This window comes from Callithrix jacchus, chromosome 1, assembly GCF_049354715.1.
Source record: "Callithrix jacchus isolate 240 chromosome 1, calJac240_pri, whole genome shotgun sequence".
NCBI classification, from domain to species: Eukaryota; Metazoa; Chordata; class Mammalia; order Primates; family Cebidae; genus Callithrix; species Callithrix jacchus.
Genome location: NC_133502.1, coordinates 2,313,429 through 2,601,786, shown reverse-complemented (window position 1 = coordinate 2,601,786; position 288,358 = coordinate 2,313,429). Strand labels below are relative to the sequence as shown.

Sequence of the window (288,358 nt, the reverse complement as noted above, 5' to 3'; positions counted from 1 at the left end):
GAAGAATCACGAATGTCTGGCCATGGGAAAAATGTCTCTGAACTTAGCTATCAATCATAGATTGTGTATTATCTGATGCATGAACAGCAGCATTCCCTCTATAAATAGAAATGGCATATACAAACTGGATCCAAACAAGTCTGAAAAGATGCAAATAAATTACTGGAACAGGTGGCTCAGTCTACCATAATACCTACTCATGCTGTCTACCACATCTCCCTCACAACACTGATGTGACCTCATGGGGTGTCCACTGTGACTGTCAACAGAAGAAAAAAAGTATGGCCCCGGTTTGCAGCTGCCTCTGTATGTTAAACTGGCATCATTCAGAATTAAATGGCTGCTGAAAAATAGCCTTATCCGGGGTTGGTTTTGAAAAACAATGTTGAACAGTGAACTTCTCGGAAGCATAAGTCTTTGGCAGGGACGAATGGAGAGTGCTAATGGATTCACTGGCTGGGTAAGGTTTGGGAATTCAAGATTAAAGGATGGGTGACTAGTACATCCAGAGAAGACTTTATGGACGTATCTCTTGAAAAAAAACAAAATACATTTTATAGATATGCTTATTAGAAGACCTTCTTTACACAAACATCTTACAATAAACAGATTGATAAGACACGTCTTGCTGTGAATGCCATCTTTCTTCACTTAGTCTAGTTTATCTAACAGGCACAAGTGCAATATATTCATAGCTGTACAACTAAAAAGCCTTCATTAACTTAAAAATGTAATAGATATAGTCTTGGATGCCACCACAGCATAGCAGCAAACCCAAATCTATGTTGTATATAAGAAACACTGAACCCAGCTATTAATAACCTCCTCTTTAAGCCTTCAGTTCACCAACTTGAGTAACCCAAATGTTCCTACAGTCAGGCCAATTTAAGAAAACCATAGTTGTGTTCACTGAGTTAAGTGTACTTTTTTTGGATGCCAGAGTTTGCATATATGTTGAGTCAAAAATTATGGTAATGGGAAGTAAAAATATTCAAACAACATAGGCTTATGCTGGTCATCAATAAGTTTACTTCCTCTGCTTTTTAAAAAACACATTTTATTTTTCAGAGAAGTTTTAGGTTCTCAGCAAAATGAGTGGAAGATACTAAGATTTCTCATGTACTTTCTGCCTCCACCCATGCATAGCCTCTTCCATTATCATATGCTCCACCAGAGTAATATGTTTACTACAATTGATGAACCTAGGTTGACACATCAAGAACACCCAGAGTCCCTAGTTTATATTAGGGTTTACTCTTGGGGTTGTACTTTCTGTGGGTTTGAAAAAATGTTTGATATCATATATCCCTTTTTATAGTGCTGTGAAGAGTATTTCCACTGTCCTAAAAATCCTCCATGCTCTATCTAGTCATTCCTCCCTCAATTCAACTACTAGCAACCACCAATCATTTTACTGTCTCCAAGTTGTTTTTTTTTTTTTTTCTTTTCGGGAATGTTATATAAAATTAGTTGAAATTCTACAGTATGTAGCCTTTTCAGATTGACTTCTTTTATTTAATAACATGCATTTAAGTTTCCTTCATGTATTTTCATGGCATGATAGCTTATTTATTTTGAATGTTGGATAATATTTTATCATCTAGATGTATCACAGTTTATTAATCCATTCACCTACTGAAGGACACCTTGGTTATGTCTAAGTTTTGGCAGTTATGAAAAGAGCTGCTATGAATATCTGTGTGCAGGGTTTGGTGTTTTCAGTTTCTTCGGATAATTTTAAGACGTGTCATTGCTAGATAACACAGTAAGAATATGTTCAATTTTGTCAGAAACTACAAAGCTGTTTTACAAAGTGGCTGTGCCATCTTGCATTCCCTCCAGCAATGAAAGAGCTCTTGTTGCTCCACATTCTCACTGGCCTGTTGTCAGCTTGACATTTGGTGGTGTTTTGTTTTTCCTAGATATTGGCCACTCTAACAGGTAGGTAGTGGTATCTCATTTTAATTTGCATTCACCTGATGATATATGATGTACAGAATCTTTTCATATGCTTACTTACCATCTGTGTATCTCCTTTGGTGAGAAATCTGTTAAGGTATTTGGTCTACTTTTAATCCTTTTTCTTTGTATTTTTCTTACTGAGTTTTAAGAGTTCTTTTTATATTTTGGATATCAGCTCTTTATCTGCTATATCTTTGACAAATATTTTCTCCTAGTATGTGGTGTGTCTTTCTATTTTCTGGACAATGTCTTTCACAGCTCAGACATTTTAAATTTTAGCTTAAATGTTTAAGTTACCAATTTGCTTCTTCATGGATCACACTTTGGTGTTGCAAAACAAGTCATTGCAAAACAAAAGTTAGCTAGATTTTCTCCTATGTTCTCCTCTAAGTATTTTATAATTTTCTGTTTTACATGCAGGTCTGTGAGCAATTTTGAGTTATTTCATGAAATGTGTAAGATATGTGTCTGGATTATTTATTTACAACTGGATGTCCAGTTGTTCTAGCATCAATTTTTATTTTTTTTTTCAACTTTTATTGTAAGTTCTGGGATACTTGTCCAGATTTGTTACATAGATAAACATGTGCCATGTGGTTTTCTGCACAGATCAACCAATCACCTAGGTATTAAGCTCAGCATCCATTGCCTATCCTTCTTGAGGCTTTCCCTCCCCCAGCTTCCACCTACAGAACACAGTATATGTTGTTCCCCACCATGTGCCCATGTATTCTCATCCTTCAGCCTCCACTCATAACTGAACATGCTGTGTTTGGTTTTCTGTTCCTGTGTTAGTTTGCTGAGGATAACGGCTTCCAGCTCCATCCACATCCCTGCAAAGGATATTATCCTGTTCCTCTTTATGGCTGCATAGCGTTCCATGGTGTGTATGTACCAACTTTTCTTCATTCAATCTATCACTGATGGACATTTGGGTTGATTCCATGTCTTTGCAACTGTGAATAGGGCTGGAAAGAACATATGCATGAATGTATCTTTATCATAGAATGATGTATATTACTTATATACCAAGTAAAGGAATTTCTAGCACTGATTTTGAAAAGACTATCTTTTCTCCATTATATTGTCAGAATTTTTTCAAAGATAAGATGACTATATTTGTGTGGGTCTATTTCTGTACTCTTTATCCTCTTCCCGTGATCTTTTTGTCCGTAATGCACCTATACCTCACTTTCTTAATTACTACAGCTTTATAGTCAATCTTGAAATCAGAGGGTGTAGTCCTCTAACCTTGTTCTTCAATATTGTTTTGGCTATCAAAGGAATTTTGCCTCTCCATAAATATTTTAGAATTAATCTGTTGAAATCCAAAATTTACTTGCTTGAATTTTATTGGCAGTGCATTGAACCTATAGATCATTTTGGGGAAAAAATTACACTTTGAAAATATTATAATGCTCATCCGTGAATATGGACTTTTTCTCCATTTATTTAGTTCTGCTTTTATGTCTTTCATGGGAGTTTTGTATTTTCCTCATATAAATCTTGTACATGTTTTGGTAGATTTATATGTAAGCATTTCATATTTTAGGGTGTTAACATAAATGTTATTGTGTCTTTACATTTCATTTCCACTTGTTCATTGCTGGAATATAGGACATATATTGGCTTTTGTGTCTTAATATATCCTGCAACCATACAATGATAACTTATCTATTCTAGAAGTATTTTGTTGATTCTTTTTAGTTTTCCATATAAACAATCGTGTCATAGATTGTTTGACACAATCTGTGAACAAAGACAGTCCTGTTTCTTCGTTCCCAATCTTCACACCTTCTATTTTATTTTCTTGCTTTATTGAATTAGCTAAGACTACCAGTACAATGTTGTAAAGCAGTTACTAAAAGTTCTGGAAACGTTTCGGGTGTCTAACCATTAAGTGTATTATCTGTGGGTTTTGTAAATATCCTTTATAATATTGAGGAAGTTCCCCTGGTTTACTGAGAGGTTTTTATTTTGTTTGTTTGTTTGTTTGTTTGTTTTTGTTTTGTTTTGTTTTGTTTTTAAATATACAGAGTCTTACTCTGTCACTGCACTCTGCCCAGGCTGGAGTGCAGCGGTGCAATCTCAGCTCACTACAACCTCCGCCTCCTGGGTTCAAGCAATTCTCCTGCCTCAGCCTCATGAGTAGGTGGGACTACAGGCACCCACCACCATGCCCTGCTAATCTTTGTATTTTGAGTAGAGAGGAGGTCACCATGTTGGTCAGGGTGATCTTGAACTCCTGACCTTGTGATCCACCGGCCTCAGCCTCCCAAAGTGCTGGGATTACTGAGAGTTTTGATCATGAATTGGTATTAAACTCTATCAGTTATAATCATGTGATTTGCCTTGTTTGGCCTGTTTATGTGATGAATTTTCAAATGTTTAACCAGCTCCGCGTAAATACATCTCACTTGCTCATGGTATCTAATTCCTTTTATACATAGTTGAATTTGATTTGCTAATATTTTGTTAATAACTTTTGTGTTGATTTTCATGAGTGATTTTGATCAATCATTTTCTTTTCTTATAATGTCTGTGTGGTTGCATATTAGAGTGTTGTTGGCCACATAAAGTAGACGAGACTCAAAAAAAGTGGCATCATTTCTTCTTTAAGTATTTTATAGCATTAATCAATAAACTCTTCTGAGTCTGGTGCTTTCTGATTTGGAAGGTTATTATTTATTGGTTCTACCTTTATTATTAGAGCCCAGCTTGTCCAGCAGAGGCCATTGTGGAGCTCCATGGGAAGAATCACACTGTATCATATTTTCATGGAAGAGGCAGCAATGTGTCTTCTAGAAGGTACTTATATTATCTGGGTAAACATGTATCTTCAGTGCTGAAAACATGTTTCCCAACACCATAAGCGTTAGAACTAGAGATGACAATTGAATTTTCACCTGTCCAATTATATGGTAGCTAGTAGTAACTTTTATATTCATAGTAATAAGAATAAAGTTTTCTTCAATTGAAGGAAGAGACCGAATAATTGTTGAACAAAAAAACTAATGAATTGTTCTGTTTTTCTTCTGCTTAAGACTCTAGATCAACTCTTTACCCTTCCCTTTTGATCCATATAGACTGCATTAACTAGGCATGCTTGCTGTGTGACTCCTACTTACTTTTGCTTTTACTTAGGTTAAACCAAGGGCAAATACCAGGAAAAAAAATAAAAATGAGGGGAGTAAAGTTAGTTATTTTTATTTTTCTCCCTTTCTATTTTTTCTTTATTTTTTTTTTTTGTCTGCTTTTGTTGTGTTATTTTTGTTTTGTCTTGCATTGCTTTGCTACATCTTAAACTGTAATGTGGCTACTTTCCACACTGGATGGCCCTTCCATTTTGGAAGCCTAAGCTTATTATATGAAAAAGATACATTGAGACACATCAATGCCAGCCTACTGCTGGCTTTACCAATCATCCCAGTTCAGATGCCAGGCATGGAAATTGAGCCACCTTGGCTCTTCTATACTAGAACATTTATTGGCTGAATTTCACCAAGTTACAAAATTTGATATGATATGGATCCAATTAATTGCTCAACAGAGCTTTACTAAAATTCCTGATATAATATTTTTAAACTACTAAATTTCAGCTTAGTTTGTTATGCCACAATAAATAACTGAAGCAGAAAGTGGTAACAGAATTGGAGTGTTATAAAAACGCCCAAGAGATATACCACTATTTCATAATGGTGACAGGTGGAAACTAAACGGCCCTGAGAGAGAATGGTCACAACAGTCGTACGGGCCTCAATAAGGCTGTTGTTGAGGGATTGAAGGAGAGTGAGAAAAATGGCCTTGGAGTCTGAAGAAACAGAAACATTCTAGTGTAATAGCAAAAATATGTCAAAACTCTTTGCTGTTTGCTGTATAACATGGAAAATGGAAAAATAGTCTCATAAATGTTTGTAATTCACAAGGGATATTTCAGGCACTATAAAAGAAGTTCCATCATCTTCTAGCTTCCAGTGATAAAATATGAGAAGGAATGAATTAAATAAGCATTGGTTCCATTTTTGAAAAAATATTAGAGAAACTACACCAGCAAGATTTGCTGATTTTAAAAATGTGACCAGGTCTCCTATCCATTCTTTTGTTGTTGTTCCAAAAGATTTTAAACTACAAAATGGAATAAAGGTTCAAGGTGACACCAGACTACTATAGTCTCAGGGCTAAAATGTTAGCCGTGTGGTTGTGAGAGCCTTCGTGCAAACCCTAGAAGAATTCATAGGTTTACCCAATATGGCTTTTAAATGTCTTATCAGCATTGCAAAATAGCACCCTGACTCTTAGCTCAATGTAGGGATGATTGGTCTTGGTAAGCAATGTAAAAATAAATAATAAAATGAATTATAATTGAGTACAGAGAAAACCCAAAATATTTTTAAAGTAGGCATACTTGTTCGACTCAAAATATAAAATGAACAGAGGCCTTTGGATATCCAAATTTCTGTATGCAATAACAAACTGAATAGGATATTTGAAACCATTTCTTATTAATAAGCTAGCATACTAGAGTAAGCACATACATAAAAGCAGACGGTAGATCCAATAGGCACACAATTTACACCAAGGAAGCCTCACTGGGCTTTAATCTGATTATATTCTGAGCTGGATTCACTTCTATATGCCTTCCTTCACCACCTCAGCCCCATGTTTTGACTGAGAGTGTCTATTGTGTCTGATATGGTTTGGTTGTGTTCCCTCACAAATCTCATCTTGAATTCCCATGTGTTGTGGGAGAAACCCAGTGGCAGCTAGTTGAGTCATGGTCGCAGGTCTCTCCTGTGCTGTTCTCATGAGAGTGAATATGTCTCATGAGATCTGATGGTAATATAAGGGGGAGTTTTCCTGCACAAGCTCTCTATTTGCCTGCTGCCATTTACATAAGGTGTGACTTGCTCCCCCTTGATTTCTGCCATGATGGTGAGGTCTCCCCAGCCACGTGGAAGTGGAAGTTCAATAAACCTTTCTCTTTTGTAAATTGCCCAGGCTTGGGTATGTCGTCATCAGCAGCATGAAAGCAGACTACTACAGTGTTACGTATTATCCATATCTCAACATTTTATAATGAATGTTTTGGTCAAAGATAATGTCTGTTAAGGTCACAAAACTTGAGATTTACAGAAATTCTGATTAAGAAATTATATCCAAGGAAACTTATGGGCAAATTAACAAGATCAGGAGCTTCATAACATTTGAGGTGCTATCATAATGAAATGAGATATTTGGAAGAATCTGTAAGGGATGAGTATACTTTGCACGTGGAAGGGATAGGAAGTCCCTGGGGCTGAGAAGGCCAACTGAGATAGACAGTCTGTAATGGTCCCCAGTGAATCACACCTTTTCATATTCACTTAGGCTTTCCTTATGTAGCCAAAAAAAAGTCATAAAAATGAAAGAATGTAGCCTGAATTTATCCTACAAAAGCCTTTTCAGATTTCATGTAGATCTGTTGGAACATTGTGAACTGCCATATAAGGAAGTGCAAATACTCCAAGAAACCCTATTCTGCGAGGAAGCCAAAGTTTGTCATACAGAAAGAAAATGTAGAGGGAAAGAGAGAGTTTTGTCCACCTTCTATGGTCTCAATTATTCCAACACAAGTGTGAGGCTAATAAGTTAAGCTATCTTGAATATCCCAGTCAAGGTGAGTCATCAGCTAAATGACAGCAAGTGAATCATGTTTGCAGATGAAGGATCCAAATGAACTCCTGAAATACTGTTCCAAAAAATCAAGAGCAAAATGAAATTATTTCTCTTGACTATAAAGTTTTGCATAATTTATATAATACATCAGACTATATATGACACAAAACAATTAAAGAAAATTGTGTAATTTTGTGGCTACTATTATTTAAATGGATTGTTCTCTCAAAACAAAAATCTATATTACGTGAATTCATATGTTGATACAATGCTTGATTATTTGAGTCATTATGCTTTTAAATAATTTTTAAATACTTAACTTACACTATTAATATAAAGGTAAATGTGAAAAGAACTGTGATTTTAATATTACAAGTTCCAAATGCATAAAAACTATATATAAACTGTAAAAACGATTCATAAACCATGATTCATATCTGGGGTATCATGACACTCCTCAGAGGCACAGCTTTACATATATTTTATTTTTTATCATCATAAAACATGAACCAATTTAATAACTGATATATATCTCATGTGGTCAGACTCAAAGCATACTCTTAGTACAAAATATACAATTCATGAAGTTGGCTGGTACAACCAGTCCTATCTCAGGAAAATGCCCACAGGTTGACAAGTTAACTATTTTCTCAACTGACTGTCCTTCCAGGGAGAAATCAGTGACAGAAGAATAGATTAAGCAGCAACACATTTTATTACCTACAGTGCCTTCAAACACCGTCAGATGTCAAAACAAATTCATGTGTTATAATAGAAGCTCAATCTCTCTTGAGCATGCACTCAGAGGTTCACCTTGTAAACTACCTGCATTTCCTACAGCATGGCTTTATACTTAGTTTTCATTATAAATGCTTTAAAATGCATTCCCAGACTGTCCCCCAAGATCAAGATGAGTAATTAATCTTCACTTTAATTATGATTTATATCATTTTTATGCTCATTATAATGTCAGATAGATTACCATTGCCATGGCAACCAGGAGTGCTATGGATGTGACCTAATGTCATTACTAATTAGGCCTTTACTCCAGGTTATATCAATGTAATAAATGAATGCAAAATATTGCACAGTTCTATCTTTGTTTAAAATAATTTTCTGGTTATGTATAAAGTTTCTTCATATGAAGATCTCGTAAGTCTATCCCCACATTGAAATCAGGAATATATATATATTTCCATTTAAATAAAAATTCTTTCTAGATTATCCCACATTCACTTAATTCTCAGTTTCTCTCCATGGAGCAATGCGTAACAGATACCTGAAGACAAAAAGCTTTAATTATTTAATGTATATGTTAAAAACGTAAATTTATAGAGAAAATGTCTATGTTTTATTTATAAGACATAGTTGTTGATACATTGCACATGATAAAATTTGTATAAACATAAAAAGTAAAAATATTTAAATTCTAAAAAAGATGAAATGGCTTCATGTTGCATATTCAAAATTGTTTTTTCATTTTATGCTTGGATGAACACTGAGCATTGGAAAATAATTGCTGCTACAAGTGATATGATAGTACTACAATTTCTTATACTTCCAAAAATTAAATAGATTTATGTGAAAGAATAAAACTGGTTTGATTAAAACGTTGGTGTGTATGTCATATTTTATAACAAAAGTATTAAGTTTAAAGTATTGAATTTATTGTGATGATTTGGTTACTATAATACATCAAGAACATTAATTTCAATATCTTAACAATTAGAAAATTTAAAAAGCTTACACATTAAATACATTCATCAGTTCTTATAATAATTTTGTTTATAATAAAACTGATGTTTATGCACATATTTAATTTTTAGCTGCAATCAATTTCCTGCAAAATATTGTAATTTTAAAAAGGTTATGAAAGAATAAGTCTAGGAAACTCTGTCTTAAAAATAATACTGGTCTACATAAGAAGGCAAAATTCAAGCAACATAATAAGCATCATCGATAAAACTCTGAAATATATTTGTATAGCTATATCCAAATCATCAAAATTCTTCTGTATGATAAATGATAGTCCATTTAGGTAATACAATCATTGGCTTTACAGAGTATATTTTAAATGTTTTAGAAAGAAAATTTGTGAAATTTTAGTCTTCTGTAGGTATAAAGCATTGGTTGAAACCTTATTATGCATATTAATATATATGATATTCAAATAAATCATAAAACTACAAGATAACATACATGTGGTAAATATTTCAGAGTGTTTTAAGTTGTAGTCAGTATTACAGTCTATCTCCATAGGAGAGATAAATATTTAACTAGCAGTCCCAGGTTAAAAAGGGTGAGAAAACTAACCCAAACTAGTGTTATGCTCAGATATATACACAGTCATACACACACACATATGTTACACACATCATGTAAATATTTATATATGTGTGTAGTGTATTTTATATGTGTATGTGTGTTTGTGCTTATGTGCATATATGCCCATACAAACAATATGGTGCTTTAGGAACGGAATGTTTAGGTTCAAGCTTCAGCCTCACCATTTTGGATTATTAATGCATAAGGCTATTTACATACATTTTCCCACTTGCCCTCATCTGTAACTGAGGATAATTATAGTACCTATTATACAGCTAAGGTAAATATGTATGTATCACCCTTAGAATAATAAATGGTTGTAAGTACTGTATTAGGCTGGATCCCCCCCAAAAAAACTACCAAGGATTAGTTAATAATAAATTAAAATAAATAAATCTGGAATGTGTTTAATTTGTTTAATTCAAGATTGGTTTTTTTTTAACCCTTTCAACAGCAAAGTCCTAGCTCAACTCTGCATTTTAATGTATTATTTTCTTGATGCCATTTTGGAATAAATATCAGTTCTTGACATTATCCCTGTTGCATATAGATGAGAAGAAATTGAAAATGAATATCAGGCCATAAAATAACTATCACATCATATCCTGATGGATGATTGTTTATAAGGTTTCAACACTTCTGAATCGGGTCCAGCATTAAATATTCAAAGACCTCTAAGCACTGAATTAAGATTAATTAATCAAGACTCACCATGAGAAACTGTGGCATTCAGATGTGCTCTCTGCATGAGCCCAGGCTGGACAATCTGTTCACCTCAAATCAGTTTCTGAAACATTGCTTCTTAAATCTCTGCCCTTCTGTATTCCCAACTTTCATCAATATTTACTACTTCTTTGAACTCATTGAAACATTTAAGGGAAAAAAAAAGTCAGATTGTAGCTAAAAGAGGCTACCAAATTGAGGGAATCATTACACAAAAGGAATAGTTTATAAATTTTGAAGCAATTTTGTCAATTCAAGTTGATTTTCTGCTTAAACCATATAGCTATGCTAATTTTGTAAAATATACATAGCATCACTAGTAGTGTTGGCAGTTGCCTGTTGAGTTATCATGTTAAAAAATATTACGTGAAGTCTGTTTTATGCCAAAATTAAATTTGAAAGTCTTATCTACAAATACGTCTACTTAATAACATTTATTTGCATGGTTTTAAATTTTATTAAGGTCTCATTCAAGTTTATGATGTGTCAAGTGGCAGCTGTGTCTCTGAGGGGTGCCATGATACACCAGATATGAATCACCTCTCTAGAATATAAGAATTGTATGGCAAGGCAATCATGCTCATATCCAAAATATCATAGATATAAACTGTGAAAAAATTGTTATATTTATAATTTTTATTAGTTTTATTTCAGTTTAATATACTTCATTTTTTAAACTTAAAAGTGACATGACATGCCGTTATAAAAACTGTGGAAAATATTCTTTAGACAGCTTTTTAAAACCCTAAGAAAATATGCAAAATGGACGAAATATTTTTGAAATTTGATTATGAAAATACGATCACTGATTGTATATGAGTGTGTTTGATTCAAATTCTTATTTAAAAAGCAAGAATTCCAGATGAGTAGAACTTGAAGATTAGTATATATACCTTGCACAAAAATGTTGTCAACATGATTTTCACATTCTTATTTTGTCAATGACGTCTCTTCTGAAATTACAAGGAAACATTCTAATGTTTTCGTGATTTAAAACTAACCCCTATCATTTCTCCTGGTATTATCTGCAAAGTAAACATTTCTGACTGTATTTCATAAAAATAAAATATAAAATCTCTACTTAGTGAATTTTCAACTTTTGAACATCCAAATAACTACCTGCAAAATCTGATAATAAAATATAAAATAGTGTAAATGACTTTGTATGTCCTGGTTCAGTGGTTGATTTCTTTTAACTTCAAAAGTAATGTAAATATTTATTTAATTCAGTAACATTGATATAAAATAACTGGTACTAAATACAAATACATATTTTGGGTTTTGTGCATTTGCTAACCTATTATAATAGTTTTGAGGGACTCTTCCCGGGTCCGCGAGGGGTGTAGTTTCAAAGGCAGGAGTTTCCTGGCTCCATGCCTCCATCCAGGAACCAGAGGGGTTTCAAATGTGAAGTTTGTTGTCTAGATTTCCCATGCGTGGGCTATGTGGGGAAAGCCAGGTGGGCTCCTTTGTCCAAAAAGCCCATGGAAAGCTCTGAGTGGAGGCTTCTCTGTAACTCAGAGTTGTGGACCAGATAGCCAATCAGGTATCAGATCAATCACTCCAGAGGAATTTCAAAAGAACTTCTCTCATTAGATGAGAACATGAATGGGGAGGGAATAACTCAAGGGTTAAAACTCCCGCTACTCCTTACCTACATAGATTCCTTCTTTGGGTCCCCTCCCACGACAGCATAGGAGCTGTCTTTCTTGCTCTCTTCTGTCTAATACATCACTTTTCTGCTCTTTGGGTCCAGGATATTTATTCAAATGGAAAGCTCACTGTGCCTCTGGGCCCCTTCCCCCATTCTTCTGGGTTTGGGTGGCTAAGAACCTCTTCAGAAGTGGGAGGGAGCTGGAGACACTGAGTACCCACCCCATACCCCCTTTACAGTTTCACATCTTTTTCTTTGTTACCATCATCTTTAAATGCCATCTTGCTTTTCTTCTAAGTTTTACCACATTTTAAAAGTAGATTTATGAAAATAATCTACGTATTTGTCCATAGCATAAATCTCACCAGCTTCTGCGGAGTTTAAGACAGGTATCGTATCCTTAGTGTTTTCTCCTAGGCAAATCTGTTAGCTCTAGCTTCTCACTGCTTCTTCAAACTATACTCCTCACAACCTAATACCCATTAATCATGGCAAGTAATACGCTAGCAATTTCAAGATTCTTATGCCTCTCCATATCAACCATGCTGTTTTAATGTCTTTGCACTTAAAATTCTTCTCCCTTCTTCACAAATTCCAGCCTACACTCTGTAAGCTTTGGATACTTCCAATATATTTCACACTTAAAGTTAGATGTCCCCTTTTAGAAAGACATTGTTTCCCAAAGTTCCATACAGTTTTGCTGAACTATAATTGCTTTTGCAAGATTTTCTGATTTCAGTGAATTAAAAAATAATGTACCAAATGAAAATATTATCACAATAGCTATATCATGGGATATGTATAATTTATATGATGCAATTTTAAAATTGACTGACATATTTTAGGATTTCAATATATATTACCTATTATTTCATTATTAATGTCTATTTTCATGTATTAATTTATATTGCCTTGCAGCTCCAAGAAGAAATAATTCTGTAATGCTTTTAAGAGAAACCCTTAAAGGAGAGAACACTTGTTATTTAGCAAAGCACTGTTATAAATCAATTGAAATAAAAAGAGAGTTCATGAGAGAAAGCAATTTCCTGAGAAGACAGGCAATACAAGATAGCTAATCCCCTCTGCATTAAAAAAGAAAAGGAATTTACAAGCAGCTCAGAGTTGAGAAAAGAGGAGAGTAGTGAATTGGCTAAGCATCATGGCAAACTGATTGCCGTACTTTCGAGAACTGGGATGTCTACAACTGAAAATTAAATTATTTGCTTTATTGCTGTTCAAATCCGCTGTAACTACCTCAAAAACCTATGGATGTGTGTAAAACAAAGGGACAGGCAGTTGACTTTGTCTTCCTTGGTTTGTTTATTTTGTTGGATTCATCTATATTAATTATGAAAATGGGCTGAGATTCAGTTTATACTCTACGCCAGGTCAGAAATAAAAGAAAAAGCTGTAGGTTGGGGCATATACATACAGAAGTGAGGGAAAAAAACAACCAGAGGGGCCATGATATAACCTAAGCCTTCAGTATTTGGAGTAATGGTGCACAAAGTATGAAAAGATTTACTTTAAATTACATTTAGATTTAAACTGTCAAAGAAACCTCAGCTTAAATCTGGATTACATTTACATATAACAAAAGAACTATAAGAATGTTTTACACGTCTGCCTCCTCTATTAAACTATTTGATTTTGAAGAAAGAGCTGAGAACCTTTTTATACTTATATTATTAATAACTAACATAGAATCTGGTACAGGTGGTCACCCGCAAATATGTGTTTTGAATTTAATCTATACGCTGTCAAACTCAGGAAAAATGATGTGACCATAGTCTCATAACAAGTTTTCATTTATTACAATGATCCTTTGCATAAATTCATTGCCAACTTTTTGTCCCTGCCAAATCCCGTTTATGTTGAAATATTGCTGACACATAGCAAGGTTTATTTTCAACTTTAATTTTTGTTCATAGACGGCACCATTTTAAAAACCATAGCCTCCTTTATCTTTGTAATCAGATAAGTTTAGCCGCTAAAATGTATACTGAGAAAGTACAGAAAAAGAAATTTTGTAGAATTTGACATATGACTTTTTTGTAATAAAATAATAATTAACAATAAATTTTAATATTTCCTCTATAGACTTATAAATGTGTATTCTCACCTATGAATTTAAAAATGAGATTTTTGAAAAGAAAATTATTTCATAAATTCTCAACAACATGCGCTGAGTAATCAGAGTTATAACTATAAAAATACACTAATGTAAATATGTAAACATATTGTTGGGGTTTATAATATTTGTCATGATTTATTTAGTTTTGTCACAGTAGTTATTCCTGTTTTGCAAAAAAGGCTGATTCTAAAATTTAAAAATATATGTGGTTTATGCTACTTTGCAAATATTTTTGCTCTAGAAAGTAGAATATTAGTGTCACAATTCCATCTCCCAAAGCCTAATTTCGTACATAATGATTCTATCCATTTGGTACCAATTTTTGATTTCCTATTTTTGATTTTCCTTCACCTTAAACTCATAAATTTACATGATTAAAAGTAATAATATGCAGTCATCTGTGTTAGGGTGTATCCATATTGAGTTATCTTCTCTATTGCATGGAAATTTCTTATTTTGTGGTCACCCCTCCAAGAAGCCTCCTACCCTCTTCTTCAACCACTAAAGTCTCATTTAAAAACTTTCTGCCAACGTATCATTCTGGGATTTATTTTCATTATTTTTCTTGGTTACACCTACATTTTCTGGGGTTTTTCTCCCAATTTTCTTCTATCATTTGGCTTGAATATATCCCCATGTAAATTCATTGAAAGGAAGACGAATATCAAAAACACATAATAGAAGGATAATTTGTTGGTATATTTATTTATATATCAGAATAATTTTCCTCTGAATTGCTTCTTGTAACACTTGAGGTGCTTGACAGAAAATCTATTGTCAGGTTGATGGTTACACTTAGGTGACTCAAATGTTTTATAATTAAGTTCTTAAATATTAAACTTATTGCTCATTCAATTTTATATTTACAAAAAAAAAACTGTACAAAGTGTAGAGTTCCCATATACCACACACTCACTTTTTCCTATTATTAGAGTATCGGGATGCTATATTTGTTATATTTATTATACCTACAGTGATACATATTAATTTCATTAGTTATACCTAATGTCCTTATTCTGTTTCAAGATCCAATACAAGGTAAAAAATATTTGTTTGGTTGTCATGCCTCCTTATGTCTCTCTTGGCTATGATAGTTTTTTCATACTTTTCTTGTTTTTGATAACATAGAGAGCGTTGAAGAGTAATGGTTAGGGATTTACAAAATGTCCCTCAACTAGGAGTTTTCAGATGTTGTTCTTGTGACTGGACTAGGGTTGTGGAACTTCGAGAGGAAGACCAGAAAGATAAAGTGTCATTATCTTTAATTTATATCAAGTATAATACTATCAACATGATGTATGACTGCGAAGGTTGAAGCGTTGTTGAGGATTGTCCAGTTTCTCAACTGTAAAATTACTTTTACTTATTTTCCTACTATAATATTTATAAAGAAGTTAAGATGTGCAGCCAACATTTAAGAAATGGGTAGTTATATTCCACGTTTTTTGAAGGCCTAATATCAACATAAATGATTTGGAATGTTTCTGCTTAGAATATCTGGCCAAAATCAACATAAATGAGTTGGAATGCTTCTGCTTAGAATATCTGTGTGTTCCCCTTTATTTCAGTCATTTGTATGTAACATCATGTCAGTATAAACTTCTGAATATTTGTTTTATATTTTGAGTTATAATTAATACGATTTTGTTGCTCAACTTCTTTCCTCTTTGGCCTCTGGGAATTCTGTCTCTTATGTACCTTTGAAACATCTCAATTTATTTTTTCCCTTTTTACTTTCTGGCACTAAAAGATGTTCTAGCTTCATTCTGTGTGTATTTCCTGCTCTAGTTCTAGAGCCAGACACAAGTTCTTATTTGGGTGTTAAATATTATGAGTGAAGTTATGTGTTTCTCTAGAAGTTTTAATATTCCTTAATTTTGTCACACTGCATTTTGGGGTATCTTTTTCATTCATATAACTAATAATACATAGCATTCATTTCACTGTGAAGGTTTATGGCAGTTTTAATCTTTAGAAGTCTTTTGTTTTTCATTGACAATTATCTTATTTGATTCTTCCTTATTATTGTGCATTTTTTATGTTTTTATGAATGCAAAACCTTCTTAAATAGAAATATCATTTGACCCAGCAGTCTTGTTACTGGGTATACACCCAAAGGATTATAAATTCTGTTATAAAGACACATGTACACCTATATTTATTATGGCACTGTTCACAATAGCCAATACTTGGAACCAACCCAAATGCCCATCAATGATAGAGTGGATAAAGAAAATGTAGCACATATATATCATGGACTACTACACAGCAATAAAAAATAATGAGTTCATGTCCTTTGCAGGGACATGGATGAAGCTACAAACCATCATTCTCAGCAAACTGACACAAGAACAGAAAACCAAACAGTGCATGTTCTCACTCATAAGTGGGTGTTGAAAAATGAGAACACATGGACACAAGGAGGGAAACATCACATACCTGGTCCTGTGTGGGGAGGGGTTAGGGGAGGGATAGCAGGGGGTGGGGGGCTAGGGGAGGGACAGCATTAGGAGAAATACCTGATGTAGATGACAGGGTGATAGATGCAGCAAACCAACATGGCACGTGTACACCTATGTAACAAAGCTGCATGTTCTGCACATGTACCCCAGAACTTAAAGTATAATAAGAAAATGCATTTTTATTCTCCTTGTTTATTTTTGTTTTTATCTGATTGTTTAAATCAATCTCTCTACTTTATTACATTAGATTTTGCTTGTTGGTTTTTTCATTCAGATTGAAGGAAAAAAGAGTTGGTTTATTTAAGGAGCTGCTGTGGTGTTCCCTAGCTGTTACTTAGGGAACTTAACAGCTGTTAAATAGGTCTGCTTCCTGAATAGGCTCCTCCCATGAGTGGGAAGTGGGAGCTTTATTTCTAAGATTGTGATTGAGAGCTCCTCTTTCCAGTGCATTTTTTGGAGTATTATAGTCTATCTTATCTGAATATAATTATAAGTAAGTACTGTACCCTGGAAAAAGAAATGCTGCTCTTTCCTGCCTTGCTTTTTGTGGTTTACTTTAATTCCAACCAATAATTTAATTACTTCTGCTGCCAACTCTGTAAGCTGAAATGGAGATGAATATTCTATCAAGCTACTGGAATGCTATACTGTTGACTGCCTTTCAAGTAAATTCCCAGTACTTTTACTTCAGAGCTCTTAGAGGTTAACTTTGGTAGGAAGACCTTTATGATTCCCTTGAGAAAAGTGGCTCTCACCTTTCTGAAGAGTCCTTATGTGATAATACCCTATTGCAGCCTCTTTCAATCAACATTGTTTATAAGCATGTTTGTAGAATGCATTTGGCTATTGGTAATAGAAATTTTAAGTAACTCTGAGCATTTACAATGACCACTATTTATTTAACAGAATGTATAAATGGGGGACATCTTGTCTGCATGGATGTGATACCTCCATTTTGTAGTCTTCCATCATCTGAATCTATGTGATGTGTCCCCACATGATCACAAGAAAGCTGCCACAGGTACAAGCATCACATTGATTCAACCATATTTATAGGAACTAGTGAGGCTTCTCTCTCTTTCTCTCTCTCTCCCTCTTTCTTTCTTCTCCTTCTCTATTCTTAGGGTTAAAAACAAATTCCAGTACTGCCAGCAGAGGCCTGATACTATGTGTATGCATAAGTTGATAATGGGCAATGGGAAAAGTAGAAAGAGCAACCATAATTGATTTAGGTTAATCATACTTTCATTTCCTGGGCGCAAGCCTCCTTAGTAAAACTGAATTTCTCTTAGCAAGTAACAGTAATACATAGGCAAACAATGTCACTGGCCACAGATGTTTTTCTATGTTCTATCTCAGAACGAATTATTGGACACTTTTCTCTCTACCCCTGCTCTTCTTATTATTATTAACTTGTCCTATTTTAAGATCCCATGTTTGAATTATAATATATTTTCAAGTTCAAAAAAACTGCTATTTTAAAAATGGAAAGTCTGCACTATTTGAATAAATTATTAACTCTGGGAACTACAGTTCTGCCTTGCAAGAATAATCATCTATATATGAACTAAATACAAATAGTAAAACCAAACAACAAAAAAAGGAACTCTTCCATTATATTCATTAATGGTCCTTTGATGATGATCAAATTGTATCTACTGGTAAATTAGTATAAAAAATCATCAGAAAGTTTCTTTTTATTTTAATTTATATTTATTGTATAATGTGCAAATTTGCATACTATAACGTGTTTTTCTTTAATTCATTTAGGTGATTATTTTTTCTACCTGGGAAATTAATAACCTCATTTTAGAGTTGCAAATATACAGAGAATACACATACACATTTTGATTCTTTCTTCTGAAAATCTTAAAAATTCTAAATGATTATATTAAAAATGAAAATGTTTTCACAAATTTATGCTACATAAAATATAAAATCAATTTATTATAATTTAGTTGTTCTGAGAAATTCGTTTAAAAACTTAGCTTATTCACAAATAAATGGCCTCATCAAGAAATAAAATAATATACTTGCTTAAATAAATTTTTTCTTCTTAGTGTAATTAACAGTTTAGGTGATAGTCACATATTAATGCACCAGTCAATATGCTCCTAAAATTAGATTTCACTCCTACTAATACCATTTCTCTGGGCTTCTAGGCCATGGACAAGTTAAAATGAAACAACTTAATGGGCATAATATATCATCTGATAAATTAAAATATAGCTGACTTTTTAAAGAATATTTGATTTCTACAGATAACAAGGAAGCAAAATGGGAGAAAAGTACTATAGTAAATGCAGTGCTGCAACTTTCATGGATAATATATAGAAACATTTACATATGAAAGTGCTCTGAGTGTCAATGTAATTTTTATTTAACTTTAATAAAATGGTGACTATGGAGGGATCTTTATAAATGGAGACTTTGCAGAGCTTAATTACAGTAACATAGAATCACCCTTTTAATGGTTAAATAAAAATTGGATAAGGAACTCTATCATTACATTTTTAATAATGTACTCAAATTGAAATGTTTAGATATTTCAGCATTTAGCAATTTTCTACGAGTAAGTCAGCAGGTTAAAAATTAACATATTTTTTCAATGCAGGCTAATTTAGTTACAATTTACATCATTTCCTTAACACAGACACTTTCTGAAACATTTAATTTTTTAACCTTTAATGAAAATCTAATGACTTAATAATAATGTAGTACTCCCTGAAACTGACAATTTGTAGAAATTAGTGTGATTTATCTTTTTGCTTTCAGCAATCAACAAGTTTCTTTCATTTTTGTGGAAGTATTAAGTTAAAAATATTGCTCCTCTAAAACTATAAAATCACTTTAGATTTTAAATGTGTTTAAATAGTGCTATGAATATATACATTGCAAAGAGAAAAATAACATAAATTATCATATAAATTATTTTTCAAAGTCCTTCCATTCAATTCTATTTCATTTTTAACTTCCTGTGAAAGTTAACACTGTGAAAGTGTTTTGATCACTCACAAGTCTCAGTAAATATTAATATATTTATCTGGTAGAGCATTTTCATTGCCATATATTACTTTTTGTTAGAAAAATGAAGTAACATAATTTAGCAAATGAAATTGATTTTATGAAATAATTGAGGTCAGAAGACAATAATTATTTACATTTTGCTTTCTAATTTGAATTCTGTGTGAACCTATTAGGATCCATTGAGCAGTTCAACACTTTAAACATAATAGTAGAAAGTATTTGAGCACTAGTTATCTAATATGTAATGGAAGAAGGGTTTATTCTTTAATAATTCTTAAGTTCTAAGTAATTTCTGAGAATGTTATGATTTTAAGCCATTGTTCCAAAGAGAAAATAATGAAACAAAATTCTTAATAATTGTGTTGAAGGCAAAGATTAGTGTAGAAAATATGAATATATAATGCATTTTTAAGTGTAGTGGGTTGAAGAGTACTTCCCAAATATGTGGCCACCCAGAACCTCAGAATGTGACCTTATTTAGAATAGTGGTCTTTGCAGATGTAATTAGGATAAGAATTACAAGATGAGGGATCATTTACATTTTTGGAGGTCCGAAATCTAATGGCTACATTCCTCATAAGAACGATAATAAATGAGGACTCACAGACAGAGAAAAACAAGAGAGAAGATCAAGTGATGAGAGAGGCAGAGATTATAGATATGCTTTCCCAAACCAAGAAACTCTAGGAGCTAATTTTAAGCTGGGAGAGGCAGTTCCAGAGCCATTAGAGACAGGGTGGCATTGCCAGAGTCTTACTTTCAGACATTTGCCTACATAATCATGAGAGATTATATTTGTTTTATTTATTTATTTATTTATTTATTTGAGATGGAGTTTCGCTGTTGTTACCCAGGCTGGAGTGCAATGGTGCGATCTCAGCTCACCACAACCTCCACCTTCTGGGTTCAGGCAATTCTCCTGCCTCAGCCTCCTGAATAGTTGGGATTGCAGGCACGTGCCACCATGCCCAGCTAATTTTTTGTATTTTAGTAGAGACGGGGTTTCACCATGTTGACCAGGATGGTCTCGATCTCTTGACCTCGTGATCCACCTGCCTCGGCCTCCCAAAATGCTGGGATTACAGGCTTGAGCCACCATGCCCGGCCATTTCTGTTGTTTAAAAACATTAAGTTAATGGTAATTTTTTATGGCAGTCTAAGGAAACGAATGCATGAAGAACTGTCCATTGACTTCACAACATGTGAAAAAGGGTAATCTTATTTTTTACCAAGTAAAATATGATGTTTGTATACACACACACAAAACCACAAACATATACATATAAATATATATGGTGACTCCTTGCCCACAAATTCACAATTTTCAAATCCCCCAAATCTGAAAGCCTAAATTGTTTTATTTTGGTTTTGGTAAATCTGAGATCAACTCCACTGGGAGTGTTGAATAATTGAATTGCAAAACTGGTAAAAAAAATTCTTTTGAATATACATTAACTTTACATTTTATTACTGAAATGTAAAATAACATGTTAAGAAAAACACTAATAAAATTTTAAAATCAAATCTTAAAATATAACAAAATGTGATATTGTTCATGTATTCAAGGCAAATGATGTGATGAATATATTAAAATTGGAAAAGGGAAATTTGCCTAGAATTAAGGAAACATGCACTAGCTAGCTTTATAATGAACTTCATTCATCATTGATGAAGACTTTTTCATCCTTAAAGTACCACCATTATTTTATAACTCTATGTAAATGCTGTTTAACTTGAATACAATATTAATTTTTCTGTTTTTACATTTGTTTAATGCTTTAGTCTTTTATCACTTTATATACTATACATTCTCAGAAAAAAATATGTATATTTATTATATATATATTTATATATCTGTATATGCCAGTATCCACATATGTATGTATATGTATATATGTCTCTGTATATTCGAAATAGGTTGCCAGATAAAAATACGGGACACTCAAATAAACTTAAGATTTACATAAATGACACATTTTTAATAAAATACTACCCAATTATTGCATTGCACATACTTCTTCTAAACAACAAAGATAAATTGTGATGGTATTAGCAAAATTTATAGCATAGGTACTTATCCAAAATTTTGGTACAGCACCCAAAATGAAAGAAAAATTGTCAAAATTAACATTGTCAGAACTCTGAAATATAGTTAAAGGTTAGCAACAGTCAACCAAACAAACGTTTAAAATAGCACTAAAAACTGATTGATAACCTTTATGGTGTTTTTACTTGTCCTTGCTGTTCCCCCACCTCCTTGGTTCAGTGATGATCTTGGACATGGCAGCGCATGTTCCCAGAGTGATTTGACCGTCCTTTATTCCAGAAGTAAATTAGATCTTATTTCAGAGAGTAGTGTTGCCACCTGTGACGTTTCTGGGAGCTACTTAAGGGACAGATGCAATTTGTGGGCTTTTGGGTCATGTAACGTAGAACTCTCAGGAGAAAAGTGGCTGTAAAGAGGGCATTCCTTGAAATGACTGTACAGATAATTAATAACTCATGGCCACTTTTGTCAAAAAAAGTAAGCAACTTAAAAACCTGAGAGGAAAAGTTGATAACCTCTTTGAGATATAAGGAGATGAAAAGTTTCCACCTGTATAAGGGGTTTCAGGAAGCCACACACATGCTCAAAGCAGAACACATGCTTATGCAACACTAAAGAATTCAGCTTTTACCTTGACTGAGCTCAAAAACAAGCAAAAAGTAAAGTGATTGGATAGTTTCATGTGGTCTTGCTAGGTCAGTGAAGGTGTGCCCCAACACCAATAATCTGTAACTACTGGGTCAGTTTTTCTTTTTTTTTTCCTTCTGTCTTTCAGTGTTTCTTTATGTGTTCTTTATTTTATTTCTTTCTTCTCCTCTTTTTATTTTCTTCCCCTTTCTTTATCTTTCTCTCCTTCTCTCTGTCTTTCTCTCTCTCTCTTTCATATCTAACATTTTAAGGAAGTCTCTGTCAAACACTAGATGACCACTAGCTAAAAAATTTAGAGACTTCAGAAACCACTGATACCAAACACAATAAAGAATACAGACTTTACAAAGAAACTTCAGAAATGTCAAATAAAAATATGATTACAATATACAGCAAACTACATGTAACAAACCTTGAAGAGAAGAAAGTATCTAATTTCATGCTACCACATTATAATACTAAAAATATTCAGATTTCAGAAAATATTATGAATTACAAAACAATAGAAAAGAATGGTCTTTCACAAGAGAAATTAACTACAACTGACCCTAAGAAAGCACACGTAACTGGTCTTCTAGATAAAAACTCAAAATATAGTCTTAAATGTGCTCAAAGAAATAAAGAAAGCCATAGACAAAAAGTTAAAAGAGATCTTGGAAGAGTATCTCAACAGAGAATACTATCAAATACATGAAAATTATTTTTAAAAGACCTTTAATCACAGGCCATTGTGGGTGAATTGCTTGAGCCAGAATTTCAAGACCCACCTGGGCAACATGGAGAAACCCCATCTCTACAAAAATACAAAAAAATCATCCAGGCATGGTGGCACATGCCTGTAGTTCCCGCTACTCAGGAGGCTGATGTAGAAGGATTATTCAGGCCCAGGAGGTCAAGGCTGCAGTGAGCCATGATCACACAACTACATTCTAGCCTGAGACAGAGTGAGACCTTGTCCCCAAAAAAAGGAAAGAAAATTACAAAAAGGAAATCCTAAAGGAAAAATTGTAGTACAAATAAAGAAAAATGTATACTAAAATGTCTTAATAGTAGATCTGAGCAGGCTGAATAAAGACTTAACAAATTTGAAAATGAGACAATTGAAATTATACAATCTGAAGAGCAGAAAGAAAAATAGAATGAAGAAAAATTGAAAGAGCCTGAAAGACCTGTGGAAAACCATTATCCATAACAAAATACACATAATAGGAGTCCCAGAAGAATAGGAGAAAGAAAAGAGCAAAAAAGAAATTTAAATAGATAATGGCTGAAAAGTTCCCAACTTATATAAAGTACACAAATTTACACATTCAAAAAGTAAAAAAAACTTCAAGAACTTCATATCCACATGAAGACACAATATAATCAAACTCTTGGAAGCTAATCACTTTTTGACACCCTGTTTCTATTAGACCAACTTTTTAAAATTCTCCTAAAATAAATTATCCTCTCTAAGTGAGGTCATGTGGTATTTTTCTTTCTGTGCCTGGCTTATTTCACTTAATATAATTTCCTCCAGGTTCACCCATGTGGACTGGGGTGATATTGGTCAAGGGATACAAAATTTCAGTTAGAAGAATAAATTCAGGAGATCTATTGAATAATAAGGGGATTGAGATAAATAACTAGGCATTGTATATTTGAAAGTTACTGAGAGCAGATTTTAAGTATTTTCATCACAGGAAAAAGAAAATAAATAAATGATCTCATGCATGTGTTATTTAGCTGGTTTAGCTATTCCACAATTTATACACATTTCAAATAATCATGTTCTACATAATAAACATATGCAAGTTTTAGTTTTGTGTGAAAATATAAATATTTTAAAAACTAAAACAATCTTGAAAGCAGTCCAAAAAAAGTGAGTTATTATATACAAATTATCTACAATCTAATTTGTAGTGGATTTTGCATAGAATTCTAGGTAGGCTAGAAGGCAGTGGAATGACATTGAAAGTGTTAATGATTAAAAAAAACTAACAAATAATTCTATATTAAAGAAAATTATGTTTCAAAACTGAAGAAGTTAAAACATTCCACACATTGAAACCTGAGGGAGCACATTGCTAGTAGATCTGTCCTTCAAGAATTGTTAAAGATGTTTTTCAGATACAAATAAAAGAGCATTAGACAATATCATAATATGAGAAACCTTTTGAAAACAATTGATAAAGATATATAGGTAAATATTTTTTAAAACATCACATGACTACATTTTTGCTTTAACTCTTTTCTTATATTTGATTTAATGTGTACAAGATATGTAAAACTATGATTTGTGTCAACATAAGAGGGAGCGATGAGGAGAGCTTTAGAAAGCAATTGAATATTATATATTAATTAAAAGAAGATTGTTGTAATTTTAAGAAACTAGTTTTAATTCCTCACTCCCAATAAAAACTAACAAGGAATAAACAAAAATCAAGTGGTATACTATAGAAAAGTGATTAAACACAAAGTAGTTATGAAGGAATTTAAGAATACAAAAAGTTATGACATATTGAAAACAAATAGTAAAGAGCAGATATATGTCCCACATAATAGGAATTGCTTTAAATGAAAATACACAAACTAGAAAGAATCATGATAGGTGGTGCTTAAAAGGAATTTACGACTGTAAATATACTACAAAAGAAGAAAGCGCTCAATTTTGTAGCCACAATATAAAAATAAAGGAATTAGAAAAAAAGTTAAAACTAAACTCAAAGTTAGCAGAATGGAGAAAATAATAAATAGTACACTGAAGATAAGTAAAATGTGATACAGAAATATAATTAAGAAAAATTTAAAAAGCAAATGCCAATTCTTTGAAACCATCAATGAAGTTGACTAACTTCTGACCTAATTGACTAAAAAAATTAGACAATTCAAATAATTAATATAAAAAGTGAGAGGACACTAATATCTGCGTTACAAAGATAAAATGATTTTGGCAGAATATCATAAACATATTATAGCTATTATAATAGCTATGATGAAATGGACAAATTCCTAGAAACATACAACCTACCCAAACTGATAAGAATAAATAGAAAATCTGAATAGATCTTTAACAAGTAAAGAGATAAAGTAAATAACAATAATAAAAACAACCAACAAAGAATTTCTGGGTTTGCTACTTCTATTCAATCTCATACTGAATATTCTAGCCCAAACAATTAATCAGGAATGACATATAAGAGGCAACCAATTTGGAAAGTGTTGTGGGTTGGTTGAATTGTATTCTCTCAAAATATATTTTGGAAGCTTAAGTAGTCTTTGAAGGTTTGGAGTGGTGGCTCATACCTGTAATCCCAGCACTTTGGGAGGCTGAGACAGATGGATCACCTGAGGTCAGGAGTTTGAGACCAGCCTACTGGTCTTTACTAAAAATGGGTATGGTGGCACATGCCTGTAATCCCATATTTTTCAGGAGACTGAGGCAGGAGAATAGCTTGAACCCCAGGGATGGAGGTTGCAGTGAGCCAAGATTGTGCCATTGCACTCCAGCCTGGACAACAAAAGTAAAACTCTGTTACAAAAAATAAAAATAAGAATAATTTTTTAAAAAAGTCTTTGAGGCATTATCAAATTAAAATGAAAGCCATACTCTTTTAGGTTGGACCTTAATTTGATACTCACTGTCACTATGAGAGGGGAATTAGGACAGGGAGACACAGACATAGGGACATCACCATGTATATTGAGCCAGAGATTAGAGTCATTTTTCTGTAAGCTAAGTAATGTCAATGATGAATGGCAGCCACCAGATGCTAAAAGAGAAGCATAAAATATTCTTTCTCATCGACTCTCGAAAACAATTATAGTGACACTTGATTTCAGACTTCTGGCTTTCGGATTAATTTGAGAATAAATATCTGTAAGCCACTTAACTTGTGGGAATTTGTTACAATAGCCCAAAGAAAATGAATAGAGATTTGATACGAAGAAGTAGGAGTCTGGTGAAACAGGTGTCTAAAAGTACTTTTAATGGTCAAAAATGCAATTACTTAATATAAGTGAGCAATATGTTCTTGAAAATTAGAAGGAAAATTTTTCTTTTTATAAAGTGCCAAAATGTTTGTCTTTATTGTGATCTACTCAGAGTGGTAAATAGACCTTGTAGATCATTATTTTAGCTATTTAGCTGAGGAAATTTCTGAGCAAAATGTGGAAGCTGCACCCTGCTTTCTCTTTGGAGCTTACAGTAAAATACAGGAGAAAAAAAGATTAGATAAGAAATAAACTATTAAGAAAAATAAACCCAAATTGAACATTTGAAAAGTTGTTACCATTTGTATATTGCAAGACAGTAGAAAGCATGCTTTGTAAGAGAATACAAAGGGTATAACTAAAAGACATTTTCTGGAATGATCAGGTATGTGTAACATGGAATCAATCCACTGTTTTGGCAGAAATACTGCCAGTTTGGACTGAAGAGGAAAGAGATGAAATGAAATAAAGTAGGGCTGTTGAAGTCGTAGGATTCTCTAGGTAGGAAAGGTGCCAGTTACCTGGCTCATACATGTCATTCTCATGACAAGAGATGAATGAATCTGAAGACTGCTCAGAGGCCACCAGGGATACCACTGCCCCTGTAGCTGAGTAAAGTGTAGACACAAGAGATGGGGCCAATACTTCCTTGCCTTCAGAGGTTGGGACTCATCTTTGGTACAAAGGACTTCTACTCCTACAGGCCAAGAAGGTAGGGCTATCATCATGATACAAGAGAAAGGCTCAGAGGACTACAAAATATCAAACGAGGACATGACAAGCCTCTCAGGGCTCAGAGGGACAGTGCCATATGAGATTGTTCTTAGTCCCTGAAACCTAATGAAATTTTTCTTACTGGCCTGGAAACTTGTTCTCCAACAGTGATCTCTTTATTGTTACTGTTTTTCTGCCTTTAAAAATGGGAATGTCTGCCCTATGCCTGTCTCAACATTGTATTTCAGAAGCAAATAACTTGTTTTTTAGTTCTACAGGTCTGCAGACAAAGAACTTTAGCCCCAGATGAATCATACCCAGACTCTCATTCATACCTGATCTAAATAATATTTGAGTCTTCTCAAATTAATATTTAAATGAAATGTTGGGCTAGAGTTTATGTTAGAATGATTTAAACCTTTTATGGATTCTCAGATGGGACAAAAATATTGTGCATGTGGCAGATTGTTATTGGTCACATTGTGTCTCCACAATTAAATGTACAAGTTCTACTCTCTAGTACCTCTAAATATAATCTTACTTAGAAATAAGGTCTTTGTAGATAGAAACAAGCTAAGATAAGATCATAACGGAGTAGTGTGGGCTCTAATTCAGTGTTTGGTGCCTTTATAATAAAAAGGAAATTTGAAGAGACACAAAATGAGAGACAGAGATAGCAACTGGAATTAAGTGTTTAGAAACCAAGGAAAGACAATGATTGTTGCAGCCACCAGAAGCTAGGAAGAGGCATAGAATGGAGGCTTTCAGAGCCTCCATTTTGTACCCTGCCTACATTTTGATTTAGGATTGCTGTTCTGCAGAAATGTAAGATAATATATTTATGTTGCTTTAAGCCATGCAGTTTGTTGTAATTTGTTACAGTAGGAAACTGAAAAAGAATTAAAACCACTGCTATTACTGAAAGATATGCTCTTAAATACAGAATCTACACACAAACATGCAACTATTTATTTGTCTTAAAAAGTAAATTCAGCAAAATTGCAGGGTAAAAGAGCTACATGCAAAAATCAGTTGTATTTCTATACAAAAACAATGACCAATCTGAAATGAAAATTAAGATATCAATTCCCTTTACAATAACACCCCCAAAAAATGCCTGGCAATAAATTCAAATAAGGAACTTAAAACTCACACAGCAAAAACTACAAAACATTACTGAGAACTTAAAGAAGCCCCATATAAATGAAAGGATAGCTCATATTTATGGTTTGGATGAAAATAATGTTAAGATTTACTTACTCACCAAAGCAATCTACAGATCCAATGCTGTAACTCTTAAGATTCAAACAGACTTCAGCTTTGCCTACTTTTACTTCTTCTTCTTCTTCTTCTTTTTTTTTTTTTTTTTTTTTTTTTGAGACGAGGTTCACTCTTGTTTTCCAGGCTGGAGTGTGGTGGCACCACTTGGGCTCACTGCAAACTCCACCTCCCAGATTCAAATGATTCTCTTGCCTCAGCCTTCTGAGTAGCTGGGACTACTGGTACACCAATACACCCAGCTAATTTTTTGTATTTTTAGTAGAGATGGGTTTTTGCCATGTTTTCCAGGCTTGTCTCAAACTCCTGACCTCGGGTGATCAGCCCACCTCAGCCTCCCAAAGTGCTGGGATTACAATCCTGAGCTGCCATGCTCAGCTGCCTTTCTTTTTAAAAAAGAAATATACAAGCCAATCTCCAAATTCATGTGGAATGTAAGAAATTGTGAGTAGCCAAAACAATACTGAAAAGAAATTACAACTGGGAAATAATTTTATCTTGATTTCAAAACTTACTCAAAGCTACAGTAATCAAAGCAGTGTAATAATGAAATACAATAGACATATAAACAAATAGAATAAAATTCAGATCCCAGAATTTGTACAAAATATATACACTCAATTGACTTTTGACAAGGGTGTCAATATGGAAATGAAAAGTCTTTTCACCAATTGTTATAGGCACAACTGGATATCCATTGTCAAAGAGTGATGCTGGAACCATTTCTAGCCACATGGTATGCAAAAATTAACTCAAAATGTATCAGTGACCTAAACATGAACTAAATGTGTAAACTTCTTACAGAAAAACATAGGAGTAGATCTGCATGATGATGGACTTAGCAATGGCTCCTTGGAAATGGCACCAAAACCATGAGTAACAAATAATAAATTAGATTTCATTAAAGTTGAAGACTGTGAGCATCAGACAACATTATCAAGATAATGGAAAACAACCTACAGAACTGGGGAAAACATTTGCAGCCAATATGTCTGGTAAGGGTCAAGTATCCAGAATTTATATAGAACAAATTAACCACAGAAAGAAGATCTTAAAAAAAAAAAAAAAGCAAAGGCTGAAATAGATATTTCTCCAAAGAAAATGAACAAATTTACAACAAGCACATAAAAATGAGGTTCAACATCATTAATCATCAGAAAATTCAGATCTCAGTCACAATGAGATACCAATTTACACCCATTAGGTAGGGTATATTAAATAATGTTAAAAATAAAAATAACAAGTGTTGGCAAAAATATGGAACTACTGCAGCCTTTATACATTGTTGGTAGGGATCTAGAATGATAACATTATTGTTGAAGACTCTGCATTTATTTAAAAAGTTAAACATAGAATTACTGTAAAACCATGCAATTCCATTCCTACATATATACCAAAAATGAATTGAAAACAAGTACCAAAATAAGTAAACACATATAACTGTTCATGGCAATGCTATTTACAAAAGACAAAAGATGGAAACAATGTAGTGTCCATCAATGGAATAATGAATTAACAAACTCTGATAAATGCATACAATATAGTATTTTTCATTCTCTCTCTCTCTCTCTCTCTCTCTCTCATTCTCTCTCTCTCTCTCTTTAGCTCATCAGCTACTATTACTATTAGTGTACTTCATATGTGGTCCAAGATAATTATTATTCTTCCAATGTAGCCCAGGGAAGTCAAAAGATTGGACACCCCTGCTCTAAAGGATAATTCTAACTAAATGAATTCCATCTAAAAGAACAGTAGAGAGTGACTGTTTAATAGGTATGAGATTTTCTTTTAGGGTGATGGAAATGTTTCAGAAATTGATTTAGTTGATAACTGCAGAACAGTGTGGATGTAGTAAATGCCACTGAAATGTACCTTTTAAAATGGTTAATTTCATGCTCTGTAAATTTCATCTCAATAAGAAAAAAACCTTATTTGTTGTTTATTGAAATTTAAATTTGACTGAGTAGTTTGTGTTTTATCTGGCAGTGCATATATGTATATGTACACATATATGTGTGATACATTATCTGCATCCTTTATAAAACACTCTACAAAATTGGGCATTGAATATATAATTTTTAAACAACAAATTGCTAAATAATGTCAGTGTTTTATTCATTTAAAATGACACAATTATTTCCATTCCACATAATTGCCACTTTTGTCTTTCAGATCTACATATGCTGCTATGAAGAGCATAGTTTAAAGATCTTTATGTTTACAAAAAAAGACTTAATAATTCTGTATAAAAGTCTTTTTAATTTTTGTATTTAAAATGCACTACTCTTAATTACCTTCCTGTACTCCTGTGCTTCATATCTTTTTCCCTTCTGTACTTCTTTTCTTCATATCTTATTTTTATTACCAATGCAGCCTTAAATTTATAAATTGATTTTTTGAATTTTGTATTTTCAATCACCTAATTTCCTGTAGCCACTACATCTGTGTTTCTTGTGTCTGTTGCCTTTTGGAGTACATAACACAATACCACAAATGACAACAAAAGTATGGAGGCAGGTAAAATAAAAGATTGAAGTCTTTATTTTGTTTTTCTTTTAGTTTACTATAACTGACTTTACAAATAGTTTCTTTGTCCAATGGCATAGGAAATAGAGCAACAATTTTACAATGTGTTTACGCTAGAATAAAGCAAAGCCCAGAAGAAACAGCTGTGCACATAAGCCAAACCTGATGCAGCGAGACGTTTATTAGGTGGAGAGCTGGGATTACATGACAAGCATCTTGAAACATGATTTGAAAATAGGCTTAGTGATTTTTTTCTACAAGAAGATCCTACTAATAGGAGGGTAGCATGGATCAGGAGCTCTCTGCACACTGTGGAAGGAGGGCTAGCTGAAGTGAGCACTGGCTTAGTAAAACCAAAGTATTCAAAGAATGTCAACTGTTGAATTAAAACATGAAAGAGATGAGCTCAGCAAGGCAGAGGGAACAAATCCTTTTGGGTACTTTAATTTTGTGAAGATTTTTTAATATTTTGAACATAATTTCTAAAAGCAATATACAGTTAAAATTTAGAATGTTTAACTTCTTTAAAAGTATCCTAATTATAGTAAGATAATGCACTTATTTTGCTTTTCCATATTTTATAATCTCTGTAGGCATGGTAAGAATGCTAAAAACAAAGCTAAATATCTGTGCTATCTTTGAAAATAGATGTCATATGTTTTAAACATAAATCAATACTTTCCTATCTTTGACATAATATCTTTTGTAGAAAACAGATTTTACTTTTGAAAACGAGTTCAAATCTAGGATTTAGTGTAAGATATAGTACTAATCAAAATCAAAGTAATGAGTGTTGACATTGAAGTGGTGATCCTAAGGTTCTATCTAAACCTTCTGTGCTTTACAATAAAATGCTATATATTTGAAAAAAAAGGCATGTCTTTTAATAATAATAATACATGTATTTTAGTTAAATTCACATAAAGCTCATGCAATACAAGGCTTTAAGTTTTTAAAGAGTAATGGTTATTAAATGCTGTTTCTAGGAAGTGCACATTATAAATACCATGACAATACAACATCAAGGTATATAACTTTGTTATGTACTCTTCTTACAAACTGCCAACTTCTTTCAGGGGGTCTTAAAGTCTCTTCCCCATTCTCGTAACAGCAGAAAGAATGCTGATACTATTTAGCCAACCCAGGCACTGAAGAAAGAACATAGGCAAGAAAGATCACTCTATAGAACCAGAATGATGCAGTGATGGCTCTTAGGGGTAAAACAAATGAAAGCCATTTTGTACAATAAAAAGTAGAAAAACTAAAGCCTAATGTAGACATTAGTAGATTTGTTTCAGCAATCAGAACTTGCCCATTCATTTACCATGAAACATACTATTATCTAAATGTTATTTCTGTGTTTGGTTTTATAGTCACAATGTTGAACTGGATTCAACAACCAGATATAACTAATACCTGGCAATACTTAGATTAATACCATGTTTTACTATGCTTCACTTTATTGTGTTTCATGGATGTTGCATTTTTTACAAGTTGAAGATTTGTGACAATCTTGCATTCAGCAAATTTATCCAACAATACAGCTTTACTCCTTATCTCTGTGTTATCATTTTGGCAATTTTGCAAAGTATTTTAAACTTTTTCATTATTATTATAAGTATTATGGTGATCCATGATCAGTGCCCTTTGCTGTTACCATTGTAATTGTTTAGGGGGTGCCATGAACCATGCCCATATAAGAGGACAAGAGGACAAGCTTCATCAATAAATGCCTGTGTTCTGACTGTACCACTAATCACTATTCCCCCTTCTCATTCATTCTCTCTTCTCAAGCCTCCTTATATTCTGAGACACAATGATATAAAAATTAGCACAATAGCCCTACAGTGGCCTCTAACTGTTAAAGTGAAATAGAGAGTTGCATATCTCTTGCAATTAAAAACAAAATGTGACAATGCTTAGTAAAGAAGGCATGTTGTTGAAACCCAAGATAAGCCAAAAGCTAGGCCTCTTGCACAAAGCAGTTACCCAGGCTGCAAATGAAAAGGAAAAGTTATTGAAGGAAATTGCAAGTATTATTCCAGTTGAACACACAAATGATAAAAAAGCAAAATAGCCTTATTGCTGATATGTAGAAAATTTTAGTGATCTAGATAAATCAAACCAGCCATAACACTCCCTTAAATCAATGCTTAATCCAGAACAAGGCCCTAAGTCTCTACAATTCTATGAAGGCTTGTGAGAATTCACTCAAAGTGGTAGCAAAAATATTAAAAGAAAAATATTATAGAATATTATAGAATATAGTCTCAAACCCTCTTAGAAGGCCTAAAAGTTTTTCTATAGATCTTGGCTGAAAGCAGCCAGTCTCTTTGCAAGAGCCAGAGAGGTTAGAATTCAAATACAAAAGTATGTAGAGAAGTTTATCAGAATAATTTGTTTACTTATGTAGACTTAGAACTAATTTTTGAGCTGGATAGCCCTCTCAAGGAGAGGTTGACCAAGGAGATCACCCTCTAAATGTATTTGCTTTAGGCATCAGAACATGTCCTTTAATCTTTAACCTCTAGTGGTCTTAACTTGGAGTTTTTGTCATTTAATGTATACTGAATAAAAGCCAAGAAGGCCTGCATGTAAAGGCCAGCATTCACAACTGTTAGCAGCCCTCTCCAAGGAGTTGGTAAAGTGCCTGGACACCAGTCTGCTCATTCACTGTGAGTGACTCATTGTTGAGTCAAGGTCTGCAAGACAGACCCCCACAAGTACTGACCTCAATAGTAGCTCCTAATGTGGGACAACTCTGACAAAGGCTGAGATTGAGCTTCAGAAGAATAATTGGAAGCTAGCAGATGTTGGTTCATGAGATTGAAGAAACTAATCTGTCTCCATCACATAAAAGTACATGACGCAGCAGAAAGTACTAATGTAGAAGCTGCAGCAACTTATCCAGAAGATCTAGCTAAGGTAAATGATGAAGGTCACTATATTAAACAACACATTTTCAATGTAGACAAAGCAGCATTCTACTGAAAAAAGGTGCCATCTAGGAATTTTATAACTAAAGAGACGTCAATATTTGGGATCAAAGCTTCAAAGGATGGGCTGACACTCTTCTTAGGGGTGAATGTAGCTGGTAACTTAAGTTGAAACAAATCCTCATTTGCCATTTCAAAAATCTCAGGTCCTTTCAGAATTATACTAAATCTACTCTCCTTATGCTCTCTATACAGGTTAACAAAGCCTGCATGACAGCACATCCGCCTGTGCTATGGGTTATTATACATTTTAAGTCTACTTTGAGATCTGCTCAGAATAAAGAGTCCTTTCAAAACACTGCTGTTCAACAACAATGCACCTGGTTAGCCAGTAGCTCTGGAGATGTACAAGTAAACTAATGTTGTTTTCATGACTGCTGACACAACATCCATTCTTCAACCCACGAATCAAGGAGTCATTTTGACTTTCAAGTCTTATTATTTAGAAAATATGTTTTGTAAGGCTAGCAAGATAACTATAATTAGAAGTGGAATCTGAAGATGTGACTGAATTGGGGCAATTTTATGATAATAATTGAATGAATGAGAAGTTGCTTCTATGTATGAGCAAAGAAAGTGGTTTTTTGAGATGAAACCTACTCCTGGTAAAGATGCTGTGATCATTGTTGAAATGACAACAAAGTCTTCAGAATAATTCCATAAACTTAGTTAATAAAGTAGTAGCAGGGATTGAGAGAATTGACATCAATTTTGAAGAAAGTTTTACTGAGGCTAAAATGCCATCAGGCAGCATTGTATGCTATAGAGAAAATATTCCTGAAAGGAAGAGTTAAGGGATGTGGAAAGGTTTGTAAGAAATTGCCATAGTGACCACAGCCTTCCTGACTACTCTGATCAGTCAGGAGCCAACAATGCTGAGCCAAAACCCTCTACCAGAAAAATGGAATTCCCTAAAAATCATCTTGTTTCTAGAACTGAAAACTTAGGTGATTGTTAGCATTTTAGAGTAAAACATTCTTAAATTACGTACATTGTTTAGACATAACATTAATGCATATTTAGTGAATTATAGTACAGTGTAAATATAACTTTCTAAGTCTGAGAGACCAGAAGCTTTGTGTGAGTTGCTTCATTACAATATTTTCTCTATGTCAGTGGTCTGGACTCAAACCCACAATATTTCTGAGGATGCTTGTGTAATAGGTAGAGTTAAAGTTAAGAAAAACAACAACAAAGAACAGAAGATAATATCATAGACTTTAAGAGGACTTAGTGAAAGTATAGTCTACTTTGAGAGAAAATATTATGATTAAGAAAAAGAATATGTGGGGTGAAGTTCTGGGAGACAAAAGCTGTTCTGCATAGCTATACATAGGGATAAGCCATGGAAAAAGGACAGAGATGATACTGAAAAAGAAGGGCATGCCTTGAAGTGATTTTTATGCTCTGTTAAAAATAAATTTAACTATTTCATGAAAGCGATGTAGTCATTGAAATTTTTAATCAGGAAATGAAGATGAATGGACTTGTAGTACAAATTTTTCTTCCTGTGATATGAAGAAAACAATGGAGTCATGTGTTATAAAACCAAAAGAAACACTGGTAATAAAAGTAGTGTAATGTCAGTTGAAATAGGGACAAGTTCAAACAGTAAAAATCAGTAGAATCAGTAGAATTTAGTGACTAGTTAGATATTGGAGTAGATAGGAGAAAACTAAACACAACCTCCTGGTTTCTGAGATGGTCGGCTATTTGAATGGTGGTAAAATAAAATGAAGCAGGTCAAAGTGGGAGACGCAGGTTTCATCTCAGATGTGGTGAACTTGAGATGCATGTGGCTTAAACAAAGTAAATTGATCCAGATGCTTAATCCTAATAAGTGTAGACTAAAATATCAGTGAATTAAAAAGACAAAAAGGTTATTGCTCACTTGTGTTATAAGCTCATTCTGAATAAGCAATGTTCTCTGGATTCCAGATGCCTACTTATTCCAGTGAGATCCATTCTGAATTCAAATGTTTTATAGAAAGAGAAGCAGAGGTTCTAATTATTCTAAAAGAGAGACTATTTTAGGGGTACCATAATTATTGTGTTGGTGCATTCAAAGAAACCAAGCCTGGGATAATGTATCATATTCTTATAAACTCCAGTTTGGCCCTATTCTCATTAAACATTCCTTCATCAGTCACAGTCATTCTGAAGGAAAGAAGATTCTGCTTAATTAATGACAAACTCAGTAAAATATACTCCATGTTTAAAAGTCCAATGGTAAAACTCTATAATTGATATTCATAAGTTAATCTATTTTCTAAAAAGTAGAAACTGAACTTTCATTGAATCAATATGGTGTCCAGACTCCATTTCACACTTTTCCAGAATTAGAGTTAGGCCCTGGAATTCATGCTGAATTGCCAGACAAGACTTTCTTATATTTAAAGGTAAACTATATTTTGGCACATTATTCTGTCCCTGTGTAACTGACTTGAGACTATCTTAGTGCAGAGGTACTATTAATGTTAAAAATTAAAATAATAACATTCAAATATTAGACATCTTTGCTTCTAGGAGTATGCTAGATTGCTAAAATGAATTATTCACCTCTTTATCTACCCAGGGAAAAAGAAGTCATTATACAAAAAAAAGGTACTTGCAGATTCATGTTTTTGGTGGCCCAATTCACAATCGCAATGCTATAGAACCAACCCAAATGCACATCTTTTAACCAGTGGATAAAATGTGGGGACTACTAGTCAGTCATAAATAGAAGTAAAATGCAAGCTGGGCATGGTGGCTCACACCTGTAATCCCAGCCTTCAGGAGGCCAAGGAAGGCAGATTATGAGGTCAAGATATCAAGACTAACCTGGCCAACATGGTGAAACCCTGTCTCTACTAAAAATACAAAAATTAGCTGACCATAGTGGCACTCACCTATAATCTCAGCCCCTCAGGAGGTTAAGGCAGGAGAATTGCTTGAACTCAGGAGGTGGAGGTTGCAGGAACCGAGACTGCACCACTACACTTCAGCCTGGTGACAGAACTAGACTCTGTCAAAAAAAAGAAAAAAAAAAGAAATGAAATAATCGCATCTGCAGCAACCTGGATTGGATCAGAGACCATTATCCTAGGTGAAGTAACTCAGGAATGGAAAACCAAACATCATATTTTCTCACTCATAACTGGGAGCTAAAGGCATGAAAATAATGCAATGGACTTTGGGGACTCTAAAGATGGGGGTGAGGAATAAAAGATTAAACACTGGGTACAGTGTACACTGCTTGGGTTCACCACAATCTCAGAAGACACCACTAAAAAACATATCCATATAACCAAACACCATCTGTTCTCCCAAAACTACTGAAATTAATATATATATATATACACACACACACGACACACACACATGTGTGTATATATATATATGTATATATGTATATATGTGTGTATATATATATATTTCTAGATATACATATATGAATATACATAAATTTTTCACCTCCTCTCCAAAGGCCAGCCATACATTCCAAGAAAGTCCTGGAACATACAGATATGTTAAGATACATGAAAGACCTTCAGTAGATTAACGTTGCCTGTGTCTGTATAAGGATATGACACTTCCTCACTGTCTGATCTGACAAATTTTCTTTTATATACCTCAGTTTCTTCACTTCTAAAATAACAAGGAAATTCTATGTGAAAGTTATTTTGTGATGATTGTATATGCCAATTCATGACAAATGCTTAGAGTTATAACTGGCATATAATAAGTGCTAATTAACATTTGTCACTGTACTACTATTAATATTGTAAGTATAGTGACTAGCTTCTCATCCCAAAACTGAAGGATATCAGAAATACTTTTTCTGGACTAAATATAATCTGCTAAAGATGATTAGCTATAAACAACCAGGGAAGTAAGTAGTTGTCAATGTTTGTATTATAGTTGGCTCCACTGAAGTAATTTTAGACAATACAGTAATAAGTAAATTCCATCCATTATCTAAGGGAATAGCTCATTATCAGGAAGATGGAAGCATATTGATCTGGGCATAACATTGGGGAAATGATGTGAGCAAAATGTTCAACACTGAGGTGAATGAAGAGCAGAAAGATTGCATTCACTTTAGAAATGTAACACTCATAGTGATTACATTCGCTATGGAAAAAGTATGCCCATGCATAGATTATATCTGGGTTTTGACAGAAAGTAGAAGATAACACTCAGAGAAAATATTGAGATTATACGTGATTTCTCCAGAGGGCATTATTAGAAAATTTTGAAAAGGCACAAGCAGAGTGGATTGAAATAAGTAAAACAAAGCTCAGAATAATGTGAATAATTAATTCATAACTTGGTGATGATGAACATTAATTCATAATGTTAATTGTGAAAATATTTCAAAATGAGTCAAAGAGATCATTCCAGAAATACGGCAATTTTTATTTTCAGAATTCCAAAATTTAGTAACATTGAATAAACTTTTATTTGGCTCTATATTATAAATGATAGTCTAGTTACCTAAATACTCACAACCTAAAGTATTTGGCCGTATATTATAAATGACATTGTAAATACCTAAATACCCACAACCTGGCAGTAATGATCAAAGATAAAATATATTACTTGTACTTATATAGATATACTACTTTATAGACTCAGATCTATCTATCTATCATCTATCTATCTATCTATCTATCTATCTCTCTATCTCTCTATCTATCTATCTAATCAATCTACATACATTCATATATATGCTGATATGGCTTGGCTCTGTATCCCCACCCAAATCCAAATCTCAGGTGAAATTGTAATTTCCAGCATTGAAGGATGGACCTGTTGGGAGGAAATTAGATTATGAGGGCAGATATCCGCCTTGCTATTCTCATGATACTGAGATCTCATGAGATCTGGTTGTTTGAAAGTGTGTAGCACTTCCCTTTTCACCATCTCTTCCCTTTCTCCTACTCCTGCCATGTAAGCAATACTGGCTTCCCCTTTGCCTTTCACCATGATTATAAGTTTCCTGAGGCCTCCACAGCTGTGCTTTCTGTACAAACTATGGAACTGTAAGTCAATTCAACCTCCTTTCTTTAAAAGTTATGCAGTCTCAGGTAGTTCTTTATAGCAGTATAAGAACAGACTAATACAGATGATTGAGACTAGGAGAGTGGGGCATTGCTATAAAGGTAACCAAAAATGTGAAAGTGACTTTGGAAATGGGTGACAGGAAGAGGCTGGAAGAGGTAGAAGGGCTCAGAAGACAGAATGATGAGAGAAACTTTGGAACTTCCTAGAGACTGGTTGAATGGTTGTGACCAAAATGATGATAGTGATATAAACAGTGAAGCCCAGGCTGTTGTGGTTCCAGATGGAAATGAGGAACTTATTAGGCTGGAGTATTGGTCACTCTTGCTATGCTTTAGCAAAGAGATTGCCCTAGAGATCTGTGGAATTTTGAACTTGGGATAATTGATTCTGGGTATCTGGCAGAATAAATTTCTAAGCAGCATTCAAGTTGTAACGAGGCTGCTTCTAACAGCATAAGATCATAAACATTTTCAAAGAAATGGTCTGAAATTGAACTTGTATTTAAAAGGGAAGCAGAGTATAAAAGTTTAGAAAATTTGCTGCCTGACCATGTGGTAGAAACGAATAAGCCATTTTTTTGGAAGGAATTCAAGCAGGCTGCAGAAATTTTCATACAGAGGAGCTAAATATTAGTAGATATGACAATGGGAAAAAATGCTTCCAAGACATTTTAGAGACTTTCATGACAGCCCTTCTGAACACAAGCCTGGAGGCCTAGGAGGGAAAAATTATCTCATGGGCCAGGCCCAAGGTCCTGCTGCTATGTGCAGCCTCAGGACATGGTACCCTACATGGCTGCTCAAGCACTAGTCATGGCTAAAAGACACCAAAATACAGCTAGGGCCATTGCTTTAGAGGGTTCAAGCCCCAACCCATGGTGGCTTCCATGTGGTTTTAGATTTCAGAGCATATGTGGAAACACCTGGAAGTCCAGGCAGAAGTCTGCTGCAGGGTTGGAGCCCTCATGAAGAACCTCTACTAACTGAATGCAGAGAGGAAATGTGCGTTTGGAGTCTCCACTCAGAATCGTCAATTGGGCACTGCCTGGTGAATTTGTGACATGAGGACCATCATCCTCCAGACCCTAGAATGTTAGATACACTGACAGCTTGCATCATGCACTTAACAAAGTTGCAGACACTAAATGCCAGCCCATGAAGCAGCCATGGGGGCTGTACCCTGCAGAGCCACGTGGGAGGAGCTGCCTAAGTCTTTGGGAGCCCACCACTTACATCAGCATGGCCTAGATTTAGGATATGGAGTGAAAGAAAGTTATGTAGAAGCTTTAACATTAAATGACTGTCTGCTGGGTTTTGGACTTGCAGGGGTTTTGTAGCCCCTTTTTTTGGCCAATTTCTCCCATTTGGAATAGGAGAATATACCCAATGCCAGTACCCCCATTGTATCTTCAAAGTAATTAACTTGTTTTTGATTTTACAGACTCATAGGTGGAAGGAACATTTGCCTTTTCTTAGATGAGACTTTAGACTTGGACTTATGAGTGAATTCTGAAATGAGTTAAGACTTTGATGGATTAGGGGAAGGCAAGATTGTGTTTTGAAATGTGACAAAAACATCGGATTTAGGAGGAGCCAGGGGTAGAATGATATGGTTTGGCTTTGTGTCACCACCCAAGTCTAATATCAAATTATAATCCTGAGTGTTGAAGGTGGGGCCGGGTGGGATGTGATTAGATGGGAGTGTATTTCCCCCTTGCTGTTGTCATGATAGTGAGTGAGTTCTCATAATACTTTCTCCTTCACCCTCTCTTCTCTTCCTCTTGCTCCCTATATGTAAGATGTGTGGGCTTCTCCTTTGCCTTCCATCATTACTGTAAGTTTTCTGAGGCCTCCCTAGGTATGCTTTCTGGACTGCCTGTGGAACTGTGAATTAATTAAACCTCTTTTCTTTATAAATTTCCCAGTCTCATGTAGTTTTTTATAGCAGTGTGAGAACAGATTAATACATACACTATGCACACAACATGGTTATTTTGTTTTTGCTTTTAGAGGTTGAATGAAAGAATAACATGTAAAAATTACCTTCATTTTATCTGGTGAATTGTATGTTTTATAAAATCTTTTATAGACATTATAGGAAACCTAAATTGCATGTCTTAAGAAAGCTTCAGAGTCAACATTTGACATTAGTCATAGAAAAAATGAAACATGTTTTTGAACTATTACAATAATATTGTGTTAGATGATTATGTCTACACATCATACAAAATAACTGCCTTAAAATATGCTATTTTATTCTATTATATTTGAATTTATCATAATAAAAATACTTTTTATATATTCTTGAGCAGTATTTATACTGTAACAATTAATTATACTAAGTTCTTATGTTTAAATACATATGTATATGGTTTTCTTAATATTGGATCCAAAATTTTTAATAGCAGAGAGAAACAAATAGGTGGGTTTCACAATATTAGTCAGTTTCTGAGTCACTAAAAACTTCGTAGGATGAAATAATTTGATTTATTGCACTAGAGAATTTGATATTTTTTGTTATATATTGTCTTCTGAAATTTTACTTTATAAAGATTTTTGCTTGTTTGTTTGTTTGTTTGTTTTGAGACAGAGTCTTGCTCTGTTACCCAGGCTGAAGTGCAGTGTCATGATCTCAAGTCACTGCAAACTCTGCCTCCTGCGTTCAAGCAATTCTTGTGCTTCAGTCCCCCAAGTAGCTGGGATTACAGATTTAAACCACCATGCCCAGCTAATTATTGCATTTTTAGTAGAGATGAGGTTTCTAAGTGTTGGCCAGACTTGTCTCAGACTCCTGAGATCCAACCATCTAGGCCTCCCAAAGAGCTGGTATTACAGGCATCAACCACCATGCCTGGCCTTAGTACATATTTTATAAAAATCCATTATTCAGCCTTAAGTGAATTTCTCTGTTTTGTACTCAACATAATGATACAGAGTGATAACCCTATTTTTATAGTCTGTGCAAGCACATGCAAAGGCCAAATTTAAAAAGCCTTTTATCCTTCAGAAAATGATACCTGACTGGGCACGGTGGCTTATGCCTGTAATCCCAGTACTTTTGGAGGCTGAAACAGGCAAATCGCTTGAGACCAGGAGTTCAAGACCAGCCTGGTCAACATGGTGAAACCCTGTCTCTACTAAAAATACACAAAATCAGTTGGGCGTGGTAGTGGGCATCTAATCCCAGCTACTTGGGAGGCTGAGACAGAATTGCTTAAGCTAGGGAGGCAGAGGCTGCAGTAAGCTGAGATTACATCACTGCCCTCCATCCTGGGCAACAAGAGTGGAATTTTATCTCAAAAAAAAAAAAAAAAAAAGATACTGAACTTTAAATAACCTAATCTTTTTACAGAAATATATACCTGTTTTTTACACAAACATGTATTGCAAATATTTTCTAGGCTCTACTTGTATGCACAGAGGAATGTTAAGTCTGATTATACTTTATTCCCACACTCTGAGGACTTTTCATAAAGGAGACCACAGGAGATGATACAATATTTCTATTTCACACAGAACCTGTTACAACCAGAGTATTAATAGTAATTGTTTATTATATAGTGATCAACCTCTACCACATTCCCTGAAACGAGTCTTATAGACTCTCTTTAAGGAGAAGTTTTAAAGTGTAAGCAAACACACATTTTTTATTATTAATCTCATAAGTTAATTAATAATTTATTACTTATTTCAACATTTATTTATTACACCTCTCTGTTTATGATAGAGCATCTCACATATCATATCATTTCCTACAAATTCACTCTGAATTTTGATATGAGAAACTACAACAGTGGTTTGAAACTGCAGCTAATAAATACAACACCAAAAATGATTCAAATATAATCTCTATGATTAAATTTTGGTAAACTGTGAGATTTATCAATACTTTTTAAAAATGGTTTTGATTGTTTACATATTCTGAGGTTAGTCTGTTTTCTTTTGTTAAGCTACTAAAACCCCAATTTAGAGAAAGTCCAATATATGGTTATAATATATAAGTTACTGGGATTATTTAATTTTTAAATAAATATTCAGATTTCTTTTTAAAAGTAAAATGGAAAACACAATAATTAAGATCTATTACAGAGCCTTCCAAAGTATAATTTAATAAACATTGAACTATATTTAAAATTTATATAGTTATTAGAAAATAATGCAATATTGGTATTTTTCAAAGCAACAGAAGCTAATTTTTAATATTTGAATTTTAAATTCAAAGTTCAAGATATTTTTAGGTATTTACAAGTCCAAAAATTTTTAAGGTTAGCAGAAAAATAAGACATTAGATAGACAAAGATATTATATTATAATAATATAAAAAAATTTGTATAGAAAATAGAGAAGGGATCTTCAAGGAATTTTATTTATTGATGGGAAAAAAACAGAAAGAAATATGAGTCAGAGAGAAGCAAGATGTGATGAATATTTCATTCTGGAGTGAAATGTGATTTTTGAATAAGTGAGATGTAGTAGAGAAGACAGTGAGAAGATGAAGTGTCACATTATCCCATTGTACATTAAAGCATAAGTGACTCCTATACTAATCTATTTCATCTACTGGAGAATAGACTGGCTATCATCTGAGGAGACACTGAACCATCAGGAGAAATTCAGTATAAGAAGAATCTTTTTCTTTTAACCTTTCAAGAGCAGACATAGGTCTTTCAGTCTGGAGTGTTTATGTGGCAATCAAGTGAAGAGCCAGAAAGTCCTCCAGGAATAACTGCTGGGAAATGAACTCATTTAGAATTTATAAAACTTATCTAAAAGCTTGGTTAAATTTAAGCTCAAACAATAAATTACGGTTATAGAATTTGAGCCATAAAGTAAGAAACATCAGATAGGAATCATAAAACACACAATTATTGTCCTTTCTAACAACATTGATGGTTGACATCAGGGGAAAAAGCCAGTGTCATTTCATTTCAATCTGGGAAAATCATCAGTCAATCAAGGCAATATATGCATAATCATCCATCATTCAGTTCTGGTAAACCCAGTCACCATGGGGAAAATGTTTTATAATGTTATGTTTGAGCATTTACTCACAAATGAATGTTGTGGAAGTAGGTAGAAGCTTAAGTCTCAGAGACACCAGGATGGATATACACACACACACACACACACACACACACACACACACACACACATCAGGTATTAGTTTTTGTTTTTGTTTTTGAGACAGAGTTCTGTGGCCAGACTGGAGTGCCCTTGGCTCACTGCAATCTTCACCACCCTAGTTCAAGCGATTCTTCTGCCTCAGCTTCCCGACTAGCTGGGATTATAGGCATGTGCCACCACACCCAGCTAATTTTTGTATTTTTAGTAGATATTGGGTTTCACCATGTTGGCCAGGATGGTCATGTGATCCTCCCATCTAGACCTCCCAAAGTGCTAGGATTACAAGTGTGAGCCACTGAGCCCAGTCTTTTCATTTCAATTTGAGTGTAATATTTATAAAGGTTAGATTAATACCATGAGAAATAATGGTTTATTTTATCAATATTAATAGGTTCTTAAATTTTTCAATTTTCTGTTTTACAAAATTTAGAAGATATGAACCACCTCAGCTTATAAAAATATATATCTTTCTAGTATGCCCTAATCTAGAGGTTTTCAGGTAGATTAAAATGTAGGAAATCTTATGGAATCTGTCCTCAATGGACACCATTTTCTTCCTGATGCTGGGAAATATAGTCTTTGTTTCTTTTTGTATAGAAAATAGAGAAGGGCCTTTACTGTGTAGGTTAAATGCTTGAAAAGGGTGAGAAGTTATTTAATTAACATAATCATTGGATAGATATCAGTTCATCACGAAAATATACTAAGCACTGTGAAAGGAGCTGGCTATAGAAAGAAAAGACATAGCACCAGGCTTCACAGAACTTACATCTTGCTATGAAAGATATGCAGAAGTAATTGTAAAATAGAAACAAAAAATATCAAATTGTGTGTTCTAAGAAGGAAATTCTGAGGAATATCATCATGGAAAAATAAAAACATCAGTAAGGATATTTTTCATGAGTTATTTGATAAATCCCTTGTGGAAAAATTATATCTAAATTGAGGCATGAGACCTGAAAAATGACAGGCTGTGAGCCATGGAAAAGGATGAGAACGTGTATTTTACACCTAGAGTCTAGCAATGACATAGATTCTATAGTGGGAATTGCTTAGCTTGTTTAAGGTTTGTGAACAGAAAAAGAGTATATTAAGTTAGCATGAGAATGGCACAAAGTGAGGTTGGGAAAAAATTTGCCCTGTAAAGAGTTGAAATTGGTTTTAGGAGCAATGGCATATAACATGATCTTCTTTTCCTAAAAGCTAACTCTGTATGGAATGCTTGGAACGGAAGAATGCAAAATAGGAGGCTATCTTGGTAGGCAAAAAGTTATGGGTATCCACAATAAACATGGGTATTTAAAAAGGAATGTAAATGACATAAATACATTTTCATTTAATCAAGATATCGTAATTTGTTGTATTAAACAGTTAATAAAAATGGGGACTACATTATTCATTAAACATGAAGTTATTCTTTAAAGAAAAAAACCCGAACAATACTAAACACCATCCGCATTTTTTAATGAGCATTAAAATACAATCTGCACTTAAAGACCACAAGAGGAAATATAACAAAATAAAATAACAAAACAAACAATAAAACCAATGATTTTAAGGAAACAATGAAACCTATGTGCAAACTAACAAAACATTCACAGATGTGGGCTTACAGTAAGAGACCTTGATGAGAAAGTACCAGTATAGACTGCAAAGCTAATTGTCACCTGTCTTCACCCCATCGTGTTCTGCATCTGATGAAGAAAGGTACACATTGTAATATGGACTTTATAAGTGCTATCCAATAAAGGCAGAAGAGAGAGTGAGAACATTAAAATTGAGGAAAGAATAGGCTGACTTGTGGTAAATTCGTCAATAAAAGGAGACAACAACATGACCCTACTGTGGACTCAGGAATAGGGAGGTCGTTGTGTGATTCTCTTGTTGCTGTGACAAATTACCACAAATTCAGTGGTGTAAAATGATGTAAATTTATTATTTTATGGTTCAGGGCTGTAAATGTCCAAATTGGGTTTCTGTGAGCTGAAATTAAGGCATCAGCAGGTCTGTGATTCTTTCTGAAAGTTCTAGGAAAGAATTCATTGTCTTGTCTTTTCCAGCCTGGAAAGGCTGATTGCAAAGCAGCCTCTCATATTCAGAGCCAGCAATGGCAGGTTGAGACTTCCTCACATAGCATCTCTCTGACTCTGGCTCCTCTGAGTCACTCTTCTACATTTAGGAACTCTTAGATTTACTTTGGGCATACATAATAATCCAGGATGATCTTCCTTTTTAGGATTTCCATTTTAATTCTATCTGTAATCTTAATTCTCCCTTACCATGTGAGATATCACAGGTTCTGGCAATTAGAACTTACACTATATGGAATTCTTTTCTTGGAGAGGACGACAGCATTATCCAGCCTATCCTAATTGTTTTAGGTGAGTAAAAGGCATATGCTTTATTTTATGGAAAAAACAGGAGAAATAAAAAATAATATATTTTTATATCAACAGTTACGTGAGAGGAAAGTAAGGACACAGTGCAGGACTTATTTCTGGAAAGAATAAAATATCGAAATCTTTACACCCAGCTCAAATATCAGCAACTAGGCTTTATACAAAACATTTTATTTTCTCTCCAGTAATACACAGTAATTATTGATTACTAATCACTTATTTAAAGTTCTTTTCAAAATATATTAACTAATTGAATACTTGCCATTTTAACCACAATACTGTTCTAAATACTGTGAGTAAAAGATGGGTGAGTCATAATATTTTGCCCTAAGCCATTTATAAATTTATTGAAATATTATTTATTTTAAAACATATCAAAATCACATAAAGATAAATTTTTATTCAATTAAAAAGAGAAATGAAACAACTACAATTCCAGAGTCTAAGTCTCCGAATAAAGGAAGTCTATGGCAGTTGTTACGTGCAATTTGGACCAAATGAAAGATGGTCCCTGTAATTCCTTTTATGTTGCATCTAATGTAGAAAATAATATGCTTGTGTGCTTTGGAAAAGACTTGATAAGCCTCATTGTCAAATGTAAACGTGAGGAAACAAAGTATGGTAGACCAAATAATAGACCCCCAAAAATATTCGTACCCTAATCCCTGGTACTTAAGAATATGGTTGTTACATGAAAATAGGAATTTTGCAAATGGAGTTGAAGATGTGTATCTTTAAATATGGAGATAACCCTGGATTACCCATTCAGATCAACCTAACTCTAATAACATGAGCCACTAGAGACGGAGAACTTTCTCAGTCTGGTCACCTCAGCCACGTGCCAGTAAGTCAAGTCAGAGCCATTCCACGTGTGAGGATTTCAGTCATTGTTGCTGAATCTGAAATAGAGGACAACGTATAAGAACTTGAGACAGGTTTCTAGAAACAAAGATAAGCCACCAGCTAACAGGCAGAAAGAAGCAGTGATTTCGGTTTTATAGCTTCAAAAAAAAAAAAAAAATGAGATTCAACCAGTAACCTAATTTAATTCAAAAAGTGAATTTTTTCCAGAGCCTCTCCTAACTGCCCAATCACCTGAAATCGACCTTAATTTTTGCCTTATAAACATTGAACAAAGACACTAGTCAAGTCAAACTTGATTCTGACCAACAAAACTGGGGAAAAAAAGAATTGGTGTTGATTTGAACAAGTAAGATTTAAAGAATAATAAGAACCTTAAAATATAATCAAATGGAATGAAATAAAACAGAAATAAATAAAATATCCTTAATAAAATACCCATTAAATAAAATAAAACTCAAGGAAGATGAATATCAACAACATAGGCTGAGTGAAAGAAGCCAGAAGTAAAATAGCAAGTAGTGTCTGAGTCCATTTGTATGAAATTCTGTCATAGAAGAGGTAAAATTTATCTCTAATGACAGAAGATTGATGATGGTATGAGGTGGATATGGGAGTAGAGGGTTATTGCAAAAGAGTACAATGACATATTTCGATGTTATGGAGGACACGTTCTATATCTTGATTATGGTTCTGGTTACATGGGTGTATATATATTTTTAACTAACCAAACTGTACCATCAAAATGTATGTGTTATAGTTTATGCATATTATACTTAAAAGCCTCTCTTTTTATATGGCACTCTCCGAACTCTTCTCCACATAAAAAAAATATCTATTTTAAATTATAAATTTTATCATCTTAATTTATGCTTTAACAATGTTCAATGCCTTGTCTCAACCCATTTGAATATATTATTTCCATCTCTTCTTCCCATACCTGCAACACTGTAATAATAGACATGATCTAATTTATCTGAAATCACTGACATCACCTCTGCATTTAGTTCCCTTTTTCAAATACATAAGAAAATACCTGCTATTTTGATCATTTCCCTTTATTTCTTTGATCCTTTTATTGCATGTATCATGATTATATTTCCATCTTTATTTGACTAATTTTGTACTGTCTGCATTGCACAGTAAGCTGCATATGTCAAAACACTGTCTCTGCATTGATTTTTCCTGTCAATGTATATCCAGTGCCTAACAAAGTGTGTGCCATATATGTTTTGAAATAAATGTATTTATTTAATCAATAAAAGAATGAGTGAAACATTAGGAATTGACAGAAATAAAATATCCCTACTATTTTAATTATTCTTAGCTCTGCTTAGTTGACAATTTATCTCTGCAAAGTTATAAGTTCAGAATATGGTTTTCAACTATTAAATGAAATGAATCCTGCAAACTAAAACATATAAATGTAATAGTTGTAATCATTTTTCTTCAACTACCCTTATTTTTTAAATAAAAAATGCAATTTGAAAATATTTTCAATTGTAACAATACAATAATATATATTTTAAGATTAGCCAATAAAAATGCCTGTAAAATATACATGTTTGTTATCTGTTGGTGTAACAGTCAAGTAACTATGCAGCATTAATTTATAATAGAAATTATCACTGTTGTTAATATAAAATTTTTTGTTATTTGAAGAACAATTAGTAGAAACTCTTTAATAACTTCAGATGATTTATCACCAATAGAATGATGAAAATGAAAAAATGATAAAGTTAATTTTTTAAAAATAGACCTAAAATATATGTGTTACATGACTGCTTAAGTAAAATGCTGTTTTCCAGTGTCACAAGACTGGAGGTTTTAAAACTGTTTTCTAACTTTTTTTGAAAGAGAAGAAAATACTCAGCCTACATTCTTATGCTGTATAGTTGATTGTGCTTATAAGGGTTGTCTTGAAGAAGTGTTTACATTATATTTTATATTTTACTCTGGTGTTTTCAGGTATTAACAATATCTTGTTTCTAGAGATACTAAGTTTCATTAGCATCCACCTTCAAGTGTAAGGTGTTCATACATTAGGTCATGGTACTATTCCCTGAGGAATCTGGCAGATTATGCAATGACTCTATCAGACAATGATAATGACTCTAATGTTCTTTTGACAAGGAAATGTCATACCATAAATGTGTCATTTAGAATTCTTCATTGAATAAGATCATCACTGACAGAGCATTTTGGTTTCCCTTTTAGAAAATGACCTCATAAATGTCTTCAAGTTTCTATGTTCTGATATAAATGGCACTTCTTACTGAAACATGAACTTTTAACAGATCATTCATGAGTACTCTGACAAAGAAAGGCTATAGAAACCCTTCCAAGCACAATGAGAGCCCAACACTTTCCCAGGAGAAAGCAATTATAAGGGCAAACATATCCATCAAGAATAGCTTCAAGAGTGTTCAACTATTGCAATATACATATTTATTATTTTTAAACTATTTGTTGAGTTCCTTGTGTGCTGCAGGCATGATTTCAGATGCAGAATATTTTTTAAGCCAATGTATTTTTTAACAGAAAAGGAGATCCAAAGGAGAAGTGATGTGTTCTTCCAAAGTGGCTGCAGGGGAGATGCAGCAAAGTTGTCAGGAAACCATCCATTGAAATATATGAATATAAATTCTGAATGACGAATATAAATTATGTAAGTGGAAATGTGGGATGAATTGGGTGGTGTCATGTGTGAAGATCATGAAGCAACACCTAATAAATTGCAGAAGTACTGCATAAGATACTCTAGATTTAAATTCAATAAATAAATTATTGGAGTCTTCTAACTTTGAGTGTATTCTTTGCACACTTTAATGATCACTAGGTCAATATAGTGTGAGTTAGGATGATAACATGAACTCTCTTGTTCTAAGTTGCAAATTTGAATTTTTTTTTATTGAATAAAATCCTTAAACTCATCTATTATATCTTTTATCAACATGATTCCTAAGGTGGAATTTGCATATAATAAAATGCATTTATTTTAAGAGCGCTATTTTAATTTTGACAAGTATGCATATTCAAGTTTCTACTACTGCATTCAAGGTGTTCAAATATTCATCACCAGTGAGACCTCCTTCTGCCCTGTGATTTTATGTGTGAGTTCATGGGAGAGTATGCTCCAGGGGACTGTTGAATTTCTTCATATTACATGAGTGAGACACTAACTTACCTTTATTCCAGATCAACTTTTAAAGGTATTTTTGGATTGAGAGAAAAAAGAGAGAACCTTTCTCAAGAATAAATGGCAGGCATATTTGCTATCATTTATGATAATGTTAACGTCTTCCACCAAGAAAAAGGACAGGCATGTGTGTTGCCTATTTTTAAAAACTCAAATTCCCTAACCTCAGGGTCCCCATTATAACACAACTGAGTGTGTACAGGTGTCATCTAATCTTCCTCTCCAAGCTATATGGGAACTGGGCTCAGAAAACTTCAGGCTAAAATGCTAATTCTCTGTCAAATGCTATTTTATTTCTGTGAATAATAAATTAAAATTTGTCATTTAGAGATTTCTTTCCTCTACAAGTATTCATGAAACAGCAGCTGGCTAAATTTTAGCCGGCAAGTATGTAAAATCTCAGACACTTCCCAGTCCTTGCCAGTTTTGGTGACAATGATGAGATGCTGAGAAAATCGTGGCCTGCAGAAGAAAAAGTCTGAGGGTAAACAGGGCAAGTAATGGGATTTGAGGGAAGGCCAGGGAAAAAGATAAAGAACATATTTATTACATTTTATGCTCAATCAGATAATAAGTTCTCCTTTAATTTATTTTATTCTAATGAGGAAGAATTGGGGAGGTGAGTGCTGACAAATTACTGGAAAGCAGATTCTATAGCAGGTGTTGCCAAAATGGTGGGCTGGTTGTTCTAAACCTATGCAGGGTTGGAAGCCTTTCTTGATAATTTTAAGTTCAGTGTCAGATCCACCTAATTTTGCTATTGAGGGCTAAAATGTGTCCTAAGTTGGAAAAAAAAAAAAAGTTTCTGATCCTTTTTCAGACAAAATTATACACATCCATGTACACTGCTTGGCGCGAGATGAAACTGCATGACTGGTCTGGGAAGAAACCAGGTAAATTGTTAGAACTATGGATAGTTTGTTTTGCAAATGAGGGAGGAAAATGTGCAATGCATGTTAAGGAAAATTGCAACCGCTGAGGAGTGTCACTGCTTAATCCTTCCTACAGTCTACCATACCTACAGTCCATTCACTGGAAGACAATAGTAAACATCTCAGAGATTGTTCACTTGTTTGTTTTTCTCAGTGGGACCTGGCTGCTACATTTTCTCAGGGAGATTTCCTGAGACAAACCAAATTCTTGCAGGAAAATGTAGATGGAGGTATTGACTAGTAACTGAGCTCTTGTCGCCCCAGACTGGGTTCACTCTGCTGATTAAATTGACACACCAAATAATGAGAAACTGACTCAAAGAAATCTAGGTAAAATCATGATGCCCTTCTGCTGTGAAAAAGTCCCCAAGTCATTATATTGTCACCAGGCAAGAACTAAAGAAATGCTTTCATAGTAATGGATCTGCAAATGCCCTCAGTTTCAGTCATTGATAAAGTTTCTGTAGTATGAGTCAAGTTTATATAAATTACAGAGCACAAACTTGTGGTTCTGGCCAGAAAAAAATGTAACTATAACTGTTTACAAAAGTTTCACAAAATTTCCAAGGCTAAAATAGAGTCACTGCCATGAAAGCCTCATCACCTGATAAAAAGTGAATGGCAGGTCAAAAATAGTTGGAAGTTTCTTTGATTGAGTCATGAGCCTCCACTACACCGGTTGCTACCAAAAGTATACCTAGATGGTTATCGAAGATCATGAAGCAACTTTCTTCCTCCACACTCCTACCAATCCCTCTGATGTGGTTAGGCCTGTGCCCCACTCATCCCATCTTTTCTTTTTTCTTTGTTTGTTTTTTGAGGAGTCTCACTCTGTTGCCCAAGCTGGAGTTCTGTGGCACCATCTCGGCTCACTGTAATCTCTGCTGCCAGTGTTGGTCAAGTGATTATCCTGCCTCACCCCCCAGGTACCTGCCACCATGCCTGGCTAATTTTTATAGTTTTAGTAGAGACAGGGTTTCACCATCTTACCCCAGGCTGGTCTTAAACTCCTGACCTCATGATATACCCACCTTGACCTCCCAAAGGGCTGGGATTACAGCCATAAGCCACTACACCTGTCCTCAAATCTCATCTTGAATTGTAATCCCCTGGTGTTGAGAAAGAAACCTGATGGGAGATGATTGAACCATGGGGGAAGTTTCCCCCATACTGTTCTAGTGGTAGTGAGTGAGTTCTCATGAGAACTGGTGATTTTATAAGCACTTGGCATTTCCTCTGCTCACAGTTCTCTCTCCTGCCACCATGTGAAGAAGTTTTCTGTTTCCGCTTCACCTTCTGCCATCATTGTAAGTGTCCTGAGGCCTCCGCAGTCACATGGAACTGTGAGTCAATTAAACTTCTCTTCTTTATACATTACCCAATCTCTGGTAGTATCTTTATGGCAGTGTGAAAATGGACTAATACACTCTGCTCCCTCTATCTTCATTTCAGCTTCTTAAAAGACAAAGGCTGTTATAGGTCTCCCTCTGCCTAAGAAAGATTGAAAATCATAAAGACTTACCTAAGTATGCTGAGGAATTTCAGAGAGGCAGACTCAAACATAAGACTCCACTGGATATAAGCACATGAGTCAGGAATATGGAAAAAAAGAGGCAACTAATCTAAGCTAATAGCATTTTTGCAGGGCTTATAGTAGGAAAGCGAAGTAAGGAGAACTTGAGGGTGAGGTCATTTGGACTAATTCCACATACTATTTTTTGTGTGTTTTCCGCGTCTTGACATATAACTAAAGTTGATATGTCCTGTGAACTTCCCAGTCTCATAATTGCTGAAAGGAAACTTTCTAATTGCGAGAGTCATATGTCGAGAAATACTAGTAGTACACATGAATTGCTTCCCAATTGCCACCCCACCTAAGTGGTTTAATAAAATTAGTACCGAATGCCAGGAGGAGAAAGGAAAATCATAGCCTCAACTAAGGACTTAAAATATGCAGGAGTAAAAGAGTTGCAATATGTCAATAATAGCCAGCTATGACTAGTCATAAGGGATATTAAAAATTGGGGATTCAGAATGCATTATCTTCTACTGAATCCATCTTTTCTTTTATAATTCTGGCGGTTTCAGACATTGTGACTATAACTGAACCATTATACAAATGTAAGGTACATTTTATAAAGATATCGCCAACATATTCTTTGCCAGTAACAGAGAATGAAGACCAATTTGCATTTACTTGGCAAGATCTCCATTATACTTTGTAGTATTTCCTCTCTTTTGCTATTACTTAGTGGATCAGAATTTAGCATAAGCGATTCTACACTCTAATGTTAAAAGTACTCAAATTCAATAATAAGATTCTAAATTGGAAAGAGAGATTAATGTGGATTGTGGGTTGGTTCCTTTGGGCTAATTGAGTTTAATTTTGTTGTTGCTTGTAGATCTGAATGTGTCTTAGAAACTTAATTGTTCTTGACAGTACACTTAGTCATCTTTCCAGGTATGAGGTGGATAAAAAAGAATGTAACCTAGACATTAGAGGTGTTTCATTAACTTCCTGTGTTATTGAGACCGTATCCTGACTGATTAACCTCCAAATTGCTGTTATCATGTAAAGATTTTTACTGTATTTTAATAATTAGGAAAATCTTGGAGATACTTGGAACAAAGCCACTTAGGTAGCTGGGAAGGGGAAAGTGAAATGAATCAATTTACATTTTTATGTTTTATGTTTTATTTCATTATTTAAAAAGATAAAAATATAAAATATGTATTTGATCTAGTTTTTTGCTTTTTTTGGAAATGTTTTTAAAACTAGAAAATTATAATGCAAACTAAGATTCCTTTTCAAAGCATCTATTTTCACTTTATATTGCCTTTCATCTAGGAATCTCAGAGCATTCCATTGCTTTTCATGATTTGCCAGAGGCTCAAGAGAAATCCAGTCTGTACTCATGTCGGTGACACGGTCTGCCCTTTTTCTAAAATGAACACCCACAGCTTTACCACTGTGGAGCAAAATTCTTGACCTGTTTTTCTAAAAACAAAAAACATTCATTTGTGCAGGAGTTTCTATCTAACAGGATTTAATGTTTAGACTGGTTAGGAATACATGTACAGTTAAGAAAAAAAAAAGATAAAAATACTTTTAATGTGAGTTCTAAAGCCTCCAATAGTCGAATAGTTAATATAAAAATTGTGTACTGTGCTTTGGCCTGAGATATGTATTAAAAATATCAAACCCTTTTTACCTATAGCATTGATGCACAAGAATAAAGAATAATAATGAAATTCAACTTTTCCATCTCTTTTTCCATTGTGCCTACAAGAAAGTTGAAAGACATATCTTGCTAACCCCTGCCTGGTAAGTCCTCCTGAAATTCTGTAATTTAGCGTTTTCTAAAAGTTTAGTCAGGAAATAATAATGATTAGGATCCTTGGAACATAGTAAGCAGTTGACAATATTTCTTTATTGGTACCTGTGATATACAGATAAAGTGATGTAATGTAAAATATCGTACATTAGAAATATGCATATGAATAATCCATAAGCGGTTGATAGTATGGAGGTAAGAAAGAAAAGATGGTGTATATGCTACTGTCATATACAAGCATTATTCAAGCAAACTATGCATTTTAGAAGAATCGCACAAACAGTAACAGTAACGCTGGTGAATCTAATCACAGTCATCATAAAAAACATTACATGTGTTAGGAGCCATACTAATCATTGATCATGAACACGATTATTAATTCTACCCATGATAAAAATTTAATTGGGAAATAGAATTATGAATTTTTTTTTATTTTTGTACTGAGAAACTTGGGAAATCCAGTAAACACATAAGTCTTAATGTGGCTAAAGCTGTAAGAGTGAATATCAATAATTTATCCTGTAAAAAATTTCATATAGTTTTCCATAGAAATAATCATTTTGCATAAAAATACTTTACGCATTGCAAGGTACTATGAAGATAAGAATGAACTAGTCATATTATTAATGATATTTATAGAACCTCTTGTTTGATGCAAATATGAACCAAGGAGCCATAAAAGGTTGGGATAAATTAAAATTGATTATATAGTAAGGTTATATAATGGACAAATTCTATGCCAATGTTGAAACATAGTGCATGCGTTTGTTAAATTCTATAAGGAAGATGTTTAGAAAATGTTTCCTTCTTAGTACACATGGAGGAGATAATTGGCTGAGCAAAGCAGTTTCTACTTTGAAAAAAGCAAAAAGCAGAAAGCAAGGGCTACATTTGAAAAGAAGAGTAATTTTAAGTGGCTAATGTGAGACAAGTTTTTATGACCAGCTGACAGTCCAGGATCACTGGGGCTGTTAACAGGTCTCAAGACGAGAGCTTAGAACCAACGCAGCTGCGTTTCCTGGGCATACGTTGTGGAGTCATTATGTCCCACACAGCAAGCACAGTGGTCATCTTCTATTGCCTTGTAAACACAATCCCTGCATATTCTGAGGTTTTAGTTGGATACTATTAAAAGAATCACTCGAAAAACATAAAAACAGCATCCATAATAGCTAACATAAAAAGATAATAGGAGAATATATATGCATACATATTATATATGCATATGCATTCACATATTGTCTTTTATTTTACATATATATATAATATCTATTTTCTCTCCCTCTCTCTTTCACATTTATTATGGATCAAATAATACCTGTTTTATTTAGATTATTTTATTCAATCCTAACAATTCAACACACAGATAAGGTAATAGTTATAATTACTTTCACTTTAGAAATGGTGGAATTAAAAATAAAAGCTTTGAGTCATTGGCCCAAGTTCAGGCAACTGAACAAATGTTTAAACCAGTATTTAAAACAAGGCAGTTTGATTCTAGAGACAGGTTTCTTCACCATCACGCACTGCTTCTTTTGATGCAATCTAGTTTTACTAACCTCAGAATGTTGTGTATTTATAAATTTATCATGTTGGGCTATTTATCCTACTGCCTCACTTAGCAAGGACACACACACACACACACACACACACACACACAAATTGTTTCAGAGTGACAGGAATTATATATTAACTGAGTCAATAATTTATATGTAGGGGTCTAGATTTGGAGGCTGTTTGTCCTGTATCTAACTAGAAGTTTAGTTTTCTCATAAAATGTCAGTGTTGTAGAACACTTGACACAATGAAAATCCCCGAGGAGAAAGTGGCAACTTTCAGATATATTACAGGAAAGAATTGAACACAGATAACATTTCTTCAATTCCAACATTTTATCTAACTATAAAGTACAGCAAACAGGACAGGCAATAACTCAAAATGGGAATATTAAGCCATTTATTGTGAAGTAACTATGGATTTAATGTAATTGCTCATGACAATTTGCTAAAATGAAGACAACTTTTCACATAATGAAGGTGTTAATTGCAAAGAACAGCAGAAAGCATATGCGATGCAAAGAGAATATAACATGAATTGAAGCAGGACAGAAACATTATTCTTAATAACATATTCATTAGGGTTAACTCCAAGTTTATAAATGTGAGAGACCAAAAGAAAATAAAACAGGGTATGTGTAGTTTATGCATAATAAATCTATTTTTACTCTATGTATTCTCGACAACTTTCAATTTTTCGATTGATTTCTTTAACATGTTTTGAAATGTTCCTGTTTCCTTTATTTCCTTGTCCCAGTTCAGTCCTTCACTTGATCTTAGCATGTCCTGTCAAGTTGCTGTTAAATGGGAATCTGCAATTTAAAGCAGATACAGTTATCTTAAGTTCTTTATCATCTCTATCTACTCCCAGAAAGAAAACTTAGAGCTATGTATCTTAACAACAATTCATACTATGGAAGCTTATCTTGGAAAAAGGAAATATTAAAGTTGACAATCAAGCTCTTTCTATAAATTTGCTTAAAAGTGACTGACAAAAACAGAAGCGAGTTTACTAAACAGGCATATTTCTCACTCCGCACATATGAGCTCAAATAAATGTTTCAAACATTAAATATTTTCTCCATATGGAAGCACCTAACACTTTTTCCCCAAAGATAATAGGGCTGAATCTCTCAGAGCCATCTCAGAGATCACGTTCCTCTCCTCCTACATTTCAAAGTTTGCTTCTTATAAATGTACCTTACCAAAGGGAGAGCTGAACTTCTACAAAAACAAAACAAAACCAACAAAGAAAAAACTCAGTCACTTACATCGTTCTAAGTAAGCTACCATAATGGTATGGTTTAATGCTTTTTACATACAAATTTTTAAAAATAATTATGAAGTATTTGAAACTTTGAGTGTGAACCTATATACATTTTTACTTATAAACTTTATAGACATATATATCTACAAATTTTAAAGAGAATATTTAAAACACCCATTTAAGAAATGTATTACTAGAGAGGAAAGTTATTTTTATAGCAGTGAAAAATGATTAAAATTGTTTGCTACAAATTGCTAAATGTCCTCTTTTTGGCTATAATAATAATATATACAAATGTGTTTGTAAATATATATACGTGTATGTATATATAAACAAATATTTTATTCAGACACACACAAATATAAATCTATGTGTATACATATATGTAAGTATATGTAAGTTAATGCACAGTAAGTTAGAACTTCTCAATGATTAAATTCTCTTGAATTTAAGCACTAAAGTAATTTCATTTAGAATAACAATGTTACCTTATTCCTTCAAAAATAAGGCAAAATACTTGCTAGGAATAAAACAAAAATAAAATGTTTATTGCATTTTAGTTCTATATTAGTAAACGTAAAAGTGTACATCTGGTAGCGTTTCCATTAGACCTGAATCTTGACCTATCCCTAAGATTGGAGAATAAGTATTTGAGGTGAGATAAAATTAGACCTGAATCTTGACCTGTCCCTAAGATTGGAGAATAAGTATTTGAGGTGAGATAAAATTAGACCTGAATCTTGACCTGTCCCTAAGATTGGAGAATAAGTATTTGAGGTGAGATAAAATTAGACCTGAATCTTGACCTGTCCCTAAGATTGGAGAATAAGTATTTGAGGTGAGATAAAATTAGACCTGAATCTTGACCTGTCCCTAAGATTGGAGAATAAGTATTTGAGGTGAGATAAAATTAGACCTGAATCTTGACCTATCCCTAAGATTGGAGCATAAGTATTTGAGGTGAGAGAAAATTAGACCTGAATCTTGACCTATCCCTAAGATTGGAGCATAAGTATTTGAGGTGAGAGAAAATTAGACCTGAATCTTGACCTGTCCCTAAGATTGGAGAATAAGTATTTGAGGTGAGATAAAATTAGACCTGAATCTTGACCTATCCCTAAGATTGGAGAATAAGTATTTGAGGTGAGATAAAATTAGACCTGAATCTTGACCTATCCCTAAGATTGGAGAATAAGTATTTGAGGTGAGATAAAATTAGACCTGAATCTTGACCTATCCGTAAGATTGGAGAATAAGTATTTGAGGTGAGATAAAATTAGACCTGAATCTTGACCTATCCCTAAGATTGGAGAATAAGTATTTGAGGTGAGATAAAATTAGACCTGAATCTTGACCTATCCCTAAGATTGGAGAATAAGTATTTGAGGTGAGAGAAAATTAGACCTGAATCTTGACCTATCCCTAAGATTGGAGAATAAGTATTTGAGGTGAGATAAAATTAGACCTGAATCTTGACCTATCCCTAAGATTGGAGAATAAGTATTTGAGGTGAGAGAAAATTAGACCTGAATCTTGACCTATCCCTAAGATTGGAGAATAAGTATTTGAGGTGAGAGAAAATTAGACCTGAATCTTGACCTATCCCTAAGATTGGAGAATAAGTATTTGAGGTGAGAGAAAATTAGACCTGAATCTTGACCTGTCCCTAAGATTGGAGAATAAGTATTTGAGGTGAGATAAAATTAGACCTGAATCTTGACCTGTCCCTAAGATTGGAGAATAAGTATTTGAGGTGAGATAAAATTAGACCTGAATCTTGACCTATCCCTAAGATTGGAGAATAAGTATTTGAGGTGAGAGAAAATTAGACCTGAATCTTGACCTATCCCTAAGATTGGAGAATAAGTATTTGAGGTGAGATAAAATTAGACCTGAATCTTGACCTATCCCTAAGATTGGAGAATAAGTATTTGAGGTGAGATAAAATTAGACCTGAATCTTGACCTATCCCTAAGATTGGAGAATAAGTATTTGAGGTGAGAGAAAATTAGACCTGAATCTTGACCTATCCCTAAGATTGGAGAATAAGTATTTGAGGTGAGAGAAAATTAGACCTGAATCTTGACCTATCCCTAAGATTGGAGAATAAGTATTTGAGGTGAGAGAAAATTAGACCTGAATCTTGACCTGTCCCTAAGATTGGAGAATAAGTATTTGAGGTGAGATAAAATTAGACCTGAATCTTGACCTGTCCCTAAGATTGGAGAATAAGTATTTGAGGTGAGATAAAATTAGACCTGAATCTTGACCTATCCCTAAGATTGGAGAATAAGTATTTGAGGTGAGAGAAAATTAGACCTGAATCTTGACCTATCCCTAAGATTGGAGAATAAGTATTTGAGGTGAGAGAAAATCTGGGTTCCTGTGAAGTAGTATTTTATTTTATTTTTTAGAAAAGTTCTAGAATTATTCCCCCAAAAGGCAACTTCAAGGACAACAAGCTATTCTAATAATTGCTCGTTACATTTGCTATAACGAGCTAATTATTTTCCAAACTTGATAGTGTAAATTAAAACTATCTTATAAATTTGTATAGCTATCAATTTTATCTTTTCCAGCATTGGGGAACTTCCTTGCCTACTATTGTTTCTCTAGACTAAGTGTCTATGGACAAACATGCAACTGTACAAAAAGGTATAGTTTAGATAAGAAGGGAAGACACAAGTATTATCTTCAGAAATATTATCTTCACTGAAATATAAATTAATCATTTCCCGTAACAATTGAATTTGTAAAGAGACAAAAGTATTTATTGAAAATAATTACTTGAATGATTATTTTAATTGATAATTTGAGGATAAACATAATTTGTATATACTACAAATATATTTAACTCGTTCATCTCAACTTATTCATATTTGTAAATGAAGATAAAATGGTATTTATGCTTAAAAACTTTTTCTCTCCAAAAATTTTGTCTTACATTTGCAAATCATAATATAAACAATTTTAGTTTTCACAATGTATTTGTTAACATGAATGAATGTTCAGAGATTAGGGAAAATTATGACTGGAACAAGACTATAATATATACAGTGTAGTAAGTGAACTACTAACTGGTTCTACCCATTCAAATATTTAGATTTTCCCAACTCTTACAAGTAGTAATTGCAGATACCCATTGCATCTGGCACCTCAAACTGTGGTGAACTTATATGCTAACCCATACTTGGCTTTTCTTATGCATTTGTACAGTAACTGTCTTATTTCCAGCCTCTTTTGAAAGTACATTTTTCTATTTGATCCCTTTGTGAGGGTGCTTGTCCCTCTTGTGTTCTGGCTTTCTTGGCTGTTTTGTTTCTCAGATGCAGCTGAGAAAAGTTTAGATTTAGTACATATTTTCCAGATTAATTTAGGATAATTTTTTTATAACTTCTACCTTTTAAGAAGTAGGACTCTCATAATAATAATTGAAGAGCAATGTAGGTATCAGGCATCAATCTGAAGATGGTTGATGTTAATGACTTACAGCTCCTTTTGCTCTGCTTAGCATCTGAACACACTTATTTTATGGGAGGTAAATGGGAATCTGGGTCCTTCCACAGTCTTTGAATGCCAAAGAAAAATCTAGTATGTGCTTATTTTCTGGTAGTAAGGCAAAAGAATGTGAAAAAGGGTTGGCCCAAGAAACATGCCTGGCCATAGTACCCAATGTTGAGGAAATGGCCTGTATAGTGGGCCAATTTTCCTTACCTAAGTGTTCAGCAGGGACGACTTCAGGACTTGAGAATGCACAGATCTTGATATCCCTGAGAAGTTCTAGAACCAATTAGCTGCACCTGTTGAGGGACAGAAATATTAATAATATAGTTATCATTAGAATAGGGGGATATTGGCGATGCGTATTAGTATAGAAACAAGTGATCCCATTATAGCAAAGAATTTATGGCTAAGTCCTCAAAAGCAATTGCAATGAAAACAAAAATTTACAAGTGGAATCTAATTAAACTGAAGAGCTTCTGCATAGCAAAAGAAATTATCAACAGTGTAAACAGACAACCCAGAGAAATGGGAGAAAAATATATGCATCCAACAAAGATCTAAACGAGAATTTATAAGAAACTTAAGGAAGTCAACAAGCAAAAAACATACAACCTTATTAAAAAGTTCGCAAGGCCAGGCATGGTGGCTCAGGCCTATACTCCCAGCACTTTGGGAGGCTGGGGCAGGTGGATTGCTTGAGGTCAGGAGTTTGAGACCAGTCTAGCCAACATGGTGAAAGACTGTCTCTACTAAATATATAAAAAAATTAGCCGAGCATGGTGGCTAATACATGCCTGTAATCCTAGCTACTTGGGAGGCTGAGGAAAGGGAATTATTTAAATCAGGGAGGTGGAGGTTGCAGTGAGCCAAGATTGTGCCACTGCACTCTAGCCTGGACAACAAAGCAAGACTCCATCTGAAAAGGAAGAAAACATGAACAGATACTTCTCAAAGAAGGTGTACAACACAAAGAGCAGCCAACAAATATATAAAAAATTATCATTATCACTAATCATCAGAGAAATGCAAATTGAAATCAAAATGAGATACCATCTCACACCAGTCAGAAGGGCTACTACAAAAAAGTCAAATAGTAACAGATGTTGGTGAGACTACGAGGAAAGGGAATGTTTTTCCCTGTTGGTTGGAATATAAACTTGTTCAGCCACTATGGAAAGCAGTTTGGAAATATCTCTAAGAACTAAAAAGAGAATAAGCATCCTACTCAGCAATCCCATTACAGGGTATATACCCCCCAGAAAAATAAATTGTTCAAATTTGCTTTGAAGAAAAGACGAAAAAGACCCAGGCACTTGCATGTTCATCACAGCACTATTTAGCAGACAAAGCATCAACCCAGATGCCCATCAGTGGAGGACTGGATAAAGAAAATGTGGCACACATACACCATAGAATACCATGCAGCCATAGAAAAGAATGAAATCACATCCTTTGCAGCAACATGGATGCACTGGAGGTCACTATCCTGAGTAAATTAACTCAGGAACATAAAACCAAATACTTCATGTTCTCACTTACAAGTGAGAGTTAAACCCTGAGTACACATGAACGTAGAGATGGCAACAATAGACACTGGAGACTACAAGAGGGGGAATAAAGATGGGAAAAGGATGGAAAAGCTACCTATTTGGCACTAGGCTCACCTCCCACGAGTTCTATCATACCCCAAACCTCAGCATCACACGGTATACCTTGTAACAAACCCTGCAGGTGTACCTTATGAATCTAAAATAAGTCGGAGAGAAAAAAAATTCTCCTGTGTGACTTTAGGTGGATGACTGAACTGCTCCTGAAACAGACTATATTTGAAGCAGAGCATGAGGAATACAAATACTACAGAATGGACTAACGGCTTCTAACTATGCTGCAGAGCATAAAGAAAAAGAACTATATGCTCAAGGCTTGAAATTTTCTACTCAAGTGTTGGCTATATAACAGCATATTCAATGACTACTCCACAATATCTTTAGTCATTAAACTCACTGAGTTTTTCTAATTAAGAATCTGATTCTGTTTACTCTGTTGTTGAGAGTTACTGAATTATCATAGCTGTATTTTAATATGTGTGATCACAGTCTAACACAGAGAACTGACCAAGTAAAACAAAACTGAAAGACTTATGCTCCAAAAACCTTCAGTATTTTTATCAATGGTTTCATCAAAACTAGATCAGGTAAATAAATATAGGTTATTGACAATTGATGAATAGGTGCATACTTACCAGACACTGTTTTTACCAGGTTAGCTTGAGCAGGATTGCATCCAAATTTTGCTACCATGAAAGTAGCACCATAGTCCTGGGAAAACTGCCAATAAAAGTAAGAATCACCATTAAAAACCTGAAGGATTCAGGAACGGCAGTTTTTAATCTCTTAGTTAATTACTTTGCGCTAATTGGCCTGTTCTGATATCAGATGGTTCTTAGATTCTGGCAATGCATTATTGTAATCTGAATAAGATGGTACCCTCAACTGCACTGGGTGCTGTTCTAGTTATGTTCTCTTTGCTGGAGAAAATCAAAACAGTCACTTGGACCCTGGTTTCTGGCTATTGATTATCAAATGCCTTTTCAGATTAAAATAAAATTTAATTTTACCTAGCAGTTCAGAAAGTATAACTCAATGATTTTGCCGTAGTGCCACACCTTTCTGGATATGTTCTATAGCTTATTCACAGGGACTTTGAAAAATCATACTGATGTGCTAAGTAATAAATTGGTTTTTTAGAACTTGCTAGAGAAGAAATATGAGGTACGTACAAGTACATAGGGTACCTTTCTAAAACACCTTTTCCTAAAAGTTAAGATGTACATTTCATTATATTTAATGTCATGCCACCCCTGTGATCTACCTTTTGTCTGCTTTTCTAGAGTATATCAGGATGCCTTCTCAAAAAGTAAAAAGAAAATATAGACATCTTATGTTTCAAAGACTAAGAAAGTACTTGATGGTCTCTGAGCTTTGATGATGACATAGCTGCATTCAGTATGTGACTTATAGCCAGTGGGGAATTGAATTTGCCAAGAGCTACACAGATGGATCTGTTTATCCGGATATATCCAGATAGCAATTTGAACATTATTTGTAATGCTCATCCCACTGGCCAGATGTAACATAAGTAAGAGAAAAAGAATGTTTTGCCATTGGAACAGAAGAACAAAAGAGTAGGAAGGATCATAGAAAGAAATAGAACAAGAGAGAAAGAGAGGCAACTATTTTTGGGTTGTATGAACTAAAGGTGATTAAAAACAAAAATAATACTGTATTGTATGAAAGAATATAAGCTTTTTTTTTTCTTACTATTCCAACATAGGATAAAATTAAGCTTAGCTGAAACCCACAAAGAAATGATTTCCAATAATAAAAAATTGGATCATTCACAAGGTGAAAAATGTCCATGCTGAAGATGATAAATGACAAAGAGAAATTGTAATTAGTAACTATATGTTTGTGGCTAGTTTCATAAACAAGCATAATATTTTTCCATGTTGCCTTTAACAGACTTCTTTGTTTTAGTATGTGATTATATATTTAGCATTTTCCCTGATCCATTTCACTAACTCTTTATAATAGGGTTTGTGGGTAAAGATTGTAATTTAGCTCAGAGATTACAGCTAGGTTGTGATTTTTAATAGATGAGATGTGAATATTTCCTGAAGATGGATGTAGTGACTCATGATACTTGGATTTTCAGTCTTAAACGGCTAATGTGATTATAATTATTTGAAAGAAAGAAATATTATGCTACATGGAAGCATGCTGTTGGTTGATCCAACTGTAGTTGCAAATTGTAAGTTAGCAGAAGGCTGTCTATGGGGGTTTCAGAAACAAATGTTTGGCTGATTACTGCAGATTGGCTCACTTAGTACTAATTTCATATAACTATATTTAGTAAGTCCCTTGCAGCTTGAATTCGCATGACATAGGTTTTTCCATGCAGAAATAAAAGAGAAAGACAAGAAGGATGAAAGTAAGCCCTATGAATTAGTAGGCACAATAGGGCATTATGCCTTAGTGATATTTTGTGATCTTGGATCACCTGTGGTAAAGGAACTACCATCCAGTCCTTAGGATCAGGTCAGAAAGAAGCCATTAACAATAGGAATGCTTTCCTACTACAGAGGATGGTAGTCTAGTTAGGTGTTTCTCCTAGCTGCACCGTTACTGAATGAAAAACGAACAGTTTGATTCTCTCACCCTATCAAAATTTCCAATAAATGCGTAATAGACTATATTAAATTCATTATTGCTCAAAGTAATTGTCAGAGTTGTCTGCTATTAAGATTTCCAATAAATACATTGACAAAACAGGGTACATTCCAGAAATGCAAGGATGGTTTAGTGCTATAATTGTAATGTATTTCCTTAATTTAGAGAGACAAAAGAAAAATATGCAAAGATATATTAGTTTCGTAATAGTTTCCTCAAAGCAATAAAAACTTTTATCTATCCAGATGCAAAAATTGAAAATAAAATTTAATTACATTATTTGTCTAAGTGGATACTCACTGCAAATATGATGAAACTTAAATACTAAGAATGTAATTAAAGTCATTGAAGACAAGAATGCTTATAATCACAGGTAATATTCAACCTCCGTTGGTGGTCCTCTTCATTAACATTAAATCATTAAAAAGGTATAAACCTATCAGCATAAAAATTCTAATCTCACCATGTTTGTAGTTTGAACTTCTGAAACTTCCAGGAAAATCAACTACAACAAAAATAAAATTAGCAATAATGACCAGAAATTTGGCAAAATAAATGGTAAATGCAAGAAAACAACTTTCTTTTTATGCCAAAAAGTAAATAACAGAAAATGTAATGGGAAATACTTCACGCAGTCATAAGAATTTTAAATTAGCCAAACATCAGCTAAGTGTTGGGTTTTGAATGCAGGGTGTGGCAGGAGCTCAGAAAACAAAGAAACATTCATAGTGCACTCTATATCTTTGGGATCTTAGCTCAAACCGAAGCCCAACTAATGCATTGTTTTCAGAAGGAAAAAGTGGAGACGTCATTTGGGAGCCATGACCTCTTAGATTACACTGAGACAAAATCCAAAGTATATCCCCAGTGCTGTGAATATTGTATAGCTCCTGCTAAATTAGTAGGTGAAGTTTGGTGTTTTTGTTTCTTTCCTGTCTCCTGAAATTATGGAGAGAAAGCTCTATCACTTTCTGTCTTTAGACGAACTTTTCCATGGCAAGTCAATAGAGAAAGTTAACTTTTTCAATAAATGGCTTTCAAGCAATTCAGAAGGAAACAGAATAAAGCTCAATCTAAGTTTCATACCTTGTACTTAAAATAATTCAAAAATGAATCACACATAAAAATTAACACTTAAAACTACAATAAAATAGAAGTTGGATTTAAAGCTAGGCAAAGAGTTCTTAGACTTGTGAAAAATTGTGTTATGATGATAGAAAATAAGGAAGTGAGTTGCAGATATTTCACCAAAAAAGATATGTTAATCACAAATAAACCTGTGGAAAGATGTTCAAAATAATTACCAATTAAGGAAATGTAAATAAAATTTAAAATAAGATATCATGACAGCCTGTAATCCCAGCACTTTGGGAGGCCGAGGCGGGTAGATCACGAGGTCAAGAGATCGAGAGCATCCTGGTCAACATGGTGAAACCCCGTCTCTACTAAAAATACAAAAAATTAGCTGGGCATGGTGGCTCGTGCCTGTGATCCCAGCTATTCAGGAGGCTGAGGCAGGAGAATTGCCTGAACCCAGGAGGCGGAGGTTGCAGTGAGCCAAGATCGCGCCATTGCACTCCAGCCTGGGTAACAAGAGCGAAACTCTGTCTCAAAAAAAAAAAAAAAAAAAAAGATATCATGACAGAGTAACTGAAATAAACAATTGTATTAACACATAATGGTGGTAAGGAGAGGGGGAAACTGGATTATTCATACATTGCTGGTGGAGATATGCAATGATACAACCCCTCTGGAATACAACACAGTGGATCTTTATAAAATTAAACATTAAATGACATTAATAAACATTAAATAACAGCATTGCTGGGTGTTTACCCGAAAGACTGACTTATGCTCACATAATAACTTATATATCAATATTTATAGTATTCAAAACTGAAATTAATCCAGTTGTTCTTCAACAAGTGAATAAATTGATACAACCATGTTATGGACTACATCGCAGCATTCTCATGGAAGACACTGTTAATACGTACAACAATCTGAATGAGTCTTAAGCAGAGTAGGGAGCATAAGTCAGTCTTGCCATTTTTAATTCCATTTATATAACAACTTTCAAAGGACAATACTATATAAATGAGTGAAATGCTGTTGTTGCCAGGGCAAAAGGAGGATTGGGAACAGGAGGCAAATGAACATAGCTATGAAAAAGTAACACAAGGAATCTTAGTGGTGAGGATGTTTTCAAAATATGGAAATATATGGAATAATATAATTTGCTTTGCTTTAATGAAAAATATTATTTGGAATGCATATTATAAGATTACCAAATTGGGAAAAACGCTGTGTATGATATTTGTTTTGAGGCTCAAGAATTTATTCAAGTAATGCTTAAATTGTTCTTTCACTGTTGGGTATTCTGCTTGAAATTATGTGATCCTGAATGTGTGCTAAATTTAGTAACTTAGATGGAACTTGATTACAAACATTGATTTTAAAACTTTATGAGTTGAAATATGAAAATGTCATGATTTATGCCAGTTTAAATTCAAGCAAAGTAATTTTTACCTGTTACAAATGCCAATAACGTTAATTTCACGATTCAGGTGAGTCACTTACACCTGAGTTTCTATTGTTCAACTTCAAAAAAATGAAATTATATTATTCCATATATTTCCATATTTTGAAAACATCCTCACCACTAAGATTCCTTGTGTTACTTTTTCATAGCTATGTTCATTTGCCTCCTGTTCCCAATCCTCCTTTTGCCCTGGCAACAACAGCATTTCACTCATTTATATAGTATTGTCCTTTGAAAGTTGTTATATACATGGAATTAAAAATGGCAAGACTGACTTATGCTCCCTACTCTGCTTAAGACTCATTCAGATTGTTGTACGTATTAACAGTGTCTTCCATGAGAATGCTGCGATGTAGTCCATAACATGGTTGTATCAATTTATTCACTTGTTGAAGAACATCTGGATTAATTTCAAATTTTCCCCATGAATACATGATCCACCCACTGTTAGGCTTCATTTAATTATTTAAAAATATTTAACAACCAGATAATATGATGGGCAGTGAAGATAAATATTGACCTAAACAGAATCTTTAGCTGCCATTATGGCAAGAGTACCTACTTTAAAATATGATCACTTGGTTTGACATATAAATTCAAGTTGAGATAAATGCAGGTAGGGGCTTCCCAGGCTGGTAGGCTGGGACTGGTTCCAGTTCATGCCCTATTATGAACTGGGCTGCACAGCAGGAGGTGAGCAGCAGGACCAAGCATTACTGCCTGAGCTCTGCCTTCTATCAGATCAGAGGTGGCATTAGATTCTCATAGGAGCACACACTATTATGAATCCCACATGCCTGATAATCTGAGGTGGAAGAGCTTCATCTTGAAATCATCCCACCCACTCATCATCCATGAAAAAATTGTTTTCCACAAAACCAGTCCCGGGTGCCAAAAAGGTTGGGGACTGCTGTGGTAGGGTATTGGATTCCAGAAAGCAAAAATAGACCATTACAAGCACTGAGTGGAGGAGGAAATGGAGAGGAAAGAAGGAAAAAATGGTTTATAGAAAACGGCTTATAGAAAAGTGGTTTATAGAATGAAATAAAAGTAGGCTAGTAACAATGGAAGCTTAATATCCATTGAGAAGTAGGCAAGGGAAAAGCTGGAGTGGCAGACTCTATTCACTTTATGGATCTAGTTTCGATGTTTGTGAAGCATTCAAAGAGCAATGGAAATTTATAAACAGATTTAAAGCAGGAAATGTATGTATTTATTTTTTGTAAAGTTACTCCAGTTGCTCGTGGAAAGTGCATTGTAATAGCTGTAAGGCAGAATTGAAAACGTGATGGCTGAGTTTATTTTGCAGTAGTTTAGGAGAGAAGTTGGATTATCTGATAAAGTAGTTAGTAAAAGAAAATATCAGGAGATTGGCTAAATCAATAAATGTTTTGAGTTAGACTTGCTATCTGTTAATTTTGTGAAAGTAAAGAACCAGAAAGAAATGACTACTAATGTATGATATGATCAACTAAGTGTTTGGAGATGTTTTAAAATTGATTTTGAAACAATGGAGGAAGAATTCAGAAAATAAATACTTTTATTTTGGGCATGTTAAGATATTTATATGGGAATCAGAAAGGTAAGGAAAGTTGGTGATAACATGGCTGTAACAAATATTAAATTAAAAAGAAATATTTAAACATATAGAAGAATGTTATTTGATAACATATAATACTTTAGATTAATCTTGATTCACATGGGGCAAATGACTACCTAGATTAGTAATCTGTAATATAAGAAATGTTAGAGTATTGTTATAGCAATGGATTGAAATTTCAAAGTAGAATAATGCCTGAACTTCGTTTGTCAACTATTCATTGCCTTATTTACTAGGGTTGGCTATTGAGTTTCTATTAGATTTAATATTACCAGAATAATCATTTTGAGAATTAGGTAAAAATGGTAAGTACTTTTTTGAGGTATGTACAAGTTTGAAATAGAACTTAATGATTTTTATCCACAATTTATTCTAGCATGTGCCATGAAATTGTGTGGGGAAAAATCATTTATTGACTACCTTTTCTCATCCCTCATGAAAATATGTATTTATATCAAGATGCTCCTGTTTGAGATATGTATCAAAATTGTGTTATGGGAGAAAGAAGTTTAGGTGAGAAATGAAAGACCGTAATATTTTCTTTTAAGCATATGTGAAGACTGATTTTTATTTTTATGGGGATTATTTTTATAGGTATTTCCTCTAATTGTGGAAAAGCTGTGCAAAAATTTAATGATATTTATCTAAAATGTATAAAAATACAAGAATTTTATAATAAGCTCAAAAGTTAAATGAATTAATATTTTGGATTCATGAAGAATTTGCGTGTCAGAAACAAGGTGGGTTGTTCAATATCACATAAAAATACATGGCAGAATAGGGAGTCAGAGCTAACTTGTTCAGATTCTGAATCTCATGCTCTTTCCACTATTCAATTATATTTCATAATTTAAATAATTAGTAATAATAACAATACTTCATTCTAAACTTTTTTGGATATTGGATGAAATTTTTAATTTCTTAAAAGAAAAATATTCTTGTAGTGAGTGTTATTACTTATGTTTAGAAAACTAAATATAACATTTTTTAAATTGTTAAGTGGTATTCATCTATATTTTGTTTACTTTATCTTAATATCTTTTCAGATTAACAATTTTTTGTTTCCTTTTTTACACATCACATATTTTTGGAATGTCCTTTACATAGCAGTCACTGTACCACATATTAGATTTTGCTAACTTATTTATATTAGGTTTATGCAGTTAATGTATTTCAAAACTCACTTCACCTTTGACAAATATTCAAAAATAATAGTTTGATACATTCTAGATTTTGTAATTGTTATGCCATATAACTATTATCAATTTTTGAAAGCTACATAAGCGATTATACTACATGGAAAATAATTCACAAGGCAAAGTGCTATTAAACATAGTTAAAATATTTTGAGGGGGCAATAAATAACCTGGAGCATAGTCACTACTAAAGAAGTTAATAGCAGTTTTTTTGTAATATAAGAAATTTCCTTTTAAGTCAATAGAAAACTCAATGACAATTTTATTATACTCCTTTTAATAGTTTATTAGTATATTTCTTTTAGATTACAAACATTTCCATAACTAAAAAATTTCACTTTATCGTAATACAGTTTCCTTAATATTGCAATTTCTACCATTTTGCTCTAACTGTGTGAGATTCCTATTAGGGACAGAAGTGGTGATATCTATTAAGAAAGAACAATATACAAATAATGGAGTTATCCAAGTTATTTTAATCAGATATTTTAAAAAACTGAACTAAATGTAAGTACCCTAGAATCTTAAGTATATTTTTGAGAAATTGGCTACATTGATCAATGCATAGACTCCAGCTGACTTCCCTTGCAGAGAGCATACCTGTTGCTTTCACATGATGCATTTGAGATGGTGGTCAGGGTTGGCTTCACAGGTGTGAGATCAGTGCAGTGGCACAGAACTCTATCCCCACAAGAAGAATTGAATATTCAGTGTTTGCTGTCTAATAGTTCTTTCTAATTTTATCTCTGAATTTCTATTTTATGAATAAACTCTGATAGAACAAGGTTGCATGCATGGATGGCTTGGCTCATACATGATCCAGCCTCCTGTCTCTCCCTGACTGTGTAGGATAGATTCTGGCTCTTCCTGAGTCTTGGTGGCACAGAACTCTCCTGGTCTCCCACATTCCTCTGCCTGTCCATCTTCATCATGGCTACCCTTCACTGGAGTGAACTCCAGGTTGAAGGAGGAAGAGGTACAGGAGCAAGGGGGACAGGGTATAGGTAGGCCCACATTCTTTCATCTCTAGGACACGAGTGCAGGCCCACAGAAGATGGGGATATGGTGCACAGAGCCAGCGATATGCTGGGGTAGGCTCCTCCAGCATCCATACTCACTCTAGGCTGGCTGTGCCAAAGGCTGTAGGTGGATAACTCAGTGGGGTACCTCTCTCACTCAGCCTCCCTCACTCTGACCCAGGTACTAAGTGTATACAAATTATATAAAAATATAAGACCTAAAACAGATTTACAAGAAAAAAAAACAAACAAACTCATTCAAAAGTGAGCAAAGGGCATGAACAGACACTTTTCAAAAGAAGACATACATGAGGCCTAAAAACATATTAAAAAAAATGCTCATTATCACTGGTCATTAAAGAAATGCAAATCAAAATCACATTGAGATACCATCTCATGCCAATTAGAATGGCGATCATTAAAAAATCTAGAGACAACAGATGCTGGAGAGGATGTGAAGAAATAGGAACACTTTCACACTGTTGGTGGCAGTGTAAATTAGTTCAACCATTGTGGAAGACAGTGTGGCAATTCCTCAAGGACCTAGAAATAGAAATTCCATTTGACCCAGCAATCCCATTACTGAGTATCTATCCAAAGGATTATAAATTGTTCCATCCTAAAGACACATGTGTATGTATGTTGATTGCAGCACTGTTTACAATAGAAAAGACCTGGAGCCAATCCAAATGCCCACCAATGATAGACTACGCAAGGAAAATGTGGCACATATACACCATGGAATACTATGCAGCCATAAAAAAGGATGAGTTTGTGTCCTTTGTAGGGACATGGATGAATCTGGAAACCATCATTCTCAGCAAACTTACATAAGAACAGAAAACCAAATACCACATGTTCTCACTTACAGGTGGGTGTTGAACAATGAGAACATATGGATGCAGGGAGAGGAACATCACACACTGGGGTCTGTTGGGGGGGAATAGGGAAGGGACAGTGGATGGTGGGGAGGTTGGGGAGGGATAACATGGGGAGAAATGCCAGATATAGGTTATGGGGGAATGGAGACAGCAAACCTCATTGCCATGTATGTACCTATGCAACAACCCTGCATGATGTGCACCTGTACCCCAGAACCTAATATTCACTGGTCATATATATATATGTGTGTGTGTGTGTGTGTGTATACACACATATATATAGCTGTTAATTTATATATAAAATATATAAATATATATAACTATATATACACATATGTATATATTGCTATCTCTTCATACATATATATATGTATATCAGCAGTGAATATGGTGACAGGGAAGAAATGAAAACTGCTGTAGTCTGCTCAGGCTGCTATAACAAAATACCATAGACTGAGTAACTTAAACAACGGATATTTATTTCTTACAGTTTTGAAGACTGGGAAGTCCAAGGTCAAGGTTTTGGTAGATTTTGTTTCTGGTGTGGGCTTTCTTTCTGACTTGTAGATGACTTCCTTCTTTCTGTGCCCTCACATGATAAAGAGCGGAGGGGGAGGGGAGAGAGAGAGAGAAAGAGAGGCAGGTGAGGGTGGGTAGATTGAAATTAAATGAGACAACATACAATTTGTCTGGTGTCTTCCTCTGCTTCGAAGGGCACTAATTCCATCATATAGTCCCCACTCTCATGATTTCATACATATCTAATTACTTGCCAGGAGTCTCAACTCCAAATCCATCCCACTGGTGATTGTTCTTCAACATGGGAGTTAGAAGATGGGATGGGCAAATATATGCCCCACGACACAAAGATAATAGTGTTCAATACACCACAGACTTTTGAACAGATATTCTGACAGATAGAAAACCTTGTTCAGACAGGAACACAGTCGAGTATGCAAGAAACTCTACCCCTTGTTGCAGGATTTGAAGGTGGGGTTGCAGGCCTTGAACCAAGAAATGCAGTGGCTTCTGGATGATAACAGCCTTCAGGTGACAGCCAGCAGGGAATCTTAATTAACAAGGAATTGGAGTCTTCCTTAGAAACTCCAGGAAGTAGGCTGCCAACACCTTGATGGCATTGATTTTAGCTCACTGGTGCCCTGGTTGGATTTTCATCTAGATGTAACCAATTTGTGCTTCTATAAACCACTAACTTGGTGGTAATTTTTATGGTAGCCATAGAAGAATAATGCATATATCCACAGAAAAGGTAAAATGTGGTAAAATAAGCAGAAAATTTAACAATAAAATATGCTGATACTCTTCAAGTAAGAAAATATTGTGGAAAGAATTTCATTCATCAAATAAATACTGGCCATTGGGGAGCAAGAGAAGTCACACAAGATAAGTACTTGGAACAAATATATAAAGCAGGGTGGGTGTGTGTCTATGTGTGTGTGTGTCTGTGTGTATTACTAGAATTTAATAAGAGAAAGCTAAAGCAATGAATGAAATATGCTATATCAGATGTGCAATATAAAGCTTTGTTAGTCCACATTCACTAAGAAGGAAATACCAAGATGGAATGAAGAGTGTAAAAAGAAAAATAAACCTGTAAGAAAGAAAATAGGAGTCAAGGGAGACTGAAAATGCAAATGCAGTCAGAACTTGATGCAAAGCTGATCCCGAGTAAAGGACAGAGGGAGAGAATGCTTGGTGAAATCATCTTGCACTGAGGAAGGCCTTCAGGAAGTCTACAAGCCCAATCTGGGTGTCAGGAATCACATGGGTCACAGGAATGGGGCAAATGTATTGATGAGAATTTCGGAGCACAGCTGATGGAATCCTTGGTCAGTTAACCTTCCTTGCAGTTGGAGGTCTGCAAGGGACATTCTCTTGGCCTCTATAAGAAAAATGGGGATATAGAGAACAATTGAAGTGTTTAAAATCTTTTAATAAAAAAAATCCCTACCCCAATAAAAAATGAAATTTTACAATGCTGAAGACAATGTAAAGGGTCTACTGCCGGAGATTAAGAAGGAGGAAGCCAAATAAATGTGAAGCAGGTTTGCATCCAAAGTTCATTAGCAAGAACAGACAGGAGGAAAATCTGGAACAATTATTTAAAAATTCTGAATAAAAATGTCTGAGAAACTAGATAATAAAATTCAGACAAATAATTAAATTTGACAATATCAAGAAAATTTCAGAAAAAAATGGAACTTTCACTACACCTTTCACTGTGTAGAAAAATTAACTCAAGATGAATTAATTTAAATGTAAGACATTAAACTGTAAGAATCCTAGGACACCTAGGAAACACCATTCTGCCTATCATCCTTGGGAAATGATTTATTACTAAGTCCTCAAAAGTAATTGCAACAAAAACAAAAAATGACAAGTGGAACCTAATTAAGCTAAAGAGCTTCTAGGAAACATCATTCTGTCTATCATTCTCGGGAAAGAATTTATGACCAAGTCCTCAAAAGCAACTGCAACAGAAGCAAAAATTGACAAGTGGAATCAAATTAAACCAAAGAGCTTCTGCACAGAGAAAAAAAAATTACAGAGTAAATAAACAGCCTACAGAAATGACACAAAATATTCCCAACCTATTCATCTGACAAATTTGACAAAGGTTTAATATGCAGAATATACAGGGAACTTAAAGAATTCAACAAGCAAAAAATAACCTCATTAAAAATGGGCAAAAGACATGAACAGACACTTATCAAAAGAAGACATAAAAGTGGCCAATAAACCTTAAAAGAAATTTTTGGCATCACTAATCATAAGAGAAATGCAAGTCAAAACCACAATGAGATAATACCTCACACCAGTCAGAATGCCTATTATTACAAAGTCAAAAAACAACAGATTCTGGCAAGGGTACAAACTGAAGAGAAAGCTTATACACTGTTGGTGGGTGATGTAAATTAGGTTAGCCACTATGGAAAGAAATTTGGAGATTTCTGAAAAAGCTCAAAATGTAACTACCATTTGATCAGCAATCCCATTACTGGGTATATATATCCAAAAGAGAACAAATAATTCTACCAGCAAGACATATGCACTTGTATGTTCATTGCAACACTTTTCACAATTGCAAAACCATAGAATCAATCTGGGTGCCTATCAACAATGGGTTTGAAAAAAGAAAACGTGGCATATATGTCAAGGAATACAAGCAACCATAAAAGAAATGAATTCATGTTTTTTGTAGCAACATGTATGCAGCTGGAGATCATTACCTTAAGTGAATCAATACAGGAACAGAAATGCAGACAGCAAATGTTCTCAATTAAATAGGAGCTAGATGTTGGGCATGACACCTCATGAACATAGAAGTGTCAACAGCAGACACCGGAGACTACTAGAGGGCAAAGGGAAGGTCGGAGAAAGGGTTGAAAACCTACCTGTTGGGTACTATGCACACTACCTGTTGATGGAAGCATTTGTACTCAAACCTCAGCATGACACAATATACCCATGTAACAAACTTGCACATGTCCACCCTAAATCTACAAAAAAAAGTTGAAGTATTTTTAAAAACTAATAATTAAAACATATGAAAAAATAGTTTCAGAAAATTAATAATACTTAAAAATGTACCCTTTTCTGTGTCCACAAGTTAGAGTTAAGGAATTCTTTAAGTTTCTTTAATTACTTAATTTCTCCTGATAACACACAGAAAACATTGAATTAAAATTCTTGAAGGTAATGCTATGAAAATATAATGTGTATTTATGTACTTATACTATATTTTTACACATAAATATTTTAAAAGTTCATGTACTAGTATCCACCAGTTGTTTCCCTTTATAACAAAAGGATTTGGTGGTCAGGCTTTAGGACCTGAAAAATCATTTTTTTTTTAATTATAAAAATGCTGTCTACATTTTGATTAGGTAATGTTATAGATTTATTCATTTTATTCAGAGATATTCTTAAGCATACCAAACATTAGTAAATAGTATGAGTAATGATGTTATCTACCATCCCACTTTATTAGATTTCAAATATTATAACATTTTATTCATTACATTTTCAGTAAGAGAATGTTCTAAATATATTTGAAGCCCTAAGTCCTCACTCCTATTCCTCTGCAGGTATTGCTATCCTGAATGTGGGGTCTACCATCTCCATTTTAACAATTAAGTACCTATATCGTTATAAATTCGAATTCATTGAGTTTTAGCAAAACTTTCTGTCTTCATTATTACATTGTATGATGGCATACACATTAGTGGATATTCTTCCATTCGTGTTGATTAGTATGATTATGTCATCTTCTACTGATGAGCATTTAGAGTGTCTCAGTTGTTTGGGTTATTGCAAACACTACTGCAATAAACTGTCTCACAATTGGATTTCCTCTTTTGTCACATATGGAAAAGTATCTTTTTTAAGTGTAATAAAAGAGATGAAATTACAAACCAGATGACGTGCATGTCTTCACATTTAGTACATGTTGGAAAAGTGTTCTTCAAAGAGTTTGTATCATTTACACTCCCACCAGCAAGTACAAGGCTCATTTTCCAGTACATCACTTGATTTTGCCACTTACCTAAAAGACTGGTGTATTCAAAAGTCACATTTTATTAGTAGAATTTTTCCTTTCTCAGAAAAGTGAAGTAGATTGTATTTGTTTTCTATTTTGCTTATTTATCTTCTATACCCTATTAATACATAACTTATGTTCAAGGATTCTCATAACATTTTTTTTCAGAAAGATAGATGATGAATGGATGGATAGATAGATAATAGATACATATTTTATTATGTATGCCTATGTCGTACTGTTTATATGAATCGCAATTTTTATCTACCAATACATTTCTTGTCTTTTGTCCTTATTCATGTTACCTTTGTTGAATAGAAGTTTTATAAAAATGTAAATAAATACATATTTTTAAAAAATGTTTTACTATTTTTTTGTCTTTTTGCAGTTTGTTTATAGGGAAGAAATGCATAATATTAAAAAAAAAGTGGATCACCTGCTTCTTATTTAGGCTAGAGAGAGCGGGTGACTTTTTTTGACAAAGGCAGTATCAGATTTTGTCAGAGCAAAGATGTGTGTTAACTGTGGCCCCATGAGGATTAAGCAGGAAACTGAAGTAGGTGCACCTTAAAAAAGTCATCCTGTTTGCGAGAGGTATTACCTACATCAATAAAATTGTGAGAGGTCACACTAGTGAAAGTTCTCTGAAGAACCTATAGAAAAGATATCACAAAAGAAAAAAAAAGCATTAGTATTTGGAATATGACATAACTAGAAAACAACAGTGCATATTAAATTGCATCTGGTAGTTATGTCTCCTGCCTGACTCTTGTCCCAAATACAGTAAAGTCCCAAACAACAGCTAGGTTAGAGGATGAGATTGAGTAAGAAAAAGAAAAAACCCACCAAGTCCCTCCTCCCCATTGTGATTTTTCTAGCTAGTTATAGCCTTGAATTTCACTTGTGCGAAGTTTGTAATTTTTGTATCTCCTTACTTTATTATTAAGGCAATAGAATATTTTTTTCTACTGACTGACAAACCAGATCTTTTATCCTGTGTAAAAAAAAAAGCAAGCTGAGAGACTAAATAAATGATAGGACAATTTTGGGAAAGAATAAAGTGGCTTTATGCTGCTCCCTATGTAATTTAGTTCATTCAATAACTGTTCTATGTGCAGGAGCCAAGTAGGCCACAGAGAGTGTCATGGTCCTTCTGTTCCAAGCAGAAGGTTACCAGCATGTTTCATGGAGTTCTTTTAACTCCCTCAGGGTGGAGTTCCCTTAGGAATGATGGTGTTATTTGAAGACACTCTGTATCCTGCTAATTAAAACACTTACTTTTAAAAACAGATGTTCTAAATTTCACTATTCCTCCTAATAGGAACTGATCATGAAATATGTGAAAAATGAACTTTTCGCATAAGCTATATGATATTTGATATTCTCTGATTAGTTAGTTTTTGCCTGGATATAATGAATAAAATAATTTGTTAGTATAAGTTTATCTAGATTGTCACTTTCTAATTGAAAACAAATTAAGAACAGTAATTTTAGGTTTTGCTGCATGGAATTATTTTAAAATAGATTCATATAATAAGAAATGATTTTATGTCACTTTTTTTCTGTGAATACCCACATGTATCTTTGATTCCCCACAGAACTTATTTGTTGTTCAGATGTCTTAATAAATAATTTTAGAATAAATAATAGGAGTTTCTGAGGCAAACCAAAATATCAACTCATTTTTGAGACAGTATGAAACCATTTTTATCACCCCATTAATTAATGATTGTTTTTGCCATTTCTGGAGAAAGAAACTCACGAATCTTTAGAGGAAGCTCACACCTACAACAGAAATGCTTGTCTTGCAAATATTATTGTTATTATTTCTTTTTAAGGAAAATTTAAAGAAAGAAGTTTATTTGGCTCACAGTTTTCTGCAGGCTGTATAAGAAGGATAGTACCAGCATCTACTTCTGGTGAGGCCTCAGGTAGCTTACAGTCATGGCAGAAGGTAAACAGAGGAGCAGATACAGTGAGAAACAGAGTAAGAGAGCTATTTCTGATATTGTTATTTTTACTTATTTCTCAGATGTTCTGTGCACAACAAAGACAAACTCTGAATGTTTTCTCTGAGATGGGTGACACAATATTGTTGATGACAGGGTAATGGCTACATGTTAAGAATTTCACAAATAAGAGCTATAGTTATATCCACCAAGTAGAAAGCTGTCCATGTTCTCCCCATATTGGCTTTCTAAATCATGTATATGTGAGTGAATGTGGAATGATGACAACCAGAGTTAGACAGAGAGTCCACCTGTTGCAAAATTTGCCTTGAACTTTTCTATTGATCAATATCTTAGGTCACAAGTTTTCTGAGTTACTGAGCATCAATATGTCTCTTTTCATGTGTTGTTACTGCTTCTCATCTACTAACTCCCTGGTTTTTATGATATATCAGACCTCACTTTAGGGTTTCAACACCATTCAAGACAGGCATCAGAACTTTCAGGCCTAGTGTATAATTAGAACATATGTAAAAGAAAACATACTATATTGTTAAGTATGCACACACAAACACAAACACACACACATATCACACACATTTTCCTTTGCTAATACTGATTTTCCAGTATCATGATTAATACAGAAAATGGCCATGCCATGATTTTTCCATATGCCATACTATAAAAGTCTTTACATGACAAAAATCAAACAAAAACCCCGGAATACCCATAGTTCAAGAAAGAAGAGATGAAAGCAATTATTAAAATAAGGAGTAAGAAATGTCTGTAATCTTGCAAATTCATAATAATTACCTTATTCAATTAATAATACTGGTAGTATAAGATAACATTTATTGAAAACTACTGTGCAATGAATTTTTATGACATCAAAATTTGAAATAAACTCTATATCTAAAAAATAAGAGAAGTAAATATGATACTGTGAAATTATACCCAGCCCCTATATAGTATAAATTGAATCTACCTATAGAAAAATGTCCACAATTATATTAACAAAGAATACTACTTAAAAGTGTATTTACTATGATATACATTTGGTGAGAAAAAAAATTGTCTCTCCCATGGTATTTTTTCTTCTCTGGTCTTATGAGATACCTGAAAGGATTTGTAAGCCAAATATTTAGTAATCAGTTTCTGCACTCAAACATTTAGAAATCAATTTCACTTTTTATTGTCCTTTATTTCCTCATTTTGATTAATCTAACATTTAATTTCATAAAATAAATTTAATAATCATGTAATTGAACACAGAAATGAAAGATAAGTTGACACACAACTCTAAGGACCAAGATAAATGAAACATACTCCATTATTTATTTCAAATACTTTTAGATTTTTTTTAACTATTTCAAGCACGTGCATATGCAATTAATAATACATTTTGCTGAATTAACCTAATTTATTTGGAAAAACAAATGGCCCAAGTGATTATTTATTCTTTTCAAGGAGTATATTCTACATTCTACAATGTATATTTAAATTTCTGGTGTAGAATGAGGAGATCCCACATTAAAAACATGTGAACTAGAATTCATTTATTCTCACTATGATCAAATGTATATTGCTCTGTGGCAGGCTACTCAATTGCATCTCTAGAAAAGCAAGCGTTGGCATTTGTTTTTTAGCATAAAATGCAATGGAAGCTAGAGATAGGGGAAGTGTACATATGATAAATATATCATGTGCAGTAAAATTTTCGGACAAGAATTATTGATATACCTGATGCATGGTAGTGTAAATCAGAAAACTCTGGTGAGAGTAACTTTATCCAAATTACGTTTACTGTGTCTTTAAATGAAGTCTGTATTCTTCTTTATTTTCCATTGTTTGAACATTGCCTTTTTTTGCATAGGTTTGTGGTCATGAGATGTCTTCCTCTGCTCTAGGTGTCATATTTATATCAAAGATAAGAAGTAGGGGGGAGTGTAGTAAGATCATATATTCTGCTGAAATCTATTTCTTTTGTAATGCAACGAAAACTTCTTCAAAGCTCTTTCATGAACTGATTAGAATATGATGGCCCGCTTAGAAGCAAGGGATTAAAGAAAAGTGAAAGTTTAAGTCAAGACTGAGCTAGACAGTCAAGACTCATTACTGGGAAATGGGCAAAATAGAGTCGCACGCCATTGAACACATGTGGATTGTACGTGTGTGTGTTTATGAATGCAATTCAGAAAGGAAAAATATATTTTTGCATCATGTATCTAACCTACATACATCTACTTTAGTGTTATATTTGAGAAGAAAGCCCTGCTAAAACAGAATGTGGTAAATTTATATACTATAGTTATATGAAATTGTACAGAAGGCCTCACTTAACCTTGGGGATAGTTTTTGGAAACTATGACTTCATGTGAAATAATGTACAGAAGGTCCTGGATTAAATTTATTTCTTTCAATATTATTTTTATAATATTGCTGAGAAAAACAATTGCTTTGTTACACATCATTTCATTTAAAGTCAATTTCCAACAAACTATAACTGATTTAACTTAGAACATACTAAATGTATATATATGACACATTTTTATAAAACGTTATAATTCATACTATAATTTATAAAATGTAATAAATTATAGCTTTGCTCACTATTCAAATTTTATGTTGTAAACTTTTATACTTTGTTACAAAAATCTATTTTCATTTTGAACTTTCATACTTATTTTAACAGTAATCTCAGTATCACTGAATCAAAAGCATCCATTTTAAAAAGCCTAAATTTTTAATGCTATAATTTGTTTATTATCATTATGTAAGTTTAAAAAGCAGCATTGTTTCTATTTTATGTCCTGTCATATCATCACAACAGTGTTTATAACAAGGAAATACTTATAGAATGAATCAATAAATTAATGAACAAAAGCATATAAAATACATATATTTTGCCTGGACATTTACTACTTACATTAACGCTATTACCTATTTCTCATTTAAAAATAGTTCTATTCCTACAACTGATTTTAATCTACAATGGTAAACCAAAGATCATTAAGAGTACGTATTTCAGAAAGAAAATAATAATAATAACAATTTGAAACAGAAGACAGTCATTATATTTTGATAGCTTGCATAATGTTTCTATGATACATGGTGCATTATAATAGCATTTTGAATGATTGTGTTGTTATTGACAATCTGTGAAAACCATTTAGAAGATAATTCAGTATATGGCTCCTATCATCACCAAAGGCTAATAAGAGAGATAATACTTTAAAGCTCTGTAAATGTGAGCAGAGATAAATAATTAAAAGAAAATTTCAGAGCTGTATTTTTTAAAAGCTTTGACACTGAAAAATCGCAGTTTTTATTTTATTAATATGCTAACCACAGGCTCTGTGGGAGACACATAAATGACAGCAAGGAAAAGCTGAATGTCTGCAAAATATTTTTTTCTCAAGTGAAATACATCCCTCTTTTAAAAATGTTATTTTGTTATGCATTTGATGCTGCATATAGTGAATTCATGTTAGCACATAAAACACAGAAGAGTCATATATTTAGAGGGACAGGTTAAAGAAAAAATTATAAACACTAATATTAGCAGATGTGTGAAAAGAGATGCAATATACATAATACACTTATATTACAATTTCGGAGAGAATTAATCCAGAAAATACAAGAAAACTTACATAAATAAAGGCTTGAGCTTTCCTTGTTGACAATGCTGCACAGTGACCAGGGTAAAATTATTGCAAAAAAGATATAGCTCCAGAATTATTTTGAGAGGACTTCTGAATTCCATGTATAAGAAGAAGTTCTTACACCATGATTATTATATTTTCTTGCAATTTGGTCTTGGGGGTCTCTCTATGGAGAGTGGCTGTGAACTTTCTCCTTACCCTGATAGTTTTCCAAGGGAATTAGTGCTTGATATTTACAGTGTGCTTTCCATGGATACATTTTTATCCTGACAGATAATCCAATGCCTAAGTGTCCTACCTGTAACCAGGTGGTTTTTTGTTTGTTTGTTTTTGGTTTGTTTGTTTTTCACAAGACACTTGTTATGCTGGCAGATTACCTTGTGGCTCTTGTCTGATTTGTGCTTAGCTTGTCTCTACTAAGATCGTCACTCTCTAGGAGAGCTCTGAACAGGAAAAACGTTAGGTTTGGGTGAGTTAGTCAGGAAAGGCATAGAGGACGCAACTGAACAAAACACATGAAATAGGAACATTGTGTTTCTTACAGATCAGAGGAAGAGGACAGCACACCTCACTGAGTCACTGAAAACAGCAGGTGAGAAAGGAGAGAGAGAAGAGCAGGTGTGAGTAGGAAACCTGTGGACCAAGGCCTTTCTTGGGGTCCAGATGCTCTCCTACTTGGCTTTAGAACAAGCAGGGGCAAGTTCCATGGGGTCATGGTCATGCTCTGACTAGTGGTCATTGCCATATGTCTACCTAATTTGTGTGGAATGTGAAGGTCAGTGGGGTGAGTCAAGAAGGTTGTATCTAGCTCTTCCATAGAGAGGGGTCACAAGGAGGCTGTGATCCAGGGCAAATATCTGGGTCAACCACCTTGAGGAAATGGGGGGAGACAAAGAACTGGAAACTGTCAAGGCTGACTAATCCCTGATTGTGGTACAAAAAAGTTAAATCTATATTCAGAGTGGATGACAAATCAATATAAAATTATAAGGATACATAATAATTACGTGCATAGATTGTGGTTTACATTCAAAAGAAGGACAATCAAATTTGCAAAATATATTATGTTGAAAACATAAAAGGTTGATTTTAATCTAACATTTTTGTGTTTATTTTGACACAATTATTAATGTATAGAATGAGGGCAACACTGTTACAAATAATTCTTTTTCTGAGAAATTTGAAAATTTCCCAACAACTGATATCAAGCCCCTACCACTGTCTGCATCACATACTAGTTTTTTAATTTGTATTTTTAATAAAGGATTGTGGGGATCGCTCCTGCGAAGGGCCCTTGACAGGACCCTCGCCATCTTGAGCTTGAGCCCATACATGTTTCTCCTCTCCTGGAGGCTGTTGAGCTAAGGGAAAGGAGGAAGTCTAGTTGCACTGATTTTATAAACATCAATCTTTGCCTCTGACATTTGCAACAGAATGGCTGAGCTCAAGCCTTGTGGTCTAATGAGACATTGTATGGGTAGACATTGTGTGCCTCCTAGTTCCTTCTCTGCACAATAACTGTATGACTTCATTTACCTCTGCTAACTCAATCATATTGTTTGCATATGATCCTATATGAATAGGCAAGGTTAGAATGACATTTAGAAAGGTCCAGCTATACCTTGTTAACAATCTTACTTGCTTGCTTAACTGATTTTAGAGAAACACATGTTTAGATTTATGATCCCCTTTTTGTAAACTTTATTGTCCCTTTGCTGTACACCCTTTGATTAAGAGTCATACTTTCTGTACCTCTTTTCTTGTGATTTTTTGTTCTTGATTTTATTTCAAGATACAATGGAATGTACGTCACTCCTCAAACACTGAAAGGTATATAACCTGTAGTTTGCACAAATAAATTTGCTGTCTTGGCACTTCTTGCTCTGGCATTGCCTGGCAGTCCTCCAGACCCCGCTCTCTATCTATCTTTTCTTCCGCGCACTCCCTCTTCCAGGTTAAGAACACTTGAGTGGGGCTGAGGCTCTCCGCTGGTCGGAAGCCCCCTGGCAGACGTGCCGGACCCCCACAAAGGATCCATTATGCATTCTATTTTACAGATCTGATTTAAATTTTGGTAATTGTCCCAGATACTCTTCTGGGACAATGATAAACAAAAGTAAAAGAAGAAGGAAGGAAGAAAAAAGTAACAGAAGGAATGGATAGAGAGAAGGAGAGGGAGGGAGGTATTATTCTAACATTAAAATTCTTAAAATAAATGTTTTTAAGAAATGCATTCAGCCACGTTATTATTTACCAGCCAGAGCAGAGGTAAGGCATTTCTGTATATGCTACTATTAGACCACTATACAATTACTTGATGTAGCATACTAAATAAAAAGCATATCCAAAAAAACAGGTAAATTGATGATAAAATACATAAAAAGAGGAATGGCGTGTCCAATATTGTGAGCTAAATGTAAAATATAAACTCCAATATTGTAATAATGAAGCCGCACTGTAATATAACTTCTAAAAACTAGTTCTTTAGATGCAAATGGTTCTCATAAAGAAAATAATTAGAGCATCTTTGAATTTTACATTAATCCTGACTGCCTCTGGGGTAAGCAAGAAGAGGAGGGTTAAGCTTGCCAGTGATAAAATGTATTCTAAATACTTCATCTCAACTAAGGCAGGATTTCCATCATAATATTGTATTGGAATTTTAAAATGTTTTGACTGGAAAAGGCATATTGGCATATACTGTTAGATTTTTTAAATTTAAAAATGCAGAAACTGGCTGGGTGTGGTGGCTCACACCTGTAATCTCAGCACTTTGGGAAGCCTAGGCAGGTGGATTACCTGAGGTCAGGAGTTCGAGACCAGTCTGACCAACATGGTGAAACCAGTTCTCAAAAAAAAATAAAATGCAGAAACCATATTTAAGTAGAAAGGAACTACACAGTGTTGAGGTCAGAGGCTTGCACAAATAGGATAAAATTTGGGAAATAGAAAATTAAAAATATATAAGTAATGGATGATCTAAACTATGCTATAAATTAAATGACAGAAAAATGCATATAAACTAAAAGAAGAATCAATGTAAAACACTGGGAAATAAGAATGATAAAATAAACAATATTTACGTATTAGCCTCACTTTGTGTGTTCTATAGCTGTCAGAAAATTCTCAGAATACTCTATTTTATGCATGACTATGACCATTCAGCCACGTTGAATTTTGAAGTGCTTATCATTCTTCTTTCATGTGGCATCCAACAGGTGTAAACATGAAATATTTGTCTTTTGGATGAGAACATCTGACCCAATCGTGCCTCTCCCTGACCCCCAAAATACTTGTGCTTGCAAGTAGGAGAGGTAGCTAAATTTAATAGCATAGTTAGAGAGAATTAGGAAACAATACAACAGCATGACTAAAGACATTGTTTTAAGATAGAAACATCATGGTCAGTTGTGGCTTATTTAGGAAGTAAATGAAAAATCAGAACCTTCCTCCATCTCTCCATGTGGCTCGTTCTGTGCTGTCTTCAATTCTAGCTTTCAGGATTCAAATCTGTCTAGGGAAATTTTTCTTTGTGGAGCTACTCAGAGGGGAATTTTTTTCTCCCCTTCATGAATATATATGAGCCAACCACTTGTATTTACTTGTGAAACTGTTCAGTCTAAGCATTGAAGTGAGAAACAATCGTGATGAAACAGAAGCATACATTTTAGTGGGAGCATTTCTTTTTTCTATCACATTTTTGTTTTGTTCATTTTAAGTAAAACTGGAGTCTTTTACAGGGCGTTAATAGAAAGTGCCTCTAAAAAACACAATTGCTTTTCATGTCTTGATGGCTGTTAATAAAACAGCATGTGCTTCACCATTGAAGCAGATGACTCACAGAGAATCTCAGACCACATGCTGAAATGGTACCTTCTAATGAGTAAACTTGATTTCTGAGTTAGTATTCTCAGAATCTTCTTTGTAAATTGAAAGCATGCTGCATACTTCCTTCTTAAAAACAATTTGACATTCTTAAATTCTATTGAATTACTGCCAATGCCTAGAATAAACATAATCAGGATTTTAATGTGATTAAAAATGTTGATGTTTTATTATTATATTTTTTGCTTAAAAACAGTTCATCTTGGAAAATATTATTTTGGAAAAGTTTATATTTTTCTTGATTTTATTATATAAACTACATAATACGTCTTGGCATATTAGTGTGGTCTCTGAAATTATCTAATTAAGTGCAAATTCTCACTATAACCAGGACCTAACTTCTGTGGTGCTATTAAGGCAAACACCAAGATGTATTTTTTTCTCACCTGAAAAATGAAGGTAATAATGGAACCCAAAGTGAACATTAAAAACAACAATGTATGTAAGGATAGCAAGCGTTTGTGTTTAAATGGCAGGTTAGAGTAAGGCATCATTTTAATAAAAGTAATCTTAGATAGATATCATACATGCAGATTTAATGACACATTTTTTATGTAAGTCACTATTACAAGCTCTCAAAGATAGGGTGTGAATATGAACTAAATGTAACTCCAAATTTTCCCCTACTCCTTGAAAGATCCTGGCTGTCTTTTAATTCTATTGCAAAATAGTACAAAAATATTCGGAAGGAATATTGATATTGTAATAATCCTTGCACTTAGAAATGATACCTCAAATAATATATTCTTGTATAAAGTGATAAGCTATTTGTAAGAAGATACATGTTATCATGACTTATATTTTTCAGTATTTTTTGATGTAGAAATTTATATCTTAACTTCACCTTTCCAACTAATATTCTAGAACATAAAATTTAAGAAGTACTTCCTGATACGTATAAGAAAATGTTTACCCTTCACTCCTGTATTATTTTCTTTGTATTTCCCATACTTTCAGATATTATAATCTATGAAATTAATTTTTATTAATATTTATTACATATGCATTCTTTAAAACTGGATAATTAGTATGCTTTACATTAGGTTACTAATAAAAAATTTTAAAAGATTATAAATAACATTTATGAAAGCACAGTTATATGGTTTTACAGGACTCATAAAGTGATATCAAAAAATATAACTTTCAAAGAAAAAATGGAAGTATATAATGCTTTCTGTTTTCTTACCAAAATTTATCAGAAGTATTCTGAATGTCTTTTAATACCTACACTATAAATTTCTTATATATTCCCCTCAACACAGCTTGCCTCAGCATTGTCATCTTTAAACCTTTACGAATATATTGTTTATAAATCACGTCCCTTTATTAGTGCTATCTATCCAATAATATAATATGTTCTGATGTATTTTGTTTAATGTAGAGGATACTCATTCTGAGATGCCTCTGATTGCCCTGTTTATTTAATGGCCCTGTTTATGTTTCAAGAACAGCCCTTGAAATCATACTTTAATCTTTTTCGAGTTCCATTTTCTCTTTGCTATAAGATGTTTTTAAATGAGGTCTTCCAAAAGAAGAATATATGTAAAATCAAATTTTTTAATGTATGAATACTTGGTTCCCTATTCACGGGTTCTGCACTCATAAATTCAACCAACTGTGAAACGAAGATATTCCGGAAAAAAAATCTCAATGAGAATAAAACAATAAAAAAATACAAATCTGAGAATACTGTGTAACAACTATTTACAAAGCATTTACATTGTATCAGGTATTATAAGTAATTTAGAGATAATTTAATGCATATGGGAAGATGTGTGTAAGTTATATGTAACTACTATACAAATACAGAGCAAGAGGGTTGCTGTCTGCAAGACAGAGAGTGAGACCTCAGAAGAAACAAAACATGCTAAGTATGCTTGGACTGCTAACCTCCAGAACTATCAGAAAATACTACAGATTGGTGACAAACAGGAACGTTTACATTTTGGAAGTACAGACAGGTCTAAAAGTATGTAGTGTTTTCGATTTCCACAAACCTACCGGTGCTAGAGAAGCATAATTTTTGTGGAGATATTTGAAATGTATTTATTCTTTTGCTCATTTATTTACTTGTTGACACTCTAATTAAGTAGTATTTTTTTTCAAAAGTTACAATATTCTCTGGCAAAATATATTTTTTCTTTTACTGTGAGAACAAAAGTGTATAAAAATGAGAAAAAAAGAGAGAAAAGTTTAATTTGCCCACATGATATGCAAAGGAAAGAAGAAATGTATGAGAGAAGTGGTTGATGATAAGAAAGATATCAATATTTAAACAAGGAGTAGCAATCCTGAAAAAATTAAGAACTATTTTTCACATGATAATAACACCATGCTTAGGGATAACTGCAGTAAAGTTTTCAGAAATGATGGCTCAGTAAGGGAAATCAGTAAAGACCTGGTGAGATCAATTGGTAGATTTGAGAAGTGGCTTAAATGTTATCATAAGGGGAGAAAAACATCCTAAAAAGTTCCCAGTTGTCTAATTTAAGTTTTATTATTTTCATGCTTAGTAGTTTTTGTTTTAAATTCTTGTCCATAAAGTACTCATAGCAGCGTGTTTTGAAATTAGACTAAGTTTTAAATAAAATCCCAGCTGAAAACAGAAACGCAAACAAATTCACAACACAATTGGTATTAAAATTGTAAATTACTCAAGAGGATTGCAAAGAGAAATAAAAATCTGCTAAATCAACTGGTACCCTGCAAGGGACCTAGAAATAGTAAGTAGTGTCACAGCACAATTGTATCCATTATGCTTATCCATCATTATTGTATATCTAATTGTAACTGTTACAAGTAAAAGTTGGTTATGGCATATCTTCAGAGAGAAATTCCTCAGTAAAGATCATCACTTTTCATGGGAGTGAAGGGGTTACTCAGCCAACTTCCGGAACAGAGACATTGTCTTAGGGTAGGCTGGGACTACTTATCTGGGCAAAAAGTATTTTTCTATGTTACATTCTAGGATTTGGAACGGCAGGTACTCATGAAGTTCAATTGTCTAGTTGGTTTCCCGTTTACCATTAGGACTAAATCTGCTCTTTAAATCCATGTTGAATAGTCTAGGCTATTTTTCAATAACCACTCCATATTTGTAAGTTTCTAATTCTCACATCTGTAGTTCATCTTCCATTTTTATTTATGTATTTATTTATTTTTTGATGACAAAATAAACCTATGCAAACGTATTTAATTAAATGACAAACTTCTGCTCAGGTTTTGGCTTATAATGCATCAGTCTCTTTTTTAAATTGCATTTATGATTTGACTGTTAGCTAATGAGCAATAAAAAAGTATAAAATATGGTGCTCATGTTTGGAAATATAAATATTCAAAAAATTAAGTTGGAATGTCTGAGTTTTATTAAGACAAAAACTGATCACTATTATTAAAAGCATCTGCTGTTGTTGTCAGGTTGAATTATTTTACCATTTAGGAGGACTGAATTCTTCTTTGGAGTGATAATTTGCAATGAAAAGTCATCAATAGAGAAATATTTTACTTCTGGGATGTGATTAATTTGAGCAAAACAACATCTGCCATACTAAAGTAATGTTAATTTGAATTTCATTTTTATTTGTTATATATTTTTGTAAACAAGCAGTATGTTTTTTTGCCATAAGAACTTACGAAAGTTCTTTCTATTTATATGTTTATAATTAGGAAATATGCTAGAATTTCAAATTACCACCAGGATTCTGTGGTACATAATGATACACAAGGATACACAAAATTGTGTTTTTCCTTTAATTAGCACCCTTACCTTATTTGACTTGAAATTAGTTATTGATTTATTCAAAACTAACCCTCTATGATGACCTTTTCATTTTAAATTGTACTGACCTATGCCATATTTTTTCATATACTGTTTATTTTCATACACATTGTATTAGCTAATTTTCACACTGTTTTAAAGAATACATGAAATTGGGCAATATATAAAGAAAAGAGGTTTATTGGACTCAGTTCTGCATGGCTGAGGAGGCCTTAGAAAACCTGCAATCATGGTGGAGGGCAAAGGGGAAGCAAGGCATGTCTTTCATGGTGGCAGCAAGAGAGACAGTGCAGGAGAAACTGCCATATATGAAACCATCAGACCTTGTGAGAACAGCATGGGAGAACAGCTTCCATGATTCAGTCACCTCCACCAGGTCCCTGGTCCCTTCCTTGACATGTTAGGGTTAAAATCAGGATTACAATTTGAAATAAAATTTGAGTGGGGACACAGCCAAGCCATATCATACATACACATATGAGCATTTACAAATCTTGAATATAAAGGTCAGTAAATACTCAAAAGTAATTACAGCCATGTACCTTTAAAATACAACAAATAGAATTAAACTAACATGTTAAAGCCCCGTTATGTCTCTTCTCAATTATTACTTCTCCCACTATACCAGTATTATGATTCTAACCCAAATTACTAGCTTTTTATAATTCGAATTTTATGTAAATAGAATCATACATGATGAATTCTGTCCTTTTAAAAGAAATATTTGGGTTGTGACATGACCCTGAAGTACATTTTATTTCATTATCTGTCCCACAGAAACACACAAAGATATAACAATTCACATACATATTATTCTTTCTTTTTATGTAGTAAATCCATTGAATTTTCATATTATATACTGTATGTGGCATAAGATAAAATGTCAACATTAATTTTTAAATGAATTTGAGTTAGTAATTTTTTTCCCAATTTTTAAAAGTTGACAGATAATATAATGGACTTCCCATGTACAACTTAATGTTTTAAAGGATATGTGTATGTTGTGGAATGAGTAAATACAGCTAATGAATATATGCATTGCCTCAGTCATTCTGTCATAAGAACACTTGACATCCACTTGCTTGCAGTTTTTCAATAATGTACTATATTGCTATTAACTAGAATAACCATTGTGCAGCAGATCTCTTAAAGTTATTATTCCTGTCCAGCTGAAATTTAGTATCCCTTGACTAACGGTTCCCCAGCGTTCTCCCCGCCAAATCTCTCTAGCCCCTGGTATCCACCATTTTACATTCCAGCATTTAAATGAGAGAGAAAAATGAGGCTTTTTTTTTTTTTTTTGGCCTGGCTTATTTCACTTAACATGTTATTCTTAATTGATATTTGGCTTTGTATTTCAGTTACTATTATGAATGATGTGCTAAAAACATCCTTTTATAATTTTTCTATACATTTATTTTAGGTTCAGATGAACATGTGAAGGTTTGGTACGTAGGTGAACTTACATCATGTGAATTTGTTGTACAAATTATTTCTTCAGCAAAGTATTAAGCCCAGTATCCAATAGTCATCTTTTCAGCTCCTCTCCATCATCTCACGCTCTACCCTCAATTAGGCCCTAGTGTCTGTCGTTCCTTTCTTTGCATTCATGAGTTCTCATCATTTAACTCTCACTCGTAAGTGAGGACACGTGCTATTTGGTTTTCTGTTCTTGTGTTAGTTTCCAAAAGACAATGGCCTCCAGCTCCATCAGTCCCTGCAAAGAACATGATCTCACTTTTTTATGACTTCATAGTATTTCATAGTGTACATGTACCACATTTTGTTTATTCAATCTGTCATTAATAAGCATTTAGGCTGATTTTATGTCTTTGCTACTGTGAATAATAATGCTGGAATGAAAATTCACATGCATGTATTTTTATGGTAGAATGATTTATATTCCTTTACATATATACCCAGTAATGGGGTTGCTGGGTTGAATGGTAGTTCTGCTTTTAACTGTTTGAGGAATTTACTCATAAACACTACCACTAAAAGTATATAAGTGTTTCCTATTCTCCACAAACTTGCCAGCATGTTTTTTGACTTTTTAATACTAGCCATTTTGACTGGTGTGAGATGGTATCTCATTGTGGTTTTGATTTGCATTTCTCTGATGATGAGTGATATCAAGCTTTTCTTTACATGCTTGTTGCCTGCATGTGTGTCTTCTTTTAAAAAGTGTCTATTCATGTCCTTTGTGCACTTTTTCATGGGATTGTTTGTTTTTCTCTTGTAAATTTAAGTTCTTTGTAGATGCTGAATATTAGACCTTTCTCAGATGCATAGATTGTAAATATTTTCCTCCATTCTGTAGGCTGTTTACTCTGTTTACAGTTTCTTTTGCTGTGCAAAAACTCTAAAGTTTAATTAGATTCCATTTGTCAATTTTTGTTTGTGTTGACATGTTTTTGGTATCTTTGTCATGAAATCTTTGCCTGTGCCTATGTCCCGAGTAGTACTGCCTACATTTTATTCCAAGGTTTTTATAGTTTTCGGTCTTTTTCCCATTGCTGCTTTTTGTCAGTTTTCTCAAAGGTCAGATGGTAATAGATGTGTGGCCTTATTTCTGGGCTCTCTATTCTGTTCCATTGGTCTAGGTGTCTGTTATCGTACCATTACCATACTGATTTGGTTACTGTATCCCTGTAGTATAGTTTGAACTCAGGTAATGCAATACCTCTAGCTTTGTTCTTTTTGCTTAGGATTGCCTTGGCTATTTTTTTGTTTCATATAAATCTTAAAATAGTTTTTTCTAGTTTCATGAAGAATATCATTGGTAGAAATAGCACTGAATCGGTACGTTGATTTGGTAGTATGGCCATTTTAATAAAATTGATTTTTTGCATTCATGAGGATGGAATGCTTTTCCATTTGCTTCTGTCTTCTCTGACATGTGACCATTGTAGAAACAAATTTTCCACATTAAATTTTTAAACAAAAATTATACAGAAGGAAAAAGATTTTAAAGGTTTGATGTGCATTGTTGTGTGAGCTGGAAAATCCATAATCTATGGGGCAGAACAACAGGTTGGAAATTCAGATGTCTATTTTACAGTCTTGTGGCATATTTCCCTCTTCTCTGGGAAACCTCAGTTTTTCTCTGAAGACCTTTAAGTGATTGAATGAGGTCTATCCAAAAACTGTCATTTAATCTACTTTATTTAAAGTCAATCAATTGTAAATGTTAAATATGTCTGCAAAACACTTGAACAGCAATATCTATTTTCTATGACTATGGCTTGATCCACTTATCCTAGACAAGTAGACATATTAAATTTACTGACAAAATGCTATGACATTTTTGCTACTTATAACATAATTTTATTTCTTTTATGACATAAATTTTGAATTTTTAAAATTCTTATGCTCGTTTGTCATTTGATATATGTTTTAAAATTTTAGTAGCACTTAAAGTCCTTTTGTAATTGCTTCTATTAATTTTTTGATTATTTTATATTTTTAACCTTCAACCGTCTAACATTTCCAGTCATTCACATATCTTCAGACACATTATATGTTATATTGTCAGTATTTTAATTGTTTCTGTTAAAAAAAGTAATTCTTCATATCTGAAAGCTGTTGTTTTATTTGATCTATTTAGACAATTTGGCCAATTGGCAAAATAATGAAGATCTTTCTGTATTAACTTCTATGATACTAATTGTTTCATCCTTCACATTTTTGTCTATAATCTTTGTGGAACTAATTTTGTTTATGAGATGAGGAATTGGTCATGTTGTCTTTCTAAACTAAATATAAACTTCTAAGAACTCTACCACTGAACATATCACCTCTTGGCAAGGGAACTCCAGAGAAGCCTTAAAAACGGAGTTCCCAGCCATGGCAGGACCGGAGGTCAGATGTGACTCATTATACCTCCTCCCTTTTGCAGTTTAGACACAACGAATGACCAGCCACAATGTTAAAAAAGAGATCATAAGGCAGATGAAAATGACTGATTGTGACAATCAGATACCGAATAATAAACAGAATCTGAGGCCATGTCAGACAAAGGTTAAGGCATGTACTCCTATATGTAAAGAAGAAAACTATATTTTGACTAACTAGAACTGTTCATATGTCATGGCTCACATCCTGTGCTTAAATAAAAATTCTTACCATGAATCTTCAAATTGTATCATGAGTTTCTCAAACTATTAATATATTGATATGGTTTGGATCTGTGTCCCCACCCAAATCTCATCTCAAATTATAGGGATGTCAGGGAAGGGACCTGGTGGGAGAAAATGGGCTTAGAGGGGTGTGTGCCCTGTGCTGTTTTCATGATAATGAGGAATTTCCCATGAAATGTGATGGTTTTAAAAGTAGCAGTTTCCTTCACACACTCCTCTCTCCTGCTGCCTTGTAAAGGAGGTACCTGCTTTGCCTTTACCTTCTGCCATGGTTGTAAGTTTCCTGAGGCCTCCTAGCCATGCAGAACTGAGTTAATTAAACCTTCTTTTTTCTTTATAAACTAACGAGTCTCAGATAGTATCTTTATAGCAGCATGAAAATGGACTAATACACATACTAATTAATATATATCACTATCATTTAAAATGGGACTAATTTATTTCCAAATTATGAGGTGAGACTAATTGTCCTGGGCATGAAACATTTTAGCTTACCCGTTGTCTTCTACAGTAAATAGATGTTGTGTAAATGTATTTCCTTGCCCTAGATCTCTAATTATACTCTCTAATTTAAAAAGGGGGTGGTGAGAACATTGATATGAACAGCCCTCATCCTTCTCCTAAACATTTCTACAAAAATATTTCAGCTTCTAACAGAGGTTATACCTTACCTAGCTTTGATAATGTGTGTTACAGAATCAGTCTTCAAATTTGTCTTTCAATAAACTCCTATCAAATTATTTCTGTCTCAACAGTTTTAATTTCAGTCAACAACTTTTATCCTACTTTGATCACTCAATCGACCCAACACAATTTGCTACATAATTTTTCATCTTTTCACTAATTATCAGCTCTAATTTTTCAAAATTAAAGGGTTCCTAAATGCATGCATCATTTCCATTGGCTACGTTTCAAATCCTTGCACAATATTACAATGGCATACTTTCTGTTTCTTCATACTAGAGTCTTTTTTTCCTCTAAATTTTCTGTTTCTATAAAACATTGAAATTGTTGCTCTCCTTGACATTGTTTCTGGCTATCAGGATTTCTTTGCCTTTTTATATAAGGATTAGATAGGCCTTTCCACATTCAACAACAATGTCTTCTGAAAATTTTACTGGATTAATATTAATTCTAAAAATCAACCTGGAAAGCATTGTCATCTTTAGTGCTTGAGGCTATAGCAATAATTTTCCTATAAATATTTTGCACACATTCAATGTACATTTTAAAATATACATGAAATTATACAAGACAAATCTCTTCTTCTATAGGATTTATTTTATTGAATACAGTATATGAAGATGAATCTTTTTTTCATGGAGTTGCAGCATGTTTATTGTACTTTCACTGTATAGCTTCAACTAAATAATGAGATAACTTTAAAACAACTCACTTTATAGTGAAAAATCTGAGGCAATATTCACAATATCAAGAACAATATAATTTGTATGTCCAAATTTATTTTCCTACTCAAATTACTTTGATATGGGTCTATAAGAGCCTTAATTTGGCTTTCCACTTATAACTCTTCTGAAATAGTATTGTTTTTTCAGAAATCTTCATTGTTTTTCTAATGTAAATACTTAAAATACTTTTATAAATTTCTAGCATTTTTAGCCTTTCTGACATTCTTGTTTAAATGATTTTATTCCTCTGTCGAATATATTAATTTGTAAATTGCTACCTGATATTCTTCTAAATATTAGGTTATATCTGGGAGAAGTGTTACTCTCTGTCATCTTATTCCTGTATTTTATGCATTTCTACTTGCACGAAGTAGCCAGTTGATCACTCAAAGAATGGCGCCATATCGAGGGTTCAGTGTTGGTCTCTACTGACAGCAAATTGGACACACAATGGTGGCCGTAGCCAGGTCGGCCTTGGTTGGTGGAAGTCCATGTTGCTGATCCCATGTATAACCTCCATCTCTGCCACCGTGGCCACTTTGTTCATGGTCCCATTGAGCGATGATAGGAGTGGCTGGGGAAGAAGTCTGAGTGATGTCCACAGAATGAGTCATCCTATCCACTTGAGTATTAAAATCCTCCTATGCTGAGGTCACACTTTGATGAGTAGTCATATAAGATACAAATATCTTCACAGTTTTTCACCACTTAACATGTTCATCCATATACCTCTTTCCCAAATTTTTGTCTCAAATTTTCCAATCATGCTTCTTCCATGATCATCCAGCCAAACTATTGGCTACAGCCCATAAATCGGTATATAATTGCACATCCGGCCATTTCTTTTCCAAGAAAAATGTACAACTAGATGCAGTTTTTTCAGTTTTGCCCACTGGGAAAATTTCTAGGATGTCCTGGAAAGGGACTGTAGTGAAGCAGCTGTCCACTTTCGGGTCGTGCCTACATATCATGCAGACCCATCTGTAAACCAGGCACTAGCCTTCCCTTCCTCTGTCAACTAATCAGGGAACTCCCCATGAGGACATCAGTGTTGATGGTATGAGAAGAAAGGGTGGCTGGAGTGGGGACCATAGATCATTTGAGCCACTTCCTCTTGTAATTTATTTGTACTTCCGGGACTGCTCAAGCCTGATCGCGTATGTACCATTTCCATTTGATGATGGAATGCTACTGGGCATGTCCCCCTTTATGGCTAGATGAGTCAGAAAGCACCAAGTTCATGATAGGCAGTTCAGGTAGCATGGTTGACTCATAGTCAAACATTCAGTTTATACCCAAGCCCAAGCCCAGTAACAGGCCAAGAGCTGTCTCTCAAAAGGAGAGTAGTAATCTGCAGAAGATGGCAGAGCCTTGCTCCAATATTCTGAAGGCCTCCACTGTAATTCACCTATGGGGGCCTGCCAAAGGTTCCAAGCAGCATCTCTATCTGCACTGACACCTCAAGCACTGTTGGATCTGCCGGGTCATATGGCCCAGTGGCAAAACAGCTTGCACAGCATCCTGGACCTGATTCAGAACCTTCTCCTGTTCTGAACCCGACTCAAAACTTGCAGCCTGTTGGGCCAGTTGATAAATGGGCTGGAGTAACACACCCAAGTAAATAATGTTACCTCCAAAAATCCAAATAGGCACACTAGGCCTTGTGTCTCTCTCTTGGGAAGGGAGGGGCCAAATGGAGCAATTTATCCTTCACCTGAGAAGGAATATCTCAACAGGCCTCACACCACTGGATCCTTAGAAATTTTACTGAGGTAGAAGTTCTCTGAACTTTAGTTGCATTTATTTCACATCGCCTGGCATGCAAATGCCTCAGCAATAAGTCCAGTGTGTCTTCTACTTCTTGCTCACTGGATCCAATCAGTCAGCATAATGTCATCAATGTAATGGATCAGTGTGACATCAAGTGTCAATGAAAAGTGATCAAGGTCCCTTTGAACAAGATTATGACAAAAAGCTGGAAAGTTAATATACTCCTGAGGTAGGACAATAAAGGAATATTGCTGACCTTGCCAGCTGAAGGCCAGTTGCGTCTGGTGGGCCTTATGGACAGGAGTGGAGAAAAAGGCACTTACCAAGTCAATGGCTGCATACGAGGTACCAGGAGATGTGTTTATTTGCTCAAGCAATGCAAGCACATCTGGTACAGTAGCTGCAATTAAAGTCTCAATTGCTTAAGCTTATGATAATTCACTGTCATTCTTCAAGATCCATCTGTCTTCTGCACAGGCCCAATGGGAGAGTTGAATGGGATTGTGGTGGGAATTACCACCCCTGCATCTTTCAAGTCCTTGATGGTGGTACAAATCTCTGTAACCTTTCCAGGAATGCAATTTTGTTTTTGATTTATTATTTTTCTAGGTAGAGGCTTCCATTTGGCCTTTCCCACCATAATAACCCTCACCCTAGCAGTCAGAGAGCTAATCTGGGAATTCTGCCAACTGCTAAGTATGTCTATGCCAATTATGCATTCTGGACTGGAGAAATGACCACAGAATGGGTCCAGGGATCCTCTGAACCCACTGTAAATCAGACCTGACCAAACACTCCATTAATTACTTGACTTCCATAAGTCCCTACGTTAACTGGAGGACCATAATGACGTTTTGGGTTCCCTGGAGTCAACATCAGCTCTCAGCCAGTGTCCATTTATCACCCAAAAGTATGATTATTCCACTTTTCACAATGCATAGTTACTCTGGTAAAAGGTTGGAGGTCTTGTTGCAAAAGAATATTTGTTTGTTCTGCTCTTGCTTACAAGAACCAAATGTATAAGAAGATCCAGCTCTTTATATGCAGAATCTAAAACTGAAAGTCTAAGCATTTTTAAAAGATTTACTTCTTAAAATATTTAAATTACTCCCCACAACCAACTCTAAGGGATTCAAAAATATCTCCTTTATTATCTAGATGAGAAAAATAAGGCCAGGTAACGATTAAATAACTTTCCCACAGTGAAATAGCTTATAAAAAGTAGAGCCAGATAAAACTACTCATTGAAATCTAATGCCCAATTTCCCAATGATGATGCTACAGTGCTTTTGCATTCTCTATTGCCTCTCAGGCATCTCAAGAGGTATTTTCACTTACAAGCACTTAATACAATAAGAACAAAATAAAGCTCTTGTCTTTAAAACTCCATGCAATCTGTACACAAGATAATTTGCAAGTCTATTCCTCCTCTTGTCATGGGCTAGCACTTTCTTCTTTCAGCACTCTTGAAGAAGCTTATATTGTTGAAACATGTTACATGACTTTTGAATCTGCTTAGTAAATGCCATATGCATTTGGTTTTATGAAAAGAGGAGGAGCGTGGTCATCCATGTGGTCACTGCTTTGTATTATATGAGCTCATGAAAATTTAGTATGGTAAAATATAGCAGTATGCAATCAACTAACCAATATTTTCCAGCATTTTGAATAAAACTTGAAAAAAAAACTGCTCTTTTGAGAGCTAGTTAGTATGTAATGCATCTAGCAGTTATCTGTACTAGACTTCTATTTGGAGGTTTATGATGTTTAAATTTCAGAGTGCAAAGGTTAGGTTAGGTTCCAAGAATCTAAAAAATTGTTCATTTTGTAATCATTTCTTAGAGTATCAATTAATAAAGTAAAAATGATACTGATTTATTACAGAATATTTTAGTGAACCTGAAAGCAACAATGACAAGAACAAAATCAATAATACGAAATATTCTGTTAAAAAATGGTAAAAACAAATGCTTCATGCACCATGGAGTTGCCCAGAATTAAAAGAAAAAATGTTTGAAGATTGTGTAGGAGGGTAATTATGGGATGGAAGCAAAGAGTACATGTAGAAAAATTCTTAATATCTATTGACATCTTTTGAACAATCAATTTATATGTAAAATTTTTTGAAAAAATATTGATAAAAAATTTCAGAACATAAAATACAACGTTATATGTAGTAGAAAAAGAATGGACATAAATATATTGTTGGAAGTAAAGGAAGAAAAAATTAAACTACTCTAAATACTAATGTGAAATTAAATTTTAGACCTTGGTTTAAAATTTATGACTTAAAATAAGATGAAAAAAAAATAGAGAAGACTTACTACAAATAAATGGTATATATTTTGCTCATTTTTATTTTGTTTCACTTAGGGTATATATGACTATTCATTCTGACCAACTATTTGTTTTTAAATGTTATAATTTATAATTGAAAGGCATTTAAAAATAATACTGTTAAGCTAACCTTGTATTTAATTCTATTTTTTGAACAAAGAAAGATGGTTACTCTCTTTTGTTAAAGGTTCATTTGATACACAAATTTAAACAGACAGTATTGTCAGATTGTGACTGACATTCTAATTTACTAATGCTGAGAAGGTACTACATTGTAATTTACAAAGTAAATTATTAACATCATGTTTTATCAGATGGGATTTCAAAATGGAGTCTCGTTTCTGCATATATTGAGAACACGGGTTGTAGCACAGGTATCTTTGGCACTGATTTAAGCACAGCAAGAAAAGTGCTACAGCAGGAAATCCAAAATATTTCCCAGTGTCAAATTCATAAGAATTTTTTTGTAATGTATGGAACAAAACACATCTGTTTCCATAAATTACCATATAGTTTTGATCCTTAGAGCATATGTTTTGAGAAAAAGCATAATAAAATGTTAAGAATATTTGTGATTTGTAACAAGGTTTGTGAATCAAGAAGCAAGTTACATAATGTGGGAGATAAATAAATAATACTAAATAGTATCATTGGCTAATTAACAACAGACAAAACTTTACTCACCTTTACAAATTTAAAATTGTAATCAGCTCTTTAACAAAAGTTAAAGATGATTAGTATTACTATTGTTTGTGTCCCCGAAAATTTGAATGTTAAAACCTAACCTCTACTGGCAGTGGAGAACAAAGGAAGGAAGGAAGGAAGGAAGGAAGGAAGGAAGGAAGGAAGGAAGGAAGGAAGGAAGGAAGGAAGAAGGAAGGAGAAATAAAGAGATACAGCAAAATAGGTATGGAGGAATTAAATGTGACAACATCTTCTGAAAGTGGTTATAAAGGAAAAGAAAATAGACAACCCAGTGTAGCTCTCCTTAGACTGGAAATTCTTCATGCTAGGACAACAGAGTATACCACTAGGGTTAATCCTAAACCTCCAGGCACTGTCTCTGGAAGAACATGAGGATGACGGGAGGAGAGCACCATGGTCCCTACTGTGACAGGAAGGGCAAAGCTCTCCTCAAGATAGGGTCATTCAGAGAGACCACAGGACTCATTTGCACCTAATGATTCATTGGTCCCCTTGAAACAAAGAGTTTAGGCTCTGGTAGACACTTACCTGCATGTACTCCAATACATGGTAATCCTCACAAATTTTCTGGATATCTAGTTTATATAGATGGTTAAAGAGATGCATTGAGCCCTATAAGGAGAACACATTTACTGTTGCAAATTAGGCATTCTCCACCCACCTCAAGGTGGGTCAACTTCTCCCCAATCCCAGGAAATATGTTGAAGGTAGACATTTTCCTGGGAGCTTCCCTTGAAATAATTTCTAGTAGGCAAATTCCATCTCTGAGTTAGAATGACAGAAGTCTTGCTCCAAAGGGAAGTTAAATGGAAGCCAGTGGTGTTATTCTGATCTGGACTACTGATGTCTATATAATATCTCCTAGGAGAGCACAGAGACAGAGGCTACTATTCAGAACCTGGAGAAGGTGAGCATTTTGTATCCTGCACAGGGCCCATACAGCAGCATTTCATGGTTGGTACCAAAGCCTACTGGCACCTGAAAGACAATAGTTGATTTCCAGCCACTAAACAAGATGACCCTGGCCATACTTGCTGCTGTTCCAAATGTGGCTCAAATATTAGAAGGTTGACGGCTTGGTTAGGTAGTTAGCATACTGTCCTGATTTAGCAAATGCTTTCTTTAGCCTACCCTTAGAACCAAGTTTCCAGGACATATTTGACCTCACGTTGGAGGGCCAACAATAGATGTTTCAGGCAATCCTTCAGATGTACTCACATAGTTCTACTCTCTGCCATGGTTGGTGGCTGGGGGACCTGGCTGTTTTGAGTGATATATACAGCATTCACTGGGAGCATTATGTCAATGATATGGCAGCTACAGATTTAAGTCTTGCAGAAGGCTACCCAACAATTTCTAGAGCACCTGTCATCCAGAGAATGGGCTGTCAACCTGCAGAAAGCTGAGAGACCAGTAAGCACAGTAGAATTCCTTCATAGTCTGGTTGGGTAATACTGGCTGTGCCAACAGCCATGATTGGAAAGAAATCTGAATACCCATAACCCCAAACAATTAAATAATTGCAAACACCTATAGGTCTGCCAGGATATTGAAGGACCTTTGTTTCCCACTTGTTAGATCAATATATGATGATAGATATAGATAGATAGATGATAGATAGAGATAGATAGAGATAGATAGATAGATAGATAGATAGATAGATAGATAGATAGATAGATGAGCCCAGGAATTTCAGGCTGCAGTGAGCTATGACAATGACACTACTGCAACCCTGCCTGGGCAACTGAGTGAGACCCTGACTAAAAAACACAAACAAACAACAAATATACAAGGGATTCTTCTTCCTCAGCTTCCAAAGTAGCTATTTTAATCGCAATGAGTATAACTGGATTTGCATGCATTTTTTTTCTTTTCTTCTTTTTTTGTGAGCAACATATCAAACATTTTTTAAATGCATATAAATCATTTATGAACATGCACCTTTCAAATATAACTGTATAAGCATGTTTTCAAAGTTAAAAGGTATCATCTGAGTGATCACCCTTACAGTTTTGGTGAACCTGAAAAACACGATTTAGCAATATTGCTGATGAATACAATATAATGCTGTTCATTGCACATCATCATAGTGCTTGTAAGTGGTTTGTGTGGTTTATGCTCTCTAGTCATGCCAAATCTGACAGGTGTTTCCAATAGCCTGTTTCATCCTACCTCCCCAGATTGCTTCTAAACTAGATATTGTGCTTGAAACTTCCACACTGCTAAACTAAATTAAATTTGAAATCTCACAGATTGCATTTTGGCAAGACCTGGTTGAGATATTACAAATTGGATGGTTACGTTTTCACACAAATTATACAGGAGGTGGAAATATATTAAAATAAAAAATATATATATAATAAAAGTAATCTAGGATAGCATTGTATCTAGAAAACATAATAGTAATGTTTTCTTTTTAATAAATATATTTTTGAACAAATACAATTTTTTAGCAAAATAATTTTAAAAGTACATTGGTCTTTATCTTGATTAAGGGTGAGAACATTAACTACTAAATAATTTATGCTAGTTTAGTGCCAACTTTAATAAGCAAATTTTCTCATATCTTAACTGGAGCTAATTTATGGGTACAATACAATTTCTTCCTCAAGAAATGAAACACCAAAAAACATCTTTAAACAAAGCTTGGGACTTGAAAATATAAGAAGACTGATATTGTGGAAGTACTTACATTTTATTTAAATTTTCATTATACAATAATCTTCAAGAAACTTTCATGATGTTTCAAAAACAAATTGAATATATAACTTAACACTCTCATTTATAGGTAACTAGATGTGTTTGACAGAAAAATATAGTAGTTTAGATGGAGAAGAGAGAATAAGAATAAATTCCAATGTGTATATGAAAAAGGTTTCCTGTGTTGAAGGGTTCCTAAAATCTGTGCTACCCACTAGAAAAATAAATAAAAGCTATAAAACCAGTTGAAAATGTACATAGGCAAGAGTGTACAAAAGCCTTACGTGAGTTTATTAAACTTTATAAATTTAGCCAGTTTATGTAAAAATTTATCTATTTATCTTTATATACATATTTGATTAGTATTTTAGCATGGATGCAGTTTAATAAATTATAATTTCTGATCATTTTCACAAAAGAATCAAAAAACAGGGTATCAAAGATGTTTGTATACCTTTGTATACCTTGTATACCTGTGTTCATGGCAGCGCTATTGACAGTAGCCAAAGATAAAAGCAACTCGAGTCTACCATGCTAAATGACAACAAATTCTGACATACAGTATACATACAAAGGAGTACCATTGTCTGAAAATAGAAGGAAATTCGCATATGCAACAACATAGATGAACCTTGAAGATAGTATGCTAAATGAGATAAGTCAGTGTCACAAAATAAAAAACCATGTATGATTCCAATTTTTTTTTTTTTTTTTTTTTTTTTTGAGACAGTTTCCCTCTTGTTACCCAGGCTGGAGTGCAATGGTGCGATCTCGGCTCACCACAACCTCCGCCTCCTGAGTTCAGGCAATTCTCCTGCCTCAGCCTCCTGAGAAGCTGGGATTACAGGCACGCACCACCATGCCCAGCTAATTTTTTTTTTTGTATTTTTAGAAGAGACGGGGTTTCACCATGTCGACCAGGATGGTCTACGATCTCTTGACCTCGTGATCCACCCGCCTCGGCCTCCCAAAGTGATGATTCCAATTTTATAAGAGACTCAGAGTAGGCAAATTCATAGAGACAAAAAGTAGAAGAGTAATTGCCAGGGTCCATGTGGAGGGAAGAATAGGAGGTTACTGTTTAATGTGCATAGCGTTTCGGTTTTGTAAAATAAAAAGAGTTCTGGAAATTCGTTGCGTAACTGTATGAATGTCTTAACACTATTAAACTATACATGTACTAACTAAAACATAGTTAAGATGGCAAATTTTATGTTATGTGTATTTTACTACTATTTTTAACCTAAGGAGATTTCAAAAGTAATTTTAATTGTAATATTTCCCATTTTTCTAGAAATAGGCAGTTCTATTATATATTTAAATTTATTTTTCTAAATACTGATGCAAAGGTTTTAAAATGTTTCAAGAACTTTTTATCATCAAAGCAGAAAAATAATGAGATGCTAGAAAAGTTAAAGACATCACAGGGCAATTAAAATATGCAATTTAAGAAAAAAACAGATATTTCCCTTTCCTACAAATTTTGAAGTGTTATGTATTTTGTATGAACACCAGGTAGAGTGAGAAAAATTAATATATGTGTATTATTTTCTTTATATGTAAAATGTGCATTTTCATTGATATTGCTATTTGTAAATATATTAGTTCTTTCTACATTATTAGCAAATATTTGGTAGAAAGTGTTCAGCTTTGTACTATGTTAAATTTATATAGTCTTAATAGTCCTATACATTGTCTGACAATTGTTAGTTTTGATGGCCATAGAGTACAGTGAGCACACTTGTATTGTATTAATACTTCTGAATTCAGTCTCCAGTTGTAGATGAGTGAAAACATCTCATTGTTTTCTTGTGTAAATATTGAGAAAGAACAGTCTCAGAACTGTTTGTTTCAATTGGCCATTTAAGTTTAGTAGTAAAAGACTGGTTAATGATAACAATGCATCATAAAACCTTCAGGAGGAAAGGAGAATGTTTTGTGAACCACTTTGGTTTTCTTTTTTGCCTGAGACAGTTTTAAGTTATTAGTTTTTAAAATCAGTACTTTTTAATGGAAACAACTTGACCAAAAATTTGTCACAGAATTTTGAGACCCATTAAAAAAGTTTAATGAGAAAAAAAAATTCTGTGTTTTAATTTTATTCTTACCAAAAATCACTTCAATAATAATCTACATGTCATTGGTAACAGGAAAATTTCATCATTCTAACAACACACAACTATTTAATTGCTATATCCTATAAGCATTATTTTATAACCTTCATATAAAGGTTAGATCCCCACCCCTCTGTTATTTTCACTATGATACTTACATGCCGCAATGATCAGCCTTGTTCTTTATTTTCTAATAATGATACATTTGGCATCCATAAATGTTTTATGCTTTAATACCTAATTAACTTCTATAATCTGACTATAAGCTGCTTCTTTTATTTCATTTTAATATCTGAAGAAATAATTAGAAAAACAGTAAAGATATGAACAATGAGAAGCAAAAGGTTCTGATTAAAAACAAGTTGAGACTAAAAGGAATATATATTAAGCTTTATAAAAATTGATTTTGACTGTTAGATAAAAACGAATTCCTGATGGGGTTTTATTTTCTTTTTGCATGGCTTAATAGTTTCACTGCAATATTCTTATTGCAATAATAGAGATAAAGTGCATTTAATTATTTTTCTTAAACTTAGCAAGAAATCCTCTAGTTATTTTCCACATGTCTACTCATAAGCTTATAGAAGTACTTAAGAAAAAAATAAGAGAAAAGCAATGAATGAAGGATGGAAGAAGAGAGGAAAGAAAAGAAGGAGGGCTAGAAAAAATGTAGAAAGAATAAAAAATAACAGAAAACTATTTTTTTCAAAAGAAGCTAATTAATTCACATAGAATGAAATACTGAAAACCACCATTTTGCAAATCACAATGCAGTAACTAATTAGCATAGTAATTATATATGGAAGCTAATGGCATAAATGGAAAGATACTGAGACATAGGTTATTCACATTGTTTAAAAGTACCACCTCATAAATTATTTTCCAATAACAGAGAAAAAATATAGATACACAAATAAGGAGATAAAGCAACATTTTCTGCAGCATATAGAAAGTTAGACACCATCTGAATACAAATTGTCATCATGTTTCTGCTGAAATAATACAGTAAGAATTATCCAACTTTATTTGTCACTGCTATTAAAAGGTGAATAAAAAGACTTGAAAAATAAGAAAATAGATAATTCTAATATGTATGACATTCTATAAAAATATAATGCCAATGAATAAATCAACAGTATAGAGACAAACAGAAATTCCCGTGGGTCAAAGGAGATCAAAGAGACATAGGAAACACATGGCAAGTTTTATTATTTCCTGAATAGGGAAACACAATTATATGTATTTTCCTATGTGTGTTGCATTTTTGGAACTATTAAGGACCTTTGTGTATGGATTGCATAGTATATTAATTACACAACACTATCATTACAGAACTAGCTTGATTTTCAGTTATAATAATGCTAATTATATTGTTTTATGATATTTATGCAGATGTATTCATGGTTGAAGTGTCAAAATATCTGCAACTTATTTTCAAAACATTCAGAAAAAAATAAAAAGAGGAACATTTGGAGAAAAACAAGAAGGGAGAGAAAGAGAAATTATTTTCCGAAGATAGTTTCTGTGTCACAACTTTTGAAATTTCCTCATTTCTCCAGCTTCTCTCTAAACTAAAATAAGTTAAACAACTATAGTAAAAAAAATTGTAAAACATACATGTATGACAAAATTAAATTAGTAGCGATCTCCAGTACAGAACCCTGGGTTATTATCAACTATGCAGTGGAAACTGGAAAGAAGGCAAAGTGACTTATGATAGCCTCACAAATCCACAACAGAGTTACCATGTAATTTGAGAGACCATTGCTTCTTCCAGTAAGCATGGAAAGCCAAGCTCAGAATAGCTGCTGCAATAAAGAGAGGGTTCATATTCAAGGATAGGGCACAGTTATGGTAGGAAATATATGAAACCTCTGGAAACTATGAACTCTCAAACTTTCTGAGGGTCACTCCCATATGAAAGCTATATGTTGAGGAGAACCTGTTAGAACCTGAATTCAGCAGGATAAGACTGAAGTGAAAACTATGTATATATAACAGCAGTTTGCAGACATTGGATAACTGACAGCATAGAAAAGTAATTCCTGAAAAAAGTGAAAATAAACAAGATGAATCCCTCTGTTGACCAAGCTCACTACCTAGAGATGATTAATAGGTTTCAGGAGAGGGAAGAAGAAGGCAGGTTGAGCTCAGTGATTTACAGAGACAAAGTTTGGTGTTTGAAGAGGCAAAGGTGTGTAGAGATTACAGAACAAAGAACCAAGTAATAGAGCTGTACCTAGAGAGTCCTGTAGAGACTTTCAGAGGATGCCCCATGAATCTTTATCTGACTAGTAATTAGTACATGGATTTGAGGAACATTGCCAAGGCCAGAAAGGAGCCACCCAAATGAAGTAGGTGAATCAATTCCTGGTGCACTCACAGAAATAGAATAATATTTTTACCATGCCAAGTGAAAATATGTAATAATAAGAAACTTCAAGTATATAGTGGAGTATTTTCTCCACAGTGGGACAAAATTATTACTAAACTGAAGGCTGTTGTGTTGTTGGAATTCTGCCCAGCAAATCTGTGAAACAATCCTGCCATAATCAGAGATTTTTCCAACAACTTTACCATGTTAAAGGGCTGTGCTTGTAAATATGTAAAAATAGATAGCTAGATAAATAGAAGATAGGTAGGTAGGTAGGTAGGTAGGTAGGTAGGTAGGTAGATAGATAGATAGATAGATAGGTAGCACTCATGGTGAAAACTCACAATGTTTGATAATCAGCAAGAATTATCATGCATGCTAAAAGTAAGAAAATGCAAGAAATATATATATATTATAAATACATATATATATGTATTTAATGGCAATCTATCAAAACATATCTTGGACTTAAGGGAAGGGGAAATGAGAAACTGTTGTTCAATGCTGTTCAACAAGTACAGAGTTTCACCCTTGAAGGATGAAAATATTGCAAAGGTCTGCTGTACAACAGAGTGCTTACAGATGATAATACTGCACACTTAATTTTTCAAAAGGGTAGATCTCAAGTTACGTGTTTTTTAGCATAATACAAAGGATATTAAATATAATATAAATAACTGTATACCAATACATACTTCAGATAAAATTGACAAATTTCTTGAAAGACACGAGCTACTCAAGTTCTGCCAATGCGACATAGTAATCTGAAAACCCCTAGTTGTTTTAGTTAAATATGTAGTTAACTTCCTCTAATGAGGAAACTACCAGAGCTGGATATCTTTACTGATAAATTCTAGAAAGTGTTTAAAAAGGATATTCCACCAAGCCTACACTCCCATGTAAACTGTCACACACCCTTACGTACTTGATACCAAGTATTTATTTCTTACTAAAATTCATTTTAGTTATTACCAGCATACAACATTAGTAGAAGATAGAGACCACTAAATGTGGGATTTTTCCATGGTTCTGGTTTCTATTATTTCACTTCTTATTTTCAACTCTCTTTCTACTTCATCCCCGTTGTAGAAGAAATCCAATTTGTCTTCTTGTTTCTTGCTGGTGTTTACTTATTTTTGTTAGTTTGTTTCCTTGTGTAATATTGCTAATCCTTCTCATTGGCTTGATGATACCTTCATAAAATTTACCCTCCTTTCCCATTCACTTATCAGATTTCTCCACCAAACAAAGGTAATTGTTCACTTAAATATAAAAAGTTCACCTCAACCACATGCCTTGCTAAAATTATAAAACTGATAATGTGGAAAGGTGAAGCAGAAAGAGATAGCAAGATACAGAGAGATATTACCTTAATTTATTGCCTCTTTATTTTAGCATGTCATGGACATATGACATGAATTTTCATCAATAACATCTTCCACTTGTATAATAATATTGTATAATATGGTAATGCAATAAAATAACATATTTTATTGTATTACAAATACAAAACTAATATAAATAAAATGACATATTTTATTGAAATATAAATGTATTCAGATTTAGATGCTCTCATTTATTTTAGATTTTTATTAACTTTATTAACTTGATGGATTCTGAACTGGTACTTTAAAGTACCAACTGTTGAAAATATGGGCTATTTTCTGTTGTTGCATATTGACTGAAGAAGAAACTATGGGTTTTGGGACAAGCCAAATTCTCATGTCTATTAATTCAGAACATCATTCCTTTCTTAATTATACAGGTCGTAACTCTTGTATTTTGCCTAAGGTTGTATTTTACTGGAGTGAATAAATAATCATAATTGTATTCTGTGATAAAAGTTAGAGCTATGAAAAAAAAATGACACTTCCCAAACTACTGAGGCTTGTAAAATCAACTCTGGGAATTTTGGGTTTGCTAACTCATTACAACTCCAGATGACTAATGTGTCAAATGATGGTGATGCTTAGATCCCTGGAGTCATCTGTTTAACAAATAAAAATATGTAATTAGCTCTCTAATGTACTGATTTATACTGTTTGTTTTATCTGATTGTCTTTACAGTTTAACATCCTTGGATGATGTCGTTTATTTATTTTTAAATAAGTAAAATTCAAAATAAAATTTCTGATTATAGGAATAGCACAAAAAATGTGTATTTGAAATGTGACAATTTCTTCAAGTTCTACCATTAATAAAACATGATATTCAGAAAATGCAAATCTTTAAAAAATAGTAAAAGGCTGGTTTATATGGATATGCACAAAAACCTACATATTGAAATAATCATTAATTTTCTATCCTCATCTAGAAAGGGACCTAAATGATCTTTCTACATGATATCCAAACTCTTTCAGGAGTCAGTTTGCTGCTGGGCATGGTGGCTCACGCCTCTAATCCCAGCACTCGAAGAGCCTGAGGCAGGTGGATCACTTGAAACCAGGAGGTCAAGAGCAGCATTGCCAACACAGTGGAACCTATCTCTACTAAAAATACAAAAATTAGCCAGAAGTGGTGGTGAATGTCTTTAATCTCAGCTACTTGATAGGTTGAGACATGAGAAGTGCTTAAACCCTGGAGGGAGAGGTTGCAGTGTGTCAAGATCATGCCACTGAACCCCAGCAGTGACAGCAGTGACTCCCTTGCTCTGGGTGACAGAGCAAGACTCTCGCTCTCCCAAAAAAAAAAAAAGGCAATCCGCTATTGCTTTTTTTTTTTTTTTTTTTTTTTTTTTTTGCAAATGAATGAATAGTCCCATTTTAAGCTCTAAGCCTCTATATAATCTGAGAGCTGTTACTTTTTTGGACTTTGTAAAATAAACATCCTTGATCATTAAATTTTGCACAAACACATAGTTCTTCATTATGTACAAGTATTATTAACTTCTTTGTAGCCATTATATTTGGTACCCTTACTTTTATGTGCATTAAATAATAGTTTTTAAATTTTTAATTGATCTTTACATCATTTATCATTTACATCATTTACATTATTTTATCATTTGGTTAGAAGATTATTCTTCATTAAATTTATACTGAAGACTTCAGCATATGAATATTCTAATAATTCTGATTATTGTTATATGCATTTTAAATAAAATAACTGCATTTTAATGAGTTCTATAATTTCTTTTTCTTCTTGATTTGCTAAGACTATGTTTCATAAACAAGTGTTATTACTCTTATAACCTATTTTATATTTAATTTGATAATTAATTATTTCTTCTGTAATTTGTTAATCTGCTAATCGGTTAGTCCTCAACTCCTTATTAACTACTGAGCAGATAATCAATTCTAAATATATATTTTTTACATAAAAATTAAATCTTTCACAGTTCTCCCAGGTATCAGATGTGCTAACAACGACAACAACAAAAGACTGGGCATGCTGGCTGACTCCCATATTCCCAGCACTTTTGGCGGTTGAAGCAGGAAGATCACTTGAGCCAGGATTTCAAGACTACTCTGTGCCATGTGATGAGATCTTATCTCTACAAAAAAATTTTTAAATATATGTATTTTATTGCACTTTAGGTTCTGGGGTACATGTGCAGATCATGCAGGATTGTTGCATAGGTACGTACATGGCAATGTGGTTTGCTGCCTCCATCCCTCCATCACCTATATCTGGCATGTCTTCTCATGTTATCCCTCCCCAATCTCCCCACCACCTGCTGTCCCTCCCCTGTTCTGCCCAACAGACCCCAGTGTGTGATGCTCCACTCCCTGTGTCCATGTGTTCTCATTGTTCAACACCCACATATGAGTGAGAACATGTGTTTAATTTTCTGTTCTTGTGTCAGTTTGCTGAGAATGATGGTTTCCAGATTCATCCATGTCCCTACAAAGGACACGAACTCTTCATTTTTTATGGCTGCATAGTGTTCCATGATATATATGTGCCATGTTTTCCCTGTTCAGTCTATCATTGATGGGCTTTTGGGTTGGTTCCAGGTCTTTGCTATTGGAAACAGTGCTGCAATGAATATATGTGTGCATGTGTCTTTATAATAGAACAATTTATAATTCTTTGGATATATACCCAGTAATGAGATTGCTGGGTCAAATGGAATTTCTATTTCTAGGTCCTTGAGGAATTGCCACACTGTCTTCCACAATGGTTGAACTAATTTACACTGCCACCAACAGTGTGAAACTGTTCCTGTCTCTCCACATCCTCTCCAGCATCTGTTATCTCCATGTTTTTTAATGATCACCATTCTAACTGGCATGAGATGGTATCTCAATATGGTTTTGATTTGCATTTCTCTAATGACCAGTGATGATGAGCATTTTTCATATGTTTGTTGACCTCATATATGTCTTCTTTTGAAAAGTGCCTGTTCATGTCCTTCACCCACTTTTGAATGGGGTTGTTTGCTTTTTTCTTGTAAATCTGTTTTAGTTCTTTGTAGATTCTGGATACTTTGTCAGATGGGTAGATTGCACAAAATATTTCCCATTATCTTGGTTGCCAGTTCACTCTAATGATTGTTTCTTTTGCTATACAGAACCTCTGGAGTTGAATTAGATCCCATTTTTGTATTTTGGCTTTTGTTGACAATGCTTTTGGTGTTTTAGTCATGAAGTCTTTGCTTATGCCTATGTCCTGAATGGTTTTGCCTAGGTTTTCTTTGAGGATTTTTATGGTGTTAGTTCTTATGTTTGTCTTTAATCTATCTGGAGTTAATTTTAGTGTCAGGTGTCAGGAAGGGGTCCAGTTTCTGCTTTCTGCACATGGCTAGCCAGTTTTTACAACACCATTTATTAAACAGGGAATCCTCTCCCCATTGCTTATTTTGTCAGGTTTGTCAAAGATTAGATGATTGTAGATGTGTGGTGTTACTTCTGAGGCCTCTGTCCTGTTCCATTGGTCTATATCTCTGTTTTGGTACCAGTACCATGTCGTTTTGATTATTGTAGACTTATAGTATAGTTTGAAATCAGGTAGTGTGATGCCTCCCACTTTGTTCTTTTTGCTTAGAATTGACTTGGCTATGTGGGCTCTCTTTTTGTTCGATATGAAGTTTAAGGTGGTTTTTCCAGTTCTGTGAAAAGGTCATAGGTAGCTTGATGGGGATAGCATAGAATCTATAAATTACTTTGGTCACTATGGCCATTTTCACAATATTGATTCTTCCTAACCTTGAGCATGGAAGGTTTTTCCATCTGTTTGTGTCCTCTCTTAATTCCTTGAGCAGTGGTTTGTAGTTCTCCTTTACTTTCTTTGTTAGTTGTATTCCAAGGTATTTTATTCTCTTTGTAGCAATTGTGAATGGGAGTTTACTCTTGATTTAGCTCTCTTTTATTCTGTTATTGGTGATATAGGAATGCTTGTGATTTCTGCACATTGAATTTGTATCCTGAGACTCTGCTGATGTTGCTTATCAGTTTCAGGAGATTTGGGGCTGTGATGATGGGGTCTTCTAAGTATACAATCATGTCATCTACAAATAGAGATGATTTGACTTTCTCCTTTCCTAATTGGGTACACTTTATTTCTCTTTCTTTCCTGATTGCTCTCACTAGAACTTCCAATACCACATTGAATAGGTCTGATAATAGAGGGCATCCATGCCTATTGCCAGATTTCAAAGGGAATGCTTCCAGTTTTTGCCCATTCAGTATGATATTGGCCTTGGGTTTGTTGTAAATAGTGTTTATTATTTTGAGATATGTTCCATCTATACCAAGTTTATTGAGAGTTTTTAGCCAAAACACTGTTGAATTTTGTCAAAGACCTTCTCTGTATCTATTGAGATAATTGTGTGGCTTTTGACTTTGGTTCTGTTTATGTGGTAGATTATGTTTATAGACTTGCGTGTGTTGAACCAGCCTTGCATTCATGGGATGAAGCCTACTTGATCGTGATGGATAAGCTTTTTGATGTGCTGTTGCAATCAGCTTGCCAGTATTTTTACTGAAGATTTTTGCATCTGTGTTCATCATGGATATTGGCCTGAAGTTTTCTTTTTTTGTTGAGTCTTTGCCAAGTTTTGGTATCAGGATGATGTTGGTCTCATAAAGTGATTTGGGACGTATTCCCTCTTTTTTGTATTGTTTGGAATAGTTTCAGAAGGAGTGGTACCAGCTCCTCTTTGTATGTCTGGTGAAATTTGGCTATCAACCCATCTAGACCTGGGCTTTTTTTGGTTGGTAGGCTATTAATGGCTGCATCAACTTCTGCCCTTGTTATTGGTCCATTCAGGGTTTCAACTTCTTCCTGGTTTAGGCTTGGGATGGTGAAAGTTTCCAGGAATTTATCCATTTCTTCCAGGTTTACTGATTTATTTGCATAGAGTTGTTTGTAGTAATATCTGATGGTAGTTTGTATTTCTTTGAAATCAGTAGTGATATCCCCTTTATTGTTTTTTATTGGATCTATTTGATTCTCCTTTCTTTTATTTTTTATTAATCTGGCTAGTGATCTATTTTGTTGATATTTAAAAAAAACAGCTCCTGAAATTTTAGATTTTTTTGAAGGGTTTTGTGTCTCTATCTTCTTCAGTTCTGCTCTGAACTTAGTTATTTTTTGTCTTCTGCTAGCTTTTGAGGTTTCTTTTTCTTGCTTCTCTAGCTCTTTTAATTTTAATAATAGGGTGTCAATTTTAGATCTTTCTTTGCTTCTCCTCTGGGCATTTATTCCTATAAATTTTCCTCAAGACATTGCTTTAATTGTGTCCCAGTTATTCTGGTACATTGTGTATTAACTCTTGTTGGTTTTGAATAACGACTTTACTTTTGCCTTCATTTTATTGTTTATCTAGTAAACACTCAAGAGCCAGTTGTTCAGTTTCCATGAAGTTGTGTGGTTCTGAGTTAGTTTCTTAATCCTCAGTTTTAATTTGATTGTAATGTGGTCTGAGAGACTGTTTGTTATTATTTCTTTTCTTTTGCATATGCTGAAGAGTGATTTACTTCCAATTATGTGGTCAATTTTAGAATACATGAGATGTGGTGCTGATAAAATTTGTATTTTCTGTGGATATGGGATGGAGAGTTGTGTAGATGTCTATTAGGTTTGCTTGGTCCAGATCTGAGTTCAAGTCCTGGATATCCTTGTTAATTTTCTATCTTGTTGATCTGTCTAATATTGATAGTGGAGTGTTAAAATTTCCCACTATTATTGTATGGGAGTCTAAGTCTCTTTTTAGGCCATTAAGAACTTACTTTATGTATCTGGGTGCTCCTGTATTGGCTGCGTATATATTTAGGATCATTAGCTCTTCCTGTTGCATTGATCATTTTACCATTATGTAATGCCCTTCTTTGTTTACTTTTATCCTTGTTGGTTTAAAATGTATTTTATAAGAGATTAGGATTGCAACTCCTCCTTTTTATTTGCTCTCCATTTGCTCGGTAAATCTTCCTCCATTCCTTTATTTTAAGCCTATGTGTGTCCTTGCAAGTGAGATGGGTTTCCTGGATACAGCATCCTGATGAGTTTTGACTTTTTATCCAATTTGCCAGTTTGTGTCTTTTCATTGAGACATTTAGCCCATTTAGATTTAAGGTTAAATTGTTATGTGTGAATTTGATCCTGCCATTTTGATGCTAGCTGGTTGTTTTGCCCATTAGTTGATGCAGTTTCTTCATTGTGTCAATGCTCTTTACCATTTAGTACATTTTTGGAGTGGCTGGTACTGGTTATTCCTTTCTATGTTTAGTGCTTCTTTCAGGAGCTCTTTTAAGCCAGGCCTGGTAGTGACAAAATCTCTCAACAATTGCTTGTTCATAAAGGATTTTATTTCACCTTCTTAGATTGGCTGGACATGAAACTCTAGGTTGAAAGTTCTTTTCTTTAAGGATGTTGAATATTGTCTCCCACTCTCTTCTTGCTTGTAGGGTTTCTGCCAAGAGATCGACTGTGACTCTGATGGGATTCCCTTTGTGGGTGACCCAACCTTTCTCTCTGGCTGCCCTTAGCATTTTTTCCTTCATTTCAACCCTGGTGAATGTTAAGATTATGTGCCTTGGGGTTGCTCTTCTTGAGGAATATCTTTATGGTGTTCTCTGTATTTCCTGGACTTGAATGTTGGACTGCATTGCTAGGTTGGGAAGTTCTCCTGGATAATAACCTGAAGAGTATTTGCCAGCTTGGATTCATTCTTTCCATCACATTCAGGCACACCTATCAAATGTAGATTAGGACTTTTCACATAATCCCATATTTCTTAGAGGCTTTGTTCATTTCTTTTGCTCTTTTTTCTCTAATCTTGCCTTCTCATTTTATTTCATTGATCTGATCTTCAATCTCTGATAACTTTCCTTCTGCTTGGTTGATTCAGCTGTTGAAACTTGGGTATGCTAAATGAAGTTCTCCTGCTGTTTTTCAGTTCCATCAGGTCCTTTATATTCTTCTCTAAGCTGTTTATTCTCTTTAGCATTTTGTCTAACCTTTTTTTCAAGGTTTAGTCTCTTTGCATTGGGTTAGAACATGTTCTTTTAGCTCAGAGAAGTTTGTTATTACCCACCTACTGAAGCCTGTTTCTATCAATTCATCAGATTCATTCTTCATCCAGCTTTGGTCCCTTGCTGGTGGGTAGTTGTGATCCCTTGGAGTAGGAGAGGCATTCTGGTATTCTTTTTTTTTTTTTTTTTTTTTTGCCATATAAATACTTTATTAGGTCAAACTACACACTATAAAAATGCTTTAAAATGCAGCAAAAGGAGATGTAAAGATTCAAAGAAGTAAAAGAAGTAGCAATGGCTATCATCCTAAAGAATCCACACTACTTCCCTCTTTACCTAGAAAAGGAAATTTCTAGGCTACCTCCTCCTCAGCACTGTAACAAAACACATCTTAACCAAATTGCATAAAACAAGTAATAAATAGAATGTACTTTAAATATGCAGAAAGAGCCCAGGTGCATTGTCTCACATTTGTAATCCCAGCATTTTGCGAGGCTGAGATGGGTGAATCACAAGGTCAGGAGTTCAACACCAGCCTGGTCAACAAGGTGAAACCCTGTCTCTACTAAAAATACAAAAATTAGCCAGGTGTGGTGGCAGGACCCTGTAATCCCAGCTATCTGGGACACTGAGATAGGAGAATCACTTGAAACCAGAAGGCAGAGGTTGTGGTGAGCCAGGATGGCACCACTGCCTTCCAGCCTGGGCAACAAGAGCAAATCTCTGTCTAAAAAAAATGCAGAAAGAAAAATAGATTGAAGGAAATGAAAAAAGTTAAACACAAGAGCAGATTTCCGGTTAGAAATATCGCAAGATAAGAAACTATTGACATTTTTGAAATATAAAAAATTAATCATACTAAAATCCTCATAAATAAAAAATATATTTGAATACTAAAGTTTAAATAAAGACATTTTCTTTATTTTTTTTTGGGAGGAAGGGATGAAGGCAGGAAGGGAGGGAAGGAGGAAGGGAAGGACGAAGGAAGAGATGAAGGAAGGAAGAAAGGGAGGAAGGGGGAAGGAAGGGAGGGAGGGAGGGAGAGAAGGGAAGGGAGGAAATCAAGCAATGAGAGAGACATTGCCAACCTGGATCTAGAAGTTTACAAGTTGATTTTTTTTTTTTTTTTTTTGAGAGAAGGAAAGAAAAAAAAATGAGTAAAAGAGAAGAAAGAGGAAAAGAAAGAGGGAGGGTGAATGGAAATATTGCTTTATTCTGAAAAAAAAATGGGTGTTAATAATGGCCAATCAATGTTTCATTTAAACCTATGAGTAGGTGTGATGTGGTATTAACAAGAATGTATATTTTGTGTATAATAAAGACATTTTCAAACATACAAAACATCAGAGATTGAGTCTGTCATGCAAGCCTGAAGCCAGGGGCTATGTGGCTCCACCTGGTGGTCCTGGAGGCTTAGTCCATAGGCACTGGTCTGGAATGTTGGGCCATGGGGTCTGCTTGATTCTGAGTTTACTGTGGTGGGCCCAGTGTCAGGGACCAAGCAAAGTCCTTCACTTCCTCTTGCCTAAGCAGACGGTATTTTTTGCTGGAGTTGGGGGCAGGCAATATAAAACTGTCTTTCCTTCCCTCTTCAATGATTCTTTTCTTATTACTTTTCTACAACCAGGTACTATGATCTCTCACCTGGTTTCTTTAGCTCTTATGAAGACATTTGTGTATGTGGATAATTCAAACTGATATTTCTGTGGGGGGAGAGTGGCATGGACAATTACTAGAAAGTCCTGCTCTGTCATCTTGCTCCCCCCTCTGCCTTACCACCAGCAAAAGGAATTATCTCTGCCTTATCACTACAAAAGGAATTAAACAGAGCTAGATATTTAGATATGGATAAATGTAAATATTATTCTTATTGTATAAATTACTCTAAAATGTAAAATGTATTAAAGAAAAATAATAAAATATTTTGCCTGGTTTAAAACAAACATAAATAAACTACAATACAACAACAGCACAAGAAAGGGAGAAAGGAAAATGTAAGGTTGAAATGCTGTAGGTGAAGTATTATAATATTATTTGAATGTAGACTATGATAAGTTAAATATATAAATTATATATATTTTGAAGCAACAATGAAGTGGTATTGAAAATAAATAGTCAACATGGAATTCTAATTCCTTTTGTAGACACAAGTTTCTATCTGATATCATTATTTTACTTCTGTTTGAATAATTTCCTTTTACATTTTTTGCAGTGCTACATTGCTGCTGATAAGGCAGAGCGGGGAGCAAGATGACAGAGGACTTTCTAGTAATTGTCCATGCTACCCTCCCCCCACAAAAATATTCATACAAAATCCAATTCATACCCAAGAAAGCAGAAAATGAGGTAAAAGACAAAGAATTTACTGGAAGAATAAGAAATAAATGTCAAATTTGTAGAGTTAAATATAAGCGAATCAGTAATAGTCCCATTGAGAAAAAAACATCTAAATTCCATAAGTAAAGGAACAGATAAACTATTGAGTTTTCTAGTTATGCAACATCTTATTTTATTATATGTAGTAAGTACTGTATGGACTATATGGTGCCTAGTAACACTAGTAAACTATTAAATTTTATATAATGTAATAAGACAATTTTGAATTATATATTGGAATTTCTAGTGAAGAAAATAATTTAAATTTTATGTGTGGAAGAGGAGGAAACAATGTATATTTATTGTCAAAGTTCAGGAGATAAATGATTATGTGAACACAGAGACATTTTATCTAGAGTCTTGTTAAAAATTTAACTTCAGGACTCTCACAAATTCATTGATTCATAATATTCTTATCACCTTATCGAGTTCCATGAAGAGTATTATTTAGATTATAATTAGGAGTCCTTTGAATTCATATATTAATTTTCATAAAATAGCAGCATTGCAAAACTTAAATTTCTCATAAAGCTTTTGGTGTATTTATCTGATTCTTTAAAAGCCTTTTTTATTCCTCAGAGAAAAATTTTAGTTATTTTTAATGAATCTATATGTACCAGTTGCACAGTGCACTTTAAATGTGATTTTTATAATTACATGATATTCAACTATTTTATGATTATTTACTGGTACTTAATTGTTTAAACATGCACAAGATGAATAAAGCATTATCAACATTACTTGTTTAAGATTATTAGTTTTACATATTCAGAAATACAAATATTTTGTGATTTACATAGCTTTTCACCTGGATAAAATTGTATTTCTAATAATATAGTTAACATCTTTGATTCATATTCTAATTTTGTCATGATTGCATTACTGAGGTAAATTATACTAGACCCATTTGTAACAGGCACTATGATTCAATTCCCATTACTGTGTACCTAAAGTATGACATTCGTATTCTGTGTTTGTTTCTTCATTTCTTCCTGGATGAACGAATGCACTCAAACACCAACATTCAGTGAAAGAGCAGCCTAGGGGACCATGGTCACTCACAGACACTCAAGGAAGGTGCTATAAAGAGTCAGCAGCCATGGCCCTGACTCACTGGCCTTGCCAGGCCTTTGTTCAGCACATATTAAATGACAAAGCCTTTGAGTCAACACCATTAAAGAATAAGCAACCTGTTCGCCTTCCCCCTGAGAGAGTCATCTGGCTCCTGAATGATTAAAGGTTACTTTTAGGGCCACATGAGTAAACCAGTTATTTTGATAAACTCCCTTACATTCTTTTGTTATTTACTCTTGCTATCAGCTCAAAGAGATTTACGTTGCCTTCAGCCATAAGTCTATTCTGAGGCTTTTGCAAAACCTTCTGGCCTTCTAAAAAGGTTGTGACAATTTCCTATAACTATCTTTATTATTTCTCTTACAACACTTCCTGAGTTTTTCTTACCTTTCTATAAGCATACACCTGACGGGTTTGTTGATCCTGCCTTACCAGGCAGGCCAAGAGCTCCCCTTCTAATGCAGGGTCCATGGCTCTAGTGTATCCCTTGTCTTTTTTCATATCTATTGGAGAAGGGGGCTTAGGCAGAACCACTGTTTCCTCTTTCTTGGCCCGGTGATGATGTTCCTGGGACCTGTTGCCCTTGAGCATGATGCTGTTTAAGATTTCTCCCCACCTGTTTCCAGAGCTTTATGTTTAGTGTACTTTCTTCTGGGAACCTTGGGCTTTGGGAAACAGTTTGCATTAGGTTCCTTTACTGAGCCTGTGAAACTGAGGCTCCACTAGTTTTAAGCAGCGGTTTCAATACTTTATGTTTCTGTTGAGCTGCTGTTGTCCCATGATGAAACTCTAGCATGATCAATCCCCCCCAAACATGGTAATCCCTAGTGGGTCCCAATGACTTACTGACTCACTCACTTAATTGACTTACTGACTTACCAACTGCACAGTCCTTTTCAACTTCAATATCAGGGTTTCCATTGCAATCCTTTGTAGCTTCCTCCTCATACAGGACACCAGCTGTCAGGGTCCAACCTGCAGACGCTGACCCAGCCATGGATGAACAAATGAACTCCTGATATTCAGTGAAAGAATAGGTTAGGCGTCCAAGGCCACTCACAGACACACAAGGAAAGTTCTGCGAAGAGCTAGCATCTGTAGCCCCAGCTCACTGGCCTTGCTGGTCATTATTCAGCACACATTAAATGACAAAGGCTTGAGTCAACACCATTAGAGGGTAATCAACCTAATTGCCTTCCCCAAACACCCCCTGCCTCCCAGAGAGTCATCTGGCTCATAAACGATTAAAGATTAATTTTAAAGCCACATGAGTAAACAAGTTTTTTAGATAAACTCCCTTACATTCCCTTGTTATTTACTCTTGCTATTAGCCTATAGAGAATTAGACTGCCTTCAGCCATAAGTCTATTCTGAGGCTCTTGCAAAACCTTCTGGCCTTCCAAGAAGGTTTGTGACTATTTCGTATATCTATCTTTTTAATTTGTCTTACCACTCTTCGTATCACTCTGAATGAACACCCACGCATTAGTAATAAACAAATTAATAAAAATGCTGAGGTGTGGTGACAACTATCGCATGGCGTTAGAAACACTTTCCAGTTATAACTTCACTGCTGTGATTTTCATAGTGTTGAAGAGTAGGGTCAAACGTGAGCGCCACATAAATCTTTTGTGGCAACTAAATACCTCTGACATTGTAGAACCAAAGCAGCTGGGTTAATATGTAAATAAATAAGTGTGATTATTTTCTAACAAAATGTTAGTATTAAGTTCAATTCATATAACTTTTATGTGTCACAAAGAATTAAACTTTATTTGAAATTTTCAATAATTAAAAAATTTCTTAAAAAGCATTTCTAACTATTGGCCTGTATGAACACAGGTTGTCAGATCTGAGTGACAGACCTTTATTTGTTAGCCCTTATGTTAATTTAATCTCTTCCTGAAGACAAGGTCAATTTGACACACACTTCTTTTTCCCCCTACTTTTCCTGAGCTGTAGACAGACATTTCATTGAGTCATAGGAACTTGAAATCTTTCTCGAAACCTCAAGCTTGACCAACACTGACACTGCCTAATGAACTATCACAGTCACTATTCTTAGCAAATTTTTGCCAAGGTATAGGGATGTTTCATTTGTAGTCCCCATATCGGCTTTCTTGGTGTACAACTTCCGACCACTGAGTAATATCCTGAATTTCACTTTCTGTGTTGTCATTATAACATATATTTTTCTTGGAGCACCATCCTTCAAAGTATCCATTTCAATTGGATATCAACTAGGTTAATTGCTTAAAAATGCTGAAAACCTGTAATTATTTATTGCAACAAAAGTTTGTATCTTTACTCCAAATAAGATAATACAATTTGGTGGGGAAGGTGGTCTTCAAACATTGTCTTTGTCATCATATTCTCCTTTATCCCACATGTAACAGAGAAGAATAAAGAGATGGACACACAGGAGGCTTCATCTGCAATGCAAGGAAATTGTGCATGTTTCTTCTTCTGCCTTTCCATCGATTAGCCATACAGTAAGATTAAAGTAAAATCAAGAATTTGTGAACAGCTATCCTTCTTCAGTACGCAATCTAGCTAGTAAGATATTTTTTGCCTTCTACACCAAAATAAGTTACAATTATCCTGAAATGTCAAAACTGTTAGACCAGAATAGTACAACTCTTTTCAATTTATTTAGAGATCAAATGATTGAGGCTTTGGCATGTGTGTAATTCAACGTTTTCAATTACTCTAATCATTAATACAGTGTGTGCATAGAATTCCAATGAAATTCCATATTCCTTCCACTGGCAAGCTTTTAATTCAACTTAATTCAATTAAAGTCAGCTCAATTCAACTCTTCTTCCCCAAAGCTTGTTACTGGTATGCCTCATCACCAGGTCTGATTGTAATACATTCCAAAGTTTGGCTGCTAAAAGTGCCTCCCTCCTTTACTACATATTTATTCTCCCTGTATTTGGGGCCTTACATCTTATAATTTATGTCATCAGTCACCAAAATCTTATCAGTTTCTAAATTTTTTGAAAATATAGGAAAATGTATAATTTTGCTTTGATTCTTTCATTTTGAATTAAATATATTTTTACCCTATTTTTTTGATAGTACTTGGGTATGCAGTGGAGGAGAATTTGTGCTAACTTTTCCATTTCAAAGATATATTTGCCTTTGAGTAAATTCAGAATAAAATATTTTTAAAATAAATTGTTCACCATTATAGAAAAAAATCATGAATCTATTTGGATTAGATTGAAATAGAATATGAACATAAAAGAAGTTGGAGTTATTACAATATATGACTCCATGTTCTTTAAATCACATTTTTTATGTGTATTTTACATTATAATGTAATAAAATGTGTTACTACCAAACATACATGCTTTTGTTACTAATTTTTCCAAAAGTTATCATTGAGAAATATTTTCTTAAAATAAATTTTAATTGTATATACATATACATACACACGCACAACAGAAAAGGTTACTAATTTTTCCAGAAGTTATCATTGACAAACCTTTTTCTTAAAATAAATTTCAATTATATATACATACACACACACACACACACAGACACACACACACACCAGAAAAAGGTGGATTTACAGATGTATTTCTTAATTATTTCAATTTCTAGAAGTGATATATTTAATGCTTCCGCAATTGCAGTTTAGAAAAAAAATCAGTAAATTGAGTGATATAAGATATATTTGTTCAATGTCAAAATAAATGTGTGGTTGATTGAGTTGCATCTCAAATATGGAATACAGAGTTCACCTGATGGAAAATAAAGTTGAGCTGACAGGAGTGATGTTGATTGATCAGTAGTCATTATTAAAACACCAACCAACCAAGCAAAAGCAGACGCAATCATAAAACATATAATGTCAAAAAAGAGAAGATTGAGACACCACCCCATCCAACAATTTTTCTTTAACTTATATAAATGATAAGTCCACTGAGTAGAATAATTTGTACAAAATCACATTACTTAGTAATTAAATGAATAAAGAAAACAAATATCTCCTTATGAGATTACCATACACTGCTTTGCTTTTTATTTTATTACATTTTCTTTCTTATGCAATAAATTATTTTTAACTACAACAATTGTTCCACAGGAGCCTGGGATCTGACACACTGGATCTTGTGAACAGCCTCACTGCTCCATTCAGACACTATGGCCAAATAGATGCATTGACACACAGGTAAAAGGGATGGTGAAGCACCACGGACAAATAACAGCAGAAGATTGGAAAATGCATTTAGGACAGAAAGGACAAAGGGAGTGAATGGTGTTGCCAGAACAAGACCTTTTATTATTTTTTTTTCCTAGAGCATTGTTGGAATATTTTATTTAAAATAGGTTTTATAATTTTTGTAAAGCAAATTTTTATGCTTTGCTTCATAATTTTGAATATTTGTTTAACTCCATTTTTAACACATGCAATAATACATGGCAGAGACAGTGTCATATTTATTTTCACATTTTTCTAATACTAAAAATGTGATTTGGCTCATAGTGAGTGCTCAATATCTATTGACGTCATTACATATTACATATCGATAATATTTACATTTATTTGAGTTTCAGAAATTATATTTTATGAAGCTGAGTTTATTAAAGTATTCATGTTTTGAGAACTATGACATTAAAGAAATGTTATTTCATCAAGTCATTTCCAAACATGATATTATTTGTCAAAGAAAATTGTGCACCAGGCAAAATAAACAGGTTAGAAGGACTTTAAGACTATTGCATAAAGAGGAGATATTGAACTGAACACAGTGGATAAAAAGGAGGGGGAGTTTTTTAGCATGGGGTGATCTAGTGAAAAGTACTGGAGGACATAATAAGAGAGGCTGGTAATGTGATGAGTCATTCTGTCTTTGCTAATTGGCAGTTTTCAATTTTTAGCTCTTGCTCTCTCACAGGAGAATTGACTGCATTTCAAAGAGATGGCTCTCAGGTCCTTGAGAAAGGCATTGCTTGCTTGTAAAACCACTAGAAGCCTGTGAAAAGATTTATATGCCAATGACAAGGAGACAAAATTTACAATTCAACTTTTCTAAATAAATGCTCTCTAAAAAAGGGAGGTCAGAGACCTGTAATGAGAAAAAAATCTGTCTAAAATTTACTCAATCACGGGAATATGAAGGCTGCTTTGATTACTATATAACATGTACTGAGTTAAAAAAATTAAAAGAGCAAATAGTTATTTGCTTTAATAAAGAATAATCACTACAGGTAGGATTTTTAATTAATATCATGTAGGTATTTGTCCACAGAGTTCTTCAAGAGAACTAATGTCCCATGGTGAAGAATAAGAAAATTCTGACATAATTTATATAAAATTTTACAGTTCTTATGGGAAGAACATAGTTGATATTTTTCTCCCAGAACCAGTTTTAAAACATAAAGCTAAGAATAAAAATATAATACAAAGAATAAAAACCTCTGAACTAATATCTATTCCTAGTATAACACTAAAATCTACATAATGTGAAAAAACATATTAATACTTAAAAGCATTTTTTACAACTGTTGTGTGATTTCTAATTTCTTCTCATTATTCCTTATATGATTATTCATTTACATTAAGAGCACAAACATAGCTAGAGATGGAAATAAAAGAGGAGATAAAATAAGAAATGAGCGCATTCTAAATGAGAACATTAGCAAATATGTTGTGTGAAAATGAATAAAATAAATGCATTTACAGTCATGCGTGGCTTAATGACAGGGACACATTCTGAATAATGCAACCTTAGGTGATTTCACTGAGCGAACATCATAGAGTTATAGAAGGTAATTATAGAAACCTAGATTTTTTAGCGGACTACACACTTGGGCTACATTCTATAGACTATTGCCCCTTGGCTATAAGCCTGTACAACATCTTATGGAAAAGACTTCTGTAGACAATTGTAACACAGTGTTGACTATCTGTGTATCTAAATAGGTTTAAACATAGAAAAAAGTGCAGTAAAAATACGATATCATCTTTGGGGATCACCATTACATGGTGGTCTATTATTGATGAAAATATCATTATGCAGCAAATAACTGTATTTCTTAACTCCTGCAGTCTCCTAATTTTGAGCAATAATTTGAAAGAAACACTTTATTTCTTTGTCTTCATATATTTATATACATATATATTTATATATAAAAGCCCTCTACATGCACTATACATTAGATGCTGTGTATAGTGGTTACAGCTGTCTCACATAAAAATGAATTAACTTGCTAGATGTATTTTATAAAGAAAGTTGAAAATATATTTGGATTAACGTTGGAAATATTTGTTTTTGGAACTTTTCATGGGAAGGAACACATTTGAAGGAAAATAACTTTAGAAAATATAACTGGTAGGGTGAATACAGAAATGTGGTATATGAATATATTTTAACAGTGGTTTTAATTGTACCTTAAACACACCTCTCATACTCAGAGGAAAGATATTTGTGGTTATTGTTATTTTCTTTTTTGGATTAAAAAGAGTTTTTATACTTTTTTATTCTTCTGTTTAGTATTATTACTATAAAATAAGCAACAGTTTATAAAATGAATTTTGATCAGAAATCTTAAAGACATGGGCAGCTCTGTTACCTAATGTGCTAACAGAGGGCAGAACATGAAGAGGTGGCAAAAGGAGTATGTTGTGATTACCGACGTAGGGTTGTGCTGGGATTTAGTCTAGGCGCTGTAACATCTATGTTTTACATAAGTTAATTATCCTCACCACCACTAGCTCTCTTTCTGAAATCTGATTTGAAGAACACTGGTAATGACTATTATGTTAGATTTTAGTTTGGAGCAAGACTTGATTGTGATCCACCTATCAATGATAAAACAAAATTGATGATAATGGATCTTTGTGAATTATTCTTATCAGGAAAACACTGTATTTAATCTGAAAATATAGAATAGATGATAAGAAACAAGACAGGCATTGTGTCAGGTATTGTCTACTTGACTTACCACGTCCACTCTGCACTCTTCTTGATCCTGCTCTCTTCCCTGAAGGACTGATGGTATGAACTGTGTCAATGTGTTCTCATGCCTTTTGACTTCAAAATTGGTATTAGCCTTTTAAGTCTCACAGGTGAACATCAGAAAATAGGAGGAGAAGTATCAAAGTATTGACTTATCTGGCTTCCTTCGAAAATAAGCGTTAAAAAATTGTGTGTTAATGAATGAAGCAAATAAAAATATAAAAAATTATAAAATTGTCTATAATTAGGAATATTTTCTACGACTTTCTGGGTTAGAAATATAGAACATATACTTACAAAAGCAAATTAATACTTTATCAATAACATTTTATGATTTATTTTCCTGTTTTAATGTTAAGAACCATCATCAATCCACCAAAATGACGTGTATACTATGAAGTAAGTGTTAATGACCTATCATAAACTTGCTTTTGGAAACAGATGATAACAGAATATGAATTCTAATAAAATTAATTACTTATAAGTCCTTATTATTTCTTTTGTCTGATGCATATTAAGTTAAACAATAAGTTAGAAATGCCTTAATCCCTTCCCCAATAAGGAAAAATGTTAATGATTTAGTTTGTTGGTTTTTGTTATTTTCCAGATAAATTTTCCTGTCTTTTTATATGAAAAATAGAGGTGAGAAAGTGACAAAAAGAAGCATACACAAAAAAAAAAATCACCACAAAATACCTTAGGCAAAGAATAAAATAAAGTTCATTTAATTATGAGTAAAGAAGGGGTGCTTAGACGTCTGAAACCAATGAGACCAGCAAAGTTGCCAGTAATCTCCCTTTCAATCCTGTTTCCTTGTGTGTGTGAGCCTTTTTTCTTTAATTCAGAAAATCACTTTCCACTTATTTCTGAACATAGGCAACAGTAGTCGTTAGAAAGCAATGCCTTTATTGTCTACTCCTAGAACAATCAACTGTAGACGGAGATCCATAGTTACACAGTGTGAAGCAGAACTTTAATTGTAATGTTTTAGTTGTAATAGGGAGATGAGTTGGAAAGGGAAGCTGATGTTGTTAAAAGAGACACTTCCGTTCTGAGAGTAACAGAAAATTGCTAGGCAGAGTCAACAGTAGACACTCAACAGAGGATAGAAGATGGGGAAATAGTCCAGTGTGTATTTTTTTCCAAAACAAAATGTTTTAAATGTAGTAGAATTGCTATCTACATGCAGTATAATTCCCCACATTATCTTTTTTTTATTGCATTTTAGGTTTTGGGGTACATGCGAAGCACATGCAAGACTGCTGCATAGGTACACCCATGGCAGTGTGATTTTCTGCTTTCCTCCCCATCACCTATATCTGGTATTTCTCCCCATGTTATCCCTCCCCAACTCGCCACCCCCTGCTGTCCCTCTCCTATTTCCCCCCGATGGACCCCAGTGTGTAATGCTCCCCTCCCTGTGTCCATGTGTTCTTCTTGTTCAACACCTGCCTATGAGTGAGAACATGCGGTGTTTGATTTTCTGTTCTTGTGTCAGTTTGCTGAGATGATGGTTTCCAGGTTCATCCATGTCCCTACAAAGGACATTAACTCATCATTTTCTATGGCTGCATAGTATTCCACTGTGTATATGTGCCACATTTTTCCTGTCCAGTCTATCATTGATGGGCATTTGGATTGGTTCCAAGTCTTTGCTATTGTAAACAGTGCTGCAATGAACTTTCCTGTGCATGCGTCCTTATAATAGAATGATTTATAATCCTTTGGATATATACCCAGTAATCGGATCGCTGGGTCAAATGGAATTTCTATATCTGGGTCCTTGAGGAATCACCACACTGACTTCCACAATGGTTGAACTAATTTACACTCCAACCGACAGTGTAAAAGTGTTCCTATTTCTCCACATCCTTTCTAGCATCTGTTGTCTCCAGATTTTTTAATGATCGCCATTCTAACTATAGTGAGATGGTATCTCAATGTAGTTTTGATTTGCATTTCTCTAATGACCAGTGATGATGAGCATTTTTTCATATGTCTGTTGGCCTCATATATGTCTTCTTTTGTAAAGTGTCTGTTCATATCCTCGGGCAACTTTTGAATGGGCTTGTTTGGTTTTTTCTTGTAATCCCCACATTATCTTCAAGTGCTTTGGAAGCATAAATGTTGCATGTTTTATGTGGAGAGAGCAGTAAAGAGTAAAGATGGTGCAACTGCAAGGGTGGGAGCAGGAAAAGGTATCACTGAATTAAAGCACACAGATTGAAAAATAAATAAGTTGAAAATAAAACACTATTTTACAGAAGAAAACTTGTCCGTTGCTTTACCAGTATTTTAATACATTCAGAAAGAAAATGTTTTCTTTGAAAACCTTCCTCTGATAGATTTGTAGATCCTGCTAATGTCAAAAAGAGGTTGTACCTTTTCTCTTCATACACTGGAGACTTGATGGAACTACACTCATTTATCTATAGTTTCACTTTATAATAATGTTTAAACGTCCAGGGTAAAAAAAGAGTCTCTTTTTTCTTAATGATGCTATAAAGGGCAAGGTGGAATGACAGAGTTGAATCATGGTTTTGATTCCTTTCCTTTTGTAAACAGCTCAGTTTGCACAACAAAATGCTCAGTCAAGACATAAATCTATCTCTCCTTTAAAAATCACGACCTGTAAACACTGTGATTTTATGCACCCACTGTTGCTAAACTTTCCCTTTACATTTCTGGTAACAGGTTTCATGTAGGATAAACTGTGACACCAAGAATGGACCATGGTGCTGTTCCATTTATTTTATTTCATATAATCAGAAAATTAGGCTTTTAAAGTAATTGCTACATTTCTGTGGTGGCTTTTACAAAGTCAAGTATTACTCTTATATATAGAATAGAATTCAATTCAATTACCAAATGGCTTATTTAAATATCTGATTATATTTTACATATAAATCTATATAGGTACTTTCTTCTGTTCGATGCTTTTTAAAGATATCTATAATAACTGTTTGAAAGCTAATTTTTGTTTATTCAACATTATCTATATGCCACTATCTATAAAACTACCGTGCCATTTAAAATTTTTAGACATTTTTGAGGGTTTATATATTGGGATTTTTTTTCCAATTTTTTATTGCATTTTAGGTTTTGGGGTACAAATGAGGAACATGCAAGATTGTTCACATGGCAGTGTGATGTGCTGCCTTCCTCCCCATCACCTATATCTGGCATTTCTCCTCATGCTATCTCTCCCCAACTCCCCACCTCACAGTCCCTCCTCTATTCACCCACTACAGACTCCAGTGTGTGATGCTCCCCTTCCTGTGTCCATGTGTTCTCATTGTTCAATACCCACCTATGAGTGAGAACATGCGGTGTTTGATTTTCTGTTCTTGTGTCAGTTTGCTGAGAATGATGGTTTACAGGTTCATCCATGTCCCTACGAAGGACACAAATTCATCGTTTTTGATGGCTGCATAGTATTTCATGGTGTATATGTGACACATTTTCCCTGTCCAATCTATCATCAGTGGGCATCTCGGTTGGTTCCAGGTCTTTGCTGTTGTAAACAGTGCTGCAATGAACATTCGTGTGCATGTATCCTTATAGTAAAAAAATTTATAATCCTTTGGATGTATACCCAGTAATGGCATTGCTGGGTCAAATGGAATTTCTATGTCTAGGTCCTTGAGGAATCACCACACTGTCTTCCACAGTGGTTGAACTAATTTACACTCCCACCAACAGTGTAAAAGTGTTCCTATTTCTCCACATCCTCTCCAGCATCTGTTGTCTCCAAATTTTTTAATGATCGCCATTCTAACTGGCATGAGGTGGTATCTCAATGTAGTTTTGATTTGCATTTCTCTAATGACTAGTGATGATGAGCATTTTTTCACATGTTTGTTAGCCTCATATATGTCTTCTTTTATAAAGTGTCTGTTCATGTCCTTTGCCCATTTTTGAATGGGCTTGTTTGTTTTTTTCTTGTAAATCTGTTTGAGTTCTTTGTAGATTCTGGATATCAGCCCTTTGTCAGATGGGTAGACTGCAAAAATTGTTTCCCATTCTGTTGGTTGCAGATTTACTCTTAATGACTGTTTCTTTTGCTGTGCAGAAGCTGTGGAGTTTGATTAGGTCCCACTTGTGTATTTTGGCTTTTGTTGCCAATGCTTTTGGTGTTTTAGTCATGAAGTCGTTGCCTATGCCTATGTCCTGAATGATTTTGCCTAGGTTTTCTTCTAGGGTTTTTATGGTGTAAGGTCTTATATTTAAGTCTGTAATCCATCTGGAGTTAATTTTAGTGTAAGGGGTCAGGAAGGGGTCCAGTTTCTGCTTTCTGCACATGGCTAGCCAGTTTTCCCAACACCATTTATTAAACAGGGAATCCTTTCCCCATAACTTGTTTTTGTCAGGTTTATCAAAGATCAGAGGATTGTAGCTGTGAGGTGTTGCCTCCAAGGCCTCTGTTCCATTCCATTGGTCGCTAGCTCTGTTTTGGTACTAGTATCATGCTGTTTTGATTACTCTAGCCTTGTAGTATAGTTTGAAATCCGGTAGTGCGATGCCTCCCACTTTGTTCTTTTTGCTTAGAATTGACTTGGCTATGTGGGCTCTCTTTTGGTTACATATGAAGTTTAAGGTGGTTTTTTCCAGTTCTGTGAAGAAGGTCATCGGTAGCTTGATGGGGATAGCATTGAATCTGTAAATTACTTTGGGCAGTATAGCCATTTTCACGATATTGTTTCTTTCTAACCAAGAACATGGAATGTTTCTCCATCTGTTTGTGTCCTCTCTTATTTCATTGAGTAGTGGTTTGTAGTTCTCCTTGAAGAGGTCCTTTACATCATTTGTTAGTTGTATTCCCAGGTATTTTATTCTCTTTGTAGCAATTGTGAATGGCAGTTCATTCTTGATGTGGCTCTCTTTAAGTCTGTTATTGGTGTATAGGAATGCTTGTGGTTTTTGCACATTGATTTTTTTATCCTGAAACTTTCCTGAAGTTGATTATCAGTTTTAGGAGATTTTTGGCTGAGACGAAGGGGTCTTCTAGATATACTATCATGTTGTCTGCAAATAGAGACAATTTGACTTGGATGTTTTGTGGTTTTTAACATGACTTGACATTTTTGTGACAACTCTTTTTTTACATGTATTCATATCACTGTCAGCAATTTCAGTGTGTTGAATACTATTCCTCGACAGTATATGGTGAAGTCTTAATCTCTGGTTCCTGTGAACATGACCTTATTTGGACAGATGGTCTTTGCACATGTATTTACATTAAGAGGGAAAAATAAAGTCCTAAATCCAATGGCTAGTAATTATATAATAAGAAGGAAATTTGGATATTCATTGAAACACAGGAAAGAAGCTCATCTGAAGACACAAGCAGATACTGAAGTGATAGAGCTACAGCTCAAGCAATGACAAGGATTGCTGGCAATGATCAGAAGATAGCAACAGACAAAGACAGATTTTTCTCTAGAGGTTTCAGAAGGGACATGACACTGTTCACTTTGATTTTGGGATTCTACGCTCCAGAAGTGTGAAAATGTAAGTATTTTTTTGTGTTAAGTGACGATATTTGTCATTTGTTTTGGCAAGTCTAGGAAACTAATAGTGGCAACTATCATTATGAGGCTGGAAAATAAATGTAGAAAAATAATTTTTGGAAAAAATAACATGCTATGTTAAAAAGTAATTAATTTTACTGTGATTAATAAAATACATAGGGAATTATAAAGACTCTGTCCTTAAAAATGTCTGTGTGTGTGTTGGGGGGGTGCATGTATATATCTATGCATATTAGAAGGACATGGGTATGGGAAATAGCTTACATACTCAGTTGTGACAACTCTGCTTTGACTTGCAATATGAAAGAAAAAAGCACCTAAGAGTACACATAGAAAAATATCCTTTTAAGTATTTAAATACTATTTAAATATGTATTTTAAACTATTTACTATTTAATATTAAACTATTTTAACATTAAACTATTTACTATTTAAATGTGTAGATATTTGTGAACTAGGTTTTAAAATTTCAAGTTTTGCAGGCCCAGGGAAGAACTTATGGCTGCTCCAGGGTAAGATTTCAATAAATATATTTCTGGTTACATATATATATGTATATATATACACACACACATAAATACATATATATATATACACACACACATACATATGTAAAGAACAGTTATTAAATATATATAATATATATAGCAGTTATTAAATAGGTAAATTGCGAAGGCTATTCAAATAAAATATTACAAGAATAGTAATTGTAGAAAATCTCTGTTTTTCAAATTAGAATAAACAAAGGGAAAATGCAAAGCCACCTATTCCATATAGATATAAATAAAGCCAAGTTTATTAAACCATGTTTACTCCAAGAAAGGCAGATTATCTCTTCCTCCATTACAATCCAACAGCATCATTGCACTTATCAGAATGAGAATTATCTTTGCCTGTTTTCATTTGTGCATATACTTACTCAAGTATATTATATCGGCTGCTGGAATTCAAAGTTTTAAATTCAGTTTATGTCTTCATCAATATCAAATTCATAAAGGTGTATTATATAGATTGTGATCAATATAATAGTGTTGATTGGGTAAGCAATAACTTTTGTAATCAACTTCTAGAATCAGTATATCTTACCAATACTCCTTACAGCCAATGCCATGTATTTTAGAACATAACTGAATGACAGTGATTAATAAATTGCAATAGATGTCATCAGAATTATTTTAACAATAAATTATTTCTAAGTCAGTCAGAAAAAACACATGAATGTCTGTATCAGAAAGTTCACTTAGGATTTCCTACTTTGTCAAAGACTAGAATTGGGTCGTATATGAAAAGTTATACTTTTTTTATTCCATATTTTTTGTGTATCAATAAATTAATCAGGGAAATTACTTCAAGTAAGTTTTGTGACATGCTGAATGTTAAATAATATACCCTGCAATTTGGATAACTATTCCTTATACAACTGTCATTTGCTATTTGCTGACTCATGATCTGACGGGCTTTATCTAATCTCAAGTATTTCATTTTTCAAGGAATCAATATGAGTATTTTCATCTTTTAACTTTTGAAAGTCTGTGTTTAACATAAATGTCAACCAGCAACATGCCTATGTGTTTTTATAAAACAGTAATGCCAAAAACACAGTAAATTTTAAAGTATAAAAATTTTTTAAAATACCGATTTCACATTTCATGGTTTTTAAACTAGTTCCTGGAAGTGATAAGACATCACATATTTCCAAATCCTCATTCTATTGATGCCAAATATAAATTGTAAGTATATATAATATTAAAAACTGAATAAACAATTTCAGCATAATTTCAATTGACCCTCTTATTTCCTTTTGCTTATGTGAATTTTAACATGAATGGGAGTTTTGCAAAATTAAAAGATGTTCTAATAAATAAAATTTTTAAAAGTCTTTGTAAATGTTCGGTTTTTTTTTTTTTTTTTTTGCCTATTTTGGACCAGCAGATTCCCTCTTTTCAATAATGCTGTGGATGTCATGTGGCTAATCAAAACTGTCAATTACAAATAAAATTCAGTTCTTGTGCATTTCAATTTGAGAAGCTATGAGTAAAAATGAGAGAGACAAAAGCTGGTAGAGGATCGTCCTAGTACCAATAATACACACATAAAAAATTTATTGTTAAAATTAAATAGGAATTCTGCATGTTCTGCACATGTACCCCAGAACCTAAAGTGCAATAAAACCTATTTATATATATACACACACACACACACACACACACACACGTGTGACCAAACTATGGAAAAGAAAAACAAATTAGTTGTTGCTGAAAGGTAGAGTTAGGGCCTGTGAGAAGATGGTGAATGACACTGTAAAGGAATAGCACAAGGTGGATATTTGTGATGATGGAATAGTTCTGTGGCTCGATTGTGGTGATGTTTACAACGCCCTACAAATGTGGTTGAATGATGCAGAGCTACACTCATACACTGCACTAATGTTCGCTGATAGTCACTGTTGATTTTATTATTTGTGTGTACTTGATAGGCCATCTATACATTATTTTATTTTCCTTCCAAACAACATGGTTGAATAAGCATTGTTGATACAACTTATAGAAATATAATTTAGGTTACTACTTTTACAATTTTATTGTTGCCACTGCTATTGGACCAAAGGCCTAGTAAAAAATAAAATAAAATAAAATAATAAGGTGAATAAGTATACAGTTATGATATGTGAAGAACCTTCTTACCTGGCAGGAGGTGGGCTGTTGATTACTCACATGGTCTACAAGTCTGCTGTAACTGTAAGGCAGCAACTCCTTCATTAATTGGGCATTCTTTGCTGTCTGAACGTATTCTATTCAAGTGCGGGCAGGTTTATATAAGAATGGCAACAACCGAAATGCCCATCAATGATAGACTGGATAAAGAAATGTGGCACATATACACCATGGAATTCTATGCAGCCATAAAAAAGGATGAGTTCATGTCCTTTGAAGGGACATGGATGAAGCTACAAATCATCATTCTCAGCAAAGTGACACAAGAACAGAAAACCAAATACCGCATGTTCTCATTTATAAGTGGATGTTGAACTATGAGAACACATGAACACAGGGAAGGGAACATCACACACTGGGGCCTGTCGGGGGATGGGGGACTAAGGGAGGCATAGCAGGGGGTGAGGAGATTAGGGAGGGATACCATTAACCGAAATACCTATGTAGATGATGGGGGGATGGATGCAGCAAAGCACCATGACACATGTATACCTATGTAACAAGCCTGCATGTTCTGCACATGTACCCTAGAACTTAAATTATTAAAAAAAAAAATAGCAACAGAAAGCCAGATTTAAAAAAAACGAGTAACTTCTATATCAAACAGATATGAAGTAAATGCTGTGTTTAAACTGCATGATATACAGTTCAAGAAATTATTTTATTCTTCATAAAGTAGAAATTTCATGAAAAAAATAACCGAGACAATTTCTTCCAGTTCAGCAATTCGGACATTAATTCATCATATTTTAATACTTTGACGTTATTAAATGCTTTTGTAATAAACAATTTTATAATAAGATTCATTTTAATAATGAAACTAGACATTAGGTTTTCTTCATTAGGATGTACATTTTTTATCAAAATTCCTGCTGTTGTAGGTGATCATTTTTATATGTCTATAACTCTGTAGTGTCGATAGAAAAATCCATGTCAAATAGTTTTTCAAGGCAAAATGCACAAACATATTGAAATAGATTTTGCATATGTGAGAGTTAAATTTCTACTTGAAATTTAACATCTTTAGCAGTTGTTACTTCTTTTATTTCATGAAAACATGAGAATAATATTTGACATGTTGCAAGTAATATGACCCAAAATAATAAGATTGAATATGGGTCACTAATACCCAAATTAGTAGATTGTTAAAAGAGATATGAATATGCATGTTGAAATGCTGAATGCATTTTCAAGAATTCACATACTTAAAATATCCTGAAATGTGTCAATATGACATTAAGGATTTTAAAAATCCATCTTGTAAAATATTTGATAATATAGACAATTATATTTTATCAAAAATATTGTAATTTCACTGATATTACAATATCAATGAGAAATTATGGAGCAGTTTAATATTAAATATGTTTTTGTTGTTTTGAGACAGGATCTTTCTCTGTCACTGAGGCTGGACTGCAATGGCACAATCATGACTCAGTGTAACCTTGAACACCTGGGCTCAAACAATCTTCCCATCTCCACCTCTCAGATTGCCAGGATTACAGGTGAAAGCCACCATGCCCGAACTAATATTTTAAATCTATTTTTTTAAATATCAAGAATATTCAAAACTGCACCTGAAAATTTTATTTCTAATGGGCATGTATTTGGTTTAAAATTGTAACATTCTTTAATTACAAATAAAATAATCCATAATTTTCAATAATGTTTTAAAACTGAGTATTAGAACTATATAGGCTATACAGAATTTATGATACTAGCCTTAAAACGTGTGTTTCATCTGAATACGTAAGCAAATAAATTAAAATTTTAAGCAATTAACAATAAAAATATTATGTCAAATTTCAAATATTTCTAGCTTTATTTTCAATTCATAATTATTATATACTTCAAATACTTTAGATAATTTATATACTATTTAATTGCCTGTTACCTTGAATAATAAATGAATGAATTTAACTGAAAAAAACTAAGTATCTAAGTACATTAGCCTTGTTTAAAATTTCTTTTGGAGTCATTTTTTTTAGTACTTTTCCTTTTCCAAATTCATACATGGAGGGTACATCTTACTTTCTGTTTTCTTTGCCCCTGGTTGCTCATCACTACTAAGACAAGCAAAAAATTATCCTGACTGATTCCATTATTAATTAGAGTTTTCTAACCTCAGGCATGCCTTCAGATGGTTCTCATTGTCTAATGCCATGTGACAAATTGCCACAGAACATAGTATCTTAAATGATTGACTATTCACAGCTGGACAGTTATCTCTTGGAGTTTCTCAAAGGCTTGCAGACTAATGGCACCTGGAGCTAAAGTCCCCTGAAGGCAGAATTGAGCCTGATGTGCAAGATGACTTTTTCATTCACTTGTCTGGTGCATGGGCTAGAATGGTTGTAACAGATGCAGCTGAAAAGAAACTAATTTCTTTCTCTCTCTTTTTCTCCTCTTCACCCCACTCCCACCAACTCCACTCAGCATCCACAGCTGTTCCTATACATTCAACAAGTACTAACAACTATTCGTCCTTGTCATCTGGCCTATGATTGGAAGACATCATCTGTTCTAAACATATGCCTTTTAAACACTAAAAATGCATATGCTTTTTATACACATCTATATTAAAATGAAATTGTAATATATCATTCAATGTCACATATAATCATTTCTCCTTCCATCTGTTTTCCTTTTATGCTTTCTTTTATTTTCTATCTTCCTTCCTTTATTTGTTATATGTTTATTATTTTTTCTACTTGAAATATTTTTTAATATGTACAGATTTTATCCTTAAAAATATTTTTTCAATGTAACATAAATATTCAGTATTCAAAATAGCTTACTATCTACAAATTCTTCTTTATATGTCAAATTATCAAATAACTTATAATATCTCACCACTTTAAACACAGCAACATGATTTAATTGTCTTAATTTCCTACCTTTATTTTTATCCCTATGTCTTTTGTACTTTTCCTCCTTTCTTCTTTCTTTCTGTCTTCCTTTTGAAACTTTACCAAACTGAGCTGAGCAGCATGTCCAGGAATGGGAAAATAACAGCCATAAATAATACTTATAAATTATTTAAATATTGGCTAGACTTTAAGTAAACACTTCTAACAGGATGATACATTTATCAATAGACAACACATATGAATATAGATAGGCTTTAGAAGACAGCAATTTTATATACAAAAATGACCTATGTCTTAATATTGAATCTCATTACCTTAATTTAAATACATATATTTATATAAATATGTGTATGCATACATATAATGTAGTATGTATATATTACAGTGTATATATGTATATGTTACAGAGAACATATATATACACACACACATTATCATCTTGCACATGAAATATATATCTATAGGGATCAATATCTAGATAGATAGATAGATGATAGATAGATAGATAGATAGATAGATAGATAGATAGATAGATATTCCATACTCTGTAATCATAGGGAAACCAATGCTTATTTACATAAATATAGAAGAGCTATGTTCAAATAAAATTAGAAGTAACATATGTCTTCATAAAGTAACACCTTAGGCTGGCAGGAAATGCCTTATATTTCATACTTCTAGTTCTGAATAAGACTTAAACATTTTCTTCATATTGTTTTTGAACATGAACAAAGCCCTATTCATTTAAAAAAGACTTTATAATTCTGCATTGTTTCATGGGATAAATATAATATGCTTAAAAACATACTGAAAGTAGAATATCATTCATCCACCAAAGAATTGTCCTATTTTTAACTCTGTTTACCTTCATGTAAATGTATAAGTAAATAAAATGCTTTGCTCTTCTCAGCACTTCAATTAAATGGTCATATTCCATTTGATTTTAGTCTTGCTATTAAGAAATCAGCTAACAATATAATTTTTGTTATTTTTGTTCTGCTTTAATTTTGCTGTCTTTTGTGTTTGAAATATATTTATAATATGCCTAGGGGTGTGTGTGTGTGTGTGTTTGTGTGTGAATAATCATTTGTGGAACTTGATATTGAGAATAATATGCATACATTCTCCATAATATATTTATTTTCCTCATCCCCTCTACTCATTCCATATGCAATAATTTTAAGATAAATTGTGCTGTTGAAATGTATTCTTTGTATTTCTAAACTTTAAATATCAGTGTTTGCTGTAGCTTTTATAATTTTTGAGAACTTCAGTTTACTAAATATCTGCAGTTATATCTAACACATTCTGTTAAATGTCCAATGAGATTTGAGTTTCAATTACTATATATTTATATCTAAAAATTATATTGGTTTCTGATTGGTCTCTTCGGACATTCTTTCTTTCTTACTACTTATTATTAATTTGATTTTAACATTAATTCAGGGATTTTCTATACCATGATTATTGAACTAAATTTGCCTCTTTGAATTTCTATGTAGAGAACTGCAACCTAACTTAGTAGGTTAAGAGCATATTCTAAAACAGGTAGCCCAGCCTGAGGTAATCTCAGCAGCCAAGATTTAGCCAACTACAGAATGCCAACTGAGAAGACCATATCCATTTAAAGTGAATGACTCATCTCACCACATCTAAACAAGGAAAACGTCAAGCTATTACCTATCAAGCTGTTTCTCTACATCTGTAAATATAGACACCCCTTTTCTGTCTTTTTCTATCTATATGTACAGTCTTCCTATGCTGCTAGTTGAAATTCCTTGAACCCCTCTTGGATTTAAGTGCTGCTCAATTCATAAATTGTTCTTTTCTCAAATAAACTCTACTAAATTTGTCTAAAGTGCTTTTTATTTAACAATTTGGCATCAGAGTGGAATGAAGTAGACCTTCACTGATACTCAGGAGCACAGAGTGAAAACCCAAGTTACCTCACCAGGCCCATTGTGCCCACTGATCTCATGCAGCAATTGGGTTCTTGGGCAATTCTCTCTTAAATTAGAACTCCATGAATTTGTGTTTTGAGCTCTCTGACTTTTGTTGAACAATTATTACTGCACTAGGCCCAGGGTTAGATTGATAAGTTACTGGTTTGGATCAGTTAGAAGCCTCAAATAGATACCTTATAAAAATGATTTCCTCCAACTATCAGCAGTCAGGATTTCAGGACTATAACTCCAGGATACCTGCTAACATCGTGTACAAATACTGTGGGCCCAGACCCTATGAATTTTTTCAAAAATAGGTTAACCTTACCAAGAACAACTTGGAATTACAATGGCCACAGTAGGGAAGTTTTAACCTAGATAAATTTTTTTACTGGTGAAGTCCATCAGAAAGGAAAGGATCTAAAATGCCACATGAGCAATGGAATGCATTCTTTAATGGCTATGTAGAGTCATCTAAAAGATTACGTGAATCAAAAGATATTCTGCAGATGGCAAATAAAAATATCTTAGACCCCTTTTCCGTAAATACTTTACCCATATTGACAGGACATCTTGTTCACTTGGGCACACAAAACAATTGAGATCCGGTTATTGTTTAATAAATTAGTGATATTTTTTATTTTTGTACCTGGAACAGGTTAAATTTTTTAAATAAAAGCTTTTATTTATGTTAAAATTTATTTATAAGTTTGCACATGTTTATGTGTATAGTATATGTGTAATAATATTTTACCTAAATTGTTAAGAAAAAGGTTTATTTTACTGATTTTTTTAAAAGTAAGTACTTATATAGATTAATTATTCTCTCAATAAAAATGAGAGCTAACCCAAATGGTTTTCCAGCTTTTATGACTTGGGTAATCGTTATAGACTATGCAGTTCTTAATAAGAATATTGTGGTATAATTAAAACAGGCATGTATTTAGTTTTCAATATTAAATGTAATACAGACCACAACTTTTGTTTCTATTAAATATTTTTAAGGATCATCAAACTACTAGTTTAACCTAAGTACAAAGATTTAAGTGAAAGTGCAGTGTTCATTATATCATGTATATCAAGTACAGTTTCCAAACAAGAAAAAACAAGTCCTTTATTTAACTCCTTAGAGTCTTGCTTTTGTGATGACATCTAACTTGTGCACACAGTCCAAGCCGTAACCAGGAAAATAACTTGATGGCAGCTAGCTGGTTTGGTGTTATAATATAACTACCTAAAAAATAGCTTTCCATTCTCATTTTTAACTTACATTCTTGGAGTTTTGCTAAGCTAAATGATAAATATTCCTGAATATTTATATTATTTCAGATAAGATAAATTGTTAAATCATTAATTGTTGAACATAAGTTTAATTTTATGTGCTTTTAACATCTAGTTTTAATATGATATAGGGAATCTAAATATGTTTGAGTCTGCTAATAAATTTTAAAAATTACCTTCAGAAAGCATCTATTTTTATGAATTATAAAATTTTAATCTACGGTATTTTATATTATAGTGTTAACTATGAATAAGGCTAATTCATAGTTGCTAAAGATTAAAGTGATAATTAATAGGCCAGTACTAATTCTCTCATGTAGCCTTCCATTATACATTCAATGCTCTTGCCACATTTGAATAGTGAAAACAGAAAGAGAACATAATCATTCAATTAATGTCATGAATTATGAATTCCATACTGAAACTAAGCCAGTTCGTTGTGATGGTGGCAAAGAATAGTGTCAATGTAAAGTTTTCCTCAGCCTCTCAAAATTAAGAGGCTGAACAAAAAGGGAGAATTGTTAAATTAAACTAAATTTGGCCTAAAGCTGCCTCAATACTTTGAGTTTCTATGTAGAGAACCGCAAGCTAGCCTAGTAGGTAAGTCACCATAAACATAACTTAGAATATTTTTATACAAACAAGTGAGTCTTGTCAAATTATGACATTGAGTTTAGCCAATCACAGATTGCCAACTAAGTCATAAAAGGCACATGACTTATCACACCACTTCCAAATAGGGCAAATGACCAGCCACCAGTCAAGCTGTATGTCACTTTCTTTTTCTGTCCATAAATACTGCCTGCCCATATTTCTGGGTGGTATTCTGTGAACCTCTGCTCATTTTAAGGATTGATACATTGTTTAAGTTGTATCTGCATTTTTCTCTCTTAATGCGCTTTTTACAGTGCTGTTTTCTCTATGACTATTAAGTTGGCTGAGCGCTGTGGCTCACGCCTGTAACCCCAGCACTTTGAGAGGCCGAGATGGATGGATCATCTGATGTCAGGAGCTCAAGACCAGCCTGTCTTTACTAAAGCACAAATATTAACTGGCCATGGTGACTGGGAGCACACCTGTAATCCCAGCTACTCAGAAGGCCAAGGCAGGCAGATAACCTGAGATCAGGAGTTCAAAATCAGCCTGGCCAACCTGGTAAAGCCCTGTCTTTATTAAAACACAAGAACTAACCAGTCACGGTGGCTGAGATTATACCTGTAATCCCAGCTAATGGAGAGGCTGAGGCAGGAGAATTCCTTGAACCCAGGAAGCACAGATTGTGGTGAGCCAAGATTGCACCACTGCACTCCAAGCTGGGTGACAGCACGACCCAGTCTCACAAAAGGAAAAAAATTGAGTGTACTAAGTTTTAAAATGATTGTGTTGGGAAGTACACAGTTGTAGTATGTTGGTAAAATTGATCACACATGCTTAATGGAGGCCTCCAAAGAATACATTTAACTGTAACTTCTTAGGTAACCAGATACATCAACAAATGATTCTGTCACCCAAGTATCAAGCATAGTACTCAAAAGTAGTTTGTCAAAATTTGCTTACCTCGTTCCCTCTTCCAGAAGTCCCAGTATCTATTGTTGTCATCTTCATGTCCATGAGTACCCAATGTTTCACTGCCACTTGTGAGAACATGCAGTATTTGATTTTCTGTTACTACATCAATTCACTTAGGATAACGGCTCTGAATTCACCTAGGAAAATAGTCTCCAGCTGCATTCAAGTTGCTGCAAAGGACATAATTTTATTCATTTTTATGGCTGTGTGGTATTCTATGGTGTAAATGTATCACCTTCTTTATACCATCCACAATTGATGGGCATGTAAGTTGATTCCATGTCTTTTCTATTGTGAATAGTGCTGCCATGAACATCTGACTGCATGTGTCTTTTTGGTAGAATATTTGTTTTCTTTTGGATGTATACTCAGTAGAGAAATCTATGAATTTAGATTCTACTTTTCGCAATGGCTGCACTAATTTAAATTCCCGTCAACAAGTGTATAAGCATTCACTTTTCTCCTCAGACTCTCCTGTATCTGTTGTTTTTCTCTTCTTCATTTCAATAGATCAGTTAATGTTTATTTAATTAATACTTTATTTTTAGAATAGCTTCAAGTTTGCAGAAGAATTGAGAATTTAGTACAGAGAGCTCCCATGTAACCCCCAACCCCATTTTCCTCTATTTTTAACATTCTGCATTAGTGTGGCAAGTTTGTTACAGTTTTTTAATCTGTTTAATATATTCCAATATATTCACATTCACTAAAGTCTATATTGACTAAAGTTTACAATAAGTTTCACTATTTTTGCTATGTAAGTTCTACTGGTTTTGGCAAATGCAGAATGTCATTGATGCACCCTTAGAATGCAAAATAGAATGCTTTACTGCCCTAAAAATCCCTTGTGCTCCGCCTATTTGTCCCTCCCTTTCTTCAACATCTGGACAATGATCTTTATCTATAGCATCTCTATCCTTTCCCTTTTCCAGAATGTCATATAGTTGGAATAAGACGGCATGTATCTTTTACAAATTGGCTTCTTCTGCTTAAGTCTATGCATTTAGGGTTACTTTGTGCTTTTCCTGGTTCCATAGCTCTTTTCAAATAACTAAATAAAATCTCTCTGTATGAATATAAAGAGTTTGCTCATTTAGCTATTTCAAAACATATTGGCTGCCTTTTTCTTTTCTTTTTCAATTAAGAATACAGCTTCTATCAGTACTGATATGCAGGTTTTTGTGTAAATGTAAATTTTTAACTTGATGGAAGTATATATCTATAGGTGTGATTGGTGGATCTTATGGTAAGACTATGTTCAACTTCCTAAGAAATACCAAACACTCCCTAAAAGTGCTTTATGCCATTCTGTATTTCCACCAGCAGTCAATGAGCGTTCTTGTTATTCTACATCTTTTCCATCATTTGAAATCGTTGCCAATTTTATTTTCACTGGAAACATGTCTTCACTTTTGAAATTTAAAATAAAAAGAAAGCCTCACATGCAATAAAACTAGAATAATATTTAAATTTTAAAATTAGGTTAAGTTTATTAGGAAATTGTTCTCTTCTAGAATGTTTTACTCAAGTGATTTTTAACAATATAAAATATAGCATATATATGTTCAAATGACAGTTCATGCTTAAAAAACTGGGCCATATCTAAAATATTTCTTTGTGAAGTTATTAAAATTAGTAATTTAGCACAGCCTAATAAAGATTGTCAGGGATTTAATCATACAAAATTTTTATTTACAGTAAGTTAGCATAACTTTTCTATGGCTCTTAAAATCATCCATTATGTGTCTTGACTTAAAGGGAGAAACATGAATATTAACATCACTCTCTCTAAAAATTCTATTCCAAAGAATCAAAGAAAAAACTTTGTTTTAATTGGAAATATATTTATAGAAAACTCTACCTTATCCAATGAGCTTGCAAGCTTCATAAGTGAAACAGAATAAAATGAAATTCTATTATGCATCTTGTTTTAATAATTTAATTTAATTTAAAACAGTTAATTAAATAGAATAAACTTTATGTTTCCAAATTCAGTCATCTTATTTGAATATCTGCTATTTGGGAAAAATTGGACCAGCATTTTGATATTAGTCAAATAATCTGAAATCTGTGAATATGCCCAATATAACACATAATATAGTAGGGATTGGAATTTCTAAATGATATGTAAGTAAAATAATTAAACTAAGTAATCTGTTTACACATGATGAATTATTATGTTTCAGAGATTCAGAAGTGTTCGTTATTTTTATAATTTAGTGTCTTATGGCATATTTAAACTGTGGTATTTGATTTTCTAGCTTTTTTATGTACTAATTACTTGCTTTAAAATTCAATTGAAAGTGCAAACTAATAATAAACTTATCCTATGTAAAATAACATGTAGTTATTTTATAATAAAAGACAATTTAAAAATCATAGTGTGATTAAAAACTGAGATAGAAATAGAAAATTCCAGCAGTCAGTGCTAAAAGGAGATTTGTTCATTTAACAGTGGAGAGAGGTCATTCTTGGAGAGCCAATATACAAGCACAGTAGGAGACACCTACAAAGGCATAATATCTTCAAATCAGATTGATGTAAGCTACTCTTGGTTACCCGCAGGCACCCCCAATTATCTAGAATTACTATCCCAATTAAGCACCTGTCTTTACAGTTGAGTGTTATTAGGCTCGATTTGATAAGATGGGAAAGTCCCAATTAAGAGGGCTCCCTAATTAAGCAAGCTTTGATTAAGTGGAGCAACCTGATTACTCAAAAACATTATTTTCTGTCCTTCAATAACATCATGATCCATTGCTAAACATATTTTATCTGTGTAAGTAGTTCTGGAATTTTTTAATCCTAAAGATTTAATAATAGTTCAAAGGAAAAATATCAGAAATGTTGGCAGAAATGATGCAAGTATGGCAAAATCTTTTTCTCTCACCACTGAGTTAAAAGTAAGGCTAAAATTACACATCACACACACACACACACACACAATCACATATAAAATTCCATTTCCTGACATTTTTCTTGGTTTTATTTTGAATATTTCATAGAACATTTGAATTTTCAATTGCATTTAAAGCCTCTTGATAATTATGAGCAGACAATATCTTTTATGTGACTTCTGGCTATGTGTGTGTCGGGGGGAATAGGAAATGGTGCTATTGGAAATGGCATATTATCCAGAAAACAGATGCATGTGCTAGTATTTTATCATGTTATCATTGTATGTATATCACGTTAAATGTTGCATTATGTCAATGTAATATTTTCATGAATACTTTTGAAAAAGAATCGTTTTTCATTAAATCATTATTTCTATTTTAGTTTATATTATTCTATGGCATTCATCATTATATTTTTTAATTTAATTTGTAAATTAATTATATGATGCCAAAGTAGATGGCAGACAGGTAAAAAATGAAATTTAGCAGCTGGTAGTGCATGACAATTTTTCTATTAAAACTAATATGTTTTATGAGTGATGGGACAATTAAATGGCTATGTTAAAATTTATACGAATAATCAATTCATTGGGTGCCGGTCATGTAGTATAGATTTTAATGATTTGAAGTGACAGTGTTAATGGAGTCATTCTACTAACCAGCCCATCGTGACCTGTTCATTCTATAAATAGTCTACTAACCTCTATTAATCAAGCTTCATGCTAGATAAAGCCTTATGTGTTGGAAATCACAGCCCTCAATAATTGAAAACCTAAATGAATATTGAATGATAGTGGGCTAAAGTTGAAGAAAATAGGAAAAGGGAAGGAGATACAAGCATGGCTATAATGTGTCTTTGGAAGATGAGAGTATTTTCTCAAAGCATCTTTTACATTACTTAGCTAAGTCCTAAGCTAAATCACTCTCTAACCTAGGAGGAAATAAAGATGGTTTTATATATGCATTTATGTTGTGGTTTGTGTTGTCACTTAACCATAAACCTGTGCTTCATTTTGGTTGGTTTAACTTTATATTTTCAGTTACTCTCAGATCTATTTAAATATTCTAACTGATTCATAAATCTTTCATTATATATATATGTATATATATATATATACATATATATATAGTATGTGTGTGTGTGTGTGTGTGTGTAGATACAAGGCAGAATACATATATACTTGAAGTGTGGCAATATATAAGTTGATAGTAAAAAATATAATATTGATTTTACAAAGTAATTATTTTATTAAACACAGCCTTTAAGGGTTTTTTTTTTTTTTACCAAATATGCAAGGTTGGTAAACTCAGAATAATAATATTGTCAATTGTAATTGTCATATATACTTTGATCTCCAAAAAACTTTCCTATCTGAGATGATGCATTTCATTATTTTTTATTCATTATAAAAAAATATTTACTAGCTTCATTTCTATAAGAATTCTCTTAGAGGCACAGCACTAATAGGATATATATATATATATATATAATTTTATATTGAGAAATTTTATATAGGACATATATATTATTTTTTACTGAGAAAAGTCTTGATATAAAATATATAAAAAATGTATGCAAATCACTAGAGAAAAATCACAATTATTCCAATAGAAAAATGAGCAAAACAGTGAAAAAGGAAGTAAACAAATAGAAATAGCCAAGAAATGTATGGCCATAGGAAAATGAATTAGTCATAGGGTATTTAATCACAGTGAATTTAGTGTGTTTAGTCATTGTGTCTTAGTGCATGTACTTGTGTACTTATCATAATATATGAAGTCACAGGGAAAATGCAAAGTCAAATCAAATCTGAATTGTACTAAATATTCACCAGTAGATCGAAAATGAAAAAGGGACAGACTATATCAAATGTTGATACTCATGTATCCAAGATCCCCAGGCCAACTTCATCCTGAGTGAAGTTTGGTTACGGGCTCATTATAATCAATAAAACAACATATTATTGTGAATTCTAGGGCATCTCAGTAAAAGGCTGTTTTTAGATGGATTCAAAGGAAAGAGGTTTTGCTCTCAAACAATTGTTTTCAGATGTTCGTGTCCAGACTGGGTGCTGTTAGGTAGTGGGGTTAATTTAATGGTTTAGTAGCTTTATGAACATTATATAAGAGACAAGAAATGGAAGAAGGCTGAACACAATTGGTAAAGAAGCAACAGTCGCTCAGTTAGCTGGGAAGGGACTAACCTTCAAGATATTTGTGGTGTACCCAGTGACCTTGTTTTTGTCTCTGGTCAGAAAAACAATGACTTCTTTGTCAGTGTTATAACTGTCTATGTTTAACAGATGAACAACATTACTTAACTATGACCCCAGTGAACCATGAAAAAAGTATTAATTCATTTTCACACCGCTATAAAGACATACCCAAGACTGGGCAATTTATAAGAAAAGAGCTTTAAATGACTCACAGCTCCACATGGCTAAGGAGGCATGAGGAAACTTAGAATCAAACAAGAGACAGCATGCAAGAGCAGGGAAAACTGCCTTACAAAGCTATCCATTCTCTTGAGAATTCACTCAGTATCACGAGAAAAGAATGGAGGAAACAACCCCCATGATCCAATCACCTCACTCCCTGGACACTTGGGGATTTGGGGGATTACAATTCAAGATGAGACTTGGATGGACACACACACACCCAAACCATATCACACTGCAAGCTATTAGCACCTAGCCAGTTCCCATTTATGTTTTTCTTGCAGCAATGCCAATTGGTTATTATTTGTGAGTTTATAGTGGTATTAGCTTTCATATATATAAAATGGTTAGATCTATGTATTTACTTAAGATTCAATTGAATTAGGGTTGCCAGATTTCAAAAAATTTTTAAAAAATTATGTAGAAAATGAATTTAAGATGAAACTTTTAATGTCAGTATGACATATGTGATATTGGAAACATACAAATTCTAAAAAAATTTATTATCTATCAGAAATTCAAATGTAACTTGGCCATCCTGTATTTCATTTGGCAACTTGATATTTTTACATTGTCCTTTGTGTATATTAATTTATCAGAATCATTATGGAAGAAAATGCTGCTGAAATAAAACTTGAAACATTATGAAAACATACCTAACAGGATATCTGGGAATCTACATATGTTTTATTTGCAAATAAATATGGCAAATTATCTAATTTTACTATAAATTTAAATAGCACAGTTCTTAATTTAGTATACCTGGTTTAAATCTTCAGTGTCATACCAGTATAAGTGTTGTACATTTACCTTGCCTTGTTGGCTTTACTGATAAAATGGTGACAATAGTAGTTTATCTTTTGTAGAATTGTTAAGGATTACATAAATAAGGCATACATATTTGTTAGGTAATGCATGACCCAGAAAATGATCTCAATTAGCGTTGACTCTCATATTAGAGATTTTAAAACATTTATTCTGTTATTCAGAATTCTAGACTTGTAATTTTTTTGTTAGCCTTCAATAATCTCTACTAGTTCATAAGAACTTATTTATTCTTATCTGGTAAAGACGGGTGAAGGGAGGTTTAACCTTTCTGTTCAAGTGAAGGCACTGTCTTCCGATTTCAAACACAGTCTCTTTTATATGGTTTAGCAGTTACTTCAAAACCTCAGTGTATTCAAAGTTAATCTCCTTTACAAGGCAATTATCTCTTTCATCCCTTTTTTTCTTCCCAGGAGAATGTATAAGAAAAAGGAAAACAATGTAACATTGTTTGCTTAGTTTTCCTAATTCCACCAGGGAGAGATTGATTCAAATTAGTCTTTAGGTGTTGTTCCCGTGGAGTGCTCCCATCTGTTGGTTTGACCCCTCCCATATCCTTCTGGTGCTAACATTGACTCTGCTATTTTCATGGTTCCAGAAAAAAATAACCTACAAGCATTCTCTTCCAGCTTTGTCCTAGCCCTGTTAACATCCCCTAGTTATCACTGCTTCTTCAGCCTCTGCTCAACAGGAGCAAAGTAAAGTTATGAAAGTAATAGCTGCCTCAATCCATCTTCACACATTTTTAATCTTTTACAGTGAAAATCTAATGTAGGTGTATCATGATCTGAGAAATGTTCTATCCCCAAAATTTCCAGATTGGAAGGAGGTCATTGGTTCTTTCTGACTTGAATCCTCAAACCTGTACAAGGGCTATCATTCAAATTTCAAGTATTAGTTTCAACACATAAAGAATAAAAAGATAAAAAGTTAATCACATGTACTCAATTGTTTATAATTTTTTTTTTTTTTTTTTGAGATGGAGTTTCGCTCTTGTTACCCAGGCTGGAGTGCAATGGCCCAATCTCGGCTCACCGCAACCTCCGCCTCCTGGGTTCAGGCAATTCTCCTGCCTCAGCCTCCTGGGTAGCTGGGATTACAGCCATGCGCCACCGTGCCCAGCTAAGTTTTGTATTTTTAGTAGAGACGGGGTTTCACCTTGTTGACCAGGATGGTCTCGATCTCTTGACCTCGTGATCCACCCGCCTCGGCCTCCCAAAGTGCTGGGATTACAGGCGTGAGCCACCGCGCCCCGCCTGTTTATAATTTTTTAAGCATCCAACATTCCAGAAAAGAAATCAAAGCAATTCATGTTTAAAGTAAATTGTTATTTGACCAAATCTTATGGTCTTCCTATCAACTATAATAAATATTTTAAGTTAAAAAACCTCCTAATATTCCATGTTATTTCTGTACACTCGTCTCAAATGATTTTGAGTTTTATAGTATGTTCAATCTCTGGCTAATGATTAGGAATACAAAAATAACACAATATTATGCCATCAAAGTCCTCAATATTTTGTGTGATAAAATGTTACCTTTGTAGTTGATACTACTTAGAAATAAAACAAAATATGCTTTTTTAATGCAGAGACAAGACTGAATTAAAGTACCTTAAGTGACTGTAATATATTTTATATCATTTTACTAAAAATAACATGATATATGCCTGATCCAGAACATGATCTCAATTAGATCAGAACATGATCTCAATATCATGACCCAGAACATGATCTTCCAAACTATATATTAGATATAAAATATAAGCTTTGTGTTCCTTCAAAATAAAATCAGAACCCGTTATAGTAAGAATGTTAGGGATTCCAAGGAGACATATAAATTCATTCAAATATATATTACATTCAAATATATTGTTAATTTTCAAACATATTGAAAATTAACAATATATTTTCCCAAATAAGAATCTCATTAATAAGATTATTTCAATTGATATAATTTCTTATTTTAGCTAATTTGTTTGATTCGATTTTTCACTCTATAACTTAATTCTGTTTCAATTTCATATTATACCTTTCACTTTAGAGAACCCAATGTTTCTATCATTCAAAATGCAGGTAGAACTGAAATTTTACCTTCAAAACTTGATATATTAAATAAATTTGAGAAATAATCTATGCACCAATTGGTGGAGCAGGAAATAAACATTATTTTCATCCAGTAGTCTCGTTTGACATCTTTCTTTATGTGCCTTCAGGTTTTTTGTGGTTTTGTCATATGTTACAAACCCCAGACATAAAATTATACTTTCTCTTCTTTGTCATCATTGTCATTTACAGCTTTACTTGCTGTTATGTGACCCTCACCCGTTTGCTGTATTTGTTAGCATTCATTTACAGTACCTTATTTCTGTTTTTTAAAAAAAACAGTCTTTTTTATTAAATTTAGATGCCCACAACAATTTAACACATAAATCATGAATACTAAATTTTACAATCCAGAATACTTTTACATGTTTATTCTAAAATCCAATGATGAGGATTTTTTCAATTAAATAATTCAGTTTTTAACTGTTATTGAAATAGAAAATACCTCAATAAATATAAGGTGTATAAATTGTGAATTCAATTAGTTCTCATAAATTCAATCCACTAATGTAACTGGCACCCATATCAAGATGCAGGCAATGGCTAAATCCCAGATGCCCTCTCCAATCACAGCTGAGACACAAAAAGGTAATCACTATCTGACTTTTAATCACACAGATTAGTTCTACTAAATATATAGTAAATACTACCTATATGGTCACATGGTATGTATTCTTTCCTGTCTGGCTTCTTTACTTCAGTGAGGAAAACTCTTAAGCATACATTAATTGACTCTGTAATTTGGAGCTCAGGATGAAGTCACAATTTTCATTTTCATTTATAATGTGACTAAAAGATAGTGATGCCATATATATATATATATATATATATATGTGTGTGTGTGTGTGTGTGTGTGTGTATATAATGACACACACACACATATATATATATAACATAAGCATTCCCAGCTAGCCACAAACATGTTTAAACTATTTACAATATGCTATGTTTGTATTTTACACATTTTTGAAGTTAAATATCATTTCATTATTAGTTCAGGATAAAATCTATTATATTTAAATTTTTTACAATGTGATGAGCAGGGTACTAAAAATAGAAAATTGGAATATTTAGAACTATCTCCAGTAGCTTCCAGTGGCAGTAACTTTTCATCCATCTAGTCTGTCATTCATTCAGAAAAATTATTATTCATCACTTGCAATTTGCATATGTATTCTATTGGCACTAAAGTTATTTTCAGATAAATCTGGCACTAATTTAATATATTCCATTCATTCAAATGATATAAGTAAAATCATATGGACTTAAAGACAAGAAAGTGATTTCTCTCTCTACATAAATACATATATTGATTCTTTTTATATTAGTGCATATTCAAATAGGTAAAATTTTAATCTCCAATATTTATTCTGGTAGTTTGGCCTAGATATTTCTCACATGGGAAAAAATACATGCAGTATTCTGCTGAAAATATATAATATATAAAGCCTGAGCACTCACAAATGAAATGTCTAAGAACTTTTTAATTGTCTTGTTCCTAACACTTTCAGGATACAACGTTACTCTAATGGATATAATACCTTAATACAATGCGTGGAATCTGTGGCCATATGGGTAATGTTCAAAGAATTCCATTTATTGGCATCTTTCTATTTATTTCAGTAAAAGTATGAACTTTAACCAAATACACATATTTGTTTACAGTCACAAGATACCAAGGCTTTTAAGGAACAAAAGCTAATTTGTCCAGAGATACTATATTTTGATTCATTATCAGCATTTTCTTACAATTCAACTATCAAACTGCTTTCCAGAAATCATTTTTTGCTTCTGCAACCGACAAATGAATCTGGAGAAATAAAAGGAAACTTTACACACTTTTTATCAGTTTTTCAGTATAACATTAATATTTGCAAATAATGGGATTTTCAGCATATTTGGGATTTTTCCCTCAAATGATTACATTACTTATTTAAATGTATATGGCAAATCCCCAAAAGTAGTTACATGGTATTAATTTATACCATGTATAAATTTATACCATGTATAAATTAATTTCACATTCATTTTAACATTTTTCTTTTTTGTTAAATTGAATTAGTATTTTCATTTCACTGTCTCACATAACTTTATACTAACATACTAAATCTTTTATATAGGCATTGTTGTAGTCCTATTTATAAACATCTGTAAAGTCATTAAGTATTATCAAATGCTAAAGTCAAATTAAAGTAAAATCAAGTATAATTATTTTTTTCATAGACCTACATGTCTCTGTGAAAATATGTGATTATGGCTTCGAACTTTCATCATCTAGTTCTACCATGATTATCCTTTACTTGCACTGCTTGGATTTCTCTTTGAAAAAGAGCTTGCTATTCATCTGTGAAAATGGCGGGTAGCTAACAGCCCCCAATTACAGCATCTTTAGGTTCTGGACCAGCATGTAAGCAGAAACCACACATTACTTAAGAAGGCCCCAGACAAGGACTAAACTTAACAGGATTATCAATGTTGGTCATTTTTGTCCAATGCAGGACTGGGCAATGTTTATGTTATACCTGAGTGAGTTTAAACAGAAGCACCACACACTGAGTTTGCTGAGAGTCCAGCTTTATGCTGGTATCCGAGAGTCAGCTAGAGCTCAGATCTCTCAGCCAAGAACAAAGGGCGGTCCACAGTTTTACACCAGTTTAGAGTCGGGGGGGCGGGTAAGCAGATTATTACAGAAGCAGAAGGAGCAGGTTAGGGGAGAACGGGGGCCTAACAAAAAGTTCTACTTGTTTTTCACTCAGGATGTTGGGTAGCAGTGCCGGGTAACAGTTACACAGTTGCAGATACAGGATGTGCAGGGCTGCTGGGCCCTGTTTCTCAGAAAATTGGTTAAAAGATGCCACGTGTCTTAGATGCCAGGTGTTCCAGACTTTTGGAACAGAATGCCCTACATAGCTTAGGGTTGGCAAAATGGAGTTAGCAGGATTGTTTAAAATGTGCTGATTATAGCCATGCTCAAGCTAGGGTATTTCATTTATTTCATACATCTTCATCATGGTGACCAAGAATTTGTCAAGTCTGGATAGTGGTCACAGGCTTTACCTTCTCATCCTGCTTCCTTCCATCTTATGTTTATTGAGTGTCACATCTGCATTGCGTTCTGAAATTTTGTATTTTTTATAAATTACAATCTGTCTAATTTTTATTTTGTGGCTAATGCTGTCATATTCAAGAAATCACTTCCAAATCTAATATCATAAAGCTTTTGTGTTATGTTTACTTCTAAGAGTTTTATATATTGAAGTCTTATATTTTAGTCTTACATTTTGAATTAATTTTTGTATATAAGATTAGTAAGGGTCCAAATTCTTCCTTTTAGAGATGGCTATTCAGTTTTCCCTTCACCATTTGCTGGAAAGACCATCTTTTACAAATTGAAAAATAATTGGATCATATATATGAGTACTTATTTCTGGGCTCTAAATTCACTGGACTATATGCCTTCCCTGATGCCAGTAACACACTGTTTTAATTATTGTTGTTTTGTAGTAAGCTTTTAAATCAGAAAGTATGAGTCTTCTAGTTTTGTTCTCTTATTTATGATTTTTAAAATAGTTTTATGTTTAAGGGTGCAGGTGCAGGTTTGTTATATAGGTTAAACTAATGTCATAAGAATTTGTTGTACAGATTTTGTCAACTGGATGTTAACCCTAGTATGTATTAATTATTTTTCCTGATCCCCTCCCTACTCTTATCCTTCACCCTTCGGTAGGCCCCAGTGTTTGTTCCCCTCTATATGTCCATGTATTCTCATCATTTAACTCATTCTTGTGAGAATCTATGAATATGGTTTTCTGTTCCTATGTCAGTTTGCTAAGGATAATGACCTCATAATAATACAGGTAATGTTCCATTTATGTTTCTGCAAATAACATAATCTCATTCATTTTTTGGCTGCATAGCATTTCACAGTATATAATGTACCACATTTTGTTTATCTGATCTACCATTGATGGGCATTTAGGTTGATTCCATCTCTTTGCTATTGGGAATAGCACTGCAATGAACCTACACATGTATGTGTCTTTATGGTAGAATGACATATATTCGTTTGGGATGTACCCAGTGATGGGATTGCTGGGTTGAATGGTATTCTTGTTTTTAGATCTTTGAGGAATTGCCATGCTGTTTTTCGAACGGTTGTACTAATTTATACTCCTGCCAACTATATATAAGCATTAATTTTTCTCCACAATCTCACCAACTCCTGTTATTATTTGACCTTTTAATAGCAGCCATTCTGACTAGTATGAGAATAGTATCTCATTGTGGTTTTGATTTGTCTTTCTCTAATGATCAGTGATTTGAGCATTTATTTTGCTATGCTTGTTGGTCATATGTATGTATTCTTTTGAAAAGTTTGTGTCTTGTGCCTACTTTTTAATAAGGTTGTTCATTCTTTTCTTGTAAATTTGTTTAAATTCCTTATAGATGCTGAATATTAGACCTTTGTCACATGCATAGTTTGCAAATATTTTCTCCTATTCTGTTTGCTGTCTGTTTATCCTATTGATAGTTGCTTTTGATGTACAGAGCTATTTAATTAGATCCCATTTGTCAATTTTTGCTTTTGTTGAGATTGCTTTTGGCAACTGTCATGAAATATTCACCAGGTCCTATGTTTCAGATGGCATTGCATAAGTTGTCTTCCAGCATTTTTACATTTGGGGGTTTTATACTTAAGTCTTTAATCTATATTGAGTTGGTTTTAATATATGGTATCAGGAAGGCATTCACTTTTAATTTTCTGCATGTGACCAGCCAGTTATCCCACCATCTTTTATTAAATATGGAGTCATTCTGTTGCTTGTTTTTGTTAGCTTTATCAAAGATCAGATGGTTGTAGGTGTGTGGCCTTATTTCTGGGCTTCCTATTACGTTCCATCAGTCTGTGTGTTCAGCATCATGCTGTTTTGTTTACTATAGCCCTGCAGTATAGTTTGAAGTCAGATAGAGTGATGCTTCCAGCTCTGTTCTTTTTGCTTAGGATTTCCTTGGCCATTTGAGCTCTTTTTTCTTTCCATATGCATTTATAAATCATTTTTTCAGTTTGTGAAGAATATCAATGGTGGGTTGATAGAAACAGCACTGAATCTGTAAATTGCTTTGGACACTATGGCCATTTTAGTGATATTGATTTTATCTATGAATATGAAATGTTTTTCCATTTGTTTTTTGTCATCTCTGATTTTTTTGAGTGGTGCTCTACAGTTCAGTAGAGATCTTTCAACTCCTTGATTAACTATTCCTAGGTATTTTATTCTTTTTGTGACAAGAGTGAGTGAGATTGCATTCCTGATTTGTCTTTCAGCTTGACTCTTGTTGAAGTAGTAGAATTCTAGTTTGTTTGTTTTTTTTTGTATTTTGATTGTGTATACTGAAACTTCACTGAAGTTATCAGCTTAGAAAGCTTTTGGGTTGAGACTGTAGAGTTTTCTAGATTTAGAATCATATCATCTGCAAACAGGAATCCTTTGACTTCCACTCTTCCTATTTGGATATCCTTTATTTATTTTGCTTGCCTGGTTGCTCTGGGAAGGATTATCAATGCTGTGTTGAAAATGAGTGGTGTTATAAATATCTTCATATATTTATATGTGTATGTGTATGCATATATACACATAATAGTGTATATATATATATATGTATACATGGGTGTATGTATTATATATAGAAATTGGTTCACATAATTGGCTGCTGGACAGGCTGCAATCTATAGGACAGGCTGGAACCTCAGGCAGGAATTATATACTGAAGTCTTGAGATGGAAGTTATACTTTTTTTTTTTTTTTAATTTTTTATTGTATTTTAGGTTTTGGGGTACATGAGCAGAGCATGCAAGACAGTTGCATAGGTACACACATGGCAGTGTGCTTGGCTTTCCTTTTCCCCTTCACCCACATTTGGCATTTCTCCCAAGGCTATCCCTCCCCACCTCCCCCTGCCACTGGCCCTCCCCTTTTCCCCCCAATAGACCCCAGTGTTTAGTACTCCCCTCCCTGTGTCCATGTGTTCTCATTTTTCATCACCCGCCTATGAGTGAGAATATGCAGTGTTTCATTTTCTGTTCTTGTGTCAATTTGCTGAGGATGATGTTCTCAAGATTCATCCATGTCCCTACAAATGACACAAACTCACCATTTCTGATTGCTGCATAATATTCCATGGTGTATATGTGCCACATTTTTCCAATCCAGTCTATTATCAATGGGCATTTGGGTTGATTCCAGGTCTTTGCTATTGTAAACAGTGCTGCAATGAACATTCGTGTACATGTGTCCTTATAGTAGAACGATTTATAGTCTTTTGGATATATACCCAGTAATGGCATTGCTGGGTCAAATGGAATTTCTATTTCTAAGGCCTTGAGGAATCGCCACACTGTCTTCCACAGTGGTTGAACTTATTTACACTCCCACCAACAGTGTAAAAGTGTACCTTTTCCTCCACATCCTCTCCAGCATCTGTTGTCTCCAGATTTTTTAATGATCGTCATTCTAACTGGCGTGAGATGGTATCTCAATGTGGTTTTGATTTGCATCTCTCTGATGACCAGTGATGATGAGCATTTTTTCATATGATTGTTGGCCTCATATATGTCTTCTTTCGTAAAGTGTCTGTTCATATCCTTTGCCCACTTTTGAATGGGCTTGTTTGTTTTTTTCTTGTAAATCTGTTGGAGTTCTTTGTAAATTCTGGATATCAGCCCTTTTTCAGATGGGTAAACTGCAAAAATTTTTTCCCATTCTGTTGGTTGCCAATCCACTCTAGTGACTGTTTCTTTTGCTGTATAGAAGCTGTGGAGTTTCATTAGGTCCCATTTGTCTATTTTGGCTTTTGTTGCCAATGCTTTTGGTGTTTTGTTCATGAAGTCCTTGCCTACTCCTATGTCCTGGATTGTTTTGCCTAGATTTCCTTCTAGGGTTTTTATCGAGCCAGGTCTTATGTTTAAGTCTTTAATCCATCTGGAGTTAATTTTAGTGTGAGGTGTCAGGAAGGGGTCCAGTTTCTGCTTTCTGCACATGGCTAGCCAGTTTTCCCAACACCATTCGTTAAACAGGGTATCCAATCCCCATTGCTGGTTTTTGTCAGGTTTATCAAAGATTGTATAGTTGTAGATATGTTGTGTTGCCTCTGGTGCCTCTGTTTTGTTCCATTGGTCTATATCTCTGTTTTGGTACCAGTACCATGCTGTTTTGATTACTGTAGCCTTGTAGTATTGTTTGAAATACGGTAGTGTGATGCCCCCCGCTGTGTTCTTTTTGCTTAGAATTGACTTGGCTATGCGGGCTCTCTTTTGGTTCTATATGAAGTTCATGGTGGTTTTTTCCAGTTCTGTGAAGAAAGTCAATGGTAGCTTGATGCGGATAGCGTTGATTCTGTAAATTACTTTGGGCAGTATAGCCATTTTCACGATATTAATTCTTTCTAACCATGAACATGGAATGTTTCTCCAGCTGTTTGTGTCCTCTCTGATTTCGTTGAGGAGTGGTTTGTAGTTCTTTTTGAAGAGGTCCCTTACGTTCCTTGTGAGTTGTATTCCAAGGTATTTTATTCTTTTTGTAGCAATTGTGAATGGCAGTTCGTTCTTGATTTGGTTTTCTTTAAGTCTGTTATTGGTGTAGACGAATGCTTGTGATTTTTGCACATTGATTTTGTATCCTGAGACTTTGCTGAAGTTGCTTATCAGTTTCAGGAGTTTTTGGGCTGAGGCGATGGGGTCTTCTAGGTATACTATCATGTCATCTGCAAATAGAGACAATTTGGCTTCCACCTTTCCTATTTGAATACCCTTTATTTCTTTTTCTTGCCTGATTGCTCTGGCTAGAACTTCCAGTACTATATTGAATAGGAGTGGTGAGAGACGGCATCCTTGTCTAGTGCCAGATTTCAAAGGGAATGCTTCCAGTTTTTGCCCATTCAGTATGATATTGGCTGTTGGTTTGTCATAAGTAGCTTTTATTACTTTGAGATACGTTCCATCGATACTGAGTTTATTGAGGGTTTTTAGCATAAAGGGCTGTTGAATTTTGTCAAATGCCTTCTCTGCATCAATTGAGATAATCATGTGGTTTTTGTTTTGGTTCTGTTTATGTGGTGAATTACGTTGATAGACTTGCGTATGTTGAACCAGCCTTGCATCCCCGGGATGAATCCTACTTGATCATGATGAATAAGTTTTTTGATTTGCTGTTGCGATTGGCTTGCCAATATTTTATTGAAGATTTTTGCATCTATGTTCATCATGGATATTGGCCGGAAGTTTTCTTTTCTTGTTGGGTCTCTGCCGGGTTTTGGTATCAGAATGATGTTGGTCTCGTAAAATGATTTGGGAAGGATTCCCTCTTTTTGGATTATTTGGAATAGTTTTAGAAGAAATTGTACCAGCTCCTCGTTGTGTGTCTGGTAGAATTCGGCTGTGAACCCATCTGGACCTGGGCTTTTTTTGTGTGGTAGGCTCTTAATTGCTGCCTCAACTTCTGACCTTGTTATTGGTCTATTCATAGTTTCAGCTTCCTCCTGGTTTAGGCTTGGGAGGACGCAGGAGTCCAGGAATTTATCCATTTCTTCCAGGTTTACTAGTTTATGTGCATAGAGTTGTTTGTAATATTCTCTGATGATGGTTTGAATTTCTGTGGAATCTGTGGTGATTTCCCCTTTATCATTTTTTATTCCATCTATTTGGTTGTTCTCTCTTTTATTTTTAATCAGTCTGGCTAGTGGTCTGTCTATTTTGTTGATCTTTTCAAAAAACCAGCTCTTGGATTTATTGATTTTTTTGAAGGGTTTTCTGTGTCTCAATCTCCTTCAGTTCAGCTCTGATCTTAGTTATTTCTTGTCTTCTGCTGGGTTTTGAGTTTTTTTGATCTTGCTCCTCGAGCTCTTTCAATTTTGACTATAGGGTGTCAATTTTGAATCTCTCCATTCTTCTCATATGGGCACTTATTGCTATATACTTTCCTCTAGAGACTGCTTTAAATGTGTCCCAGAGGTTCTGGCATGTTGTGTCTTTGTTCTCATTGGTTTCAAAGAACTTCTTTATTTCTTTCTTCATTTCATTGTTTACTCAGTCAACATTCAAGAGCCAGTTGTTCAGTTTCCATGAAGCTGTGTGGTTCTGGGTTGGTTTCTGTGTTCTGAGTTCTAACTTGATTGCACTATGGTCTGAGAGGCTGTTTGTTATGATTTCAGTTGTTTTGCATTTGTTGAGCAGTGCTTTACTTCCAATTATGTGGTCAATTTTAGAGTAGGTGTGATGTGGTGCTGAGAAGAATGTATAGTCTGTGGATTTTGGGTGTAGAGTTCTGTAAATGTCTATCAGGTTTGTTTGCTCCAGGTCTGAGTTCAAGCCCTGGATATCCTTGTTGATTTTCTGTCTGGTTGATCTGTCTAATATTGACAGTGGAGTGTTAAAGTCTCCCACTATTATTGTGTGGGAGTCTAAGTCTCTTTGTACGTCATTAAGAACTTGCCTTATGTATCTGGGTGCTCCTGCATTGGGTCCATATATGTTCAGGATCGTTAGCTCTTCTTGTGGTATCGATCCTTTTACCATTATGTAATGGCCTTCTTTGTCTCTTTTGATCTTTGTTACTTTAAAGTCTATTTTATCAGAGATGAGAATTGCAACTCCTGCTTTTTTTTGCTCTCCATTTGCTTGGTAAATCTTCCTCCATCCCTTTATTTTGAGCCTTTGTGTATCCTTGCATGTGAGATGTGTTTCCTGGATACAGCACACTGATGGGTTTTGGATTTTTATCCAATTTGCCAGTCTGTGTCTTTTGATTGGTGCATTTAGTCCATTTACATTTAGGATTAATATTGTTATGTGTGAATTTGATACTGTCATTTTGATGCTAAGTGGCTGTTTTGCCGGTTAGTTGTTGTAGATTCTTCATTATGTTGATGCTCTTTAGCATTTAGTGTGATTTTGGAATGGCTGGTACTGGTTGTTCCTTTCTATGTGTAGTGCCTCTTTTAGGAGCTCTTGTAAAGCAGGCCTGGTGGTGACAAAATCTGTGAGTACTTGCTTGTTCTCAAAGGATTTTATTTTTCCTTCACTTCTGAAGCTCAGTTTGGCTGGATATGAAATTCTGGGTTGAAAGTTCTTTTCTTTAAGAATGTTGAATATTGGCCCCCACTCTCTTCTGGCTTGTAGTGTTTCTGCCGAGAGATCTGCTGTGAGTCTGATGGGCTTCCCTTTGTGGGTGACCTGACCTTTCTCTCTGGCTGCCCTTAGTATTTTCTCCTTTATTTCAACCTTGTTGAATCTGATGATTATGTGCCTTGGGGTTGCTCTTCTTGCAGAATATCTTTGTGGTGTTCTCTGTATTTCCTGCATTTGAATGTTGGCCTGTCTTGCTAGGTGGGGGAAATTTTCCTGGATGATGTCCTGAAGAGTATTTTCCAGCTTGGATTCATTCTCTTCGTCCTTTCTGGTACACCTATCAAACGTAGGTTAGGTCTTTTCACATAGTCCCACATTTCTTGGAGACTTTCTTCATTCCTTTTTGCGCTTTTTTCTCTAATCTTGGTTTCTTGTTTTATTTCATTGAGTTGGTCTTCGACTTCAGATATTCTTTCTTCTGCTTGGTCAATTTGGCTATTGAAACTTGTGCATGCTTCGCAAAGTTCTTGTATTGTGTTTTTCAGCTCCTTTAATTCATTCATATTCCTCTCTAACTTATCCTTCTTGTTATCATTTCCTCAATTTTTTTTCAAGTTCCTTAGTTTCTTTGCATTGATTTAATACATGTTCTTCTAGCTCACAAAAGTTTCTCATTATCCACCTTCTGAAGTCTAATTCCGTCATTTCGTCACAGTCATTCTTTTTTCAGCTTTGTTCCCTTGCTGGTGAGGAGTTTTGGTCCTTTCTAGGAGGCGAGGTGTTCTGGTTTCGGGTGTTTTCCTCCTTTTTCCACTGGTTTCTTCTCATCTTTGTGGATTTATCCGCTTGTCATCTGTGTAGTTGCTGACTTTTCGATTGGGTCTCTGAGTGGACACCCAGATTGTTGATGATGAAGTATTTCTGTTACTTGGTTTTCCTTCTACCAGCCTAGCCCCTTCGCTGTATGACTGCTGTGGTCCACTCCAGGCCCTGCTTGTCTGGGGTGCACCTCTAGCAGCTGTGGCACAGCGATGGATGCTACCAGTTTCTTTTTCTGCTATCTTTGTCCCAGGATGATGCCTGCCAAATGTCAGTCTTTTGGATATAGAGGGGTCAGGGAGCTGCTTGAGGAGACAGTCTGTACTTTATAGGAGCTCAATTGCTGAGCTGTGAGCTCTGTTGTTCATTCAGGGCTGTTGGGCTGCTATGTTTGATTCTGCTGCAACAGAGCTCATTAAAAAAAACCTTTTTTCTCAAATTCTCTGTGTTTTGTGGTTTGGGCTTTATTTTTGGATGTTTGTTGAGGTGTCCTGCCCAGCTAGGAGGCAGACTAGCCACTGTTTGCCTGCCCAGGCTCCACCCTGCTGTTGTGTGGTTCACCCTGTTGCTACAGGCTCTGCTGTTCTGCTGTGGTCTCCCCCACGCCCTGCGGCAGAGTCTCTTCATTGTAGCGGGTTGCCTCGGCAATGGCTGGCTGCGTCAGCAGTGGGCGTGTATCTCAGTTTGGGCGGGTTGCCTCAGTAATGGTGGACGCCCCTCCCCCACAGAGCGTCTCAGACCATCTGCACGGAGATTGTTTGAAATCGCAGTTTTGTTCGTCCCACTGGGCTACCCCAAACGCTCTGTCCCTGCAATCCCCTGGGCTGGCCCACTGTCCAAGTCTCGTTTAGTCTCAAGTCCAGCCCTCTCAAGTCTCAGGTTGCTGGTTCAACAGGGCACCTGGACAAGCACGCCCTGTGGGGACCGCTGGGTGGGGTCAGCCGCCACCACCCCGGCTGCCAGCTTCGCCAGGCAGAGGTACTGCCTGGCGTCCCACATCTCCTTTATACTTGGGAGTTTCCCCGTTCTGTGGGCAACAAAGATCAGTCTGGAAATGCAGCTCTGGCTCACCTCTCCACGGATTCAACGAGAGCTCCAATCCTGGGTTGTTCTCACAGCGCCATCTTGAGTCCTCCCCCCAGAAGTTATTTTTTCCTAGAAAATTTGTGTTTGCTGTTAAGGCCTTCAACTAATTGAATGAAGCCTACCCTAATCATCCAGGATAATGTGCTTTTCTTAAAGTGAACTGAATTTTAGATGTTAATCACTCATACAAAATACGTTTATAGCAATATCTAGACTAGTGTTTGGCCACACAACTGAGCATCATAGCCACACAAAATTAACCATTACACATGCAATCTACAAACTATATTATATTATATTATAAACTATAGTCACCTTACTTGTCTGTCAAAGAATTGATCTTATTTCTTCTACCAAACTGTATAAGGAGAAGGAAAGAATGTATATTTTTACCCATTAATCGACTCCTCTCCATTCCTTCTCCCATATACACTTACCAGCCTCTAGGATCCACTTTTATGTCACCCATACATGGGTGAGAACTAACAATAATTGTCCTTCTGTGCTTGGTGCATTTTAATTTACATAATGATCTCTGTTTCCATTCATGTTCCTGCAAATAACTGAATTGTATTATTTTTGTGCCTATTGTTCCATTGTAATATATTATATGTATATCATATTTTCTTTCTTTCTTTATACATTTGTGGATAAAGCAGCCTTCAGAGAAGCTGAGACTGATGATGGACTTCTGAATTTAAACTATCAAAACCAGAATACAACAGGGTAATATATTTTTAAAGGTAACAAAAGCAAAATTATAAAAGCTCTACTGACAGGATTTGATTATTTTAAATGGCTAAATAATATTCCATTGTGTATTTTCTTGTTGTTGTTTATCCATTCATTCCTTGATGAACACTTACACTGTTTCCAGATTTTTACTAATGTGAATAGTGCTACAAAAAACATGGAAGTGCAAAGACACCTTATAGTTATTTCCTTTTTTTGGAGATATATATACATGCACACATATTTAGCATATATATGTATATATTAATAGTGAAATTGCTGTGTCATATGATAGCTCTATATTTACCTTTTTCAGGAACCTCCACAGTTCTAGTACATAGTTCTTATTATATGGACCTTCATGTACTTATTTACATTTCCACCAACAGTGTAGGAAAGTTATCCTTTCTATACATCCTCCTCACCATCATTATGTCCCATCTCTTTGATTTAAGCCATTTTAACTTGGGTGAGAGTATATTTTGTTGTGGTTTCAATGTGTATTTTCCTGATGATTTGTGATTTTCAACATTTTTTTTTCACATTGCTGTTGGCTATTTGAATGTCTAAAAGTCCTGACCAAAGCAATTAGGCAAGAGAAAGAAATAAAAGGCACTGAAATTAGAAGTTAAATTAGCCTTGTTTAGAGATTACATGATTTTTTACTTAGAAAACCCTGAAGACCTCACCAATAAAAAAAAATACTATGAGAAGTAATATGCAATTTCAGTAAAGTTTCAGAGTACAAATCTTAGGAAAACAAGTACCATTGCTATATATAAACAGCTATCTGAAAAAGAAATCAAAAAAATAATTTCATTTAAAAGAACTATAAATAATATAAAATACCTAGGAATCAATTTAACAAGCAAATGATCTACACAGAGGAAATTATAAAACTGATTTAAAAAGTTGAAAAAGACATTAAAAAATGGGGAAAACATCCCATGCTTATGAGCTAGAAGGATCAACTTGGTTAAAATGGCATTACTACTCAGTGCAATTTACATATTCAGTGCAATCTCTGCCAAAATCCAATTATATTCTTCACATAAATACAGAAAAAAAATTCTAAAATTTGTGTGGACCACAAAAGACTGTGTAACCAAAGCAATTCTGAGACAAAAAAGAACAAAGTTGGAGTCATCACACTACTTAACTTCAAAATCTTCTACCAAGCTATAGTAACCAAATCAGCATGCCAATGCTACTGGCATAAAAACAGACACACAGAAGCCCTGACTAAGAGAGAACCCAGATTCAAATCTTCCCACTTACAGCCAACTCATATTTGACAGAGGTGCCAATAATGTACAAAAAGGGAAGCCCAATCTCTTTAATAAATTGTGCTGGGGGAACTAGAGAAGTATATGCCAGAGAATGAAACTAGAGCCGTATCTCCCACCATCTATAATAATCAAGTCAAAAAGGATTAAAGGCTTAAACCCAAGACCAAAAACGATGAATCTACTAGAAGAAAACTTTGAAGACCACAAAGCACAGGTAACCAAAGCAAAAATAGACAAATGAGATCACACCAAGCTAAAAGTCTTTTGCACAGCAAAGGAAATAATCAATAAAGTGAAAAAATAATCCAGAGAATGGAAGACAATATTTGCCACATCTGAAAATAAATTAATAACCGGAATATATAGGTTCAAAGACCTAAATAGCAAAAAGAAGAAAAAAAAACCTCAGAAATTGAAAAAGGAGTAAACGATTTGAAAAGAATTTTTTTTTTTTTTAAAAGACATAAAACTGGCCATCAAGATACTTGATTTGACTGCAATTAATCTTGTTTGCAATTTCACTCTCCCCAAAGTTCCTATTTCAACTCTGCCTTTCAGTAGCTTTTCCTACAACTTTAGTATCTTTTAAAGCTACAATAGAGATTTTTCTGACTTTTTATCCTTTAAAGTATAAGTTGTCTTGTAGCTGTCTGAGCTTTCTTTATTTTTATTTTTAACAAGGTTGTCTATTCTGTTGAAAACAGCTATGTCACATCATAGTCCATCATTATCATTATCATTGTTCTCGTGGTTGCTGCCTTCACATCCTCCTCAGTAGGCACGTATGAAAGCACAAGCCACAAGAAACAAGGTCCCAATGCCCTCATTCTCCCAGATGGGGACACTCTTCAACTTCAGAATTGTATCTCGAGGCTTTACTTTTCCTATGGTCATCACTGCAATTAATTATTATTATGGATTTTTTAATCTGATGTGTTAACAATTTATCTTATGATACAATCCAAGGGAAGAAAGAAGCAAGGGAAAAATAAATTTAAATCAGGTAGAAGAAAAGAAAATTTCAAGATTCCTGGCCACAGCCTAAATCAAAATTGTAAATAACCAGAAAATGGGATTTCTCGCTCTCTGATTGCTCTAGTTGGAGCAGACCATATGGTGTTACTATTTCTTGCCAATTAGAGGAATAGATGGCAAAGTAATATAAAGTAATATAGCCACAGATTCTTTTCCTTTTTCTATAACTTTTTAGTAAAAATTCACCTTAAACAACATTAATTCCTCTGCACTGCTGTGTTGTAATCCTATCCCTTTGAGAGACAATGGAGATGCCAGGAGCAAGGCAGATAGGTCATCTGATTCTAACAGAGTTGGATGGAGACAGAGATTCAGTGGGACTGGTCAGAGCAGGTTAGATGCAAGGATAAAAACCTTCTACCTAAAGGAAGTTCAGACTGTTGAGTGCTTGTTAGAAAATCATCCAAAGGGTGACAGGGAGTATTTCTTGCAGGTACTCTTATTGAACACCTGATCAAGGGGACTGCAACTTCTGCATATGACTGTCTGTTTGTGGAAAAGCAGTGGGTGCTCAATGGATCTACCCTTGCACAGTGGCTTTAAAAGTGACAGTGAACATGTCAGCAAATTGACATAAATTATGTCATCAAGTCTTTCATAGGACTTACATTTTCAGAGACTTGAGAGTACTCTTTTAAAAATGCAATTCAGATATAAGCTAACCAAGCTCAATTTCTACAATGGTTTCCATCTTACTGGGGAAACTACTTTAAAATTCTTACCCTTGCCTTAAGACTATCTGTTCTGAATTCTGTCACTATGATTGTCTTGTATACACTTCTCCCTTGCAAACTATGGACAACTACATTTTCCTGTTTTTTTTTTTCCTTAAAAATGTCTAACTGGCCTTTTATCTCTGGGACTCACACTTTATTCTCAAGGTGTTCTCCCTCACTTGGTGCAGGACTCTGAGGCACTGTCACATCTGCAGAGGAATTTACATGATGATCAAATCTGATTATTTATACTTGCATGTGTCTTTCTTCTGCTCAAAATAATTATCTGATCTGAAGTTATAATGTGTATTTAGCTATTGGCTTATTTATGTCTTCTCTCTCTCACAATAAAAGTATCCTGTCTATCTTGTTTTTTGTTTGTCTTTTTCTTTTCTTATTTGACTAAATCTCCAACATCTAGGAGAGTTTTCGTCACATAGTAGGTGTACATAAATACTTCTGCATGAATGGGTAAAAGAAAGAATAAATGGTTGATCAAACATCAACCTAAAAATTAACTGTTATTATGTTTAGACTTTAAATGTCACTGTAGTGATTAACAAAACAAATTTAATGTTACTAAAATTTAGTAAAGATGTTTATTTACATTCCTGATAATGTGTTTAAATAATTAAAGGGATAGATGGCTTGTCTACTAGAAAGCTTTGGAAATAATTGTGTGAAAGTAAGAAGTCATAAATTATTTTCACTGAGTCAATTGACAGATACTCAAGAAAAAATGGTAAAGTCCTGTTTTTTATGTAACAATGATAATGTTTCTTATCATTGTTAATGAGATTTTATATCATTTTCTCTGACTTTTAACCATACCTAAAACTAATGAAGAACATAATTATGTAAATATAAATTATTATTGCATTTAATATTAAACTTTACTACAATGAAGTTTAAACTGAAATTTTACTTATCTTTTTCTTTGTGTGAACAATTAATAAATACATTAAGTAGATTTTTTTTTAGCTCTTAACAAATCCATCCTAAGCCTTATTTCTAAACTATCTCATCCTGTCCTTTAATCTCTTTTTTAATTATTTTGAGTTAAATTATTGTCACTCTCCATTGGAGTTATCATAGAATACATTCAAATACAATCTACTATACTATCACTATATTAAATATAACTATCTAAAATGATGAAACACCAAACAAATACATTTCAATATGTGTTCCTTAATGTCATAAAAAAGTAATGAAAGGTTTCAATTATAGTAATTTTTTGCAAATGAGGATTGGTGTTCTGCTTTCATACTTTATCAGATAAAAACTGGACCCCTTCCTGATAGCTTACACTAAAATTAACTCCAGATAGATTAAAGACTTAAACATAAGACCTAACACCATAAAAACCCTAGAAGAAAACCTAGGCAAAACCATTTAGGACATAGGCATAGGCAAGGACTTCATGACTAAAACATCAAAAGCATTGACAACAAAAGCCAAAATACACAAATGGGATCTAATTAAACTCCAGAGCATAAGTACAGCAAAAGAAACAGTTGTTAGAGTGAACTAGTGCAATCTGCCCATCTGACAAAGGGTTAAAAGCTGAGATTTACAAGAAAAAAACAAACACGCCCATTCAAAAGTGGGCAAAGGATATAAACAGACTTTCAAAAGAAGACATATATGAGGCCAACAAACATATGAAAAAGTGCTCATCATCACTGGCCATTAGAGAAATGCAAATCAAAACCACACTGAGATACCATCTCATGCCTGTTAGAATGGCAATCATCAAAAAGTCTGGAGACAATAGATGCTGGAGAGGATGTAGAGAAATAGGAACACTTTTACACTGTTGGTGGGAATGTAAATTAGTTCAACCATTGTGGAAGACAGTGTGGTGATTCCTCAAGGATATAGAACTAGAAATACCATTTGACCCAGCAATCCCATTACTGGGTATAAGGATTATAAATCGTTCTATTATAAAGACATATGCACGTATATGTTCATTGTGGCACGGCGCTGTTTACAATAGCAAAGACCTGGAAGCAACCCAAATTCCCACCAATGATAGACTGGACAAGGAAAATGTGGCACATATACACCATGGAATACTATGCAGCCACAAAAATCTATGAGTTTGCATCCTTTGTAGGGACATGGATGAAGCTGGAAACCATCATTCTCAGCAAACTGACACAAGAACAGAAAATTAAACACAGCATGTTCTTACTCATAGGTGAGTGTTGAACAATGAGAACACATGGACACTGAGAGGGGAACATCACACACAAGCGTCTGTTGGTCACTAGGGAGGGACAGTGAGGGATGGGGAAGTTGGTGAGGGATAACATGAAGAGAAATGCCAGATGTGGTGATGGGGGGATGGAGGCAGCAAACCACTTGCCATGTATGTACCTATGCAACAATCCTACATGATCTACACATGTACCCCAGAACCTAAAGTACAATAAAAAAATACTTTTCATGGGTTTACCTTAATAATTTATTTTTTGATTGGTCCATTAAGTTCTGTCTCTCTACATAAACTTATTTGAAGTGGTTTATAGTATTTTGCATGATAAAATGGAGAAAATAAAATTAAATTATGAAGTCATATTTAGGAAAAGTAAAAGTATAATATCAAAAGATAAGTTATAAAAATGTAATTCTTAAAGATGTTGTAGTTTCTATGGATTGCTAGAAGGAAATACAACAGACAGTATTACCTATAAATAAGAAATATTTATTCCTCACATTTCTGGGAGTTGTGAAGTCTCAGGTCAAAGTGCTGGCAGATTTGCTGCTTGGTGTATGGTGAGGCCCTACTTCTTGGTTCATAGGCTGGTCTTTTCCTTATATCCTCACATTATGGAAGAGGCAAGGAATCCTTCTGAGGTCTTTCTTATGAGGGCACCTCTCCCATTCATGAGAGCTCTACCTTCAAAACCTGATCACCTCCCTGAAGCCCAGTCTCCTAATGCTATCACTTTAGAGGTTAGGGATTCAACACATAAATTTGGGAGGGACAAAAACATACAGTGTATTACATGTGTGTTTCTTGGCTTCCAAAAGGAAATATAATTCCTCTCCCAAAAATCTATTTATCTGGACAAAAAGAACCACTTATTTTCACAGAAAAAACAACATTGTTTAGCATATCATTTCAAGAGAAAGTTCTCAGGTTAGTATGTAGTCAGCATATTTATAAGTCAGAAATATTTGTAAAATATTTTAATGAGCTTTTATATAATGATTGCTGTAGAAGAATAAAGTTATAACTTTAAATGCAACAAAAAATTGTGAAATTCTATGATATGATATATAAACAAAAAGTTTCTGATAGGCTGATGTATACCAGCATAGAATTTATAGTATTATGAACTGTAGATGTGATGTATAACTTTCAAAGTTATTCAGCAAATAAATAGAGCAACTGAGAGAACATCAGATAAGGAACACCAAATTTAGGGATGAAGACCTTGCTCTCTAACGCTTCAAATCCTGTGGATTTTATAAATAATAACATCATACTATGTATTTTAGATTTTCAATTTTCAAAGAAAATCAAATGCATACCACCTCATTTACTAATTATATTGTTTATGTATGTGTGTATTCAGCTCAATGTCTTGCCTTATTTCCCATGTTAAGATTTGTTGTGTGTCTTCTTTGGACATCGACTGCAAAATTTATATGTAATTTTAAGAGATTTGGAGATTATTCTATTTCATGTTTAAAATAATTGTATCAAAATGCAAATCAAATATCCACATATTCTGATTGTCACTATTCCATTTCATAATCAGCATATATAGATTAAAATACTGAAGAATTCCAGAACCTAAATGAAAAATACATATCATGAGAATCCCGCCACGGCGCCAAGAAAGTACCTTATACCTTTGCTTTGTTTGCTTGTCTTCTTATTTGCTTTAAGGAAACATTTCACCAAACTGACATAAAATAAATAAATACATATATATGTGAAGATAATTGCTATTAACCTGTCAGATAAATTTTGTTGATAATAAATTCATTGGAGAAATTTTAAATAGAGCATTTACTTGAAACAGATTACTGTTTTATCATATGTGCTTTGAACACAGAAATGTATATAATTTCAAGAATAATGTCAGTAGGTAAGAAAGTGACAGCAGCTTTAAGAATCCATGAGTAACTTGGGGTAAACAGAAACATTCTTTCTCAAGAAATAATGGCTCTGCATTAGTATATAATGAAAATCAATCTTTTTGGCACAAATTCCCATGTTTTCAGACTCATGGGGAGTTTAGATTAAAGTTGATAACCGTATAAACATGCTTGGAATTATATTTTTTTAAAATGATTGACTAAAAAGTAAAAAGAAACGTATAAGTACTTCTGTGGAGCAGCAAAACAGAATGTCAGTAAAAATTCGATAATTATCAGACAGCATCGGATTTTTCTGATTCATTAGAAGCAGTGGGGAGCAAAACTTACAGGAGACAAACTGCAGCTTTGACAACGATGTCCCAGGGTGTACTGGCAAGTAACGTCTGAAACTCAGAGTATACCTAATCCAAAAATGTGAAATCCAAAGTGCTCCCAAACTTAAAGCTTTCTGAGCACCAACATAACACACAAAACAAGTGCTTATCGGAGCATTTCCAATGTAAGATTTTTGGATGAGAGATGCTCAACTGTTAAGTACAATGCAAATATTCCAAAATCCAAAAAGTCCAAAAGCTGAAACACTTCTGATCCCGAGTATTTTGAATAAGAAATACTAACCTGTATTTACTTTCATAAAATGGGCAAATGCACCTCTCCTTGTCATTACCCTTTGCTAAGAATCTCTTCAACAACAAAAGACAATAGAGAGTCCTCTTTGGTACACTGTGAAACATGACAAAGAATTGGAAGTAAATGAATACCTAAAAATATAAGGAAATAATACTTTAAGACAACAGAAAGTTATAGAATAACTAATATATTCTTTAAACCTAATCTCACTCTATAAATATGTTTTTAAATAGAAACCTAGACAACTTACTTTCCCAGTTGCTAAATTAATAAAGTTGTTCCTGTCTATTCCACAGATAAATCAGAATGAGGAAAGTAAGAGGTACACTTATTTAATTCAGAAACCATTTGTAAGAAATGGCAAGTTTAAATAAAGAGATTATTCTATTTCATGTTTCAAGTATTTGTGTTAAAATACAAATAAAATATCCACGTACTCTGATTGTAACTATTCCATTTCACCAATGAAATATATATATGTAGTTATCTCATTCCATACTTAGAATCAGTGTTCTTACTTTTTTAAAGCAGTAATTCTAAAAATATAATGTGCAAATTGTCATGCAAAATCTTATTAAGATGTAACCAAGTTTTGCTGGGGTCATGTGGAGACTATGCTTCTCAATTTCTAACAAATCTCAGGTAAGTTCAAAACAGGCTTTTCTCCAGACTGCACTGAGTAGCAAGGCTTTATCAAAAGTGTCCCAGTGGGTATGCAAGAGCACTCTGGGATGCCTCTAATAGATCACCCATGCATTTCACCCAGTGAACCCATTTGCCCTCAGTATGTCTGGGTAACGCTGGAGACAACCAGAACCTAGGCTACATAAACTTTATCTATTTTTACGGTGTGTCCTGGCTAAAAAGGATCAGATACACTGCTTTGTCCAATGCCATTATATAGGTAAGGACAGAAAAATTCCATTCGTCAATATAACATGATATTTTAAGAGAGAGAACCCTTATAATGTTTGTTCCTTAAAATATTTTTAATTAAAAAATGCCACCAATATCTTTCATATTGGCTTACTTGGCTTTGCTTTTCTTTTGAGACAGAGTCCTGCTCTGTTGCCCAGGTTGTACTGCAGTGGTGCAATCTGGGTCCAAGAGATTCTGCCACCTCAGCCTCCAGAGTAGCTGGGATTACAGGAATAAACCATGCCTGAATATTTTTTGTGTTTTTAGTACAGACAGAGTTTTGCCAAGTTGCCCAGGCTAGTCTTGAACACCTAACCTCAAATGATCCACCCATCTTGGCCTTCCAAAGTGCTGGGATTATAGGTTTGAGCTACTGCTCCAGGCTTATTATTTTGGCATTGTTGGTGATTTTAAATTACGGTGAATGCCACTTAAAAAAAAGTGTTTAGATGTTTCCAGAATGGCTTTTTTTTTTTTAGACAGTCTAGCTCGGTCTCCCAGGCTGGAGTGCAGTGGTACCATCTTGGCTTACTGCAACCTCTGCCTCCCAGGTTCAAGCCATTCTCTTGCCTCAGCCTCCCAAGTAGCTGGAATTACAGGCACCTGCCACCATGCCCAGCTAATTTTTGTATTTTTAGTAGAGATAGGATTTCACTGTGTTGGCCAGGCTGGTCTCAAACTCCTGACCTCGTGATCTGCACACCTTGGCCTACCAAAGTACTAGGATTACACTGTGTTTGGCCAGCAATTTTTTTTTAATGCATAGGATAACCTGTGGCAACTTTTGTATATTCCTTTAAATCTTTAAAAAAATTCCTTTAAAGTAAAATGAATAGTTCTCTACAAGCCCAGCTGTCTTGAATATATTGAAGCCACTAAAAACAAATGTGCATCTTCTTGATTACAAGATGTATTTGCAGAGGTTGTAACTTTGTAATCCACGTGATAAGCCCAGTGTTCTGTATGACACTGATTGTATCTTAAAAATCAATTTGCATGTATAAAATTGTGTATCATTTGATTACTTTGAGGTTTTAAAAATATATTATAAAAAGACTTATATTGCATAGTTGTCTTCTATATCACAAAATTAGTATTCCTTAAATCAGATACTAACATCTTCCACAGAGACAGAAGACAGGACCTCCCAAATCATCAGTGCATAATCAAAAGCCTTATGAAGTGAGTCACAAGTGTGCCTGTTATAGAATTGCATTTAAATAAAAGACAAAAAATGGCAAATAGTTCGTGCTGTTAGAAATCAAAAAGGAGTACTAAGAGAATTCTGAGGGTTTGGTAATGTTTGTAGGAAATCCATGAGCCCCACACATTGGGTGTCAGAACATAGGAATCCATGTGAGCTCCACATTGTGCACCAGAATGTAGGGAGCCAGCCCTACATCACCCGTGGGTACCCCGAGTTCAGTGGTAACAAAGGAAAGAGAAAAAGATGGATTAAGAGAGATAGTGGGCCATCACTTATTACTTTGGAGGAGGCAGTGAAGGGCCTGAGCTCTGATCATTCACTCTATTTATTGGTTACAATCACTTTGAGCTACAGGGTAGGGGTGGAGTAATGGTAGGGAGAGAGTGATGGTGGAGTGAGTCAGTGAGCTGGAACTGAATCAGGGAGCCAGAACTGGTTTGTGATCCTAAGGATTGGTAACAGTGGCAGCTTGGGAGTTTCACAAAACAAGAACATGTGGTTATCTTTACCTTGTTATCTATGTACAGCTGATGGAACACAGCGCTTACAAGGAACCTACAAATCTGGCTACATCACTCTGCTCCGAAGGGCTTTTATGTCCTTGAGCACAATGTTTATGGTAACAGAGCCGAGGTCACCCTGCACCAGAACATGAGACATGGAGAGGCCTTCCTCCTCAGAGGCCCCTGCGGCCTTCCACAGTGTGTTGGTTGTTCCTTGTTTATGTGTTACTCATTACCAATTTATATAGGTACTCTGTAAGTCCTTTCTCCTGTGCTGTTTTTCCCAACAATGTTTCGCTTCATGATCTGGTAAGAATAAGAACATAGTCTTACAATATGTGTCCTTTTCTGTATTAATAATGACATTGTAAAAGTATGAATAATTATTTTTAAAAATTCATATTGGAGTATTCCAAGGTGGAATTTTTTTATTTACAATCTTTTAACTACTGTTTATTTGTATGATTCTGTAGCAAGCTTGACTTTTGCTCTTTTATCAACTGTTTTTCATATTACTTTTGGTGATACTTCTAGATAATATTTAATGATGAAGTATCTTTCAAATGGTGGGTTTGTATCTGTGCTTGTGGGTTTGTATTTGAGTGTGTGAATGTGTGGTTTATGTATCCGATGAATGACGGACTACAGACACCTATTTAGCAAATTTGAATTGTAACCTTTAAGTCTGCTGAAAGTAGAGTCTGCAAATATAGATTTAGTGTTATGTTTTTGAAAAATTTAGAAAGATTTCCTAAATCTTTCCATGAACAGTTTTGATTCAAGATAGAGAATTGCACAAGTGAGAACTCGATGATGAAATGGCTGGTTCATCATGCAGGACAGCCTAATCATCAGATTATCAATCAAAGGAAAGTATCCAGACTTTAAGTCACTGAAACTCTACTACAAAATGCACCCATTAGTCAGGATAATGAAATCTACTGCGCACAATAGGATTTTTATAAAAATGTACTGAAAATTGCTCTTTCCTTACATTTGCTATGACAATCAGATATAAAACTGAAACATATTTCTGGCACCTAAGGCAGCTTTACCCTGACTTAGAGAAACAGCTTTTCCAAAATGTCTGGTTTACAGATATTTGCCAGCAATTATGCTCCATTACTTAAGGAAGATAGTAGTAAGTAAATGAAATAAGTAGTCCTCAGAATAAGCATGGAATGTATTAATCTATGTTTTTGGGAAAATGAATAAGTGACCCTAAATATTTTCTTAATAACAGGAAGAGTGAATTTTTTAGATAGTTGTTAGAGAATTTCAAGCCAACTTTTTATGCCCAAACATAGATTTGAATGGCACAAAAAGATTATTTTGCACAGAGAGAATTATTAAATGGATCCAGAGTAATTCATCCATATTTTGTTTTTTGTTTGCATTTTTAAGATATTTATATTTCATGGAAAGTTTGTCTTAAATCAAAACTTTGACACTATTGGAGAAGTAGGTAGAACTACATGTGGGTTTCACAAAACACCAGAGTATCAAAGAATACCTAGATTTTATTCATTCGTTCTCTGGTAAAGCTCTCAAATTTCATTTTTACTTCAAATGTATCTGGCGTGGTAGACTGAGTAATAGACTCTCAATGCTATCCACTTCTTAATCCCAGGAACTTATAAATGAATTAGCTTATACAGAAAAATGAACTTTCAGATGTGATTAAGCTAATAATCTTGAAATGGAGAGATGATACCGAATTATTCAGGTGGGTTCAGTATCATCATGAAGATCTTAAAAGAGAGAGGCAGTAGAGTTAGAGACAGAGAGAGAAAAGTTGTCAGAATGGAAGCAGAGCTCAAAGGAGAGATGCTACATTAATTGGCTTTAAGGATGGGGCATGGGGTGGAGGCATGAGATATGGAACGTAGGCCAGAATTAGAAGCTGGAAAAGCAGCGGAACAGATTTACTTCTAAAGCCTCCTGTAAGAACCAGTCCTCTGGACATGATTGCTTTAACTCGACATAGTCAATTTTGAACTTATGGCTCTGAGAAATGTTAGGACATAACTGTGTTGTTTTAAGCCATGACATTTGTAGTAATTCATTTCAGCAGCAATAGGAAGCTAATGCACTTGGAAATCAGCAACCAATAACTCCTTACCTAGGAAACGTAGTCTTTAACACTTAGAGCCTATATTTTATTTATTACATGACTTTATTTTATGTAATTTTTTTTGTTAAGTTTTCGTTTAAAAGCCAGTATCTTCTTCTAGACTGCTGAATGGTTCCTTCAGTAACCTATGTTTACTCATTTTTATATGTCCAGGTGTGGCAGATGCTTCTGCTATCTGCATTCTATTTCCTAGGTCTACAGCTAATTTCAGCTAGAGTGGCCAAAAAATTCTATGTGACCTCAGGCTCATTTCCCATTGCCAGTATCTGCCCCCATGAGTGCCTATTGCTCAACTTCTGGATTTGCTCTGGGACTTTTTGATGCCTGGAGAAAACTCCCTGGATGTTCAAAGTACACTAGACTTAAACCCTGTGAAGAAGATAACATTTCTAGTGATGCCCTTTAAATAAATGGGCTCAGGAGCCAGTAAATAAAAATCCAAACCACCAATGTATCAGGTAGATGCTTCCAAATTTCATCTCTAATTTTCTCAGATTCAGAAAGAAGCAACTCCCACAACCTACAGCAATTAATTTTATAATGCATCCTTGTTGTGGCTTTTAATCTTGTCCCATCTCATTCTCACTACAGGCATACTCTTGCTTTCTGTGATCACCTCTAAATCAACTACCTGCACCAAGATCTTGTCTCGGACATGGTTTTCAGAAGAACCTGAAGCAGTACACCAGGATGATATTAAGGGTCTTGAGCACAGTAGTCAATCAAATGTTTCTTAGATAATTTACATTTGAAAAATGACTGATTAATGAGAAATATTTAAAATATATTTTAAGAATTGTCTTGATTTTGTTTCTACCTTTAATTATCACTTATGATGATGATTTTTCCTCCTGCATATAAGTATCTAAAGTTGAGTGGGAGTATCATTAGCATGCTGTTAAAGCTTCTGTGATATACTTACAATGGAAGGTATTTCTAAAATATGCTTATTAAAATGGTTACTCTGATTTTATGAGTTTTTTTTAGGTAGACATGTTAATTTTAAAATGATGTATTAATATATAATTTCATTTTCACTGAAAAATGGCACTTTATTGAAGGTCAGCTTCTCCTAACCATTCTAACTAAAATCAAAAATGGTACATAACTTGAAAAAGATAAATTCTGATCTGAGATATAATGCATGCTGCTCCCACTGTGAACAGGAAGTGTTAAATGGACATACTTAGAGTAAGACTTGATAATTTCAAGACTCATATCTCCCCCTTTCTACCCCTACCCTCCACCACCGACTCCCAGACTCTGGGAACCCCCATTCTACTCTCTGCTTGTATCAGTTTGATCATTTTATGTTTCACTTTGAAGTGAGAAAATGTGATACATGTTTTTCTGTGCCTAATTTACTTTACTTAGGCTAACCTCCTCCAAATTCATCTATTTCATCACAAGTAAAAAGATTTCCTTATCTTTTTAAGGCTGAACAGTATGCCATTGTGTATGCATACCTCATTTTCTTTATCTAGATGTTTATTGATGGACACTGAAGTGGATTACGTATTTTGGATATTATAAGCAATGCTGCTATTAATATGAAAGTACAGATATCTCTTTGACATATTGAGTTTAATTCATTTGGATATAAGCATAGAGGTGAATTGTGGATCATACAGTAGTTCTATTTGTAGTTTTTGAGGAACCTACTTACTGTTTTCCATAATAGCTGTATGATGATTACATTCTTACTTTTAGTGCACCTTGAAGGAACTAAAGCCAATAAAGCCAAAGACCATATATTTATATATGATATATACATAAGATATATATGACATATCTAGTCATATATATATCTTATTTATATAGTCATATATATCATATATATAGTATATAGTAATATATATAAGACTATAAATGTCTTATATATATAGTCATATATATCTTATGACTATATGTAAGACCTAGTCATATATATATGATATAATCTTGGGGGCCACGGTGGCTCCAGCCAGTTGTCCTGGCGCTTGAGGAGGCAAGGCCTTGAGTTCAAGGCCAACTGGAGCAACAGTTACATGCTCTCATTGATTGACAAAAAAAAAAAAAGATATAGTCTTATGTATGTAGTCATATATATATATCTTATGACTATATATGTAAGGTATGTCATCTATATATCTTATATATATAATATATAAATATACATATTTATATGTATGGTCTTTTGCTTTTATTGGCTTATGTTATGTATATGTCTACATAGACACACATGTATACATTATTACTATATATAGACAGATACACATTATTACTGATAATTTCTCTGGAATCATGATTAGGTGGGAATGTCATATCTTAGTTTATGTATCTAGAGATAGTTTACATAAGACATTTTGATTTATTTCTCTTCAAATTAGAAAGAATATATAGTGTGAACATTGTTGCAAATGCAGTCTTTGGTATGTAAAAAATAGTAAATTTTATTTTATTATAAATAGTAAATTTAATTTTATTTAATGCTAGAAAATGATAAACTACAAATGTGTTAATTATAAAATATTGTATTAATATTCCCATAGTAGGAATACTAAAACATAAGGATTTACAATTTAGACTATCTTTTGCTACCTTACAAATGCTACATTTGGGAAAATAGCATTGCTGTTGCAGATTGGATAATTGAGGAAATGTGACTGACATTCAAGGTAGTACTAAGTAAGTACATATTTTTTTCTTTGTCAACTATAATTTAACTGCACTATAAGACCATTTATGGTCTTATAGGTCACATGTACTGCATAAATATGCATAACTAGTATGTATCCATAATATTTTAAAAGGACATAAAAAACTTTGTTGATACAGAGTTCTGTACAGCTACAGTATACCTATTGTATATTTTTAATTACTAAATTAATATAATTTAACTAAGTACATATTTTCATATTTGCCATCTGTAATTTAACTGCATTTTAAGACCATCCCTGGTGTATGTGGTCTTCATGAATTTTTAAGTTTAATGTACAGATTTATGATCAGGTAGTACCGAAAATATTTATCAAAGTATCAAGGACGTAAAACAATAGTAACCCTAATTGATGAGTAAAATATGCTATAGAACCAAGAAATACACTTAGTGCAATTTTAGTGTCACAGGGAAATGCAAAGAAGGTCATTCGCAAGCAGTAAAACTGCTAGGGAAAAGTCTAAAAGCAGACAGACCAAAAAGATAGATTGCTTTCAAAGAAGCTGAGACTGATGGTGGACTTCCAAATTAAAACTATGAAAAAAAGAATACAATGGAATAATATATTTTTAAAAGCTGTTAATCACTAAAAGAAGATAGATCAGAAATAAAACCTCCATTGACAGTATTTTCCTCTCTTTATGGCTGAATATTATTATATTGCATATTTTTAATATATTCATCTATTGATAGATATGTAGCTTGGTTCCATATCTTGCTTATTTTGAATAGTGCTGCAGTAAACATGGAGTGCAGATACCTCTTTAGATATATTGATTTCCTTTACTTTATATTCCCACCAGTGTGATTGCTGGATCGTATGATAGTCCTACTTTCAGTTTCTCGAGAAACTTTCACACTGTCCCATAATGGCTCTAGTAATTTACACTCTCTAGTAATTTACACTCTCTCTCTAGTAATTTACACTCTCTAGTAATTTACACTCTCTAGTAATTTACACTCTCTCTCTAGTAATTTACACTCTAGTAATTTACACTCTCTAGTAATTTACACTCTCTAGTAATTTACACTCTCTAGCAATTTACACTCTAGTAATTTACACTCTCTCTCTAGTAATTTACATTCTATAGTAATTTACACTCTCTAGTAATTTACACTCTTTAGTAATTTACATTCTCACCAACAGCGTACAAGGTTTTCTTTTTCTATACATCCTTGACAGCGTTTGTTATTGCCTATCTTTCATATAAAAATAAATCTAGTAGAACTAGGGTAAGACGATGGATGGAACTGGAGGACATTGTATTAAGTAAAATGAATGAGGCACAGAAAGGCATAATTTTGCATTTTCTCATTAAATATGTGGGAGCTAAAAATATTGAACTCAAGGAAATAAAAGAGTAGAATAATGTTTATCATGGCGTGAAAGGGTAGTGGAAAGGAGACAATGAAGAGGAGATAGTTCATGGGTACATAAATAGAGTTCGAATGAAATCTAGTGTTCGGTGGCACAATAGGGCGACTATAGTTAACAATAATTTATTGTGTATTTTAATATAACTAAAAGAGTAGAATTGAAATGTTCCTAACACAAAGAAATAAGAAATATTTGAGGTGATAGGTACCCTAATTACCTTGTGTGACATATTGTATTTTTATTTCAAAATATCACATGTACTGCACAAATATGCATAACTAATATGTATCTGTAATATTTTTAAAGGACAAAAAAACTTTGCTGATACAGAATTATGTGCACCTAAACGAAAGGAAAAAGTGAAGATATTTTTAAACAAACAAGATTGGAGATTTTGATGTTGTTAGAATCACATTATAAGAAATACAGAAGAGAATTTTTTCAGTCACAATGAAAATTATTTCCAATAGAAACACAGAAATGCAAGGAGGAATAAAGAGCAACGTACACGGTTAGTATAGAAAATGTAATCTGGGGTTGGGAAACAGCAAGAACAACAGCAGTAATGGCTTATGGATATACAGCATGCAAAGAGGTGAAATAGATAAGAATATTTCACAAATGCATAGAAAGTGAGTGGGGATGAATTAAGGGCCTGGTGTTATTTCAGAAGGGTTACAAGTAATTTGTATTTCTCTTATTTTTATCTAATCCTTCTAAAAAGTGTCTTAGTCTGCTTGGACAAAAGATCATAAATTGGTGCCTTTTAAACAACAGAAATTTACTTCTCATAGTTTCGGATGCTGGAAAGTTCATAATCAGTAAAAATCTGGTGTCTGTTGAGGGCTCACTTACTCATTCATGGCATTGTCTTCTGACTCTGTTCTTACGGGGCACAAAGGAGGGGGTTTCTGGAGTCCCTTTTTTAATGGCAGTAATCCTATTTATGAGAGCTGTGCCCTCATGTCCTAATCATGTTCAAAAGGTCCTGCCTCTTAATACCATGACCTTGGGGAGTTTTCATTTCAACATGGGAATTTTGGGGGAGCATATTCAGTTCATAGCATTTAGTATTGTGTATTTTGTATATTTACCATGTGAAATGTTATCAATTTTTATTTTTCTTATAATTAGTTTATTATCTATGTATTGGTTTTCTGCCATTTGTTTGTATCCAGAACACTGCCAGTTCAATTTTTATTGCCTTCTGTTGTCTCAGTATCCATACATGAACACCTACAGTCTTGAAGTTTCAAGCTTTCAAAAACAAATATTTGTTTATATATTTGACTTGTTTTGTGATATAAAATTTTCTTTTATTTTCCATCATTACTTTAATTATTTGCCCATTTTATTAGTGCAAATGAGTAGGTCTCAGGATTAGGTTTTTAAAATTGTTATCATTTCTTAAATATGTAACATTTACTCTTGGTCATCTATTTGTAAAAGCATAGAAACAAAATCCCAGGAAGTAAACTGAAAATGCAAATAATTTAAATTTTGCTAAGTCAACACTGAGCACTATCTCACAGATACTCTGCTTTGTGGTTATATTTCCTTCCTCTCTTCGAAGATATTTGTGTCAGAGAAAAGGTCAAAATATTATAGACTCTATTATGCTTTTGTAACAACTATTATAATTCCTTTCATCAGAAAATGTAACTGGCAAGCTGATTGACACCTGCTGATTTCTCCACAGTGTGTCACAGTGACAGACAAATGCCCTTAGTTGTTTGGATTCTTTTGTTTTTGTTTTGATGTGTTTGCCTTTTTGTCTGGTTGGTAGGTAGGTTGACATAGTTTGGTTTGGCTTGCTTTGGTGGCAAGTGAGACACATACCCATTTCCAAATTGATCCTGACCTTATTTTCAGTTCCTTCTTTTTTCTGATGTTTGTTCATGACTACTGAGCATTGTCATGACAGGCTTACAAGTCTTCCTGTTTTGCTCGTAGGTGTCTAGTTTACTATTCATTCTACCTATAACACTTAGAACTGAAGTTGAGAGTTATGGATGACTTTCGGTTTCATAGAGTTTCTTTTTTGTTTTCTCCCTCTTAGTTGATTTGAGGTGTTTTCAGAGATAAGATCTGGGAAGATATATCTTTAATTTAATATTATTATTATCCTTAATTAATCATCACCTAGTTGCTATTTATCCTAAAATTTAATCTCATTATGCAATAATCTCCTTTTGTTTGCATGCAATTCATTTTAAGAGGTAATTGAAAAGAGACAAAAAAGCAGTTAGTGCCTAGAATATTAACGAGTTACTAATCTATTTTGTGTTCATAAGTTTGTATAGTACCTTCTTTGTAAACTGATAACAATATTTGATTATCGTCTACTCTGCAGTGTCTATTAATTAATGACTATAAAGTTTATAATGAATACTATTTGAATTTAATAGAAGATATTACCTTCTAAAATTTTTTCATGACAATTTCTGCAAGTTATAAAGCTTCTAAACAAAATAGGAATTAAAATTGTTGTGATGTAAAACCATACTATTCAGATTATTATTAAATTCAATATTAACTATTATAAGAATTGATATTTACTTGGCATTGAAAACAATATATTTGTGCCTATAAACTTTCCATTATATATTTATTGACTGTTTTTTTTTCTATCATGGTCAATAGCATTTCAGAGTTCTCATTTATTTTTATTAATTATTTATATTTTAAAATTCCACACAGCATAGTAAATGGTCCATATTATTTCACATAGTTTCTAATAAGTACTATGACTACTACCAACGCTGTTTTATAATGCTCTTGTCTTCTTTTAAAAAAATGTAATTTACTATGGCATCTAACTTGCTAAAGTATTGTAACAAATTAAATATTTCACCCATCCTTGGATTTTCAAACACATAGAAAAATTTTAAGAACTGAATATTATTAAAAATGAGTTAAAAATAATACATGATTCAGATTGAATCATATCAGGAAAAAGAGATGAAAATGCTTAACTTTGTACTTTATTTCAGCAATACAAAATTAATATACATTCCCTATCAACGTATAAGACCTCATGAGGAACAAAATTACCAATGAGTATCTCCAAATGCATAATATATTTAATATTTTATCAGAATTATACCTGGAAAATTTTTGTATTGAGGTAATTATATAGCATTGCCCAAATTGCTGGAGCTCCATTTAAGATATATATGTTAAGTGCAAGATGGTAAGTTCAAACTATGGCATAACTAGTAGCAAACCAGTGGCAATAACGTCTTATACAATTTTCCATACCCCTGTCCACCCCTACTGTCTTAGTCCATTCTCACACTGCTATAAAGTACTACCTGAAACTGGATAATGTAGTAAGAAAATAGGTTTAATTGGCTCACAGTTCAGCAGGCTTAATAGGAAGCATGAGGGGGAAGCCTCAGGAGACTTACAATCATGGTGGAAGGCAAAGGGGAAGGAGGCGCCTTCTTCACCTGGTAGCAGGAGGGAGAGAGCACGAAGGTGGAAGTGCCACCGATTTTTAAACCATCAGATCTCCTAAGAACTTACTGTCACAAGAACAGCAAGTGGGAAATCCACCCCTATGACAATCACCTCCCACCAGGCCCTTCCTCCAGTTCAACATGAGATTTGGGTGAAGCCCTATCAAACCATACTGCCTCCTATTGTTGATTGTGCTGTACATCTTGCATACTTATTGTACCTGAAAAACACTACAGTGTCACCTTAGGATCTATGCATTTTTTTTCCTAAAGCATACTTGAAGAGAAGGAGAGAGAGAAAAAAAATATATGTAGATATAGATATAGATACTCAGATCCATTTGATTACAGTTTTTCTTTTTTTCATTTTCTTTATTTATGCTGGAGTTTTGCTCTTATTCGCTGGAGGGCTGGTGTGCAATGATGCAATCTCAGCTCACTGTAAACTTCGCCTCCCGGATTCATGATATTCTCCCGCCTTAGCCTCTTGAATAGTTGGGATTATAGGCATGTACCATGCCATGCCCAACTAATTTCTGCATTTTTAGTAGAGGTGGGGTTTTACCGTGTTGGCCAGGCTGGTCTCAAACGCCTGACCTCAAGTGATCCACCCACCTCAGCCTCCCAAAGTGCTGGGATTACAGCTGTAAGCCACTGTGCCCAACCTGATTATGGTTTTTCTAAATGAATAGAATTGAGCTCTTGTTCACTTCTTCATAATGAATAACCTATGCACTGTTGAAGAAGCATTATAAATGAATGGAGACTTGTTTTTATAAATTTTGATGTAAAATATAATTTGAATTATATTATGAAATGTCCCAAATAATCTCTAGTTAATTATAGATACTGAAGAAACAAAAAAAAAAGGCTGGCAGAAATTGTTTATCAATGGTTGTGTGGTTAAACTGAAAGAAGCACTGTATGTGGACACAGATACACCTGGATTGAAATTCCAGTATTGATATCTATACTTCATGGGAAACTAAAAAATTTAATTGTCTTCCAGTGTTCTTTAGTTATTATATTACGAATTGGAGAGCATAAATGCAAAGGATTCAGAATGGAATAGGCGGTACTTTCCTAGAAACTGACCTATTTTGAGGGCACAAAATGTAGGATTCCACTGTGTGTTTTATATTTTCAACTTAAACATTCTTTTCCATATTTCTCTGTTTCCACTAACCATATTTTATACTCACAATGACATTTCAACACATACAGCTATGATGCATCTTTGCTGTGGGGTAAAGTATTATCACTACTCTCTTTTGGCTGTATGTAGGGGATTATTAGCACAATTTGCCCTCTTTGCCACTACAATTAATTGAGAATACGAAGTGAAACCCCTCTGGAAACTTCTTTTTTGTATCTGCCTCTCAAAAGAGGGTTGCATTGTGACTCATCTGATCTCAGGGTAACATAGCTGTGCGAATGACTAGGTAAATAAGTCTGTTCAAATAAAAATTCTGTATTTATTATTTGTTCCATTAACAGTACATCTAAAGTGTCACTCTTTGATCAGATTTAGTAGTAATAAGCTTACATATTTTCCTCTTGAGTACTGTGTCATGTCTTGCTCTACTTCTCTCAAACTTGAGAATAAAGTGGTTGCTATTTTTTCTTTTTCTTTATTCCATTAAACCTTAAAGATTCTCTCCCAGAAATTCTCTGAATAATAATTCTCAAACTTCCTGTTCTATACCTATATTTAGATCTAATCACCTTCTTCTTTGATTATAAATTATTTCATACATATTGACAAGTGTTATTTGAATGTCTTAATTTGCAATAAAATAGTATGTTTCCTCCTTCTTAGTATAATTTCTTTTTGTACACATGTTTTTATGTCCATTTCTGCAATCTTCCTCTCTCAGGATGACTGACAGTGAGGATCACTACCCCTACCACCAAGACTCAGGTTGGTCTTGCCAAAACCCCAAAATAGCCTCATCAGAGTCTGACTTCAATTTTATTCCTCAAGGTCTAAATTATTCAACTTTATGTAATTAATTATTAATATAAGACATTAACTGTACTATTCATATTGAGCTAAGACAAGCAGAGACTTGTCTCTACTTCTTGAAGTTCTTTTTTTCATAATGAGATAGAATAGCCACATTACTTTTCCAACTATTAGAAGAGTGGCTTTTCATATGTTGTAAATAACTGCTGTAATTACACAAACACAATACACATAGAAAATACAATATCATGCAGATTCCATGTAATCTACAGAAATATTTAGGAAAGGGGAACCTTTCAGAGAAACGTTGTCTTGAGAGATTTAGCACTATTTGCATTTTTGCCAACCCTTCACACATTACCTTATCACACAATAGATACATGTGATGTTTCACACAAAAATCTTTTTCACATCATAGTTATAGTTTTATATTTGCATAAATAAGTAACTCTTATGTAGTTTTCCTAGAACTCAGGCAAAAACCCAGGTAAAAATGTTCAATGTTTAAGAGTTGAAAACCGCTTTTCCTTTTGAAATGGCTACTGTTATATTGTCGGAAATCTAATTGCTAGCTCTTTATTGTTTAAAATATCTTAAGTCCAAGTTAATGTTAAAAGACCTAACAGTTCAAATTATCTATTTCCCCCTTTCCCCTTATTAGACTTTGAATGGTATATTTTTTAAAATTCTAAAAAGAAAAAAAATCCCTAAAAGTGTTTACTAATTAGTATGATGGTGACTGTTTGCTAATTAGTGCGATGGTGACTGTTCCATTATCCCAATCCAAGTATCTCTCTTTCTGCTTGAAACTCTTGTTACACTAAAGAAAGGATTATCAAAAGTATATCTATGATATGACAAAATATACATATTTATAGATGAATATGCTTCATATTTAAAATAATTTATCCTATATAGATATAATATCATCATAGGTCAGCCTCAATACTGCGTTCTAGGAGTTTGCATTTGTAAAGAATCCCTTAACAAAGCAATTCCCAAGCTTTTTGGCACCAGGGATCGATTTCTGGAAAGACAATTTTTCCATGGACTTTGGTTGTGGGGGATAGTTTTGGGATGATTTAAATGCGTTATATCTATTATGCACTTTATTTCTATTATTATTATATTGTAAGATAAAATGAAATTATTACACAATTCACTATAACAGAATCAGGGAGAGCCCTGAGCTTGTTTTCGTACAATTAGACTGTCTTATCTGGGAGTGATGAGAGACAGTGACAGATCTTCAGACATTAGATTCTCATAAGGAGTGAAAACCTAGATCCTTCACAGGCACAGTTCACAACAGGGTTCACGATCCTATGATAATCCAATGCCTCCCCTGATCTGACAGGAGGCAGAGCTCAGATAGCAACACGAGTTATGGGGCACAGCTACAAATACAGATGAAGCTTGGCTGGCCCACCACTCACCTCCTGCTGTGAGGCCTGGTTTCTAACAGATCACGGACCAGTATTTAGCCTGTGTTTTGGGGACCTCTGCCTTAAAGTACATATGCACGTTCCTAAAAGTCTATTAAGTGTCTCAAAAATAATATTGGTTGTCATTATAACTTTCATTTAATATGTAACTGCATTTTTCATTTTAGTGTTGTGGTAGGAAAACAGGAATAAGTGTTGTCATATTTGAAGTTCAGCGTTACCTTTGCATTTTAGAGAATAATCTACAATTCCACTGCTTTAGAGTAAATTTTTTTTTTAAATTCTGGAGAAATAATCAATTTTTTCAGAAAGAATATATCTCTAGGGGAAAAAACTGTAATATAATAAAAATAGCATTCCTTTTTATATTATTAGCTAGTATAATTCTACAGTTCATTCAAGGGCATATAAGTTCTTTGTAGAAGATAGATATTTGCTAGTTTTCTTCCATTTTTCTTATTATGCTTTTCAGGCTGTTTGTGCATTGTCAGAAGTTTTGATGTTATTTTCCCTCAAGTATATTTTTTGTCATAATTATGGGCTTAATTTAGAGTTATCCTCATTATGGCAAGGTTTTTACATCAAGACCTGCAACTCTGATACCTGGCTCATTTGACTGATATTCTAAAAGCTAAAGTTGGGCGAAAGAGATATGTAGATACGTAGATACGATCCAAGATGGCCGATCACTAACATCTTGGGATTGCAGCTCCCAGCGAAAGCTCAGACAACGAGAGGACGCCATACTTTCAGACAAATTTTGGTGGCTCATGAAGCAGAAGATTCCCAGTGGAGGAGCTCCACGGGTCGACAGCCAGACTCTTGTGGCCGGCGCAGCCGTTTCACCGGCACCTCGGCGTGGCAGCTCTCCATGCAGAGTAAACGGGACTGGTTCCCCTTCTGACCGAGGTTTGGAGCTCCGGGAAGGCAGAGTCGCCTATTATGGACTCAAGAAGGAAGCCAGACTGGAGATTCCCGGGCAGAAAAGCACCATCAGTCTTAACGCTGCTGTTTTGGCCAGCGCAGTCCGTTGCTCATATTTTGGCCCTGGGAATTAACAACTTGGACGTCCACTCAGAGACCTAATTTGAAAGTTGGTAATTACGAAGACGACAGGTGGATAAATTTACAATGATGGGAAGAAACCAGCGTAAAAAGGCTGAGAAAACTCAAAATCAGAATGCCTCTCCCTCTAAAGAGGATCACAGTTCCTCATCAACAAGGGAACAAGACTTGATCGAGAACGAGCGCATCCCATTAACAGAATCAGGCTTCAGAAGGTGGATAATAAGAAACTTCTGTGAGTTAAAAGAACATGTTGCAGCCCAATGTAAAGAAACTAAGAACTTTGAAAAAAGGTTTGATGAAATCCTAATGAGAATAGACAACTTAGAGAGGAATATAAGTGAATTAATGGAACTGAAGAATACAATGTAGGAACTCCAAGAAGTATGCACAGATTTAAACACTAGAATTGTTCAAGCAGAAGAAAGGATATCAGAGGTAGAAGTCCAACTTAATGAAATAAAGCGAGAAAACAAGATTAGAGAAAAAAGGATAAAAAGGAATGAGCAAAGTCTCCAAGAAATGTGGGACTATGTGAAAAGACCAAATTTACGTTTGATAGCTGTACCTGAATGTGACGGAGAGAATGAATCAAAGCTGAAAAATATTCTTCAGAATATTATTCAGGAAAATTTTCCTAAACTAGCAAAGCAGGACAATATTCAACCCCAGGTAATACAGAGAACACCACAAAGATATTCCTCAAGAAGAGCAACCCCAAGGCACATAATTGTTAGATTCACCAGGGTTGAAACGAAGGAGAAATTACTAAGGGCAGCCAGAGAGAAAGGTCAGGTTAATTACAAAGGGAAGCCTATCAGACTTACAGCAGATCTCTCAGCAGAAACCCTACAAGCCAGAAGAGAGTGGGGGCCAATATTCAACATTCTTAAAGAACAGAACTTTCAGCCCAGAATTTCATATCCTGCCAAACTAAGCTTCACAACTGAAGGAAAAATAAAATCTTTTATGAACAAGCAAGAACTCAGAGATTTTATTACCACTAGGCCTGCTTTACAAGAGCTTCTGAAAGAAGCATTATACATAGAAAGGAACAACCAGTATGAGCCTTTCTAAAATTATACCAAAAAGTAAAGAGCATCAACATAAAATAAATTTACATCAACGAATGGATAAAACAGCCAGTTAACATCAAATGGCAGTAATTCTAAATTTAAATCTACTAAATCCCCCAATCAAAAGATACAGCCAAAACCCAACGGCATGTTACATCCAGACTCATTTCACTTGCAAGGATATACAAAGACTCAAAACAAAGGGATAGAGAAAGATTTACCAACCAAATGGAGAGCAAAAATAAATGAATAAATAAAAAGTAGGAGTTGCAATTCTCGTATCTCATAAAATAGATCTTAAAGCAACAAAGATATAGTGGTAAAAGGATCAATGCAACAAGAAGAGCTAATGATCCTAACACCCAGATACATAAGACCTATAAAGAGACTTAGACTCAACGAGACAGAAAATTAATAAGGATATCAAGGACTCGAACTCAGATCTGGAACAAGTAAACTTAATAAATATTTATAGAGCTCTCCACTTTAAATATACAAAATACACATTCTTGTCAATACCACATCACACCTACTCATAGGTTTAAATGAAACATTGATTGGCCATTATTAATATTCATTTGTTTTTAGAATGAAGCAAGATTTCCCTTCTCTCTCCCCCTTTTTCTTCCTCTTTCTTCCTCTCCTTCACTTTTTTTTTCTTTCCTTCTCAAAAAAAAAAGAGATACACAGATAGCCAATCTTGACTATGTTAGAGTCCAGATCCTGTACTGACTTTGCCATGTTGCACTGTCTATGCCCATGAGACTAGCACACCAACAAGGTTAAGAATATTCTAATTAATTTGGAAATATTAGTTTAATTTCAGAAGGCATTTGAAACATTGAAGGAGGAATGAAAAACAAAATTCTTGCTTACCTAGAATTCTACTTAGGCCAATGAAGGAAATACACTTTAAATTCTTAGGGATTAAGATGATATGGTTTGGCCATGTCCCCACCTGTATCTCCTCTTGAATTGTAGTTCCCATAATTCCAACATGTCATGGGAGGGACCCAGTGGGAGGTAGCTAAATCATGGGGATGGATCTTTCTTACACCATTCTCATTACAGTGAATAACTCTCATAAGATCTTATGGTTTTATAAAAGGGGAGTTCTCCTGCACATGCTTTCTTGCCTAGCACCATATAAGATGTGCCTTTGCTTCTCCTTTGCTTTCTGCCATGATTGTGAGGCCTCTCCGGTCATGTTGAACTGTGAGACCATTAAGCTTCTTTCTTTTATAAATTACCCACTCTTGCATATGTCTTTATTAGCAGGATGAAAACAGACTAATACAGAAGGTGCATTATTACACAGTGTCTACATATGTTGTTAGTTTTAAAGCACATCAACTAACCTACTAGGACAACCAGAAAACCAAGTAGAATATATATAAAAAACGTTTTGAAGGCACTGAAGCATTACCAAGTCAAACACAAATGGAGAGGCCAATACCTGGACATAAGGCCTCTGTGCCACATTGATCCTTAAGGCATTTGGCATCACTGAACACAGTGATTTGAATGCAGCCAGAGAAAAGGCAGAGATGCTGAGCAGACACGTTCACAGCTTTATATATATGAGTGTAACTAAAACAGTTACCAGGCTTGTGTAAGATGGAAGGAAACCAATAAACACCCAAGGGTTGTGCTTGCAGTCTCTAAAGGAATACAGCTGAGGTACAAATTTACACAAAAATACACTAGCCTTCACCTAGAGTGAATCTCTGCTCTAAATCAGTTCAATTCCCAATTAATTATTTTACATTCTTTAGATAACTAAGTGACATTTCTCCTTCAGTGTAATGGGAAATATTTCATTTTATTAGCATCTGAAGAATTATTGCCTATCTGGGAACTGTTAAGTGTAAGGGTCTTAAGAGCACACAAATTAAATAATTGGGCACCCATTAGCAATGTGTTACCTGAACTATTATAGAGATGAGAAAATAACCAAGAGGAGAAAGAGAAACAAGTGTGCAAAGTGACAATTTTCAACCTCTGACCTCTGTGGGGTCTTTATCTGATGGATTTAGAGAAAGAAGATAATTTTACTTTGTTTTCTATTCTCTTATTTAAAAGAGCTTGCAAAACCGATTCAGTTACAGGTGATACATGGGGCAGTGATATCAGCAATATCTGATTATTTTAAAAATTTCTATCATTAATATTATTAACTTTTCCTAATAGTATTTATTAGTAATAATATATATATATCTTCTTTATTAATTATAATTATGTGTCTGTACTATTTCTTACTAAAGACAATGTGTGTGTGTGTGTGTGTGTGTGTGTGTGTGTGTGTGTGTGTTATTTAATAAGAAAAAGCAATGCAGCTTGTAGTGAAAGAAGGCAGCCATATGCCTAGGCAGATAAGGGACAGGTATCTAGTGAAACCACACCTTTAAGCCAAAGACAGTTTAAAGCCTGAGAGCCAAACTAGAAGTTAAATCCTTAAACTGGATTGAGAACCTGTCCTCCTGTTTGGCACATATTTCTCTGATAGATCCCCACTCTTCACGTATTTTACATAAACCTAACCTTTCCTAACTGGTTTTCTACACCGTCATGCCCACCTTTGAGTGGTGGCTTTGCTTTAACCTTTTTATATACTCACAAACCTATCAGTACACACTCCTCATCCTGTCCCTATGAAGACCCCAGACTCATTCGGTAGAGGGGGAGATGGCCTGTCTCAGGGAAGAGACAATCCGACTTTGGGAAAGTCAACCTTTCCTTTCCGTGCCCTCTCTAGCTCTCCTCTCTAGTTCCCCTCTCTGCTGAGAGCCATTTTTATCACTCAGTAAAATTATCTGGCTTCACCATCTTTCAATCATCCATGCAACTTCATTCTTTCTGGATGCTGGACAAGAGCTTGGGACCCACCAAGTCCAGGTACCTAGAAAAGGCTTTGACACTGGCCCTTTGCCTTTGTGGGCAGAGGACAGCCGCCCCAGGCAACAAGACAAGGGACCAACTAAACTGCTAACACATTGCCCTCCATTGGACTACGGAAGGCAGAACTAAGAGCACTGTAATACCCCCTCTAGGACTTCAGGGTGGCCAGCATCCTCACCTGGGTGCCACTGCATTCCCCTCGATACCTGGTCTGCCCACAAACCCTGCTTGGAGCTTGCTCCTGTGTCACTGCTTGGAGTGGCCAGCCGGGTCCTGAAATTATTCATGTGCTCCCTCCTGCAAGAGGATGAATGCAGCAGGCTGAGTAGAGGGGGTACCCCTTCTGTGAGTTTGAGAATGGGGCTGAGAAAAATCCTGCATCACAGCTACAGATAATACCACTCAAATTTCTGATGTTTGGCATTTGATGTTACTAGAGAATTTGCCAGTTTTCCTCCAGAAGCAAAAAAAATTCACTACCATTTCACCTAGAATAAATCTATGTGACACATGCATTTTCACAGCACCAGTTTTCCATAACATTTATTATTTTAATTTACCTTTTACATCAGCATACTTGGTTCCCTTAAGTTCATAAATAATCCCATTTTATGTGCTGTCTTGACCTGGTCACCAAATTCTAATTTAAGTTATACCTGCAAACTTACACAAAGAATCAAACCTTTTTGCTTCCATTTTAATTTCCAGTATAGATGCAATTCACAAATCACATAAATACCCACAATAGAGTATTCAATATTGAAATTAGACTAACAGTGTCATTCAACATTTCATATCCTTTTTGGCAGACACTTTAATTTCCTATTGCTTTAAAGAGAAATCATGGAAAAAATACATAATGAGTCCTAGAAATTGAAATTAGTGAAATAGAAAAATCCCATTAAAGATTTCTTACATGATTTTCCATGGTTTGTTACCTATATTACATGATTAAATTATACCATTAAGATAGTCTGAGCATCACTGTTTTGAGAATGTCTAACTTTAAGAAATATCTTTCCATGTATAGTAACAGTGTTTTGTGTTATTAATGTGTTACTTTTTTTGCCAACTCTGTGAATATTTCATAAATAATATTCAATAGGTACTTCTAATTAAATCTTTAGTTTGAAATCAAAGATTTTAAAACTTATTTCTTCTCCCAAAAATGTACAAAAATGCAAATATATAATCAATGTTTTAAAATTATATGGGAAAATTACACCAAATGGGAGCTGATAATAGACAAAGAGTGCCACCAACTTTGGAAATCTAAAAAGTGGATGAAGAGTTAGCACTGTAAGCTCAGCCCCACAGGAAATGACAAGCAGGAGCTTGATAATTTTTACTTTCAAATTCGTGAAAAACCCCGCATTTGGAGGCACTGCAGTACATAAACCACAGGTGTGACAAAAATGTGGAGAATATTTTCCTGTGTTCCAGGTCCAGATTATTTCTAAGGATCTTATGGAGAAAGAAAGAGTCAGAGAAACTTCTCTAGGGAATCTCAAGCTAGCAAAGAGCAAGAAAGCAGTAACCTTGATACAATATCTTATTAGGCATTACTGGGTTCTGTTGTTAATCTCCTTTCCTGTCTCTCTTCACAATTACAAGAATTGCCGGATAAATTTAAATGAATTAGACAAATCATGATTCTTCCCCTGAGACTGGCTAGGTTGCTGCCTGAGCAAAGACCATGGGTCCCTTATAAGAGATGTAGATGGGGAAGTTGAACAACTGACATTGTCTTCTAAAAATAAGTGAAATATTGAATGCTTGGTCTATGGAGTTCACAACTAATGTTTTCATTTTGCCAACGTACTAATAATGTGATGATATTAAATTAGATCAACAAAAAGAAATGAGGCTATAAAATTCACATTTGAGCATTTTTATTTTCAAAGTAGCCTATATAAACTACATGTAAAATTATGCTTCTTATTTCTGGGTTGATAAATTCTGGCATTTACATGAACTTCATGTAAATATTTTGAAAGAAAAATAAACCTGAAGAATGCAAATTGTTAAGGGTTTGTGAGATGAAGAAGATAGTCACAACATAATACTTTCTGTGAAAATTATTTTTATTTTGAAGATTCTCATTGTGCAAATATCAAATAAAAAAATTGTGACACTGACATGTCTTAGTACAGATTTTCAGATATTTTGCTTTTCTGACAATTTGTTAATTACCCTTCCCAAGTCAACAATGCAAAATATAATTGTCTAAAAAACCCTTTAATTATACCTTGTAACATGTAACTTCTGCATTTTTCACCCATCTCAAAAATTGACCCAATGATTTAGTTTGTTGTTGCTCAAGTTAAATAAACTGCAGCCATTCGTGACACCTCCTTTCTTTTATATCCTTCATTCAATCACTTACAAAACATTTCAAATTGCCTAAAATACATATTTTGAGTTCATATCCCCCACCACTTCTACTATTTTACCCCAATTCTTAATTTGTACTACTACAGAAGTGATATGTTTGATTTCATCTCTGCCCAATTTCACATAGATTATTTTTCTACATGCCAAGAAATAGGTACTTTAAAATTCTAAGTCAAAAAATATCATTCAATTCACTACCAGAAAATACCAGTGGCTTCACTACACTGGACTATCATTTGTGTAAGAAGGTGTCCTTTCCTTGTTGTATGTTTTAATTGCTTTGTCAAAAGACATATGGCTGTAATTATGTGTATTTATTTCTGGGTTCTCTATTCCATTGGTCTACATGTCTGTTTTTACACTAATACTATGCTGTTTTGGTTAATGTAGCCTTATAGTATAATTTGAAATCAGGTAGCACAATGTTTCCAGCTTTATTCCTATTGCTCAAGACTGCTTTGGTTATTTGGTTTCTTTTGCTGTTGTTCCATGAGAATTTTAGGGTTCTTTCTTCTATTGCTTTTTATTATTATTATACTTTAAGTTTTGTGGTTCATGAGCAGATAGTTCAGGATTGTTACATAGGTATACATATGCCATTGTGGTTTGTGTATCCATCCCCCCTGTCACCTATATTAGGTATATCTCCTATATTTCTCTATAGATCATTTACTTCTTAAGTTTTGAGCTGATTTTTCATGTTAGCATATCTGTCATTGACTTAATTTGGTTGTTATGCATTCCCATTCTTTGAGAAATTCCAAACCACTAAATATATTATAATTCTGATTCCCCTAAAAATATTTTTTAAAGTTTTTAATAATAATCAAATATCATTCTAACTCATTTCAGAAAGAAAATCAAAATTGAATTATTCTTTTATGCTTTATTGTTCTGTATCTTTGGAGTAATTTATATTCTATTATTATGTAGTCCCTGTGAGGAACACTTAGAAAGCACTTTCAAATACATTTTTGCTCACTATTAATTTTAGAAGTGTTCATCAGGCTATTCTGTGGTGAGTGACAAATTACCCTTAGTAGTTTAATGAAGTCTTTTAAAACTCACATTATTTCTTTATTAATTGTTCCTCATTTTTTGTTGTTCATCTATTTGATATTATGCATTAGTCATTCAAGGGTATAACTAACATAAATAATCCCTTTCTGAGTCTCAGGATAAATCTCAATGCTTTTATATAAGTTTATCAGAATTTATTGGGTAAAGCAAGTAGAAAAAATTTAGAGTGCTTTGCTGGGAGAAAGCCATATATCTATTCTGAATCAAAGCCAATAGCTTAGTTATTTGATATTATAGATTAACACAGTGTTGAGTTCGAAGAACACAGTCATGAAGGAATGATTATTGGAGGAATAATGAGTAGTTTAGAACTCCTTTATGTAAATATAATTTCAAAATTATAGTGTTTAAATTTTATCATTCAATTTAACTATTTCTGTGTAAGAATAGATAATGATTACTTTGAAAAAAGGTAAGCAGCAAATGTTTTTCAGCAGATGGCTGGAAAATAATTTATTCCATATTCATACAAACATGTTGTTTCCTTTCTATTCTTATATATATACAGTATAATTTACTTGCAATTTAGCATATAATATCCAAAGTTATCAAACCAGTTTTTAAATATTAATTTGAAGGTTTCACTCTTAGGAATTTGATTATGGAAAATGTTATTTATGTCTAATTTTGCTGGGTAAAGGAAGATCTACTTTTAGGAATTAGATTATGGAATATTTTATTTATATCTAATTTCACTGGCTAAATGGTGCATTAAATATAACAGAATGAAAGGTCAGTATAGTTGAGAATAAATGAAAAGAAATTATCTTAAGTGAAAGATAAATAAATAATAAAGTTTGGAGGAAAGGTAAAAGAATCTCAGTGATGTCTGGCAGATGGCAAAGCAGATATGGTGGTTAATTTTATGGGTCAACATGGAGGGGTTTTTTTTGATGAAATTAACATTTAAATCGGTGACACTTGAATAAGCAGACTGCCTTTCATGTGAGAGAACCTTTTCTAATTAGTAAAAGGCCTGACTAGAACAAAAGGACTCGGCTCCCAGAGGAACAAGGAATTCCCTAACAGGTTACCTTCAGAAAGGAACTAAACCAACCACTTTCCTAGGCTTCAAGCTTGCTGGTTTATCATCAGATTTTGCACTTGCCCATCTGCATACTTGTATGAGCCAACCCCTTGTAATAAAGACAGTCTGATGGATGAGTGGAGGAGTAGACAAACACACACACACACACACACACACACACTTTTTATTAGTTCTGTATTTGTAGATAACGTTGATTGATATAGAAGGATAATAATAATTGCTGGCCAGAAAGACATAAAAGAGAGAAAGAGAAAGGCAGAAAAAATTATTTATTTTTAAGTGCTCAGATTTTTCAAGGGTGAAATACCCATGGACTTAATAAAGATTAACATGACACATAAGCACATAATATTCAATTTATGACATTTGAAAATAATGAAACACATAATAAACACAGCAAGATGTTTCCTACAGCAAAAACAAAGAAAACTGACAGATCTATTATCAGGAATAATATAAGCCAACAGACATTTATATTTTGAGTGTAGAGCAAATTTAATCAATACAGAAGAAACACAAACAAAACCCTTGGGAATTCACATACAGAGAAAAGTCTACATACAGAGAAAATACCCTTCAAAAACACATGCATTCAACACAATGCTGATCTACGAATAATGATAAAGTAAGATTCTTAGAATGAACATATTTGAGAGTAAATGTAGATTAATGTGTCCAGGAAGGAATAAAAAAAGATAAAAATAGCAAATATGTAGATAAACAAAAATACATCTTAAAAATCTTCTGTTAATTTCTTATTGTTGAATCTACTGAGAAGTGTGTGAAGTTTCACTCTACTTGTAAATGCACTCACAATCACACAGAACTCAAAGTTTTGCCCTCTTTCGAAATGTAAACACACAGGGAGTTGAGTCTCTACTTTCCCCCAGAGGTCACTATTTAACTTTCATGAATGTATCCCATAACTTTCATAACAACTGTCCCTATTGCAGTATGTAAGCACCGGTGTCTGAAGGAAAAACAAGTTTTGTTATCCTTTGGAAAAAGGAAATGTTCTAAAAGGAGACAATTAGTTGTAAGCCTGAAAATTTTGACATATGAATAAAAAATGTTTCTAGAAAAACAAATGCAAATATCATCTATCTTTATATTTACATCTCATCACTAAAAAGTCCAGAATTGTCTAGAAACACTATGACCTCCAGCAAAAATGTGTCGTCCTAGTTTTTTTCACAGAAAGTTTTCATCATTTTGCAGAAGTTCCCTTCTATTACTCGTTTTCAGTCAGCATTCATCATGAATATATATTGAGTTTCATCCAGAGCTTCTACTATGTATACTGTGATGACATGATTTTGGTTTGGTTTTGTATTACAACATGCTCTTGCGGGACTTCTCTTCCCGGGTCCACCAGGGGCATGGCTTCAAAGGCAGGAGCTTCCCAGCTCCAAGCCTCCACCCAGGAACCAGAGGGGTTTCAAAAATAAAGTTCTTTGTCTGAGTTTCCCCGGGCACGGGTTAGGGAGGGAAAGCCAGGTGAGGCTTCTTTGTCCAAAAATCCTGGACAGCTCTGGGAGGAGGGGGCTCTGTAACTCAGGGCTTTGGACCAAGTAGCCAATCCAGTATCAGAGTCAAAGATCAATCACTCCAGAGGAAGTTTGAAACAACTCCTCTCATTGCAGGAGAACATGAATGGGGAGGAAATAACTCAAGGGTTAAAGTTTAGCTGCTCCTTACCTGAATAGATTCCTTCTCTGGGTCCCCTCTCACAGCATTTACGAGAGCTCTCTCTCTGTGTGTGTCTATAAATCACTCTCCTGCAAAACTCTTTGGGTCCACGATATTTATTCGAATGGTAAGCTCACCGTGCCTCCGGGGCCCCTTTCCCCATTCTTCCAGGTAAGAGAGGCCAAGAACCTCGTTGGAACTGGAAGCTGGAGATGCTCTCCTTGTTACACTCTTATGGCAACATTGGTTCCTTTTCAGTATTGAAACCTGAGATAAACCACAACTGATCACACTAAGTTTGTTAATATATATTTCTAGATTTGATTTAAAAATATTTTTTCAAGAAATATTTTGTGACTGTAATTATGAGGGTATTGTTCTGTAGTTCTTAAAATATATAGATAGGTATTAGCTTTATCTGGTTTTTGTATCATAATAATATTGAATTTATAAAATGAGATGGAATTACTTTTCTTTTCTTTTACTTTTGGAAGAGTTTATATAAAATAGGTGTGATTTGTCCCTATATGATTGGTGTATATTGCTTAGTGAAGTCACTGGTACCTGAGATTTTTATCATTCTAGAATATTACATTTTTCTTCTCTCATAAAACATGTATGATATAAATATCTCTTTAAGTGTTGCTTTATCTGTATCCCCAAAATATTATATTATATTTTTCTTTTTATTTAATTTAAAATATTTTTTATTTTATTTCTCTCAAGATATTCTCTGGAGCTTATGATATATTTAGAGGTATGTTAATTAATATCCAATTGATAATTTTACAAGTATATTATATGGTTGATTTTTAATTCAATCATGATCCAAAAACATAGTTTATAGATTTCTATTATAATAAATTCTTTGAGATATTTTATTCCAGAACATAAATTATATTGATAAGTATTCTACATGCACTTGAAAGGGAGTTGTATTCTGATATTTGCTAGGGTCTTCTGTCTATATCAGTTAGGACAAGTTTTTAGCATTGTTTTTCAAACACTGTTTACCAATTCTCAGTCTACATATTGCAGCAATTATCCCAAGAGGTTTGTTGAATTTTCCAAATATAAATGTAGATTCTTATATTTTGCTTGTATTAGTTTTTATCTTATAATATTTTAGGATTGTGATGTCTCCTATTTTTGGTGATATTTTATGTACCAAAGTCTGCTCTGATAATAATATAGCCAATTAATTTTTCTACAAATTTGTCTTTGTGTGACATAGGTATTTTAATTCTTTGCTTTAAATCTATCACATCTTTATATAAAAATAGGTTTACAGGTAAAATATTAAAGTTATACAAAGTGAATAAGTTCCAGAAATATGTTGTATAACATAGTTCCTATATTAAATGTAGTTCCTATAGTTAATAATAAGTTATTGAACACTCCAAATTCTGTAAAAAAAACAGTTGGTTTCATCTTAAACTTTCTTACCACAAACAAATATAGAAAACACAGTAACAGAAATATATTTTGGAGATGATGGATACATTTATTACCAGATTGTAGTGATAGTAACTTGATGTATGTCCCAATTTATCAAATTGTGTACATTAATAACATGCAGTATTTTTGTGTACCAATTATGCTACAATAAAGTAGGAAAAAAATAAAAAATAAAAATGTAGGTTTCCTGTATAGAAAATATAATGGGATCTTGCTTTTATTCACAATCTGATATTCACTATCTTTTAATAGGAGCAGTTCAATTAGATTCTAACAAACTTATTCTTCAAAGGATCCTATTGTAAATATTTCATTTATGTGGCATACAATATTTCTTTCAGCTACTTAACTCTGCCATTTTAATAGCAAGTCATGAATAGACTATAATGAATGTGTTTGGATCTGTTTTCAATGAAATATTATTTACAGACACTGTTCATGAAATTTCAAATTCATGTAATTTTTGGGTGGCACGAAGTATACTTCTTATTTTCCAGACATTAAAAATATAAAATACACTATTAGCTTGCACACCCTATAAGAACTGCTGGTGGCTGGATTTGATGAGCCGAGCAATTGCTGATCCTTGGTTTAGACTATTTATTCTAATGTAATTATTAGTATGTGCAAATATATCTAATATATCATCTATCATTTAGTGTTACAATTTTTTTAGTCAATTACCTTTTAGAACAGCTAATATAAGTTTAGAAAGAATTTTGTATTAACACACATTTTTACTATTCTTAGAATACTCTTAATTTTTTGGTGTATGTTTCAGCTTCGATCAGGTACTAATGCCACCTGAAGCACTTTTTTTTAACATTTATTGCATCCAAGTCAATTCTAAAAAGTAGGCAGAAGTGTAAGTTATTCATGGTATCTTTTGAGATAAAAAATAATAGTCATAAATAAAGTTTCTCAGAGTGATGCGACATAATTTTTAACATTATGCAACACTATTAAATATTATCTAAAAGAAATACCTTTTAAATTACTGCATAATTGGAGAAATAATGACAGTTTTACAAATGAAATCTCCCAGGGACGCAACAGACAAGCAAAATACTAGCAGTCGTAACGTATGTAATTGAACCTAGTCTTGCTATATCTCCTATGGATGCCAGGATGAGGATTTTCACCATGTTTACAGGTTGCTGGCTTTCAAGCCCACCATAGAAACAGAGAAAGTGGAATAGATACAGGGCAAGCTAAAATGCCTCAAATTTCACAGTTCTTACCAAGATTCTGCAATTTCTCTTGAGGAAACTCTTCTTCTGTTATAAAAAAAAAATATGTGATTAATTTTAATAGTTCTGAAAACATTGTTTCTGACAATTTTGTTAGTTTTCACATTGATTTTATTGATCACAGCATTCTAGAGCTCCTTACTTTACCATTTTCACTGACATCACTATCTGGTCCAGTACACTTACCAAATAAAATATAAAATTTCAAAAATACCCACCCAAAGGAATGCATAATAACTTTAACATGAATGATTTGAGCTTTGATTATGGATATTAGAGTTGTAGAATATCCTTTGACTGGACAATTCCCCACCTGTGTGGAAAGCATGGATATAAGATATTGTCATGAATGTTTTTCTTTCTTGAAATAAGACAAATTATCTCAATTTCTAACTGAGAATATACTGATTCTTATTTTTGTCTGACAATAATTTATGGAACTTCAGCTTTGATTTGGATGTAGAAGAGGAGCTTTTCCCCACAGTATGCAAAATAATCCAGATAATGCACAAAATTATACATTTTCACGAACCTATCAAAAGATAACATAAGACACAATTAACTTATAGTTTATTCTATTACTGGAGGCATTTGCATTTTGAAATATCACTTTATTAAATTTTAAAAGGATTCTAAGAAGTGAGAACACTGAATTTAAGACCTGTGTCTAACATTACAAATCACATAAACTTTCTGGGTTTCAGTTATATTCGACGTAGTACAAAATAAACACTTGGATTGACAAATTCTGTTAATCAAAATATGTAATTGAATTTTGACTGTAAGTTATTTAAGCAACATTTCAGATTTCCAATTTCAAACATTTCACTCAAGAGGATTTTCTAGAAGCATGTACTTAGAAATAAACCTGTAATGTGAATTCTTGAAATCTTACTCATAGGAATTATTAAACCCTTATTATAAGGCATGGAGACTGATGAAGGAGCCATGTATTAAAACACTAGACTCAATAACATGTCAATTACACTGATAGAAGGTGTGTTACTGAGAAATAGTATGCTGTTGAAAATCTTGCTCTCATCATATCTAAAGATTTACTGCATGTTTCAATCATAAGTAAATTAAGAAAATAATTTTAAGTTTTCTATATTCTCAGGAATATAGCCCAGGACTCTTTTTTTTGGTCAGTAATTTGTTTAGATTAGTATATTATGGAAATTTCAATGTTTAATATCTATATTTGAGTGTCTTTAAATCATAATTTTAAGCCCAGATTAACACAAATGCCATTATTAAATTATTTCTTTATTTATTTATTTTTAATTGATAAATAATTATGTGTATATTTACAGGGTCAAATGCGATGTTTTGATCTACGTACACATTTGATCTATGTAGAAAGATTTAATCAAGCTAATTACATATCCATTACCTCAGCAACTTGTTTTTTGTGGTCAGAACCTTAGAAATCTATCATTTTAGTAATTTTAAAACATATAACACATTATTACTGTATTTACCACACAAAGGAATAAATTATTAAAACATTTTCTTCCAGTCTAACTGAAACCTTGTACTCTTTTAATTATACTCTATTTTTAAGACATTTAAATATATATATATATTATCTGCTTAGTAGTATTTATATAAAAAATGTTCAAATTACTTCAAAAGTCACGAAGAATAGCCATAGTTTTATAGTGAAAATTCTGTTTGAAAAAAATAATAAATAGATCTAAAATCAGCTCAATTTTTGTTAAATATTATTCAGTACAACTGTGTTACCATAACTTTATAACTATAGTAAATTGCTAAAATAAATTTAAAAAAATTAACAATATTAATATTGAAAGGCAATATAATATGAAACTATTAGAAATATTTCACATAAATTTATGCATATAAATTCAAAAATATTTAAAAACACATATACCACTTTGAAAGATTATATATAAACCTTTCTTTGTGTGTTTATACGTGTGTATATGTGCATATATGTGTGTATATTTATTTACTATTTATATAGTATTCATCTACTATATGAATAGATATAAAGAGACTGACGTGTTGTTTTTATTTTTAAAATTGAAATCATGGATATTTGAAAAGGTTAAAATAAGAATCTTTTATTTTTTCATTTATATGTTTCTATGGAGAAGGTAAAGAATTTTCATAATTTATTGGTTCATATTTTCTGTGTCTTCTTTTCTGCACGTCATGGTAAAAAAGGAAAATTCAAAATTTTTATCTACTATCTATTATGTTGAGTTCAAGAAAATATCCCAAAGTACTCATGCACACATCAAAATATAATAACCTAAACTGTGTGTGTGTGTGTGTGTGTGTGTGTGTGTGTGTGTGGAGTGTTGTCATTGTCCCTATGAGTCTTCATATGCCTTGCACTATGGTTTGGGATAGACTTGAACTGAAACATGGCATTGGTTAAGGAAGGGGCTTTACTGAGAGAAAAACTCACAAATTGATGATCAGTAAAAAAAGGAGTCAGGACAAAATTCTTCCTATTCTCTTATCATTCCATATCTTGGAGCCAGAGTAGAGACAGACTTGTAGTTTGGATCTTTATTTGAGTTCAGGGGCCACCCCTCACCCATGTCATCCCATACATTCCATATTGTTTATAGCACAAGCCAGGAAACAATTTTGCTAAGAGGTGTAAAAAATTAAACTGCCTGATACCTAGCAGTCTAACTACAGGGTGCCAATTGTTTAAATGTCTGCAAACACAAGCTGCTCTGTACCTGGGGATTTGGAGCAACATTGGGATCTTAGAGCTCCACTGAGGGTGAGTGGCATAAATGACGTGGGGTTAACCAAAAATCCCATGCAAGATTATCTTAGGTGCAGTTCCTCCCGGAGGAAGGGGGCATTCCTTTACTACTGATAGCTTATTTTCCAGGCCACTTAGAGTGAGCACTCTGGGTCATGTCAGACAATTCCATTTATTGAACTACTCTGAATTCTCTGCCACTGTCAATCAAATTCTACATTTTAATGACATAAAAAAATGAACAATTTTTGTTTCCACTTGATTTTCCTTTTAGAGCCTGACCTAGTTAAATGGTGACTGCTACTAATGTCAGTCAAAGTTATCAGATTTTTGATAAGGCTAGTGGGTCGTACTATTCCATTTAGAGTTTACTCTGCCTGGTGTATGCCATTATTTTGAATGACACTGTAAAGAGGTTTTTTAACCCTAAGAAATTAGAGATCAAATAAAAATGTAGTTGTCAGTAAAAATTGTATATTGAAAAACGTCATGGCTGAAAATAACGTGGATGCCTAGAAGTATCTTTTTGGAATTACAAGATGTCCAAAAGTGCTGATTTAGTTGTACTGAAATAATTCAAACAGTTGGTCATATCTTTCATGCAACAATTTTTTGTTTGTAAGGGATTTCACAAATGTTTTACCTTCATAGTACCCAAAACATATTTGTTCTTAATCTTTATTAATTTTTATCAAAGAACATTGAATTAGAAATATTTGTAATTGTAGTTTAAGCAAATTCAGAGACATTTAGTAATTTATTCATAGCCCAGAGAGTTAAAAAAAAACTAGGCTTTTGTATTCCAATTTTTTTTCAACCTTCATACTAACTCTGTGACCTATAATTGTGACTTGCAAGAATAATTATCTAGGGTAATTCCTTTATTTGCTATTTCATTCTTTGGTTCTATCACCACTGCTCTAACATCAACTTGTTATTTTCCCTGTCCTTTTAATTCTGAGGTTTCATTATAATTATTTCCATGGTGGACATATGTTTGTGTCCTTCATGTTTATGGTGATATCTGTCATTTCTATAGTTATCTTTGTTTTATTCGACGCTTTCTGAGAAACTAGACCTCCACACATAAAGCCCTTCTGAAAAATCTGTCGTTATATGTCTTAACCCTATTTACCTAGTTATTGGCAGTTAATAGAGGCTGGCCAAACATAATGTCCATGCACATATAGGATTTTATCAAGGATAAGGGGAACAATGAAGAAAACGGAGGCTTCACATAGGGATAGGCACGAATGTAGGGAAAAACGGCTTTTTCATACTTTTAGAGTTTTAAGGAACTAATATGTCTGGATTTAGTGTATATGGTCTCTACCTGATGTTTAAGGTCCTCCAAAAATGCAAATAGATGGAAAAAATGATAAATTTTAATTGTAAATTTTGATTTATCTGAAGAGGATAAAACACTGCACCTTAAATCTCCATTAAATTAGTAAGACTTAAGTCCTGTCTATTGAAATTGTACTTTCGTGCTCTGATGATCATACTCTATGGAACTTCTAACACTACATCCTGCGCATAGCTTTGATTTTTAAGATTCTAAAGAGGGCTAACTTATCTTGGGGGACAGGTGGAGGGAACTACAGCCCAATTACCTCCAGGGTCTTTCAATTCATTTCAATACTGTTAGCATCCATATCCAAAGTCATTAAAATTCAACAGCAGAATAGAGCTAGTTGGTGAGCATTTACATTGTGTTTCCTCAATAAAAATAATAGAAATGGTGGGGGAGAAATTAAAGAAATCTAGAAGAGCTCTGAAAAACAGAAAAAGGCAATACTTTAAAAAATAATTGGGTTACCCGTGATCACGCCTTTGTGCTCCATCCTGGGGGACAGAACTCCCTCTCAAAAATAAATAAATAAAAATTGTATAAAATTTTGCAACTATGCGAAGTGCAAAATAAAGCAATCATAATAGAATAAGTAATAACCAAGGACTGGCAAATCAGAGCTGTCAAAAAGATAAAATCATTCTTCACCTGAGACTCTTGAGTGCCTTGCGGCAAATGATCAATAATTACAGGAAATGTGGATGAGGAACAGGCTAGTCCTCTAAGTAATTATTTAAAGCAAAAGCTTCAGTTCATTTGGGCTATACATAGTGACATTGCCAAAAATATTAGTTAGAGATTGGGTTACTTTCTTTGAGTTTAAATTAATGATTAAAATTCTCTAAGCAAAATAATTATGTGCCCAGGAAAATAAGAATTTAATAAAAGTTTACAAATAGGCAGAACTCATAATAAGAGTAACTGAAATACAGTACAGATCTATATATATTTTTAAATCACAAAAGTAATGGATGTTTCAACCAGAAATGTAGAATAATTGAAAATATTTCTAAACTTTCAGGTTGATACTTATAGGTTTGTGCATTACCTACCTCCTAATTGCACATTTTATTTACATAAAAGCCAATCTGACAAAATTATTTGCCCTATAATTTAAGCCCTACTTTAAGAAAATGATTTGTACACACAAAAACGTGCACATTTAGTGAAGAAACTTATGACACTCATTTATTGAAATTGCTATAATTTGATTTATAGTAAGAAGATAAAACAAGATCTAATTTTAATTTTAAAAAACTCAAAAAGGAATTTTAAAAGGAAAATATATTGGAAGGATAGTAAAATGAACAACCTAAACAGCTGGTACTGAGAGAGGTGGAGCATGACTGAGGCTGCAGTGAATGTAAGAACAGTTTTGAAATGTGAAATTTGGATTTTTGGTAAGATTTTTAAATAGTAGGAAAATAAAAAGGTTTAAAACATTGCAAACAAAATAAACATAAGTAGTTAGAATAGATGAATACCATGTAGGCTTTAGAAAAAATAATACTTTGAAAGTGAAATTTGAATAGCCTCAGAAATATAAAACCACATCAACGCAACAAATAACTAAAACAGAATTTTTGAGCAAAAAAAAACACAAGAAGCTCTTAAATATGGAAGACATATCCTGACAAGGTAATAGTCAAATAACAGAATATTTTTTTAAAAAGCAAACTAAAAATACATTATTTCTTTAATTATGGAAGAAAAAAATTAATCTTATGATTGAATTTGACATTTTTCTGAATAAGAATGATGAAAAAAGGTGACACCTTAAATTTTGTAAATTTATGAGTTTCACAATGAAGAAAGTGAACCTTAAATTGTCTTATAATTATCGAAACTGTAACTTACAAGCATGGTCTTTATAATGGTATAAAACTTCACTTTAACAAGTGAAAGAACACACTGTCCTTAACATTGATATGGTTATAATTTTATTACCTAGGCAAACTAGCACTCAAATATATGAGTACATTAGTAAAAAAACTAGGTTAAAATAATTTTAACTAAAATTAAAATCTCATTGAAACAAGTGTGATTTGACCCTCCCCTCATTACTAGTTATTGCAATTCAGCTGTTGATGTTTCTCCTCGGTATGAATACAGTGATCCAGGTCAACAGGAAAACAAATTGTCCAGTATTAGAAGTCATCATGTCAGAATTCAATCCTGCATAGTGATTTGTACACAGGCACTTAAAAGTTATAGCAAGAAGTTATGCATGTGACATACTCACACGTCCTTAGACCAAAGCAAGACATGATGCCTTCCAGGTCACCAAATGTCAAGATTGTCAATCATGACATCCAGCATAAAGTCCTCAAATCTCTGGCTAAACATGGGCCAAATGTAACTTCTATGAATCTGGGAATGTGTGAGCTACGAGGAATTATCCGTTCTTTACCCACCCAATTAAGAGTGGCAAATATAAGAAAGGATAATGTTTTTTAAAACTCCCATGCTTTGTGATTCTAAATGTGTGATATTCTGAAAAAGACAGAGACAGTAAAAAGATGAGTGGTTTCCCAAAGTTTGAAGTGAATAAGTTTGAGGTGAATAAGTAGAGGACCCAAGATTTTAAGGGAGGAAAACTACTCTTTAAGATACTGCAATGATGGATACATGGTATCATGCATTTGTCAAAACTCATAGAACTATACAATGTGGTGAATGAATCCTATTCTATGGATTTTACTTAATAGTAATAGACTTTAGTTAAAGACAATATTGGTTTATTAATTGTAACAAATCTACCATAAAGTACAAGATGTTAATAATAGGTGAAACTGTAAATATGGAAGGATGTATATGAAAACTATACTTTGGCTTAATTAGTCTGTTAACTTATTCGTTAAATATAATTGATTCACTGAAAAATATATCATTATTGATAAAATGGAAAAAAATTACAAGTTGGGAGGAGATACATACATAAGAGACCCTGTTCTACTGAATTTCTACTATATCTGTAAATAAAAATGTTCATGCTTTTATGCCTCGAGGTCAGGAATGGACCCTGTTATTCTTGGGTTCTCAATCTCTAGAAGTAGGTACTCAAATCCATTACAATCTGTAAGCTCTGGCTCTTATTTCTGAACGTTCTGAAAATTCTTCTTTATTAAAGTTCTTTGTACCTTCTAAACTGAACATTTTGAAATATGGCTTTTGGTGATTGAACACTTTCCTCAGCCTCATTTTTGTGTCCCAGGGGTCTTTTGAAGTCTGAAAAAGACAGACACATTTTGTTCCCTGTTGGTGATTATGTTGCAATGCAATTATATCAAAAACAAGAAACGGTGTTTTTCTTTTCTATTTTATTCCTCTCAATGTGTTGTGCTAATTGTCACATTTTCAGGATTCTTTATAATTGTTTGTTTGTTTTATAGCCATGTTCACAGGTTCCTCTCTCTCTCTCTCTCTTTTTTTTTTTTTTTTTTGCTCATAGCCTGAAAGGATGACCTTCTCTCTCTCTCTCTGTCTCTCTCTTTCTGTGAATATGTGTGTGTCTCTCTCCCACTCATTCTTTTCTCCCCCTCTTGTTCCTACTTAAAGGAAAGTAATTTAAGCCTAGCAGGCTTCTGTGAATCACAAAACACTTAGCAAATTTGCTTTGAGTCTTCGGTTCAATTAAAGGGCTTTACTTGGTAATGATTTAATCTCTTTTCTGGTTTCTAGTTATGGATGTGACAGCCATGCCACATGATTTTATCTTAGCTGCAAGCTGAGTTTTAATCTGCCTTGTTGATGAAAGACTTTGCTAACTGGATGACTGTTTGGGATTGAGAAGCAATAATTTATTCATGCCATAAAAATTACTAAATTTGTAGAGTACTTCTATTTCTTTCCATTTCTAATTTCAAATTAGCCAACTATTTAACAGTTATCGCTATCTTGTAATACTTTTTCAAACACTGAGAAGAGCAGCCAAACCACAATAGTAAAATTCAGTTTTTAAATCTCTTATCTGAGTACCACATAATTTGTTTCCTTATAGTGAAGTCAAGTATCCTCTTATAATAATTTTTTTCCAACAAATTTTTCATCTGAAAGTGACTCATATTTTATGATTTTCTTATAGATGCATTCTGATTCTAGGTAGCAATTTTTATATTATTCAGAAGGAAATTGATGATGCTACATACTCAAATATTTGACAGCTTACAACAATAATGTATAATTTACAACTCGTAGTTATGACCCTGTAGGGCTGATTGAGGGAAGTGGGGCAATACTGATTGTAGACCTTCATAGTTCCATGTCAGTATTATAGGAACTGTCATAAACATTGCTGGTTGCCATGACAGAAGAAAATAGAGGCTTCTGGATAACATAATACCAGCATTCACCTGGCAGCAATGTGAAATTTCTGCTCACATCTTATTGAATAGAACGCATCATATGGGCCTTCTGAACAAAAATATGCTAGAAAGACCTATCTGTTTGGAAGTAGAAGAGTCAACAGGACTACATAATTAATGTGAGAAGCATTAATGACAATCACTTAATCATAATTGTCTTTTAAGAGTAAGTAAAAAATGCAAAACATTAATTATATAGACTGTAAAATAATAAAATATATGCTATAGAAACAGAAAATAAAATTCTAAAAGAACATACATAGAATAAAAGAAAGATTGTAACTAAGACTTCAAAATATATGTTATATTATCATTAATGTTATATCTGTGTAGTTTTATACAACTATTTAGAATTGAATTATTTTAAAAAGAAATATTTTTAACATACAAACTTAAATTATCTATCCAAAATCTAATTAGCACATAATGATAAAATATAAGACAAAATAGAGGAACACATTTGTGAATAAAAATAGTAAGTTTTTTTATTTGAAATCCCAGAAACAGTCAAGAAGAAATTGTTAATATCAATATGAATGTGCGTACATTTGTACACATATGTGTAAATGAACTGTTTTAATATTTATTATATATTAATATATAGACATAAGAAAAAATTTCAAATGGTGATAAATAGCACACAGAAAAATGGTAAAAGACTAAATATAAGGCAGAATTCTCCTGTTCACTTCCTTCTCCATGAAGCAATAGGAAAGATAGACAGGTCTTGACAGCTTAAATAACATGATTTACTCCATATTTGATCCAGATTAAAATCCCGAGATGCGACTTTAGCCTGTGTGAACTCTGCTGCTTCCTCTGGCCTTCCTTCTTACTGCTTTTCCCTGCCCTTCTGTCTTGCTCCATTAACTCCACCAACCCTCCAGCTGTCTTCTTCTGGAGATATTTTTTCATCACAGAGACTTGGCAGCCACCCTTCCCCCAAATACCTACTGTTTTACTCCAGCACTGTTTTCTTTTCTACACTAATTTTCAGATTGTCAGAAAATGTATCATATACTCCCTTTGCAAAACTAACAAACAAACAAACAAAAAAAATCTATTACTAATTTCCTTACCCTGAGTTTTGTCTTTACTGTACTGTCAACTTCTGATATCTCATGCATTTATTGGCTTATTTGTTTATTTTCTCAATTCATTTGAATGCTAAGTTCATTAATTCTAATACTTAAGAATAATTCTCACAGCCAGAACCATACTACATAAATATGCACCTGGCTAATATTGGAGCTCAAAAAGATTTTGCAGAAAGTAGAATTAATGAAGCTATCTTCTTGTCTTCCTTTTCTTCCTTCCTCTATTCAGCCCTCCAGCCTGATTGCCTTTCTTTCTTCTTTTCTTACTTTCTTTATCAATTACTACTTAAAATTACTATTAAAATTCTTTTTATAAATAACTATATAAAATCATATCTACTAACGCCTTGAATTAACGACGTTATTTGCTGGTTGCTAATAATAAAACTTCTGTGAAATCAAGATAGCAATGTTGATAGAGTTTATTCTGAGAGCAAGTGAGATTATATAGAAGAGAGACAACAAGAGAAAAAGGTTTTCACATGCTGCACAGGCACTATCATACCTATCAGTAAATTTTTATTGATTATACTTGGTTTTGTGCTAAATCTTACAATTGACCTGTAATCTCAGCTTTAAAAATTATCATTGGGCTGTTAAGAAATCTAAGCAAATTCATGAAATCATATAGGTCTATAAAATTTGGGGGACCTATATACATGAATACACACACACAAACTGACATTAGAATTACTGGTAATAATCTTTTTATATTAAATAACCAAAAGTGTAATAATTCTGGACATTTAAACTGTAGGGGCATACATGAAGTAAAATAAATAAATTAAAAAATTATATTACATGCTCTTTAATTTAAACATATTTTAAAGTTAGAGAGCTAAGACCACCTGACTGGGACCTCTTCCAATTAAGATTGCTGCAATAATGGAGGCTCCTTGGTGTTTATGATGAAGCTTGACATCCTAAACTGGTACAATCATAATCTTAATCTATTAAATTTTAACGTACAATCTTACAGTACTCTTCTGTATGTCACGAATTTTGAGATGTGTGCTGCTTATTGCTCACCAAATATCTACTACCTGCCTCTGCAATATTAAAAATTATATGTTTTATGTATAATGACAAATTTTCCAGATAAACTACTAAATTTCACAAGTTTTTAAGGCCAGAATTGCTGTGAATAACATGTAAGACTTGTTTGGCAATGCTTCCCCTGTAACTCTTTGAAAACTAAGTGGCCTCACTGATTTGTTTCTTTTTCCCTTAAACCTTCCCTAATTTTTTCTTGCAACCTTGGCCTGATGCTTTTTAATCTGTATGTTGTGAACCCAAGGCCACTAGCTTCACAAAGGATGTCTAAGAAGAAGGATAGGACACAGGATCTCTAGATCTAATGCCATCAAAAATGCTAAAAACTGCTTCGTACTATCATACTATACATTTCCTGTTAGATGAGAAATTCTTTTATTCAGAAACCATCATATTATTCATCCTCAGTTTTGTGGTTTTGGGTTTTCATACACAAACACAGTTTTTATCACTTATTCCCTCTTCTTTAAGTTTGTTTATGAAAGAGAACTAATATAACTAACAAAACTAAAAAAGTTTGTTTTTAAAGAGAAGTAAAAAAGCTAAAGAACTAAAAGTGCTAAAAGAAACTTTCATTTCTGCAAACTACAATTGTATTTCTTCTTTAACCTTTACCTGGGTATAAAAAAGTACTCCATGAATTATATAATGTCCTCTGTAAAGCGTCTCTGCATTATGGAAGTAAAGTTTCAATTCAAATTCTGCCCAAAATATAAAATATGAACCCAAGCTTTATTTAAACACTTACTTATGCATGACAAAGTGTCCTTTCATATAAAAAATGCCATTTCTCCAAGTAAAAGGTCAATATAAACTCCTTTAACATTATTTTTATTAGTGTTAAAAATGTCTTCAAACACTAATGTATATGTATCTGTCTGCTCTCATGCTTCTAATAAAGGCATACCTGAGACTGGGTAATTTGTAAAGGAAAGTGGTTTAATTGACACACTTCAGGGCAGCTGGGAGACCTCAGGAAACTTACAGTCATGATGGAAGGGAAAGCACATATGTCCTTCTTCACATGGCAGCAGCAAGAAGTACAGAATGAAACGGGAGAAGAGCCCCTTATAAAACTGTTGGATCTTGTGAGAGCTCACTATCACAACAACATCGTGGAGGTAACCAACCTCAGATTCAGTTACTTCCTGCCATGCCCCACCACGACGTGTGGGGATTATAGGAACTACAATTTAAGATAGGACGTGGATGGAGACACAGCTAAACCAGATCAGTATATAGGTTTAACAATAATGTCACATCTCAAAAACACTAGCTGGAGATTTTAAGTACTTTGTGTACTACTTAATACTTGGCATGCACTCAAATCAATTTACTTTCCAAGAGCACACATTTTTATCACTTATAAAGAGTAATGCCAGGCCATGATTAAAATAAAGTGTACAGCCCTGGAAGCTCACAGAATTTGACAGACAACACAGGGACAAGTCAATACTAATCAAGAGACTTAGAAGCATTATATACCGCTAGTGCCAAAAGAAACCTAGTAAACACAGATCAGATATAGAGGAATTTGCTGTTATGATTGCATTTGACAGACTACAGTCAACAGAGTGAAGACCATGATGTGATAACCAAATTGTATATTATATATATATAATATATATATATATATATATATTTAGGTTATATATGTATACATTTAGGTTATATACATACACATACATATATAATATTTGATATTGTGTGTGTATATATATGTATGTAACTGAAATTAATTCATTTTAAAAATTATTCTAGAACTTGGCCATCTCAGATAAGCTAGAAAGAAAAGGACAGCAAGAAAGGAAGAAAAAAAAAGAGAGAAAAATAATACTTTAATACATTTGCTTTATTTTCCACAATATATACATTAAAGGAATAAAATTAGAATATAATTTTAGGCAACATAATTTATATTCTATTTTTCTTATGTAATTTTAACTTACAATTTATAATCTCTAAAAGCAAATAGTCGATAACATGCATAGACATATATATGACCATTAGCTTTCTTAAAAGGCACCTTATGTAAATGAATAAACTGTGCACATTGGCTTTCATTTATAATCATCAAAATTATAGAACTGGAAACACTTCTTTAGAAGAGAAAATATCTGAACCAAGTGGAAAATTAAAATGGTGTTTGTCTGTTGCCTTGGTGCTAGGATCCAATCAGACAGTTTCCTCATCTTAACATCTTCTATTTGCTATCAGTTCTGTTCCTGCAACTGGAATAAAATAGCACATAGTGCAATGATTGGCGCATATTAATATTCCAAAATATACTTACCTGTTTTTTATGTAACAATGTGTAAATGACAACAAATAAAGGGAAGAGTACACCGAACCTAACATTACATCTGGAATATAAACACAATAAATGTACAAATCTTTGGGGAAGGGATTGCGTGGATCACAGAATGCATGCTTGATGAAATTGTTTACAAACACTGCTTTTTTTTCAATGAAAACTGGCAGCATATTATTGAGAACGCTTTAACTCTTTAAAGAGTTTTAAACTTTAAAGAGTCTTAAAGCTGTAGAAAACACTCCTACAAGTTAGGCTGTGATATATTAAGAAATATATTTAGTTTTTGTCCCTAGGTTCCTGGCACAAACTTCCTAAAACCTTTGGAATTTCCTGAGTAATACGAGTGTCTGTGGTCATTCTTAACTAGCCCCTTTTAATCACACCTGAGTTTATACTAATGTAATGAATTAGCTGAGGGCCCCATGATAGCCTTAGGATGGGACTGATCACCAGAAAGACCAAGTGATGAGAGCCTCATTCACCGACCTCCAGGAAAAGGATGATGTGCAAAATAGCAAAGCTCTATACAAATTTTGAATGATGGTGCTTGCTGAGCTTCCAGGTTGTATAGTACATCCATGTGCTGAGAGGGTGTGCACCCTCATCTACAGCAACAGAAGGTCTTCTGCTCAGGACCTTTCTCACCTCACTGTATGTACCTCCCCATCTGGCTGTGCATCTGCATCTTTTATCATCAACAAGTAAATGATAAGTAAAGTGTTTTATCAAGTAAATGATAAGTAAAGTGTTTTATTCAGTTCCATGAGTCATTCTAGAAAATTATAAAAGCTTAGAAGGGAGTTAGGGGTGCTCTGGTGAGAACTACAGAAGACCTGGACTTCCAATTGTCATCTGAAGTGGGGAAAGTCTTGTTATGACTAGAAAACAAAAAAAAAAGACTGAATCCTTAACTTCTGGGATCTGCTGCTAACTCCAGGTATATAATGTTGGAATTGAAGTGAATTGTGGGACACTACTGGTGTTTGGAGAATTGGTTGGGAAAAAAACTTGCGTATCTGTTGTCAGAAGCATTCTGTGTTGAATGCCAATATAGAGAAAAAACAGTTTGATTTTTCCTTTAAATGGCATATCAAATTCCTTTTCTGATCTGTACATATCATAATCTGTAAAAATAAATGTGTCATGGAAAGGACTGATTGATCATCAGAAAAATGATAAAAAGAAATATATTGACAATTGATACAGAAGAACATAAAGATGAATAAGACATTTAGACTTGGAAAGGAAAATATCAAAGATAATACAAAAATGAACTGTCATCAAACTTGGTTTTCAAAATTAAACACAGAAAACAATAGAGCAATATTCGAAATTTTGACAGAACACAACTGATCTACTAATTTTATCTATGAAAATAGTTATCCAGGAAATTAGCATCCAATATTATGAATATTTACTACATGTCAAGCACTAAAGCTGATAATTATATTTTTTTACTATTCCTAGGAATAGCTCCATGAGTTGTGTCTTTTTCTTTCTATTTTAACTGTGAGAATAGAAAAAAAAAAAGACAAAATAGCAATGCATGAAGAAAATGCAAAGGAAAGAAGAAATATCAATGCTTAAAATGTTTACGAAACTTTGCCCAAATCATCTTAGTTTGGAAGTGATGAAGCTGGTGTTTGAATCTTGTCCTAACCGAATATAAATGCAGCTTTTACAACCACTGTCAGTTGGAGGCAGAATGCCGTTAAAAGGACTGCAAGTTGTCCTATAACTGGAAATTTGAAAACTATACGAATCGTATGCTATTAGAAAATATTTAAATATCTAGTACCTCCAAATAAAAGGTAAAGAAAATAATGACTTTTAAAATGAAAATGATGTTCTATTTGTTGGATTATGTTTCCATATAATGAATATAAACATTTATTTATGGTAATGAAAATATGTAATTTTCTTATATTGCTTCTTAAAAGCACAAAGTGATATGAGGAAGTTTGCTGTACTTCCATGAATTGCAGAGTTTCCACAGACACATTTTATTATCCCCACTTTACACATAGGGAAAATGAAATGCAGACAGCATAGGTATCTCTTCCCCATACAATTGTTAAAAGTAGTAGAACTATCTTTTGAATTCACGCAGTCTGACTTCAGAGCTCAAGCTCCAACCAGACTAAAAAAAAGACAGAAAATAGTAAAACTCAAACACATAGTATTGAAGTATATTCTTTTCAAAGAGTGAGTCAATATTAGTAAAAAAAATAGTTATGAAAGTTTTAATTCTCTCATTAAAAATAAAAATATGTGATATTGAAACATAGAAAAAATCTGGTTATAAAGTTACACCTAAAATGGATGGAGACAGGTGGATTTAATTTGAGGGCATGACATGCTTTCAGGCTGGTTGCAGCTGGGCTTGTATTAACAGCAATGAAATCAAGGAGATAAAGCAGCAAAAATGAAAGTGACAACCGGAGAAGCTATTTCCCGAAATGGTTTTTATGGTTCGGGGAAACATTGCCACTGAGCTTCCTGGGCTCTGTCCTCTTCACACTTTTTTTTTTTTGTCCACTGTTCTAGAGAAATATTTATCTGATAAAAATTAACAGGTATCTATTGTTTACTTCCTAATTTGGAGAGCAGATAGATGGATAGAAGCCATAGTGTATAATTTAGAGAACACAGGAGTACTCAGAAGCAGCTGTGCTTCCCTGTGCCGTGGGATGCAGCCTTCAAACTGCTCAAAAACCGATGAAGTGATAAGTGTGAAAGAGAACATGCTGTTGTGACTAAAGCATGTTGTTCCATTTAAATGACATGGCCACACATCTATTCTAACACCTCTCTGTCTGGGGAGGGGAGAGAATGGGAGAGGAGAGAGAGACAGACATAGACAGATGTTACATAACCCATCCAACCAGATCTCTGACTGGAACAGCAGATTTTCCAAGGTTGAAATTTCAATCTGTTTGGAGCTCTCCTATCCTTTTTTATTTTTATTTTTTTGAGTCTGGGCTTTCAGTGTAACTGTCACTTGAATAATGTACATGGTACCTATTGAGAAATTTATCATTAAAATAAACTCTGGGCCTGATCCTCTGCCCTCTGACTGCAGGAGATGGCAGTCTAGGAAGCTCAAGCTCTCTTACTTTCACACTTCACTTTCGATTATTGTAAAATAACATCTCATTGTTTTTCTCCAGTATGTAAATGTATCCCAGCAGCACTTGTAGAATTCCATAATCCTTACAACTACTACTTCACATAAACAATTTTTTTTGTGTGAGTCAAATGCTTGGATTATTGTAACGTCAAAGTATTCCCTTCCTCTGATGTCTCAGTAAAAACAAATTGTACCATGACAACATGCCTAGAACATTTCATACTCAGGGCAAAGGTAAGTATTCTGAGCATGTGTAAAGTAAGCTAGGCTAAGTACGATGTTCAGTAGTTTAGGTGTATTAAATGCATTTTCAAATTACAATACTTTCAATTTACAAGATATAATCCCATGTAAGTAGAGTATCTGTGTATGTTTAGGACATGTACGTATACACTTACAAACACAATTCATCTGTAGCCATCCCTGTAGTTCAAAGAATACATTCTGATTTCTTTGGGAAGACCTCTCCCTAAATATGAAGAAATAAAGGCAGTGTGAATATGGGAAAAACATGACTTGCAGGTAGGGAGTGGCTGGGTCCTTGATTTCAGCTTCCATCAGAGACTGCAATAAGCTGGCTGCATATCAGCTCCACTGGTGTGAGGATGCCTGCCTTCCCTGGGAAGCTACCAGATAAAGCCTTTGTAATCGCCTGTGGTCAGGCCTCAAAAATCTCAAATAGATTTTTAACCAGGAGCCGGACTCTTCACTTGATATTTGAGCTTGTATGTTTCTCAATAACTTTTATTTAATAGTGTCAAATCAGCTTCCTTAAACCCTGGCTCATTGCCATTCCCTGAAATGCAACTCGATAATTAATTCCAAAGACATCATATAATCCAGAGAGAATAACACCTATTATCTGCACTTTGAAACCAATTTCAATAATGTATTTAGTTTTCTATTCCCCAGCTGAAGAAAGCAAAAATGACTAGCAAGAAGAAAGAAAATAGTTTATAGAATTAAAGGAAGAGCTTAGTCACAAGAATTTTATACACTTTGTGGAAATAGAAGATCTTGGATTTTAGCCACAGAAACTTCAATTTGTTTTTGAAAGAAGCTAAGGGAATGATTTACCACCTGTATGCCCCATGTTCTAGCAGACATGCTTAAATTAGTCTGGATTATGTCATCTGCATTAAGAAGTGACGCTGTGGGTTTGCGAATTCAGGGACCAATGCTTCCCACCATAAAGTTTCATTATGAAAGATGTTGGAACAAATACAGCTGGGCAAACAAAGAATGGTGAATTCCACCATTCTCACATTTGAATCACTACCTGTGAGTCAAAATGTAACAATTACATTAGATAATGGACATTTATGTATTTGTTTGATGTACAATCTGGGCAAGTATACACTTCTGATTTCCCCTTGCAGCTTCTTTCACCCATTTTCACCATAATCTTTCTGGAATCACTAATAAATGTACTCTTATGTCACATAATCTAAACAAGAAACACATAAATGATTTATAAACATCCACAATTTTACTGGCAAAATTTAAACAAACCTATGGTTTTGATTTTTTTCTTGGATTACCCCCAGTATAAAATATTTTGCCTCTCTCCCAAGTACTTTGCTCATTATACTAGCCCAGGATAATTGTAATATGCTTACTGCAATGTCCATATTTTTTCCTGATGGCATAATGGTACCTGTGGAGTGAAAAATTGAGTAACTCAGGCCGGGCGCAGTGGCTCACACTTGTAATCCCAGTACTTTGAGAGGCTGAGGTGGGTAAATCGTTTTGAGCCCAGGAGTTTGAGACCAGCCTGTGAAACATGGCAAAATCCATCTCTACTAAAAATTAAAAAACTAGCTGGTTATGGCGGTGCATGCCTGTAGTGACAGTTATGCTGATGGCTGAGGTGGGAGGATAGCTTGAGCCTGGAGAAAGAGGTTGGAGTTAAGCCAAGATTGTGCCACTGCACAACTCCAGCTTGGGTGACAGTGCCAGATCTTGCATAAAACTTAAAAAAAGAAATGAAAAAAGAAATATTGAATAACTCATTCACAAATGTTTGCTCTGAAAATACAAAACCTTTGGTTATGATCATCCGAATACCATGAATAATATCTCAAGATTTTAGTAGTTTTGTTATACTTCTAACTACATATTCATTACTAATCACATCAAGTCGTTTGCCTGTAAAAAATATATAATCTAACCTAGGTGAATATGAATAGGCAGATTAAATCCACTCACAAAGTCATTCACTGGCATGATTTTAGAATATTTTTCTGGCATTTCATTTTTGTATATTTTGGTTTGCTTTGTTCTTTTTCAATTTTTTTTTCATTTATTAGGTTTTTGCCAGGGTTGAGAACATTCTATTTTTTATTCGTCTAATTCGCAATTAACTTGTTATTAACTATTTGAAGTATTTATTTTCTTCTATATTTCCATCCATAATTTCACTCAAACGCCCAATCCTCATGTACTTTTATTTCTTCCAAATGAGATTTTTAATTACGTGTATTTATGTACATGCAGGTACTCATATGTGTATATATGTGTGCATGTGTGATGATATAGGCTGTATAGAATTTTCTCATTTTAGACTGCTGTTAGAATAAAAGCAAATTTGAGTCATTTTTTAGGAATATCAAACAATTTCTTCCAGGATTTCTCTTTTTCCTTAAGTACTCTTTATAGAAATATTTTCAAAAATTGGCTATGTTGCTAACTTTCTAAAACAATATTTGTTTGTCATTACCTGCATTTCACACTCTTATTTAAATGATGACTTGCTGATATTCAATTTCTGAGCCCAGGAGGCGGAGGTTGCGGTGAGCCGAGATGGCGCCATTGCACTCCAGCCTGGGTAACAGGAGCGGAAACTCCGTCTCAAAAAAAAGAAAACTTCAGTGTTGATATGTCTCTCTTGCCTCCCAAAACTCCATTGCTTGCATTCTTAGTGTTATTCAATAGAAACAAATTTCCCTCTGCATATTCTGTCGTCATCTGTTCTGGCTCCAGATGGGAAGCAATTTTTTTTTTTTTTTTTTTTTTATGGTCCCATAGCCTAACAGCCAGGCTTGGAACAGGGATTCTAGGCCTCTCTTTGATTTCATGAACCTTTAACTTTCTCACTCCAAAAGTGAGGAACCACTTTCTGTCCAAAGTCAATTAAATTTGGTTTGAGAAGTTTCTGCGAAGTTTATAATGCCCTGTCAGATAAACAGGGACATGCTGTTGGCCCTGAGGATTTCTCAGAATGACCTCTGGTGAGACGGTGATCTTATTACAAATCCCAGGGGCAAGTAACACTTGACCTTGAAGCACACAGCCCTGCTTTCCTTTTTTTTTTTTTATTGGAGGTTTCAGTGGGACGGGAGAATCACAAGGAAATCAGGTGTTCAGAGGAATGTATTGAGTAGAGTTGAGGAACTAGGATGTTGAAAAGTAAAAAAAGGAGAGAAGGAGAGGAAGAAAAAGAGGGAGAGAGAACAGGAATATTGCTTCATTCTAAAAAATGGGTATTAATAATGGCCAATCAATATTTTGTGTATTTAAAATGAATAACTCTATAAATATTTATTGAGTTTACTTGTTCCAGAATTGAGTTGAAGTCCTGGATATCCTTATTAATTTTCTGTCTCGTTGAGTCTAAATCTCGTTATGGGACTTATGTATCTGGGTATTAAGATCTCTTATTGTTGCATTGATCCTTTTACAACTGTATCTTTGTTGCTTTGAAATCTATTTGAGATCTGTTTTATCAAATGTGAGAATTGCAACTCCTGCTTTTTGTTTATTTATTTATTTTTGCTCTCCATTTGGTTGGTAAATTTTTCTCCAACCCTTTGTTTTGAGTCTTTGTGTATCTTTGAATATACCGTTAGGTTTTGGCTGTATCTTTTGATTGGGGGATTTAGTCGATTTAAATTTAGGGTTACTGCCATTTGAAGTTAACCGGCTATTTTATCCATTCGTTGATGTAAATTCTTCTTTATGCTGATGCTCTTTACTTTTTGGTATATTTTTAGAAAGGCTCATACTGGTTGTTCCTTTCTATGTATAATGCTTCTTTCAGAAGTTCTTGTAAAGCAAGCCTGGTGGTAATAAAATCTCTGAATACTTGCTTGTTCATAAAAGATTTTATTATTCCTTCAATTGTGAAGCTTAGTTTGGCAGAATATGAGATTCTAGGCTGAAAGTTCTGTGCTTTAAGAATGTTGAATATTGGCCCCCACTCTCTTCTGGCTTGTAGGGTTTCCGCTGAGAGATCTGCTGTAAGTCTATAATCCAAGATGGCTGATCACTAACAGCTCAGGATTGTAGCTCCCAGTGAAAGCTCAGAGAACGAGAGGACGACACACTTTCAGACGAATTTTCGTCACTCACGGACTAGCAGATTTCTAGTGGAGGAGCCCCACAGGTCTCCAGCGCGACTCTTGTAGCTGGCGCAGTGGTTTTGCCGGTGCCTTGGCGCGGCAGCTCTTCATGCAGAGTAAACGGAACTGGTTCCCTTACTGATCAGTGTTTGGAGCTCCGGGAAGGCAGAGCCACTTGTTACAGACTCAAGAAGGAAGCCAGACCAGAGATTCCCGGGCAGAAGAGCACCATCAGTCTTACTTATCTCTGTTATTTTGGCTGGCGCAGTGGGTTGCTTGAATCCCAGCACTGGGAATCAATAAATTGGACGTTGACTCAGAAACCTAATTAGAAATGCAGTAATTGTAAAGATGACAGATGGATAAATTTATAATAAAGGGGAAAAAATAGCCTAAGAAGGCCAAGCATACCCAAAATCAGAACCCCTCTCCCTCTACAGGGGATTGCAGTGCCTCATCAGCAACGGAACAAGCCCTGATGGAAAAGGACTGTGTTCCATTATCTGAAGTAGGCTTCAGAAGGTGGATGATAAGAAACTTCTGGGAATTAAAAGAACTTGTTCTAACCCAGTGTAAAGAAACTAAGAACTTTGACAAAAAAGATTTGACGAAATGCTGAAAAGAATAGACAATATAGAGAGGAATATAAATGAACTAACGGAGTTGAAAAATACAACATGAGAACTTAGTGAAATATGCACAAGTTTAAATAGCAGAATGGATCAAGCAGAAGAAGGGATATCAGAGGTCGAAGACCAACTTAATGAAATAAAATGACAAGACAAGAATAGAGAAAAAATGATGAAAAGGAATAAGCAAAGTCTCCAAGAAATATGGGACTATGTGAAAAGACCCAATCTATGCTTGATTGGTGTACCTGAATGTGATGGAAAGAATGAATGCAAGCTGGAAAATACTTTTCAGGATATTATCCAGGAAAATTTTCCCAATCTAGTAAAGCAGGACACTATTCAACCCCAGGTAATACAGAGAACACCACAAAGATATTCCTCAAGAAGAGCAACCCCAAGGCACATAATCATTAGATTCACCAGGATCAAAACAAAGGAGAAAATATTAAGGGCAGCCAGAGAGAAAGGCCAGGTTACCCATAAAGGGAAGCCTATTAGACTTACAGGAAGCAATTTTTACCAAAGCTAACTTAATCACATTGCTTCAAATGACTGTAAGACTCTCCCAGAATTCTATAAACTCATTGATTTCACACCTTCAGTTTTCCGCATCAACCGTACTTTCCAATGAGTGAGACTAGTAGATGGGTTTCACAGGATAGTGTTACCTTCCTTAAAACATTCCAATATATTCTCATTGATCTTAGAATTATCCATGACCATGATTTTTAAGTTCTCATCAGATCTGACTTCAGTCCACAACTTCCTAACATCTAATTGCTTTTTCTTTGAAGAGAGTATGTCAGCCTTTTTGACTATTTTTCAGAAGCTGAAATAATTTTGTGTGTAGGGACAGGGGAGTGTGGGTATAATATCTATTTTCTTTTTGGCTTTGCATTTCTAATGACTGAATATTATTCAACTATCTTCCCTATGTTGCATCTTTTGAGAAGATGTGCCTTTAATTGAGAACCACCTAAAATGACCTAAGGGCCAGTTACATCCCACTTAGTTAAAATATGTTCCCTGCCTTTGTCTGCTTGTGTATAGATTAACTTACCTATTTGGAATATAAGCTTTATGAACACCAAGACCTTCTTTATTGAACACTCCTATCTCTCTAAATAGTTACACAAAGAAATAAAATCTGACATAAACACTGTTTGCTGTTTAAAACAAAAAAGTAAAACATCAACTTTTTTTATTTGTTATAAAATATTAGTAACAAATATATAATGCCATTTCAAATATAGAAACAAAACAGTGGCTTGTCTTTTTTAGCACACTTTGACTATATCCATAGTTTGCTGTTAACTTTATAAAACTTTTGAATTATCTGTCATTGTCATAAAACTGTTTCCCAAATAAGGTGGATTTAAATACAAGTAAATGATCCTGAAACCTTATTGTGAGAATTAAAATTAAATTATCAAAAAAACTTATTAAACTTCAACTATATAATATTTTTAATAGTGAGACAAAGTATTTACTTCCTAGTGTTTTTCAGCCTGAAAAACTGCATACCGTTTAATTTTGTATTAATGTTGTTATTTTAAATCCAACTAGAAATTCTGGTTATGTTACATCTTGTAATTTTAAGTAATCACTTAAAAAGAAATAGAAAGTTTAAAATCAAAAACAGATTCATGTGCATGGGGTAGGGAAGATTTTTTATTAATCAGAAGCTTTGTAGAATACTTAAAAATGAAATGACTTATTGCTTTTGCAAAATAAAATTAATTAAATATTTCTATCAAACTAATACACTTTTTGTGAGATTCAAAAGCTCCAGGGTTTTTAAGAGGGAGTCAGAAGAACTACTTTGAAGTGAACGGTAAACCAAGTAGACCAAGACTGCTATTTTGAGACATTTACCTTGAGAAATTACAGTGCTTTTAGTATTTTATGTAAATTATTAACCTAGGATTTTAAAGTAACAAATTTAGAGTATTTAAAACATTTATTTTAATGTATATATATTAAACTGAACACAAACAACTCAATTTATTGTTTTGATCTTATCCAAGAGGAAGATTACATAAGTGACATGAAGCAGGAGTATATAATTTTCAATAGAGTTGGTTAAACCCTTTGCAAATATTATAAATGTTCAATAAAAGAAGCATTATGCAAATCCATGCTCAGTAGTTCACGCCTATAATCTCAGCACTTTGGGAGTCCAAGGCGGGTGGATGACCTGAGGTCAGCAGTTTGAGACTAGCCTGGCCAACATGGGGAACCTATATCTGTTCTAAAAATATAAAAATTAGCCAGATGTGGTGGTGTGTGCCTGTAATCCTGGCTACTCACAAGGCAGAAACATGAGAACTGTTTGAAACTGGGTGGCAGAGGCTGCTGTGAGCCAAGATGGTGCCACTGCACCCCATATATATGTATACACATATACTTACATATATATATATATATATACACACACACATTTTTTGTATTTGTGTGTGTGTATATATATATATATATATATACCAAAAAGCATAAATTCTAGTGTTGACCTCTCTTCCTTTTTTTTTTTTTTTTTTTTTTCTTTGAGACAGAGTTTTGCTCTTGTTACCCAGGCTGGAGTGCAATGGCGCCATCTCGGCTCACCGCAACCTCCGCCTCCTGGGTTCAGGCAATTCTCCTGCCTCAGCCTCCTGAGTAGCTGGGATTACAGGCACGTGCCACCATGCCCAGCTAATTTTTTGTGTTTTTAGTAGAGACGGGGTTTCACCATGTTGACCAGGATGGTCTCGATCTGTTGACCTCATGATCCACCCGCCTCGGCCTCCCAAAGTGCTGGGATTACAGGCTTGAGCCACCGCACTTGGCCCTCTCTTTTTTTTTTTTTTGATATATAGGAGGTAATGTGTGAATACACAGGTGTGCATTATTTTAAAAATATATATTATTTTCTGAAGGATTCTTATTTGAAAATGAATAAATTTAATAATATATGCAGAAAAGATTACAGTGATACTTTTGATACTTCTATTGTCTTTTATTTAATATTTTACTCTTTAGAGATTGAATATGAGCACATTTTGTAAAATATAGTGGCAAGTGCACCAATGCTTCATTTTTTCCATCTTTAAAATCTTTGTCTTATGAATTGACATTATTTGAAATTTGTATTTAATGTTTTTCATATAGCTGGCACCCTGATATCATTTGGAAATATTATGACTTTAGTATGTCATTTGTCTTCAACTATCTAGAGAGACAGAGATTAGCAAATTGAAATTATTACTCAATATGCTAAGAATCAGGAATAGTCTCTCAGAAGAGGTGATGCTGAGAAAAGTCCTGTAGACTAACACAAAATTGGGAAAATAATTATATTGATGATTATCTCAGAGAATAAAGAGAGTAAAGCATTCCTTAAATCTCAGAAGGGAGAAAGTAGAGCAATCATTGAGAAAAGACATAGTGTAAGTGTGATGGCAAATACTGAGTGTCAACTTGATTGGATTGTAGAATACAAAGTATTGATCCTGGGTGTGTCTGTGAGGGTGTTGCCAAAGGAGATTAATCTTTGGGTCAGTGGGCTGGGAAAGGAGGACCTACCCTTAATTTGGGTGGGTACAATCTAATCTGCTACCAGCATGCCTAGAATATAAATAAGCAGGCAGAAAAATGTGAAAAGAGAGACTGGCCTAGCCTTCCATCCTACATCTTTCTCCCATGCTGAATGTTTCCTGCCCTCAAATATATATATACACTAAAGGAATATATATCTATATAGATATATATTCTAGAGAACTTAACACAGTGTGTGTGTGTGTGTGTGTGTGTGTGTGTGTGTGTGACCCCTTCAATAGACCCAAAGGGGTGACTGAAAATTACCGTATAAGTCGATTTCATGGAAAAGCACACTGACAATAGGTATTAATGTGGAAAAATACTCTCTGTAAATATTGAATCCAGGTGGATTAGAAATTTAAAAAGAAATCTTAGTTTTATTTATATCAGGGAAAAGGAGTATTTCACAGAAAACATACCCAAAAATACAGACCACAAAAAGCATACACATTTTAAAATATTGATTTTCCATTCATTTAGCTTTTTTCTAACGCAAGTATGAAAGTGACAACCTCCTCGCTGTTTACATGATGGAACTAAAACTGGAAGTGTTTAATTTACTTGTTTGATCAGAAGGAAAATACACTTTGACATTATATTCTGTAAAAGCACAACTTGAACCAATGCAGAGGTATTAACAGCTCCTTCTGCATTTCTAGCATAACTTATGGTAAAACACATAAGAAATCCAGCCACACATTCCAATCCCCCAGAAATATAAAAAAGTTGATACGTATGTACTCATTCCCACATATTACTTCAGAGGTTCTCTACAGCCTTGTTAAGTGTGGACAATAGTTCAAAAGAGTCCACATCACCTGTGAGCTTGTTAGAAATGCAGAACAGCTTTTCTAACAAACGTTTGGTCTCCTTTTTCTGACGTAACCTGAAATAATCAAAAGAATCAGAATTCAGTTTTAAAGAGTTTATTTAAGTGAAAAACTGCAAATAGCCATTTGCGTTAAACAGACTCCAAAGGAATAGAATCAGTGCTCCAAAGTTAAAAGTTAAGGTTTTCCTTAAATAGGCAGAGAACGAAGAAATTGAGTAAAATTATAGAATTTTCTATACAAGGCTGGTTTATGAGTGAAAACAACTTAATTAGATACAGTTTTCTTTTTCTTTTCCCATACAGTTATTTTTTCAGCTTGATTTTTATTTTTTCAAGTGAAAAGTATATTTAACATTACATCTTAGACAATGTGATAGTCATAAACTTTGTGTAAGAGAGAAAGGAGAGAAGCTAATCTATAATGAAGATCAACTTAAAAAGAAAAGGATCTTTCCTGGTCCCCTCTCATCATTTACAACATTCTATAAAACAATGCAGGTAAGAAAAAGCATAATCTGTAATCAGAGAAACAAAGGTTACAGCTGTTTAGGTTGCAGCTGCCTGTTGTGGTGACTCACATTCCATAATCACGTTCCTTTAAGGCTCAAAATGATTTAGTTTCAACAGTTTCAATTGTGAATTACTTATTTTCATAGATTCACGGAACTCACGGAACTCTAGGCCAATCCTTTCCAGCACAATGCTGTCTTTCAAAAAGGTCAGAATCTAATAAAGCACTATGGCTTCCACTTAGCAAGAGAACAAGACAGTAAAAAAATCTGAATTGAATTCCATCTTATCCTAGCAAGTCCTATGTAATTTAGTATGATGTCTCTGTAATTAGCTTAGTAAAGCAGCCCTGGTTTGGAACCAGGATTTCTTTATTTAATAAATTCATAAAGTGCATGAATAAGACACTCTTTAATTGACCAGCACTTTTAAAATACCTTCTACACTGAGTACTTGTCCTGCTCAGAATATAAAGTCAATGTTCAGGAAACAGCATGATTAACACTTACCTAAAAGGTATCTACACTCCACAGTGTTTTTATAGCTGTTATTTTTAGTTTATCAAAAAGGAGAAATTATACCTAATAAAATAATTGCATATTGAATATTATAGAAAAACTATAGATATAAGCTGAAAACATTTAAAATCTATAATTTTATATAAAGTTATACAGTTTCAAATCAGTGCATTTATTTTTTAATCTTAATTTTTATTTATTACTTATTTTTATTTTTTGAGACAGGTTTTTGCTCTGTCACCCAGGCTGATATACACTGATGTGATCTCAGTTCACTGCAATCTCCATAACCCAGCTCAAGCAATGATCCCATCTCAGCCTACAAATGGCTGGGACGACAGGTATGCACCATCATGTCCAGCTAATTTATATATATTAGAAATGAGGATACATTCTGAAATGTGTTTTAGGCAATAATTTTTTACTGTTAGAAACCCTGTTGTATTAGTCTGTTCTCACATTGCTGATAAAGACATACCTGAGATTGGATAATTTATAAAGAAAAAGAGGTTTAATGGACTCATAGTTCCACATGGCTGGGGAGGCCTCACAATCATGCAGATGGCAAAGGAGGAGCAAAGGCAATTCTTACATGGAGGCAGATGAGAGAGTTTATGCAGGGGAACTCCCATTTATCTAACCATCAGATATTATGATACATATTTATTACCATGAGAAGAGTATGGAGGAAACTGTCCCCTGATTCAGTTATCTCCACCTGGACCTGCCCTTGTATTTGGTGATTATTACAATTAAAGGTGAAATTTGGGTGAGGACACAGCCAAACCATATCATTCCACCCCTGGCCCCTCCAAAATCTCATGTACTCACATTTCAAAACCTATCGGGCCTTCTCAACAGTTCCCCCCAATCTTAACTCATTTCAACATTAACTCAAAAATGCACAGTCCAAAGTCTCATCAGAGACAAGACAATTCCCTTCTGCCTATGAGCCTGTAAAATAAAAAACAAGTTAATTGCTTCCTAGATACAATGTGGGTAAAGGTATTGGATAAATACATTTATTTCAAACAGGAGAAATTGGCCAAAACAAAGGAGCCATGGGCCCCATGCAGGTCCAAACTCCAATAGGACGGTCAATAAATATTAAAGTTCCAAAATGATCTACTTTGACTTCATGTCTCACATCCAAGTCACACGGATGCAAGAGGTGGGGTCCCATGGTCTTGAGCAGCTCTATCCTTGTGTCTTTACATGCTACAAACCCCTCAGGGCTGCTTTCACAGGCTGGCATTGAGTGTCTGCAGCTTTCCCAGGAGCACAGGTTAAAGCTGTCAGTGGATCCACCATTTTGGGGTCTGAATGACAGTGGCCCTATTCTCATAGCCCTACTAGGCAGTGCCCTAGTGGGGACTCTTTGTGAGGGCTGCGACCCCATATTTTCCTTCTGCACTGCCTTTGCAGAGGTTCTCCATGAGGGCTCTGCCCCTGCAGCAAACTTCTGCCTAGACATTCAAGAGTTTCCTTTCATCCTCTGGAATCCAGGCAGAGGTTTCCAAACCTCAATTCTCGACTTCTGTGTATCTGCAGGCTCAACACCACTTGGAAGTTGTCATGGTTTGGTGCTTGCACCCTCTGAAGCTGTGGCCTGAGCTATACCTTTGCCCCTTTTAGTCATGGCTGGAGCAGCTGGGACATAGGGCTGCACACCACAAGAAGACCCTGGGCTAAGCCCAGGAAACTGTTTTCCTCCTAGGCTTCCAGGCCTGTAATGGGAGGGGCTGTAGTGAAAGTCTCTGACATGTCCTGAAGACATTTTCCCCATTGTCTTGGCAATTAACATTCAGCTGATTTGTGCAGCTGGCTTGAATTTCTCCTGATAAAATGGGTTTTCCTTTTCTATCACATTGTCAGTCTGTGAATTTTACAACTTGTAGGCTCTGCTTCCTTTTGAATCTGTTGCTGGTTAGAAATTTATTCTGTAAGATATCTCAAATCATCTCTCTCAAGTTCAAAGTTCCACAGATCTCTAGGCAGGGGCAAAATGCCATCAGTCTCTTTGCATAGCAAGAGTGACTTTTACTCCAGTTCCCAACAAGTTCCTCATCTCCTTCTGAAACCAGCTCAGCCTGGACTTCATTGTCCATGTCACTATCGGCATTTTGGTCAAAACCATTCAACAAGTGTCTAGGAAGTTCCAAACTTCCCTACATCTTCCTGACTTCTGAGCCCTCCAAGTCTCTAGGAGGTTCCAAACTTTCCCAGATTTTTCTCTCTTATTCTGAGTCCTCCAACTGTTCCATCATCTACCTGTTACCCTGTTCCAAGTGGCGTCCACATTTCTGGGTAGCTATAGAGCAGCACACCACTCTACAAGTATAATTTACTTATTAGTCTGTTCTTATGTTGCTAATAAAGACATAACCCAAGACTAAGTAATTTATAAAGAAAAAGATTGTAATCCCAGCACTTTGGGAGGCCAAGGCTGGTTCATCATGAGGTAAAGAGATCGAGACCATCCTGGTCAACATGGTGAAACCCCGTCTCTACTAAAAATACAAAAAATTAGCCGGGCATGGTGGCGCGTGCCTGTAATCCCAGCTACTCGGGAGGCTGAGGCGGGAGAATTGCCTGAAACCAGGAGATGGAGGTTGTGGTGAGCCGAGATCGTGCCACTGCACTCCAGCCTGGGTAACAAGAGCGGAACTCTGTCTAAAAAAAAAAGAAAAAGATGTTTAATTTATTTACAGTTTTACAGGGCTGGGGTGACCACACAATCATGGCAGAAAGCAAAGGAGGAATAAAGGTGCATCTTACATGGAGGTAGGTAAGAGGGTTTGATCAGGGAAACTCCCATTTATAAAACCATCAGATATTATGAGACTTGTCCACTGCTAGGAGAACAGTATGAGGGAAACCATCCCTATGGTTCAGTTATCTCAGTCTGGCTCCATTCTTGACATGTGGGGATTGACACAAATCAAGGTGCAATTTGAGTGGGGACACAGTCAAACCATAATCTGTTAATGAAATTTATTAAAATAATGGACTAAATGCTAATCATAAAAGCATGCCAATAATCCAGAATGCTGTTTTAAAAAGTACTGATTACATATGGAATAGGAAAGAATTTTCTGAACTTGATAACTAGTATTACTATCAAAGTACTACAAAGATCTTCCTTAAGTTGAAAACACAAGTATTCTATCTAAAAGGATGCCTTATCACACTGCTTATTTGCAACATTGGGGCAGTTTATGTTCAAGCAATGTATACTAGTGAAGAGAAAATTCGGATATGCTGCAATATTATAAAACACTACAAAATCAATTAAAAAGAGTTCTTCCTATATAAAAATATAAGAAAATACAATATAAGAAAACATTATAGCCACATGACTTTACCTAAGAAATACATAAATACATAAAATATATTTAAGAAAATTATTTTTATTACAAATGTACTATAGTAGATATTTTTAAATTTAGACATGGAAATTCACAGTTATAAATAAATTTATGTAGTCATAAATAAATTGCTACAAATAAACATGATTCTAATCAAAATTTTATATTTTTAGATAATTTGATTATATACATACACACACACACACACACACAAAATTAAAATTGCTACATATTTATGAAGAAGCTTAGGAGGGGTAGATATTCCCTATAAAATTATGGCATTTATGATAGTGTGGTTTTAACTTATTATATGATTAAAAATAAAAGCGTATCCCTATGTTATACTATATGAAAAAATAAATTCCAGATAAATGTTGCAAAGTTGGTGTGTAAGTGTTCAAATCATCTAGAAGAAAATACAGGTGACTACTGCCTGCAGAGAAGGCCTTATTATTTCTCTCAATTTCGGTAGACTTTATTAGGCTCCTTTGTTACTCCATGCCCTGACCTTTTTAATTTAGAGCATTTTATTTAGAGTGGCTACAATTCTCCTTTTTTTCTCACCCCTTTGACATACTTTAAAACATTTTGAAATCCTCTTGCCAGTTATACACCCAAGAATGCGTGCTTCAAGAACCTGGGAGCCATTTCTTTGACATATAATCATCAAGGAAGACAGTTCCCCATCTCCAAATCTCTATTTGAGTGCAGGCCTTCCTTGCAAGCCTTACAGTAAGTTGTAAAACTACTTTGTGTCATGAAGATATGAGAAAGTTTACTTGGCCATTTCAGTAAGGCCAATTAGCAAAATGCAGGTTATGATCTCCCCTTCACCTCAGCTTTGTTTCATTTTGTTTTTATTTTGAAAGTGACAAATAAAAACTTGTACATCTTTACAACAGAGAGATGTTTTAAAATATGTATACAGTGTGCAGTGAGTGTCTCATTTGAGCTAATTACCAAGTGCATTATCTCACATGCTCGTCATTTTTCCACCCTTGGTTTTAAAAACTCTAATTCCCTTTGTTTTGGTGGAATTGAGTTCAGACTGAGTTCTGGACTCCTTCCTCTATTGCAATAGTCTTGAATAAAATCTTGCTTTACCATTTAATTTTGCACAGGTTTTTCTTAATTAAAAAAAGGATATTTCCTAAAGATATGAAAAATAATGAACTAAATAGTAATAAATAGTGTACAAAAATTACTAGAACTAAATCTCTCGCTCCTCCCTCATATATTTATATAATTACATATATATATATAATATAGGGATATATACACATTATATATATATATATACACACACACACACACATGCACACACCCACTCACACGTGTGTGTAAGGATCCATGAGCCCCACACATTGGGTACCAGAACGTAGGGAATCCATGAGCCCCACATCAGGCACCAGAATGTAGGGAACCAGCCCTACATCACTCATGGTACCCTGCATTTGGTGGCAACAAAGAAATGAGAAAAAGACAGATTAAGAGAGACAGTGGGATCAGGGGGCCATCACTTTATTACTTTGGAGGAGGTAGTGAAGACCCTGAGCACTGATCATCCACTCTATTTATTGATTACAATCACTTTGATCTACAGGGTAGGGGAGAAGCAGTGGTGGGGAGAGGGTGATTGTGGAGTGAATCAGTGAGCTGGAACTGAATCAGTGAACTGGAACTGATGTGTCATTCTAAGAATTGCTAACACTGGTGGTTTGAGAGTTTCACAAATCAAGAAAATGTGATTATCTTTAGCTTTTTATCTACATGCAACTGGTGGAACTGGGGACTTACAAGGAGCCTACAAGTCTGGTTACTTCATAGTGCTACGAAGGGGTTTTATGACCTTGAGCACAATGTTTGTGGTAACAGAGCTGAGGTCACCCTGCACCAGAACATGAGGCATGGAGAGGTTTTCCTCCTCAGAGGCCTCCTGTGGCCTTCTGCAGTTTGTTGTTCCTTGTTTATGTGTTACTCATAACCAAACTATGTAGGCACTCTGTAAGTCCTTTCACCTTTGCTCCATTTCCCGACATATGTATATATATCCCTATATATTATATGCACATATATGTGTATATTTTTCTATATTTTATATACGGAGAATAAAAGAGAGGAGTATAAGTATATATATATATATGTGTGTGTGTGTGTGTGTGTGTGTGTGTGTCTACATGTGTATATATATGTAGGGATAAGTGCACATATGTATGTATATAAATATATTTATATAATATATAGTATTTATACACACATATATACATCAACAAAGAAAATGAAAAAGCATTCATGCAAAAGGAGACATGATTGTAAACTAAATATATTAACAAATAATTATGTTTAATCTCATTATTAATCAAGAAACTAAAACCTCCCTGAGGTAAAATTTCATACCAAATAGGTTGACTATTTTCCTGTAGCAGGGTTAATTCTATTTTAGAGGGCAATTTAGTCATATCATGGATAAGTAAAAATACACGTATACTATATTCTGACAATTTCAGCCTAGGTGGGTTTATCTTAGAGAAACCCAAGTTTCTATGATGGAAACAACCTAAATGTTGCTTGGTAGGAGATAAGTTGTGGTTTATAAATCAATGCAGTATTAAACAAGTAAAATGAATGTTTAAACCATAGAGGTATAAAGAGGAATAAAATTCACCAATAATTTTAGTAAAAGAAGTAATTTGCTTTATAATCTGTATAGATTTATATTATTTGAAACATTGCAATCACAGAAAATAATATTTTATATTTTAATAAACTTTCTTATAAAAATTCAAATTGCATATTTATGATTCTAACTTTAGACTAGTGGTTACATTAAGAAGAGACAGATGGATAAGTGTTAGACTGTTTTGAGGGTTTGCTTTAATTGCAATTTTATTTTAATTTTAAACATGTGAATATAGCAAAATATGTACCAATATTAAAAGATGCACAATTTCAATTGTATACTTACTTGGAAATTTATAATCTCGGGGCATATCATATACTTTCATATTTCATGAGAATTTTCAGCTCCTTCTTTTGTGATCTTTATCTTACTTAAGAATATTGAATACATAAAGTACTTCCTCCAAAGAGTAATTAAAGCATTAGAAGAGAAGTACACAAATGAGATACTCAAAGAAATTTTATAATTAAAAGTCATATGAAATAGAAGTGCTTCCAAGTGAGACTAAAAAGACTGAAATTGGAAAGGAGAAGAAAAGAAGATTGTTACTGATGCCGATTGAAAAGATTATTTGCAGATGTGGATGTCATCAACTCTATTTATAGGTAATAAGATTTCAAGTATTTGAGAACTGAGAAGTATGATTGGATTTAACAATATGCAGGCAATTAGTGATGTTAGAAAGAGTCTCTTCAGAACCATGTTAGGCAAGACTGCCAGCACATGGTGCATTGAAAAGCTGATGTAGAGTGTGGGTAGGAGATAGAAAATCTTCTGGAGACATTTCACTGTACCTTCTAAATTAATATCTCTAGATATGGGGCCCTATAATCTGTGTTTTTATCAGCCTCCAAGTGATCTTGAAACATGGTAATGCTTGAAAAGCTCTATTTTTTTTTAATATGGGCAATATTAAATTTTGTGAAAACTCCTGTAAACAGAGGATAAATAAATCTATAAAAGGAACAGTTTACGGTCTATAATCCCTTGCAAATTTATGTTTAAGAGCCAGATTATGTTCCTAAATTGAGGTGGTTTGAAAAAGAAAGACAACAGTAGTAAGGAGAATTCTGCCAGAGGTGCAAAGAGGAATTAGTACCATTTCTTCTGAAACTACTCCCAACATTGGAAAGGAGGGGCTCTTTTCTAACTCATTTCATGAGGCCAGCATCATCTTGTTACCAAAACCCGGCAGAGATTAAAAAAAGAAAGAAAAGAAAAGAAAACTTCAAGCTAATATCTATGATGAACATCCTTTTATTGAGGACTGAGCAAAAAATCCTCAATAAAATACTGGCAAGCCAAATCCAGCAGCACATCAAAAACTTATCCATGTTCGAGCTGGCTTTATCCTCGGCTGGTTCAACATACACAAATCAATAAATATAATTCACCACATAAACAGAAACTAAAGAGAAAACAATGTGATTACTTCAATTGCTGCAGAAAAGGCCTTTGATAAAATTTGACATCCTTTTATATTAAAAACTCTCAATAATTGGGTATTGAAGGAACATATCTCAAAATAATAGCCATTTTTGACAAACTACAGCCAATATCATACTGAATGGGCAAAAACTAGAGCATTCTCCTTGAAAATTGACACAAGACAAGGATGCCCTCTCTCACCACTCCTATTCAACGTAGTTTTGAAAGTTCTGGAAAGGACAATCTAGCAAGAAAAATAAATAAAGTGTATTCATGTAGGCAGAGAAGAAGACAAAATGTCTGTCTTTGCAGATGACATAATCCTGTATTTAGAAAACCTCAGAGTCTCAGTCCAAAAACTCCTTAACACTGATAAGCAACTTTAGCAAAGGCGTAGGATACAAAATCAGTGTGAAAAATCACAAGCATTCCTATATACACACAACAGTAGCAGACAGCCAAATCATGAATGAACTCCCATTCACAATTGCTGCAGAGAATAAAATACCTAACAATACAGCTAACAAGGGAAGTGAAGTACCCTTTCAAGAAGTACAAGCCACTGCTCAAGAAAATCAGAGATGAAAGAAATGGAAAAGCATTAAATGATCATGAATAAGAAGAATCAATATGGTGAAAATGGCCATACTGCCCAAAGTAGTTTGTTGCTATTTCCATTAAACTACCATTGACATTCTTCAGATATTTTGAAAAACTATTTTAAATTTCTTTTTTTTTTTTTTTTTTTTTGAGACGGAGTTTCGCTCTCATTACCCAGGCTGGAGTGCAATAGCGCAATCTCGGCTCACTGCTACCTCCACCTCCTGGGTTCAGGCAATTCTCCTGCCTCAGCCTCCAGAGTAGCTGGGATTACAGACATGAGCCACCATGCCCAGCTAATTTTTTTTGTATTTTTAGTAGAGACGGGGTTTCACCATGTTGACCAGGATGGTCTCGATCTCTTGACCTCATGATCCACCCGCCTTGGCCTCCCAAAGTGCTGGGATTACAGGCTTGAGCCACCGCGCCCGGCCCTATTTTAAATTTCTTATAGAACAAAAGGAGCCCCTATAGCCAAGACAATCCTAAGGGGGTGGGGGGGAACAAACAAGGCATCATGCTGCTTGACTTAAAACTATACTACAAGGCTACAGTAACCAAAAGATCATGGCACTATGGCACTAGTACAAAAACAGACACAAAAACTGATGGAACAAAAATAAGACTACACACTTATAGCCATCTGATTTTTGAAAAACCTGGCAAAAACAAGTAATGTGGAAAAAATTCCCTACTTAATAACTGGTGTTGAGAGAACTGGCAAGGCATATGCAGAAAATTGAAACTGAATGCCTTCCTTACACCTTATACAAAAATTAACTCAAAATAAATTAAACACTTAAAGGTAAAACCCAAAACTATAAAAACCCTAGAAAAACTCCAGGCAATACCATTCAGGACATAGACACAGGCAAAGATTTCATAATAGAAATGTCAAAATCAATTGCAAAAAAAGCAAAATTTGACAAATGGGATTTAATTAAACTGAGGAGCTTCTGCACAGCGAAAGAAACTATAATCAGAGTGAACAGGCAGCCTACAGGATGGGAGAAAATCTTTGCAATCTACCTATCTGACAAAGGTCTCATATGCAGAATCTACAAGGAACTTAAACAAATTTACGAGAAAAAATAAACAAATGACCCCATTACAAAGTGGGCAAAGGACATGAACCAACAATTCTCAAGGAAGACATTTATGAAGGCAAAAAACATATGAAAAATAGCTCAACATCACTGATCATTAGAGAAATGCAAATCAAAACCACAATGAGATACCATCTTATGCCAGTCAGAATGGCGATTATTATAATGTCAAGAAACAACAGATACTGGCAAAACTGCAGTAAAATAGGAACACTTTTATACTGTTGATTGGAATGTAAATTAATTCAACTGTTGTGGAAGACAGTGTGGCAATGCCTCAAAGACCTAGAACCGGAAATATAAATACCATTTGACCTGGAAATCCCATTACTGGGTATACACCCAAAGGAATTTGAGTAATCCTATTATAAAGATACATGAACCTTTATGTTCATTGCAGCACTATTCACAATAGCAACAACATAAAGTCCACCCAAATGCCCATCAATGATAGACTGGATAAAGAAAAGTTGGCACATATACACCATAGAATACTATGTAGCTATAAAAAGGGAAGGAGATCATGTGTTTCAGGGATACAGATGGAGCTGGAAACCATTAACCTCAGCGAACTAATGCAGGAACAGAAAACCAAAAATCACATGTTCTCACTTGTAAGTGAGAACATGTGGTGAACAGTGCGAACACATAGACACAGGGAGGAGAACAACACACACTGGGTCCTGCCAGAAGGGGACAAAGGGAGAGAGAGAATCAGGAAAAATATCTCATGGCTGTTAGGCTTAATACCTAGGTAACGTGTTCATAGGTGCAGCAAACCACCATGGCACACATTTACCTATGTAACAAACCTGCACATCCTGCATTTGTGTATCCTAGAACTTAAAAAAATGAGTTTTTTTTTGCATTTTTTAAGGCCATCAGCTATTGTTAGTGTCTGTGTGTCTTACATTTCACCCAAGATAATTCTTCTTCCAGTGTGGCCCAGGGAAGCCAAAAGTTTGGACACTCCTGGAGAATCTAATGAAGGATATTTTTTCTTTGTCTTTTTTAGCTTCTAGAAACAACTTCATTCTCCAGCCCTATACTTCATGTTTAAAGTCAACCGTATAGCAGCTTCAAATCTCACTCTGACTCTTTTACCTTTGCTGACTCTCTTTCACCTTCCTCTTTCCTTGCCAAGGACTTGATCAATAACATTCAGCCCTCTGGATAATTCACAATATCCCTTACATCTCAAGATTCTTAATTTATTCACATCTCCAAAGTCCCTTTTGCCATGTAAGGTAACATATTCATAGGTTTTGAGGATGAGGATGTGACATATGTGGAAGGCCTTTAATCTAATACATTACTTTGATTTGTATATTTTAATAAACTAATCTAAACTTCAGTGATTGCATAACATTTGCTTGCATGTAATTTTACTATAAAAATTTTATCACTAATTTTATGGCATTGAAAGGGCCATTGTGCTTTGCATGAGTGATTTCAAACTTCCATATTAATAAACAATATGAAGTACAATTTAAGTTCAATTTAGCGGTGCTTATATTTTCTAATTGATGGCAACACAACATTTTGTAAATAACCTTCCATATTTTTGAGTTTAGAAAGGACATGAAATTGCCCCAGATTTTTTCAATTTTTTCAAAAAATAGCAGGGGTGCTGAAGTCAGAATTATATGATCAAGTAGATACAAATTTTTAAAAAATGTATGCATATGGACCAACCCATAAATTTTAGAAATTCATGTATAAAAAGAAAATGTTTTCAGTTATTCCTAGTTTATAGACAATCATCCTAAATTTTATAAACTGTATTTGTCCTTTCTATTGACTGGTGTCAAACATTTTTTCTCTAATATATCTATTTTGAAGAAGAGATGATATTGGTTCCATTGCAGGCCACTCAGTACTCTTCCCTCTTTAAAAACATTCCTGAATGTCATCAGTTCATCTTTTCATGCACTAGGGATATGTAAAGAACATAAGAATATTTTGATGAGGACTTTTAATGTGTGTGGCAGAATGAACATGATAACATCATGGAGTAGCTGAGCTCTAGATCTGTGTGTTACATACACTATATGCCAAAAAAGGAGGCCCTTTGGAAACAAGAAGCAAATTAGGCAATTTGAGCTCACCTGGATTATTTTTTCTTTTTTGGCTGGGGAAACAAGGAGAGTATCACAGAAAATAATCACTCTTTTCTAGGATATGTGCAAAATATATTTAATCATCTCATAGATTTCTTTTTTAATATGACTGTAGCATTTGAGAATTGTGAGTGAAAAGGTATTAAGGGTTTGAGGAATAAGAGTATGCGTAGTCCCATATCAATATTGAATTAGAAATGCTGGCATTACTCCTCAGGCTAGTCTCACTTATTCTATTGCTGTCTCCTGGGAAAAGAAGAGTGGTTACAGTCACTTTCACCCTGTCAATGAGGACTCCATGTCTGAGTCTCTCTGGCTGTTGTTCACTAGAATCAGAGCCCATTCTTTCACTTCATGAAAGACAAAAAATATACATGCAGACAATGGCTATTTCACTAAAGTAATTGAAAAAACCATTCTGAAAGTTAGGTTTGTGCATTTTTCAAATATATTTCTCAAATATTTTGTACATTATTTTAAAAAGAAAAAGTTTTAGATTCAGATTTGGATTTGTTTGTCTGATGATATGATTCAGCAATGCCAACATGTTTTTACCTAGAATTTATCATTTTATTCTCAAATAAATGGGTATGGTAAGGATATTGTCAGCATCCTGCTTTCAAAGATATGGTAACTAATGCTTATGGACATTAAGTAACTTGCTTAAAGCCATGTTCTTATTATGTCCTGTGTTAATCCTTGTCTTCCCAGATTAAACACAAGCCCTTATAATCTCTCTCTCTCTCTCTCTCTCTCTTGCTCGCTCTCTCTCGCTCTCTCTTGCTCTCTCTCTCTCTGGTACTTGTGGCTAGTTTACAATCTCATGGAGATCAAGATGTGCAACATTATGTAGGAAACTTGGCATTAAAACCCAAAAGATATTTAAAAGAAGCATCCAAAATCATTCAGGAAAGGAAATTATAAGTGTAAAATTAAAATACAATGCTCCTCCCCAGGCAAAACCATTTTAATCTTAACTATATGAGAACATTTTATAACAGGGAGGTAGTATTGCTGACAAAATTGTATTTATCTAAATCAGTTTGCATGTACCTATGAACATTTCTATTTATTCTTTGATTTCTCATCTGGCCACACAAATTTATTGGGGAAAAAAAACCTTTTTTCTTTTTAATTTCACCTAGGTACAATTTTTGCATTTTACCTATAAATTTCTTTCTATGCAATTAAGTTAAGAAACTGTTAAATAAAGGTGAAATATTCTGCTTTCCAAATAAAACCTTTCAAAATAGTTTTATTGTTTTTTAATCAAAGACAGTTTAGCATGTTATGTGCTAAGCCCTAAATCATTCCCCTTAAACAAAATGTGTATTTAGCATGACCTTGGGGTGCAAATTACTACCTTCATGTATATTAGCTCTCTGATTCCTCATATATTAAGTTCCTTCCACCCCTGACATATTTTTCCCACTACGTGAAATACTTTTCCTTTTCTTATTCACCAACCTACTTAAACCTTCACTTTAATTTCACTTGAAATTTTACTACCTCAGGAATGACTTCACTAAACTTTTTGACTGGACTAAACCTGTATTTCAAATAGCTATGCATAGCAACTTGCATTACTCTTCTGACTCTTGGCAGATTTGTAATTTTCTGCTTCTTCCCTTGCTGTTGGTATGCTTGTCAAGAGCAGACATCTTGTCTGCTTTGTTCTCTTTTAACTTCATCAAGCTGCAATAGTGCTTCATATTATTAGGCATCCATAACTATTCTCTGACAAATATGAGTGAACATTAGGAACTCTGAGGTACAACAGTTCATTGCGAACCATGTAGAATGCATGCATGCACAGTTACATATATATGCATGTATATATAGTGACTTCTACATACAAATATACATATATATGTGACTGTGCATGCATGCATTCTACATGGTTTACAATTAGCGATATATATGTAGGTGTGTATATATATGTACACATATATACAGTTATTTTAAAAGTTGGATTCAGTAGAAGTTCACACTTTACTTTGCATTAGCTTTTAGATTTGCCTATTTATATACCTTTTTTTATCTCCAGTTTTCTTACTGATGATATGATCTCTACCTCTTTGGTGACTTGCTTCAAGATTTCAATCAGACAAATGCTAATAAAGTGCCTTTCCCAAGTACAGGTAAATTATCGGTAACTATTGGCTTTTATCATTGTATACTGAGAAATTTTCAATCATTTTATAAGAATGAGAGAGGAACAATCTATATTTTGTGAAAGTAAGAACATAGATAATATTAACAGTGTGAAAAAATTAACATAGGGCTTAATTTATATTTAAGCATATAGAGAAGATCACAGAGGTTGATTTTATATTTTTGTTTTCGCTTTATTGTAATTTTTTTCTCTTTTTTTTCCTTCATTCTCATTTTCTTTTAAATCAGAAAGACAAAATTGATCCTCCAGGTTATATAAGGAATAAACTATTTGAACTCTTCTCATTCATGGCCTAGTGAGACCTCCAGCTGATACTTGTGATTGCCCCAGGTGAAAAGTTTGATTACTCTCATGAAAAGAGTGAAAGGACGGTAATGAGGGAATCACTTTCGCAGACAGCCCATGGCTCCTGGGTTTGCATACATAGCATAGTAGAGATAGGAAAGAAATTACAGAGGAACTGTTTCAGAATGTGGATTGACGGGGAAAGGAGTCAATGCAGGCGGGGAAGGCACAGGGCTGAAGCCACCTCAGCAGCATGATGCGGGCACAACTGCCTTTCCCAGTTATGTGGCTGCTGTCTCATAAATTCTAGGCTCCGTGCACTGCACCCTGCTTCTCTTTCTTGCTTACTATTCCTTAGCTAAATTAATTTTTTCAGAAGTAATTTGTTTTTTTTTTGTCAAAAGTATGAAGTTGTTCAAATATAGGTAATTTGTCTATTTTTAAGTAGGAGTACTTTGGTTCTCATATTAGTATTTGGTCTTCAGTGGTTTAAGTCATATAGATGAATATCATAAGCATGGGGCATATTGTGTTGTGTAAGTTTACGTAAAAATCTGTATCCTCTTGGATTTTCTAGTGGATTATATCATAGTGGTATATATAAAATAAGTGCATAGGGTAAAATAAAAGGTCTGGTATTAACATATTTTCATTATATTTCTCTTTTTGAATGACATAAGACATCTTTCGAATGACAAATTTATTTTTCTTTTTACAATAGTAAAAGAAAAAAATTCAAAACTACAGCAAATATATTAACAGCAGCAATAATATTTCTTACACAATGTTTTACTTCAATAATATGTGTTTAAAGTTTACTAAGAAAACAATTTAATAGGCAAGTTTGAACTACTTTATTTTCACGTATTTATTGAACTTCTGTATTATATTACTCTTTGATTGACACAAAGATGAAATTGAGAAAAGATGTCCAAGTTAATTTTGTTCATTGAACAGTTAAATAAATATTAGCCAAAGCAAACTAGGCTCATCCAACCTGCATATTAAGAATTGAAATTGGTTAAAAGTTTAAGATATTCTAATCAAACATATTACTACTAGAATGAATTTCTTATTTGCTTATTATCTCCCATTACGTTTTACACATATACCTACTATGACAGTGACTGTAGTGTGTCTTAAGTTATTTATGTATCTTTGTCTATAAACATTCCCTAAGTTGGAGCTATTACTCACTTCAGTATCCCAAATGTTTAATCTGTAAGTATCCAATAAATAGTGCAGTACCAAATAATATCTGTGGAGACAGGTCAACTAAGAGACTGATTTAGTAGATTTCACATAATAAATTTGCATATTTTAAGAGATATCCAATTTATTCCATTATTTATAAGAAAATGTTACATGAACATTTCCTTTGCTTCAAGTTATTCATATTGAAAAACTAGGAAATTAAAGAGTAACAGTGCCACATACCAACTGTGATCATTCGATTGCCCATGATAAAAAGTGATATACTGTGTAAAACATCTTTGTCAGCATGAGACTTTCTTTCCAATTTTGGCTGTATTAAGAGTTGCTTCTTTTGAAATGGAAATGAGCTCATTATTTATCAACTCTTGCAGAGCTCTACTTAATTCCAAATATTACATCAATGATAATTTCCAGCACATTTTAAATCATGCTAATGAAACCATTTTCTTTAATATCTTAACTTGTATAATCCTTATTTCTTTTATGCTTTTATGAATAATTTAGTTTAGATTCTAGAAGCAGGAAAAAAATGCTGAGGAGATTATTCCTAGGCATTGGATATGAATAAAGCATTGATTAGAACATATAAATTACTAGTTATGTTTAAAATTCAGTAAGGAATATGGAGCATTTAAACCACATGCAAAATACGAAAACACAAAGGTTACATGTTGTATCCCCAAGGCGTTAGGTTTAAAGAATGCAGAGTACCGCTTCAGGCCAAGTTGTACTAGGAGACTGGATTTAACTTCCTGCATGAAGCAAGTAAAAACCCAGACAAAATATATGATGGCACAATTTTTATGACATCAGTGTCTAGTTAACTATAGGCAGTAATCTCCTAGTGATGAGAAATAATCTGAAAGCCTAAAAAATACCTACAGTAACAGTCCAGGAAGAAAGAAACCAGGTAGATCCCAGAAGACTTTCAGAAGTGAGGAGACAGAGGAGACAATCTACGATGATCAAGGTGGCTAAAAGTCAGAGGTCAGAGTAATGAAGAATAGCGTTTGCACAAAAAAGAGTAACTGTGGTGATATATGGTCCATCTCAGGAATTTGGGAGAGTATTTACCAGCACAGACATGTGAGGAAATCACCCAGGAATAGGATTAAAACAACTAAAACAATGAAATACCTAAAATAATCAGTTAACAGCACCTGGCATTAGTGAAAGACTGCCAGCCAAATTAGAACACCATGAAATCCAAGAGCAATTGGGAAGATGAAATAGACCGATCTGGCCCAGAATAAATCTTCCTCTGAGACTAACAAAGCTTAATAATAAGCCCCAAGGGAAAATACTATTTTGATGTAACTTAACAAAGATGAAGAATCTTGGCCAGGGGCAGTGGCTCATGCCTGTAATCTCAACACTCTGGGAGCCCCAGGCAGGCAGATCACCTGAGGTCAGGTGTTCATACCAGCCAGGCCGACATGGTGAAACCCCCTCCCCTCCGTCTCTACTAAAAATACAAAAAAATTAGCTGCTGGGGGTGGTGCTGGGTGCCTGTAATCCCAGCTGCTCTGGAGGCTGATGCAGGAGAATCGCTTGAACCCAGGAGGCAGAGGTTGCAGTGAGCTGAGATCGCACCACTGCATTCCTGCCTGGGCAACAAATGCAAGTCTCTGTGTCAGAAAAAAAAAAAAAAATGTTTGTGATTATTAGAAGTATCCAGCACTCAATAAGGTAAAATTCACAATACTTGGGAATCCAACGCAAAGCTAGAAGGCATGCAAAAAGCAGGAAATGCAACCCATAATGAGGAGAAAAGCCAATTTATCAAAGCTGACCTAGAACTGACACAGATGGTCGAATTATCTGACATAGGTATTAAAATGGGTGTTCTAAGTGTATTCTGTACTTTCAATAAGCTAGAATCATTAAGAGATTTTTTTAAAAAGTGAATCGAACGTCTAGAAATGACCATAATAAAATCTGACATAAAAATGCACCACCTAAGATTAATGGAAGAAAAAGTTTAACAAACTTGAAGTGACAGAAACACTCCCACATGAAACTCAAAAAGAGGCTGAAATGTGGAATAACTTTAAGAGACCTTATATATGGGTAAGTAGAGTTTCCAAAGAAGAGGAGGTAGGGAAAGAAAAAACGCTGAAGAAATGGTGGCAGAATACGTTTCAAATTTGGGAAAATAAACCAACATGTGCAAGAGACTCAGAGATCTCCAAGCACAAGAAACATGAGATAAACTAACTTAAGTCACTCCGTAGTCAAAACTGGTAGAAAACGGAAATGGGAAATTATAGTCAAAAGCAAAAATGCTCATAAGTGGTTATTGATTTGAGGGTGGGTTGTAGAAATATGCTATTTTTACTGAGTTCATCAGGGTACAACTATAATACAGTAATTTTCCTTCAACTGTGAGGATAAATTCCAACACTCCCAGTGGAGGCCTGAAACCAAGGATAGCATTTAACCCTAACTGTGTGTTACCACATAGTACCACAGTTAATCTGTCCTTTTTTGTTTCATCCCCTGGTGAGAAGTTGGTCACCACCTGCGGAAGTCTGACCTGCAGACCCTGACTGAACGACGGATGAATGAATGCACTCTCATATCATTACAGTGTTTCAAGTGGACTAGGGATGGCTGTTAGCTGCTTTCAGAGGGTGAAATGACTTTAGGCCAGTTTTCCTGAGTTTCCAACACTGATGTGAAAATCCTCAATAAAATGCAGGCAAACCAAATCCAACAGCACATCAAGCAGTTTATCCATCCCAATCAAGTTAGCTTCATCCCTGGGATTCAAGGCTAGTTCAATATACAGAAATAAATAAACATAATCTATTAAATAAACAGAATCATTGACAAAAAAACACATTATTATCTTAATAGATACAGAAAGAGCCTTCAATAAAATTCAACATCCACTTATGTCAAAAACTCTTCATAAACTAGGTATTGATGACCCAGACCCTCTGTCCATCACACATTTATTCCCTCAAGATTTTACAACAGAGCTTCCAAGTTAACACACCTGTGGATAATTAACATGGATAAAAGAGTGGTTATATGAATGATAAAAGCTTTAGCTTCCAGGCCCAGAGTAAACACTATTAACAGGTAATTTCCCTTTGATCTCCCACTGAGATCCAGCACAACATTTAAGTGAGTAAACCAAGTGGAGACAAAGGGATGTGGGTAAACAGACTTAATTGGGATAGCCTCTCCATATTTTCTTCCTAACTTAATGTAAAAACAAAACAGAATAATGCTAGTGGTAGTTAAAAAAAAAAAGTGTTGGAATCAAAAACTAAATCATGACCTTTGAGATCCAATGATGAAATTTGGTAGGGCAGCCTGTGAGAGTGCTCTCTACCAGTGAGCTGATAAGGTGACTTTAAGAAATAATGAAAATATGGATATTTTTAGGTGTATTATTAGAGATAGTTTGACTTTTCTGATGATAAAATTTACAGTGTTAATTTGACAGAAACTATAAAATGAGCACAAACATAGTAACAAGGTAACGGGAAAAACGTAGACAAATCATACATGTGCTTGAGTCTAGAGTGAAAATAACCAAATATTGAGTGCATTTTAGAGTGGAAATGATTGTAGACAGCCAAGGTGGTTTAAAGTTTTACAGAAGCTGAAGTAACCTACGTGAATTGTATGATGGAATTTATTGAGACAATAATATAAAACTAGTCCTCCAGGTGCAATTTCCAATTTTTTTTCCTGAGTGTGGCAGATAAAACAAACAAACAAGCAGTAAATTACCAAATAATGGTCTGTGTGAGTGTGGCTCATAAGTATGTTAAAGTAATCTGCTTGGTCTTCAGATTCTAGAGAGTAGTACCCTATGATAGAATTAATATTTGGGATTTAACTAAGGCTAGGCTGGTGTTCTTTCCCAAGATCTCTAAATGCCCTTTGAAATACATTCTATTTTTCCCGTTTCACAGAGGAAGAAAAAAGATGCTTAAATAAAATTTGAGTCGTAAGCAATACTCCAGTGCTTAAATCACTGTGAGCAGCTCATTAAGGTGTATGAGGTGTCTTTAAAATGGGCGGGTGGTGTAACATAATGGTTGACAGCCCAAGGGATCTCATGAACAAGACTGAGAATTAATAACATATATTTCAGCAAAAAGATTAAACGTTTAAAATATATACACTATTTTCTTCTCCATTCAGAACAAAAATGCAAATACATTTTAATTTATTCTTGCAAAGGCTTATACTATTATTTCAAAAATTTAATGTTATTTTATAATTTCTACTAATTTCAATTACTTAATACTTTTTATTTTTATTTATTTGTTTTTTTACTTTAAATTTGGGAATACGTGAGCCCAAGGGCATCGTTGTCTTAGTCTCGTTTTCAAAGTAAATGCTTCCAGTTTTTACTCATTCAGTATGATATTAGCTGTGAGTTTGTCATAACTAGCTCTTATTATTTTGAGATACGTTTCATCAGTACCGAGTTTATGAAGAGTTTTTGACATAAGTGGATGTTGAATTTTATTGAAGGCTCCTTCTGTATCTATTAAGATAATAATGTGTTCTTTTGTCAATGATTCTGTTTATTTAATGGATTATGTTTATTTATTTGTGTATATTGAACCAGCCGTGCATCCCAGGGATGAAGCCAACTTGATTGGGGCGGATAAACTGTTTGATGTGCTTTTGGATTTGGTTTGCCAGCATTTTATTGAGGATTTTCACATCAGTGTTGGAAACTCAGGAAAACTGGCCTAAAGTTTTCATTTTTTGTTGTGTCTCTGCCAGGTTTTTGTATCAGGATGATGCTGGCTTCATAAAATGTGTTAGGATTTCCTTCTTTTCAATTGTTTGGAATAGTTTCTGAAAGAATGGTACCAACTCCACTGAGTAGATCTGGTAGAATTTGGCTGTGAATCCATCTGGTTCTGGGGTATTTTTGGTTGGTAGGCTATTTATTATTGCCTCAATTTCATAACCTGTTATCGGTCTATTCATGGATAAAACTTCTTTCTGGTTTATTCTTGGGAGGGTGTATGTATCCAAAAATTTACCTATTTATTCTAGATTTTATAGATTATTTTAATAGAGGTATTTATAGTATTCCCTGATGGTAGTTTGTATTTCTGTGGGGTCAGTGGTGATATCTCTTTTACCATTTTTTATTTAGTCTATTTGATTCTTCTCTTTTTTATTCTCTGTTAGTCTAGCTAGTGGTTTATCTATTTTATTAATTTTTTCAAAAAACCAACTCCTGTAGTCATTAAATTTTTGATGAGACTTTTGCATCTCTCTCTCTTCCTGTTCCACTCTGATCTTAGTTATTTTTTGTCTTCTGCTAGCTTTTGGATTTGCTTGCTCTGGCTTCTCTTGTTCTTTTAATTGATGTTAGGGTGTTGATTTGAGATCTTTCTAGGTTTCTGATGTGGGCATTTAGTGCTATAAATTTTCTTCTTAAACTGCTTTAGCTGTGTCCCAGATATTCTGGTATGTTGTCTGTTGTCATTGATTTCGAAGAACTTCTTGATTTCTGCCTTCATTTCACTATTTACCCCGGAGTCATTCAGGAGTAGGTTGTTCCATTTCCACATAGTTGGGTGGTGTTGAGTGAAGTTCTTAATCCTGAGCTCTAATTTGATTGTACTGTAGTCTGTGAGACTGTTTGTTATGATTTCAGTTCTTTTGCATTTCCTGGGGAGTGTTTTACTTCCATTTATGTGGTCAATTTTAGAGTAAGTGCCATGTGGCACTGAGAAAAAAATGCACATTCTGTTGTTTGAGGTGGAGAATACTGCAGATGTCTATTCCACTTGACCCAGAGCTGAGTTCAAATCCTGATTATCCTTGTTAATTTTCTGTCTCGTTGTTCTGTTTAATATTGACAATGAGGTATTAAACAGTTCCATTATTATGTGGAAATCTAAATGTCTATATACGTCTCTAAGAACTTGTTTTGTAAATCTAGGTGCGCTTATATTGGGGGCATATATATTTAGGATAGCTAGCTCTTCTTGTCGAATTGTTCCCTTTACCATTATGTAATGCCCTTCTTTGTCTTTTTTGATCTTTGTTGCTTTAAAGTCTGTTTTGTCAGAGACTGGAATTGCAACCCGGGCTTTTTTCTGTTTTCCATTTGATTGATAAATTTTCCTCAATCCCTTTATTTTGAGCCTATGTGTGTTTTTCTCAACATGAGATGGGCCTCTTGAATAGATTACATGGATGGATCTTGATTCTTTATCCAATTTGCCAGTTTTAATTGGGGCATTTAACCCATTTACATTTAAGGTTAATATTGTTATGTGTGAATTTGATCCTGTTATCATGATGCTAGCTGGTTATTTTACATTCTAGTTGATGCCGTTTCTTCATAGCTTAATTGGTCTTTATGTTTCTGTGTGTTTTTGCAGTGGCTGGTACTGAATTTTCTTTTCCATATTTAATGCTTCCTTTAGCAGCCTTTGTAAGGCAGGCCTGGTGGTGACGAATTCCCTCAGCCTTTGGTTGTCTGAAAATGATTTTATTTTTCCTTCACTTATGAAGCTTAGTTTGGCTGGATATAAAATTCTGGGTTGAAAATTCTTTCTTTAAGAATGTTGCATATGGGTCCCCACTCTCTTCTGGCTTATAGGGCTTCTGCTGAGAAATCTGCTGTCAGTCTGGTGGGATTACCTTTGTAGGTGACATGGCCTTTCTCTCTGGCTGCCCTTAATATATTTAATTTTGACCTTGATGAATCTGATGATTATGTGTCTTGGGGTTGAACTTCTCACGGAGTATCTTATTGGGGTTCTTTGTATTTCTTGAATTTGCATATAGCCCTGAGAAAGTTCTTTTGGATAATATCCCTAAGTGTGTTTTCTAACTTGATTCCATTGCCCTGCTTCTCTCTCAGGAACTCTAATCAGTTGTAGGTTCCATCTTTTTACATAGTCTCATATTTCTCAGGGGTTTTGTTCATTCCTGTTCATTCGTTTTTTCTTTAATCTTATTTGCCTGCCTTATTTCAGCAAGCTGGTTTTCACACTCTGATATTCTTTCTTCTGCTTAATCAGTTTGGCTATTGATACTTGTGTATGCTTCAAAAAGTTCTTGTGCTATGATTTTCAGCTCTATTGGGTCATTTATGTTCCTCTCTAAACAGTTATTCTAGTTAGCAGCTTTTCTAAGCTTTTATCAAGGTTCTTAACTTTTTGCATTGGGTTCAAGCATGCTCCTTTACCTCAGCAAAGTTTGCTATTACCCACCTCTGAAGCCGACTTCGGTCAATTTGTCCATATCATCCTCTGTTCTGTTCTGTGCCCTTGCTGGAGCAGTGTTGTGATCATTTTGAGGAGAAGGGTCACTCTGTCATTTTGGGTTTTCATCATTTTTCCCTTGATTCTTTTTCATCTTCATGAGTTTACCCAGTTTTGATCTTTGAGGCTGTGTTGTCCCTTGAATGAGGTTTTGTAGGGATTTTTCATTGCTGCTGATGCTGTTGTTGTTGCTTTCTGTTTGTTTGCTTTTCTTTGAATAGTCAGGTCTCTCTTCTGTAGGGCTGCTGCAGTTTGCTTGGGGTTCACTTCAGGCCCTATTTATCTGGTTCACTCCTGCATCTGGATATGTCATTTAAAAAGGCTGGAGCACATCAGAGATGGGTGTCTACTCTTTCCTCTGGGATCTCTGACCTCAAGGGGCCTGATGCTATTAGGGCCTCTCTGGTGTAGGGTGTCTGACAAACCCCAATGAGGCGGGCCTCACCCAGTTGGGTTGCACAGGGAGCATCACCCATTTTACGAAGCACTTTGGCTGTCCATTGTTAGAGAAAGTGTGCAGCACTGCCCACTCATCGTGGCTGCCTGGATTTCTCAGAGCTAGCAGGAGGAAAGTCTGCTGGTTTGCAGAGACTATGGCTATCCCTCGCATGGCGGGCACAGGCTTAGGGAGATCAGAATTATTTCCCCTGGCTGCAGTTGGAGTTCCTGTGGGGAGGTTCTGTAGCCTTAGTGTTGACTGTTGCCCCTCCTGCAAGGAGCTCAGATGATTTAGACAGTAGGCAGCTGCAGGAGTGGTGATGGCTACCCTTTCCCTTGTGGAACTTAGTGGGCTTAGGCCAGTACTAGCCAAGTGAGAGTCTACATGGCCCTGTAGTTGGGGCCCAAGACCCCAGCAACATGGGCTTATGAGTGGGATCTTCTAATCCATTGCACAGTTCCATGGAAAAAGCACAGCTTCCCAGGCTAGGTAGCAGACTCACTCACCACCTCCCTTAGCTGGGGGTAGGGAATTCCCCTGGCCCATGTGGCTCTCAGGTGTGCCACTGCACCAGTTCTTCCTCTCCATGGGTCACACCAACTGCCTAGTCAGTCGTAATAACACTACCTGGATACCTCAGTTGCTGATGCAGGATTCATATGCTGTTTTGCATGTTTTTGATTGAAGCCTCTGATCACCGCTGCTACTAGTAGGCTATCTTGGCCCTACTCCCAGTTGATACTTAACGGTGTATGTGTTTGACTGTATTTGTATGTGTGTTCATGTTGAATTCACTCAAAACACCAGGTAAATATTGTTAATTTAAAGAAATATGTATCTACTTTATAATTTTATATTAAAATATAAAGGTATACAATGAGAAAATATAGGAATGATTCATAAAATGTTTTTATTTCTATTAATTTTTATTCCAACAGAGATGAATTTTATTAATTCCCCTCAGATGTTAAAGATCACATAGTGAACTCACTTGCAATTCTCATATAAGCTATATCAGAACTTGATAGAAATCTCTTCACACAATATTCCTATGTAAGCTGCCAGCACACAGTGTGAAAGAGCATTAGTGTCATTTATGCAAAAAGTCTTTCAAGTCAATGACAGAATTGGGCCAGAAGCAATGAGAATAAATTAAATGATAGTGGCTGTTCAACGGCTACCTGGAACCATAGTACAGACACCACATGCCACGAGCTATTATTTTCTCTTTTATGTGTACCAATAGAAACAAACAAACAAACAAAAGGTCTATTTTTCCTGTTTTGAGAAAATATAACTATCATATTTGTACTTTTAATCTATCTACATTGATCAAGACAAAATATGTTTTATTATAGTTGATACCAACAAGGGTAAATCACTTTTTATTAAAATTGTTTTACTACTTTGTGAAAACCAATGCATTAAACTGTGTTGTTGAGATGACCCACAATGTGCTTTCTTTTGTTTTCAGCTGTTTCTTTGTACCACATTGTTTGAACTCAGCATTGAAATGTATCATTTTTTTCTCATATGTGATTTGGCCCAAACTGGATGTACCTACATCAAAACTCACTTATTGGCTTATGTTTTCTGTATATCTTACTATATTTCTTAATAAGAGCTCTTTCTTTCTTTTTTTTTTTTTTTTTTTCTTTTTTGAGATGGAATTTCCCTCTTGTTACCCAGGCTGGAGTGCAATGGCACGATCTCGGCTCACTGCAACCTCCACCTCCTGGGTCCAGGCAATTCTCCTGCCTCAGCCTCCTGAGTAGCTGGGATTACAGGCACGCACCACCATGCCCAGCTAATTTTTTGTATTTTTAGTAGAGACGGGGTTTCACCATGTTGACCAAGATAGTCTTGATCTCCTGACCTCGTGATCCACCCGCCTCTGCCTCCCAAAGTGCTGGGATTACAGGCTTGAGCCGCCGTGCCCGGCCATAAGAGCTCTTTCTGAAGGAGCTCTTTACACCTGGATTATTCTCTTCCACATTCCTCGATCACAACAAATTCATTCTATCCAAACACAATTTCTGAAATCCATCTATGCACTGATATCATCATTTCTCCCTCATTGTTATAAACATTAATTAGATTTGAGTAAATATTTTTATCTACGAGTTCTTTAACCAGCTTCACAAAATTTCTGCACTCCACTCTCTCTTTTCCTTATTGTTTAGGTATCCATGTTAGATATTCACTATTACTTGAACAACTTAGCCTATTTCACATTTCTTGTGTTGTTCTGCCCAAATGAACATTTTTACTCTAGCATTGAAATATTTTTGAGATATTTTTAGTCAGACACTGCATTGTAAAATCAACCTATGTGATCTTAATTATATCTGTCTTCTCTTTTTGGTTATGAAAAATATCAGTAAAAATTTTTAAGCTAATAGTGGCTATCATTTTAGTGAGCCTTCAACATGTCCTTGATACATTCCCTGAATAATGCATTCTAGTGAATGAAGAAACTATACATCCCTTTTTTTCCTGTTTTTCACATTTTAGGGACCTGAAACTCAGAGATAATAAACATGTCCAAGTTTAACAGATAGTCCGTGGTGATGAGGAGAATAACACCCTGATCCTTTACCTATGGCTCATGCTCATTCCACATCTTTACACTGCCTATAAAAACTTTTAGACAAAGTCATAAAATAGTTAAATGTTTTAGTTTTGCGTCCTGTAGCTGAAAAAACAATTATTTCTGCATGTGATTTTTCCAGCACACATTATGACTTTATGTAATTTACTTGTTTATATACCTTCCTCTGAACATGTGAACAAGCTAAGGTTATTACTTGAATTTTATTCATTTTTAGGTAAGTATGACCTTGACTCTATTCTTAAAATTGTAGTCATCTCTCAGTGTTTGTGGATTAAATGAGTTTGGGCCCTAAAATATTCTCAGAAATTATTTTCTTCCAGGAAAACAAGCATAACATTTGATATATACAAAAGTCTGTCTTATCAGAATAGCAAATGAACCACAGTACTCATATCCATGTGTCCACCATCAAACTTTAAAAACATTTGCTGAAATTATTTCATGTTATGCATTTCCTTTCTATCCCATTGTTCTGGTGAGGTGTGTAAGTTTCTACTTAAGACTCATGTTTTTTATTGGCCTTTGCAGAATACCTCTCTTTTTCCTATTGCATATTTGGTTTTACTTTGCTAGTATTTTGCTAGTTTTTAAAGAGAGATCTTAAATCATGACTATAGTAGTTTAATTTTTTAAATATCAACAATGAGTACAATAAATGTTCCTCTAGTCATTGCTTTAGGTGAAATATTTTGATATGTTGGTTTAATTCATAATGCATTCTAACTTGCCTTGTATTTTCTTATTTGACCCCTAAATTATTTAGAAATGTGTTGTTTAATTTCTAAATATTTTATGATGATCCAGATATCTCTGTTATTTATTTCTACTCTAATTACTTGATAGTCAAAGAATATACTCTGCTTGAAGTCAACCATCAAGAATATGGCAAACTGTTTTAAAATTAAGAATATGATTGAGGGAATGTATTCTCTTCCTGGGTCCACAGGGGGGCATAGTTTTAAGGGTAAGAATCTTCCCAGTGCCATGCCCCCAGCCACGCTTCCCTCACCCCTGCACCTGCCACCTCCATCTGGGGATTAGAGGTTTTTGTTTTAATTTTCATGTACTCAGGAAAGAATCAAAGATCAATCACTCCAGTGGAAGTTTAAAGTAACTCCTTTCATAGGCCAGGGGTCTTGGAGAAGGAGATTAATTCTTCCCAGGTTAAAAGTCCCCTTCTTTTACATCCCTTTGGATTCTATATTTGGGTTTCGTCTTTTTCTCTCTCATTTTTCTCTTTTTCTGCTTAAATAAATCACTTTCTGCAAAAACTCTTTGGGTTCCGATATTTACTTGCTAGTGCCCTACACCTGGTGTGGTCCCCTCTCCCATTCTTGGGGGAGTGACAGACCAAGAGCCTGGAGCCCACCAGGGAGTGAAATAAACTCCCCTGCACCCCAAAACCCGGAAACTTGATGATTTGGAATATTTCATGTGTACTCGAAAAGTATACATAATTTGTTCCTTGAGGGTAGAGTGTTTTATAAATCAATTAGATCAAGTTGGTTGAACATATTTTTGTTGGCCTGACTCTATGATTTTCTCTGAAGATTCTGCTCCCAAAATTCACACATGGAAGAATTATGTAGTTCTCCTCCCACATGGTATCGTAATTGGCCTATAATAAATAAAATACAGCAAAAATGATGGTACCTCACTTCTGAGATGAGGTCATTCATGAAAGGCAAACAGTACAGCTTCTGTGCTGATTGCTCTCTTGCTCTTTCTTGGATCACTTGCTCTGGGGGAAACTAAATTGCATGGCATGACCAGCCCTGTGAAGAGTCCTATGTGGTGAGAAATTGAGATTTCTAACTAAAAGCCAACCAATACACTTGGAAGAAGATCCTCCGGTTCAGTCATACCTTCTCTCAACTGCAGCCCAGCCAAACATTTAAATTTGTTTCATGAGAGACTCAGTTAAAATCATTAGGATAATCCACTACTGATATCTGACATTCAAAGACCTTGTGATAAAATTAATGTTGCACTAAGTTAAAAATATTTTCTAGATTCCTTTTAACTTCCTATTTCTTTTTTTTTTTCATTCATTTAACATACATTTATTTATTTATTTATTTATTTATTTATTTATTTTCCTTATTTTTTATTGGATTTTAGGTTTTGGGGTACATGTGCAGAGCATGCAATACAGTTGCATAGGTACACACAGGGCAGTGTGTTCTGTTTGCTTTCACCCCTTCACCCACATTTGGCGTTTCTCCCCAGGCTATCCCTCCCCATCTCCCCCTCCCACTGGCCCTCCCCTTTTCCCCCCAATAGACCCCAGTGTTTAGTACTCCCCTTTCTGTGTCCATGTGTTCTCATTTTTCATCACCCGCCTATGAGTGAGAATATGCGGTGTTTCATTTTCTGTTCTTGTGTCAGTTTGCTGAGAATGATGTTCTCCAGATTCATCCATGTCCCTACAAACGACACGAACTCATCATTTCTGATTGCTGCATAATATTCCATGGTGTATATGTGCCACATTTCAATGATAAGTTAAGTAAAGATATATCAGATAATTGGGGATTTTTCAGCTATCTTCCTGATGTTGATTCCTACTGTAATTTAATTTTGGTAAGAGTCTTTCTATAATTCTAACACTTATTTGATTTTTATTACAAAGAATATGGTATGTTTTGGTATGACTTATGTGTACTTTAACAATATGTGTACACTAGCATTTTGGTATAACTTACGTGTACTTGAAAAATATGTGTACACTAGTTGGTGTGGCAAGTGGTAGAAAATTTTATGAATGTCAGTTTGGTAAAATATATTGCCTGGGCATGGTGGCTCATGCCTGTAATCCCAGCACTTTGGGAGGCCAAGGCAAGCGGATCACCTGAGGTTAGGAGTTTAAGACCAGTATGGCCAACATGGTGAAACCCCATCTCTACTAAAAATATAAAAATTAGCAAGGTATGGTGGTGTACCCATCTGTAATCCCAGCTACCTAGGAAGATGAGACAGGAGAATCCCTTGAACCCAGGAGGCAGAGGTTGCAGTGAGCCAAGATCACGCCATTACACTCCAGCCTGGGTGACAAGAGTGAAACTCCATCTCTGTTTACTTTTCTCTTACTTACTGAGAAAGGAATGTCAAAACCTCCAAATAGTTCCTAGTCTCTCTTCTTAATTACCTTTAATAGAATTTTGATTCATTAATTAGATCACATACACATTCATATTTGGAAATACATGTGTTTATACTGAATCATGTAATTTACAGACATATTTCACTATATATAAATAATTTAGTATATAGTTTATTCAATTATGAATACTCTCATGTAACCAAAGTGTATATATATATATGTAAATCAATAATTATACTATTAAAACATTTTATGATGATGAAATTTTATATAAATATTTAATTAACAATTTTATAAATTTTCCTAGAAGTATCTTATAAGGTTATTTTCTGTCCTGGTACAGTATCCAATTTAGGATTTGGTATTACTTTTAGTTGTCATAGACCTTTAATCTAAAACAGTTTGTCTTTAAAATTTTTGATAATTTCTTAAAAGAACAGTCAATTCACTTTATAATACTCTCCTCAATTTGTTTTTGCCTGATATCTTATGAATCAATTATTTTTACAAAACTGATTCAATATTATTCTCATTGCATAATATAAAAATGTGATTTTGTTTTATCTTTTTGTTGTTTTTATTGCATTTTAGGTTTGGGGTACATGTGCAGAACATGCAAGATAGTTGCATAGGTACACACATGGCAGTGTGTTTTGCTGCTTTCCTCCCCTTCACCCACATAGTGATGTTAAAAGAGTTACTTATATTTAAGTTTGAATTACCTAGGTTAATCTACAGTAATAGTATTGTCTTTTTCTTATTTTAAATAAGTATTTTGTGAGAAAATACTTTGACACTACACAAAGTTACAATACCTCCTCAAGGTTAGTTTTAGCATCCATTACTAATTTTTTTAATAACAAAATGATTACAGTTATTATTGAAAAACTGTGATTCAATAAGTCTTTTATGCCTTTCACATTTAGCAGTGGGAATTGTACTTTTATCCATTTGTACAAACACATAATCATTTATTTAATAATTAATAATATTTATTCTATTCTATGAATGTTACTTGCTAATTTTAGACACCACAAAAGAACCTATGCAAGTTGAAGATATGAAATGGAATATTAAAAAATATATGTTTCTATATGTGTTTGTGTATATGTGTATGTGTGTTATAGAAAAAGTAGTATAATATCAATGACTGATAAATCTTAGTAATAAAGTATAACATTTCTTTGTATTCTTTCTAAATTTTATATAAGTGTAAAATTATATGAAAATAGACTTTTAAAAATCACATTAATAGAAATATAATCAGTAAATAAAACTTTAGGGTAAAGATTCAGAGATTTTAATAATATAACATGGAATAGCAATCCAGAAAAAAATAAAAATAAATTAAATTATTAGAGCAGCTTTCCTAGTCTTTTTTTGTTCACGCAGAGATAATGATCACAACAAATGCCTCCACCAAATCTGATTATCTGAGGACCCATCCACAGTGGGTGAAAAGTCACTTTTCTTTTATATTTTATACATGCTTAAACTTAACACAAAATAGTGGTGATGCTTCGGGAATTAACAAGAAACACCGGAATACTTAGGTTTTTAGAGTTTACATTAACTCAATAAAATGTGTTTCCAATATATGACATTAATATGTCAGGTGCTCTGCGCATTTGGAGGTTTATGCCTCAATTTCAGTGAACCATTTGCCCCAATCTACAACACTGGATCTCTGAGTCCTAAAACAGGTACTTAATCTTATAAAATGAAAAACTATTTTGCCTTGAGGAAAAGCCTGGGTAGGAATATTTTAATTTATTTATAACATAGCTAGTGATAATTTTTTTCTTGTTTTTGCAATTTCACAGCCTACCCATACAAACATCTAGGATGCATGAGTGTTTATCTTTTTCTGTTTGTTGATTTCACAAGCCAGGCTACTTTTGACAGTCTTTCTTCCCTATATTTTAAACTGAAAATCCCAAGACATAAAATTTCAAAACTAAGCTGAAATAAGAAGAGGAAGGAAAATAGTGTTTCCAGTGTTTATCATTGTACCAGCCCAACAACGACAACAGCCAACCATATTTAACGGAAATAATTTCAAAATTACTTATTGAATACTGGATGTATGCCAGCTGGGATATTAGATATAAAAATACCAAGTAATATAATTTATGTCTTCAAGTTCAATATCTACCAGAGGACATAGACATGTTAACAATTAATTGTAAAACAATCCTAGAGTGCCTTTTTAATTGTGTTAACAAAGTTTTATGAAAGCCTCAGGGAATCAGTCACTTGGTTATACACAAGTTATTTAGTCAAGTGAAATTCTTATTTTTCACAAACAAATGAAAACATCTGACTATTTCCAACACTATGATCCACAGTATTAAGACAATTAAAAAGCCATATTTAGGGAATGTATAACTTTATTTTCTTTATGCAAATTTCAAGTTGTTTATTATATTCATAATGAGAAACATTACAAATATGGAAAATTCTGCATAGTTGCATTGGTTTTTGTACTTTCTTTCATACGAGCTAGTCTCTGAGTACCCAGATTAATTAGCTAATCACTGCATTGTCAAGTCTCTATAATGCTCTCCGCTGTATCCTATCACTGACTTTTTCTGGGTTAAGATTTATTTTGGGAATTGAGAGCCAAGGCTGGAACACACTGAACAGAGTGTTCTATTTCTGTGTGAAATGATAGATTGTGCTCTTGCCCAGAATGAAAATGCTTTGCACTGCTCCCAATCTGTAAATTGTTCCATTTGCTTGGCATAATAAGTATACTGATGTATTTATTCTGTCTACCAGGCTCATGCTGTTCAATTCCTCTCTGCTAGCCAAATATACCAGAAATCATAAATTTCTCTCCAATAGGAAAACTAAATGTGATCTCTTTTATAAGTAAAAGCAGTGTTAGTGTCCTGTTGTTATTTTTTGGAGTTACCAAAATCCAAGTTTATCAAAGTTTTAAATCCAAGATTATCAAAAGATTTGTTATAATCTTTTCACTTTTATCAACTACTTAGTCTTAGTCCAGCAAACATACGGACAAAATAATTGAATATGCTCAAAGGTAGAGTCTGCGGAAATGATTCAATGTTTGTATAACTATCACTTCGTCTCAGAATGAACCTTTGTTTTGTTGTCTCCTTTTCACATGCATCAAATGAAAAAGAGACTGTTTTAACTTCATATATTAGAAGATGAAATGACTCAAATATTATATTCAGCTACGCTGTATTAGATTATTTTCTTTCTCCTGTATTATGTTTCTTTTTTTTTTTTTTCCTTCATAAGCAAAATTTGCTGTTGTAGATCTAAAAAGAAGCGTGTCTCACAGGAGCAAGGTTTGGGGTGTTTAAGTGTTACTGGTTTCCCATTCATTTTCATATGAACAGAATCACACCCAAGTACTTACATCTTAAGAAGTTGATAGCCAACTATGGCACACTGGCCATTTGCCCCATTTCAAAAACAAGTTTTCTTGGAGCTGTTTCCATGCATCTACACATTGTCTATGGCTGTTTTGTCACTACTATGGCATACTCTAGTTTATCTGCAAAACTTTATGGCGTATATAACACTTTATGGCATATACAACACTTTATGGCTGGAAAGCATCAGTGTGCTTTTTACAGTACAGTGGCTGATCACGTGGACAAGTTTAACATCAATGTAATAGGAAAGTTCCTTTCCCATCTTGGTGTGGGAATGTGTAACATTAGATATTTTTAAGAGAATAATTTAATCTACACAGTTCCCTGAAGCCCAACAAACTTGATCACTTCTTTAAAATTCCTTTATCACCAGTAGCACCAGAGGCCTCACTAAGGAAATAGTAAGATTCTGCAAGGAGAAAGCCTTGGTTTTATAATCAGACTAGAAACAGTTCATTCTAATTCTAGACTGAGGAATTAATAACTATGAACACTTTAAGAAGTCACTTACATTTTCTTTGCTTTATTTTCTTCATCTTTAATAGAAATATGTCAGACAAGATTGCTGAATCAAGATGACCAGATGATATAGATATATGATTTAGGTAACCATCCCAGAGAAGAGTTTAAAATAAAATAAAGTTATTAATATGTGTATTTAATTAGTTCTTACCCTATTTACGTGACTTTGCATCTATTGCCTCTATATATTCCCTTTCTCAATTTCCTCTTCATGTTGGGTGACCTGTGCTTTCATAAAAATTTCTGGTAAACTCCAGGGACAGATTTGTAGGCACTAATTTTTCACCATGATTTCTTCCTTTGTTACTATAAATTATTATTATTTATCATAGTTATATTCTGCTAGAGATTCATATGATGTATTTTTGTGAAGTAAGGAGTACACATCTTCAGTTTGTGCTGTGACACTCTTATTGTAAAACATGTTATTGTTGAATTTCTTTTCTGACTTCCTAGTGTTATAAAAATGGAAACTAATATCTGCCCTCATGTAATGATGACACAATGCCAGCCCAAATTTTATTTAAGATAAAATTTATCTAAGAACGAACTCTTTTCCTGATGGGCTCCTTTGGTCCCTCAGCTTTGTAGTCTGGTATTAAGAAAAATAACAGAATCTACTATCGGATAAACCCAGAGAGTTTTTAGTCTCAACACTGGACTTAAATTAGATTAAATTTAATAACATGAATAAATTGTGCACTATTTTATGAGGAATTCAGTATTTATAATTGTACTCATTTAAATTAATTTTAGTATTTTAGTTAAATAAATTATTTAAATATTATTTACATTGTTCTTAGATACAATAATGTTTAACGTGTCTGAATATAAGCTTTCTTGAACTATTACTGAAAGATAAAATTAAAGGCTGGAAAAAATGTTTCAGACACCTTAATGGAAACAAAAATGTATGAAGTACCAAATTTTTAACAACAGTATTCCATCTGAATACAAATCATGTTTGTCATTGAGTGATGAGCTATACTTGCACTGAAACAGAAATGGCTTTCATTTGCTATGACAGCCCTCCAGCAATGCATTGTCAAAAAGTTTTAGAAATTTCATGTTTTTGAGTGACAAAACAATTACTACTGGAATCTCTTGCTGGTTGACAGGAAATATGACCCTACACATGTTAAAAAGAAAATCCCCAAAAAGAGAGCTATCTTCCCTTGTTGATGAATTCTCTAAGGAAAATTGTGCTATTGTATAAAGAATCAATTTATTTAGTCACAAAACTGGGTCATCTCCAACTAACTTTCTATCTGACATCATTATAATTGCATTTTTGTGTTGGGCATGAAAGACTTTATTCCTTACATCTATTGCCCTAATTTAAGGGAAAGAAATGGCAAAGGAACAGAATAATCACAAATAACTATACAGGCACATTTTAATATTTCTAGAAAATTTAAGGATATATAGGAAACTTTATATTATAAATATTTATGAACCATTATTAATTGAATTTTACTATTGTTGAGAAAAATGATCCTTGAAACAGTTAAACATTTACCCTAAATATTGTTTCACTGAACTTATTCCTTTTATCTTCCTTTTACTTAAGCAAATACTTATGTTGGTAAATGTATCAACTTCAATGTAATTTAAGTATATTATCAGGCAATACTGGGGTTATACATCTTTAAGAATTTAAAATAAGAAATCATTGGATTAAGTGATGAACAACATTCCTCCTATGAATTTACACAAAAATTGTCAATCCCTGGGACTGCCTTAAACTAACATTGCAGTCGTCTTTTCTTTCTTTCTTTTTTTTTACAGGGTCAGGTCACAGCATAGAATTTTTTACGGCTTATATTATAAATGCCTACCGTGTACTCATCTGCTTGAGTGAGAAATCAACTTTAGTGATAAATAAGATTTTTGAAAAGAATATTAACAAGCATGTAACATTCAGTTGAATGTGGGATTCATGCTTATCTCAGTGAGTATGATAGTTTCAAATCTTTTTGTTTCCTTCAATTTAATAAGTTTTATTGCATGCTGGTTTTCTATTTCTGCCATTAAGATATGCATTAGCATACATTTCAAAGGGGAAGTTAATATTTTCTTATCATACTGTAGTAGGGTTCTCCAAAGAAACAGAACCCAGAGGGCGTGTGTGTGTGTGTGTGTGTGTGTGTGTGTGCATATATATATATATATAATCACTCACATGAATAAGGAGGCTGAGAAATCCCAAGATCTGCAGTTCACGGGAGTGCTGCTGTGGAGTTCTAGTCCAAAACCAAGGAGAACTGACATGTAGTTTTAATACAAGTCCAAAGGCCTGAAAATCAGGAGAGCTATTGGTGTGAGTTCTAGCTGAAAGCTGGCCAACTTCAGATTCAAAAAGTGCCAGTGTTTCAGTCCAAGTCTGAAGGCTGCAAAAGATTAAAGTGCCAGCTCAGTCAGGCAGTCAGAGGGAGTCCCCTCTTGCTCAGCCTTTTTGTTCTATTCTGATCTTCAACTGATAAGATGAGGTTCCCCTACATTATAGAGGGCAATTTGCTTTACTCACTCTACAAACTGAGGTTATATGTCTGTAAGAATTATAATTTAAATTTTTTTTTATCAGAAGTCACTGGAATAAGTGGTAAATAACATTCCTTCTATGAATTTACACAAAGACTGACAATCCCTGGGACTGCCTTAAAAGAACATAGCAGTCATCTTTCTTACAGCTTATACTATGAATGCCTATCATGTACACAAACTGCTTGAGTGACAAATCAACTTTAGTGATAAATAAGATTTATGATAAAAATATTAATAAGCATGTAACACTCTGTTGAATATGTAACTCACGCTTATCTCAAAGTATGATATTTTTAAACCTTTTTGTTTCCTTCAATTTGAAAATGTTTATTGCATGTTGCTTTTTCTATTTCTGCCATTAAGATAGGCCTTAGCACACATTTCAAAGGGAAAGTTAATATCATGACTACTGATACTTGCAGTAGGTGGCTGTGGTACAGGATAAAAATCAAGGCAATGAAAAACCTTGTTGGGGTGAGGAGTAGAAACAAGTAAGTGCAAGCCAGCCGGTGGCTATTAAGATACTTACCGTTTTATTCTTTATCCTAGTATTCTGCTTTGTTTTGCTTTTTCTCCCAATGCAACTTCTTTCTAAGGTTTAAAAGTGAAACAGTAGCCAGAGGTTCTGCTTTGCAGGGAAGGCAAACAAGGGTGAACATCAGAGCAGAAGTCATTAGCTAGACTTGTATTGGGTGTACTTTGAATTTAATAAAACAAAAATCCAACAAATGTGTCATAGAAACCTTATCAAGCAATTTCATTCAGATAAAATATTAAAATTTGTAAGAGGGAGGGGATTTATTAATATTGTTTTATGTTTCTACAAGACAGCTTTCTTTCAAGTCTTTATAATATACCATACTCCTCAACAAACAATTAGTTTATCACAACACATTTAGTACAAACAGTAATATTTCCTATAGGTTTACAATTTTAAAATAACATGAGAAAGTCTTTTACATAATTATGCCTACTTGAGAAATTCACTGCTTTTTGCTAGTGGCTATAAAATGTAACTACTTAATAAATTAAAATAAATATAATAGCCACATATATTTTGATGTGTGTGTGCACTGCTTTTCACTATATTTAAGTTGGTATATGCTATAAAAATAATCCTTTAATAAGATAATGTTGACTATATAAATAATTGAGAAAGTATAGTTTTAAGATACTATGTATCATGAGTTATACAAGAGAAATAAATACATGATTATGTAGTAAAAAACTATTTTCTCTGAATTCATAATTTTAAGTTTCAGCAATAACATGTACATATAAGATTATAATTATAAATATGTTATTCAAACAAATATTTAGGATGTTAGATGCTTGGCATTTACCATTGAATTATTTCAATGATAGTAATGCTTTATCTTTGAAATCACCATTTGAGTACATTTAAATGTTAGGATATAATACAATAATGTTTAGAATATTAAATATGATATGTTGTTAAAATAGGGTAGATTGATAAAAGTAAAATAAAATATATCTTTATATCATAAGATAGTATGTATTAAGTGAGCTACGTTAATAGAAATTCGATGATAACCACTTATGTAACATACAATATAGCTTAAAATTAACTTAGAAATCACTTAAGGTCTAGCATATGAAAGATTTGCTGACATCAACTGTCTAAAATTCGATGTGTGTATGCCAACTGCCTATAAAGACTGTCATAACTCACAGACATGTGGAACAGCTACAATCATTCCTTTGATTTATGTAGAAATTTCTTCTGTCCTTAGGCAAATGGTAAGGAAAGAATAAATGGATTCCTTCAAAAGCATTTTCTAATAGCTACTATAGGATCAAAGACATTTTTAGTCTGTATCTCATATGCATGGGTTTATAAAAGGAAACTGATTATTACCATGTAATATATAGCACCATTTCTCTCATTTTCAATAACAAGATTTTAAGGGCCTTGAGAAATGAAGATAATCAAATGCTAGGCAGGGGGGTAAGCTTAATTTCAATTAGAAATTGAAATGGCTTTGAAGTCACCTAAAATAATGAAATCAAAATTCTACTCATTCAGAAAAATTAAATAAAGAAATATGAGTAATAAATGTACTATCATATTACTTTTAATGTAGAAATAATATCACAGTATTGAAAACCTACTATCAAAATACTATCTTGATTATAACAAAATTTGAGCAATTAAAATACATGTTTTTGGATCGCCTGCACGATGCCTTATTCAACACTGATAACATTTGACTTAGAACAAATAGCATGAACAAAACATAAAGCTTTTATGTTAGACCCAAGTACCACTGTGACAACATCAAAAGACATGAAAACCCATGAAGTAAAAGGCAATTATCTCATTAGTGTGAAAACTATCAACTCCATGGAAAGAAATAATCTGCCTAGTAAACAGAAATACCTTTGTCAGTTATTTGCCATTTTGAATATCTGCGGATGTGTGACTATCCTCCTTACTATATAAAATCCAGTGCTTTATAATCCAGACATTTTCTACAGATACTGAATGTGTAAACTGGCAAGGACCTTTGTATAATCAATTATTAATCTTATTTAAAAAACAACAACACACATCATGTCATGCCTTCAAATGCTTGCCAACTCTAAACGCTTTTCTTCATCAAGAAAAATAAATGTTGAATATAGTCATTCTGTTTCTACAAAAAATCCAGTCAGAAGATTTTTATGAAAATTGAATTATTACTTTCATCTTACCCCTTCTCATTCTTTGAAATTTAAATGTCAATTATGGCATAAAAAGAAACAAAAGTGCAAATATTAATATATTTTCAAGTAAAAGACCTAAAATTTAGCTTTTTAAAAAAGTTTGGCATTCTTCCTAAGTGTTCATTATTTATTACATTGATTACATTGATAATTCTCACAGTAATTTAAAACACAATCTTGTATCTTACAAAATCTCTTTACATAATGTAAGGTAAAATTTAGCTTTTTTAAAAGGGGAAATATTTTTCCTAAGTGATTAATAATTACTGATTATTACACTGATTACATTGATAAATCTTGTACTAATATAAAACACAATTGTCTCTTGATTGTGACATTTATCAATGTAAACACAATCAGGAGGTTGTGTTTTAAGTTATAGCCAAAATTATGTTTTTACCTAAAATCAGTAAGATTGATTTATTTAACTATTTATCTTATCAAAGGTTGAAAATGAAATTTCTTTCACAGACACCAGAGGATTGGAAATGTCATTACACACATTCTGACCTCCACATACACCCCACAGAGTGTCTTACAGAGTCTAGGAGATACCCTGTTTCAAATGGGTCCAATGGATCAACAGGCACATCTAACTTTCATGTTCCTGGTCACTGTTTGCTCTGAATTAAAGTCTATTCTGGTCATGCCATCTTCAAACTTTTAAACTGTTTCAAAATAGCCTAATTGAGTCTCAGAACAAACTCAATAAAATTTATCAGGATACAAAAATATTCATAACCCAACAAGGCAAAATTCACAATGTTTACTATCCAATAAAACATCACCTACATGCTCAGAAGCTTGAAAGCACAATCCACATGAAGAATTTTTAAAATGTTAATCAAGGAAAATGAACCTAAAAACGATACAAGTATGAAAATTAGCCAACAGAAATTAAAACAGTCGCTGTAATCATATTAAGTATGTTCAAAATGACAAAGAAAGCACAGGTTTAGAAAGTTAAGTAAGGAAAAGAGATATTAATATCAAAATTCAAATTCTGTAGATTAAAAATAGAATGTTTGAGATGACTGAAGTGGATTAGCAGCAGATTAGACACTGCAGGAAACAAGTAATCAACTTAAAGACATAGAAGGAGAAAGTATCAAAATTGGAACACAGAGAGGAAAAAAATAACTAAAGGTAGTGAATAAAGGGTCAGTGTACCCTGGGCCAGTTTTAAACAGACCCAAATACTAGTTGTACTTAAAGACCCTAAGTATAATTGGAATCTTTGAAGGACAGTAATGAAGGGAGACATAAAATTGGTTAATGTATTAGTGTCTGATAATTTCTAAATTGATGAAAACTACAAACCTATAGATTTAAGAATATTAATAAAATCCAAACACACAGAAAAAAATGAAAAAAACTGTATCAAGCATATTATAATCAAATTGCTTGAAAATAATGATAAAGATGATAATTAAAAGTAGCCAGGTAAAAAGGACATATCACATATACAGTAAAAGACACAGGAACATAACTATTGCCTTTATGAAAAAAAGAGAACAAAGAATGAAGAACAACTATAAGAATCAAAGAGTTCTCAGAAAAAATGCAAGCCTGAAAATAGTGAAACAACATAGTAAGACGCTGATAGAAAAACAAAACAGTACAAAATTGCAGGCACACTCATAATCTATATCCAGATGTCATATTTTCCAAATACAAATGTAAAGCTCCCTTAACATACAAGTCTCACAATAATTCATCAAGAGAAGACTTACACTACAAGCAAGGTTAGGAAAAAAAAAATGCCCAGATGGAATCTGATGTACACCAAGAAATCCAGTAACGCAAACTGATAAATATTTGGGAATATATAATATACTTATTTTTCTTATTGTTTAAATATCTTTAAAGTGTAACTGACAGTTTCAAACCAAAAGGAACATAATTTACTAAGGGCTTATAGCATATGGAGTATTAAAATGAGTATCACTAATAACGCAATTCACTTACTGGTATAAATTTCTTATTTTGGAAGTGAAGTAGTGTATTACCTGAAGGTAGACTGTAAAAATCCTAACACATTGTGATAGACAAAATTCTCAGATGGCCTCCAACTTCCCACCTTTTGTGGTTCATGCCCTGTAAAATATCTTCCCTTTTATACTGAGCACAGCGGCTCACACTTGTAATACCAGCACTTGTGGGGCCGAGGCAAGTGGATCACGAGGTCAGGAGATCAAGACATCCTGGCTAACACAGTGAAATCTCATTTCTACTAAAAATACAAAAATTAGCTGGATGTGGTGGCATATGCCTGTAGTCCCAGCTACTAGGGAGGCTGAGGCAGGAGAATCATTTGAACCTGGGAGGCGGAAGTTGCAGTGAGCAGAGATCGAGCCACTGCAGTCCAGCCTGGGTGACAGAGTGAGACTCCATCTCATTTAAAAAAAAAAAAAATCTTCCCTTTTAGTACAAATGTTCCTGGTCTTACATGCAGAGATGTCCAGATAAGCTCATCACAAGTTGAAAATACCATGTCAATTTACATTTCCAACTTACCTTGGATTTACAGGGAGATAATCCTATTATAAGTTGTAGAACTTACTGTGTATCAGTTTGCATCATCATAAAGTAGAAACAACCTAAGTGGATGCATGGGAAGTCAGGCACTGTCTATCTAGTCATGACTTGTGAATATATTGAAATATGCCAGCTCTTTAGTAGGTTACAGTACCTGGACAATGTTATGAGATAGTCACTCCATTATATAATGTAACTTGTATAACCTTACATTATATAACATAACATGTATTACATTATATACAACTACCTTATAGCAGAATAAAGTACTATTCTCCTAGTGGCTTTAAAGAAGGAAACTCCCATGTTGTAATAGGGTCATAAGGCTAGGTAGTTAAGGCAGCTTCTAGTAGCTAAGACCACCCTAGTCCAACTGCTATAAGAAAAGCAATTCTTTTTTTTTTCTAAACAGAACAAAATTATATTTATTATTTCAATATACTACTTCTGCATAACCAAAAAATAAACCACCACAGTAAAATGAATGAGAAAAAACATATTTGCAATTCTAGACAAAATAGTAACATCGTTAATCATAAATGAAGTCTTCAGATATCAGTACAAAGAGACTAACACAAGAGAAGTGAAAATAAAAGGAACACAGGAAAATGGAATAGCACAAATGAGTTATAGGCTATATGATGATATAGTTAACAAAATAGCTGAGAAAGTAATGTCATTATAAATTACATTATTGATCCTTACAAATATTGATTATCTGATGTTTGTACAGCTTTAGGAAATGAAGAATTTTCAAATACTGGGGAAACTTACTTCCCATGACAAGAAAAGTGATTCTTACAGCCTCTTGGAACTGAAGTTTGTCAACGACTTGAATAAGCCTAAAAGACGACTTCAAGAGCAAGATGAAAATGCAGTCTGGCTGATACCTTAATTTCTTCTGTAGAGTCCCTGAGCAGAAAACCCTGTTATGCCATAGCTAGACTTGAGATGCCAAAATGGCAAGACAATAAATAGGTTCTTAAGTAAGTATCCAGTTTTGTGATACTTTATTATGCAGTAATGGAAATTAATATAGCATAGACTATAGATTGACCATGAAAATACATAAAATAGAATTCTAGATGAATTTCTCAACTTCAGCACTGCTAATATTTTGGTCCAGAAAATTGTTAAGAGGAACTCTCCTGAGCATGATAGGATGTATAGCAGCATCCGTACGCCCAACACAAGCCCATTCTTCAGTTGTGAAGAACAAATATGTGTGCAGACATTGCCAAATGTCCTCCGCAGGACAAAATCATGGTCAGCTAAGAACAACCAAGTTATAGCTGATAAACAAACAAGCAGATAAAATCCAATAATAAAATTATTTTATTTGTCAAAAAAAGACAAAAAGGAAAAACAATAAAGAATATATAAGACATACACAGAGCAAATACAAAGATGTACATTAATACGTAAACATGTTAATAATTCCATTAAATGTAAATTATTTAAGCACCCTATTAACAAGAAGTGACAGGCCGGGCCTGGTGGCTCACTCCTGTAATCCCAGCACTTTGGGAGGCTGAGGCGGGCAGATCACAAGGTCAGGAGATCAAGACCATCCTGGCCAACATGGTGAAACCCCGTCTCTACTAAAAATACAAAAACTAGGTGGCGCGTGCCTGTAATCCCAGCTACTCGGGAGGCTGAGGCAAGAGAATCGCTTGAACCCAGGAGGCGGAGGTAGCAGTGAGCTAAGATCGTGGCATTGCACTCCAGCCTGGGCAATGAGTGAAACTCCATCACACACCAAAAAAACACAAAACTATTAACTATACTAACTGTTCACTAGGATGTAGAGTACTGGAACTTTCCTGCACTGTCCCTATGGATGTAAATTGTCCAAACTCTCTGGAAATCAGTTTACTAGGTTCCTTAAATATTAAAAATATACCTATTTTATAAATATTCTTTGATATTAACTCAAGTGAAAGCGTGTGACCATAGAAATATTTGTATATGAACATTTATAGTTGCTTTATTTGTAACAAACTACAGAAATGATCCCTGAAAGTGCAGTCTTTAGTTGCTTTATTTCTAACTAGAAACAGCACAAAAGACTATTAACAGATAAATGAATAATTTGTGGCATAGCTATACAATAGAATATTACTTAGCAATCAAAAGGAAAAACTATATAAAGAACAACAGTGAGGAATCTCCAAAAATTGAGTTAAAGAAGGCAGATGAGAAAGGTTACGTACTCTGCAGGTATACTTATACTACGCTGGTTAATTTTCTGCATTGATCAGAGACCATGTAATTTATAAAGAACAGATGTTTGTTTGACTCACAATTCTGAGGCTAGGAAGTCCGAGAAGAACATGGCATGGCATCTGGTGAGGCTATGGAAGGTAGGGGCAAGCATGCAAAACATAGAGTGAATCCAGGTGAACTCACTTTTTAAATCAGGAATCCAGTCTTATAATGGCATATCCTGGGACTTCATGGCCTACATAATCTTGTTACTTTTAATGACAAATCAGCAATTACTTTTGTACCAACCTCTAACAAACCCACTCTAGCAATAACAGCCTTAATCCATTCCTAAGGACTGGGACCTTTAAAAGCCCCCCCCTTCCCATAAAAGTACACTGGTAATTAAATTTCAACATGAGTTTTGGAGGAGACATTCAAACCATAGCATAAACTTCGATTCCATCTACATAAAATACTAGATATTGCTGATGATATTAGAGTTCTCTGTAGGAAAAGAACCAGTAGGATATACAGACATAGATATGCAAAAAGAGATTATGGAAATCGGCTCATGTGATTATGTAGCTCAAAAAGTCCCAGGATATGCCATCCACACGCTGGAAAGTATGGAGTAATTCAGTCTGAGTGTGAAAGCCTGAGAATCAAAACTGACAGCGTAACTGCCAGTCTGAAGAGAGAACCTAAGGCTTGTTGTCGGGGGTCTTGGAGTCTGAAGGCTGGAGAATCAGGAGCTTGAATGTCCAATGCCTAAGGGCAGGAGAAAATGGATAGCGCAGCTTAAGAAGAGAGAAATTTCACCTCTTCCCTTCTTTCTGGGCTCTCATCACATTGGTGAGGTGGATCTTTATTTAGTCTACTGATTTAAATGCCAATCATTTCCAGAAACCGACATAGTCAGAAATAATGTTTTGCCAGTTTTCTGGATATTCTTAGCCCACCCAACTTGACAAGTAAAAATAATCATCAAAGGCCGAGTGCCATGGCTCATGCCTGTAATCCCAGCACTTTGAGAGGCCGAGCCTGGTGAATCACCTGAGGTCAGGAGTTTGAGACCAGCCTGACCAATATGGTAAAACCCTGTCTCTACTAAGGAAAAATACAAACATTATCTGGGTATAGCAGCGCATGCCTGTATTCCCAGCTCCTCATGTGGCTGAGGCAGAAGAATTGTTTGAACCTGGGAGGCTGAGGTTGCAGTGAGCCAAGATCTCACCATTGCACTTCAGCCAGGGTGACAGAGCAGGATTCTGTCACAAAAAAAAAAAAAAAAAATTAATCATAGAGTAATCTATAGCGACAAAAAGTAAATCAGTAGTTGCCTGGAGATGTTGTTCAAAGGGTGGATTACGAAGTGGCAAAGGATGACTTCTGGATATGATAAATATGTTTATTTTCTTAAATTGTTGAATGTTTCGTGTCTACATAGGTAAAAATTAATCGAATTTTATATTTCAACTGTATACAGTGATCGTATAATTATATCTCAAAAAGGTATAATTACCTATACCAAAAGTTTTTTTTTTTGAAGTTTTTTTTTTTTTTTTTTTTTTGAGATGGAGTTTTGCTCTTGTTACCCAGGCTGGAGTGCAATGGCGCGATCTCAGCTCACTGCAACCTCCACCCCCTGGGTTCAAGCAATTCTCCTGCCTCAGCCTCCTGAGTAGCTGGGATTACAGGCACGTGCCACCATGCCCAGCTAGTTTTTGCATTTTTAGTAGAGACAGGGTTTCACCATGTTGACCAGGATGGTCTCGATCTCTTGACCTCGTGATCCACCCGCCTCGGCCTCCCAAAGTGCTGGGATTATAGGTGTGAGCCACCGCACCAGGCCCCAAAAATTTTTTAATGAGAACTGAGGAGGAGAGGACACCCTGAGTCCAGCTGGTGAATACTCCTCTTATTTCTTTAGTAAAGCAGCTATTTTAGTAAAGAAATCTTACATTTAAGAAAAATTTCAAATTCCAGGTGATATTTTCCTATGAGTTATGAGTAATTTTTGCACACGTTCCTGACCCTACAACAAATATCCCTTTACAAGGCCACAGATATTTCTTTTTATTGTTGAAGGCTTTTTCCACAGCCCTTCACACCATTGTTGAAATTTAAACACCAACCTTTTATCTCTCACCAGGGTAGGCATTCCCAGGCCACACTTATATTTCTACCTGAAACTAAAGATGTGTGTGTATGTGTGTGTGGAGGGTGGGGTGCAGGCACACACATGTGCCTGTGTGCAAGCTTTTCCTCCTCAATTAAAGGTACAGTCTGTGAGGAAAAAAATCACGCTCGGAGCTATCAATGAGCTCTGGTTTCCTGTTCTTCTGTTTTCTCTATTTCTTGCTTTGCCCTGTTTTTTTCTCCTTTTTGCTCTTTGCCTAAATAAAGAATCTAATCAATATGAAACTTTTATGATTCTTCTCATATTATTCTGTCATTTTTCTCATGGATGGCCAACACAAAATACTGACCTTTTCTTCTCTCTAGGGAAAGAGAAATTAGAGATTGTTTCACTCTTAAATTTTCAGTCTCCTCCTTGTAGTGCCTACACTCATTTTCATTCTGGCTCTTTCAAAAATAAAAATAGTAAAGTTTTTCAAGATTTAGATTGCTAAGTTGACCATTTTTGTGTATCTATAAATGGTACAGCTTGGAGCTGTGTAGAAGTGCACTGAGCTAAGCTTCACATACACTTGTAAACATTTGCTGGCTATCAGCTTTTTAATTTGATAGATACTGCTGTTTCATCTATAATATTTTTTGTTCCTTCTTGACATTTTTTATTATTGATTTTATTGAGTTTTCTCAGAAGGAATTCTACAGCTCTAGATTTACGTTATCATCTTAACCATGTGGACATAGATATGTTTCCATTGTGATGCCTTTATGTAAGTGCCATACATTTAATATTTTTACATTCTAATATGTTTGTTGATCATATATTTTAAAAGGATTGCATAATACAGTTTTAAAATTTTTTTGATATATAATATGAATACATATTTTGAGGCTACATATGATATTTTGATACATTCAAATAATGTGTAATGATGAAACCAAAGTACTTTATCTATCACCTAAAATTTTTTTCTTTATGGTGGGAACACTCAAATTATTCTCTTCTAGTTATTTTGAAATATACAACACATTATTGTTAAAGTTACCCTACTGAACTATCACACAACAAATCAACTTTATTCAAACTTGCATACCAAACTATACTTTTTATCATCACATTTTTAATTCTCAGACCTTGATTGTGAACAGAGAACTCAGCTCAGTGTTTGAGTCTCATCAGAATTTCTGGCAACTTATTTATCAGTTTGAAATTAGTGTACTAAACTTTTAAAGATAAAATTGCTATGAAAAAAGTGGGTCATATTTTTCACATAGTCAAATACAGGGTCATATGTTTTACATAGTTAAATGGAAAATCTCTTTAATCATTAGAAACTTCATTTTTGTAAGTTTCCATATTTTGTTTGGTATTAAAATTTTTATTTTGAATAAGAAGAGCTGAGACTATCATAACTTTTATAGGGTTACAATTTGAGGTTAATGAGAGAAAGTAAACATAAAATGGCAGAATCTACATGTCAAATCGTTCAATTTGAGAATTGTTTAAAGAAAACTAATATGTTTAAGAACTTATAAAATGTTAATTTAAATTATATGCCTGTTAGGAGAAGATGTATACTTATTACAGATTTGGTTAAAATTACATAAGCATGGTTGGAGTTAGATGGTAGAAGGGATTATAAAGCTTGGGAAAATATAACATTTGTTTTCTTAGGCAATTGCACAGGAAGAGAACAAAATGTCATGCTTTAAATTGCTAAAAGAAGCAAATAGTTATGATTTAATACATATATCAATTCCAGTCTTGCCACTCACCTAGGAGGCAGTACCACACACACAAAATGTGACTGGTGAGAACCTGAAACTTAAAAGGTTAATAGCTTACCCACATCATATAGCTACTTTGCATCACAATGGAATTTGTGTGAAAATTTGTCTGTCAAACTGCAAATGCATGTTCTTATTTAGGCTGCTATAGAGCCTCCATCTATTACTGCAACAATTAAAGATATATATTTTAATATAATAGTCAATGCACACATCAATGAAATATAACACGACAGCAACTTAATACCATTTATCATTGAGGTACATGTGTATTTTTTTCAAATATGTACTTTACACATTTGGTCTGAATCATAACTTATAATTAGCTTACATTGACCTACTATCATCAGGCATGCTAAAAGAAAATTTAGATATTTGAAAGTTTACAAAAGGTTAATTGAAAAAATAAAATTTTGAAAATTGTCCATTTAACTGGCTTTAAGCAATTTAGGATTGAAAGCAATTATAGTGTAAGCTTTGAAGTATGTACTACATAATTATGTGGACCATCACACTTTTCTCCTATTTGATGAAAAGAAAGAACTAGATAGAATTGGCTCAAAGGCAATGGTTTTTCTCCAGCAAAATAATACGTTAAGGGTTAAAGAATCTGGAGAAAGTCATCTAATAAGGTGCAAGCAGAGGTATGAAGTTAGTGCCATTTAATTGACATGAATGTGAAATGACTCTCTACTATAGCTAGTGAACATAATTACAGACCATAGCTAAGGGGTACGACTCTGGAAAAGTATGCTTTTGGTGAGGTACTTCCTGTTCTTATTTTAGAGAGAGAAGAGGATGAGAAAGAGAGAGCTAGATCTTTTTTGTTTTTATTAATAACTTACCATTCTATTTTGTCAAGTATATATCAAGATATAATTACCAACACATGAACATGTTAATCTCCACTTAAATATTATTAGAACAAAGTCATCTAAGGTTTAAATGCAACCATGCAAATGATGCATTATCTTGGAAATGTGTAAAAAGAACTGAAAAAATGTAATAAAAGGTATAATCTGAACTGGGAACATTTGTCTACAAAGAGCTGAAGCTGCCAAACAACTCAGTTATGTTACAGCTTCAAAAGGATATATATGGAAAGATCAATTTGTGTGATGAATTTTAATAAAAGCTAATAAAACACTCTGTACTTGAATGAAGAAAACACTTATGATTAAACATTTTCAGTCCCAAAGTGTTATATTTGATATTATGCAGAAGTGGCATTTTGAAGTATGTACCCATTACCAGCATACATTGAGTTTACTTTATTGATATTGTAGATTTCCTTTTTAATTTTAAATCACAACCACAAACTTGAACATTAACCTACTAGGTTACCTCCTGCTGCCCAAATATGAAGGAGGATTACTGTGTTTCTTTTTATTGCCTACATTGCATTTTATTCATATCCCTAGTTTAGTAGCTGTCATATTTTACTTTAAGGTTTTCAAGATTCTAATAAATAGTATTGTGAACTGTCTGAGACCAATACTGTGTGCTTTATTTTTGTCTGTATCTTGATAATGAGAAAAATGACTAATTTCTAAGAGGATTTCCATAAATATTTATTAGAATACTTAAATGTATTGTAATCGTTTCATAGTTTACTGAATTATATTTGGTCACGTTATTCAATATAAACACCATTTCTACTTAGCCATTCAGAAAGCCAAAGTCCTTATTATAATAAAAGGGTTGCAGCTATGAAAAGAAGTGCAACAAAAAGCTCCTTAGTCTCTCTTTCTCGCACACAGAGACACACAAACATACAAATGCACACCTACATTCACAGGTTCTCCCGCCCGGAGGTACTTATTTTATGTAATTATATTTACCTAGAGTGCCTTTCTCTGTTACTACCTGATAAAATTCCACTGTCCTTTAAGTTCTAATGAAAACTCATAGAACCTTCAGATTCACTGTTGCATTTCTTACAGATACACTTTCTCCTCATTTTATTTATATAATATATCCTAGGAGCTCACAAATGTTATCATCTAACCCTTGCTTGCCATCTAATGTTTCCAAAAATCCTTTGTGTTTTTCTTGCTTCCTTTTTCTACCTTACTTCCTATACATCCAAACTGAAGACGGGCCCTGCCAATTTCTATCTTCTCAATCAAGTACAGAACGTAATGAACTTAGTGCATAAAGAGTAGTTTAAAGCAGCCAGCAAAATATGTCTTCCTTTAATCAAGCTCCCCATTCTACCATCTAAAATTTATCAGTTCACAATTTGGTAAGAAAGATAAAGTTTTTACCAGTTATCAAATGATAAAATATAGATTATATAATGGTAATGTTTTAAGTTCTTAAAAAGAGAATGCTAAAATTTGCTGACTTCTGCAAACCTTTGTTATGCCTTTGGCATTAACCAAGATTAAATTTATTTAAGTTTTTCAATACAGTTTATAAGTTAAGTAAATTATCATGTACTCTAATATAAATATGTTTTTGTTTTCATTGATCAATTCTACATACATTATGCTAATTTTTTTAAAATAGAAATTAATAGGTGAAGATTTAATTCCAAAATAATTATAGAAGAAATACATGTTTAAAAAGATAATTATCTTTGATGGAAAGCATAACATAAATATTTTAAATAGAATCAAATTATTTTAACAAAAATGTAATGATACCTTTCTTTAGGCACCCATCCAATTCCCTATCACATTTTCATTTTATGAGATAAATTGTGTAATCATTAGTTAAACTTAAGAAATCCAAAGTAATTCATACAAGAGGAAAATAAATAAAATGTATTTTACAATAAATCAAGAACTCTAATATATTCAATTATTAGCTAAAAAGGACAAATTTTACTTTTAAAGAAAGCTATTATTCTAAAGAAAACTCAAGCCATAATCTTTGTATGTAGAGTGAAACAAACTTAATAATGAGATACAGAAATTGGAAACACAAAGAAAAAAAAAGAGAAAATCTTATTTTTTATTTGGTGTTCTGCAGCAGTGTTTGCCACTTCTAAAATATTGTGTCAAATCTTTTGAAAGCCTGAAACCTCAGAGGAATTTCTATGACAGAGGAGACAAAAGCTGACAAGAAAACGTCCACTTGTTTGGTGGGTGATGATCATCTGTCTTCTTTTTGACATTGCTTTTTCTGCAACTCATCGTTTTATCTCCATTTTTTTGGCAAAAGAAATAAAACTGATTTCAGTTAAAAATATCAAGTATCACTTGCTAAAATATATAGCCATTTCAACACTATATATATGTAAGTAAATGAAAATATACTGAAGAAAATCATCATTCTTGGGTTACTCACACAGAGGTGAATATACAGTATTTACAAATAAACAATATAAATTAAAATAATATAATTTAAAACATAGAATTATGTCGGGAAAAGCAGCAAAGCAGAAAGGACTTACAGAGTGCCTGCATAATTGGTTATGAGTACATATAAATAAGGATCAATAAATCATGGAAGCCTGCAGGAGGCCTCTGAGGAGGAAGGCCTTTCCACGCCTCATGTTCTGGTGCAGGGTGACCTAGGCTCTGTTTCCATAAACATTGTGCTCAAGGACATAAAACCCCTTTGTAGCACTATGACATAGCCAAACTTGGAGGCTCCTTTTAAGGACCATGTTCCACCAATTGCACATTGATAATAAGCTAAAGATAACCACATGTTCTTGTTTTGGAAAACCCCCAAACTGCCACTGTCATCAATCCTTAGGGTAACATACCAGTTCTGGCTCATTGATTCACTCCACCATCACATCACTCTCTCCCCACCATCACTCCACCCCTACCCTATAGATCAAAGTGATTGTAATCAACAAATAGTGTGGATGGTCAGAGCTTGGGACCTTCACTTGCCTCTTCCAGAGTAATAAATGATGGCCCCCTGGTCCCATTGTCTCTCTTAATCTTTTTTCTCATTCCCTTGTCACCACCAAACTCAGGGTACCCATTAGGGCTGGCTCCCTACAGAATTGATCAGCTTATTTTTTAAGCCCTAAGCCTATTTACCTACTTTCACGTAAATCATGAAGATATTCCTTATAATATTATAACTATAGTATATATACAAATACAAATACAAAGATAATACTAATTCTTATAAATCCTATGATTTAACAGTCTTTACCTGTAATATTCCTTTCACTTAAAATTTTGCACACATCTGATAATGTATGTCCTTCCTATGTTCCTTCCTATTCTTAAGGAATTAGTTTCTTCAAGAAGTTCTCACTGACCAAATTATAATATATCTTGATGTGAATTATCCAAACATGACATTTCTAATTTAAGCATATCTCAAGGTTATCAAATGTAATCATACAAACGCACAGAACTTTCTTCAGTTCTAGTTGTAACAGCTACTCTGTCACACCACTTTTCAAGAACAAGGGACTTCAACCACATATTATATCTAATTTTAAAATACTGTTATTTCTCAATCTAGTGAAACACAACTCTGTCTACAGTAATTTATAAAAGGTAATTTGCCATAATCTCCAGAAAGCTTCATATCATAATTGATTTTATTTAGTTCATATCTACTATCATTTGCAGAATTTAATACTAAGAATTATTCCTTCTCTTTTGAGGACCACCCCTCCATTGGCTGATTCAGACATAAAAAATCAAGAGCCTCTTGTTATCCTCAAGTGCAAATCTCACAGGCACTTTAACTTACGTCTAGAACTGTCCTCACAACCTTGTCTGTCATCCTGACCCTCTTCCAGCATTTTCTATCACAGTAAATGTATCAGAACCTTCCCAGTTCAAGGTGTAAAGGTAGCATTTAGCCTTAACATTTGCTGTTTTCCGCTTTTCTGACCACATGTCCAATTAAATGCAAAATCACTTTGTATTTCCCTCATAAATAGCTCTTGAAACTATTCATTTAGTCACGTTGCCACCACTGTACTGCAGGTCAACACATTCCCTTAACTTTATTAACATAGTGACCATGCAAACTTACTTATCCTCCAGTCTGTCTCAGCAAATAAAAGGTGATTTAAAAATAACATTTTAGCCATTAATCAATTACCATTTATCTTGAAAAGAATACAAAAACAAAAGCAAAGCTAAAGAAAAAATTAAATATTCAAAACTAGCATAGAAAGAAATCCAAATATTTTTAAAGCAAACACAAAGGCCATATGTTATCCTATCACACTGCATATTTCACCAGCCTCATCTCATGTAATTTTTCCCTACAGTAGTAATATACTCTTTTTCTTTACATCTGAAAAAAATCCTGTTTTCCTTTTTTTCTTTATTTTTTAGACGAAGTCTCATTCTGTTGCCCAGGCTGGAGTGCAGCGGTGTGATCTCGGCTCACTGCAACCTCCATCTCCCGGGTTCAAGTGATTTTCCTGCCTCAACCTCCCCAGTAGCTGGGATTACAGGCGCGTGCCACCACATCCTGCTACTTTTTTGTATTTTTAGTAAAGATAGGGTTTCACTACGTTGGCCAAGATGGTCTCTAACTCCTGACCTCATAATTCGCCCACTTCAGCCTTTCAAAGTGCTGGGATTATAGCACTGGCCCCCAAAATACTATTTTTCCACTTGAACTTCTTGTTGCTGTTGTTGTTGTTAAATTTAACTCACTACTTTGCATATGTCATCTTAAATTGACCTCAGAAGTTCTTAGTGTCAAAATAAAAAATAAAAAAAAATCTTAAAGGCAAATATAATTATATAGTGCGAGAAAGAAGGCACTTTTGCTTGTTAAGTTGTAAAAAGTTCATTGAGAATTCATGATCTTCCAAGATACACTCTCTGGCTTTGTCAATGTTAAGGTCACTGCAAACACATTTTTGTGCACCATCAAACTCAGGAGCACCATTAGTTTTCAGATTTTTGCCACTAAACTATTTGCTACTAAGAAAACAAGAAATCCTTGGATGGTATTTGGTCCCACAGGTTGGACCAAGAAAGTCAAAATGAGTCTGAAATATACTATCATCACCAGAACTAGAAATGCTCTGAAGTAAAGCACAGAGCAGTGGTAAGATGAAGTAGGGTGCTAAAGGGGCTTTTCTTTGTCGTACCCTGTAATATGTGGAACTTTAAATAATAATAGTAATGAAGTTAATCAAAACAAGGTAACATTATAAAGCCTCATGAATTCATAATGAGATTCTACAATTCCAATATACAATATAGACATAAGACAGTTATATACAAAAAGTTGATTATATTTATTTATAAGTCTTTATTTTTGTTGATATTAGTAAGTGGGAAAATAGTGTTGTATATATTTTGCTTCCCTTGTAAAATATATGGCAGGTTTATACATTTCTTATTTTTATTGTATAAAAAGCAGAGAATAGTTAAATAAAACTTATGAGTGAGCCACTTGGTTTTGACAAATAGGATTCACAAGAATGAGCCAGGTGAATCAACATTAGAGTCCTTGTATGGTACCTTTACAGAAAGTGATGCATCGTATACAACATGTAATTAAAGGATGATTTCAATAATGTGTTCCCTATCATGAAATACCAAAATATTCTAAAAAAAAGGCAAATATGAAAATTCATTCTCTCATTTTATTAAAGAATAAAATTCTAGGGGCCCTGCTAACTACAATAAATTATGAATAAGAAATATGTAGACTTTAAAACAAAACTAAATATTAGGTAAAATCTATTTTTTAGTATAGTACAATATGTTGACTTCAAAATATGACTAATTTAGTTACCCAGCTATGGAAACTGAAAAAACATACAAACCTGTATTTATTGGAAACAAAGAGACACAAAATTAAAACTGATATTTAAGGCAAAATACAATGTCCCATTATGTAACAAGTAAAATTCCGTGACAAGAGACATCGCTCTCTCTACTTGAGAACAAGTACCTACGACTCGAGCAGGATTCTGTTAGGAATAAAACAGATTCTGCACTGCTGTAGGCTTTTGTTTGGTTTTGCTTGTTTGCTTTTGATTTGTGAAAATATAGGGCTAGGCATTCAAATAAATAAAATTATATAACAAAGTACATTTAACTCTATAAAATAATAAAGCAAAATTAGATAGTGGTTGAATTAAAATCCATGATAGTTAACTTTCATGTAATGATCTTGTACATTGATAGCTTTGTATTCATTGTAATATTGCATGGACATTTTTCTGTTTAAGAGTTTGAAACATTTAGTGAATAAACAATATTGTCACAAGATCTTTAGGGTGTCTCTTCACCAGCCAGTCAGCAGTGCCTCTCCTTGGGTTTTGCTTGCACCTGCTGGGCTCATTCTGTCCACTCGGCCCAGCAGGCTACAGTCAGCTTGCCCTACCATCTCAAATCCCATGCCTGTCAAGGGTGGACCAGGAGCAACACAGTGAGGGGTGTGCAAGTGAGCAAGCACAGGGTTCGACCACTGTGAACAGCCAGGCATGCCAACTGCAGCAGGATAGGCAGCTCCAGTGCTGACACAGGCACCAGGTCTGTGCAAGGCTGTGGCTGGACCAGACATACTGCAAGTGCTTCCACCATGGGCACCAGTGTCTGGACAAGGAGAAAACGGTGGCACCGCAAAGCTTGGTGATACCAGCAATTGCAGAGCCCCAAAGAGAGTGTTACAGCAAGTCACATCCCTGGCTCAGGGACCCCCAAGTTCTGTGATCCCAGAAGGGCCATGGCTTTTCTCTCCTTAACACTCTCAAAGTGGCCAGCATGGGGAGTGTTTCAGCTCTGTTTGTGTTACAGCTCTTGAAAGCCCTCCATTTGTCAGACCCTGAGTTCTTGTCCCATGTCAAAGGATGAGGTACACGGACAACTGGAGGGTGAGCAAGGTGGAGAGGAACTTCACTGGGCAACAGAACAGCTCTCAGGAGCTTTCCGCCCAGGAGCCTGTCTGCCTCCCGCCACCAATATGTTGTCCACAGAGCCCAGGTTGTTCATTCCGCCTGCAGGCCCACACTGAGCCACCATCAGCCTCCCCGCACCGCCATGCTTGTCAGCACCCAAAGTCTAGAGCGGGCCAATGCAGCAGGAAGATTCACTATAGAAATTGACTCCACCAAGTAATTACAGAAGCCAGTGAGTCCCACAATCTGCTGTCTGCAAGCTGAGAACTAAAACAGCAGGTGGTGTAATCAAGTCATAGCCCAAAGTCCTAAAGACCAGAAGGAGGGTGAGCTCAGGTGGAAGAAATGAACATGGTTTTTCTTCAGTAAATCTACTGATTCAATGCTAATATTTTTCAGAATCACCATCACAGAAACACTCAGAAATAATGTTTTATGTCTATCTTTGTATTTTTCAGCTAAGTTGATACATGCAATTAACCATCACACACTACAATCGTGTCACTAAAAAATAAGGATATAAAGGTTCAGATTGGTATTATTCACAGTTAATAATTACTCCACAACCACATAATCACTTTAAACATAATTCTGATAATTAATTTTACTGTTGTCATAGATGACTCACGGTAGCCATTAATAAATGCGGAATGATGTAACGATAAATATTGCCACATGCTCTAGTGGATAATGTCAGGCATGGAATCTTCATGTAAAGAGTTAACAAGAGTCTTGACAGTTACAACATATATTTTCAGAAGATTATTTGACAACTGTTTTGTAAATATGTCTTCTAGAGTAGACCATAATATTTATATTGTATACATTAATCATTCAGTGAATTCTAACCATTAATATACCATTAATGCGTAGACCACAAAATGGCTCATATTTCTCTTACTATAACACTTTAATGGTGAGTGCACTCAAGTGACAGCTTGCAATATACAATCAATTTATTTAATATTATGAAACAATTTATTTGCAAAGTATACCAAACTTTCAACTATAATAATAAATTAGAGTGTATATGTTTTAGTTATTGTAGTTTCTCTTAAGGAAATATTCTCATTTTGCTTTCTTTAGTCCTCTAAATGTCTTTTTTATAGTGGATATATATACTGGATATATAAATACATATGTATATTCATAAATATTGGCCATATACATATAAAACACTAATAAATCAACATTTACAAAATAAAAATATTTTCACTGTTCATAAGCTGATAAAATGTTATGTCATTTTGAAACCTCATTGCAAATCTCTTTCTACAACAGTATACATCTCCAATGCCAGTTTTAACACAGATAGGATTTTTCTTATTTTTCCACAATAATTTTTTATAATATATAAAATGACATTACATATATTTCTCCTCTAAATTGCTACCAGTCAGAAATATAACCTGTGTTTTTTTTATGTCAGAAAAGAGTCAATTTAGTTTAATGTAACATTATTTTATATGATCATGGAAAGATCTATAATGGGAAAATTACCAACAATGCAATAATATATTTGAAATATTTCAGAGATCTTCTGGAAGGCAAATGATAATGAGTAAAATACTGGAAAGCAAGTGACAGCTACTCAATGGAGTATACTGTAAGAAAAGTAAATGTCTTGCTAAATGTAATAGAGAAATTAAAAACTGTCTGAAGACATAATGAGTACTATCAGTTAAGTATCTGAGATGGCTGACAGAAAAGTAGAACAGCTGCAGCTCAGCTATCATAGGAAACTTGAAAGTTATCTGAGAGAAAATATTTCACTATTAAAAACTAAAAACAAAATTAGAGAAAGTCATCTTGAAATAAATAATAAAAGCAAGTTGCCTTAAATATATTTGGTGGCATATGCACAAGCATATACTACTAAATGGATAAATATAATTAAATTTTCTACAGAGCAGAGCATATCTGTCTACAATGATTTATATTCTCTTTCTTTCTCTTTTCTAAAATGTAAAATGAACAATTTCAACAGACAGTTTACAAAGAATGTTGTCCTTTTCTGAGGATTCAAAGGTGAATAAGACCAAGTTTTCATACTGAAAGAAATAACTATTATAAGTGAATATTGACAATGTCACATTTCAAAAGTATTGACAATATAAATTCAATACATAAAATTACGCAGTGTAAAAAAAAGATGCCACTGAGATTGAAATAAAATTTTGTAGGAATGGTATAATATTGTAGAAAATTTGGAGGAAATTCATTAGCAACTGACATGTCTTGGGTGTCTTCATAAATAAATAAATAGGAGAGCTTATTGACAGTCAATGAGAAACAAAGGTGTTGAAAATGGAAATGTTTGTTTAGGACACTTTAAAGGGCACGCAGTGGTTTAAAATGTTTGCATGATGTAGAGGCTATACTGTATACTGGCAGAGTTGAAGTTAAATATTCAGGGAGCAGATGGTGAAAGTTCCATATTTCATATGCCACACCAAAAATTATTATGTGTAGTCGATGAGATGCCTTAGAGGATTTTAAGTAGGAGATTCAAACCAACAGATTCAAATACTGGATATTTAACACTGTGGAAAATTTATGAAGACTTGTCAAAGGCTGTTAGAATAATTTGGCAAAATCATAATGCCCTTAATTAATGTTTGGCACAGAGCATAAAAGAAAAACAGTCGATGCAAAAGACATTTGAGAAGGATGGCTAACTTGGCAACCAATTGAAAGAGGTAAGTGAAAGGTAAGGAGAACCTAAGAATAAGATAACCTTGAGCAATACACAGATTATCGAGCCTGTTTTTCTCTAAGAATGATAAACAATAAATGGGAGCTCCAAGAAGGTAACTTGAGTAAATTTACATTGTTTTCCATACTATTAATTGGTTTTTAAATTTTTTAAGCAGCAGAATAATTTGACCACAATAAGTAGTATGATGCTTGATTATATAAATTACTATGACTCTTTTCTGTTGAAACAATAATGTGGTTAGACTGGCTTTAGGCCATCTATCTTCACCTTGTGCAAAATGCAAAGCCCTTCAAATGCTTCTGCAGAACTTTGTATCAAATTTTAAATAAATAGTAAATTGAATAATGCATCATACATATACCTCATGTACACATAAGATATATGTGTGTGCTGCTGAAGTTTCTAAAATTCTGTTTACAAAATAAAAAATTTAAATTATATATGTGGGGTAAAATTAAAATTATTTCTCAATTCTGGTCTTCTTAGCATAGATCAAGGACTCTCTATACCCCCATGCATGGCATTTTCTCATTTCAGTGTTAAATACTTGGAGTTAGACTTGTTTACTTAGCTCTGTTAAGTATAATACTTACTCAAATTCACGATCATTTATCTCATCCTCATCCTTACTTTGAGTGACTGATATTCATTGTATAAAATTTCTAGCAAAAAGAAAAAGACTGTTTCATTACTACTTATGCTACTGTCTGTTGCTATCTATGATGTACATAATTGCAACAAATTAATTCCATTTGGCATAATTTTATAGGACCTTTCAGAAGAATGAAAATTGAATTGTTCTGTTAGATCAATCAAGCATCAGGTCATCTGGAGTCCAAACAAATTTAATCAGAGCAAGAATCTTTTCCACAGACTTTATGCCTATATGCCAGCCAATTTAATTGGATCATGTTTTTTTTTCCCTGTACCCATGTACCTATGCATACACTTTTAATTATGCTCACAAATTTATTTTTCCGTATTTTGCATGGCTTATTTAATTGTATCTAAATTCAACTTGAATTTTCAAGGAATGATTGAGATAAATTTTTTTTCTTCATTAAACAGAAGAAAAGGCTAAAAGCCAATATCTTAGCCCTTTTTACTGGACATAAAATGAGAAAAATGATTGTAAATTCTGAAAAATGTGTGAATAATTGCTCAGATTAAATTTACAAGGAATATAACAACTCTATGCCAAGCATAAGCACAATAATCTTTGGAAAATTTAGTGAGAAAAACGTGTTGTCTTTTTTTTTTTTTTACCCTTTATTTTTTACTTTGAATTCCTTTGGATACATAATAGTTGTACATGTGATATTTTGATACAAGCATACAATGTCTAATGATTAAAGCAGGGTAATTAGGATATTCATCGCCTCAAACATGTATCCAATATTTGGGGAATATTTCGATTTGCTCCTCTAGTTATATTGAAATATATGCAAATTACTCTTAACTGTAGTCATCCTACTGTGCTGCCAAACACTAGATACTATTTAATTATATTTCTGTGCTCATTAACCAACCCCCATTTCCACTCCTCCCCATTACCCTCCCCAGCTTCTTTTAAGCATCGTTCTATGCTCTGTTTCACGAGTTTGTTTATTTATTTTTAGCCCCCACATATTAGTGAGAATATTTGATGTTTCTCTTTCTGTGTCTGGCTTATTTTACTTAGTATAATATTCTCCTGTTGTATCCATGTTGTTGCAGATAAAGGATTTCATTATTTTTATGACTGAATAATATTTCATTGTGTATATGTATTACTTTATTGCTTTCATTTGTTTATTCATTCATCTCTTAATGGAAACTTGGGTTGATTCCATATCTTGGCTAGTGTGAATAGTGCTTCAAAAAACATGGGAATCTAGGTATCTCTTCAGTATACTGATTTCTTCTTTTTGATATATGTCCAGCAGTGGGATTGCTGGATCATATGGTAGTTCTATTTCTAGTTTTCTTTCCAGAAACCTTCATACTGTTTTCCAGGGTGGCTATACTAAATTACATTCCCACCAACAGTATATCGGTATTCCCCTTTATCTGTGTTCTGTTATTTTTTTTTGTATTTTTGATAAAAGCCATTTTAATTGGGGTGTGATGATGTCTCATTGTGGTTTGGATTTGTATTTATCTGATAATTAGTGATGCTGAGTATTTTTTATACTTGTTGACTATTTGTATACCTTCTTTTGAGAAATATCTATCATATCTTTTCAAAAGAGAAGCCATTTGATTAATTTGATAGCCACAATCATTACACCTATTTGTTTTCTAGGTTGTAATCTTGCCTTAAAAATCATCATTGTACAATGATGGTTATTTCAATATGGTTATTTCATGTTGAACAAATTAGGGCAAAACAGGAATTGAGAGCAGAACAATCATATGAATCAAAACAAACTTGTTCAAATGACAGATTCTCCTTTGTATTAATTTGTGAAAAGCCTATGGAATTAAACATATTTATTAAAATTGAATGCTGTTTACATAATATAATGCTGCATTTATGATATACATTATTTTTATAATTCAACTCAAATTTGTATAAAAGGTGTTTAGCTTTTTACTAGTAATTGATAGGTGCTATTTCATGAATAGATTTCAAATTATAGATAATTTCTAATTAACAACTAATTTTAATTCTCAGTTTCATTACTTTTCAAAAATTGAATGACCAATTTTATTTTTAAATTTTAAAAGATACCAAAACTTTATTATCTAAAATAATTACAAAATAAAATGTTTGATCATTTACATTTTAGTAATTAGAAATTATTTGCATATTGTTTAAAAAATGTTGAAACAATAGTTAGAAAACTTGTTTTAGACTTAGTCAATTTTCTGCTATATAATTCACAAACATGGCAAATTATTATTTTATATTTCAAGATTTAAGATGACATTAACATTAGAGGCAAATAATTAAAGACAAAGATGAGCTGGTCCCATTACCTGAAGGCACATTCATCCTTCAAAACAAGATCTGTCACATTTTAGGTGGGCGGCATTTTGCAAAGTTATTTAAAGTTTATAATTGAAACCAAAAGCAAATAGAAATTAGACACAGAAATATCTAATTTATTTTTTTTTAGTTAAACATAAAGATTGTATATTTGTATCAGTGGATCACTTGCCTGACATTTAATTTGCTACCCATACATAAAACTGTCAAATTTAATCTAAAATGAAATCAATGTGTAAATTACCATACAGACAATAAACACAAAAGTGTGAAATAAAATTTTAGCATTATCATTATAATTGCTTTAAAACACATTACTTATCTGATTTCTTGAGTGTTTTATTGTAGGACTTTCTACAAATGTGGCCATTTTGGCTTAAATTATACAATACTGTTCAGTTTTCATCAGTCAGTCATAGAACCTGTTTTAAGCTGTAATCCAACTCAATGTGATTATTTAGTTCACCATATACAATATATTCATGCATCCTTGATTTAGATAAAGTTGTAGAAAACTTCAGTAGCAATTAACCAGTAACGTATTTCAATATGTCACAATCAGAAATGTGCTTTGGAACCTTTAGTCAAAAATTATATGTTAATGCATTTCCAATATGTGTATGTGTATCTGTGTGTGGGTTTTCATGTGTGTGTCTGAGCTGAACTAAATTTGATTTTATATTGTAATAGTTAAAAGTAA

At 33.9% G+C, this 288,358-nt stretch overlaps 1 long non-coding RNA gene across 2 annotated transcripts; it reads right to left on the bottom strand.

Moving 5' to 3' along the window:
- Window positions 1–124,247: 124,247 nt before the first annotated feature.
- LOC118152108 (uncharacterized) lies at window positions 124,248–262,482 on the bottom strand. 2 transcript variants are annotated; one of them, XR_013525466.1, is made up of 5 exons: window positions 262,409–262,482; window positions 201,418–201,453; window positions 142,930–143,111; window positions 135,249–135,418; window positions 124,248–125,047 (listed from the first exon to the last, which is right to left on the bottom strand). It is a non-coding gene; the product is annotated as an uncharacterized LOC118152108 (long non-coding RNA). The 2 variants fall into 2 exon arrangements; XR_004740463.3 differs by lacking the exon at window positions 201,418–201,453.
- Between the last annotated feature and the right edge of the window lie 25,876 nt (window positions 262,483–288,358).